The sequence below is a fragment of the Artibeus jamaicensis genome, unplaced genomic scaffold (genome assembly GCF_021234435.1).
Source record: "Artibeus jamaicensis isolate MK-2021 breed Jamaican fruit bat unplaced genomic scaffold, CSHL_Jam_final contig_797, whole genome shotgun sequence".
NCBI lineage: Eukaryota > Metazoa > Chordata > Mammalia > Chiroptera > Phyllostomidae > Artibeus > Artibeus jamaicensis.
The window spans coordinates 4,478,024-4,766,381 of NW_026521977.1; the positions used below are offsets into that span (position 1 = coordinate 4,478,024).

General features: G+C 42.8%; 3 protein-coding genes, 1 long non-coding RNA gene and 3 pseudogenes across 25 annotated transcripts; 3 read left to right on the forward strand and 4 right to left on the reverse strand.

Moving 5' to 3' along the window:
- Positions 1-3,941: 3,941 nt before the first annotated feature.
- LOC128628542 (uncharacterized) lies at positions 3,942-29,669 on the reverse strand. The gene is made up of 3 exons (XR_008392961.1): positions 29,538-29,669; positions 25,577-25,718; positions 3,942-5,167 (listed from the first exon to the last, which is right to left on the reverse strand). It is a non-coding gene; the product is annotated as an uncharacterized LOC128628542 (long non-coding RNA).
- A 17,032-nt stretch (positions 29,670-46,701) lies between these two features.
- On the forward strand, positions 46,702-150,426 carry BMAL1 (basic helix-loop-helix ARNT like 1). 14 transcript variants are annotated; one of them, XM_037146694.2, is made up of 24 exons: positions 46,702-46,825; positions 78,107-78,179; positions 104,121-104,243; positions 106,912-106,958; positions 114,268-114,396; positions 117,146-117,271; positions 118,058-118,204; positions 118,753-118,773; positions 120,483-120,521; positions 120,838-120,879; positions 122,234-122,391; positions 123,039-123,101; positions 124,070-124,149; positions 129,230-129,322; positions 130,423-130,540; positions 133,001-133,150; positions 135,054-135,300; positions 136,423-136,529; positions 138,105-138,255; positions 139,101-139,189; positions 140,587-140,695; positions 144,025-144,118; positions 148,984-149,086; positions 149,801-150,426. In XM_037146694.2, exons 7-24 carry the CDS (start codon positions 118,065-118,067, stop codon positions 149,959-149,961), a joined length of 1,965 nt encoding a protein of 654 aa, XP_037002589.2. In that variant the 5' UTR covers positions 46,702-46,825; positions 78,107-78,179; positions 104,121-104,243; positions 106,912-106,958; positions 114,268-114,396; positions 117,146-117,271; positions 118,058-118,064; the 3' UTR covers positions 149,962-150,426. The 14 variants fall into 14 exon arrangements, with proteins under 14 accessions (XP_037002589.2, XP_037002599.2, XP_037002580.2 ...); XM_037146704.2 differs by lacking the exon at positions 104,121-104,243; XM_037146685.2 differs by lacking the exons at positions 104,121-104,243; positions 106,912-106,958 and having other exon boundaries at positions 117,980-118,204.
- Positions 150,427-151,241: 815 nt separating this feature from the next.
- Positions 151,242-223,948, reverse strand: BTBD10 (BTB domain containing 10). Of its 9 annotated transcripts, XM_053673075.1 has the most exons (12): positions 223,777-223,948; positions 210,168-210,252; positions 208,780-208,872; positions 198,402-198,559; positions 175,844-176,040; positions 173,676-173,964; positions 169,042-169,144; positions 167,233-167,353; positions 157,461-157,658; positions 155,641-155,745; positions 154,904-155,014; positions 151,242-152,366 (listed from the first exon to the last, which is right to left on the reverse strand). In XM_053673075.1, exons 4-12 carry the CDS (start codon positions 198,500-198,502, stop codon positions 152,056-152,058), a joined length of 1,536 nt encoding a protein of 511 aa, XP_053529050.1. In that variant the 5' UTR covers positions 198,503-198,559; positions 208,780-208,872; positions 210,168-210,252; positions 223,777-223,948; the 3' UTR covers positions 151,242-152,055. The 9 variants fall into 9 exon arrangements, with proteins under 9 accessions (XP_053529050.1, XP_053529052.1, XP_053529055.1 ...); XM_053673077.1 differs by lacking the exon at positions 210,168-210,252; XM_053673080.1 differs by lacking the exon at positions 198,402-198,559.
- On the forward strand, positions 169,683-172,445 carry LOC119050378 (protein jagunal homolog 1-like; annotated as a pseudogene).
- An 8,351-nt stretch (positions 223,949-232,299) lies between the features above and the next one.
- Positions 232,300-235,257, reverse strand: PTH (parathyroid hormone). The gene is made up of 3 exons (XM_037146492.2): positions 235,181-235,257; positions 232,678-232,764; positions 232,300-232,561 (listed from the first exon to the last, which is right to left on the reverse strand). The coding sequence occupies exons 1-3, from the start codon at positions 235,240-235,242 to the stop codon at positions 232,300-232,302; spliced, it is 411 nt and encodes a 136-aa protein (XP_037002387.2). The 5' UTR covers positions 235,243-235,257.
- Positions 235,258-258,186: 22,929 nt separating this feature from the next.
- On the reverse strand, positions 258,187-265,766 carry LOC119050561 (enolase-phosphatase E1-like; annotated as a pseudogene).
- Positions 265,767-285,092: 19,326 nt separating this feature from the next.
- On the forward strand, positions 285,093-286,223 carry LOC119050273 (cyclin-dependent kinase 1-like; annotated as a pseudogene).
- The last annotated feature ends 2,135 nt before the right edge of the window (positions 286,224-288,358 follow it).

Consider the following 288,358-nt stretch of genomic DNA (forward strand, 5'->3'; position numbering starts at 1 on the left):
CCTCCCCTCCTTACCAGCCAAGCACAAGAAGTAATGATCATCTCAGACTCCAACAGCATCCAGGGAGAACAAGCCCCTGTTTAGGGTAAGGTGAGATTTAAAGGGACCATTCATTCCGGCAGAGCCACATCTGGAAATCACACCCTAAGAGCAGCAGCAGCTCCTGACACGGGTGGGCGGGGACATGCAGACCCACACAAGTGCGTACGGCATTGCTGGTTCTGAAGTTACTTCAAGCCATAGAAAGCTAAGAATAAACCACTCAGGAGAAGCTGAACAGCTGTTCGCTGGAGCGTAAAAGCAAGTGAATGGGGCTCATCATATATTCAGACACCACATCAAGCCCCTCATTACACTTGCTGAGGATTTGAGGACAGCCCAGGGATGAGTACCAGGCTGGAATGGACATGGGACCCAGTGGCCTGGTCCGGTCCCCCTTTCCCATCTCATTACTCACGCTGCACGCAGTACCCCCGAACAATCAGACAGCAGCTGAAAATCGCTTACAAATGGGAAAACGCTGGGCAACAATGATATATTTAAAATCTGTTTTTAAAAACGTGCAGCCATTATAGCTGAAGTAACAGAACTTAAAATGTTTTATCCACAATTCTGCAACCACCAGTAAATCGGGCTGCTGTCCTTTTCCATGTTTCCTTCCAGAGAACTAGAAGCCTCTCAGGGAACAAAACTGTGAAGACCATATACTAACATGGGGTGGAAAGAAGCAGGTTCCCCAAAGGAGTTGGGATGTTCACCAGCTTTGGAGAGGCCCTGGTCGGCCTTGGAAGGGCTGGCGATGGAGAGCATCAAACCAAGCCACAGCCACGCCGTCTAGCACCCTCTCGGGAGACACAGGGCTTTAGCCAATGGGTTTTGACTGTTGCCAATTCTGCTGGCAAGACCATCCCTGTGATGAAATCGGGCTGTCTTAGCTGGATACTATTCGACACACACTTTCCCTAAATCCCTTCTTCTGGTTCCATGATTGCCGAGTCCCCTTACGGCTCTGTAGATCTGCTGCGCAAAGATGATGCTCCAGTTCCAAGGACCCTGAATAACTCTGATCCCCATCTTAACAATCTTCCATAGGAAACCAAGAAATTCTTTCTCTCTCTCAATTACACAGGACTTTCTATATGCGCAGCATTGTTCTAACACTCACTACTTCTCATAAATCTCCTCTTGGAGGAGGAAGGTAATTTGAATCCTCTTGATGCCTCTAGGAACTGCAAACACCGTTAGAGCCTGCATTGTGCAAATGGGTAACGAAGGTAGTTTGTCTAATGACACCTGGCTGGTGAAGAGGAGGAGCCAGATGGCAGCCCACAGCATGACATGGCCTCACAGCCCACACCTTAACCAACAGGCTGCACCGCCTCTCTTGTTAAGCTTGAGGTCTTTAGAGGTTTCTTAGTGTTGTTTGTAACATAACATTTACCATCTTAAACGTGTTTTAGTGTACAATCCAGGGGTGTTCAGTACACTCACACTGCGGCGTGGCCATTTCCACCACCTGTCTTCAGAATTTCACCGCCATCCCAAGCTGAAACTCTGTCCCTATTAACTCATAACTCCCCAGTCCTGCTCCCAGCAGCCCCTGGAAACCTCTGTTCTACTTCCTGTCTCTCTGAGTTTGCCTATTCTCAACACCTCATATAAGTAGAATTCTACAGTATTTGCCCTTTTATGTCTGTTTTATTTCACTTTGCATAACATTGTCAGGGCTCATGCATGTTGCAGCAAATTTCAGAATTCCGTTTGCCTTTTCAAAAGCTGAATAGTGTTCCATTGCAAGTATTTATCACCTCTTTGTTTGTCCACTCATCCATTGATGAAGATTTGGGGTTTTTTTCTCCCATTAGGGTTTGTTGCTTCCATAATTTTATCCTATATTGTGACTTCTGCTGTGTCTCCCTCTGTTCCTAGCCTCTGGGGAGAGAAAGCACCATGGTGCCAGGGTAGGAATCTGTTCCGCATGGTGTTCACAATGCTCTTAGTAAGTCAATACATCGGCACTCTAGTGTCTACTTCGGGCTTCTGTTATTTAGAGGAAAAACAGACTCTCACAGTCTGACACCCCAGGGCATTGACAGGACTGAGTGTCCAGGTGCTGGGACTGGGGACTCCCTAAGGCAACACTGAGACAAAGAGATGCACAGTCCCTGATGCAGGGCTTCCCTGTGCCTGACAAGTGCGCGCATGCTTTGTAGGCAGCTTCTTATTTGTATCACATTCATTTCCATAAGTGTAACAGATTCTTTGTATACTTAGCTGCCAGTTGTTCAACACTTCCCATGTGTCAGGCACCATGCCAGGTGCTTTTCAACTATTACCTCATTTAATCCTGACAACAAGCCTGCCAGAGTAAATGTCTTTACCCCCATTTAACAGGTCACAGACTAAATAGTTTGTCCAAGATCACACAGCTAGAGTCAGACAGCTACATACTATTCTATCAGGGAGGTGTACCATAGTTAATTGTTGGCTATTTTCATTGAGTACAAGTTTCTGTTACTTTATATAACTCTGTAAGGAACATCTCTGTGCAATAGCTATATCTTTCTTTGATGTTAGTTTCTTAGAATGTACTTCCAAAAGTACTATTACTGAAGCAAGTATTCTGAATATTTTTGTGGCTCTCGATTGCTAAAATATTTACAAAAGATCAACAAAGATGGCCCTGGCCAGGTTCCATGCCAAAGGTCCGGTGCTGGCGAAATGGCACATCAAGGAGGTAGACGGTGAAGGTGTTCTGTCTCTGCCATCTGTTTTTTTGTTTTGTTTTAGTCCACGTTCCTCAGCCTGGTCCTAAAATTTCCAGTTAGTCCTGTGGCACCAGGACCTACCTTTCTCTGACAATGTCTTCTACCCCCAAGATGGTTTTTCTCCTGACCTCTCCTCCCCCAAATGCCTATCCAACCTCACCTTCAACAAGCATCCTTTTATTGGCAGGGCTCATAACTGTTATAAAAGAGGAGTCTTCAGATTAAGTCACACTATTAAGGAGTGATTGTTAAGGACTGATTACAACCCCTGGTGGTAATTAATAACTTGTTTTTAAGATATGGTGCCTTGGAAGTTTATTTTAAGAAGTAAATGGGACAGGTGCTCACAGTGGTGCGTATGAGGATGCTCCTGGAAGGGCTGTTGACAGCAGCAGCTGGTTAGGCAATGTAAATATTCAACAATATGGGCTGTTAAATAAATTACAGCAAGTCACACAACAGAATGCCAGAGCACCATTTAGAATGACAGTGTAGGTGTGTATTACTGACTTGAAATGGTCAGATTCAAGGGGGTGCAAATTATACAACATTTCATATAATCACAATTTGGGGAAGGAAGTACACACATACACATATGTATGGTAAGTGTGTGTATGTACACGTGTAATTCTATGTGTCTATATATCATATCATATATATATCATCAACAAACCCCTAAAGTGCTGGAAGGATAAATACCCCAATTTTTTTAGGAGAATGGGAGTAAGATTTTTTTAAAAACGTAAACTTATCTTTGAGTTAGCATGCATTACTTATGTTATTAAAAATCCTCTCTTGAGGGGAGTGTTTATAGTTGGCACTGCACTGGGGGAGTGAGCGTGGGAAGGAGGGTGGGCGGGAGACAGGCCAGGGCTGGGAGCTCGGGACCCCCCGGTCCTCACCACGGACACTGGCCCTGCCCCCGCCCCTCAGCCCTGCTGCTGCTCAGTGTGCGCTGCAGGAAGCGAGGGCTCATGTTAATTTGCCCCTTTCCAAATGGCTATAAAAAGCAAGTTGATTTAAGATTTCATGAATCCCTACCTACTCTGACATATGCTGAACATTTCTGTTGTGTACTTTTGTTAAAAATGCTTTTTAATGAGCGGGTGCCCATATGCCCCAGGAACCTGAAATGTGGCTAGGTGGGCCGGCACGATCATCTTCCTTAATTCACTTCCCTGGCTTTCTCACAAGCCCAGTCCCGGCCACGCCACAAACCGAAGAACCAGGTGAAAGGCGGCGGAGACTTTCAGCGCTTATCAGTTTACTAACCACTTGCTTTCAACACAGTGTGGGTTCAAGTTTTGTTTACTTTAGCATATTCTAGAACAGGGGTGTCCAACCTTTTGGTGTCTGTGTGCCACACTGGAAGAAGAGGAGTTGTCTTGAGCTACACATTAAATACATTGCAACATGTGACCACACACAAAAAATCTCATAATGTTTTAAGTAAATTTGTGATTTCACATTGGGCTGCATTCACAGACATCTTGGGCGGCGTGTGGTCCGCAGGCTACAGGCAGGACGCCCCTGGTAGAGCCTGATGGGAGGTGGAGCAGACACCACTTAGCACGATGCTGAGAATATGGACCAAAATGAGGCAGAGCTGGGTCTGGATCTGTCCTGAAACTCACTGGCTGGGTGATCTTGGACAGTTTACTGAATCGATTTTGTCCCATTTCCTCATTTTTAAAATGGAAATAACAAAGCCTTGTCGCCTAGAGTCATCGTGAGGATGGGTGAGGACGGTGCTTGTAAGAACCTGCCATAGTCCTTGGCACAGAGTCCTTGGCTCAACAAATATTACCATTCTTGTTCTACTTATTGACTTATTAAGAAGGAACTATGCCACAGTGAGATGCGTGTGCGATGGAGGAAGGCCAGGGTCCTGCTGGAAGACAGGCCATTGGCACGGCCCACAGACGTGGGGGGTTGGGGAACACGCGCAGGAGAAAGCAGCGTCGAAGTTGGGACTTGAAGAAGCGGTGGAGGAGGGCGGGTGAAGGGAAGGGCTGTGGGGAGAGGCGAGGGCAACTGCCCGGGCTGAAACGTTCAGAGAGCAGGAGCTGCAGGCTCCCGCACTTACACTCATCTGCACCCTCGCAGCAGCTCCACAAAGCAGGTGCTGTTATGATCCCCCGTTGTCGTGGAGAACGCAGACACAGAGAAGCTAAGTCGGTGTCCTGTTATCACACAGCTAGTAAGCGATGGCACCATACTGTCTTATTATGAAGGACCCTCCAGAGCCTCTTCATACTGTTTATCCCTTAGTGTGTCCTGTGGCATCCCGTCATGGTGGCCCTTGCCTGGGGACCTTCATTTAAGAAGCATCGACTGGGTTAGCCTCTGATGGCACAAAGGTGGTTAAGATATGCTCACTGTCCTCAGGGAGCCCAGAGCTGACAAAAGAGAAAAATAAACCGATAAATCTTAATGCCAAACAGACTGTGATAAGGAGTAAGTACAGTTTAGGAACATTTGCACAGACATCATGTATAAACCCACTAGTGGGAGAAGGAAGATTTTGCTGACTGTAGAGTGGTCAGACGGAGCAGGCTAAGTGGAACGAACAGTCGGGACGTGGGCGTGGTGTGGTGTGGACACGGGGATGGCAGTGTCATGGCAGGAGACTGGAAGGGACGATGAGAATGAAACAAGAGGCTGGAGAGACAGTGCAGGGCCAAGTGGCACAGGATCCCGAATGCCAGGCCAGGGTGGACTTACACTTACAATGTGGAGCTTTTAAAGGTTGTAGAGGAAGCAAGGGACTTGGTCTGTCCTGGATTTCAGAAGGCCTCAGACAGCTTGAGCTAACGAATGGCGTGTGGAGGGCAGGTAGAAAAGATATCACTGAGGCGCAATGGTTAGGACTCGGTTTGGATGGAGATGTGAGAGAGGAAGGACTAAGAAGACTCCAAGCCCTGACTTCCTCTCCTTTGTAACACGGCACCTGGACTCCATCTGCGTTCCAGGTGTATGTTCAACAGGCCTTTGGAAAGTCTGCTCTGGACGGCCCCACTGAGCAGGAAAACAGGAGGACAGCCACGGTCCCCTTCCCGACACCCGCCCCTCCCCTGTGCGCAGGCCCTGCATCCCGGCTTCATTATGCTCATCACCATGCTTGGTTTTTGTGGGACGGAGAGCAGGGGAAAAGCCATTCAGAGTTACTACTTTCTGTCCCAGGAGCATAACTCCCTTTGTACTCCCAGACACGTGGCAACTTCCCAATAAACACTTTTTAATGGTTTGGTTGATTGGGTCGTTGGCTGATGGAAGGCACTAGTACATCATTTAGTAAACTCCTATGAGTTTTTGAGATTCTTTAATGTTAATGTACTTAATATACTTGACTTCAAAAGAAGTTTCCCAATTTTATCATTATAATGGCATAGGAACACCCCTGTTATGCTGAATTTTCCCAGGTCAAGAGCACTAGATAAACAGAAAGCTGTTGACTATTTTCCTAAGAACTTAAAGTGAACTGATGGACAAATCTGAGGTGAAAGTTCAAGTTTACCACACATTAGCCTATATCCAGGTTAATAGGCTATAAACTATTCCTCCTTTCACCAGCTGTCTATAAGATTGAAAGCCCCCCTGAGGAAAAAATTCTCACATGAAAGAGCACCCCTTTTCTGAAAAGCCTGTGAGAACATTCTTGAAGCCGAAATTCATCTTCTACACTTTAGCTAACTTCCTAGATCACTCAGGGTTTTTTCCATTCCAGTTTTATTTAACAGGTGCCCAGACGATTTTTTAAACTTTCACTTTTTGATTAAATTGAATAGTCACCATCAATTCAATTCTAGAAATGATCATTTCTGGAGTCAGCGATAAGTATCTCCCCACCATCTTTCAGAGTATTGATGTCATCTCTTTCAGCAAGAGCTACAGAGCAGTGCCTTTTAAACTTTAATGCTCCCAGGAGTCTCATTAAAAAAGCAATTCTGCTTCAGTAGGTTTGAAGCGAGCCTGTGGCCCTGCATTTTTAACTAGCTCCCCAGTGCTGCCATTGTTGCTGGCCTGTGAATGACAGTTCAAATTATAAAGGCATTGAAGACACACAGCAAACAACGAATTATTTCCACATTCTCCTTAGAGCCTTCTGAGAACCCACAGAGGCAGCTTGGTATGGGGGGCAGGGGCAAGGACAAGAGCTTTACAGTTGGACAGATTCAAGTTCAAAGTTTACTTCCTCCATTCACTAGCTTCTTTGAGTTTCAACTACTCAGAGAATTGTTGGAATTAAATTAGACAATGTACACAAAGAATTTTGTGCATTCCTGTGTGTCAGACACAGTGCCTGACACAGAGGAATTGTCGAATGAATGGTAGCCCGCAAAATAACAGCAAGAAGCTAAGTTTTGTTTTTCCACTGACTCAACCACAGAATTTTGAGGAGGGGGCTATTTGTGGTCACAGGGTGCCCACTATTATTTGTTGAATACCTGGAGCTCCCAGTCCTTCCCTGTCCTCACTGCCTTGACAGTGCCTTACCCCACGGCTTGGTCTCTACCTTCCCTAGAGCAGCGGTTCGTGTTGTTAAAACCCTAAGCCCCCAAAGACAACCTACACATTGCAGGGGTGGGGGGAACAGGGCCCTGGTAGGAGCCGTCACAGCTTCGTGCACCACCGTTCTTTTCAGACCTTCCCCAAGTGCCTGCCTTGGGCCTGTCCCATGCTGGTGGGATCGGGGGAGGAACGGAGCCTCTGCACCCAAGTCACCCCTGCATTCCGTCATGTCCCTCTCCCTCCATGCCATCCAGTGAAGGTGAACTCTTTGCCAAGTCACAGAACTGTGTTGTTTGTTCACCGGAATGTAAGCTCCTTGGAGGCAGAAGGTTTTGCTCATTTTTTCTATTGCTGTATCACCAGAGACTTGCATAGTGCCTGGTGCATAGTAGGTGCTCAATAAATAGTTTCTGAATGAATGAATGAGTGCTATTCTGCAGAGGAAGCTGTGAAGAATGGCAGGATCATCAATAAAGGAATCAGAATGGTTTATGTCCCACCCTCACCACTCTTAGCTGGTGTGACCTGTGTGTGTGACATGTCTGTATATGTGTGCCTGAGCAAGTAGCTCATGTTGTTGAGCCTCAGTTTCCCCTTCTGTAGACTGAGAATAATGCATACTCATCCCACAGTTAAATGAAATATTATGTGTAGAACTGCCTGACCCAGGACACCTGATCAGTCAGTTGCTGGAAGCTGAGTATTCAGTCTTTTCTTGTACCATTAGATAGCATCATAGTTTTCTATCGCACAAACGTTTAAAAATAAATGCAATGCAAAGATCTTTTGGAATATCTCCAAACTAGAAAAATAGCTTTTGTTTGTCGGAGATTTAAAGTACGTCTGTATATGTACAGAGACCTGAGAACGCATATGAATCTGACACTGACAAATGTGGAGCCTGTGGAAATGCCAACCATCCTGTAATAAATCTGCTCTGGGGGAGGACAGGAACGTTGCCTAGAGATTTCCATCCATTTGAAAATGTTACTGTCCTCCCAGGAAAAGCCAGATAATGGCAATGGGACAGTTGGATTCAAGCGCACTGACATTTCGTCACCGACTGACACCAATGATGAATTTAGAAGCCAGAAGAGATGGCCACATTGCTTCATATGGCATTAGTTAAGAAAATGGCACATTACAGAGAGAAGGAGAGAGCTGCCCAGGCTTCCCAATAGTTCTCTTTTGTCACAGACCATTCCAGAATAAAGGGTAGGTAATGAAGTGTGAGTGGCTAGTAACTTTACTTGGGAAAAACTCAAGGGCGCACTTTACAATAGCTTACCACCTATCTAGTGCTTTTCATTTGCCAAGCACTGGACTAAGCACTCTACTTGGAAAATCTATGAATCCCCACAAAAACCCTTACTGCGTAGATAAGCAAACTGACTTGTAAAGAAGTGAAGTGATTTGCCTGGGTTATACAGCCAGGGAGGGGCAGAGCCAGAACTCTAATCTGGTCTGGATGATGGGAGACACCATTGGAAGGTTGAGGGGTGGGACCGGAGTGGGCAGGAAGAAGATGGGAGATTCTGCTTGACTTGGAACCTCTGCAGAGTTAAGAGTTTCAGAGTCAGACAACAGGTGCCACCTGCCACTCAATAGCTCTGCATTTTTTAGCATGCTACTTAGCCTTTCTCCTTTGAAACATGAGAGCCTATCTCCTTTGAAATAGTAATAGTAATTACTATTACTATTAATAGTAATAATAATAACAAATAACTTTATATTATGCACCAAGCACTCACTGTTCAAATATTTGATATACAGTATCTCTCGAAGCATTTACAACTGTTATAAAGGAGGTAATATTATTTCTCCCATTTTCCAGAGACTGAAACTAATAATGATGAGGCAGAGGGCCTAGTGTACAGTAAGTGATCAATAACTGACAGCTATCACTAGGATGGAGCATTGCCTTCTTGCTCACTTTTTGCAAGCTCTCCTCCATCAGGACAATACTTCCATGCCCAGTTATCCCCCAAACCCCCTCTTCTCCTTCCCTCTCCCACTTCAGAACCAGCCTGCCCCAAAATGTCAGAAATAAAATTTCACCAACACTTCTTCTAGAGGTGTTCAGATGGTCTCTCTACCCCAACTGCCTACTTTATTTTTCTATGAAATGCCAAAATTTAATTCCTTAGCATTTAAGCTCTCGAGAAAAGACTCAACCAGTTGATGAGTAAAATATACATGCTGGTATAGAATAAGGATGACCACAAGCATTGGTTTGGGGTCCCTGAAAGTATTCAAAGAAAGTTCCATGGGCTACAGCTTGTAATGTACCAGACACTATATACTTAGCCTGACTTTTTAAATGGACACACTCAGTCTTGAATTAGATACAGTTATTGTCCCCACTTTACAGATGTGGAAACTGAGACAGAGAGTGTAAGCCACTTGCTCAAGGTCATGGTGTCTACAGAGCCAACACCATAACCCAGCATTCTGACTCCAGATCCTGGGCTCCTGGGCTTCGTGCTCAAGGAGCCCTAACTCAAGCAAAACATCTGGGGTCCAAGTTCATCTTCAGCAGTCTGCACTTATGTTCCTCATCTGTAAAATAAGAGGCTGTAATTAATGATCTCTGAGAATCATACATCTTCAGAGAAGTGGATTCTCATATATAATCCCATCTACCTATGAGGGTGAGGATAGAACCTCCAATTTCACAGATATAGAAATGAAAATACAGTTCCCCAAGGTAGTAGAGGGCAAAGAATTGTTTTCGCTGATTTCAAATTCATGTCCTCTCCTATGGAGAGGCTGCCTTCGCAAGTTCAGGATCCCAGCCACCTGTGACCCCAGTCATCATTCTTTATCTAACCCATTCATTTCTGAAATCAATTTGGATTTTGGATGGAATCTGGATTCTATCCTAGAATCATTTTTTGTGATTCCAGTCATTCTTCTTTATCTAACACGTCCATTTCTGTCCTTCTTTACTTCTGGCCTAGGCATGTTAATGAAAGCAAATAAAATTTATGTATTTTTCTAAAGTAGTTAGGATTTTATTCATTAGTTTTAATCTCTAGAAATCCACAGACTGAGTTTCTTTGTGTCAGCTTTCAGTATTTCTCACAGGTCAAAGAAAAGAAATGTAACATATAAAATGCTTGTTAAATATATTACGAAGTGTGGACGGCCGTTCTAACGTCACATTGTCAGGATAATGTATTACTCAAAAGCTTGTGAATGATTTTTTTAGTAACTCAACTCTTTTAGAAGCATTAACATAAACAAACAAACACACAAGAAGACAAGCTATCTCAAATTCCGAAGTCTGTATCAGCAAAATACCAAACTATGGGTAAACCCATATGATGAATGGTATGTGAAGTTTATCAAAATATGGTTTAGAAGAACATAAAACATCAAATCATCAAATACTCATGTTATTATATGAAAGTTTCCTTCTTTATCCTCTGTTTAAAGCCATTTCTCAATAGAAATGTTGAATGCCTATATAAATGAAAATTTGACGATGAAATCAGCCTTAAATCCCAGTATGCTAACACTATTTTAATATGAGCACATTCTCTTTCATCCATGGTCTGCTTGTAGGCACATTTTAAATATCTACTAACCTAACGTTTTGTATTCTTAGACTTTTTTTTTTTACTTAAAGCAGGCATTTCTGTATCTCTCTATGGCTTTTATTATTACTGTTGGTAATGATTTTATGCAACTTCGGAGACTGATGTACCATAACTTTCTAAACCATTCTCCTGACAATTGCATATTACGGTTCCTTTTGCACTTTCTGCTAGTCTACGTCGGTGCTGTTCCGCGTGGCAGTCACTAGCCACACGTGGCTACCAAGCAGCTGGAATGTGTCTAGTCTGGACCGAGGTGTAATTTAAGCACTGTAATCACTCCTTTCCATGGTTTTGCTTTCTGTAGTTTTCATTAACCAAGGTTAACCATGTTCTAAAGATGTTAAATGGAAAAGTTCCAGAAATAAACAATTCCTAATTGTTAAACTACATGCCATTCTGAGTGGTGTGATGAAATCTCGCTCCTTCCGCTCCGCCCAGCCCCCGGTGGGCATCCTCCGTGTCTGGCGTCGCCACGCTGTGTACGCTGCTTCGCCCACCTCACCAACACACAGCCATCTCGGTTATCAGGTCAGCTGCGGAGGTGTTACACTGCTTGTGTTCAGATGACCCTTATTTTACTTGGTAATGTCCTTGAAGTACTAGAGTAGAGATGCTGGCAATTCAGAGATGCCAAACAGCAGGGGGAAATGCTCCCTGCAAGTGAAGGGGTGAACGTTCTCAACTAAACAAGGCAGTTTATCATCTCACATCATCACAAGAAGAAGAACATAGTACAAGATACTGTGATAGGCCACATTTGCATAATTTTATGCCAGTGTATTATTATAATTGTGCTATTTTATTATTGCTGTTGTTAATCTCTTACTGTGTCTAATGTGTTACTTAAACTTTATCATACATATATGTGTACAGGATAAACCATCATATATGTAAGGTTTGGTACTATCCATGATCTCAGGCAGCCACTGGGGGTCTTGGACTGAATCCCCCAAGCAAGGGGGCTACTATATACAATATGCACCAGATTTACAAAGATTAAAAATAATAAATATAAGTGTTTATATTGATGACTGACACTGGAATTATGGTATTTGAATATATTGGGTTAAATAAAATAAGTTATTAAAATTAATTTCACATACTTTAAAATCTTTTAATATCATTCTTAGACCATTTCAAATCCCATACATGGTTTGTGTGATATTCACATAAGACAGGCCTGTCTAGATAACAATTCTGTGACCAAATGCTTACATATAGATTTCTGCTTCTGCTGAACTATTTCCACAGCCTACCTTCCAGTGAGTGAGTTCACAAAAACAAAAAAGCCTCTGTATTTTGGCTCTTGCTACCTATGGCTGCATTGCTTTTCAAAAGAGTTGTGCTAGTCTATAAAGACACAAGCACTGGGTCTCTCAAGAACTTCACTAGCACTGAATATTCTACCTTTCGGTATCTTTATTTTTGTTGACTTCCTAGGTGGAATACTGTGTCAGAGCCAGACTGCCTGGACTTAAATCTCAGCTCTGCCCTCTTCAGCTGTCTGACTCAGCAAGTCACTAACCCTCACAGGGCTTCAGTTTTTCCCCCTGTGAAATAAAGAGAGTGCCATGTCCCGAGGTGGCTTTCAGGATTTACATGCATTTATATACGTTAAGCACTTTTTAAATATTAAGAACTGTGAAACTCTTACCTGTTATTGTGATGATAAAGATTATTCTAAACTATAATTCTCTGATTACTTCTCAGGAAAAATGTTTCCCAGGATGAGTGTTTAATATTTGCATCTTGTTCTACGTAAATATTTTCTTTACGACCTCAGGTCACTGATCTATTGACATTTTGGGTTTCTTTTTTCATTTGAATTACTTTTCATGTACCTATGTAGTTGAGTACTTAATCATCTTTGATACAAATATTTTTTCAGCTTGTTGTCCACCTTTTAATTTCATGTCATTATTTTACATTTTAAATAAGTTTTGCTACTCAATACAGCCTATAATTTAAAAAATTTAATCCCTCCTTGGGGTTACATCCCTCCTTTCATAGTCAAAGCTATGAAAGTTACCTTTCAGCAAGTAACACCCACACATTTTATTTCTGTTGGCCCTTCTACATTCTGAGCTGGGTGACTTCCTTTAGCTGAGGTTGGATTTTGCTGAACTTCTAGGCTTTGACAGGGCAGAGGATGAAGCTGAGACTCTTCTATTCCGGATGCCAGGAGACCTTAGGAGCATTCCCAGAGATGTTATTTGACACAATGGGGTCCCAGGATGACAGGATTGTTCGCATCTATGACCGAATCCAGCGCCCCTTGCTCCCAGAAAAAGCGCCGCGCTGGTTTCAGAGCGTCACTGCTTACTAGGCTGTGTGATTGGAGGAAAACCACCGAACCATCTGGAGCCTCATTTTGTTTAACTGGGGATTAAATGCATATGAAAATGCTTAGCATGGAGTAGCCAAAAATCAAACTCAACATTTGAATTTTTTATTTTAATGTAATATTTGAATTATCTTATTTTCTTAGTGAGTCAGAAAAGGGAGTAGCTCTATATTGAATTTTTCCTGTTAATCACACTTGACTCTGTGTACCAGAAATTAGCTACCCCACAAAAGATGACTAGAATATGCCTGCTGTCTATTTAAGACAAAGAGGTGGCTTTTGTTGCGTTCTGCTCCTTATATTAGGCTCTTGTATACAGTTGCTCCTTAAAACAAGCCTACGAGGTAAACAGAGCAGTTTGATCTTTTCTTTTCTTCTCTTGGAAAAGAAACTGGAGCCCAGAAAGGTTTACCAACTTGCCTAGCATCACTCAGCAATGCCTGCAATGAAACAAAAGCAGTCTCTCAGTCCCACACACTTTGCCACTGCAGGCTGCTCCCTCTACGTATACGATGGATGGAACTGGATAATTTTGGATCCCTTCCATACTGGTTGACATAGTTAAGATCGTGGGCTCTGGATTCCAAGAGATGTGGCTGGGTGCCAAGCCCAGCTCCACTACTTGTCAGCTGTGTGCCTTGTACCAGTCAATTAACCTTTCTCTCATCTGCAGTGTGGAGCTGATAATTTTACCAGACTTACCAGGTCTCAAGGAGAATGAAAACACATGGTGCAAGTAAAACCCTTCACACACATCAGGCTCAACTGAGAATGGAAGATAAACAATGTCTAGAGATAGGTGAATTTAGAGTTCTGAACGCAAATTTGAGTTAGGGCATTGAAGTGCTTCATCCATTAAAGAGTGCACGATATCACTGAGGCTTCCCAGTGCTGTGCCGTTTGGCCCACTGTGGCATTTTGGGCACACGGAGCCACCCATGCCAACTCCGTGGGCAGGTGCCGCATTCCTTACCTGTTCCCACTGGAAGCTGCATGATTGGATATAACGTGAGAAGTGACAGTAACTGAGACACGTAATGTTAGATAGTTTATCTAGTGCTGGCATTCCTGAGGATTGGCCATAAGGACTTGAACTTGACTCGGTTGCGCTGTTCATTATCCATTTACCCGTGACTCCCAATCCTCTGTAGCTGCTCCTGAGGCTGCTTTTGCCTCTTTGCCTCAGTGTACCTACAGTGTTTTCCTCACCAACTATTTGACCTTGGGTTGTGATTCTCCTGGGGGCACCACAGATCCCATTTTGAGCCTGGACTTCACGTTCTCAGTAAAGGAAGCTAACTCCAGCAGCAAAGAGCCTGAAGGGGACTCCGCCAGAGACCTCGTGACAAGGCAGAGGAGGGGTTGCCGCACACAGCACACAAAAAAGTAGATCAAAATCTCAGCTTTAAAAACTCACTTTCCTCGCCACAGCCCTTTCTCCTGGTACAAACAGCCTGGCCTTCCTTCTCCACTGACCACCCATTCCTTTTTGGTGTCCCCAGCAATTTGGCTCTAGCCATTGCTCTGAATCTCCTTCTAAACCTTGACAGCTAGCTGGTTCCAGCCCCCTAAGAAAGCATTTGGTCACCACATCTATTTTCCCCAATCATGTCTCTGGCATCAAAGCCCCAGCCTTGAGCACCTCATCCAAGAATCTACCCAACAGACCCAGAGAGCTTCTGCAGGTGTGCGTGTGGATTCTACTAAGAAAATGGCACTTGCTCAGCAATGACTCCTGACCTCCATGTTGCTGCAAGCTTGCTTGACTGTGAGTTTTTAAATGATAGCTGACATTTATCCCAGGCTCACTGGGCCAGGCACTGCTCTAGGTGCTAGACAAGGACTTCTTTCACACATTCTCAGAACAAACCTTTATGATTAACAAATGCCATTAACCTGGTCTCACTGATGAAAACGAGGTGTAATAAAGTAGCTAGTCCATGGTCACACAGCAAGTGGCAGGCCTGGCAGTGAACACCAGGTGGGCTGGCTCCAAGCCCCACACTCTTAAGCAATTTGCCATTAGGGAAAGGGCTGGGTGGTTCTCAGGGCCCACTCCCCAGCCTCTTGCACAAGGAAGTCCCTTGCAATAAAGAGGTGTTGATTACTGGATGAGGGGCTAGATATAGTTGGTCTTATTTTTTCCCCATTTCAGAATAACCACTTCCCTCCCTTCCACTTCATCATCAAGTTTAACTGGGGAAAAAAATTACATAAGGAGCTGTCCATCACATACTGGGCACTGCACGGCAGTGGAGAAGCAGGGAAATACAAGGAAGAGCCCTTGTGTTTGTGTACAAAAGTCATTGCAAGTGAGAAACACACACCATCCAGTAAAGTATAATACAGCACTAGAAATGCCACAGTACAGGCATTAGAATACAGAGGTCACGCTGCAGGTGAGGGAGCAGCCAGGTCTTTAGAGGATGAGGCAAGGGAACAGTGTCTGCACTGGATAGATTTTGAAGAAATTGGGGATGGAAAAGAAAATACCTCTAAGCGTCACTCCTCAGTTCTGTCCTGCTGAATAATAAAGATTGATTGAAACAAGGAGACATGTCAGAAGGTAGAGCTCAGGAGGGGTCAGCTAGGAGCAGCCCGGATTCCCATTTAGTACCTGACACCCCTCCAGGGGAAGATGCAGAGTCAGAGAGGGACCCGGGTAGAGAAGGGCCAGGTCCTCCTCTCCTCCTAGGAGAGGACCCTGAGGACACCAGAGAATGGATGGGAAGATGCTGATGCAATAGGAGGCTCTAGGATCGTCCACAAGGAGGAGAGACAACCTGCAAAGCAAGCGTTTGAAGGTGTCTTCGTGAGATGTGGAAGTTTTGACAACACAGATTCCGCTCTTCCAGTTTTGGTGAGAGCCTCATTATTTAATATAGTTTTCCTTGGTTAATTCTCTAAAACCTCTTGACTTGAGGCAAGGTTCCTGATTTATCAAATTAAGGAACAAATTTATCCACTTCATTCTCTGTGTCTATTTCTTTAAGTCTAACCAGGAGTAAGAAGCCAGCATTGCCCATCAGATAGATATTTCTTTCATCTTTTTGTCTCTGACTTCATTCTCAGAGAGACAGTTAAGGATCTCTGATCTCAGAGTCATAATTCTTTGCTGAGATTTTAGAAAATGAAGCTTGACAAAGTGTGGCACAGTGCAGTAATTTTCCAGTAGGACCATTTTTGCTGGGCCATGTTTCTCTGTTCAGGTCATTACCTTCCACAAAGGCCAGGAATACATCCATCTGACCAATGGAAAGCTTCAGCAATGTGTGGGCATTAGGGGGGGATGGCATCACTGTTTCTTCAAGTTCTGATCATATAAAATCACACAGATGGGAGAGTGGGCAATTGTACCCCCAACACCCGCGCAACCCACTTATGGGTTGACACTCAATAAATGTTTGCTGAAGAATGAGTGAATAAATTAAAGGAAGACAGTTTGTTATTTGCCCAAATAAACTTGAACTTGCTTAATTGTGTCCCTTCGAACTAGTCTTTTCACACTGGGAAAACCAAGACAGCTAAGCTAGTTCATCGTCTTCTTAGAGAGAGGTCCAGATATTAGAATCACAGGCTACTGCCCCAGAAACTGGTCCCTGATGATGAGAATGCAAAGCCCTGAAAACGAGGCTATTAAACCTTGACATTTACAGATTGATACTAGCAAAGCGACCCAACCTCAGAGTCTTCTCTCCGCCTCCAGTCTCCCTCTAGAACAATCCATTGGCATTGGCATTCTAAAATAGAAGTCTGATTGAAACTCTGCCCTGCTGGAAACAACTCCCCCTCACCTATGCAATAAAGCGGGAAATAACATTCACTGAGAGCCTGCCATGTGCTATGGCTGTGCTAGGAATTTATACTTCACCTTGTTTCATCCTAACAACATCCCTGTGAGGTGGGCATTATGTCTCCATTTTATAAACCTGGATGCTGAAACTCAGAGGGGTAATGTAACTTGTCCTGAGTCATCTAGCCAATAAGTAATGAAACTCAGATTCAAACTCTGATTTGACTCACTCCAAACCCCCTAGGTCATTTCTCCTTATACTGCACTGCCAAAAACCATTTCTATTACAGCACATTGTCTGGAAGCCTTGGCAGGGCCCTTTGTGAGCTCACTCCAGCCCACAGTTGTAGCTCCATTGCCCTAACCCATGTACCCCCTCTTTCCAAGCTCCTGCCACAGCCTGCCATGTTCACCCAGGACACAGAACTTTTGCAGTGCTGTTTTCCCTTATTGTTTATATACCTCCCCCTTTCCCATCCTGGCCAACTCCTGTTCATCCAAGATCCAGCTCAAATATCCTCTCCCTGTGAAAGTTTCTCTGAACACTATCCCCTCAACTAGGCAGTTGGCGCGGTCCCCTGTCCTGGGTACCCATTTCCCTTTGTACCCACCTCCATCACTCCAAGCAACTCTCCAGTCTCTTTCTATCTGATAGCTTGTTGGTCACAGTTCCGTGTTTAAAAATCCACTGCAAGGAGGTTCTGTGTGCTGCCAGCCCTCCAGCTAGCAGTTGCCACCCGCTCTCTGTGGAAAGCACTCACGCAGCGTTCCCTACAATGAAATCAGGCAATTGTTTTAAAACGAAATCCTCCCTAAGTGGAATTAACCATCAAGTGAGCTGTGGTTCTATTTGCAATGCAACATGCAATGTGTGATGACTCTTCCGGTTTTGCACAAGGCACTACATTCATCTTTTAAAAAAAATTATGACTAAGTGGCATCTATAAAATATATGGGCTATGGAACCTTGACATTAAATTAGCCTCACACTCTCCCTGCTTCTCCCACTTCTATCCTATGAATAGTAGACTACGCAAAGAGCAGAACACATGATTCCCATATGATGCCACCATACGGGGAGGCTGAAGCTCAGGATTGTGCTGTGGCTGGCTGAGAGGTTGTGATCCACACACAAAACTGTATCATTCACGTTCTGCTGATCTGGTTCTTTTGGCTAGAATATTGTGTTGCCTTCTGCACACCTGATTGAGCTTGTCATGAAGATAATAACTATAATTACTAATATATAATAGTAAACTGCTATTGTCCATTGCTTATTATGTTCCAGGCAATGTTCATATGCTTTGTCATGCTGCTTTCACCACAAGCTTGCAAATGAATTGCTTTGTGGTTAAAAACAAGTTCTGGAGTCAGACAGATGTGGGCTATTTATTGACTTTTTTTTAGAGAGATTGAGGAAGAGGGGAGAGAGGAGGGAGGGAGGCAGAAAGAGAGAGAAACATCAGTTTGTTCTTCTGCTTAGTTATGCATTCATTGGTTGATTCTTGTATGTGCCCTGACCGGAGATCAAACCCACAACCTTGTCATATCGGGACAATGCTCTGACCCACTGAACTACATGGCCAGGGCCTTAGGTGTGCATTTAAATTCTTACTCTTAACTTCCAAGCTATGTGACCCAAGGCAACTCATTCAATTTCTCAAAGCTACATAATCCTCAAGTATGTAAAATGAGGGAAACAAACATATACCTCCTTCAGTTGTGCAAACTACAGTCACACCGTACGGAAGAGCTACTTAGCATCTTACTATTTCTATTATGCTGAATGAAGAAACAAAGGCTCAGAGAGGTTAAGTAGCACGCCCATGGTTATACAGCTAATAGGTGGTAAAGCTGGGGTTTCAGCCCAGATCCGCCCCCTTCAAGGGCAGCACAGCAGTACCGCACAGTGGTTAAGAGTACAGCTGTCAGGGTTCAAATTCCAGCTCTGCTACTCACTAGGATTTGTCATCTTAAGGAAGTCATTTATTCTCTTCTCTATGTCTTAGTCTCCCCATTAGAAAAAGGGCTGTGATGGGTTTGTTGTGACAGGTAAATGTGTGGACACATGTACAACTCTTGGGATAGTGCCTAAAAGACAGGAAATGCTATGTAAGTGTTTGCCATTACAACAACTTTTTTATTCTTCCCTACATTGGGTCTTGTTCGGCTCCTTATTGCAATAGTCAAGGTGAGTGGTAGTTGAAATTTGGGCAGTTGCTCTGGACAGTTCAGTTCTTCCTACTTTTCTAAGGTATTTCTCAGGTCCTTAAATCTCCTGCAGAGTAAACACTCCCCATTTCTTCACCTGCTCCTAATGACACCATTGTAAAAAGTTCCCTTCACTACATGCTCTGGACTCTTTATCCTCTAGGGCAAGGTTTCTCAAGCTTGTCACTAATGACATTTAGCCTGGATAATTCTTTGTTGCAGGGTGTGGGGGTGAGGGGTGGCAAGTGGAGGGGCACTGGCTGTCCTGCGCAGTGTGGGATGTGTAACAGAATCCCTGGATTCTACCCACTAGAGGTCAGCAGCATCCGTCCCCAGTGTGACAACCAAAAACATCTCCAGACATTGCTAACTGTCCCATAAAGGTCAAAATCACCTCTAGTTGTGAACTGCTAGTCTAGAGCATGCCCCACCCAAAAAATCCTGACAAAATTATTGGCAGACAGTCTGGGAGGTGCAGAGGAGTTACTTTAGCTCCCCTGATGGTTAAGCAGCTCATTTTTGCACAGAACTTGGTGACTGCCAAGACCCCTAAGTCTTCTTCATGGCTGCTGCTGCTGTGCAGGTGGATTTGGGCCTAAGTGCATCTCTCCCCCAGAGAAGCGTTAGAGTGGCCAGCTGGTGTACGACTACCAAGACAATCCTCTCCAAAAACCACCTTCCCCAAGCCCGGAAGTTGCCACCATCTTCTAGGCCTTCGTACCCACTCCTCCCACTCATCTTTAAGGTCTGGTTCGAATGCCACAGCCTTAAGAAGTTCTCCCAATGCTTCGTCAACACTCTCCTCTTCCCAGCTCTGGATTACTGTGCTTTGTTTGCATCCTGTGGGCTGTTTCTCCCCAAAGATTGTCCGCTCTTTCAGAGCACGGGCTTACTCAGGGAATCCCATAGTTTCATTTGCCTGCGTAGTATAAAATCTGTCCCAGTAAATGTTCTGTGAATGGAGTTATGTCCTTGCCTTTTAATAAACCCTTTGGGTCTTAACACATCAACATTCAACAATTCTTGGCAATCAACACCTTTCACACACTGCCTCCATTTCCCCACCCAACTAGTCACCAGATACATTCTCCAATTTAGGCAGCTCACTGCGTCTTCCCAGAAACAAGCCTGTCTTATAGCCCACAAACACCTGCTTCCCTATTCTGAAACACCTATCTCATCTTCAAATCCTACTTATCTTCTGGAGCATAGCTCAGCTCCTGTTTACATTAAATCGAATTTGGAATAAGACAGGAAATAAAACAAAAACCCTATTTTCACAGCAGAACCTTTCATTTGTTCTCAAAGGCAGACTATTGGAGTGACTGATATAGGCTAACCCATCAGACAAGTGTAGGTTCAAATCCCACCTCAGTAGGTTTCACAACATCATGACTTTGAGGAAATTACTTTACCTTACTATCTCAGTTTCCTCATCCTTAGCGAGTATCATACAAAGTGCCTGTAGCGTAAGGTAATTGGAAAGAATGGGATAATGCCCATAGAGCATCTAGCCCAGAGGCCAGCACCTGGTAAGCACTTCAGAAACATCAGCTGTTACCAGGTCTTTTCTGACCCATTCACCTCCCGCGCATCTCCCTTTCCGAATTCCTACAGTCCGTAGACCCCGTGCTGTCTGATGTACCCCTCCGTTCTACGCTGTCTTATGTTGTTCACTTGAGCCGATTTAGGACTCGGTTGTTTCTCTCTAAACAGACTTCTGAAATATTCTGGAGCCAGCAATTTAGCCGTTTGATAAATATCTGCCATTGTAGTCACCATGCACATTGGGCTAGGTACTGTGGATGGAAAACACAGATACATTGCTTGGACCCTGACCTCTAAGAATTTACAATTTAATGAGGAGAATAATGTTTGTACAATAAAGAGTTATAACCACATTAAAATGAGTAGTGTCATTGGAAAGACATAAGAGTCCAAAGGCCAGACGAGCCCTTTTTGCCTGGGGTGATCTGCAAACACTCAGGACACCTGGGTCTTACAGAGACAGGAGATGGCGTGACAATGCCTTATCAGAACATGGAACAGGGTGGGCAGGAGCTCGGTGGTGGAAAGGCAAGAAGGTTATGTGGGGAACTGAGCAGTCCATTGTGTTTTCACTGGGGGTATGTGAAAGGCAGCCATGAGCGATAAGGTTAGAAGCCAGGAGGGACCTTGAATATAAGGCTGCACAAGTTTCATTTCACTCATATGGTATGGGGAGCAACAGGAAGACAGGGGAAGGCAATGGCTGGCCCAGATTTGTGCAACTGGAAGCTGAATCCAAAAGGATGCAGGAATGCCATTTATAAGGCCACCCATTATATGAATAATATGTTGTGTATGAAACAGAGGAGTCAATTTAGGGAAATCACCTCGAGGATGGGAGAGGGGAATGGGCAAGACCCTGTGAACATGTAACGACATGAATTTCTGGGTGGTCTTCCCTCTGTCCCCCACAGTCTAGTCTTCACACAGCAGCTGTGGGGGGGGGGGCTTTGATCTTTGTCTACAAGGTCATGTCTTTTCTCTGAGCAAGACCCTCCAAAGGTTCCTCATCTCACTCAGAATTAAATTTTAACGCCCTGCCCACACCTTGCAGCACCGTCTGCTGACTGTAAGTCCTGCTTCTCTAGCCTCATCTATTTACTTTCAACCTGTCACTTGATGCATTCATTCCAGCTACTGACCTTTTCGCTGTTCCGCAAGCAGGCTGCTCCTCTGGGCCTGGGCATTTGCCGCTCCCTCTGCCTTGTACGGTATTTGTCCAAATGTCCACATGGCTGGATCCTTATCCTGGCCTCTGCTCAAATCTACCTTCTCCAAGAGACTTTCTCTGATGAAATAAACAGCACCCCCACCGATCTCTTTCTACCTCCTTTATTTCCATTTGCAGCATTTATCATTTACTAACCGGCATTGAAATACACACTGATGTGTTTCCATTGGTCATCCCCACTAGAACGCAAGTTCCATCAGTTTTGGTTCCTGCTGTATCCTCAGGGTAAACAAATGAATAATGAGGGGAAGTCAAGAAAACACCAGCATTTCCAGGTCAGTGGAGTTGCCATCGACCAAGATGGGAAATACAGGAAAAAGAGAATTTGGAGAAGGAAGATGGCATCAGTTTCTCACATTTACATCTGTGGTACTGGCAAGAAACCCCAGTAGACAATCCTAGCTGGTAGGTGGGAAAAGGACTGGAATTCAGGAGGGTATTAGGATTCAAGAATTAGCCACAGAGAGGTAGCCAGCATTGCTCAGCCATGGGTCTGGACGTCCAAGAGAGGGGCAGAGCCCCAAACACCCATCTCTGAGGCACACCCAAAATAGGGAAATGGGTGGCAGAGACAGGTTTCCGATAGCTGCCCAATGCCCTTAGGAGGAGGTCCCCCAAACCTGCCCAGGCCCCCACAAGACCCTGCACCGCCTGCCCTCTGTTCGTGGCTCCAACCTCATCGCCCCGCCGCCTGGTCCCTGCACTCCAGCGACACTGGCCTTCTTTCGGTTGCTGGAATTTGCCAAGCTCCTTCTCACTGCGCAGCCTTCACAGTTTTCTTCCTTTTCCTGGGAGCTACCCACAGTCTCTCCGCTCCTCACCCAGCTAACACTTACTCATCCTGCAGATCTCAGCTTAAATATTACTTCCTCAATTGTCCTCCCTTGACTTCCCCCTTCCGCTCTTCCCTGTTCAATGCTTTCATAACACTCTGTAAATATGTAAATACATACACACACAGAGCAAGCAGCTGATATAGAGAATATCACTGCTGTTTGTCCGATGTCTGTCCTCTCAGACCATGCATAACAGGGGCCACTTGGCCAGTGACAATGTCTGTGGTGTTTACCACTTTATCCCCAGCACCTAGCACACTTGTTGTATATAATAGATGCTCAAAGAACACGTTAAATGCTCCTGGCTGGTGTAGCTCAGTGGATTGAGTGCCAGCCTGTGAACCAAAGGGTCACTGGTTCGATTCCCAGTCAGGGCACATGTTGGGGTTGCAGGCCAGGTCCCAAGGAGGGGGTGCTCAAGAAGCAACCACACATGTTTTTCTCTTTCTCCCTCTCTTCCTCCATCTCTAAAAATAAAATAAAAAATAGAAATTTATCAAAAATAAACATGTTAAATGACAGCTAGTGGGGAGGGTTGGGGGATGGAGGGATTGAGAAAAAGGAAAAAGGACTCATGGACATGGACAACAGCATGAACAGTGGTGATCGCTGGGGCAGGGGGTAGAAGGGGACTAAAAGGCAATGGAAAAAATACAATAAAGATTAAATAAAATACCAAAAAACATGCTAAATGAATGAACTAAAGAAGCAGCAGGAGAAGGAAGAGAACCAGCAGCAAACAGTGGGGTGAGGACAAGGCAGGTTTTCCCAGCAGAAGCACTGCCTGCTGCGTAGCTGAAAGGGGCAGGCTGAAGACCCAGGAAAGCCAAGCATCCAGGGGCCGGCATCACTGTGGCTTCAGGAACTCAATGTAAACGCAGTGATGAGGCAGGGAGAAGAGGTGGGGAGGCCTGGCAGCAGAGGGTGCGGGAGAGAGTGGGAGGGAGGGGAAGGGAGGCGGCTAGTGAGGCTGCTCTTTCAAGGGATTTGGCAGTAACACGAAAAGAGGGGAGAGAATGGGGAGTGAAATTCACAGTCGCAAGAAAGATTTGAGGTGTAAAGGAGAATTTCACATTTTTGTAAGTCAAGAGACAACATTTAGTCACAGGAATAGATAAAATATTTATAAATAGGTAGGACGTAATTGATGGGGGAAAGCACCTGAAAGGATTGGAGAGGCAAGCTGAGGAGTTGGAGGCGTGAGCTGGGGGAAGAAAACTCAGAAATTCTGGGCGGATGCCTCATGACACTCATGCATTGGGCATTTAGTCCCCTCTGCAAATCCCTTCGAGGCGGGTATTGTTATCACTCCCACCTATGGGTGCAGTAAAGGCTTGAAACATTAAATGAATTATCCCAGGACACAAAACTACCTGACAACTGAACTGATTTCAAGCCCAAGTTTTTCATTTTCCAAAGGCTTTTTATTTGTTATATTTCATAAGCACCCCAAAGGACAAAGTGGGAAAAGCTGTACCCCTCTGAGAAGGGAAAGAAGGGATGTAGGGGAGGGCAGGGAAGTTGAGAGAATTTGAGTGAGATGCCCTGTTCTCCATAGTTCAGGAGGAGGCAAAGACACCTTCGGAAAGTGGAGTTCCACTCCAGGAGATTGAAGGGTTTAGAAGAGATGCTACAAAGTGGAGAAGGAAGCGAGCTGGTGGGGAAGAGAGGGTGTGCAGGCAGCAGGGAGGGTCCTTCGAAGGCGAGCCAGATGGGTTTGTAAGGGATCCAAACAGCCTGGTTTCCTGAACTTCCCCAGCAATGGGGAGGAGCGGAAACAATAGAAAGTGTTTGTCCAGGCCTAGAAGTTAGCAAAGGCTGGGGGCAGGGTGCCTGCCATAGAAAGACCAGAGAGCTGGACTGGAAAGGCACATCTTCACAATGACTAAGCAAGCAGTCAGGACTGGACTGATGTGAGACACTTAAGAGAGGAAGGATATTTGACTATGAAAATAGAGGTTTTGAGGCCAGAGCATGGAAAAGGTCATCTATACAAGAGTGGGAGTTTTAAAGGGAGATGATGGAAGCCAGAGATGTGAGGACTGTGAGCCCAGCTCTGAAATTCTTAAGGAAGGAGGAGGGGGAACCCACTCAGATGTCAGTACGTCATAGCACGGGGGGGAGTGCTAAATGGATGGCGTGAACTCGAGAGAGGAGAGGCCACCACAGGACAATGATAGAACCATGGTCTGCGAGCCAGCAAGGAAGGCATAAGTTTATTGTTTCTTCAAGAAAGAGAGGACAGGGACAGGGAGTGTGAGTGGCCCCAGTGGAGAATCCTGGGAAGGGCACAGTGTTTTGACAGGCAGCCAGATTACCTTGAGGGAGTGGCAGCAACGCTTGAGGAGATCACTGACCACCCAGGGGAGTTTATTTCCAGTGAAAAAGGAGCATGGAAGGAAGGTCAAGACTTAATTCGTAGACGAGTGAGCTACGGAGGAAGAGGTGGGAAAGGCAGTACCTGAGGTTACACACAGAATGCCAAGTTGAAATAATGAGAATTAATTCACTCCAAAAGTAATTGTTGAGGACCTATGCACCAGAATGGAAATAGAGATAAGACGGTGTTCACAACCTTGAGGGGAACATTAATTCACAGCTTTGTGGTCAGAGTAGAGTCAAATGGCTCAGGTCAAATCACAGCCTTGCCCCTTGCCGCTTGGAGTGGTAAGTTTTTAAAATTCTCTAAGCCTCAATTTTCTCATTATTAAACAGGGACAGTAGCACTCACCTCGTTGACTTGCTATGAAGATTAAATGAGATGATACAGGAGGGGAACGTAACACGTTTCCTGGAACACAGTTCTCCCTGATGCCGGTTGTTGGTGTCCATTGGAATACAAAACGCAGGTATGACCAGAGTACTTTTGTTACCTGGAGAAATCAGAATACTTGATTATTTTAGGGTAAGGTAGTTCTTTAAACAAAACATAAAACTCCAGTCATAAAAGCAAATGATGGTCATATTTGCTGACATAAAAGTGTGAAGCTTCAAAAACAAATGTTCACCTTCTGTGTGACAAGTAAAACCATAAGATTAAAAAACAAGCTAAACATCTGGTGAAACATGTTTAACCTCTAGAGCAAATAAAAGTTTATATGCATGCTATTTTAAAAGCTGTGACAGTAGTCAAATTTGTAGAGACAGGACGGGAATAGTGGCTGGCAGGGGCTGGGGGAGAGGGGATGGAGAGTTACAGTTTGATTGGTACAGACATTCAGATTTGCAAGAGGAAAGAGCTCTGAAGGTGAATGGTGGAGGTGCCTGCACAGCCATGTAGATGCACTTACTGCCGCTAAACAGCACAGTTAAAGTGGCTAAGATGGTAAATTTCATGCTGTGTGCATTGTACCACAATTTTTTAAACGCCGTTACAAAAATGAAATTGAACAGTCCAATAAAAAATGAGCAATGGAGATAAACAAAAGCTTACAGACAAAGAACGCAAGTGGAGATTAAATATGAAAAACTCCTCAACTTCAATGACGACTAGAGGCAGGAATGTTTGGGGTCAAAGATGATCTACCCTGTCGATGCCCAGCCCTGGCGGTGGAGACTCAGTCAGTATTATACACTGTGGGTGGGATTCCCCAGACGCTGCTTTTTTAGAAGATAACCAGTCTTGAGCTATCAAAATACGAAGTGGGACTTCATTTGCTGTAACAACACCATGTGTAGGAATATATCCCAGAGAAATAGCCACTCAGATATACAAGGTGAGTTATCTCAGTATTGCTTGTAATTAAAAAAAAAAAATAGGAGCTACCTACGTAGCCATCAAGAAACTGATTTTTTGAATGATAGTACAAGCACATAATGGGCCAATAATCAGCCATTTAAAAAAATCAAGATTGCTCTCTCCATTCTAAAGTAAAAAGAAAAATGATAGTAATTGAAAAATGTCACTACACAGTCTTCTTGTATGATATGTTCTTTTACTTTCTCAGAGGATACAGTGGTCTCCTTTTTATTGAAAAAAAAAAAAGAATTTCATGGTCTTCATGAGAAGAACGTCGTGGCTCCAAAGGTCCCCTGAGGACAGGAAGGGAGGATCTTACGTTTAACTTTCTACACCTCTGTGATGTTTGTTCAAGGTTTTCTAGGACCACATTTGAGTTCGCATAAAAAAAGAAACAACATGGGAAAATGTGGAAGAAAAGCCAAGTGTTCTGGGCACCCAGAAAGAGGAGGAACGAACAGCCTGGGAAAGCTGTCCCAGTGCAGGTGAGGCAATGACTATGAAAGGTGACGCAAGGACCGTGGTTAAGTGCAGAAGGTGACCAAAGATGTTCCCGAGATGAGTGAGCTGGACACCTGGGAAGCAAGTTCAGGGGTATGGGTCCAGGTGGCTGACCAGGCAGGAAAAGCCACTTTTCCTGAGTTGATCAAATCAACTCCCCCAAGTTCTGAGTGAAATGTTGGCTTAAAAGACTACCTTCATTTACCCGGAAGTTGTTATCGAGCACTTCCTGTGTGTTGTGCATTCAATACATAAAACCTACATGAATCCACTTTCCTTCAAGTTGCCTTCAGTCCAATGAGAGGGGTGGACACAAAATTTAAAAAGATAATAAAATAAAATAACTGGCAAGGGCTTTGAAGAAAACGCCAGCAGTACTATAATAGAGTATGAGGAGGTTGGGTCTAGAAAGACTCCTCTATCTAGGACAGTTCTGTTTAAGCTGAAACTTAATGAAGGGGTTGGGTAAAGGGCAAAGGCTTTCTAGGCAGAGAGAAGCACCTGTACAGACACTGAGGAGAGAAAAACCCGTTTAAGGATGGAAGGCAGATCGGTGTGACCCTTTTCCAAAATAGCGCCGTGCATTTGCCTTCTCTGGTGTCCCTTTACAGCACCGAGCCCTGCTGAGGACTCACTGTGCCCTCCTGTGAACATCTGTCAAGTAATCAGCTTTTTGTATGACATTTAAAATTTGTATTGCAGACTACATTTTGTACCATAAGCCTCGTTCATGTATTGTTAGGAATTTCTGTCTCTGTGGGCTGTGTGTGTGTGTGCAAGAGAGAGAAATTTGGAGTATGATGTAGCTAAGCTATCAGTTCCTATCTTAAACAATTAACCTCTGTGTTAGTCAGTATACCCTGAAGCCATTACCTTTTTGAAACTGAATACCATAGTCTCATGAAGCAAGCCAAATTTTACTAAAAGTCAGATTAAAATTGCGAAAGCTACAAGGAAGGAGAGCTTTGACACTATTGTTTGAGTGCAGCTTCTTTTAAACTTTGATCCATTATCTGAATACCAAAGAGCATAACTGGTGTGTAAAATTCTCCTTGATTCAATTACATGTTGTCAGTTTTTAAAAATATTTTATTTATTTATTTTTAGAGAGAGGGAAAGGGAGGGAGAAAGAAAGGGAGAGAAACATCAATATGTGGTTGCCTCTTGAGTGCCTCCTACTGGGGACCTGGCCCACAACCCAGACATGTGCTCTGACTGGGAATTGAACCAGAGACCCTCTGGATCACAGGCCAGTGCTCAATCCACTGAGCCACACCCACCAGGGAAGTTATCACTTTTCTTTTAAGAGCCAAAGTTAGAGCAGATAGAGTGCCTAACCTCCCGGAGTCCACAGTCCAATGGGAAGGACTGGTACGTGGAACAAGCCCACAGGAGTAACAATTGCCAGAAGAGAGCATGCCCGCAGTGTGCTGGACACACAGGCCAGGGAACAAAGGACTCGACGAGGGGTGGGAATAGGGCCCTCCTGCAGGAGGTGATATCACCGCCAATAAGAGGTGATATTGGGGGCTGGACAGCAAGTCGAGAGTCAAGGGGTGGCATTCCAGGTAGAAGAAGCAGCATGAATAAAGAAAGCAGAGCTGACAGTACACAGCATTTTCAGGAAATAACTGTGAGGCAAGTGTGAAAAGGTCGGGGAGCAGCTGGTGATGAAGCTGAGAGTGAGGCAGAGTCAGGGAGTGAAGGACCTTGAATGGCCTTTAATAACTTTGTAGTTTCTCCTGCAGGGGAGAGTGGGGAGGGTTCCCTAAAAGGGGTTTTGGGAGGAGGGAAGTGATCAGAGCAGTGTTTATTAAGATCACTCTGACTACTGTGTGAAGGAAGGACCCCACCCTCACCCCTGCCTGGCCTCTGTAGCCCCGTGAGCTCAATGGGGGATGAAGAAAAACACCATCAGGCCTTCCCCTTCCTCCACAGCAGGGCGGACCCTGCACACCCCCCTTACCATTTTCTCTAGGGAAGAGAGAGAGGCGTCAGGTGGGTGGGGTTGTGTCCTCACCTTGACACCTCTGTTCAGGAGATGCCTGTAGGTGCGGTGCAGGCTCAGACAGAGCTGGGACCTGGCTTCAGACTCCTTCTTAGAGGGAGAAAGAGGAGGCTATCCTTTTTGTGCCCAGGAGAGAATCCAGCTTGGTGCAAAGTTATTTCCTAAGCTTTCTTCCTTACTTTATATTTCAAAGCAGGAAAGCCTCTGTCACATAGAAGCTATTTTTCTGGCTGCAGATCAACAGTGGCAAACATGGACACTGGGAACAGACCCAGAGTCCAGAAATGATTAATATCCTGTGTTGCGAGATGTCGAAATACATGGATAGCCAAAGCTTTCAGAGAGCCAGGCAGCACAGTCAGCCCCCCGAGGTATTCGGAGCAGAAAGATGCTGTAAATCCTACAGTAAGTCAATGAAATTGAATAAAGGATCTGAAAACAAACCCTGTGGACGTTCACATTCAGGAAATGCTCCGAGTTGGTTTGCTGAGCTCTGGTTATCCGTAGATTCTCCAGGGAAGCTCAGCGGTGGCAGGTCTACAGTCTTCTTGCCGTAGAGCTGGGTCACATGCTCTGGCCAATTGCAGCCCTGCCCGTCCAGACTGTCACATTATCAATTGGTTTGTTTATCTAATTGTCCGCCTGTTTTGGAAACATTCTCCTAGACTCCTGTCTGACTCATAGGTTAAGGAACATGAGTAATTCTTCTGGAACTCACTTGGAACAGGAGGGAACCCTTCCCATTTGATTTCCGATCCTAAAAAAAGACAAGATAGTTCACACAGGATGCTAATTAGTTTTCCTGTTCAACAGTGAGCGTGGCCTAGCCCTGCTTGGAAAACTGCCTTTGTACTATAGGGTTTAAAAATTTGAACACCTCCAGCTTTTATGCAGAATTATGAAATGACACCAGAATATTTCATTGTTGTGGTTAGTTTTCCTGCTGAAGTTGTTTTTGCTACAGAGGAAACCCAACGATCTCTCTTAATGAGACACTGAAATTAGGAGGACTGAATAACCAGATTTCACCTCTAAATTTTTCTTACTCAGTTGTCGGTGTAGGCAGCTTCTCATTGCCCCCTTCCTGCTGTTTTTGGCCTGCTCTTCAAATAGTGAGGTAACCTCGATCAAGTTCTTTTACCCCAGATGGGTGTGGTTCCTTGTGCAGCTGGGACAGTGTGGCGTCTACTTTCCGTAGCAGAGATGGTAGCCCCGTGTCCCTTTGTTTCCAAACCAGCTTCAGAGAGTACCAGCCCCTTCCCAGGACCTGGGTATACAAGAGCTTTTCAGCGTGGCCCACATGAAGTACCCCAGCATTGCCGGGGGCAAAACCATAGTGAAATTCTAAAAGCACATGTTAGAGGCTATATTAAGGGCAGCTTTAACTTTCTACTTGGGGTAATTTTGTACAATTTGAATTTTCCATGAGTATGGAAAACATGAAAAAGTAAAAACAACTGCTCTGACCGGTGTGGCTCAGTTGGTTAGGCCTTGTCCTGCTAAGTGAAAGGTCACCAGTTCGATTCCTGGTCAGGGCACATGCCTGGGTTGCAGCCCAGTCCTCAGTTGGGGTGCATTCAAGAGGAAACCGATTGATGTTTCTTTCCCTCTCTCCTTCCCTTCCCCTTTCTCTAAAAATAAAGAAAGAAAATCTTTTTTTAAATATAAAGAAAGGAAGAAAAAACAATCAAAGCCCGACCATGTTTGTTTGGAAATGGTCTCTATTCTTTTTTGTCTTAGTAGTTATGTGACTTCAAGCAACTTAATCAACCTCTCTGTTCTTGTGAAATAAAGATAATCATATACCCCTTACTGAGCATTAAGACATATATGCATGAGTATTCATATTGAGTGTACATAGTAACACTCAGTAAAGCTTTACTATTGTTGTTGTTAATGATTTTGCCCATTCCCAATGCCCAACACTCTCCTGGAAGCAAGCCGTTGAGTGGTATAGAACCTAACTCTCACCCTTTTGGTAGAAGGGAGAGTAGAAGTCCTAGTTAGAAGGACATTCTATCAGGAAAAGGCTAAAAGATACAGGTAAATTTACAGTTTCCCTCACTTGTTCAATTTCTTCTCCAGAGAACAGCTGAAAAGATCAGTGTTTACTCCATCATTCCTCTACCTGTAACTTAGCCGAGGCCACTCCTCCCACTGCCCTGTCCAAAGGCCTCCGCAGCACGTTGGATGACGTGAGAACTCCTTACCTGTTCTCCTGGTCCCACGTGATCTGCCCTTGCCCACATCTGTCCAGGCCCCTCCGCTCTCCCTCCAGTTCATTAGCCCCTCCCCCCCACTCCCTGGTCCTCGTAGGTCTCACCTTAAATGTCACCTCCTCAGAGAGGCCTTTCCTCCCCCAACCCCGCTTTATTATACTCCACATAGCCCTCTGTTTATTTATTTCACTGCCCTTGTCACAGCTTATTAGTTTATTTGCTGGGTTGTTGGCTTTCTCTCTCTTCTAGAATATAGGCTCCAGGAAGGCAAAGATCATGCCTGGGTTGTTACATAGTAAGTGCCCAATAAATTCTTGTGGGAATGGGAAGAAGAGAGGGGAGAAAAACAGAAGGGAGGTGACGAGGGAGGGAGAAAGAGCAACTACAAAGGGAGAAAGAGGTTAAGGCCTGCAATGGGTGGGTCTAAAAGCCTGATGACAAGTAGAATATGGTGCCAATGATGGAAACAGTAAGAGTTTGAGGGGTAGAATAAAGTTAGAGAATAAATTGATGAGTTCAGTTCGGTCATGTTGCATTTAAAGTAAGGAGAGGACACCCAAATGAAGCATGCGGTGGGTAGGTAGATGCAGTAGTGAAACCCAAGGCCAGAACAGGGCTACAGCTGCCAGCGGAGAATTATGATGTTACTGAAGCTCTCAGAATGGAAGACATCTTCAAAGCGTAGGAAGGGAAGGGAAAGAGAAGCTGTTTCTGGGAAGTAAAGTCTTTGGGTTCTGGGAGAGAATATGATCGCAAACTGAAACTTAATGGAATTCATGAAGGGCACCATCAGGAGGGGAGCCTGCAGCTTCATTTGACCCAGTACGGGAAACCTCCCCCAGCCCAGGCGCGGGCTGGCTTGGCACATCCAGGGTCAGTGAAGGCAGCTGAGAAGGCGCATTCAGACAGGTGAAGACGAAAGACGGTGTGATGTCAGGGCCAGTGGAAAGGAGGAGGGCTCTGGAGAAGGGGACAACCAAGGTTTAAAGTGCCCGAGAACACTTTGCTCACAGGTTAAAGACTCTGTGTAGTTCGGTGTCCAGAACAAATGTGTACAGATGATGGTGAAGATGAGAAGCAAAGTCGTGGTTAAAGGAGTCTGTCTTCCCTCGGGGCTTTCTGCTCCCCTTTGTCCCCTCCCTGGCTGCTGGCAGTGTTCTTTAGGAACAAGATTCAGGGCTCTGAGGGCCCCGGGCTGCACCACCCAGCAGCTGTGCGACCCTGGGAACACTTCCTCTCTGAGCCTCAGGGTTTTAACCTCTTGCGGGGGTGGGGGGGGGGGGGGGGGGGGGGGGGGGGGCGGATGATAACAGCTGCCTCCTGGGGTGGTTGTGAAGACATTAGAAAGACTCTAAAAAGGACCTTGCATGTAGTTAGTGCTCAACAAATGTTAATTCTCTTTTCCTCCCAAGACCTCTCACATTCTCCCTCCCTTCCACTCTTATCAGACACTTCAAATTTCATGGAATTACATTAGCTCTTCTAGGGATGTTGGCACTTGAAGTTTCTAGGCACTGGTGGGGTCCATTTTTTAATTACCCACTCGTTCTTTCCACAAACAGGTACTGAACACCTACTATGTGTTTAATGCTGGCTTAAGTGCTGGGTGTTGCAAGGGTGAACAAAACAGGCTCATTATACATCAAAGCTTGTTAGAGAAATTAGCTTTACTGGTCTCAAGTGTATGGAAGGAGAGTAAGCGTGTAGTAGTAGCTATCAGACTCCAGCTTTTAAAAACAGATTGCTGTGCCCCTCTCCCAGGGTTTTCAATTTAGCAAATCTGGAGAGGGGTCCAGGAATTTGCATCGCTAACAAATCCCCAGGCACTGCTGCTGCTGGTCGGAGAACTACACTTTGAGAACCACTGGAGAGTATTAAGAGAGGAAGGGGGATTGAGCTTTGATAGAGCATTAAGTCAGAAGACTCCGTTACCTCTTATCTCTAAGGTTCGTTGTTCTTCTTAAAGAGGACCAGCTAGCAGGTCTCCCAGTTAAGCGCACAAAGCCCAGAGGTTTGGAAGGGACAGAGGAATCTGAACGAGAGTAGCATCAACTCATCAGCTTCCAGATGCTGGCACCTCGCTGCCTTTGATCTCAGTCCGTCTCTTGTTTATCTGCAAACTTCTTCCTGTCCTTCAAGTTCCTAAACCCAAAACCATTTTCTGACAACTTGCTTCACTTCCTCAGGCAGATCTTGGCCGTTCACCACTCTCACAGCACTTCAGCACCTAATGCAGCTCTCAGTTATGGTAACTATCTTATCAGCCTATGAATTTGTTTGTTGACCTATATTCCTTACTAACCATGAGTGCACTGGGAGGTGGGACTGTGTCTTATTGATCTCGGAATCTCACATAACACTTAAACACTTACTGACTGCCAGAGCAACTAATTAGCTACATGGATATGCTTAACAAGTATTAAAATGTACGTGATGCCAGGAACAACAGTCACAGTTGATATCGTGTGGAGGTATTAAGAGTTGACAACAAGTACTTTCTTTTCTGACAAAGATGGGTTCAGATCTTTGCTCCATTAGCCATGTAATCTTGAATAAGTTAATCATTCTGAGACTTGTTGGGAAAATAAGGACAATAATCTTAGCACATATGTAAGGACTAAATAAAATAATATGTCTAAAAGGTTTATCATGGTAATTGGCACATAGACAACATTAAATAAAATAAAGTTCAATATTTGATAAAATAAACCAGACAGAACAACTGAAACATGCAAATGCATTGGGCTGGGTAAAAAGGTAACATTGTCAATTAAAGCTTTTTACAATATTTGTTTAATATTTAAGTCCAGTTACTACACAGCAAAATACTATTTTGCATGGCACTTAATATATGTCAAATTAACTTTGACAATTACTTTTCCAACATTAAACTGTGTTCACTTTTGTTGTTAAATCAAGGAGACTGCGAACTAAGGAAAAAGCCATTTGACTTTAGGATGTCATTCAGAAAAATGGGTATACAGAAGGATAAGGGAAGATTTTGAAGTAAACAGGAGGCCACAAATATGGACACCTTTGTCTGAGAAGTGTGTCAACCAAAGGGAGGAGAGAAAGAATAGCAATTTTTTTGTTGAACAACAAAACAGACATGCTTCCATTACCATTAGTAATATATATGCACCAGATTCTAAATGGTTTTAATACAAAGTATCAGGCATCCTTAAATCTGAGTCTTAAAATTTTTTGGTCTACATTCTGTGAAGTAAATGTCAAATACACATGTAGCTCATTTTAATGTTGCATTGCAAGGGTGGTTCCTTTACCCATGGATTCCCAAACAGATCCCTTTAACCAGCACGTAAATTGTTTCATTTTAAGGTTCCTAGCAGTTTTAAAGGGTGGATAGTTTTTTTTTTAAATTTTTTAAAGATTTTATTTATTTATCTTTAGAGGGGAAGGAAAGTAGAGAGGGAGAGAAATATCAATGTATGGTTGCCTCTCGTGCATCCCCTGCCAGGAACTGGCCTACAACCCAGGCATGTGCCCTGACTAGGAATCGAACCAGGATCCTTTCGTTCGCGGGCCCACACTCAATCCACTGAGCTATACCAGCCAGGGCAAAAGGATGGATAGTTTTAAATGGGCAGCACCTTAGGAGGGTAAGAACACTGTTCAGTAAATCAGGTTTGATGGCCCAGGCAGGAGAGAGCAAGCGGGACCCTTTCACTGGCTGAATTGGTCTTAAAAACAGTAATGCACAGGAAACGGCTGACAGCAAGTTTCAAAGCACAGCAAAAGCCTCTGTAGTGCTGAATATGGAAGTCATACTTCAGCTTAAAATGTGCTGAAACAAAAATAAAAACATACACGAGGCCCTCTGGGTCTTCATGTGTACAAAAAGAAAGAAACACGAATGATATGTTATTCTACAGGGTTCTATGATAATCAGGTTTGACTGCTTGTTTTTCAAGGAGCTTTTATCTTTTTAGACTCAATCTCCAGGCAAGCCCATGTGGTGCACTCTCCCCAGTGTGTTCAAGTGTACACCAAGGACTTTCCTGCAAACAGAAACTTGGAGAGGGAAGCTTAAGAGAAAAAAAAAAAAAGCTTTCTGCATTGCAGTTAATGGCCTCTCGCTGCTTGCTTTGCAGAGGATAAGCACAGTTTAGAAGCATGGTTAGTAATAAATCAAGAAAAATATGAAAGCACTATTTATGGGTTTTGTTTTTCTATTCCTTGTTTTGTTTTAGAGAAAATGTGTTGCTCTAGTTCAACCAACCTGATAGACCTTTTGCAGAACAAGAAACAAAAATGAAATGTGTGTCTTTCAAAAGACTGCAGTACCTAACATTTTAGGATAGAATCCTATTTTGTAATCTTGATTAACCCATAACTTTCGGGTGTAGTGAATTGCAAACAGTTATTTGTAAGGTGATCCTTTGGAAGTTTGAAAACATTCTTTAATGGGGAAAAGAAGTTCTTTTCAATGACAGGATTTTTACCCTAGCCCATGCACATCTAGTTAAGCCATGGTACACTTAAATGGACAGTCGAAGGAAAAAATGCTCAGGCAGAGTTGTTTCAGGGATGGAAAGAACACAGCTATTGGGGCCAAAGAGATCTGAAGCCTGGGTTGGAACCCAGGTTAGCTGCTTGCCGGTTTGCCTACCCAAGCCTCATCGTGGATCATGCTGAAATCCTAGGTTCACTTCTGCAAGGACAGAATACGGATTGAGAGCAGGAGCTCTGAAGCCAGCTACCCTGTTTTGATTCCAGGCTCTACCATTTATTTACTTGCTAGAAACCATGGACAAGTTATTGAACTTCTGTAAGCATCAATCCCCTCATCTATAAAATGAGGATAGAATAGAGACTTACCTGCATGGACTGTGTCAATTGTATGGGTTGAGTCCATCTACATAGCCCTTAGAATAATACTTAGCACATGATAAGCACTATAAAAGTGTTAGTCATTTTTATTATTAGATATGCTTCCTGTCACTCCTTAAAAATAATCAACTATCATAAACTAAAACAAAGGTACAGATAGATAATAGAATTACTACTAAGTCAAGGAGGCTGGGGACTAAGGAAAAGTCTTTTGACTTTAGGATGTCATTCAGAAAAGTGGGTATATAGGAGGATAAGGAAGAATCCAGAGACTGGTTTGGTTCATGGTAATTTACCACCATCTATGGAAAAGAAATGTTACCCCCTAGAATGTGCACATGAAAACTGGAGAAAGAAGGGAGGGTTGTGTCCAGCCAAAACCACCAAAATGGTGCAATTTCAGATGCACCATTTCCTTGGTTTTAGAGGAATACCTTTTAGAGGTCGTGTTACCTTTCTTTACCAGAAGGAAAACCAGCACCAAGTCTCTGCCGCCAGACATAGAAAGCATTGTTTTGAGAATATGAAAAGGAGGTCTCAGGCACGCTTGGGCAAGGTTATCATTCCACTGTCTTTTAATCACAATTACTGTACCAAAAATAGTTGCATTGTACTTCATTCATTTATTGTTGCTCAATAGCCCCATCTGTGGAATATGAAAATATTCAATGCCTTGCAGATGAAGGCAGCTGGATGCTTAAAACCCTGTCTGAAGTATTAAATAGACTGGGAGTCGTAATGTATTCTTTTTCCCTGGTACAATGGCATTGTTTATCAGTTATATCCTTAACTCCTAGGGAATAGGCAGGAGTGAAGGAGGAAATGTAATTTTAATAGGGAGGTCGCCAAGTATTTTAGCTGCACCTGCTTGGAAAGGTTAGTTCCTAAATGCTGTAGTGAACCACGAGACAGGGCCAGCCTTCCCAGGGGCCAATAAGACACCTGTGATGGAGGTAGAGATGGGAGGAGTAAATGAGGTAGGGGTTACATCAGGAGAGCTGGTCCCCTTCATCTTTTAAATCCTGCTCTCCCTGGGAAGCGTGAAGTCACTGAGACCATGAGAAAAAAGTACACTTTCCTCATTGGTGCCGAGACTGGACCCTTGGTTAAGTCACTGTTTTGGCGTAGGGTGTGGAATTGTGGTGTTATAGTGTGGACGTTCCTTAGCTTCAAATTCTCCTGTGTGGCAGGGGGCCTTCCCTAGAAGCAAGGCTTCACGCTGGAAAATACCAAAATACCTGAAAATAAAAATAATGCTTAGCACTACTAATACACTCAGGTGTTTTGCATTTCATCTTAAAACTAAAGCTTCACAATGCAACTCTTGGTCTTTCTCAATTAGTTTATTAAGCTAAAAAGGGACTCTAAGGCCTAAGAGCAGATTACGCTGGAATTTTCCAGGGGTTCTGGCCCCAGCAGGGCAAGTTATCTTAAGGCTGTCCAATTCAAAGGTGGGCAATGAGTGACTTCAAGGAGAAGAAGCCAGAATAACGTGCAGGAGAGCACAGGAAGTGCTCTGGGACACTGGGTCTACTGGTTCCCTCATAAAATTGTCTTTACTATGGTAAACAGCTTTGCAGAAAGTTTATCCTGTAGCTTCTTCAATAAAATGATTGGTATCTCCCCATAAACACAACTTTGTTTACATATATATATCTCTTAATTACAAAATTCTAGTCACTCTGTATACTATGGGGGTCTTATTTTTCATGTAGCATTATTTATAACATTTTCTTTTACTTTTTCTGTGTATGTATGGCCTAACTTCCTATTTAATATTTTGAAGGTTGGCATAATATCTTATCCAGTTGAAAATAAGATACAACTTATTTTCACAAACGATGATTCAACTTCTTGCCCCTTGTTGTTGGACTCTGACCAAAATACATAACCAAACAAACAAACAAACAAAAAACCCTCCAACATTCCCACTATAACTTGCAGAAAAGTTTGTTATTTGATCCTTTTTATACACATGAAATACTTTATTTGAACATCCTCTCAACTCATTATTAGGTGACAAAATACATAAATATCAATAGTGGCAACTCTAAAAAAATCACTAACAAACGATAAGAAAAATGCAGCTACTTAAAGAAAAAGGTGAAGAAAAATTTGTTTATTCTTTCGGCCTTCTATGATTCTGTAGTGAATTTTGCTGAAGTCTGATAACGCCCCTCGAAGCTGCCCAATTGTGCTGCTCTGCAGAATCTCCTTTATCCATTCAGCTGATATTCACACATCTATTATATGCTAGAGACTGTGGTCAAGTGTGGGAGATGGAGCAGTGAAAATACTCTTTCCCTCACAGACTTCGTTGCAGGGAATGTGCAATAAGTGAATGACTACATAACAAAATATCAGGTAGTGGTAAGTGGTATACAAAAGTCAGGAGGGGTGCAGGAGAGATTGACAGGGGTGGGGTGAAATGGGGAGGCTGCTGTTTTAGAAAGGGTGGTCGGGGAGCTTTCTCTGATAGGGGTTCATTAAAGGGAGTGATTCCTACCTTTTTCTATGAAAGGAATTGTTTTGTGTGTATCTATGGAAGAAGTCCAGCTCACTTTCACCTCTTCATTGTTTTTTTTTCATGATTCAAATGATATTTGTTTTCGTTAATGTACTACTAGTTTAATAGCTATGGGAGACGTGAGTGAGCTATACAGGCCTGGTTTATGGGAAGACAAAAAAATTACAAGGGTGGTAGTGCTTTTGCAGAGGAAGTGCAGGGTGCTTTTTATGGCTGGGAGGTCAGGGAAGGCTTCCTTGAGGAAGTGACCTTTAAGCAGAGAAGCAGGTGTGAGCCAGACTAATGTGGACAAAGGCACTGACAGAGGGAAATTTACAAGCAGACGGGTCACTGTACAACCTTGTTTTACTGATGGCTTTCAACTCTGTCACCTATCCGATCTCCTGATGGTTAAAAAGCAACATCATTCGATCGTATTTCCTTGCTTCTCTCTGGCAGAAGTACAAATGCACAAAGAAACGATTTAGCAGTAGATAAATGAAGAAAAAGACACTGTGGGGGGCCAAAATAATGACAATACAACCAAAACTAAATGTCTCTTTGTACTCGAACTTTGGATATCTTTATTTACAGTCATTTTTACTGTCAATCAATCCTTTTGATGGCTGAAGTGCTCTTTGAAACACAGAATTGGAGTAATAAAATTTCCAAAGACAGTCATCAACCTATAATCGCTTTCTGTTTTCTTTGGACAGCATATAAATCTTCTTGTGTCTTTAACATAAGGTTTATGTTAGAGAAGTAGGAACAGGAGGAGAAACACACAAAAACCTTAGAAAATGTGTACGTTTTATTCTTTTTCTATACCAACGAATTCTTGGAAACCCAGTATGTAATAATGTAGGGTAGGAAAACCATGTGGGCCCATCCCACAACCCTATGCTCTACTCAAAACTGTTCGTAATAAAGAAAAATTAGAAACAATCAGGGTTTTGCATAATGGTGTACAGTTCCTTCATACAATGGAATATGCTGTGTCATTTAGACATTATGTTGAAAAAAGTTTTAATGGCATGAGAGAACATTCAAAATAAATTAATTTTATTTTTTAAAGATTTTGTTTGTTTGTTTGTTTGTTTGTTTGTTTATAGAGAGGGGAAGTGAAGGAGAAAGAGAGGGAGAGAAACATCAGTGTGTGGTTGTCCCTCGCATGCCTCCTACTGGGGACCTGGCCAACGACCCAGGCATGTGTCCTGACTGGGAATCAAACTGGCAACCCTTTGTTTCACAGGCCAGTGCTCAATCCACTGAGCTACACCAGCCAGGACCAGAATAATTAATTTTGAAGAGCAAGATATCAAATAAAATTCCAGTGTGATAAAAAAATAGGCCACAATATAATTATAAAGAAATCTTGACAAATAAAAGGCATTAATACTTTACGGGGTTTCTATCTGCTTACTAAGACTATAGATTATTTTGATTTTCTTCTTCATGTTTGTGTTTTCCAAATTTTTTGTCACAAATGTATTGGTTTTGTAATCTGAATAGAAGCAACAGATGTTCTTGTCTTTGTTTTTTAATTGCAAAGCGAAAAGAAGTATTTGAGTAGGAATCATTCCTATAATACACTCACGTACCCATATGCAAGATGAGAGTCTCCCTCAGGTAGGTTGTGAATCAGTAGCTCTTCTGTGAGTAAAGGGCCCAGAGTTGCTGCAGAGGCTCCAAACAGGCTTTGTTGCCTGGGATAGTGCTTGGGGGGTATTCAGTTTTATTTATTTTTAATTTAAAAAAGAAAGAAAAGAAAAGAAAGAGAGGGCCAACGAAATAAAACGATTTCACAAGAAGTGATGCCTTACAATGAGTAATTCTTCTACTACAAAGGGCAGGTTTAAATAACACCCCTAAGAAGCATCACTGACATCTCACTACCCAGTTCCTGACCTTTTAACTGCAATGCGCATGGTGCGTTCAGTGTGGGCCTCGTTGCTGGTTGGCCCTTCCTTTTCCTCATGGTTTCTGTGTGTGTACGCTTCACTGAGCTTTATGGTCTCTAAAGTTTGTGTTATGCTTAGAAAAGCCTTCAAGTTTGTAAAAATTTTACTGACATTTTCATTTTCTCTAGTGTTGTTACAAATTTTACTCTTTACATTTAAATAATAAGTAATAGTGGGCTTTCTTTTAAGTGTAAGGATTTGGGTAGAGAGCAAGCTCTATATGTTTCCAAATGGCTAACTAGCTGTTTTAATAGCATTTATTGAAAAATGCATCTTTTCCCCGAGAATTTAAAATTCATCTTCATATTATACTCGATGTTTATGTTCTTTGGGTCTGTCTCTGGGTGCTGTTCCTTTTTGTTCGTCTATTGCTCTGTTTCTAAACCAATACCAGACTATTTGAATTACCACAGTTTGTAGTTAGTTGCTTTGATAACGTGTTAGGTCAAATCCTACCTGCACCCCACCCCACCCCACCCCACCCCACCCATCTATCCCCTCTTTTCTTTTTCAAGAGCACATAGTAATTTTTTTAGTTAATGCATTTCTAAAATGACTTTACTTAACACCTCTTTTCTTTACCAACTAGAATGAATTCTTCTGCTTAAAAAATTGGTATCCAAAGAGTAAACTTTAGTGCTGCTCATTCTAGCAGAGCAGGGCAGGCCATACCAGTTTCATAGACAGTGTGGTTTTGTTCTTCAGAGCTTCTGTTGAGAAATGATGTGGTCACTGGTGCTTTAGCTCCCTCTAGCAAACACCCCTCAGCCAAATGGAAAAGCCCCTTTGACATTTGAGCACCAAGATCTCTGGAATCTTGGCCATATCTGAAAACAAGATCTAGTAGAAAGCTTAATTACATGGTCTAGGACATATTCCAAGTGAGGTATTACTATCCCATTCTGAGCTGCTATGACCATCCCATTCAAAAAAAGAGCCAAGGAAGGTCTTTTTAAAAGCAGCTGAAAGAGTTACAAACACTGGTTAACCCATCAATGCCTGAATTTTTTTAATTCCCATTTTTATACGCACAGATACGTCAACCTTGATTTTTTAAAAATCAACCTATGCAAACACATGTAAACATAACCTATTTTCATCTGGGTTCACTACTAAGAGATAGTTGTGGTTCATCTTCTAATTTTTTCTTAAATAACAAATGCCTTTGAAAAGTGACCTGCACTCTGGCAACAGAGAGTCTTCACTCGTTTCTGTCCCTGACTTCCCCTTCCTCCTCAGGTGGACCTTCTGGCTCTAAAAGCAGTTTTAGAAAAACAGCCTCCTTCCAGTGGAACCTCTTTTGTGCTTACCAAAACTTTTTCTGAAGTGTAAGTTCCCTTTATCTTGCTCCAAACCTATCCATTGAGACTTTCTTCCAAAGTTTTCCAAATCTCATTTTTCACTTCTTGCTTCTCCTCCTTTGGCTCTTATCACTCTGTGTTTTCTTCTGATCTGATTCTTCGTGCACTTCAGTAAGTACCTTTGGGAAACGTTGCTCAGCCCATGCCCTCCACTTTGAGAATTACCTGTCTGAACCTCCTCTCTCCTCCCCTCCCTTCTCCTCTGCTCCCCTCCTCTCCTCCCCCCTCCCGTCTTCCTCCCTCTTCCTTTCCCTTTTCCTCTTGGCAGTTGAGAGCATTCATGAAGGCCCATGTACAAATGGGTTGAAGGGCCAAGAGCTACAGAAAAAGAGAAGCAGAAAGCAGACAGACAGAAGAAAGATGAGTCCAGGGGCCACATGACCACAGAGAGAGGAGGAGGTGAGAACTGCTTCACGCCCCAGGGTGCCTCAGTTCTCACAGTCCTTCGTGAGGACTTGCTGGTCCCTTACTCTAGGGTTCCACAAGACACCCTCATCCCCTCTCAATAAATCTCTCCCTGTGCATTTAAGTTAGCGGAAGAGGCTCTTGTCTCTTGCATCCCCTAAATGTGAGGCAACACCCCTATTTTTGAAACACGGTCCTGGGTGTTTTCTTTTTCCCCACATGAAACCCTAATCAATTGGAGAATTTAGAAAGTAACACTCTCACCACCTTTGAATTGATGTCTCCTGAATATACAAAGGTGGGTGAAAGTAGGTTTATAGCTGTTCGTGTCAAAAATAATACAATAATTAATAAATAATAATACAAGAATAAATGTGTTTTGCATACTCCCACAACTATAAACTTACTTTTGCCCCATGCTGTATGTCTCTAAATTATTAAGTTTCTTTGTTTTCCAGAGGAATTTTCCAAAAGGATGAGGTAATTTACTGAAGTAGGTAAGAGTGTGAGCTCTGGGGTCAGACTACCTACGTAGCCTGAGACCTCAGGACTGCTCTGTGCTTCCGCTTTCCCAACTGTAAAACAGGAACAATTGGATTGCTTACCTTATAGGGGTTTCTGAAAATTGGATGAGGTCATGCATATAAAGCTCTTAGAACAGTGCTCCACACATTGTAGACCTGCAGAAAATATTGCTGTTTTTATTTATAGCAACACATTTCATCTTGATTTTCCAAAAGAACTTGAACACATCAGTCTCAGGACTTCCCACTTTCCTTCCAAAGAAAGTCCAACTGCAGAACTCCCTGGCCCTGTCATGGGCTTCGCCACTGGCCTTGGGTCTGTCTGACTTCATAGCCTGTGCTTATTTGTCCCATTAGACTGGAAGTTCCCCAATGTGACTGTGTCTCAGATCCCATCGATATTGAATCAGAATCTTTCAGAATGGGACTCAGGAATCTGTAATTTAGAAAACTGCTTAGTTAATTCTAATAATGGACCTAACCATTGAATCAGAGCTTGGGAAATTGAGTAAAAGTAGTGTGGATTACACTACTTTCACTCACTAACTTTATCTCTAAAATGGTGCAGTAAAATAACAATGATATTTTCTATCATTATTAGTCTAATATATACTGAATCTTTACTGTGTGCCAAGCACTGTGCTAAGGGCTTTCTATTATTTCATCTAATTCTCACAACAATCCTGTGAAGTAGATACTAAAATATTCTCATATTACATATGAGTAAACTCGGGTACAGAGATTAAATTAGTTGATAAAAGTCATTTCAGTTAGCAAGTGTGGAGAGCAAGCACATTGTTTGCTGGGGTTAATGTGAAGATTCTATTTGTTAATACACTTAAGGCTGACACAGTGGGTGCTCAATGCATGTTTCCTTTTCCCTTCACTTTGTCCATATGAGTCTATTCATACCCAGTGAATTTTATATTGAGGACAATATTATGACCTTTAACCGTTCCTGGAGAATTAAAAATATAATATTCTGGAAGGTAGACATAAAGGGGTATTAGGTATCAACGGAAGATGAAGGTTTGGGGGGATTTCTAGTGAAGAGAAATAAAAAGAAAGTATCATTTACTCATGGAAGGACAGCTGCATGTGAGCAGAAATAGTTCACACTGAAGTTCACAATAACACTGAAGTCACAGGGTTATTGTAAGGATAGGAAAAGAGGAAAACCGAGGTATGAGGATAGAACCACATCATGTCAGGGGCACAAAGGCTTACACAGACACCCATTCCAGCCCCACCCCTGCCACACGGTCATCCAGTTCTCACTGGACACTTTCTGTGACAAGAAACATATTAAGGTAGAAGAGGCTCTAGTTGTTAGTAAATTCTTCATACTTATTCATTCTAGGGTTTCTACCTACAGGTCCCCTTTAAACCCCTTTAGGATCCTAAAGAATAAATCTAGCTTCTATTTGACAGTTCCTCAAATATGTAAAGACAGTTACATTGTACCCCCTGGGGCAAAAGCTTCTGCTTCCTTTCATCTTTCCTCATATGACATATGTAGTTCCCAGTCTCTTTACATCCCTCTGTACATGCAGAAAGTTTCTGCTTGCCAAACCCTAGTTGGAAACAACATTCCATGTGCATAATGACCAGCACTGGGCAGCACTGCAACACCCATCTTGTGTCATATTCCACTGTATCAACACAGGCTAAGACAGCCTTCATTCATTTTGGCAGCCACATTTTGCTGAGGACTCAGATTGAGTTGTCTGTCACCTGAGATCCATTTTAGTCTTGTTGTTACATTAAGATACCTCTGCCCCCAGCCTGCCTTTCAGCAGTCGGTTTCCCAGTGTGGGACTCTCCACATGTATCCCTGTTAGAGTCAGCTCATTGCTACAACATTGCATTTGGCCTGTGTTGTGTAATGGTGTGTCTTCCCCTCCTGGCTTTATGTCATTTGGAAATGTGATGCAAATTCTCTGGAGTTTCATTCACAAAACTAATACAAGTCCTGACACCTGGGCCCTGGAGAGAGCCTTATGCCATCCTGATGGTAACTGGTGTGATATGAAGGTTCTGAAGTCAAATAAACCTGGTTTGAATTTTGGTTCTGCCACCTACTGCATGACCTTGGGCCAGCTGGCTAAACTCAGTTTCAGTTTCCTCATCTATAAAATGGGGCTATGAGGATTAAAGGAGAAGATGCAGGGAACACATTTAGCACAGAGTAGATGCTGCACAAATGTTGATTTTCTTCACCCTTTCTTCTGGTCAACATGGATTCACAAATCAGCATCTTTTGGCTATGGTTACTTACTGTTATTTGCACAATTAATTATACTAGAATCTAGGCTCATATTTCTTCATCTTGTCTACAATATCTCAAAAAGTGTATTGCTAAAATCCCACTTACCCAGATCAGTTTCCTCTTCAAATCAGAGCAGAGGCAAAGTAAACAGCAGTATGATTCTACTTGCATGTAAACTTAGGAAAAGTAATAAGCTACCAATGAAGTTGGTTGACCTTGAAATCAGTCAACACTCAGGTCACGAGCATTATTAGGCAACAACTTTGTTTCTGGCCATGAGCTGGAAATGGGCAACAGTTTTATAATGACTAAAATTCAGTGTCTGTTTCAAGAAATAAGGATAGAATGCTGGAGTCAGAGGGCTAGTCTGGGTCACAGAAATGAGTGGAGTGATTTAGCTCCATTTGTTCACTATCCATTCAACAAATATTTATGACAGACCCCTGCCCCCGCCCCTCCATCTTAATCCAATAGGGCTAAAGGGGTGTGGGTGAGTATAAAAAAAGAGACTGGTCTTGGTATTCACGGAGTTTAACATCTGGAAGGGTTGGAAGTTCTTTGTGCCAAAGGCCCTCTGCTAAATGCTTCAGATGCAGATACAATGATAAAATGTTTTATTTTCTATAACTATTTGTTTCCTCCTGTCTCACTCCAGGGACAGCTGTTTGCCGTAGAGACCAGGGCTGCTGGGATGGTGCCTGACACACAGTAGGTGATCAAAACCCAGCTACTGGAAGAAAATGCCATGGAATAGCTCCAGGTTTCAGTTTTCTTTTTGAACGAGAATGACAGCTCCAACGGGACGCTTGGAGGTCAGAGTAGTGAAAGAACACTTGCATGAACAATCCTTCTAGAAATAAAAGTATTCGCTCTGTCGTTTGGACTCTGGCAAACCAAGGCGTTTTAGGTCCTCATGTTCCTAAAATTGATTTCCTAGATGGACTTGGAGGGAGGAGGATGAGAAAATGCTGCTCTTAGTCGGATGCCCCGAGTGAAGAAGGGGGAGAGGTGAGAGTGGTGAGCCCGACGCAAGCCACGAATCCAGGGAAGAGGGACAACCCAGACGATGGCAAGGAGCACAGAGTCCGCACCCGCAGCGGTCGCCGCGAACGGGAGACGAGAGGGAAAAGAGGGCCGAAGCGAGGAAATCCAGGGAAAGTGCTCAGATTGGTCCTCTGCTCGGGGCGTGCGCCTCTGTGTACCAGGCGATTGGTGGTGGGAAAGCAGCAGGTAAACGGCCCTCGTTGCCTCGCCATTGGCTAGCGGTCTCTCCAGCAGCCACACAACTGGCCAGCAGGGCGCCGAGCAGCGTGCGGATTGGCCAGGAGCTACGACCAAGTTCAGCTTTCTTCGGGCTCTCGGATTGGGTAGCGGGAAGAGGCAGGTATCTGGGCTCCGCGGCTCCTCCATTGGTGGGCGGGAAAAGGGGGTTGGGCAAAGCGATTGGTGGGCGGGGGGCCGGGCCTGGGCCGGCGGGGAGCGGATTGGTCGGAAAGTAGGTTAGTGGTGCGACATTTAGGGAAGGCAGAAAGTAGGTCAGGGACGGAGGTGCCTGTTTACCCGCGCTGGACTCACCGCCGCCGCCGCCGCGGGATCGGAGTGGGGGCGCGGGCGCGGGCGCTCTCGGCGAGCCACGGTGAGTGTCGGGCTGGCTGCGGTCAGCGGCATGGCTCCGAGCACCCCGTCGGGGACTGTCAGCACCCTGGCAGGCATGGCGACCCCGCTGCCGCCCGGGTCGCTGCCCGGCCGCCAGGGAACCCTGCCCGACGTGCCTGCTGCCGGCCTTAAAGGGCCAGTGCCCGCTCCCTGCCCCCACCCGGGCCGTGGGGAGGCTGCGCCCCTTAAAGGCGCCGCGCCCGTACGTCCCCATCGTCCGTCACCCGGGCTGGCGCTGCGGGATAGGGAGGGCAGAGATGCCGCAGGCACCCCTGAAAGGACCAGGAAAATACCTATTTCCCCTTCGCGGGCATCGCTACCTGAAGGGGGTAGGGAGCAGCCAGCTGTCTCTTAAAGGGACAGCTCCGTCTTTTGGGAGCAATGACCGGCTGAGGGCGAGTCCTAGGATGTATCATGTGGAGCTGCGGGAACCCCGGAGGGGACTATCCTTGATGGCTGCACCGCCAAGGGCGTTGGGCGAGCGTTGCCGCTTCTGCCCTTCCTCCTCGTCTCCTTCACTTCCCTTTCGGGAGTCTGCAGGGCTGGGTGGGGGCGGGGAGGGCGTCTCCGTCGGGCTTAGGGAGTCCGAGCCTGCCCGCCCCTTCGGCCTTATTTTGGGGTCTGGCTCTGCAGCCGGGTAATCTGGGGTCGACCCCAACCTGCGAACTTTCGTACGGCCTGCGCCGTCTGGGTTCTGAATGCCCCGGGGGTAGCTCCCGTGGGTATATGAGCAGGTGCCTCACAGCGCGGGTTGGTCGCCCGGCGTCCAGGTGTGGGCTCACCGCCGGTCCTGGAGCTCTGGAGCGCCGCGGAGGGCGCAGAGAGGCTGGCTCTAGCACCAGGTTTGACAGATGTCACAGAAGAAAAAAGGTTCCCGCTCGTGATTGCCGGGCGTTGACAGCCAAAAGAGCTTTCGTTTGCTCAGAGGAAGAAGTATAACAGAAATTAATGCCCACCTAGTAGGGCACGAGTCAACCACGCCGAGGGGTCTGGAGAGCGGGCTGCGGGGCACACGCAGGTGCTAGAGGGTAGGCGCAGGGGAAGGAAGGGCTACACCGGCTGTTGGTATCTGTTGTCAAGTTTATCCTGGCTGGCGCGGGGATCAGGCTGACACCCCGCACCCCACATTCCTTGTCCCCTTTCTCCTCCCTCACCGGCTAGGCTTCTTCCCGTGCGTACAGCGTTGTTTTGTCATTTTGGCGCTTGCGGCTTTTTCTCTCTGCTTAGTTACTCCCAAGCAAGAAAAGATTAGCCAAGTTTTATCACCCAACTTCCAGAAAAAAAGATTTGATATCCACGAAGCATTTCTTGACTGTACCTGTATTTCCAGGGTCTTCTTTAAAAAAAAAAATCCAGAAAAACTGCTGATCAAATGCATCTCATTTGCTCTAGTACTTGCTTGTCATTTGCCCTTCTGACATTTGCTGCTGTTCCCCTCTTTAATCTATTTTTATATGACAACTATTATTTTAATTTTTCTGGTCCCATTGATATCAGGATCTGTCAATTTGGGTTGATAGAGTTCTTAATTAATGTACCGGTTGAATCATGAGCTTAAAATAATCATTGCTGCTCCTGAGCAGTTTTGAATAATCTCATGCTCTCTATGCTTGCAAGAAAAAAGAAATCACTGCTGTTAAATTTGATTTCCATATCAATGAAATTCCAAAATTATTTTTTAAAGTCCAAAATTGAATGCTTTGGTCCATGCTCTGTTACTGAGTTCACTCTATTGATAAGTCTCTAAAGCAGTTTGATGAACAAACATATTTAGAAGGCTTTAAAGTTTCCTGAGCATGATTTGAAATTGTATTGCTTGAAGCTGGATCTATAGAGGCATTTTGGTTTTGATTGTAAATGTAGCCAGTGAATAATGACAATAAGTTAAAACTATCGTTAAGTATGCACATTATTCCAACCCATAAAATTTAAAATGAGGGAAAGAGGAAAGGATAAGTGTGGTGGAAGAGCACTAGCCCTAGAGTTAACACATCGTGGTCCCAGCCCAGACTTGGGCTTTCACGGCTATGCCACTTGAGACAAGTTGCTGAACCTTTCTGGTTTCTATGTGCTTCAGATGAAAAGTAAGGTAGTTGAAATAGGTGATCTCAAAGGTTCCTTCTACTATAAAGTTCTGTGTATCTTTAAATGTTTAATACATTTGAATTCAGGTTGACATTTTACCTGCTGGAACCTCCAGAATATCTGAGCTGAAATCCTGTTTTCATAGCTTAAACAGATCAACAGATGGTGTTTTAAAGACTCCATTTCAAATGATTTATAAAATGATGACTTCTTAGGAGTTTTTCTGCTATTTGCAAAAGAGGTTTGCCTACCACAGGGAGGATAAGGAAGTGGCTGTGCTTTCAGATTTATCCCTCTACACCCACAACCTCTACCCAATTGATATACTAAATGATGGACAAACATTGTAGAAAAACTTGGCTGTGTCCACTCGACAACTCTTTAAGAACGTGTAAGGGTTGCCTTCCTTCTCCGAGCTTACTTTCATTTGCCATTTCCATCATCACCTTTCACTGTGGTGGAAGAAAGTCAATATTAAAGAAACATTGCCCCTTCCAATGATACAGTTATAGGCAGTGTCATGGTAAACATTTGCAGGGAAGTAAAAAAAAAAAATCCTTTGCAAACCTTAAGGTTTAGTTAGGAGCCCAGAAACAGAGGCATGTCACCCTTCTCTCCACAAAGAGAGAAGTTCTTTCTCTCCACATTGCCATTTTATTACAATACTTATACTTTCCCCAAATCCCCCCCACCCCTGCTGTGTACTCACCTGGAGGGGCGCTCTCTCTCTCTCCCTCCCTCTCTCTTTCTCTGATCTGCTCTGACTTAAGCTCCCTCAGTATCTCTTCCTTTCTGCCCATAATGTCCTGTGTCTTTCCCTCATGTCTCCTCCTAGTACAGAGAAAGCAAGTGACTCTTTCCTCTGTTCCCTCTTCTTGGACCCTCACTTTGGGTGAATGCCTGGAACTCAGTAGCAGAACTTAGAACTTGGGCTTCAGCTGTGTGGCCTTGGAAAGTGCTTGGCTCCTCTGGCTGCAGGCTCTTTTTCTGTGGTATAATGACAGTGCCTGCCTCATGGAATCTGTATGAAGATCAGGGGAGCAAGGGAGATGATGCATGTAAAATGCCTGGCACTCGGAAGCCCTCCCTCGGTGCCTGCTGCCACTCCCTCCCGCTGCTGCCAGAGCCCTCTCGCCGGAATATCTTTCATGCTGTTTTTTTCCTTCAGCCTCATCTCCAACCCCAGTAAAACCTCTGCCTTGATGTAGGAGAGGAAGGATGGAGGGTGGCGAAACAGGTCTGTTACAGGCCCCCTTTCACATGTCTACACTTGGTCCCCTGAGTCTGTGTCCCTCGCTCTCCTCCCTGCCCAGCAGCCTCTCACAGGCTAGGAACATTCACCATAACCTCTTTCTCATCTGCTCTATCCTTAGCTCCTGGCCTCTGGCTTCTTTCTCTACCATCCTTCTCTATAGTTCTTTCCAAAAATCTCTAAAAAACTTTAAACCCTGAATTCCAGGGGCCTGTTCTTAGTCCAAAATGATTGTTCTTGGCTTTTGCAGTTTTTATCCCACCTTTCTTTCTCTCCTTGAAATTTCTTCCTTCCTGTACCTTTGGGTCATGATGCTTTTTTTGGTTCTCTTCCTGCATACCCTAAGAGGTAGGTGTCTGTCCTGGCCTCCACTCTTTGTATTATCCCCCTTGCCCAGAATCCCATTTTAGGGAGCTTTTCACCAGTCCCCTGCTTCACCTGCAAGCAGGTTCACTGCACACACTAACAGCAGCCTGTAGCCAGCATTTGTGGCCTTGGAATTACGGATTGCAAACTGCTTGCAAGCACCATCCTCCTCCTAATACCCTGGTGCCTATACCCTTTCACAGCCAAGCTGTCCTGCGTGGCAGTTTGGTTGGGTGCTTAAGCACAGACTTTGGAGCCAGATTTCATATCCTGTTTCTTACCTGGTTTATGACTTGTGGTCAAGTTGCTTTGTTCTCTGTCTTGGTATCCTCATCTATAAAACTGGAATCCCTGCAGTCCTTATATCTAAAAGTTGCAGTGTGGATTATATGAGTTAAAACATTAAAAATACATGAAGCTATTCATGGCACATAGTAAGTACTCCATGAATGTTAGCTGTCTGCATTGCTTGCCTTTCCATATGCAGCCCGCCTATAGACCAGACTTTGCTGTGTACACGTAACTGTCCAGTCAAACTGAAGGACTGTCCATTCCCTGGACCAGCCCGTGGCCCATCCCATGCCCTGACCTTCTCATGACCAAATCCTACACCGCTTTAAGACCCAGCTCCAGTGCTTGGTCCTCCAAGGAGCTATTTCCTCATTGTGTTTTTCTGACTCCCCGTGCCTGGCAGCAGTGTGCCCCAGCCCTTGATCCACCTAATTTTCTTAGGCACTGATGCATTCTCTGGGAATATGTCCCCAGCTTGCTGAGGGCAAGCACTCTGGGGGAGCCCATCTTGGTTTCTCCCCCAAAATGATAAGCATAGGGAGCTTCAAGATCTGCTTGTCTAATCCAGTGAACTGTCTGGAGGAGGGGATGGGGTGGGCTAGTCCCTCAGGAACTAAGCAGGTACAGGGGAGGGGACTATGCCTGTGGAGAGGTGGGGGCACGGGCTGAGGAATGCAACAGGGGCACAAGTGGCCGTGGTCACCAGTATATGGGTCTGCGTGGAAGGGCAGTTTGGGTTGGGAACTTAACATCTGGGGAGATGGAACTGGATAAGCTTTAGTCATCTTTGTTTCAGGGGAATGTTCAGTGCTGACATTTGATGGTGAATGATTTTTATGTTAGTACATGCTGTTCTTTTAAGTAGTATAAATTCTTGTTTATCCAGCCTGGTTAAAGAAGGGGTTGGATGGTCTGCCTAATTCGATATTCCAGTTAATACTCTATCCATTGGATGTTGTATATATACTGAGTAAAACATTTACATGTTTTTAAAAGTCAAGAGAAATCTTATAGAGCTAACTGCCTCTAGCTGCCAATCACCAGTTTGAAATATGTGACCTAGGCAAATCAGTTAGTTTCTTTGAGTCTGATTTACCTCATCCGCAAAATAAGAAAAACACTCTCTATGTTAGTCATCTGATGTTTATTAACTTGTTTAACCCTCATAACAGCCCTATGAAGTAGGTGTGATGATTATCCTCACTTATTCACAGTGAGTGGTTTTATAAACTACTCCAGGTCACTCAGCTAGTGTGGTGTGGGGCAGGATTTGTGTGGGGGGCCTCGAGTGTGGTCTTTAACTGCTGTAGCAGATGTCTCCTAGGAGGAACCATTGTATTAGGTCCTGTATGTGAAGCGCCCAGCCCCACGCCTGGAGCCCGCTAGGCCCACAGTGATTGGTGATGAATCTTGTTGTTGACAAATGTGGTATGCAGCTCCTTGTAAGCAGGACCGAAGTCCTTGGCAGTGGGATACAAGGGATGCGTGTTTGGGTATTACCCTAGTAGCAGTTACAGGGGCTTGTGAGCATTATTCTCCCATCCTGTTCTGCATCTCTGTCTCACTTTTTCCGGGCATTCTGCAGCATTGGACACCGTGTGGCTCCCCCTCCCCAGGCAGCTTCTTGTGTGAGATGAACCTCTGAACAGAACTCATTACCTCCCCACCCCCAACCCCCATCATAGCCGTCTGCAGAGCTCCTCACTGGGGAGGAGACCTTTTCAGAGTCTCTCACCTTCTTCTTCCTCTCCCCAGCTAAAGACGGACATTTACACTCCTGCTCTGTGTGTATATATATATATATATTTAATGCCAGTTGTTCCTCAAATACATTTAGATGGTAAGGAAAACATTGTTTTATGTCAAGAACCTGTTACATAAAAATGTGTTATATAATGTTCAAATATATACTGCACAGGGAAGTTGGATACCACTTTTTTTCCCCAAAGAATAAAAAGATAACAAATACAGGCTATACTGAACGTAATTAATCTCAGACTTAGAAGGCACGGAAAGACATGCTCTGCCCTCCCCGCTACCATTTGGAACCTCTGTCATTCTCCTTGAGTGCTCCGAGTATAGGCTGTATGGCAAGTTGGCCTGAATCTGCCACGGAATCTGTTGTGAGATAGATCCTCTGGGAACTGTCTCTTTTTAAGGGGGAAAAAATGCCTTGACATGTTGCTCACTGACATCCTTCTCATGTCTAAGCAGAGGGAAGAAGCTCTTTTTGCCCCTCCTACTCAGACTACTCAGGTCATCGTCTAAGCAGTTTTCCGCTCCCCCCTCTACCCTTCAGTTCTTCCTACCCAATACGCAGCATGTGGTTGACCACCCTGTGTCCGGTCCTCCAGGCTCTCCAGTCTGACCCTGTTTGTCTCACCAGCCCCTTTCCCTACTCCAACCCCATCCCCATTCCCAGAAGGAGCGGGGAGCCTGAGGTGCTGTTCTGCTTGTTCCTGCCCTGCCTGGGCCACCCCATGCCGTACTCTCTCCTGCTGTGCGCTCCTGTTCGCATTGCTCTCTTGACCCGAGAGGCTCTCTCCCTTGCCTTAGCCTGCCTTGAGTCTCTCACTTCTTTAGAAGCCTCTTCTGATGACACTTGTCCCTTTTGTGTGTTCTTTCTCTTTCTCTCTCTCTCCTTTTAATTGCCAGCCATTCATTCAGATGCATTGGGACTTCATATTTAGCAAATTATCATATTGTATCTAATCAGATGGCCAATTCTCTCGTTTTTTAAATTGTTTCATGAATAATTATCGTGTCCTCACTTCCCACTCTCCAACTCTACTCATTTACTCATTCAGCGAAGTTTATTGGATGCCTACCATGTGCAAAGCACCGACTACACAGCAGTGAACAAAGCGGAGTCCCAGTAGGAGGAGACAGACCATTAACAGTTAACCACATTAACTCCTGGTAGTGAGAGGTGCTGGGAAAGCAGTCAAATACAATAAAACAGTAGTGGTGATGAATGATAGGAAGGTGATTGTTTTAACTGGATCTTCCAGGGCGGCCTCTCTGAAGAGGTAACATTTGAGCTCAGCTACAGGAAGATCTAGGGGAAAACACCCCAGGAAGAGAGAACAACAAGTGCAAAGGCCCTGAGGCTAAAAGTGGCTTGACTGTTTTTTTGAGGAAAGTAAAGGCCAGTGTACCTGGATCATGAGTTCATTATGTACAGATATTTTCTCCTCCCTGTAACCTTTAGCCCAGTGCTAGAAAGACCCTGTAAAGACTTGCATACAGAATTGGAGCAACTGCCCTTGGTTACATATGGTATAAATAGCAGTTCACTGTACTCAGAAGACTTTTACTAAACCATATTGCGTATGAACAAATTAAGGATTTGAAGGGCTTTCTCATAAATGTACTCTTAGCATGTATCACCAACCATTATGTTTTCATTATGTTTAGTGTAGAGCTTCAGACCTCAGAATTTCGTTTCACATGTGCGGCCATCTTAAAAACAGGTTTTGTTCCAAAAGTTTATCCAGAAGACAGTCGATGGAAATTTAGGATAGATTTTCCTGTAGGAAAAAAATGAACTAAAACATGGTTTTGTTCCCAGGCAAGCCCACGAAAGCCATTTAGTGCTAACTATAGCTGAAACCATGCTGTTTAGCACTAAAGCATTACCAGAATTAAGTGAGCCTTCTGAAGCTAGACCCCTCACCTACATGGCGTTACAGGTCATTTACTTGTAGCATTCATGGGGCCCATTTACCTTTGCCACATCTCCTCCTCTTCTTCCATCTGTCAGAAAGTTTTATAAAGAGGGTTTTTACCTTTGTGCCCTTACGGTTTTGTTTTGTGTGTTACAAATCTGACAGTGGCGTGCGGAGTGGGGGAAGCCCTGCACCAGAAGCAGGGAGAGGCCCAGGCTGCAGACATGGTGGAGCCGCTGATGGACTAACTTTGAATAAGTCATCTCCACTGAACTTTGATTTCTGAGGTCCTTGTTGGCTATAAGATCTTGTTTTCTCACTGTGACAGGAAAGCATGTATATGTCATTGTGTAAGCCCACCTTCAGATGGCCACCTCAGATTGCTTCCTGACAAAGTAGACAGATACAAAAATGAGGAACTCGAGAAGTTCCCACGCATGGCGCTCAGCGGTTACATATTCCACATGAACCTTGGTTTTGATCTGCTATCTTTCTTGATGAGTTATAAGAAATGCTGTCCTAGAACTTTTGGTCCAGATAAGATTCCTGTGTTCTTGGCCAACTTATCTTTCATACGATTATGTAAATCATTTTTCTTTTTAACTCTTGAGGATAAAATGGGGACTCTGGTTTACTGCTTATGAAATATACTTGTAAGTGCCCTTAAGGAATGGAATGAGTTTGCAGGAGAGAGCAGAGCTGAAAGAGTGTGGGATCAAAACAGTTTTAAATGTTAACTGCAAAGCTATTTTCAGTATCCTGCTGGAAGAAAAAAAAATTTTTTAAAGGCCTTAGATGATACAAGAGGTTTCTGCTCCAAAGGAGAAAAGAGCCACGGGATCTGCAGTGAAAACTCCCGATCCTTTAACGGCCACCCTCCCTCCCTCACTGCCTACCTCTGAGTTTTGTTCCTGGCATCACATGCCACACGTGCTGTTCGAGAGGTTTGATGTTTAAATAGAGAGGTTTGATGTTTAAATAACGATAGTCGCCCAGCTCAACTGGAATTTAGGGTGTTAGGGACGTAGAGCTTACCTACTCAGGGTGCAGGATGCTATGTTGTGAACTTCCCAGCAGGTCCTAGAGTGAGGGAAGCTTCACAGGGGAAGAGGGGGTGGTGACAGGACATTTTTAGCACTGCCTCTGTTTGGTTGGTTGAGAATGGCACATTCCATTTTTTCTTTTGTTTTTGCTTGAAGGCATAGCAAGGAGTTGGCACAAAAAAGTTCTTGCTTTGTGGATTTCACTTTGGAGCTAGAATTGTACCGAGGCTTTTTCCTTAGATGCTGAAATACGAGCAGGTATTTTAGTTGCTGAATCCTCAGCAACTAAGACAGTAGGTACTGCAGAGTAGTCACTCAATGAGTAGTTGTTGAATGAGTGAGTTCAGCTTGGCAAAACCCTCAACTTTTTCCCTTTCTCATAGTACAGACTCATGAACTCAGTCTTATAAGGGACTTTGGAGTTTAAGTCACCATTTCCTTTTGTCATCTTATTCTTTAGTTTGACCATATATCAGGATCTTTTATTGATGATCAGTAATTAACTGGCAGTGGTTGTCCCTGCCCTGCTGATGTTCACCTTTATGTTATCTTCACTTGGCTTCAAAGTACAGCAAATTAATAACTGAGCCATATCCACCTAAAGAAAATGTACTGTGTATTTGTTTGGACATAGTACTGCACATTTATTTATTCAGTCAACAATTAGCTGAAGGACCATGAATGAGGCACCATGCTAGACCCAGAGGATAAGCAGAAAGAGTTATTATGGCCAAGGAGCCTGTGATTTTATATACTGGTAGAAGATTACCCAAGGCCATGCCAGTAAAGGGGTCTAGACTATCTGTAAGTGCTACAGAAATTTAGAGACCAGAAAGAGGTTTTCCAGTACAGAGGAGACTTCATGGAAGTGATCACATTGAATACTGACCTTTAAGGATGAGTAGGATTTAGATTCACACACGAGGATAGCACAGCTATTTCCAGGAAATGGGTAAGTGGCAACATAGCACAATGAAAAGCACGGAAGTAGAAATGGCCAGTGTGTGTTCAGGGACATGCACTTACCAAAACGGAGCGTTCACCGATAATGGTGGGAACTTAAGTCTGAAAGGTCATTCGAGGCCTAATCCAGAAGCATGCCGACTCAGATGATAATAATAGCTAAGAGAGAGTTTCATCTAATTCCTACAAAACCCTATGAAGTAGGTGTTATTTTTAGCCTCATTGTAGAGATGAGGAAGTTGAGGCACAGAGTGGTCGGGTAACCTGCCTAAGGTCATGTGGCTGGTAAGTATAGATTGAGGCATAGAAACCAGGCCCTGAAGGCTCTTGGCCAGTGGACTCTGCTGTCTCCTAATGTCCTCCAGATGCAGGATTTGGGCTTGGCTGGGGGTGGTTCTAGAGCAAGAACCGGAAGTAGACAGGACAATGTTTAACCCATTCCTTCATGTTGTGAGTGAAGAAATTCAGCAAGGTTAAGTGACAAGTCAAAGTTTACTTAGTGAGGTGGAGACTGGTAGGCATTGGAGAACCTCTGAATTTATTCTTATTATGATTATTATGTTCGTGACATGAAATAATTCCCCTGAGAGCTCTGGTCCAGTGTAAGTGGTCCTGTTGGACTGGAGCAAAGAGGGAGCAACTGCAGCTGAGATCTGACAGGAGGCTGCCAGCTCGAATCCAGACAGAGGGTGGGAGGGAGCCAGAACCGCAGATTAATTGTCAGTTACGTTCATCAGCATGGCTGTTTGCAGTCACCGTCTAGATTTTTAGAGTGTGGAACATCTGCCTGTGTGAGTGGCTTTCAAGTATGTGAATTTGTACTATATGGTAACTGCGATACCTTAGTCAATGAATTCTCTAGAAGCAGAGCACCATTTTGAAAGTCGAATGTTTAAAAACAAATACCCACGTTTTCTGGAATGAGCACTGGATTGGGAACCAGATAACCTGCATTCTAGGCTGCTTCCACTACTTAGGCAACAGACAGCCTAAGCCAAATCACTGAATGCCTCAAACTGGCTGATTCCTTATCTGTGGAACAGGTGTAACAATTCTTGTTGCACCTTACAGTGTGGATCTAATGCTGGAGTGAGGTGTGGAAAGGGTTTGAAAGCTGTAAAGTTGCTCTGTGGTGGTAGGAAGCAGCTTCCTAGTTTTCAAAAAATATATATTTATTGATTTGAGAGAGAGAGAGAAAGGGAGTGAGAGAGAAACATTGATTAGTTGCCTCCCATACAGAATCGAACCCACAACCTAAGTATGTGCCCTGACTGGAAATCGAACCCAACCTTTTGGTGCACCAGATGGTGCTCCAACCAGCTGAGCCACACCAGTCAGGGCCAACTTCCTGGTTCCCATAAGAAGATGTTCTGGCTTTGCAGGAACAGCCTGGAGGGCTCAGGAAGTTTTCCACCTCAAGGGCACTGTTAAGGATGTGGCGCTGTCCACTATGTGGGTGCTGACAGGCTTCGCTTTGCTGCGTAGGGCCATATTTTAAGGGTGATATTATGTTTCACCTTTAGACATGGGGAGCCACAGCCTGAGCATGGATGGTAAAGTTAGGCACAGACATCCAAGTTAATCTATTCTTCTCTGCACGTACTTCTCAGGATAATGATACTCTGCTGTGAACCTGAAAAGCAAGTGTCAGGATCTAGCCAACTGTCCAGTTGGTTATTCTTGGATGTTTTACTACCCTAGGGCATAAAGCTGAAGTCCAGAAAAACCTTGAATTGCTTCAGGGATTAATAGGTGAGCCAGTGTGCTGTTCAGGTAATACCTGGCTGCAAAGCCTGCAGCAGAGTCTTGACATGAAGGATGAAAGATTTGCCAAATCTTAATTTTGTTAGTATTGCATGATGTAGCTATTATTATTATTATCAACATTATTAATAACAGCATGTAATCTTTGATTATTTATAACCTGCTAAGTACTGTGCTAAGTGTTTATGTACCTTTTCCCATTTAATCTTCACCATAGTCCTGGGGCAGGGGCACCATTGGTCCCACTCTCTAGTTAGGCAGACTGAGACCGAAGGTGCCTCAGATGGGAAGTGGGGAAGCTGTGATTGAAACCCAGGACAGTCTCTCTCCTGACCCTATGCTCGTAACAGCAGCAATCTTCTCCCTCCCTCTTCCTGGCACCCTGAAATGCTTCCTGTCTCTGGTTTTGAGGTTTCTGACAGCGCCGTGGGTCTTTGGAAGGCATTTTGGTTGATAGACATGTTGCCACACAGTGGTTTCAAGCTCAGTGCAGCTGTCCCTTCTTTGCAACCACGGGTGACATCTAGCAGCTCTTGTCGGTTGCTCTGTGGCCCATGAACAAATAGATGCCAACGATGATTGCAGCAGATTGACTAACTCTTACCAGCTAATGCATGTGGGGGATTTTAAAGAGAAAAAAAGAAGACAGAAAAAAAATTGCTCTGGGTCAGTGTTTCAAAAAATGGCTTCAGTTTTCATGTTGGTGCTTGTCAAAATCTCCCCACAAAAGCCTTTCCAAAGGCCATGGTACTGATGGTACCATTTACCCCTGTGTGTGATTTACAGAGCACTTTTCACTGCACTGTCTTGTTTAGTCTTTACTACAACCCCATAAGAAGAGATGAAATAAAGATTAAAAAGTTTAAGCTATTGTTCAGGATCCCAAAGCTAGTCAGTGGCAGAGCCCAGACTTAAACCCTGTTTTTGCTGACTTTTACTTCCCTTTTCCCAAATTCTGCTTTGCTTTCTTGATTAGAGATGTTCTCAAATATATGATTTACTATATTTAGAAATCATCAGGCATCATGAAAGTGAAGTATTTTGTGTTACATTCTCACTGATTCAGAATAAAAGGTCATGTGATTGGTTGTTGTGTTGGGTTTAATTGCTTTGTATCTACTTTATGTGGTTCAGACTATATATAGATCCTTTGTCATATATTATTGGGTCAACATCCCTGCTAGCTTGAAAAATCCTAAGGCTTTAATAGATAATAAAACAGGGAGTTTACATAATTTATTTAAAAAGTTGACCATGGAGTTCTTGGTTAGTAATACAAGGTCCTATTATCAATCGTTTCCATGGAGAAATTAGCCTTGGCTCACATCATTGCAGTGCTTTTAGAATAGATAGTGGTCTAGGCCTTCTATCTTCAATATGTGGCTTCCACTTGATGGTTGAAAGTGGAAGCTTTGGTTTTTACCATCTCCCAGAGAAAGATCGGGGGCACACATGCACTCATTTTAAGGGCTAGATCTGGAAATAGCACACTGTTTTGTCCCAGTGACCAGTACTTAGTCACATGGCTACATTTACCTGGAAAGGAGGCTGGGAGATACCTTTAGTTGAGAGGTCATGAGTCCAGCAAAATCTCTGCTTTTAAACGATGCAGAGGAGATAGGACATTGTGGAAAGTCAGCAGTCTGCTACATCATGGTACCAACGGTAGGGAGTAAACGATGTTTGAAGCTGGTGCCATGATAGCTGGGAAGATGGGAGTCCAGGGTCAGAATTAGGCAGGCAGACAGAAATCAGAGCCAGTGCAGTCATCTAGAGGTCAGGGCCACTCATTGCTCAGAAAGGTAGAACCCAGGTGCTAGAGGTAATACAAATAATCTAGAAGGCTTCAGTTTTAAGTAAGAGGAAATTAATCTGTGTGAACTGTAGAGGAGTCAGAAGACCTAGGTGTGAGTTTAACCCTTCCACTTCATAACCTGGGGCAAAATACCCCAATAAACATTTACTTTATCATCTGGAATATGGGAATAATGATGATGGCCTTTCCTGTCTCCCAGGCTTAGTGTGAGGATGATGAATGGGGAAGGTTTGTGCAAACTGCAGCCCCAAGGAAATGGACATAGCATCTGTGTTATTCACCTTTGTGTCACCAGCACCTGGCCCAGTGCCTGGCATGGACATATTTCTTGAAGTGTGAAATATTATGAAAGATGGGGGAGAATGCACTGTGCTAAGAAGATCTTGATCCTGGACAGTCTTCTCTGCTAAGGAGAAAAGTTTTCTGCAATCTACTGTCCAAGGCCTTGGGCCTAGATGTAAAACCAGGTACCCCACCAGGATGGGTGGAAAACTCCTGACTTGGTAGCATATGACACATCATATGCTACCAAACAAATGGCCAAACAAAGACCATTTGTTTATGCCACTGTTTAGGTGACAGAGTACAACAAAACTGGAGAGAGACTTTCATTTGGATGTCATGGTCCATGAATATGAACTAGTCATTTTTAAATGGTTTGGTCATGACTTATATTTATAAGTCTTTTGTCCATTTTGAGTTTCTTCTGGTATATGGTATAAGTGGGTGGTCTAGTTTCATTTTTTTGCATGTACTAGTTCAGTTCTCCCAACACCATTTATTGTAGAGACTATTTTTACTCCATTGCATGCTCATGCCTCCTTTGTCAAATATTAATTGACCATAGAGACTTGGGTTTATTTCTGGATTCTCTATTCTGTTCCATTGATTTACATGTCTATTCTTATGCCAGTACCAGACTGTTTTGATTATAGTGGCCTTGTAGTATAGTTTGATATTGTGATCCCTCCTACTGTGGTCTTCCTTCTCAAGATTGTTGAGGCTATTCGGGGTCTTTTTTAGTTCCATATAAATTTTTGAAATGTTTGTTCCAGGTCTTTGAAATATGCCATTGGTATTTTAACAGGAATTGTTTTGAATCTATAGATTGCTTTGGGCAGTATGGACATTTTAATGATGTTAATTCTTCCAATTTATAAACACAGTATACATTCCCTTTATTTGTATCTTCCTTTTTTTCTTTCTTTAGTGTTCATAGTTTTCTGAGTACAGGTCTTTTACCTTCTTGGTTAAACTTATTCCTAGATAATTTATTTTTCTTGTTGCTATAGTAAATGTTTTTTTCTTCCTACTTTCTCTTTCTGATATTTTATTGTTTATTGGTGTACAAAAAATGACATCAATTTCTGAGTATTGACTTTGTATCCTGCTATTTTGACTTACTAGGTTGGGTAGTTTTTGGTATAGCCTATAGGATTTTCTGTGTATGCTATCATGTTATCTGTGAATAATGACAGTTTTATTTCCTTCTTTCCAATTTGGATGCCTTTTATTTCTTTTTCTTATCTGATCACTATGGCTAGAATATGACACCATAAGGATCTTAGAGGAAAACATAGGCAGGAAAATTGCAGATATTTCACATAGCAATATTTTTGCTACTAAATCTCCTGGGGCAAGGGAAATAAAGGAAAAAATAAGAAAATGGGACTACATCAAACAAAAAAATGTGCACAGCTAAAGAAACCATCATCAAAGTGAAAAGAGAACTGACCATATGGGAGAACATACTTGCCGATGATACATCAGACAAGGGTTTGATCTCCAAAATGCATAATGAACTCCTACAACTCAATACCAGGAAGATAAACAATCCAATTAAAAAATGGGCAAAGGACCTGAATAAATACTTCTGCAAGGAGGACGTACAGAGGGTCCACAGACATATGAAAAGATGCTCAACATCACTAGCCATCAGAGAGATGCAAATTAAAACCACAGTGAGATATCACCTCACACCGGTCAGAATGGCCATCGAAAACAAAGCAACAAACAACAAGTGTTGGAGAGGTTGTGGAGAAAAGGGAACCCTAGTGCACTGTTGGTGGGACTGCAGACTGGTGCAGCCACTGTTGAGAACACTATGGAATTTCCTCAGAAAACTAGAAATGGAACTGCCTTTTGACCCAGCAATTCCACTGCTGGCATCATACCCTAAGAATCCCAAATCACCAGTTCAAAAGAACTTATGCACCCCTATGTTCATAGCAGCACTATTTACAATAGCCACGTGCTGGAAAGAGCCTGCATGCCCATCAGTAGACGGGTGGATCAAAAAACTGTGGTACATTTACACAGTGGAACACTATGCAGCAGAAAGAAAGAAAGAAGGAGCTCCTATGCTTCGCAACAGCATGGTGGAATTGGAAAGTATTATGCTGAGTGAAATAAGCCAGTTGATGAAAGACAAATACCATATGATCTCACCTATAAGAGAAATCCAATGAACAAAATAGAACCACAGACATGGAAACATGGAACAGATTGAAAGTGACCAGAGGAAAGGGGGGGATTATAGTATATAGAAGGGGAAAGGACTTGACAAAGAACATGTATGATGACCATGGACATGTACAGCAGTGTGGGAACTGACTGTGGGAGTGGGGGTCGGGATGGGTGGAGTAGGGCAAAGGCAGGGGAATTGGGACAACTGTAACAGAATAACAATAAAACATGATTCAAAAAAATGTTAAAGATAATTTTAAAAATAAAATAAATGGTTTGGTCCACTTGCAGATTGGAAGATGAAACCTACCCAAGGTCACCAAAACTTGATTTCTTGCTTCAAAATAATCAGTTGCAATTATAAAATTCTATTGATTTGGGAAAAAATTGTGGTTTATTCAAAGCAATAACTATTTGTTGAAAATATGATAATAGGTAAGAGGATACAAAGATGAGCTTAGTGTTTCTACCTTATGGGCTATTTCTTTTCTAGCAATAGGATTTTTTTTTGCTGAGAAAGTGGGGGTTCAGTGAAATAATCAGAGTTTTTTAACTTTATGAAGGGGTTCTTTTATTCATTTTGTTATTTACTTTGCTTTTTCACTATGAGTGAGTTTCCTTCTTAGAACTCATTGGAGCATTTAAAAATGGACTTCACTGGGGAGAAAAGCGGGAATTGAAATTATATTCACAGTATGCACTTGATTCTGTTAAACCCTCATGCACAGAAGGGGGAAGTGCACCAGAACATTAATAGTGGTTCTCATCTTGGGCAATGAGAGGTGATTTTTATTCTCATGTTCTTCTCTGTGCTTTCCTATTTTTCAAAACTGAGCATATATTACTTTTATAATCGTAACAGTCCAATTGAAAATTAGTCCCACAAATTAATAGTCTCCAGCCAAATCAAGAATCTTTATTTTTGGAAACCTGGCCTGGGCTATAAACCTTCATGTTAACTCAGACTTATCCTGATTATTTCACAACTGAGGCATTAAAGAACTTGTTATAAAGAGGATGTTTTTTCCAAAAGAATACTACGATTTATGATATATTAGGAAAGATGTCCTTATTAACTCTCCTCCTAGCTTTGACTAGCTTTTCTTACAGTCACTTAAGGTAGTGAATTTGGGAGGCTTCCCATTCACTGTATGACCTTTCCTTCCCCTTCACCCTGCACTCCTGTGTTCCTCAGGTCCCCCTGACTCTGTTATCCTGGGATTGGACGACCCTGTCCTGTGTTCTCTCAAGCTCCTTTCATTTCTGGTGTTCTTGTCTTACATCTCCTCTATCTGTTCACGACTTTATAGATTTGTGTGTGTCATCTTCCGTCCAACATTTCTGTGGACTGAAGACAGCCGATTGTTGTTCTTTTCCCTGTAGCAGCTTCTCGTTGCTCCTTGTCATTGCTTAGGCGAGTACCTTGAGCAGTGCTCCTGGGATGCAGTGAAGAGATGTGGTCAGGACTGCAGGGAAGGGACAGGGGCACTAAGCTGCCTGAGAACCTTGGGGAAGGTACTGGGCCATCTCCCCAGCACTTGACCCACACCTGAAGGGCAGGCTCGGGCATGGCTCTTGGAGATGACTACTTGGTATTTGAAGTCAGGCAGTCTGCAAACCTCTGTTGAGTTCCCGCAGTGTGGCAGCTACTGTTCTAGGTGCTGGATGGGCACAGTGATGAGCGAGGTAGACCTGACCTCTGCTCCCATGCTTACAATCACAGATTATAACAGTGGTTCCAGAGGTAGTTAGTTATAGGAGCCTCTTTGTAGTGGAGCAGGTCAGAGTTGGTTGGGATGGTTCCAGGGCCTGGCTCCTTGTATGTCCCCAGTTCTTTCTGTTGGGAAGGGATGACACCAAGGAAACCTCTTGGTGAAGCTGACCTGCTTCTCCCATTCAGTCAGCCTAGACCCAGGCAGGACCTGCAGAAGCTCAGGGCATGAGCTCGAGGGCTGGCTGTCTTGGTCACTCCACCTGCCTGTCTCTGGACTGCCTCCGGAGCTGGCCCATCTTCACTGAAGGGTCTGTAGTGTGCATACTGCAGCTTTGTCTGAAAACAAGCTAGTATTTTCTCCCTTACTTTCAGCTTCTAATGAGTACCAGCATGTCAGTATCCCTCCACTGGGGTACTGGGCTGTTACCTTCAGGAAACTAGTTTCGATGAACTCCTCCCTGCCTCCTCATTACCCAACCACCCCCAGTGCTTTTCCTGGTGGCTCTGAGTCTGGCATGTATTTACAGTATTTTTATGTGCTCTTGCCCTTTCTGAAACTCTTGCTGACCAACTCTCACAGGTTCTTTCTGCATCTCTGTCTGCTTGGCTTTTGACAACCCAGACAGTTTAGAGTTGGGCAAATGTAAGTAGTTTCCCTGAGTGACTTCACTGAGTCTTCCTTTTTATCATGCTTATCTGTCAGATTTAGGGCTTGGCCATCCATCCTATTCTTTGTGTCCCCTTTTTCTGAAAACAGAGACAAATGGGACCCTAACCCCATGGGGACTCGGTGCCTTTCCTCCTGTGGACATTACTGGTAATGACTGTGTTTCTGGCCCTTCTCCTCCCACCTTCCTGTTCAAAGAACAAAGCCTTGGACGCTTGCCTTACCCCATTTTGATTCATTGTGGAAAACTTCAAGTTATCTGCCTCCTGAAGGACTCACTTGGCTTCCACTACTCCCCACCCCTCACCCACCCACCCTTGAACTGTGGCATTTAACCAGAGAACAAGTCATTCATCAGCGATCACTTAACACTCCTACCAGGGTCCCCTAGGAAGGCTCTCTGTTACTAAATTTTCAGGGGTGGGTGGTGGGGAAGCTTGTTAGTATTCTCATTCTTTTGGTGTCATTACCATTCCTTTAAAAATATACCTACATACGTGCATGTGTTTGTGTGTATGTTTACATGTCTCCCTTTACATATCACAAGGGTCTTTAGAATGAGAGTAGCCCTCAAGGGCCTGGATTTAAACCCTGAGAGGGGTAGTCATCCTTTGACAAATATATCCCTTTTGAAATATATCCCTTTGCTCCACGTATTTGTTGGCTGAAATTTGTAAATTGTTGTTTTGGCCCTAGTTTTAGAGCTCTCCCTGGTTTCTGAGATAAGTTTGGGGTCCACCATATTCAGCATCCAGAACAGTGTATGGTCCCTGAGTTCACCCCTTAAATTCGGACTTGGCGAGGAAAGCCTTTTGTGGTGGGCCTGGTGCCCGTAGCACTGTGGGCTTTTAGCAGCTCTTACACGTCGTCATCACTGAAAATGTTGTCAGGAGCTTTGGGGACTCGGGGGGCCAAGGCTCCCATTTGGAGTGTGCACTTTGCAGTGATTACAGCCCGGGTATATCTGTAGACCACCTTTTATTGACTGCCATGTGTTTAACTGCATCCAGTTTGCCGTGGAGTAAGCAATTTTATTTTTTGAAAGTTTAATCCAAAAGTTGTCCCTTAGGTGTTCTGAATGGCTGCCCTCGTGTGTTTCGACTGGCTAAAACTTTAGCCTGGCCGTGGCCTGAGTGGCCACAGCTGTCTGGCAGGCACCTTGCACCCCTCTTTACTAAGGAGAAAAGGACAAAGTGGTTTCATCCACCCCTGTTTGGAGGCAGGACAAGCCTGGATGAGGGAGTCATCCACTCATTTAACATCAGTTGAGCATCTGACATGATGGGAAGCCATGGAGTGTTGAGAGCAAGAAAGTAATATCTGATTTAGGTTTTTTTCAGGGTTCTTCTTGCTGCCTGTGGACTGAGGGGGGGGGACAGGTGTGCAGCAGGAAACAGGTTAGGAGGTGGTTGCCCTGGTCTAGGAAGCTGTGCTGTCTTGGATGTCTAGGATGTTGGCATCTGGGTGAGAGTGGGCAGGGCATGACAGTCCTTCACTGGCTGCCCTGGCCACTTGTCCCAGGCTCTAGCCCCCTGAATCACGAGCCCGCCCTTTCCCAAGTGTACCAGGCCCTGCTCTATGGCTGATGCTGTCATTCCGCCTGGAATGTTCTCATCCCCTGCTTCTAACCCTTGTGTTTCTGCCATTGCTTCACTGAGCGACCTTGGCAAGTTACTAGATCTCTCTTGAGCTTCCATCTCTTTATGAAAGAGTGATCACTGAACCTACCTCAGGGGAGTGTGAGTATAACACAAAATATAGTTGAGTGTGATTATTGCAGTAGCCTCTGAAGCAGTCTCCTGCTTCCAACCTTGCCCGGCGACTGTGTGCTGTCTGCCTAGGGAGCCCGTGAAGCAGGGGTCAGAGCAGGCCATGCCTGTGGTTTAGAATCCTTGAGACAGTAGGTTCCTGTCTTACTCAGAGGAAATGCCAAATCCTCAGCATGTTCCACAAGGCTTCCCGGTACTTTTCTGACCTCACCGGTAGCCCAGGTTCTGCATGTGAGCGGCACCCCTTAGAGTTATGCGGTGTGCAGCCTGTGCAGCTGATCCTACCAGCCCCTCTCACTCCACTGCAGCCATCGGCATCCTTGCTGTTCTTCAAGCACACGAGTCAGGCTTCCTGTTCAAGCTCTTTCTAGTGACAGCCTCTCTGCCTCAAATGTCACCTCGTTTCAAGTTGTACCACCCAGTTCACTGCCCCGTAAATGTTCCCTATTTTCTTTTCCTGCTTTATTTTTTTCTGTTAGAACTTACCACCGTCTCCCATATTCTACAGGTTATTTGGTTTATTGTCTATCTTCTCGCAATAGAACGTAAGTATGAGGGCAGAGACTAGCGTTTATTTTGTTCACTGCTCCGTCCCCAGTGCCTGATAAATACAGTGGAGGCTCAGTAATGAAGAGTGATTGAATTTTCAATCAAGCAAACAAAGTAGCTGGTACAGTGCTTAGTACACAGTAAGCACCCAATAAATGCTGGTACCATTATTTTTATTGTTTTTGTTGATTACCCTTCAGGGGCCAGCTCCACTTTGGCTTCCTCTGAGCCCTTGCTCAGCCTCTTTTCAGGTAGAATTGAGTCACGCTGCCTGCGCCTTCTCTCTCAGTGTGGCATTTACCATGCTGCACTAGTGGGGATTATCTCACTCTTTCCCCTGCTTGAGTATGAATTTTTGTGGGGCAAAGACTGGCTTGTTTGGATTTGTGTCTTGAGTGCCCTGTACTGTCTGGTCCGCATGTAGTAGGAGCTCAGGCAGTGCTCACCGCAGGCAGCCAGGACAGGTGGATGAGCTCTGGAATCAGTCAGGGCCCTTACCCGCTGTCCTGGCTCCTGCATCGCTGCCTAATGTTTGCAACCCCCCTGGGGGGTGGGGCGCAAGGGAGAGTTGACAACTACTTAAATAATAGAATTGCTAAGGTTATATTCAGAGCAAATTTTGGGGAGAAGAGGGTCTCCTGTACATAGTTCTTTAGACGACAGCATCTGAGTGACCTGCTTGTTCCACATGGGATAGTCTGTCACTTGGCTGCTCAGGCCCCAAGGGGTTGGGGTCAGTCAGTGGAGACAGTGTGAGCAATACCAGTGTGTTGGGAGGAAGGCAGGGAGAATGAGAGAAAGCTTGAGCTGGCTCTTTATGGATTTGGGGTTGGGGAGGGAGGGCATCTGGAGGTGATATAAGGAACAGGGCAGCAGCCCCTGTCCAATCTGGGGAGATGGTGAGTGCCTTGGGAGGCATGATTACATAAGTGGTTTTGACCATGTATGGCAGAACCTTAAATGCCAGGGCCATAAGTTTGGCCTCTTTCATTGATGGGCTGAGGGGATGGGTCCAGATGATGATGAGTCCAGAGTGGGGATTGCAGTGGTGTAGGGGTACAAATCAGGGGGAACGTGGGATGTGGGGGGGAGCTCTAGAGGCATTTCTCTCCTGTCCAGAGATGGAGTTGTCTGGTGGGCCCACAGATGTTGGCATAGGCTATGCCTTTGGGGACCCGCATTGGCAGCCTTAGGGCAGCAGAGTTGCAGCTGCACCAAGAAAGTACAAGGGACTGAGGAGTTAGAGGTGGGGGGTTGACATGGGCTGGGTGCAGGAAGGGAACTTTTCCCTTTAGGGCAACTGTGGGTGCCCTGGCATCCCTGGGATTTTCCTGCACTGCTCTGGCTGGGCTCAGCTCTTCATGAACCACTGTGTCAGTTGGGTCCCTTACGCTGTGTGCTGGCCCAAGCTGTCCATCTCATCAGTCAGTCTTGTACCAGATTGCTCTACAGAAGAACTTTAAACCCAGAGACAGGCAAACTCAGGATCAAGTGTCAGCTCGGCCAGCAGCTCTCTGTGTGGTGTAGGCCAAGATACTTGTGCTCTTGAGGGTTTACTTTCTTTATCTACCAGATTAGGAGCAAGCAAGCTAAATCCCTGGGTTCTAGCTTAAAGCTCCTTAAATCTCTCCTATCTTGTGTCAGAATTCACCTTGGAGGCTTGGGAGGGACTGAGCTTTCAGGCTGGGGCCCAGTAGCCACACTTTGGAAAGGACAAGACTTGGCTTTGGGTGTCCTAGGGGTTTTGAAAATTGTTTACTCACCCAGGAATTGTTAGAGTCTGCAAAACTAGAGGAGGCTCTCTTCCCACTCCCCTTGCCTACTTTGGGATGGAATGCCTAAAATGACTGTCACTTGGTGGTACCTTCCCATATCCAATGCTGCACTGCTAACTAGGGCCCCTGTCCCATGGTGAGGATTCTGATTTCCCTGTGGCTGCTGCCGTCCTCTCCAGCCAGGTATACTGAGATTTCCTCTTAGTGGTTTCCTTGCACCTGACTTCAAATCCTGGGCCTCATCTGTTCAGCTGGTGCAACCCTGATGGCACAGACACGTATCCCTACACATTTGCCTGCCCTTTACTTTTAAGATCATGACCTCAGCCTTTTTTCCTGTGCCTCCCTAGTTTTCATTATGCTTATTTAAGATGGCTGCATAATATTCTATCAAGGGAATGCCTTCAGTAAGCCATGAGCTGGTAATGGGGCATTTAGATTGCTTCTAATTTTTGCTCTTTCAGCTAATGCTACATTAAGCCATCTTTGTGTATTACAGAGTCATTTCATTAGGTTGGCATTTATCTAGCTAACGGCAATGGCCCAAGATTGCATAAAGAGTCAGAATTTCTTTTTTCAAGAAGAATGTCTTGAGGATATGTTAAATTTTTACTTTAAATGCCAGGAACGCCTTTGTGGTGTTTTCCATGAATGAAGAAGCAAGGTAGCGGTGATGTGAAATCAGATATGAGTGGAAGGCTGTGTGTTTACAAGTAATGCATGACTTGTTTGTGCCTAAGAATCCTGTATCCCTATGTCTCTGGTGCTTTGATTAAAACAGTAACAAAATAAAATGAACAGTGGTCCTTTTTTAAGGATTTTTAAAGAAACGCTCTAAAACAGGATAATTAAATAGGATTTCTGAGAGAAATGGGTCTCCCTAAGCCAGCAAGAGCCTGTCAGAAAGTATCGTACTCTTAGCAGTGGCAGCAGGTCGCAAACTTGCTGAAAAGATTTTGGCCTTTGGTTGGCCATGAGGAAATGACTAAAATGAAACTGAAAAACAGACGTCACTCACTTGGGTCCCAGTACTGTGTCGAGACCGAAATCTGTGTGGGCTCAGGGGTGAAGGGAAAGGCTTCCTCTCTCCCGCCAGTCTGCCGGTTCAGTCCCTGGTTGGCTTTTGCATTTTAAATTAATCCAGCAAATGTTTACTGAATCTTTAAATTTACAGGGAATAAAGATTTGGCAAGAAAAAACTCACTATCTTCTTGTTTCTGAGAGGCTCACGAGCTGGGATTGGGAAGGATACAAGTTTAAAATTGATGATTACTCAAGGGAGATGAAGAAGAAGGCCCGTCTCTGACCGCCCCGCCCTGTTTGGGAAGGGAGGAATTTCATCTCATTGTGTGACTGGAGCAGGGGAATCAAGAAAGGTGTTACTGAGTGGTTGCTTTTGTCAACAATGCCTTTTAAAGGGCTTGCTGAGAGGGAGGCTGGCCATTCCCAGCAAAGGTAAAAGCCTGAGTAGAGGAAATGGAGATAGGAGGACACAGGGTATGTTTCAGGTTCGGTCGAAGCAGTGGGCACACGTTTTAGTGGTCTTAGGTAATACTATATGCCAGGCATGGTTCTAAGAACCCATGTGTTTATCTTTATACGTGTTAATATAAACATATAAACAGATATACACGTTTATGTATCTTTATATATGTTTATACACATATAAAGCTATGTGTATTATTAACTCACTTAATCCCTACAGTGATCCCATGAGGTACTGGGAATGTTTCCACCTCAAAGGGAGTTTCAGGAGTTGAGACCGGGAGTAGGTCTGAATCAAGGAGAAAGCCGAGAAGGCCTTGCTAGAGAGAGCAGCCAGGCTGCACACACAAGGAGCTGCTGCCTGGGCTCTCCTGACTGCGTGGCGCTTTTCAGCCTTCAAGGGTTCTATATTTTGAAGATGGTGAAGCAGGCACAAGCACCGGGTATCATTGTCTGTGTCCTTTTATCAGTTCAAAGAGACGAGCACGACGGAGAGGGGCAGGTGAGAGCTGGCACGGCTAATTTGGCAGACCCCGTGGCTTTTCTGCAGCCTAATGATTTTTGAAAGCAGTTTGCTATGCTGAGGCACAAGTGTGACTCCCTCATCTGAGCCCTGAGGCAATTGCTATTTTTCCTGGAAAATTGGGCCCACGTGGGCTCTCTGTGTGGTTTATTTGAGTTCCACTTTTATAGCCTTATTACCTTGTTCCCATGATGCAAGAGGCCTCTCTTTTCTCCAGCTTTGCTGTGAAAATTGTTTCTTAAAAGGCACAAAGTGATCTCTTATCATTCAGGTGGTACTCTCGCCCCAGCAGCATTTTTCTGCAGACTTGACACACGTCATCACCCCTGACACCAGTTGGCATGTTTCTGTGATCGCTGCCAATTTACTGAGAAATTTTAGGCAGCTCTTGAATCTCACTACCCAGGTGTTTGCCACAATTTCTTCCAGAAGAGTTTGTGCGTGTAAATATCCATTCAGTTCCCTCCTCTCTGAAATGTGGTCCTAGCAATAACCTTGCTAGGGCCTGATTCCCAGTCTCGACCTCTAGCCTTGGGTCGATAAAGCAGTCAACACGTGCAGAGGCTGAGCTGTTACCAGGCACTGTACTGAGGGGTTTATGTTCATGATCTTAATTATCCTCAGTCTCTATAAAGAAGGTACTACTACTTCCCCCATTTTACAGATGAAAAAACTGAGCCTTAAAGAGGCAGAGTAACTTGCCCCATGTCACACAACTAGTATATGAGAGGCCGAGGCCTCAACTCGGGCCTTTCTGACCTTCAAACCCATGTACTCCATTCATTCGTTCATTCAATAATGAACATCGTTCACAACGTGCAAGACACTGTGCTGTCCCCAAGGGATACAGCAAAGGGAAAGGGGGCGGGGGAAGAAGCTTACATTCAAATGTGGGGATATAGAGAAAAATAATAGTAAACAAAATATGTGTTATGCTCTATGGCAGCAATGGCACAAGCAGTATGGCACAAGAGACACACTGGTGTGCCGCAAGAACTTTTAAAGCATGCAACACCTATTTAGTCAGGGCACCGACTGACCTCTTTCCCTTACACTGTCCAATTAAAAAATGACAACATCCAACACAGTAATAGCCATCTGGTGTGAATGAATCAAAATTATACCTATTTTTTGTCAGATCAATAAAAAATATATTTTTTGCATTAAAATGTCCATATTACCCAAAGCAATCTATAGATTTAATGTAACTCCTATTAAGAGTCCAATGATGTATTTCACAGAACTAGAACAAATATTTCAAAAATGTATATGGAACCACAAAACCCCCCACATATCAACAGCCATCCTGAGAAAGAAGAACAAAGTTGGAGGAATCACGCTACCCAATATCAAACTATACTATAAAGCCACAGTAATCAAAACAGCTTGGTACTGGCATAAAAACAGACACACAGATCAATGGAACACAGTAGAGAGCCTGGAAATAAACCCACACCTTTATAGTCAATTAATATTCGACAGAGGAAGCAAGCACATACAGTGGACACACAGTGTGGATGAGACAACAGTGGCAGTGGTCTGACACCATTGTCTGGGGTCTTCAGGCCAAGCCTTGGGGCCCACTTGGACTGATGTGGAAGGGGCCTTAATGTTCCCTCTGTATGACTGAGAGATGCCTACACAGGCCACTTCCAACCCCTGTTGTCTGTCATGTAAGAGCATAAGTGTGTTTGGGAGTGGGGACAGAGACAGTTTCCTTGGTTCTTCCTTGGCGATCATGACCTGCCAAAGTAGAGACTAAAGATGGCACTTTTTAATAGACAGTGATCTCACTGGAGTGTAGAGGGGAAGAGAGTGTGCTAAACAGCACAGGGTATGAGCTGTGGCAGCGAATATTGCATGTCTAGTAGGTGCTGGGCAATGGTTGGTAATTTGGTTTCATTAGAGAGGAAAACAAAGATACTGTTCCTACCCTCAAGACAAAGGTAGATTCTTATAGCTAGCACGCAGAATGGCTTGTTGGAAAAAAATTGTATTTATATCTAAAAATTTATACCATTCACTATTTTTTCAGTGGTAGTGAATGGTATTATCTTTTTAATTTTAGTGTCCACATGTTCACTGCTAGTATATAGAAATACAATTATTTTTTATTTTTATCCTCTATCCTACATTCTTGCTAAACTCACTGATTAGTCATAGACATTTTTATAAATACATTCCTCGGGATTTTCTACCTAGACAGCCATATCATTTGCAAATAGAGATTGTTTTATTCATTTCTTTCCGATCGGTATGTTTTTTATTTCTTTCTGTCGCCCCTTGAACTGAGACTTCCAGTACTGTCCTCAGTAAGAGTGGTGAGAGTGGACATCGTTGCCTGTCCCAATCTCGGGGGGAAAGGCGTTCAGTCTCCCCATTAAGTATATTGTTAGCGCTGGGTTTTCTCCAAATGTCATTCGCACTTTGCTGGTATGGGTGTGGGTAGGACATGAGATTTTCTGTGCCGCTTGGCTGAAATAGAGTAATTATTATCTAAAAGTTTTCTGTCTTGCTGGATGGAGCAAGCTTTCCTTGGTGGCCCCCCCCCCCTTTTTTTGTCTGTGCCGATTGACATTTGCAGGTCACCGGCTTCTTTGGTTTCAAGTCTTGGATATGTGAGGCAGTAAAAAAATACAGGGAACCCACCACAGTGTTCTTCCCGGGGTCTTGAGGTCTCTAAAAGATCTGCCCTCTTCACTCTGCTTTTCAGAGTCTTCTCATGTTTGTTTTCTATGTAACATCCAGGTTTTTAGTTGTACTTAGCAGGCGGAATACCATCTTCTTGGAAGCGGAAGTGGTTGGGAGAGATGAGAGAACATAGGCTGGAGCCAAGTTCTGGAGGGCCCTAATAGCAGGGGTTTGACCTTTTACAGGGTATTGGAGGCTCAACTTTACAACAATGGGGAGGAATGGTTGTGTTAGGGGAGAGGCAGGGAGACCAGGAGGCTGTTGCCTGGGTCCAGGCACGAGATAAAGTGGTTCTAGGCTGTGACAGTGGACATGGGGCGGAAGGAAGACGAGGAAAGTCTACATGGGCAATGTGGAGGTGTGAAGAAATGAAGTTGGGTTTGCAGTTTCTAGTGTGGGCAACTAGCTATAAGATGGGGAAGGCAGGGGAGGAGTGTAAGTACAACAGAGGGGGTTTATTCTAGGCATTTCAGAGCACACCAGGAAATTTGGACTAACGGTGCTTCCCTTCAAGGACGGCTCCACAGAGGAAGTCTGACTGCTGTGTACAAATCCAAGAATGCGCACTGTGGGCAGAGGAGACAATATGGGAAAAGGCATAGACACAGGAAACAGCACGGTGGGCCTGTTGGGACTGCAGGCAACTGAGGAATAACAGGGAACTGCTGGTTCCATAACCGGGAAGGAGGCTGTAGGAGTTCACAAAACGAAGTTTCACGTGGGCGGTGATGCTGCCGGTGGTCTGTCTAGCTCCTTGCCCTCCGTTCTCTGTGTGTGCATCAGGCTTTTCCACTACAGACAGGCCGCCCTCCCTGTGGGGGCTTCCCTGCTAACAGCCCCAGTTAACACTTCCAGTGAAGGGAGAATTCCTTCCTCTGCATCCATATGTCAAGTCCAGAGAAAGGTTCTGGTTGGCTTATCCTTTTGGACCAGTCGCTGTTTCTAGGGGCTAGAGCATTCCAACCTGGGCTGGATCACTTTTCCATCCCTTTTGGAGCAAGCAAGGTCCTTTTAGGAACAATGCAGAAGAAAAGCATCCAGGGAAGGTTTAAAAAAAAGAGAATATTTACTGTGGCTTATTGTAATAGGTTCTTGAAGAATATATAGTATGGCAATGTAAGAAGTCTTTGGAGAGTTTTGAGCTGGGGACTTGATCAAATCTAGGTTTACTTAAAATCATCCCAGACATTGTATGAGATTGTAGTTGGAATGAGTAAACGACTAGAAATAGAAAGACGGTTTGGAGGCTGCTGTAGCTCTAAAGAGAACTGATGAGATCTTAGTTAATTCATTTGGAGTCCACCTCCAGCCACCACGTCAGCAACATGGAAGAGAGAGAGACTGCAGACAATTAGGCACACGGGGCTTGGTGAGGGAGCAGGGAGGGAGGGGCTTAAGGAGGGTTCACCACCACCTCAAGGGCGTAGTGACTGTCCCTGGAAGGCTGCCTTTATGTTTGGGAACTAGTTCTTTTTTTTTTTTAATTTTTTTATTGATTATGCTGTTACAGTTGTTCTATTCCCCCCCTTCATTCCCCTCCACCCTACCCCCCCATCCCCACCATTACCCCCCTTTAGTTTATGTCCATGTGTCTCAAGTTCTTTAGATTCTATATTTCTTATGCTATTCTTGCCCCCCATCTATTTTCTATCTACTGTCTATGCTACTTATTTTCTGTACCTTCTCCCCCCTTCTCCTCCTCCCACTCCCCTGTTGCTAACCCTCCTTGAGATCTTCATTTCTATGTTTCCACTCCTGATCTAGCTGTCCTTTTAGTTTGCTTTTGTTTTAGGTGTGGTTGTTAATAACTGTGAGTTTGTTGTCCTTTCACTGTTATGTTTCTTTAACTTCTTTTTCTTAGATAAGTCCCTTTAACATTTCATATAGTAAGGGCTTGGTGATGATGAACTCCTTGAATTTGATCTTATCTGAGAAGCACTTTATCTGTCCTTCCAGTTCTTAAGTGGCGGTGCACTTGACAAATCTTACTGCTTCCTGAGAATCGTAAGCGTTATTGGCTTCTGGTGGTACACTAACTCAGAAAGGAAGCTGATTGATTATATTTTTCTCCCTTTAAAAGGTTTTCTTTCTTTAAGAAATCAGATAGTAGGAGATAGTCACGACTTCCAGTCAAGAAATAGATGAATGGGAAGAGGTCACTGGCCTGCAGTCCCTACTGTCCCCACCAGCCTGCCCCAGGGCTCCTTTAGCAACATTCATTCCCTTGGCATTGTCCTCGCTAGGAAGAATCTTACGGATTTTAGGCAAAAATAAAAAATGACATAATCTGACTTACGTTGTTACAGAGTCCCTCCCTTCTTGGGAATGGGCCAGGTGTGGAGGTAAGAATGCTGTCAAGAGTAGAAGCAGGGACACAGGGAAACTCTTAGAGGCATTGTCTTAGAGGCTGTGGCAATCAGTAATCTAGGATGGTAATAGTGGAGGTAAGGGTAGAAATCAGTGAGGATTAGATATGGAATAAGAAAGAGAGGTGACAATGACTTCAAATCTGTTGGCCTGGACCATTGGATTAAACTGGGATGGTTAAGGTTCTGAGAAGAGTAAGTTGGGAGGAAGGTCAAGGGGTCTGAGTGAGACATGTTAAGCTTGCAATGTCAAACATGCCTTGCACAGACTTCTTGTCCACTTGGCATTGTACCTGAAGCAGACAACAGGGGTTCAGAGGAAAGATCCAGACTTGGAGAGAAATCTGGGCATCATTAGCATACACCTAACATTTGAATCCCTGAGTCTAGATGAGATCACTCAGGGGTGACTGAAGGTATACAGAGAATAGATGAGAACAAGGATGGAGCCCAGGGATACTCTGACATTAAGAGGTGGGGACATAAGGAAAAAACAACAAACGGAAAGAACAGTCAGGGAGGGGGGTGGAAAATCAAGAGTGCTATCACAGAAGCCAGGTGGAGAGAGTAATCAAACAAGAGGGAATGATTCGCTGGTAGCAAAAAGCTGTAGAAAGAGGACCAAGACCTGCCCATTGGGTCTAGCAACATGGAGGGTAGGTCTGTGTATGCTTTGGGACCCAAGTTTAACCTTTCAAGTAAGTCATTGTTCCTGCCATGAGGGAGAATACCATCGTGCAAAAAGGGTCACTTTTTGATTGAAATAAGTCTAAGGCATGAAGATAGTACCATGGGAGTCCAGCAGAAGGGGAGAGTACTTCTGGCTTTTATGGGGCAAACTGAGGTCAAATTCCTTGATGTCTTCATTTATTCATTCATTCCACAAATATTTTTGGGTGCTAGGGACTGGGAGGAAGGGAGATGGTGGAGTTGTTGTTAAAAGGTATAAAGGTTCAGTTTTGTAGATGAAAGTTCTGGAAATGAATGGTGATGGTTACACAACGATATGGATATACTTAATAGCACCAAGCTGTATACTTAAAAATGGCTAAGCTCATCTATTCTGTTATCTGTACTTTATCACAATAAGAAAAATCAAAGAGAACACAGCCTTATTATTCCCCCTCCCCCACCCCATGAACTTAGTTGGGAATATAATGTTTGAAATTGATGGCATTTTAGTAGAAGGAAATGATGTGGAGAGAAGCAGAATACATCTAGCCAGCAGGGATGCTGGGTGGGAAGGGACTGGCTATCGGTCCTTTTTGTCTGGATTGTAGGGTTCTTTGGGGGAGACCATGCCAGCTAAGTTTGCAGCATCAGACCGGGCGAGTCAGTGCAGGCCTGGCAGCCTGGCTGTAGAATTGGGCTTGTCTTCTTAGATTCTGGGAGCCTCTGGAAGTTCCTGCCCAGGGGAGTGTCATTCCAAAGGAGTGCATTTAGAAGATTAATATCATTAATCCTTCCTGCTAAACCATTGCCTATTAAAGGCTGTGGGATTGAGGCATGCATTTGTGTGGTAAAAATTGTAGGCCAGCAGAAAGTTAGATACCCAGGCACGTGTTAATGAATTGAGTGGACTATTTTTCCACCCTTTTTATAAATATTTACTGAGGACTATCTAAATACCTGTAGTCTGCTAGGCAGTGGGGGTAAGGGAAGGAATGAATTTACTAAATCTCTTCTCTTGATAAACCTACAGTGTAGGAAACCCCATTCCTAAATAAGAAATTACGCTGCATTGTGCCAAAGTGTTGCCGTAAACATCTCACCAGAGTTCCATGGGAGCTGAGAGGAGGGTGTGCCCCACCTGCCTGGGACACTGGGGAGGCTTCCAGGGAACGATTGCACAGTGGGTTTGAAGGATGAGCAGCATTTGCTAGGCAGAGAAGCAGAGATGGACATCCTGGGAGGAGGGTAAAGCAAAACTTATTGGGAGTTGTTAAGTTTAAAGAAAATGTATAAATATTCTTTTATAAAGCTAAACTCTTATTTCATTGGCTTTTAGGTAGTGCTGGCTAGAGTGCATGCTTTTGGACCCAAGCTCAACTCTTCAAATGTGGAATCCTAGGCCTTCATTGGTAAGTTTGTTTGACCCCTTCTTATCAAATTATGCTGTCTTGGATCAGTGGTTATCATTGGCACTGCTCTGTGGAAGTTACCAAGCCTGGCCCCTAGAGAAGCCCACAGTAGAGGTGGAAAGGATCCACGGGAGAAGTGGAATCTCAGGGTAGACTTCTGTGGTGGCTGTGGAGAGGGGGCCGGGGGAGGCACATCCAGGGTCGGAGGGGGTAGGTGCCACTGACCTCATGGAGAGGTGGACGGAGCTTTGGCTTTGTTTGAAGGAATAGTCAAAGGAAGAGAGAAATAAACTTTTGGGGCTTGAGATAGTGGGTGTAAGATAATGTAAGTGGGCTCAGCAGCAGACCCTCAGGAACAGAAACGTCATCCAAAGGCATCATGGGCAAGAACTTGAGCAGGATCTGCTGGTGTCTGATTTTTTCTAGACCAGGGTCAGCAAACTTTTCTATAAAGGATAAAATGGTAAATAGTTTCGGGTTCATGGTCCCTGTGGTCTCTGTCATAGCTACTCAGCTCTGCCATTGAAGCATGAAAGGAGCCGTAGAGAATACATAAATGACGGGTGTGGCTGTGCTCCAATAAAGCTTTATTTACAAAACAGGAAGTGGGCTACATTTGGTCTGCGGGCTGTAGTTTGCCCACTCCTTTTCTGAACCCCGAGTACTGGGCTAAGGCACTTGGACCTTTTCCTGTAGGCCATGGGGAACCATTAAGGTTATTTTGGGCAAGTAAGTGAAATGGCAGAAGTGACATGTTAGGAACATTCATCTGGTACCTGGACAAGAGACATGGGACCTATTCAAAGGCAGTGGCAGCAATCCAGGCATGAGGTCATGTGGTTAACAATGGTTAAAATGAGAGCAAAGGACCAGTTGAAGAGCTATTGAGCTATTGTAAAGGGAGAACAGTAGGATTTACAGTCTTCTTAGACTTTAAAGACAGGAGCCAAAGAAGATGAAAATGTAAACTTGGGAGTTTACATGGTACCCTTGACAAAAATGTGGATATTGGGTGTGGTGAAGAGTGGTTGACCTGTCTGGTTTCAGACTCACTGAATTGAAAGGACAGTGGTTCATAGGAATGTCCAGTAGACAACCTGAAATGTGGACTGAGACCTGGACTTAGAAGGGCAGGCGTGGAGAGGTAGAACAGGAGCCTTCGGATTAAATAAGTTCTCCCCATCGTGAGCAGAGAGCTGAGCCCTAGGGCGTGCAGTAACTCTGAGATGGAAAGAAGGTGGGAGAGATCCAGAGGCCAAGGAAGAGAGCGTCTCAGGAAGGGAAGAGACGAGGGAGAAGGGACGGGAAGGAAGGCTGCCAAATCTGTGACAAGGGGGTTACAGATGGCCTTGAGAAATGTGATGTGTGATGCCACGAGTGGGGAAGAGGGGAGAGGAGGCCGGGTTGCAGAGGGTCCGACAGACAAAAGGAATAAGAAAGGAACCAGAAACATTAGTAACGGAGACCACGCATAAGGGAGACGCATACGATTTCAGTGTTTGCACATCAAAATAACCTTTTCTTTAGCTTTGAGGCAGGCAAAGCATGCTGTAACCAGTTCTCACTTCCTTCTCTGGAAACGAGCTGTGTTTGGGAGTTTGTGTGTACATTGGGCTCGCCTTGTGTTCTTATGCTCCCTTTGAGGTGTGGTGTTCATAGCTCTGCCACAACTTGCACCACGGAATCCAGCCCATGTTTGGACTCTTGCCACGAGACAAGATGTGATCTGTTTGGGAAATACTTGCATTTGCCTAAGTTTGGAGGACCAAGAAATTGGGATGAAACTTCTTACTGCACAATCTTATCAAGTATAGTAATTCAGTCAACTAGATATCAATTTATGCTCTGATCATTTCAAATGCACCTTCTTTAGTTTGGCATGGTTTATGTGAATATAGAAGTTAACAGAGTAATAAAAGGAACACGTGTCACTGGTTCAGAGCCACCATTTATCGAACACTCACTGTATACCTGGTACAGTGCTGAGAGTGCTCTGTAGCTGTCACTTTATTTTATCTTTGCGACAACCTGTGACATGGGAAGTAGTATTTTCATTTTAGCAATAAGGAAATCAAATCACAGGTTGAGTAACCTGCCCAAGGTTCCGGGGAATTTGAACCCAGCTCTGTCTGACCCCTAGTTTATGCTGCTCCCTGTTTTCCCCATGCAAGTCTAGAATTCCTCCTCCTCCTCCATACACAGAAGTACTAGAGACAGATTGAGCTCTTCCGGTTAAATATTCAGAGACTCTAGTGGGTGTTGCCACTTCCTAGGCGATTACTAAAAGGGTGGAAGGAGTGTGGGATCTCTGGAAGAGACGAAGACCCGCTTCACACTCACTTTAACTGTTTCACTAGATAAAGTCTCCCTTCATTTGGGGAAGGTGGCAGCCTTGGGCTTGAAAAGGAAACATGACAGTCAGACTCCAGTCCTGGCTCTAAGGCAATTATAACCTACTTTCTGTTTAAGTGCTGGTGTTTCTCTCTGCCCACCTCCGACTTCAAGCTTTGAGGACAGGGTCCTGTTTTGTCTTGTTTAGTTCTGTGCCCCCAGCATCTATATAGTATCAGACATATGGTATGTTGTCACTAAATGTTAGTTGCTTCTAATGAACCAGGCAACTTGGGACAAGGTGCCTCCCCTCTGTGTGCCAGGCACTGCTCTCAGCACTGTGGTGATAGAAGTGGCACAGGCCCAGTGCTCGGTCCTCATTAGGCAGACATCCTGGTAGGGGAGTCAGACAGCACAGACGGATGAGATGCGCAGTGACAGAAAGCCAGGCGGGCACGATGATGCTCGGACTGAAATAAAGTGAGAGGAAGGGTGGAGGGTGATAGGGCTGATAGTGTAGGTAGGGTCATCGGGAAGTCCTCGCCACGAAATGAAGTGAGACAGTGAGGCTGTCGGGAGAAAATGTCATAATAATGCTACTGAGCTGACAATAGATATGTCAACTGAGCCTTCGATGCTTTGGTTTCGTGCCTTCACTTGCTGTGGTTGCTAACGCCCAGCTAACTGTTCCCCTCCCCTGGGCAAGGGCTCCCTCTTCAGACTCGTGTCTCCGGCCCGAGCTGAGCACTCCCCTCCCCTCCTTGGTCTGCGCACTCTCCCAGTCTGGTCTGCCCTCTCCTAGGTCCCCTCCAGCCTCGCAGACCTCAGCCTCTGCAGTCCGCTTTGCCAGTTTTCTCTTCCTTGTCCTTAGCTTAATAAGGCTTTGCTTGGTCCCTTTCCTGTCACCCTAAGTGCTCTCCCCGGGTGAGCTCATCCACTGCTTACCTCCGTCTGGAGTCACCCAGATCTGCATATCTAGCCCAGAACCTCCTCCCAGCCGCACTGCTAGCTGCTGCCCTGCAGGCACCTCAGACTCATCACTCTCCTGGTGCCAGATGCGTCTCTGTCTGTCTGTTGCCTGTCTTGGGTGGGACTACACCCCCTCAGTTCTGTCTACTGTAGGAGTAGTCCTTGGCTTTGTCCTTTCCCTCAACTGTCACCACCCATCAGTTGCCACATCCTGAAGAGCCCATCTTTCTAATTTGTCACCTCACTCCTTCCCCCTCTGCACTCCTTCATTTAGGGACTCACCACATGGATTTTTTTAAAACAGCCTCTTCATTGGTCGTTCTGTGTCCATCTTTGTCCTCCCTCGTTCCACCCCCACACTCTTATCAGCATGATGTTTCTAACTCACACATCTGATCGTGGATTTCTTCTGCTTAAAAGTCCCCAAAGGCTTCTCGTTGCTTCTAGAATAAAACCTAAGCTCCGTCAGCAGGCCTGCAATCCTTTTCATAATCTGGCCTGTGGCCACCTTCCTCATTGCACTTTTTCCCTAATCCATATTTCTAACCTCAGCCCAACTTTCCAACAGCCATAACTTCTGGGCGCCTTTGCCGGGGCTGGCCTTCTCCTGGGAATGACCCGCCCCTGCTGTTACCCCATGTTGGTAACTCAGCTCAAATTTCCATTCTTCTGGACACCTTCCTTCCCTGTCTTGCACTTCTCTGTGACCTAGAGATGACCTTCCTCCTGGCTCCCAGAACACCCTGCATTTCTCTCGCTCCCAAAGCACTTATCAGAATAACTGTTGATTTACTCACTATCTGTTATGCTCAGTAAACTGAGCTCCTTAAGGGTGGGGCCCACACACACAGTCTCTGGGTTCTTGGTGCCAGCGCAGTGCACCTGGCTCAGGAAGTATTTGTTGGAAGAGTGAGAGTAAAAAAGTCTGTTTGTGCAGCCATATAGCTGATTTGTCACATGATCAAATGTATGTGAGTTGAAGGTTCATTGGCCATTGAGTTTGATGGGGCCCCTCCTTCTCCTCACTGTGAGTGCAGCATAGCTAGTTCTGGACTTGAGCTTGTTTCTGTCTGTTCTGTCTACCAGCATACTGAGGCCTTGGGAACAGAACCTCTCTATATTCTTTACTCCTGACTTTGAAACAAAAAAAACAGAAAGTCCTCCCTGGTTGGTGTGGCTCAGCGGGTTGAGCACTGGCCTGTAAGCCGAAATGTCATCAGTTCGATTCCTGGTTAGGGTACATGCCTGGGTTGTGGGCCAGGTACCCAGCCGGGGGCATGTGGGAGACAGCCGATCTATGTTTTTCTCACTTTCTTCCTCCCTCCCTTCTCCTCTCTCTAAAAAAGAAATAAAATCTTAAGAGAAAAACTGTTATTGATGGGATAGTAATAGCTATTCAGAATGAAAAATCATCCATGAAGAAATGCGCAGGAATGAGATCCACCCAGCTTTATCCTGGACAAATCCCAAATTTTCTAAATTAGCAACAATAATGATTCTTGCTAACTGCTGGCAGCTTTTCCCCCACAGTTCAGCTGAGAATGCGTTTCTGGCTGGAGGATGAGGATGGCTGGTGGTGGTTTGTGGGAGTGCCCAAGAGCCTCTTTCTCTTCGTTAAGCCCTCGGTGATTCTAAGGAGTGGGCCCTGGCCCCGGGACTGCCAGGTCCCCGCCTGGACTCCCCAGGGGCGCTGGCCCAGTGCACCGAGGAGACAGCCAGCACATTCCCGTGTTTTCATTTGGGGCCTTCGGCTTGATGCATCTTCTTCACTCCCTAGTTCTGCCACACAACTGGGAAATTGTGCTGAGAATGCAGCCTTCACTTGGGGGTTCACCGTAATCTAATAACACTTTCTAGAAGAAGCCTTCTTCACACAGGTGTCCTGCTGACTGGGGCACTCCAGCAGGCACGTGGGGCCGCTGTCCTTGCCTGGAAATACTGAGGATGCAGTTTTCCCTTTCGGGGACTTTCCATAGCTGTTCCCTCCACATGGAATGTGTTTTCCTTCTGGTTTGCCTAGTTCATGCCTATTCACCCTTCAGAGGTCAGCTGATTTACCTCTTTTGGGGAGCCTTTCCCATCTCCCTGATGAGGTCTTGTCATCACCATTCCCATTATCTTTTTATCCTGCTTAGTGATCGCTCACTGCTCACCACGTGACCAGCACTGTCAGAGTGCTTGGTGGTCACCACTTAGTATTAGGCCTCAGGGGGTGGCAGCTGAGGTGTTATCCCAAAGATGGCATTCAGGGAAACTGAGGTCCAGGTCAACTGAGGACATGCGAGCAGGGGTTTGGCCCGGAGCCTGACTGGGTCAGTGCCCTTAGCCAATCTTCTGTGCTCCACAGGTCCCTCTGCTACGCATTCCAGCAGCGCATTGCCCCGCTGATCCACAGCACTCATCACAGAGGTCATTTTACATGTGTTTGCGTGGTTATAAATAAATGAATGTTTGCTCCCCCACCGGGCAGCCCCATAGCCCCGTGATGGCGGGAGCGTGACCTCTACGTGGGAGCTCCAGACTTGACTGACAGCCTGCCTGACTGCCCAGACAGCCACACACACTGTCCTTGCCCCTTGCATCACAGGCGTCTGGGCTAGGAACGGCAAAGGGGTTCCCCAAGAGCCCCTTGCAGTTTGGCCTGCACTCTCACCCCTCCCCCGCCCTGCCCCGTTCCCCTGTCAGAGCCAGCTGTGCTAAGGAACCGCCTGTCCCTTGGCAGGGCCTGTCCCTCGGCAGGGCCTGCCCCTCAGCACATTCCCTTAGTTCTCTTCTTGTAACCCCACGTCACTCCTTTGTAAGGAAGCGAGCCCTTTTTCCTCCCAGGACAGAGCCAGCATCTTTCCTCTGCTCCTCTGGATGGACACCCGCTCTGGGGGATGGCTCCCACCACCACGGGTAACAGCATCTTTCCAGAGCCCCTCAGGCCCAGCCCTGGTGTGGGCTCTGTGACAGGACAGAGCCTGGTACACTCGGGCTGAGGGGGCTGCCCGAGGGAGGAAGGTGGGCAGAGGTTATGACCATAAGGGCAGCTGGCTCACGCTACCACTTGTGTGCACACGTGCCTGTGCTGGTGACTGTGTGTACACATATGTGGTTCTTGCTCGACGTTTTACTTGCGTAATTCATCCTTGTACAAATTGGAGACATGTCTCCCTCCCTCAGGGGTCTAATGTGGCACTTTGAATAATAGATATTTCATAGCTGCTGGCCAAATAAATATTTTCTCTTCTCCCAAGCCAAAAAGTGCCTCCTCTTTCTCCCATCTTGGTACCTTGGAGACCACTTCACAGGGTTGCTGTGAAGAGGGCTGTCAGGACCCTCTTCCCAGACCCCATTCAGGCCTCAGCGACGTGAGAGCCCCACCTGGACTCCTGCAGGCTGGGCAGGGTAATGGCTACTTTGCTGAGCAGCAGGGAAGCCGGGTCCTCCGGGGGACCTTACTGGGCCTCCAGAGCGTGCTAGGGCCAGGCTGGCTGAGCTCCAAGTGACACTGGTTTTGAGCGGGCAAAATAAAAATAAAAAAGTGGCTTCTGGCCAAGTGAGGAAAGTGGGCATGGGGGAGGAGCCGGGGAGGACGCCAACCGAGCCTTCGGCACATTTGGTGCCACAAACCGAGATCGGCAGGTGGCCTCCAGGACAAGGGTGCCTTTCAAGGGCACTGGTCACACTGGTCTCAGTGGGGCCTGCTGCGGAATGTTAGCTCTGTGCCCTCGGGGGTGTGACTTAAGACAAACCACATTCTCTAAGGCCAGTTTCCTCGCCTATCAAAGGGGATGGTGAAAATATTGACAGTAATCACCTTTATGAGGTTCTTGTGCAGGTGGAATGAAAATGTGCATACATGTAGAAAATTTCTGCATTGTGCTTACATGTAGAAAACACCAAATATCTTCCGTCACTGTTGTTGTTTCTAAAACGTTGCATTGTGAACAGCAATTGTAAGCAGACTTCGGATGAGGTACGAAGTCTGGATGCGAGTTGAAGGCTGTGAGGACTGTGTGAGTGAGGACAGCACTCTGTGCATTGCAAATTACGTGCAGTGTCATTATGAGCAAAAAGATACCTGTTATTGTTTTGGCTTTGGGAAAAATGAGCACATTGTATGATGTTAAGTCCAAGTTTGTTGTTGTTTTTGTTCTTTGTTTTGGACGGAAACTCTTCAGAGAGGCCGTTATTGGAATCTTGCCCAGAGCCTGTGTGACCCACGTGGAGGATCCCGGGTGCCAGATGCCTGAGTAGCACCCGGTGCCGGGCACATTGCTATGGTCACTGTTAGTTTTTAAATATTTAATGATAAACATCTAATATACAGTAGTTTAATAAGTTCTTGCAGGTTCATCGACAGTGAATGGTAGGAATCTCCTCTGGACCTGCGAAGTTCTCACTCAGAGCTTTGTGTCTAGTGTAGCTGAATACGTTTAGATGATTTGTTCAGAATTAGACAGGGACAACTACCAGTGTTTTCTCAATGCCAGAAATGTTTTCTTAGCATCCACTGCTCTTGAGTTTGTCTCCATTCTGTCCTTGCCGCCACCTGTCTTCCTCTGAAAATAAAATTGAACAAAAATTACCTATTTTTTAAAATGTAGGGACTATTATTTTATTATTTTTATCCTCACCCAAGTACATTTTTTCATTGCTTTCAGACATAGAGGAAGGGAGAGAGGATGGAAAGAGAGGGGAAGAGAGGGAGAGAGAGAGGGAGAGAAACACTGATGTGAGAGAGAAACACTGACTTATTGCCTTTCTTAAGCGCCCCAGCCAGAGATCAAACCCACAACCCAGGCATGTGCCCAGACCGCGAATTGATCCCAAGACTTTTCAGTCTGGGGGATGACGCCCAGCTAACTGAGACACACCTTCCAGGGCAAAAATATTGTAGATACGTTTAAGCAGAGGTTGGAAACTCTTTGTTCACTGGCTGCATCTGGCCTGTAATGTATTTTGTTCAGCACTGACAATGTTTTAAAAGTTTTAAATTAGTGACTAGCGTTTAAAAATTGGTAGGTATTGTTTTGAAATCTGGATTCCCACCTCTTCACAAAAAAAGCGAAGGTCTGGCAGCAGGGTGTCCCCCCCCCCAGTCGCGCTGCGGGGTGCCCCCTCCCCTCCCCTCCTCTGGGACTTGTCTCTCTGGCCTGCCAGGCTCTGCCCAGCTGCTGCAGCTTTGCGGGGCCTGTAGGTAAGCGCGCCTGTTGGAGGGAACCAGAGCCTCCTAGACACCGTGCATTAATGTAAAGCATATTCACTAGCAACTTTGATCCCGGATAGGAAGGTCATTTCACTCACTAAGTTGTCCTTTTTATGATAACCCAAGTGGCCTTTATAGTGTATTATTTAGGCCTTTTTGGGTTTAGTAGAGTCTCCTCTTCTCCCTGTGTGTTTCTCATTAACAATTTTTTAGAAGTCTTCAGCAAGACTTATAAGCCAACATAAAATGTTAGATAATGTAGGATATAAATTTTGATTGCCTCTATTTAAGGGAGGTTAAAAACAAGTGTACTGCTTTAACTCAGTAATTTATGATGGCATAAATTTGAACAGTTAAAGGCACTTAGCCCTTTTTACTTGCCATCTCATAACATTGGTTTTAAATGGGCATAGTCCTTATTGAAACAGGTGAGGAGTTTTAGAGTCTTCCTGCTGGAAGCTGTCCCCATCGCAGTTTTTCTCAGGCAAGTCCCTACCTCCTCTCAGCCAGTGAGTGCACAGGGACGGGGCCCACATGTCCATACTCCATGGGGGGGTTCCACCGATGAGGGGCTCCCACAGTGGTTACTTTAGGGGAGTCCTCACAAACACTGACATTGTAAAGAATTATCTTATGAGCTTTTAAATCTTCTTGCTTTTGTCATCATGAAAGAGTAAACACACTTAACAAAATCAGACAACACTGAACTGCATTAAAGAAAAAAGTATTCTGTGACTGCCCCCCTCAGTCTCCCCAATGACAGGCACTTTTGAGACTTTGTGGGGTACAATCCTGGACTGTGTCATTCGCTTGTGCCTCCCCACCCCTCGCCCTCACCCCCAACATGCTGGTTTTTACTTGTGTGCTGTCAAAACAGAATCTCTCTATGCATACTCTTCATCCTGCTTTCCTTTTATAGCTTCCTTCTAATGACTACATTATCTCTTTAGGTCTCTACGTACAGATAAATGTGCTTCATTATTTTTAACGGTTGTACTCCATGGTATGGATGCATTTCAAGTTTATTTACTAATTTCTTGCGTGGATCGACCCCCAGGTTTTGTCTGATCCTGATCCTTTGCCATTGCGACCACGGCTGCTGTGGGGATTGTCGCCTGCACCTGTCAACCTTTGCGTTAGACCCCCTGTGATACAGACACCTAGGACTGGGACTTTCTAATTGAATAGTTTACCATGTAAATTTTAAGTCAGTATTGCCAAATTGTCCTCCAAAAAGGCTGTACAAATTCACGGTCCTCCCAAGAATGTTCAGTTATTGCTCCAATAATCTAGTTTTTGCTTAAACATGTATAAGTAAAGTAAACTTTAAAAACTCACCAATATCCCATCAAAATGATACATTTGTTTTAGAAAAGCATTCAAAATACATAAAACTATAGATGTAATTAAATGATTTTCATGCCTTGATTTTGGTGGTTATCATCCTGTAGGGTGACAAAAATGCTACCCAACTACTGCAACCAATTTAATTATTAAATACTTGTGGAAGGATTGCACTTGTCCAGGTAGCCTTTGGAAGAAGAACAGCCAAATCACAGCCTCCTTTTCCTCAGCTCTCCCGGGGCTGCCTTGTCCCTCCCACCAAGGCCGGGTCAGCATCTAAACAGGCCGCACCAGGGAGTGCCAGGCGGCAGGCCCAAGAGACTTAGGGAGAGGGCGGAGGCGGGTGATGTAGTGAGGCACCGAGGGCCCCCCACCTCACCTCCTCACACCTGACGGACGGTCAGGTTCTTCCCACGTGTTTTCTCAGAGCAGGCACTCCCCTCTCCCCACTACTATATCTGGGGACTCTTGAGCTCAAAGGAGGTCTGACTTCCTGTTGCACAACTGGTAAGTAGCTGAGCATCGTGCACAGGTCTTCTGATCCCAAAGGTAGTGAGATCAGACCCCTGACTGGCTTTTTGCACGCAGCACACCATACATGTTTCCTCTCTGAGCTGGGGGTGGAGAAAGGAAAGGGAAGTAACATTCCCGGACTTTCTGTGGCCACTTTTGCCCACGGCTCTCTCCTCAGAGTACTGACATTTATGATCATGTTTTAGAACATTTCCTTAGCATTTGGGAAGGGTCTGTGAATTCTTGATAAGGAGCCTTAACTGATCACATATGGTTGAGAACCGCCGATCCGGAATATATCTTTTTCTCCTCAGAAAGGACAGGTCTCTGGAGATGGTTAGCTTACCACCTGCTAACTGTGCGTGAAATTCTGAATTCTGTCTTCTCCAGGGGCCCCCTCTCTGTCTCTTTGACCTGGTGTCTGACTTTGATAACAGGTTATCGTATAGTGGCCAAAGCTCCTTAGCACCAACCTCACTTCTGAGCCTGACAATGGATTTGATGCCCAGACCACACATTCTCCCAGGGTGCCTTCACTTCCCTAGACCCAGGCAGAGTGGTCTGGTCTGGTGAAAACAGGGATGTGGAGCCAGATCCCTTTTACTGGGAGCATGAACCTTTTTCTGTTGACTTCACTTCTCTGAGACTCAGAGTTCCCATTCTAGAAAACAGAGGTAATAAGTCTGCCTCGTAAGGGCATTCTGAGGAATGCGTGAATTAACGTCTGAAAGGTGCCTCTGAGACGTTCAGCACAGAACAGGTACTTTATAATGTACGTCCTCTCTCATTTTCCTGCTGTAGAGAGAAGCTTCTCTTCTGGGGATGCCCCAAACTGCTAGCTGCTGGCCAGGGGCCCTGGAGCCAGGCGAAGGCCAGCTCATGAGCCCTGAGATGACTCATATGCAATGTGCACTCTCAGGAGCTCAGTGTTTGAAGGGGGGCTCAATGGACAGAGATGGTGCAATACATACATAATAAGAATCAGTTAAGAGAGGGAAGATTAGTTAACTTCCAGGTGGGGTGGGATGGACGAAATTATCATGTAAGTAGGGTATTGAAGGTTGAATAGGAGTTCGACAGAGAAATAGTACCACATATAATAGGCCACTTTCTCCATTAATAGTAAAGTTACATCATTTTTATGTATATACTTTAACTCCTCTTGACTCTTACCAATACACTGATGTATCGAAATTCATCTTCTCTTTTTTCTCTTCCCTCATATTCTGCCTCTCCTTCTATCTACCCTACTTTAAGGTACTCAGCCGCTAAAAATTTCTTAGGGAATTTCTTTATGCTTTAGTAAATTCTCAGTGTATGATGCTACTTTATTCTGCTAAGTTTTTCACAAGAGCTGGGTGTAGCTAACCTTTTCCATCCCTTTTTTCTACAGTGTGAGTAAGTTCCTTGTTTTCTTGGCAGTGACAAACCACCGGCCATTTGATGGTTTCTGAGTCACTCCTGTATACCAGGGCCATGTGTCATCCCATTTAGTCGCCAGAACAACTTTGTAGAACAGGGACTGTTAATTCTTTCTTACAGATGAGGAAACCGCGGCTAAGAGAGGTTAATATACTGAATGTCACAGAAGTTGGGGAGCCACAGTTCCACTCTGGGGTTCTTTTCCCTTTCTTCTGCTCAGGGTCTTGCACACAGTAGGCAGGCAGTGAACATTTGTTGAAGGAATGAGAGAGCTGCGCCACACAGTGCGTTTAACTCATGCTGCCAGTTTTGTAATCCCTGGGCGAGGTGGTAGCACTCCTCACTTAGCTTCCCACTTGTAAACGGGGCCCTAGAATCACACAGCGGTAGTAATTGATGAAAAACTCAATTTCCCATCAAATAAATGAAAAAAAACTTCCCTTTTTTAAATTTCTAAGGTACTTGTAATCTTCGTTTCTCCCCTGTAAGGACTATTCGCGGGAGTGCAGGCACAGTGCTCCGAGAGCCCAGTCTGGGAGTCGGAGACTCGGTTCCGGCTGCCTTTCTGCTGGAACCAGCCGCAGTTTGGTGAACCCCACCCATTCTGCAGAATTACATTGCAGTTTGGGGTTCGGGTGGTCCCTAAAGATTTCGATCACCGTATGACCTCTTATCTCAGAGTGAGGCTATGGAGTGTGCCGGAAGGAACACAGACATTGGTGTGGAGAAGACATGAGTGTGAATCCTGGCCCCTGTCTTTCCAGCTCTGTGACCCTGGGCAAAGCACTAACTCTCTGGTACTCGTTGTCCACCTCTGTAAATAGGTCAGACAGGACCCATCCCCAGGATCGCTGTCGGGGTTGCAGGAATCCAGGTCAACACAATCAGCGTCCCGTCTTCTGTTTCTAACTCCTGGGCACTTTGGTTTGGGATTTGCTGGGTGTTTCTGCAGTGAAACACCTTCGTCAGGTGTGGTTACACCTCACAACACCCTAAGACACTCAACTCAACTCTTAGATTTCTTGAAGCTCTTTTGTGCTGTTAAGAAACTCCTAAAGGAAGCCACCGTTCTACCCCACTGAGTGTTATTAGCATTTCAGTGACAGCGCCTTATTTCTTCCACCTTTTTCGCTCCTTGCACACAGCAGCTGCAGTGAGTCAGGTTGCATGTATATAATTTCTTCTACGCCAATTTGAAGAGAGACTCCATTCCTCTAGCAAATGTTCACCATGCCCAGCTCTGATGTTAGGAGGCAGGACACAGAGAGGAATAGACTCGAAGTCACTGCCCTTTAGGAGCTCTCAGAAAGGACGTGTGCAAACAGTCTGTGCTGAGACTTGGGCTTGTGACATCATCAAGGCACGAAGCAGGGCACAGAGCGCTGAGTGGCTGTCTCCTGGGGAGTCGGGAGGGGCCTCCTAGACAAGAAGGGACTTTTGAGCAAGTCTTAAGGTAGGGGTAGGAGAGATCGACCAAATGATTGTCAGTCCAGTGACAAATATTATTTAGTCACTTGCAATCTGTCTTTCCTCTGCGTTATCTATCCCTTAGGACAAAGCATGACATATGGTAGGCCTCCAATAAATATTTTTTGAAAGAAAAAACAAAAATCCTTTTGGATGAGAAAGCCCAATGAAAAGCCCTCGCTTTTCATAATCAAGACATCATTTAACTAAGGATTCAAGATCCATACAAAAGTGTACCATATCCTAAAATAAGAAAAAAATAAAAATTTCCTCTGATAATTTGAAGAGGGAGAGAGAGAAGGAATCTGTGCTGCAAAGGTCCAGGCGAGGAAAAAAAAAGGTCCAGGCAGAGCATTCCAGCCCGTAGGGGCCACGGCGTGGAGGCCAGAGCCCGGGGGAGGGACACCTGGGTGTTTGTCTGGAGCTGTGGCCGAGAGGTGGGGGGCCCGAGTGGCCACGTCCTGTGGTCATCCTTACACGGACGGCTCCAGACCTTTCTCCCGAGCCCCCAGCTTACATACCCGTTGCCCACGCAACATCCACACTTTGATATTTCAAAGGCATCCCAGACCCAACATAATGAAATAGGAGTCATTCTTTTTTCTTAAAAAGAGCAAAAAGGCAAAAACGTAACCCTGCTCCTCCCCAGTCTCCCCCATATTATGTGGCAGCACCACTTACCTGCTTACCCAGGCCCCAAATGTAGGCATTGCCATGCTGCTCATCCCTTTGGTCCTGACGTTGCCTGTTTGCAATTCTTTTTTTAAAAGATATTTTATTTATTTTTATTTTTAGAGAGAGGGGAAGGGAAGGAGAAAGAGGGGGAGAGAAACATCAATGTGTGGTTGCCTCTCATGTGTTCCCTACTGGGACCTGGTCTGCAGCCCAGGCATGTGCCCTGACTGGGAATCGAACCAGCAACCCTTTGCTTCACAGGCCCATGCTCAATCCACTGAGCTACACCAGCCAGTTTGCAATTCTTGATAGCTGTTCCGTCAGAGTATATCTCAAAAGCCATCACACCTCCTTACCCTCATCCAGATGTCCCCCATCTCTCAGCAAGGCTCCCTATTTCCACTCTGGCCTCGCTGCTATCAGTCTTATACATAGCCAGGCAAAGTGACCTTTTAAAAAGTAAACAGGACCTCATCACTTCCCTGCCCAGATCTCTCTAATAGTTTCCTAGCATCCTAGGAATAGAATCTAAACTCCTTGCCATCGCCTGCCAGCCCCTCCTACTTCTCTTGTCTCATCTCCTAGCACTCTCCACTTTGCTCATTCCATTCCAGCCACTGCGTTTCTTGCCTCGGGGCCTTTGCACTCACTGTTCTCTGTGTGGACCACTCTTCCCCAGCATCTTTGCCCAGCTCACCTTTATTTCATTCTGGTTTCTGTTCAAATCGTCTTTCACTATGTAAAAAACATACTTCTGCACCCCCTCCATTGCCCCATCACTCTGTTCTTACCCTACTTTATTCTTCTCCGTTAGCACTCATGACCGCCTGACTTTACGTGCTATGTTTATTTGTGTTTATTGTCTGTCTTACCCCACTAGAATATGGATCTGTGTGTGAGGCTGGGTTCCTGTCTCATCTATCTCATTCATCACTCTATTCCCCAGGTCCCAGAACAGAGCCTCCAGGCACACAGTAGGTGATCATCATATTTTAGATAGGTGAATGAAAATAATGAATGAATTTATGCGAGTTAAGACTTCGGTGTTTATTCTGTGGGTAGTGCAAATCTAGTAGACATCTTTCAGGAGGTGAGTGACGTGGTCAGCACTTTTATTTTAGAAAGCCAGCTGGTGGCAGTGTGGGGGCTGGACCGTAGGAGGAGGCAGCAGAACTAGTTAGAGGCAGTTAAAATGGTCCAGGAAATGGCTACTGAGCCCCGTGCGGAGCTGTGGGGATGGAGAAGAGGGGACCAATAACAGAATGTGAAAAGCTGAGTATCTTTGGCTCCTATTGGGAGAACTGGGTACGATGATTCCTTTATAAGAGAAACGGGGGGGATGGCTAGTCTGGGGAGAGGCTGGCAGCTCTCCAGGACGTGTTCCTCCCCCGGTAGGTGTCGGCAAGGGCACACGTCCTGGGCAATGCCGCTGGCCCTCTCAGGACTGACCGCCACCCCACAGACACCCCGTTCTGTCTTCCAGAGTATAGTCAAGGTGGCGGTGCCAGTGAGTCTGACTCCTCTTCTTGCAGACGGTCCCTTGATCTTCTTGCACACTGCAAGCCACACTAAGTCATTGCAGGACACTTGCTTTAAAACAATCTTTTTTTTAAATTTTTACTTTTTAGAATGCTTAGGCTTTGCCCAAGTTTCAGGCCAGGCGTACCGGTAACTTGGGGGTTCAGCATCTTCCTTACCACAAACATGCACAGGAACTCTCTTGCCCTGTTGGGTATCAGGAGTCAGACCAAGGGTGGGGACCCATTCCTCACCCAGGCGTGGGCATGTGGCCTGGTACCGCCTCTCCAGAACTTTCTTCTGAAGCTTGAATTATCCTTTCCCCAAATCCCCAGCTCTCTCCAAGTTTTGATGAAAAGTCTTTCATCTTTGAGTAAACACATTCTTACCTGTCCTTCTGAGAGGTGCCCTCTCTGGCCCTCTCCAACAGCACGCCATCCCAGGCCTTGGCCCAAAGTTCCCAGTCCTGTTTGTGGTGCCATGTGAAGTGAAATGCTGTGCCATCTGTATAGTCAGGTGCCCACCTCCCACGTCTCCCTCTCTCTTCCAAAGGTCCAGATGTCATCAGAATAACATTAATAGCTACCTGTGTGCCAGGTACTGTGTTAAGCACTTTACCCACATTCTGTCTAATCCTCACCATCCTGCAGGAGTGAGTTTCATTATCAGTTTTGAAGATGAGGAAGCTGAGGCTGCGCACTAAGGTGGAGCTTAGAGCTAAGAGCATGGACCTGGAGTCAAACACCCCAGTTTTGAATCCCAGCTAGCTGTGGACCATGGGCATGCCACCTAATCTTTTAGCCTTTTGTTTCCAAATCTAGGAAATGGAGGCAATATGGAGAGTGTTCATGGGTTGCTGTGAAAATTCAGTGAAATAGCGCGTGTTATTTCATAAGCACCTGAGTGCTTGTTTGCTACACTCTGGACTTAGTGCTGTCTTGTACTCAGATGTTTTGGGCTGTCCTGGCCAAATTTAGAAATACCTGCTTTGCTAACCCTGTTTGATTTATTTCTTTCCCTTATTTGAGGTGTGTATTCACACCCTAGAGCTGACCTGGCCATTTGGATGAGACTGACCTGGTTGGTGATCCGCACATGAGTTCAAGCCAGAGCCTGCATCTGGCAGACAGGAGAGGGTTTTTTAGCTCAGAATATCAGACTGATAGGAATTTCATTGTGATAAAGAGATCATAAAGGTACACAAACTTAGGTTCGGAAGGGCTTAATGTTCTAAATTCAGGTCCATGTAAACCTCTCCTTTTCAATTTTAAAATTTTTGAAATTTTAGTCCCAACTAATATACTTTCTTTCCTTTTTAAAATTTCAGTTTTCAAAGTATGGGTGAAGGCAAAGTCCTGGGAGAAGGCAAATTTCAAGCACCTTACTCCCCAGTCTTCTAAGTTAATTGTAGGCCTCTCCCTGGAACCTGTCCAGCAAACCATGGAATACACCTGCTCTTTCTAACAGCTATAGGAATATGGGCATCACTGCCAATGTCCACTCCCCTCCCCTCCCTGCTGGCCTTTGGGGGCCCCACAGAAAGGCAGGAGCACCCTCTGCAGAGGAGGGTCCCAAACCCTTCCTTCTGCTCTGGCTGTAATGCCAGTGGCCTCTGCAGGCAGACATGACACTCGGGCTTTGGGCACAGGAACTGAATCCGTCATATATGAGATCACTTGCTATAAAGCTCTTTCTGATGTGTAGTTTTTCCTCTAAAGTTTTTATTCTTTGATTTCCCCAAATTATAAAAGCAACAGATGCTCACTTCAAAGCCAGGATTAGAAGTCTTCACGCCTGGCTTGGAATTTCAGCTCCATCAACTTGTTAGATGTGTGGGCCTGGGAAAAACACGCACCCTCTCTGGCGTTTGATTTTCTCATAGAGGAGAGATGATTTCACCTCGTAACACCGCTGTGAGGATTGGGGGGCCTGGTGCACAGGATGTTCTTCCAGAGGTCTGATATGGCCTCGCTATGCTCAGTGAGTGCTTAGTGAGCGCCTGCCCGAGCCAGCCACTCACTGGTCAAGCTGCCCCATAGACACTTGGAACAAGATATGAGGGTCCTCTGTTCTCCTGAGGGTCACATTCTAATCAGGGACACAAAGGAACGAGGTCACTTCAGAAATTAGCCAATCAGAAACCACAGGTGGTCTGTGAGTCACAGGAACTGCCCCTTTAGATTGGACGGCCTCCTCTCTGAGGAGGTTCCTTGATTTGTGATTCCCAGGCCCCAAGTTGCTCAGGACACCCCTGCTTTGAACAATCCCGCCCCTCTAAGTAGCGGTGCCAAGTCTGAGTTTGGAAAATCTGACCACACAACACATATCAGTTCTCTGTTGGGTGGTACTTGTTTACAAATTGGCTCCCCATTCAGACTTTGAGCTCCTGGGTCTGGGAACCGGGTCATAAGGCCCTTTGAAGGAGGCCTCTTGGCGAGCCACGGGTTAGCACTGCTCTCGAGCACTCGCCCACCGGGGAGCTGACACTGAATGCGGAGCCTCCCTCCGTGCGGAGGCGGGGTGATCAGTTTCCCGCCAGGGCCCATTGTGCGCCAGTGCAGCTTTGAGCGTTCTGCGGTCTAAGGAGCTGGAAATAATTTCTGTCTCAGTGAGACTGTGGCACATTGCAATCTTCTGCTTCTCTGCATGCCGTTTTTTAAAGGGCTCATTGAAAGCTAGGCCACCGGGGTGGTCCCAAGTTGCTCATTGGCATTTGAACCACAGAGCAGTCAGTTCGACACCAGTGCCAACCCCACCGCCCTTCGAGGGGGATAGTACAGATTTTTAAATAACCATCGCAGCCTGGTGCATTGGGCAACAGCAGCCCAAGCCTATTAGTGAGGGAAGCCGCAGAGCAGAAGGGAGGGCTGCCTCTGACTCACCTGTCACGTCCGTGGCTGACCTACTTTTGTCTGACCTTGGTTTGCTCGGTGCAATTAAAGACAGTGATGTGAGTGCACTGCTGCTGTCTGATTTAAGTCCAGCATGTGACTGCCCGGGATCTTAAACACACACGTGACCCAGGCATATGGATGGCTGGGTAGTTAGTTTTTCACTTACCCCCGAATTGTAATTTGATCACAAGGAAAGGGTTTCATTTCAAGAACATGGAAAAATTATTTGAGACTAGATACAATGCCAAAGCAGCAGGCCTTGATTCCTTGCTACAGGGCAGCTTAATCAGGAAATGGCCTAGATGGCTGCCTTTCAAGTAGGTCCTTGCAGTAGCTTGGCAACTGGCACAGGGTCATAATTGGAAGAATTTGGCTCTGAGTGTCTGTGGGTGTTTACAGTGCATTATAGGGCAGGGCTTCTTTTATTTATAGAATATTGTGAGCAACAAGCAGCAGAAGGCTGAAAAGCCACTAAATCTCAATTTATTTTTAACAAATTCCATTTTTCCCCTCATCCCAGAAGGAGAACTGAGTTATTAAAAAACAGTAAAAAATACATCATCGCAGAGCATGCTGTATCTAATTATGGGGTTGCCGGTGTCAGCCTGCAGCCACACATTCCAAGGGCTTTGTAAATCAACCGTCCATTCAATCGGTGAACTTATATGACTCCTATTCTTCATCTAGATGTAGAGCAAAATTATTGGCAAGTGAGTGCTGATCAGAAAAAGTCCTACACTGTCTATATTAGGAGATGGGAGATATAAATATAGACTAGTGCACTTATGTTCCCCAAGGGAGATAAAATCATTCCTCATTGTCCATTGTACTTAGCTATGCAAGCGCTCACTCCGCAGCACGAACATCCACTTCGGGGCCACACACTGATTGCCATGGTGGCTCTGTGCCACTCACAGGGGCTGTACTGTGCTGTCTCACTGGGCCAGCCCAGAGTCATTATTACCCATGTAGTCATGAAAAGACATGCGTCCAGTGCTTCTGCCCTGAGTTCTCATAGTGTGTTACAGCTGGACGAGCCTTCAGAGACCCTCTAGTTCAAGTACATCTTACTGTAGGTGGGGAAGCTGAGTCCCAGAGAGGACAGTGACTTGCCCAGGGCCCCATGGCCAGTCATGGTGGAGCTGGGCTGGGGCCACAGTCTCTGTGCTGTTGTCTGATGTGCCCTGCAGCACTGAGTTCAAAGCCATCAGTTAAGCAGGTCCAATTTCTGTCCTTCAGGGCTCACAGTCACAGATGGGCGTCAGGACATCAAATAATGGCCACATGCATTACGTAGGCCAAGTTCTATGTGTCCAACAAAGCACTAGTTGAGTGGGGGAGGTGGTGAGAATGTGGAATTTTGGCATCTGTGAATCTGGATACCAAGGCAGGATGACATCAGTTGCTCTCTGACCCACTCGGGAAGAGCTGTGTAGATGCTGTAAAGCTGCTCATGGAGAAAGGTGCGGCTCATGTGCAGAGCATTGGAGGAGGGACAGTACGGTGCAGTGCTGGGTGCCCGTGAAGACAAACACGGCCATTTTGGAGGAGCCCTGAAAGTGGATCATTGAGGGTGTGTCGCAAGAACACCAAAGGAAGTGGGGGACTGGGGCACAGGCCAGGGACAGGTGAGTTCCATGGATGCTAGGCCCGGGCTGGGACAGCACGAGGGTGGCACGAGGGCTGCCGTCCCCACCCTCTGGCCCCAGGTAAGAAGAGTAATAACTGCCCGACCCTCAGAGCCTTTGTGCAGCGCTGCAGGCAGCCAGTGTCCACGGGCCAGAGCTGGCACGGGAGCTGGAACCTGCCCCTTTCTGTCTGGGCAGTGACCGCTCTGGGTGTGAGTTCTCCGTCTGAGGCTGGGAGGGGGCAGAGGGAGTGGGAGAATCCTGTATGAGGAAGGATGGACTGTGAAAGCTTCTGGAAAAGCCAGCTCATGGCAACAGTGGAGGCCAGGATTGGGGTGACCAGGGCCTAAGTAAAGGCTGTCACCACCAACACAGAGAGGAGCAAGTGGGAGAGGAGAGATTACAAGGGAGGAAGAAGCAATGGGAATGAGCTGCAGGCCGACCGACAGCTAACCGGAGGGTAAAGGACAGTGACACGCTGGGACAGGGGTTACTGCTGCAAGGGTGGTTCGTGGTGTGGGGGAGGCATCAGGTCCGCCCGGTCCAGCGGCTCAGGAGTCCTCGTTACTGGAGCTGGGGGCTTTGGTTACCGAGCACGGTCCCGGTGAGAGGAGATGGTCTGTCTTCCTGCCCGGTGAGTTCCAAGCCACCCCAACAGAGGCTAAATGTGCCGCCAGGTGCTCCCAGGTGGCACAGAGTGAAATCAGTGCATAGAATGTCCTCAGGGTCATCTTCATACATTTTTTTAAATCTTTTGCTATCTCCACCAACTTACCTGCTTTTGATTTCTCAGAGATGAAAATATGTAAAATAGCTGTTTTCAATACTTATAAAATGGATGATAAGCTTTTAGTTTTCGAATTTCATATTTGTTTCCTGGATTTGTAGTGTAATTTTAATATAGTAATATTTTGTTAATAAAATAATTTCTATTTTTCACTTTTAGTTTATAAAGGTAATAATATCCCATAACAAAGGATACCTCCTGGATGCCCCATCTCTGAATCAACTGTCAGAGAGCAGATTTTCTCCTCCTCTCTCCTGTCCCCTGCTCCTGGCCATGTCCCCGAGTCCCCTGCTCTTTTACCGTGTGTGGCTGGGCCGGAGACCAGGTACCCGGGGCAGTGTGGTGTGGCAGTGAAAGGCTCAGTGCTGAGAACACCAAACCTTCTCCTGTGAGGAGGGCGGGAAGTTGCCTGTGAACCGCAGCGACCCCCAGCCCTCCTGTCTCAGGCCCGGCGAGGGGCTGGGCAGCCTGCTCACTCGCCTCTCATCATGTGTCCCAGTGGCAGTGGCGTGATGGATGCTGTCTTTGAATTCTCCAGAGTAAGAAAATGGTGATAGTCTGAAATGACCCTGTCAGTTCATGCATTCTCTGAATTACTTTGCCAGCAGGTGTTCAAGGAATGTACTTGGCTCAGCGCCCCACTGTTGGTCACAGCCACTGTCTCTGTCCCCACCGCCATCACCCCCAAAAGGTGTCTCGAAGGTGTTTTAAGAGCCTTCAGTGAAAGTCCTAAAGGGCTGGGGAAGTTCAGACTGGTTCAAAGTCCTTCTTCCTTCCTTCAAGCTAATCGGCCACACCCTGGCAATCAGCACGACTTGCCCTTTATCACGTGACAGAAAGCTTCTGTAGGAAGGGGCACTGGGTCACTTCCTCTGCCCACCGTCCAGTGCAGGAAAATCCCATCCGTACTGTTCTGGACGGGAGGCCTGTCACCCCGTCAGGACCCACACTCAGGCATTCTGCCCGCCCCCCGTTGGGGACGGGTCTGCCGGTAGAGACCCTTCTGTATTCTAAGTCAGATCTGCCTCTCGGCACTGTTTCCTCATTGACCCAGTCCTGCCCTTGGTAGCAACACAGAGCAAAGGTCCGTCTGTGTGGCACGATTCTCCGGCATGATTCCCCTTTCGAAGTGTAAAAGCCGTGCTCACAAACTCCTTGCCCCACCCCCGTATCTCCCCCGCCCCCTTAGGGTTTCTGTTCTCCAGCGCCTTCAGCCATTCTTTCTGTGATGTGCAGTCAATATTAACATTAGCCGTAGGTGACATTAGTTGAGTGCTTGCCACGTGCAAACTGTTCTAAGCGCTTTATACAAATTGTCTTATTTACTTCTCACAACCACCCCGTCAGGTGGCTAATACCAATATCCTCCCTTACCAATGAGGAAACTGAGGAGTAGAGGTCAGATCTTGTCCAGGGTCACACAAGCCAGTGGCAGAGCGCAGATCTGGATGCAGGCGGGCTGGCTCCAGAGCCTGTGCCGCTGGCTGTGGGGCTCTTCTCTCACAGCCTCAGCACTAAAGGGAAGCCCACGGTGCACTCGACTGGGGCTGGCTGCTTCGGGTTTGTATTGCAAGCAATCATTGGACAAGAGCCTGAGCTGAACTATTTCCCTATGAACCTCCTCGGAGTTTTTGACAGAAAGGACTGTGGGGCAGAGGCCCTTCCTGCTCTATCACCAACAGGCAGGTTCACTGTAGCTCTGCCAGGCCCTGCAGGGTGTGTGTAGATCAGGGTGACAAATACGGGTGTCAGTGTCTTTTCCTGACATACATAAACCAGGAAGTGTTTTTGAAGGTGCAGGACAGGGAGGTGGGTGGGGCTGGTCCGCCTGGGCTTGAGTATCCGCCCCACCCTTCACAGGCTGTGTAACGGGGTGTCAGTCACTTGTCTCCATTTCCTCCTCTGTAGGGTGGAAACAACACTTACCTTTCCTTAAGGATGTTTTGAGGGTTACATGAGCAGAGGTGGATGAGCCATGAAGCTGCCATGACTGTTGTAGGGTATTCCCCACACCCAACACCCAGGCTTTGGTGACCAAGCCCTCGTTCTGTGCCCGGTCCTTCCTGCTTTCGTAACATGGGCCCCAGTCCTTCTGCTGCAACTGGATGCATAGGCCCTCGGGAGCAGGAACCGTGGTCCCCGCAGTCACGATGGTCGTCCTGCTCTGACCCCTGGTGGCTCAGGCTAGGCTCCCCCAGGAGTCTAGAAAAAGATGATCCCTGACTTCATCCAGAGTCTGCTTCCTGTGCTCAGGGCTCCTGGGCTGTTTTGGCCAGGCACTAGCCACAGGTTGGCTGAGTCGAAAGAGCCAAGGAGCTGCGGCTGCGCCATCTGTCGCTGTGCCAGTGGCTGTTCAGATAGTGTGCATCCCAGTCACTCTTCCTAGAGACTCGACCTGTGCAGTGGGGGCCTGATCCCTGCTGTGGACCCAGAGACCTAGAGGGAGAGTTGCTCAAAGCAATGGAGAAGAGACTGGGTAGGATAGGTTCTATCATTACTAAAAATGGGGCCTAATTTCCCTGCAATGTATGTCTTCATGTGAAAATTGGAGATGGTAATCAAACTAACACCTAAGGTTGATAGGATTAGAGGAGAGCCTATATTGGCATGATAAAAAGCATGCTGTCTAGCAATTAATAAATATAAATATTGGAATAATAATTTTGTTTCCCCCCTAGCTACTCCCTCTCTGTTTCTAGTCCTGACTGCTTTTTTATTTTCTGTATGGCTTTGGGTAAATCTCTTAACCTCTCTTTGACCCTTCTTGCTCTGTAGAAAAGAAACTCGATGACACTAGAGGTACTGAATGGGTACATAGCGCCTCCTGTAGGATATATTGGGGATGTGTGCGGTGACGGGCTGTCACAGTGATGGGGACAGGGCTTTCGTTGTGGGGCCGCAGGGATGCGGGATGTAACATGCGGAGAACAAAGGGTCATCCAGCATCCTTACACAGCTCTCTATTTAAAGTTCAGTGGGCATCATATAGGTGAAATGCTGTTTATAATTTTCTGAGCCTGGAATCTGACTCCATTTTTACATATGAACACAATTTTTGCATGTTTTTAATATACAGTAAGTCCTCAATTAACATCCTCTATAGGTTCTTGGAAACTGCAACTCTGAGCAAAATGATAGATGACAAAACCAATTTTGCCATAGGCTAATTGATAGAAACAAGAGTTAAGTTCCTACAGCATATTTCTGTTCTCAGAAAACATCCCCAAGCTTCTATATAAACACCCAAAACACTTCTAATATTAAACACTGAAATAAATGTGAGCTATATATACATTTAAGAATTATTCATAAAAACAAGTAAGACAATTCTTTCCAACCTGCTCACTCCAGTTCAGGGTCACAGGTGGCCAGCGCCTATCCCAGCAGATTGGGGCACAAAGCGGGCACCCACCCTGGACAGGATACCCTTCCATCGCAGGCCATAGCCACACCCACACTCACCCAGACTGGGACCGTGGAGACGTGCCCATTCACCTGGCGTGCACATCTTTGGGATGTGGGAGGAAAGCCGAGCACCAGAGAAAAGTCACGCAGACATGGGAGACCGTGCAGAAGTCCCGGAGACAGTGAGCCTGGCCAGGAGTCTTAGTTTTCTCATCAATGTTACAACGAAAATGACATTCAATGAAATGACATTATTCGAAGACATACTGCATGTGGAATTTTCCAGGAACACAACCACCACTGATATGAGGTTTGCTTTTTGTTAGAAATCGGTATAAGCATCTTTCATTATTCTCTAGGGTAGCTCTGTACAACATTTGCTTATTGACATACATATTATCTTATTCTGACTTTGTTTTTCAAAAAGATTTTTATTTATTTAGTTTTAGAGAGAGGGGACGGGAGAGAGAAAGGGAGAGAAACATCAATTGGTTGCTTCTCACATGCGCCCCTGTTGGGGACCCAACTTGCAACCCAGGCAGGTGCCTTGACCAGGAGTCTAACCTGCAGCCGTTCAGTTCACAGAACAACACTGACCAACTGAGCCGCTATGACCAGGGCCTAGCTTCATTTTCTTTCTTCTTTGCATTACAGTTAGGGTATTATGTTTGATTGTTTTTGAAATTATAAGTGCTGGTAGATTATATTTCCAAATTTCACTTGAAGGGAGGGAAAGGAATGTTAAAAATACATGAATCTTTGAAAGTACGAGAAAGGGAGTGTGTGAGTGTGTGTGTGTATTAGCTTACAAATTAGCTGGAGAAACCTTAGTATAGATTTGAAATGAAAAGAAATGGTTTTATTTTTCTTAGATGTGCAGCAGAAAGCAGAATTTTTAACTGCTTTCATTGTCAGAGAAATAAGATGTTTTGGTGTTTCCCGTTCCTTGTAGAAAGTACGTACCTCAGAGTCTGAAGCAGTTTTCATTATCATCATCTCTGTGTTTTCACTCCTCCCACCTCTATACAAATATTTCTAACGTTCATGTGTAGGTTTTTGTAGGAAGCACACCCAGCTGGGCTCCCCGCTCCTTGCCAAGTGTGTTTGGCTGTTGGGTGACCTCTGCCCGCCCAAGTGAACTGTGTCCATTGCGTGAATTCCTGGTCCACGTTTTTTACTGATGTTTGCACTGAGGTATTTGTCTTTGTGTTGATTTATAGGAGGTTGTGTTTTATTTCTTCTTTTAATTAATCTAATTCAGAAAGAACATTACTCCTTCCCCTGCCCTGGAGCCAAAGACCCCTGGGTCTGGGCTTTCCCACTCACGAGCTGAGAAATTTCAGGCCAGGTACTTGACCTCTAAGAATTAGTTACTCCTCTGAGGACCAAAGGAAACGATACTGACCAACACGAAACAAAATCTCAGTGTGTGGTTTCCGCTGCTGCTCCTCCGGCATTATAATTTGTATTGTGATTCCTGCACTGAATATTTTCTCAGAAAAAGTGTCTTGAGTTCTGACATCCATGGTTTCTCAGATCCTTAGGCACATAACAACTGCTGCAACCAGAGCTTGGGGAAACGAAACTGAAATCACCAAAATGTGTTGTTGTTTTTTTTTTATTGCTACGGTAGGAAAGAGACAGATGAAAGAAAACAAGCTGATTTCGTTTCCGTTAGGAGGAACTTGCAGGGTGACTCCTGGGGTCAGGACACACTTAGATAAACATCTTGGAGCTGGAAGGCCTGGAGACTTGTCTCAAGAGTAAATGTCTCCCTCAGACTGTGCTTGCCAGGGCAGACAGATGGGCAAGTGCGTTTCCAAAAGGTTTCCAGTCATTCCGAGTTGAGACAGAAAGGATCATCTGATTGCCTGGGAGTGGACCAGTCAAGCACGCCTGCCGTTCCTCCAGCACATGGTCAGTTCACAACCTTGTTACCGGTTCTGGCATCTTTACAGTGTAGGCGGAAGGTGGATGGGCACAAGCCTGCCCTGCCCTCTTTCTCCTACTTGGGACGGAGCTTTTGCTGTTCTTTGCTGAGTCACTGAAGCAACAAGGCCTGTGGGGAGCCCCGGCTGTGGAGTTGGGTACATCCGGGTTCAGTCGCTGTTCCCCACCTCCCAGCTGTGTGATCCTGGACAAGGTGCTGTGCCTCTCCGAGCCTCAGGGCCATCTTCTACATGGTGTTGCTAACAGTACCTTCTCCACGAGGTCACTGTGAGGACCAAGTGAGCTGTGCTGGGGCCAGCACTGCCCTTGGCACTTCTGATGCTCAGTAAATGGAGGCAGTCACTGCTCCAGAAAGGTGGGCGGTGGGCGGACCGCAGCCGTGTGCTCTGATGCAGCTTAGATGTCTCACTGGAACTGTGTGCCCCAGGCCACGGGCTCCTGCCCCTGCTGGGTGGGTCCCTCCAGCTGTCACACAGGGCACACTGCCTCGCAAGTAAACTTGGGCTATGTTTTCTCCCGCTGTCATCCCCTTGCTCTCTGGGCCTTTGTGCAGTTCACAGACTGGCTGTCGCCCCTCATGTCAGAAAAAAACAGTCAGGAAATCCCGTTGGCTGTTCCTTCAGAGTATACCGAGAATCAACAACATCGCCTCACCCCACCGTGGCCACGCTGCCGGGACTCCTCTCACACCTCCTATCCCGTTGGTCAGCTCAGCCTGCCTGGAAATGTACCTGGAATGCAGCTCTTCTCCTTACCTCCGCTGCTGAGACCAGGGCTGAGCCGGATGATCTCCTCCCCAGGCTGCTCTAGTCGTCTCCTTCCTGGCCGCCCTGTGCTACCTTTATCACAATCCCCCATACCCACCCCCGCAGACCAGCACACACTCGGCCCCCAACACACACACGTGGTCTCTCCTCCCCTCGACACACACGGCGGCCCCTCAAGAAGCCCCCCTCTCCGCAGCCTCTTCTCAACACTGACCAGCCTAAAAGCCAAGCAGGCTTCGTGGCTGGTCCTCCAACACTGCCTGGCTCCATGACAGCCCTTTGACTGGCTCTTCTTGGCCTGAAATGCGCCCTCCTTGACCCCTCACCTCCTCACGTTTAGACCGCTCTCATGTCCAGTGCACTTCTGGCCCTGACTTTACTCCCCAGCACTTACCACCCCCCGGCCGTACTTACCTATGTTGTGTCTCCTTTGCTTGCCGTCCTCACCAGAATGTGTGAGGACGAGGGCCTCTGTCCCCAGCCCCAGCCCCAGCACTGCTGAGGAGGACAGCGCCTGGCACGTGGCTGCCCTCAGAGTTTTTGTTGAAAGATTAATGAGTGATTGTGGGCCAGTGCACAAGTGTCTTTATTATTACAAAATTGTCCTGAATTGAAATTTGACGGCTACATGGAATTTGTGGTGGGAATTTATACAAATTACCAATTCTCTCACCATAGAAATTGCCTGGCATGTATGGGTCCTCAGTAAATTGTGTCGGATGGATCGCTTTAGGGCATCGGAACTGTGGTAGCCATCGGAGGCCTCCTCACCAGAACCTATGGCAGGTGGGACATAAGGGGGGGCCTACCTCCCTGTGCCCCCAGTGCTTCTTAGCCGGGGGTCGTTGTTTCACCCCGGAGCCCCGGGTGCAGCCGGCTCTGGGCAGCAGCTGTCCACCTGCTGGTTCCCCTTCTCCTGGGCTGCCTCTCTCTAGGGAGATCATGGTCCTTTGCTCTCACCAGCTCATCTCCCTGGGCAATTCCATAGTTCTGTTATTATGGCCCATTGGCTTGACATTCCCATTATCCTACTCCTAGCTTTCTGTAGGAGCTATTTCTCTGTATTTTGGTTTCATTGACCATAAAACGAAGGGATTGGACTTTTCAAATACCAGGTTCTTACTCTCCAGTGCTTCCTGCAGCAAAATGCTGACCTCTGGGCTGTTCCCCAGCCCCTCCCAGGTCCCCCAGTCCGGCATCTCCCCAGTGCTGCTCACTGACGCCCCCTGGTCCTGGAGCTCCTCCACTCTAAGTTCCTTCATGTCCACCTGCCAGTAGGTCTGCCCTCTCCCTGTGCTGCTTTCTCACCATTTCTGAGCTTCAGACCCAAGATTTTCCATCTGAGTTTGCTCTCTGACATCAGCACTTACCTTTCCACAGCCTTCTGTCCTCCTTTTTTCACCAGCATGTGGTCATCCACTTCAGGGATGTCACAGGCCTGGTTGACAAGCTCTGAATAAACACCTGCTGTGTGGCCTCACCCAAGAGGCTCTGCTGCTATGCACCCCCGGACCCCCCACACCCCGTCCCAGCCCGTCCTCAGGGCCCTCCCGTGCTTCACAGTTGGCCTTGCCCTCTGCCATGACAAAGGTGAAGGCCACTCCATATAAGGTCCTTTCGTACCCCTTTTCTCCATTGCTTAATATTCTTCCCAGTTTCTGTCCTGCTGCTCCCAGCCTTCCTCACGATCTCTGAGTCTCAGCCCTTCTTGGGTCCAACCCTGCTGCCCACCTGAGCTACCTGCACCCACAGCCCACGCAGAAACACAAAGCACTCTTCTGGTCACCCCATCCTGATTCAGCTCTCCCTCACCTGGCAAGTTCCCTTTGCCACCAAGTAACAGCAGTTCATCCTTTTGTTTCCTTCAGAACAAGATGCAGATGAACTTTCCCAGAACTTTGTTCAACTTCAGGCAGTAAGTTTTTTGGTAGAAACAGTTTTCTTCCCCTGAATCTTCAGGGCTAGATTCTCTTTTCTTATTCTGTACTATTTAAAAGAAGAGGAAAGAAAAAAGTAAAGAAATCAGGAGCCAGGCCAATACATCTTTGGTTAATAAGCATGACTCCTTGATCCTTCTCGGTATGGGGAGGGGGGCGAGCCATCTTTGAATGTAGGGTCATGTCGAGGCTAAGGGTTGGGAGCAGAGCTTCGCCCGTGGAAAGCTGCCTCCCAGAGCTGACGTGGCAGGACAGCCAGAATGTAGCAGCTACAGAGCGCCCCCTCCCTGCACACACAAGACATTGAGCATCTCCTGCATGCCAGGCCCTGTGCTGGGCACTGGGCTGTAGAGAAGAATGAGGCCTGGCCCCTACTTAGGGATAAGCAGCACCTGTTGGCAGCTTCAGATTCCACCGTTACCCTCCAGGTAATGCAGAGTAATCCCAGGTCCAGGCTGCAGGGAAAGGCCTTGGAGCAAAGTCCAGGAAGATAGCTAAATGCCCGTGGGTGCTGAGAGCAAAGTGCAGGAAGTGGGCTGAGTGCCCATGGGTGCTGAGAGGCAGAGGGCAGCTTGGGGCAGGGGTCATGCACTGGCAGAGGAAGTGGTCAGAGAGCACACATGGGAAGAAGTAGACTAGGGACCGCAGGCCTCAGCTGCTCTCAAGGAGCCAAGGGGCAGATAAAGCCATACCAAGCACCTTCTGGCCAGGAAATCGTTAGGGAGGGAGAGGTGGCAGGGGCACAGGGAGGGGTCCTCAGCCCTGCCTGGTTCTGCAGCGCAGGCCCGGGTCTGGCCCCACTGAACCTTTGCTGTTTGGTGTCAGAGGAGGAAAGGCCTGGGACGGGCATGCGTGGGGAACTGAAGACGCCGCTGCTTCTGGACCTTCACCTGACCTGTGTAAGGTTCTGAGAAGCCCTGCAGAAGAGACACGTAACGACTTAACCCAGCGTTCCCCATACTTCCCTGGCCATTGATATTTTCTCCCATGTAACATCATTAAAATCCCGTGGAACCAGTGTTCCAAGACAGACCTTTGGCAAGTGCTAGCTTCAAAAATGTTTAAATCCCTGCTTCCTCCGGAATGTGCCCACTTCTTACTCTGTGCAGGGGGCTCTGCCGTATAGTAGAAAGACGGTGGGCTTTAGGGAGGGCTGGCCTGGTTTAAATTGACCTTCCTATAAAATCACCTGCCTCGGGCAAGTTACTTAACTGCTCTGAAACTTCATTTCCTCATCTGTCAAATGGGAGAGATGCCATCAGCCATGTTAGAGGGCTGTCCTGGTGGTTAAGTGAGACGATGATAGGTAACACTTACAGAGGGCTTATTACGTGGCAGACACCATCCTGAGCACTTTCTACGTCTCCACCACAGCTCTGAGGCCGGCAGTGTCATCACCCGAACCACACAGGTCGGGAGACCTGGCACTCGGAGCCGAGGTCCTGCACGTGTGGGAACTGAGGCCCGCACCCCAGGCACCAGTGTATGGTGGCGGCAGGATCAGAACACGGTCAGAGCACACTCGTCACCACTCTGTCATGGAGGGCCAGGCTCACTAAAAGCACAAGTAATATCAGCGCCCGTCTCAGGTGGTGCGTGGATGTTGAAGGGGGGTCAGTCCTTCCTGAGATTCAACATCACTTTGCAGTCTTTTTTTAATCAAACCTATTAAAGGAATAATCTGTATCTGCTCGTCCACCCCATTGTTGCAGGTCTGACCCTTCTGCTCATTCTACTGCCACATCCCGAGTCACCTCAGTTTGGGCAGTGGCTCAGCTGTCAGCTGGAATCAGGTTACTTCCCACACCAGTCCAATCGGTGGTCTGTAGCTCCCCATTCAGGACCAAGAGTCCTCCCAGAAAGCCCAGTGGGGCCTTAGCTTGTTCCTCGGTTGTTCTCCTTCCTGTACGTCAGAGATAGACTTGGCAAAGGTCTAAGAAGGCATCGCTTTTATTCAACAAGCACTCACTGAGTGCCTGCTGGGCTAGGTGTGTGCCCTGTTTCGTGACTCTTAATTAGACCCATGAGCCCCTCTGTAACAGCCCTCAGTAGCCCTCCAAGACTGCAGTCTGGGGACTCTCCTCCATCAGTGGTACTGGGGGCGGGGGGATGTTTTCCACAAAGACCAGCCTTGTTTTGATTCACCAAATATTTCAGGGTTGACAGATCCTGCCCCTGTGAGACCCTCTTCATCGGCCATCCGAGCCGTGTTGTTCCAAAGGCAGTCTCCTTGATTTATGTTTGACTGCAGATTCCCAAGCATCTAGAGTCACCAGTGGGACTGGGTACATAGTGCCACGAGCAGGGTTCTCCCCCAAGCCTCTGGGAGCCACTGCAAATGTCACTCTCCCCTGCTCAGAACACACTCCCCACCATCCAGTCCACCAGACTAATATCTGCAACACCTAATTCAGGTCTCACCTCCTCCCTTCTCCTTCCACTAACTGCCCACCCCCTCCATACACACACACTGGCCAGTAAGTGACTTATTTTCCTCCTCTGCTCTCACACACACACACCACAGTCAGGGGGAAAAAAGCACACCTTCCTCAAAACACTTGACTGCCACCTGCTGGAAGTTTGTCATAATGACACCACAAATCTCTGAGAAAGGCAACCGCACATCCTTTCCAAGTGCTCTGCTCACATGACTGGGAGCTTGGCCCTGCCTGTTGCATGGATCATGGCATCACAGCGTCTTTACTGGAACACTGTCCCTCCAGCCAGACTGAGGGAATCTTGAACATCAGGACTGCTCATTCCTCTGCGTCTCCAGAGTCCTGGCTTCCGCTAGGAGCTGGAGAAGTGCTTGTCGAGTAATCCCGGTGCAGACACCTCAGGTCAAGGCCCCTGGTCTCCCTGCGTGAACATTTTCTACCTGCTGTAGAGGCGGCTGGACTCCCCACAGGCTGTCCGAGTAACCACGAGGGTCAAGAGGGACTTGCAGGGGGGCAGGCCCATCAGCCTCTCTGCTCAAAGGCCACCACCATCTAAACAGACCAGAGCAAGTCCCCCTCATCCCGTCGGTAAACCTGGAGCGTGTGGGATGTTGTGGGGACGTTGACTGATAAGCACGTTGCCACCAGACAAGGGTAGTCCGGGATGCTGAGTCACTGTCCTTCATTTTCCCCTAAGCCGTGCCCTTTGAGTAAGCTACACCATCTAAAGCCATTACTCCAGTGACATCCTGGGGCTTCACAAAGTGGTCTTAACTCTATTCAGCTGTCGCACCTGGGGGCAGGGGCTCGAGGGCGGGGAAGGCTTTCACTGGGGTCCATTTAAAAAGTGGGGAGAGACCTGTGTTCTTTCACAAAGCGTATTTCCCCAAAGCCATTTCGCACAGCACGCTCAGAACCCGAAGAGACCCCCTGACAGGCTCCCCCTCGCTCAGCCTGTTCCAGGGAACCAGCTGCTGCCGCCGCAGCCCGTGTGAGGTCCGATTGCTTCCCTCCCTGCCCTTTCACCTGGAGGCCCAGAGACAGCTCCTTTGCTCCCTTTTCACAGTGCTCCTGAACCAGGACTTCACCTTCTTACCATTTCCCTGCATTTCGTCCCGGGCATGCTCATTTGGGGCGTTTTGTGAGTTACTTTGTGGCTTTGGAGGCAGGACCAGCAGCAGTGTGGTGGGTAGAACCAGCAGACGGACCCCAATACAGTCCTCGTTGCTGTCTGTGCCGTCTTAAGATAACTTGGCCTCCTCTGCCCTTAGTTCCCTGCCCGGAAAACTGGGTAATGATCACAATGAGTGGAGAGGTCATTGTGAAGATTAAACCCGTCCACTGTGAATGCCACTGTTTTCTTTGGCTCTTCCGAGTTCAGGCCTGGTCTGTGGCTCCAGGATCCTGGTCTGTATTTCCTTCCTCCTGCCCGAGTCAGGCATCTTAAGAGGAGTGTTGCAGCACTAAGAACCAGGTGACCAACCGTCCTGATTTACCTGGGACAGGGGGTTTCCCGGGACCCAGGCAAACAGAAGACTTGGTCACCCTAGTAATAATGGCTCAGCATCTCGATGGCTTATAGTAGCAAAGGCTTATTTAGTTCTCTGTTCAGGAAATTGCTGGTCTTGGCAAGAGAAACACGTGTTAGAGGTTCTGTTCCAGAGTTATGGCTGTCCTGTGCAGTCACACTTCTCAGTTAAGTCTCGGGGCCAGGCCTGATACTGAGGTGGCCTGCAGACTGTCCCCACAGGAAGGCAGCTAATACTTAGACCCTTAATAACCTACACACTGTCCTTTTGTTTTAAAAAATAGATTTTATTTATTTTTAGAGAAAGGGGAAGGGAGGGAGGAAGAGGGAAAGGGAAACATCAATGTGCGATTGCCTCTAGTGCACCCCCTCCTGGGACATGGCCTCCGACCCAGGCATGTGCCCTGACTGGGAATCAAACTGGTGATGCTTTGGTTAGCAGGCCCGCACTCAATCCACTGAGCTACACCAGCCAGGGCTGTCCTTTCTCTTCATGCAGCATTCTGGGTGCTGGGGCAGGGCAGAGGGGAAGCAGAAAGAGACACCTGGTGTGTGTGATTGGTGGTCTTGGATGTGGTCATCTTCCTTCCTTAGATGGGGTGTGTGGTTTTCTTAAGGGGCCATTCAGCCTCACCCCGCTCTGCTCAGAGGAGCTGCTGTGTCTCCTTTGGGCACGGAGCAGCAATTGATGACCTCACCCTTCTTGGGTGCAAAGGCCTTTCTGCAAGGGCAGCCTGAGCTGCGGCTCCTCTTCCAGTCCCCTCACTTCTTTGTGTGGTGCCTGAGATTCCTCTCCCTGTGCCACTCTGAGGGGCACAAGGGGACTGAGGTGGGACAGAGGGTGACCCCAAGTTCTTCCCAGGACACTTCACAAGTCCCTGTGTGCTTTGCTTTTTCTGGCCAGCCAGTGAGCCTCCCCCGACTTTTGGAATCTCTAACTCAGAGGTGGGCACGCATGTGGCTCCCAACCCCAGGACCACAGGCCAGGCTCCCCCCAAAGTATCCTCGCTCTGCACCATTTGGACAGCGGCAGCACGGCGGCTGGCCGGACCGCCTTAGCAAGGGCCCCTGGCACAGCACCCCATCAATTGGAGCCCCCTTAGGTCAAATCTCTTTTGGAAGTAAATAACCAGAAGGAGGGTTTTTTCTCTTTTGTTGTTTCATTTATAGTCTTACATCTAAGATTACTTTCTTGGAGAGAAAGCAGTTTTCCAAAAATAATTGTTCAGTGTCTCAGCTGATTGAGTTTCCTTACCTAGGCCAATCATGTAAGAAAGGTTTCTTGATTCTTGTTTTGCAAACTATAGTGCCACAATCCACGTTAGGATTTATTATTTCTCTAAAGCAAATTTGAGTTTTGAAAAAAATGGTCAAAATAAGAAATTTCATAAGCCATTTGGTTGCTAGAACTTTCTGCCTACATTTCAGGGAAGTGGGGGAAAGAGAGTGAGGGGTGGCACTGGGAGACACCAGACAATAAAACCACAGGGCCGGGTGGGGGCAGAAGGCAGGGAGAGGCTGCCGGGTGTGAAGGGATGGGCAGGAGCAGCGCGGGTAGAGCCAGAAGGTGCTTCATGGAGGCAACACCTGATGGCACTTGAGAAGAAAGCAGTTCACCAGGTGATGGAGTGGCTAAAGGGAGCCTCACCTGCAGGACCACGTGGCACAGCTGAGGCCATGGGCTCCTGGGAACTTATATCGGTGACCTTGAGCTTTCGGCAACAGATGAGGAGGTCGGGTGGAGAGCCAGCAAGCCATGGCGGGGGCCTGGCATTTCCTTCTGGGGAGTCTGAGGATTTATCTGAAAGGCTTGGAGCAGAAGCCAATGAAGTGTTTTGGCCCAGCCTGTTACAGTGAAGCCAGTGACGTGTTTTAAACAAGGAAGCGGGGGTGTCCTGTCACTGACCCCACTGAGGAGGGGATGAGGCTGGAGAGGAGAGCAGCCTGGATGGAGCAATGAGCAGGGGATGGAGGGACGTGGCTGGATCCATCCACTGGAGGGCCACGTGAGGGTCCGAGGTGTGGAAGGAGAGAGAGGAGGGTGCCCAGCGTAGATCTCGGGATACTCATTTGGGGGCTGGAGGATGGTGTGGGACCTGGATGGGGAACTGGACTTAGATGGAACCACAAATGGTAAGTCCGGCTCTAGCAGCTTTACCTGGGGACTTCGCATCTATTTGCCACTGCTGTGTCAACTGAGGCTTAGAAACTAAAGCCCAGAGCTCCAGGTCAGGTCGTTAGCAAGCACATGCCCGAAAACTGGGGTTATCAGAGTTGGACAGTGAAGGTTTCTGAGTCAGACTACAAAGGGGAATAAATTGAGAGAACAAAATCAGTTCTATTCCTGCATATGCATCTGAAGACCTTTAGAAAGATCAAGACAAAGATAGTCCAAAGATGACAAGAATTAGTCCGTGGAATGTGAAACACCAGAACTCTTGCTTCAGAGAGGCCGGTAAAGCCCCATTTAAAATCCGGGTTTTGCCATCTCAAGGCAGGGTGGGGAAGGAGGAGGAGGAGCGGGGCTGCACCTCTCGTCTCCCTTGAGAGCCGCTTCCTCCCGGTTGTGGGTAGGTGGGCGGGCAGCGCCTTTTCGTAGCTCGTTTCTCCCGCAGCTTTGTGTGCACAGACACACCTGAGCTTCTTCAGCTAAGATGCTCCAAGCGTTGGCTCTGCTGGCGTATCGTTTTGGCTTGATGTTTTCCAAAGACTTGTATTCCATAGTCTGCGTTCAGCTAACTAACTGCACTCAGGAGAGCTGAGTGACTTGGTCAGCAGTGCGTGTGGCCTCTGGGTCCCCTCCATTCCAGCCTTGTCACCTCACCCAGCTCCTTCCCCTCTGTCTCAGCCGTGTCTTCAGTGAAATGAAGAGCAGGGCAGTCCCTACCTCGCTGAACTGTTTTCAGGTCTGAGTTCATCTCCGTAGTGCAGTAAGCACGGGGCTCGATGCAGAGTGAGCACTTAGTAAGTTCCCTGTGGTTACTGCTTGACCCAGTGTGAGAAGAGAAAAATATAATTATCTGTCTTCTTTTAAGGCCATGTCCAAAATCCATGTTTAGTAGTTTAAAAGGCATTGTTTCACAGAAAATACCCCCTGCTGAAGTATCTCCTGGTAAACTAAACCACAGACACATGAAGGGGTTGTGTGTTTGTGGTTTAGTTTAACAGGCAGCTGAGAGATGGGTAGTGAGCCGTCCAGTCACTCCCTGTAATCAGGAGTCATGACTTCGTGCCCCCATCTCCCTCGGCTAATGTGAGATTTAAAACTCACTCACCCCAAGTGACCTGTCTGGGTGTTCTTTTCCTGTGGCCCCACTGCAGGTCTCTGAACGAAGCTGACTGCCTGGAAGGAAACTATAAAACATGAAAATCACTTTGAGGTGACCAGCAAGTCCAGTGGCTCCTCACCCCTCCCAGGGCGGACCTGAGGTTGAGGAACTGCAGCTTCAGGTACTAAACCCTCGCTTTCCCTGCCTTCCCCCTCACCCTGCTAATTCATGGCCGCTTCCACAGTGGTGGTTCTTTCAGAAAGTGTGGCTGCTCCCAGACCCTGAGACTTCGAATATTCCATCTCACGCAGCTGTCCAGAGCCATACTCCAGCTGGTCCTGAAGGGTGGGTGGGCCATCGGCGGTGCTCACAGCCAGCCACAGCCCAGGGCCACCGAGGCCCCGAGGGTAGGGCTCCGCACTCCTTCCTGGCCCACTGCCCTTAACGTCGGGAATAACGGAGCAGCGATGGCGGCCGCCCAGCGGGGTCTTTCACGTGATTAAGTGATTGGAAAGTGCTTCTCATAGTATAAATCAGCGTAGCCAGGACTTTTTTGCAAATGAAGAGTAATGAGGGAAAGGATCTATTCTACCAGATATTGAAATGTATAGTCAGGCCAAATTAGTAAAGAGAATATTTTTATGATTTGGGGGTGGGAAAGGCTTCTTTTAAAAAAAGATTTATGTATGTATGTATGTATGTATTTATTTTAGAGAAATGGGAAGGGAGGGAGAGAAACATTGATGTACTAGAGATACACTGATTCACCAGAGATACACTGATTCATTGCCTATCATACAACCCAGGCATGTGCCCTGACCAGGAATTGAACCCACAACCTTCTGATTCACAGGCTGGTGGTCGATCCACTGAGCCATACCAGCCAGGGTGAGAAAACGCTTTTTAAAATGTCACTTTTATTATCATATACAAATACCATAAGCACAGTTAAAAGGCGAAAAGGAAGAAAAAGTATTTACATCCATGATGAACAAAGAATACATTTCTAATACACAAATTTATTCCCTCACCACCTATGTATTGAGTTCTCCCTGTGTGCTAGGGTGTGTTCCGGGTACTAAGGGCACAAGCAGTAAACCGAAGTCCCAGCTCGTCCCCTGCTGTAGTCCAATGAAGAGGAAATGGAGAAAGAAGTAGGCGACCGCAGACCAAATTCTGCTAAGGGCTGTGGAAAAGATTAGGCAGGGTGGGGTGGTTAGGGAGCCGTCAGGAGGTCATATTATATGGACATTCAAGGAAGCTTCATTGACTAAGTGATATTTGAGCAGAAATATTATACAGGAAAAAATGGAGAAGTGGCTGAATTTGGGTTTTTTTTTTTAAATGTTGGGTTAATAGGATTCGTGACGGATTGGATGCAGGGTGTGAAAGAAGGAAAGGAGTGAAGAGTGGCTTCGAGGTTTGGGTCCTGAGCAGCCAGAGGGACTGAAATACTGACTCGGGCCTGGCCACGGCCGGGCTTGGGGAGCCCAGGGGTTTGGCTCTGCGTGTTTCAGTTTGCGGTCTCTGTTGTAAATTCAAGTGGAGGTGTCGGGGAGATGGTTCTATGAGCTTGGAATGTGGAGAGGTGTAAATTTGGGAGCTGTTGTATCAATAGCATAGGTAGTACAGACAGATCTCCTAGGGAATGGGTGCAGACAGGGAGGAGTCCAAGGACATCCATGGGACCCTCATTCAGATACGAGGGAGGAGAGGAGGAACTGGCTAAAGAGACCACAAACGATGCCACTAAAGGAAAATCAGGAGAAGGTGGCATCTCTGAAACAGGAGACAATGAGGAGGGACAGGGATCAGGTCTGATAGATGTTGCTGTTGGGTCTGATCGGGAGGGAATGAATGGAAAGCCAGCCATCAGGTTTAGCCATGAGGAAGTCACTGGGGACAGGAGAGGCTGTCTTAGTGGAACGATGGGGACAAAAGCCTGACGGGAGTTGGTTTATGGAGAGGAAGAGGAAAGGAACTGGAAACAGAAATGGGGCAGTGGCTGGAGAGATTGAAGCCCAAAGTTTTTTCCCCCTGCGATAAAGAGTTGTTACAATGTGTTCTGATCTTCATGAGAATGGTTCAGTAGATGGGAAAGTGGACGGTACGGGTTGGGGTCCAGGAGAGACTTCTGGAGAGATGGTCTCCGTTCTCCAGTCACGGGAGAGGATGAAGCCAGCACACGCCGCCCAGTGTGGGGCCCTAACCAGCAGCGTCTAGGTAGGCTGGTAGCTATGGCCACTGGCCTCCTTTCTCAGTAAAGTAGAAAGCAAAGGTATTAGCTGAGGCTGAGGATCTGGAAGATGCTGGGGGCTTGAGAAAAAAGGCAGCACAATGTCCCGTTAGCAGAGTGGGAGAGTGAATGGAGCAGGGAGCCCAGGACCGCTGGGCAGTGCTGGGCCTTGTGAGCAGGGGTGGACTGAAAGTGAGAGCAGTGAGTTTGCTGTGCATTTTTCTCCCACCCGGTTCAGGTACTCAGGTGGACATGAGCTAGGAGGCCTGTAGGTACTAAAGACAGAAAAATGGGACATGAGAAGGCAGACAGAGAAATGCCTGTGACATGGGAACACCATCTGTAGTGACTGAAAGTACAAGTAAAAACAATGAGGTTTGTGCCTTCAGCTTGACAGGAGATTTCGTGGAGGGTACAAATGACTGGAGCTTTCCTGCAGCACAGTGTTTCAGGAGGCACCCAAACATGCAGTGTGTGTCCCCCCTTTTGCTCTGGGAGTCCTACTTTTAGAAATGTATACAAAGAGATAACAGCTTAAATGTATGAAGATACGTGCATGAAGATGTTCCCTCCAGCAGATGATTGGGAAAGTGAGAATGTGGTGCATGCCCAACCAGGAGCACCTGGTTCTCTAGTCCTTGGGCATGATAGTGACCGTGAAAGCAAGAGCTCACACTTACGTACCGCTTCGCAGATGAGGAAACTTGGGCCCGGAGAGGAGGAGTGACCGCCCCAGTCTCGTCGTGCGGAGCTCGGACCCCCGGCTGCGGGCCGCACACGGACCTCTTCCACTCAGTTAGGAGCTGGCGTTCCTTGTAAGGTACTTGTTAGCCTCCTTGTTGGGCCAGCTCACTTTGTGATTTTAAAATGTAAATTCTCGAAATGTCTTGCAAATTGACTTATAATGTCTTCATTTCATTATGCAAGGCTTTCCTTGCAGGGGATGCTGGGTATGAAAGGACAGCCGGGGAAGAAAGGACAGACTTTGTCTGGGCCGCTGACAGAAAGGGGCAGTATTTTCCTGACTCCTGGGTTAGACCTTGTGCACGGGGCAGGGAGAAAGTAGGTTTACCTTTGTGTGTGAAACAGAGTTTACTCTTACATTATTATTTATAAAGTATTGTATTATTTTCATATGAACAACTGTAAAAATACTCTTGCCCCACCCTGTGTGGTCTGAGAAAAGTGTAGTTTCTGCTTTCCTGGGACTTTTACAGAAGTTGTAACGAAAATACAAAGATAACAAGTAAATCACATTTATTTCATTGACCTGACTGTCAGAGAACACCCGGCACACGCGGCCCCTCGGAGAGAAGCGCTGGGCTGCAGCCTGGGCTCTGACTTAGTTCTTCCGTGCCGTAGCCTGGCTCCGGTGGGCTTTTCATCAGGAAAACAAAGAGGCGAGCCTAGGTTACCATACTAGCTCCTAAAGCAAGCGCGAGGCTCCTCCCTTCCTTCCAAGTCCCTGTTCCGGTAGCTGGGTGAGAGGTGTCTTTGTGCAGTGAGTAAGCACCCTGTCCCTTCCCAGAGCCACCCTGGCCGTCCACCACTTCAGAAGAGCACACAGCAATAAACGCGACTCTGTGCCTCCTTGTACCAATTCCAGACCTCCAATGGCGGACCAGAGAATGGACATTTCTTCAACAATCAGTGATTTCATGTCCCCAGGCGCCAGCGACCTCCTCTCCAGCCCCCTGGGCACCGGTGCCGTGGACTGCACCCGCAAACGGAAAGGCAGCTGCACGGACTACCAGTAAGGCCGTTAGGCTCGTCCTCCTCTGGCTAAACTTGGTGTCAGTCAGTTCACGGGCGCAGAATGTCCACGGGCCAGCTACTGTTGGTCCCGGGACAAGGGGCCCTCTCTGCAGAGAGGGATGGGAATGAAAGCCGCCACTCCAGGTGGCCACACCGCTGGTTCTTCCCCTCTGCTTCTGCCCTGGAAGCCGCAGTGGGGGGCCTCCAGCACTGCTGAGGCACTCACTCCCCCTTTCTGTCCTCAAATGGCTTCGTATCAAGGGAAGAAGAATCTTAAAGCTGAGTTTCGCCTTTTACCCCTTCCTTCATCTTCCTTCGCTCCTATGAGCAAGATGACTAAAACCCAGGGATGCAGCCTGGGCGGTTTTGGAGGGGTCTGCCTGCAGGCTGCGCCCTGGGGAAGACGCTGAACAAACGTTTGCAGGATAAGTTAGGTAGGGACCGTCTCTGAACAGGGGACCGGAACATTGATATTGTCCTTAAACAGTATTGGAATTAGTATGTACCTGTGATATTAAATAGTATTTTTGTGTTTTTTTTTTTTAGACTTGATGACTTTTCTTTTGAGTAAGTAAACTTTCACACTTGCGGCCAATCTTTCTCTACCCGTACAATCACCTAGGGAGCAAGGCAGTGTGTGTAGATCATCCAGAGGCACATTTTGTTTTGTTGAGGCATCTGTGTGGAATCTTACCTGGTGCCCACTTAAGAGGTTCGCTTTTGTTTAATGAGGGAAAATCTCCAAGGAGGTGCCCCCCCTACAGCAGATGTCCTTTCTGCTGAAGTTCACAGGTTGAATTTGGGGAGCACAGTGGCTGGAGGTCAGAGGCTCACTAGGAGGTGCTATGATTAATATGTAAGTTATCCCAGATGATTCAGAGAGCAAACGCCCAGGGGATGGAGAGTGGGTGTGAGGCCCGGAAGGGTGTTCTTTTGTAGCAGCAACTTCCCAACAGAGAGACCAGCGGATGTTTTCTCTGGACCATTGACATGTTCTCTATGGTTTCCAGCCTTGTCACCACCCAAGACCTTCAGGTTACCCTCAGGGACCCCAGTCTGCAGATCTCTTGCAATTCATGGAGACCCTATTAATTAAAGCAACTGTAGCCCATTTCCATGTACTTTTGATGTACTAAAGGCGCATCTAAAGTCAGGCAGAGCTTCTCTTCGCCTAGAGGATCACTCTGGCCTCAGTAAAGCAGACAGGAGTCTGGACAAAAGGGGAGGGAAAGCTCTCCTCTGCCCATGCAGCCTGTGTGATTTTCTCTGGACTTGAGGCCTAGCTCGAGAAACTCTCTGCCTGGAAGGGAATCCAGGACGCCCAGTGGGAACCACTGTTCCAGAATGCCCATGATGCAACTCGGCACTCTGAGGAAGTTGGTTTTGGCCTTTCAGTTACATTGTATGAAGCGTGTAATTCCTCCTTTATTACGGGATAAAGGAGAAAGGGGAGAGGCCCAGGTAGTAGTCAGTACCTGCCTGATAAATTTAGGAGCTGAAGAAGGCTGTGACGTTGGGTGGGGGCTTTCAGAACCCCTTCCTCAGAGAACATCAGTCTGTTTTCTACTGAAGCACACGATGCCACGAAACTTGGATTGCCTGAGCCTGATGCAGGGAGGCAGGTTTACGCTGTGACCCCAGCACCCTGTGCAGCCAGACAGTTCCACAGGCCTCCGCCCCAGGCCTCCCCTCCGTCGCAGCTCTCAGGGTTCCCCACCTAGCCGAGACCAGAATGCTGGGCAGCAGTGCCTTGGAAAAGCCGCCGCAGGGCTCTGCTCAGTGCTTCTTTGTTGGTACTTTTGATTCCCCTCCTCACTTCAGTCTCCGCACAATCTAATACATGTGCCTGCACAGACATTTGATGCTTGGTGTGCTTTGCAAATGAATAAACTCCATTTATCCAGAACGGTGAGGGAGCGAGGTATTATGGTTATTTGGATACTCTGGTTAGCTAAGAGTTTCCATATATGGAATATGGTTTCCCAAATTTCACACATTCAAAAATATGGTAAGATACGTTAACAAGGAAACTCTATTCAGACTACATATAAATTTCATTTAATAATCTGGAAAACCAGTTCAAGTTTTATAGTAGTATCAAGTTGTTTTTCTTTATTTGTTTGACTATTATATATCCATACTCAGTACTGTGCTATTTGAGCTTTCTAACTGTTTGATTTCTGGATAAATGAGAGCCTTACATATTATGATTAGAAGGCATTTTTTATGTCTTTGATAGTCATGTTCTCTTGCTTTGTTTTGTTTTGTTTTTTCAGGGAAAGCATGGACACAGACAAAGATGACCCTCATGGAAGGTACCACAAATCAAGTTATTTGAACTTCAATGTCCTTATAGCCATTTCCTTGCATAATTGCTCATTCTGTTACTGGGTGCACATTCCACCCGTGTCCTGGGTGGGGGATAAGCAAGGAGGCTCTGAGCCTGTGGGCTCAAGATTGTCTCCCTCCAACCCCCAATTTGGCTAACAACCAACATCATGTGTTTGTGGAGAGACGACAGGGGTTAAACAGGGAAATTAATTAAATAGAGAAGAAAGCAAAGATGTATAACTTTGCCATTAGTTATACTCTCCAGGCGACTGTTTTCATCTTTTGCTTTTTTATTTCTAGGTTAGAATACACAGAGCACCAAGGGAGGATAAAAAATGCAAGGTAAGGCGGGGCCCTCGTTCTATGTGTGAACTGACCGGGTCCTGGGGTCTCAGAGTGCAGCCAGGGGGCTCTGTGCATCTGGGGCCATCCAGCAGTTCTTCTGACACTGCCATATCCATAGTGAATAAAGAATGGGGCAGTGTGCCGTGGCTGGGTGTGGTGGCCTTCTGCCCCTCACTCTCTCTGGGCTGTGCTGGCCCACGCTCTTTGTTGTCTAAGCATGTGTCATTAGAAGAGGACTCTGGAGGGAGCAGAAAATCAGTCACGGCTAAGGATGCCCCAGTCTATGTATTCCATCCTGACTCTAGGGCCCCCAGAGGAGACCTGGCTCAGTGATCCGGCTCCTGGGCTGCACCTCGCCCTGCAGGGGCCCTCATTGCTCTGAGAATTGCAGCCGAGGGCCCGACAGAGGAAATGCCCCACTCCATTAAATAGATTCTCTGACTTGATCCTTCCTCCCTCAACCACACTTGCCAATCCCTTTCCACATGGGTCCTCAGCCCTCCTGCTGTGGGGCTATGTCAGGACCCAGAACAAAGGGCTGCAGGCTTTGGTTGACCTGAGGCTTTAGCCTTCGTTTAGCAGACCTGCCTTGGCAGAGGCTCTCAGGGTTCTGTTGCTATGGCAGCGGCAGCAAACTACATTTGCACCATGGATGCACCTCTTTAGGGGGACAGTCACAAATGGCAGGTGTGAACCAGTCAGGGAGGGTGTGTGCTGGTGGAAGCGGCAGGCTGCCTCAGTGGGCAGCAGCTCCCCGGGGGCAGGAACGTGACAGTCTTTGGAGGAAGTTCTGGGGGCAGATGCTGCACCTGCTGTGTCCATGTGGGGTCATGTTTGAGCCAAGGATGGCAGCGGTGGCTACCTGGCGACTCAGTCGGTGTGGCTCCAGCAGGCCACACAGCAGGCCCCTCGCAAAGCTCAGAGACAGCTCACAGAGGACCATGGGGCCGTTCTGGATGTTTTGCTCTGTGAAAGCTCCACCTCCCTCCTTTTGTCTTCTGCCCCCCCCCCCTTAAAACCCAGCTTTACAGAGGCTGAGAGAAAAAGAAATGAGAAGTTAACAATACAGTTTACTCTGAAAAGACAGTTTTTGTAACATTTCTCCTTAATTTTAAGGCTAATTTAATTTTAATTTTAATTAAAACAAAAGTTTAAAAAGTAACTAATACTGACCTGGCAGTGAAGCCACTTTTTGGGTGACTTGAGTAGAAAAGTCTAGTTTAAAATAATCTACAAATTCTAGATTTGCCTCTTCAGATGACTGTTGAGAATGGGTATAACTTATTTTTGCCATTGTTTCCTTGGTGCTGGGTTACATTTTATGGAATTTATTTTTCATATTGTTGTTCAGGGAAGCTCACAGTCAAATTGAAAAAAGGCGTCGGGACAAAATGAACAGTTTTATTGATGAATTGGCTTCCTTGGTCCCAACGTGCAACGCAATGTCCCGGAAACTAGACAAACTTACTGTGCTCCGGATGGCCGTTCAGCACATGAAAACACTACGAGGTGAGATCCCAGGTTTTACTGTCCTTGGTGTCCTTGCTCACAAATGTGTCACCCTTGCCTAGAATGTTCCTAAGTCCCTGAGGGCAGTGTTTATAACTTGCAAATGTGTGGCCTTGAGTAATATGCCTGTAACTTTCAGCACTAGAAACAATGCCAAATAAAGTGATTATTGAGCCTACATGAGTGTCAAGACAGTCTTGCAGCGCTGCGCCCCCGGAGGGTCGAGGGCTTGTGCGTGTGTCTCTGCGCATGCGTGTAATCAGTCCTGCTGACGCGCCGTCTCTCTGCTGTGTGGGCCTGGCCCCCACCCATTTGTGATGAACGTCAGAAATGCAGGCACACTGGGTGACCAGAAAGTCGGTGTCAGTGCCTAAGAGGATGACCTGTCCTGGTTCTTTGCAAAGGCAGCCCCTGGCCCGCAGTCCTTGCCGCGTCCTTATGGGCAGGAGCGAACACCGCCAGACTCGTCTTCCTGGAATTTTCCCAAGCTGGCGAGGCCCTGTGTGAGGGAGGCGGTGTTTTTCTTCTGAGTGTGGCGAGGTTGAGAAAACCGAGGCGGAGATGTGGAAGTGACTTATCCAAACCACGAGAGAAATCTGAGACATATCAGGCATTTTAGTGATTGCTGTTCCTGGAATTTTCCATAGCTCGTCTCGAACTATTTGAGGAAATTGGAAAGTGGGTGCTCAGTCAGATCTCTGAGCTGTGTGGTAAGAGAACTGCATCTTTTTATTTCCACAAAGCCACCAGAAATAAGAAGTAGTTTGTTTTGTCTGACTTTTGATCACTGCTCAAAAATATAATTGTTGTATCCTGTGCTTGGAGAAGGCATTTAAAAATTCATGTTAGCTAAAACGGTAAGGCTGAATTACTATAAAACAATTTCCATTAAACTGGAAGGAAAAGAGTGGCAGGTCCTGAGTTATCATGAACAGCAGGGGTGCGGACCCACCATCTTCCCCTTGCTAGTTGCTCTGAAAGTCACAGATGCGTTCGGCTTGCCCCCTTCCCTGTGGCACTGTGAACTGTTATGAGCCCATCTCATTCTATTTCTCCACTCTTCTCCTAACCATTCTGCAGATTCCAAGTCGTGTACTGCTGGCATTTTTCTGTAATAAGTTAGTGCGCTTCTGAACAATGCCGGGTTGACAGCCATTTAAACAGAGGTCTTGCTCCATTTCAGTCCCAGGAGCTAGAGTTGCATTTTCTGAGGCAATGCGTTTCTCTGGGTTGCCAGGCTCATTTAACTCACCACTGATGGAGGGGGACTCACGCTAAATGCCTTCTGCAGTGCGTTCACTCAGGGCCCAGCAGGCTGGGCGATCGCCCAAGGACAATCACCAAGGACTGGTGATTTCAGGGGCTGCTAGCCTCTCTGGTTTGCTTCTGGAGCAGCCCTCTGTCTTCGAAGCAGCTTTGTAACTTCCTTCTGTTTGCTCTTGGTGTCTCCCACAGTGACAAAGGCAGGCCTGTTAATTCTCCAGTGGGCAACAGTGTTCCCTTTTCCGTGCAATTCTCTCGGGCATTATAGGATTTTGTTCAGAACCGGGTCTTACCTTGTCCTAGTTAAAGAAAAAGAAGGCAGAGTGCCAGTCCCCGGCGGTGGGGACTAGGCTGGAGTGGGCCGAGCCATCATCCAAATGTAAAGGAGCCAACTCTTCTTCTTTTTCCTCCCAAGGTGCCACCAATCCATACACAGAAGCAAACTACAAACCAACCTTTCTGTCAGACGATGAATTGAAACACCTCATTCTCAGGGTATGTTGCAATTATGGGATTATTTTACGCAATATTTATTTTTACAAGTGCCAGAGTTCGGTACCAGCATGTGGGAATTTGATGTCCCAACACTGAACTTTTCTTAGGCCCACTTCCTCTTTGTCCTACTGTGTGGACAGGCCTCACATTCCTTCCCGAGACCTTCCCCCTCCTCTTCTGCCCTTGCTTAGGCGAAAGTTAGAGGTCTGTGCTTCTGTGACTTTAAATTAGAAGAGGCAGGATTTTGTTAAAAATAGGCGGTAGTTAAGAATCACACTCCTACAGGGAGGTTTTAGAAAGGGACCGAAACCGAGAACAATTGAGAATTTCTCTGATTCTCACTTAACCACTAGCACAAAAACACCCACTGAAATCTTTATACCAAAATCCCTTCAAAATAACAGAACTTCCAGGGACTTCATGATCCAGCGAGGAAAATAAATGGAAGAGGCGGCGCCTTCCCCTGCTCGACTGCAGCTCTTCCCTCCTCGTGCCGGTCTCCACAGCCAGGCCGCCGAGGCAGCCCCACGGAGCCCGGCCGGCTGGTTAGGTCTGTGCAGGGCTCTCAGGCACGTTCCCGGCAGAGTGAGTGCCCACTGAAGGGAAAGAAATGGAGTTCAAAAAAACACGTCCTCTTGCAAGAACTAGAAGAAGAAAAACAAAAAAACATAACTGAAAGGCCCCCCACAGTCCAGGTTGAGTCGTTGGCCGAGGCCACTCCGGAATCTTGGCTCCCTTCTTTGAGCAGACGTTCGCAAAGCAGGCGTTAGTTTGAGTGGACCTTGGTCTCAGTACTTTCCCGCCCCGCCCGGCTCCCCTCCCCCTCCTGCCTATGCTCACTCCAGGGCTCTCTGCCCTTCCCCGCATGATGTGCTGGATTAATTGGAAAGCTTTCAACTGCAAGGAACAGAAGACATGATGAACAACAGGGTTTTTTTATTTTTCATTTTTTAATTAAAAAATTTTAAATTAGTTAACATGAAGTATTTTTTCGTATTAGTTTCATGTGTATGCACAGAGGTCAGCCAATCATATACTTTACTGAATGTCCTCCCTGATATTTCCAGTGCCCAGCTGGCACCGTACCATTGATAGCTACTTAAAAAATAGTCATGGGGATGTAAAGCACAGCACAGGAAACACCGCTGATAACATTGTAACCAATTGGGTTTTGTTCCTCACGTATGGCTGGCTGGTCCTGGGGTCGGCAGTGGGGGGTCAGGGCGGCGCCCCCGTGAGGTCAGCAGGAGCCAGGCTCTTGGTCTTCACACACAACCATGCTGGCCTAGCAGTGCAGCCGCTTCCTCCGTGCAGCAAGATGGCTGTGCCGGGGAAAACAGGGCAGGGCTGGCTGTGGGCCAGTGGCCCTTACATCAGGAAAGGATGCGCCCGCTTCCTGGAAGCCCAGCAGTAGACGTCAGCTTGTGGAGAAGATGCGCCTGGTCTCCCCCAGGGGCAGGGCAGGGCAGGTTGCAGAGCCGGGCCTGGATTCCCCAGCCTCCGCAGCAGACGCGGGCGAGCAAGAGAGAGACGGGGTTCAGGCCTGGCCCCGGCAGCCTTTGTCACGCACACTCTCCAGAGCCACATCCGTTTGCTGGATTTCCCCCTAGACGTGGCTCTCACAAGCCCAAGCAGAACTTCACCTGTGGTCTGCTTGGCGCTTCCCTTGCCACAGAAGCCATCTTGGTGCCACCGTTTGGGCAGCTGCAGTACTGCCCCTCCTCCCCAGCGCACTTGTACATACCTGTTGTTAGGCCGGGTCTTTGCCAGCTTGGATAGATGCCGTTCATTTTTTTTAACTTCTTTTATCTCTGCCAAAACATATTCCTTGGATGGTCCCACCCACATTCTAGCTTGTCATTAGCAATCCCTCGAGGCTTCATGTGACTTGTAGATCTGCTAGGCATACCCTCTGTGTCTTTCATTTTCATTCATTCGCTAATTCAGCAAACAGTTTTGATTACTTACTGTATAAGCATGGCACTATTCTAGGAACATCCTGGCATGTTCCTAGCATGTTCACTGCTCAGCACGCTAGGGCGGGGCCAAGGCTTCCCAGCAAATTAGTGATGACCTGTTGGCTGCCACTCCTGGGGCACAGTTATTCGGACCCACCTCTGCCCTCACCTCTCCACCCCTTTCCGAACAGATGTCCTTGTTCTCAGAAGTTGCAGCTATAAGCTATGTCTGCTGCATCTCTAGAGAAACCAGCAGGGCCAGCATCATGGACGTGTGGCCTGTGCGGTCACACAGGGCCCAGTGCTTGTTTGTAATGCTCTCACCTTGAAAATCACAAGTTTTTGTATGAGAGTCCCTGCCTTTTCATTTTGTACAGCACCTATAAATTATGTAGCTGGTCTTGATTGCCATACCAGTACTGGTAATTTGATGTTTTTAAGGGGAAAAGTTTAGAAATTGTTTTATATATCTAAATATATAAAGCGCCTTTTATAGTGGCAAACACTTAGTAATTTTAATTTCTTATCATATGCTCACAGTTAGTAGGCTGTATAACAAGGATTTCCATACTATTCCAGCTAAATACTCCATCGTAGGCCCACCTCCCCCGCTCCTGTTCCACACACCCCCAGTGGTGGTCCGTCTTCCCCGACGACACTTTTCTTTCCTCCACGGCACACTGCAGTGGCTGCGAAGTCCCGCCCAGTCCCTCGCCAGTTCCAGGTACCCAGTTCCCAGGAATTTGTCTCAACAGCAGGCGAGGGCCGAACAGACTGGCAGCAGGAACTGTTGCTTCCACTTTTCCTCACCAATGCAAATCTGACTAATTGCCTGCTTTACTAAGTGCCGTTAGAAGATCTTTCGTGAACAGCGTGTCAGGCGCGGGCCACCTGATCAGTGTGTAGTGTCTAGATACTCCGCTTCCCCACAGTTTGAAAAGCAGGCAGACCGCCCAGGCTCTGGGTTATTTACAAACACCGTCCTCCCCAAGAGCAAGCCAGCCCCTGGTTTTCTGGTGTCCCCACAGTACTCATGGTGTCCTCACACCTCACACCTCTGCTCTTCAGTTGTTCCCGCAGCCCCTGCTGCTTGCCCTGATGGCGTCCATCTGCCCAGGGAAGCAGGTCCGAGCACCTGGGCCTGCCCTGCACTGGCTGTACCCACTGGCCTTTGGAGACCTTGGCTGGGTTGGACTCTACTTGGCTCATGTAGTCTGTTCAGGCCTGTCTGCACCCACATGTCAGGATGTCACAGTCACCTTCTTCCTGGGAACCTTTTGTACCTCACCACTTCATCAATGAAAGGCCTCAAAATACTTCTCTTGTGGGATATAAGATTGTCTGCAAGGCAAATGAGGAAGTTATTAATATCCTCCTTTCTGACAGAATGAGGCTTCCAGCAGATGGTGCTTGGAAAGTCGCTTCCCCCTCACTGTCATTCCTTGCCCCTGGACCAGCTTCGAGGCCTAACTTAGGAAGGGATTGCTTCTAGCCCCTGCCTCACTGGATGGCCCACCAGCTTCTCTCACTCCTTTTACCCCAGCACAGGTGCATGCGCCGATCCTTAACCTCCTGGCACATGAATTCATTCCCAAGTTCTTTGAATTAAACTATATCCCAAGGGCCTTTCTGTGAAAAAGAGAATCAAGTTTCTCCATTTTTCCAAACAGCAGACTGAGTGCTAGTGAATAAAGCAAGATAGTGCCCCTCTGTGTATTAGAACTGCAGGAGCCGAGGAAGGAGTGAGTGCATGACAGACTTGGGGAGGGGGGTTCCCGGTCACTAGGATTCCGCCGGCAGGGGTCGAGCGGTTGTCCATCTGCAAAGCTGGGCCTCCATGGCTAAGAATCACGCAAACGGAGACAAATACTAGAGCTTTGGCGGTTATCTGCTCAGTCTCTCTAACAAACGCTGCTCTGTCTCTACATCTGTCTTTATCTGGCACTTTAGTTTTTTACTTGTATTTAAAGTAAAGAGTGCCCTGGCTGGCATGGCTAAGTGGATCGAGCACCAGCCTATGAACCAAAGGGTTGCTGGTTTGATTCCCAGTCAGGGCACATGCCTGGGTTCCAGGCCTGGTCCCCAGTAGGGCGCTCGAGAGAAGGAACCACACACTGATGTTTTTCTCCCTCTCTCCCTGCCTTCCCCTCTTTAAAAGTAAAGAAATAAAATCTTGAAAAATAATAATAAAAAATAAAGAGAAGGGGAAGTAAGAAGAATCTAAGGTGAAATTTTTGTTTTTCTTTTCTTACCTCACTTAGGAACAAACAGCCTCACCCTGGGTCAAAGGATAATATTTGAGAGCAGTAGCTTTCAGCCCTGTGTACACTAGAATCAGTTTAGGGCAGAAGTAGCAGGTAAAACAAAACCAGCTATCCAGCCCTACCCAGACGATCAGCATTAAACAAAACAAGAAGACGCTGCTCCAGCCCTGGCTGGTGTGGCTCAGTAGATTGAGACGCTGGCCTGGGAACCAGGGAGTCGCTGGTTCGGTTCCCAGTCAGGGCACATGCCTGGGTTGCAGGCCAGGTTCCCAGCAGGGGGAGCACGAGAGGCATTGATGTTTCTCTCTCTCTTTCTCCCTCCCTTCCCCTCTGTCTAAAAATAAATAAATTAAATCTTCAAAAATATAAAACACAACAAAAACACTGCTCCAAATGCTGAGGACCCTGTCCTAGCGCTCCCTGAGAATGCAGGTGTTCAGGGTGGCAGCCGAGGTGTTGGGGAGGGGATTCTGATCTTACAGTTTTCCTCTCATCGCAGATTCTAGGACTGTACATACAGTTGTTCTAATCGGAGCAATAAAATACAACTTCTCTGGACTTCAGTGCTAAGGAAATGTCTTAAGCTAAATTCTGCTCTGAAATAAAATGGACGTAATTGGACTTGCCCCTGTAATGATCAGATCATAGATGTAGATACATAGATCTGCCTTGGACAGAATCCTACTTTTCTCACAAGGCATCTGTTGTGAGTGCCCTATTCTCAGGACGCCCGTGAAACCGCCGAGAGAGCAGCCCTGCGCTTTGGGTACTTAGACACCAGCCCTTGCTTGCTGTCAGAGTGATTGCAGTCATGTTCCTTGAAGTGTGATAAATTGATTATCCATTTCTCCTGATTAGGCAGCAGATGGATTTTTGTTTGTCGTAGGATGTGACCGAGGGAAGATACTCTTTGTCTCAGAGTCTGTCTTCAAGATCCTCAACTACAGCCAGGTATTGCTCCCACCAGTGGTGCCGCCGCGCCGCAGCCGCAGGGGCCGCCCTGTCAGAGCAGTCACGTGCCCCAGTCACCCGTGCAGTGCGTCTGTTGTCTCCCACCAGTCCCTCCTCCAGAGAGTTCTCTACACGTTAACAGGGAAATGAAGTTAAACTTAGGAAAATCTTTCAATCTATGTATGTGCCATGTTTCCGCCATTTGAAAGGTTTGGCTCTGATCTCAGCAGCAGCAGCAGCTCTTTAACTTTGTTATTGCTGCAAAATCAGTACCCTACAACTAGGGGGAGGGGTGGGGAGTGAGGAGGGCAAGGGAGGAAGGTAGGCAGATAATGCCGAGCCAATGAACAGAAGGGGCGGGCGCCCCCGTGACGCTGTGCTTGCAGTGACCACTAGCTCCGTGGAATCTCAGCTGCCTCTAAGCCCGACTGAGACAGTCCATGCCCTGTAACGTCAGTCGGATCAAACAAGATAGACATTTAGGAGAGCTCCTGGAGCGCAGCTTTTCACCTGTTATGTCCCTAGAGTTTATACTCTGTGTCCACCCCTCATTCATCCCTTCACTCATTGCATGCTGGTGGTTGCATGAACACTGGAGAAGGCAGAGGAATTAGTGTCACAATAGCACTTGTGTGCATTAGAATTAATGTAAAGGTAGTGTTTTCCGAGTGTCTTATTCATCCAGTCTTACAAGAAAGTCATAGAGGAAGTGTTTATTGTCTCTGCTAACAGGATAGAGTATGGAGGCTTAAAGGGGCTCGATGCAGAGCCCTTGCCAACCATCCACCCACTGGGGTCTCAGAAGGGACCCCGAGGGCATCAGAAATGAACAGGCACACACACAGCCAAAGGAGCCTCGCCTCTGGGCAGCCTGAACTACTTACTGAGTCGAGCCCCTTCCCTCATGTGCTATCACAGGCAAACTCCCGGTGCCTCGTTCATTGTGTCCATGTCTAGGCGAAGTGATTGCATGCGTGTACATGTCCACATATGAAGTCTTTGCAGTTGTCACGCTTAAAATACAACATATAGACAAAGCACTTAGATGATTCATGCTCTGCGTGCTGTTGACTTGTCATTTCGATGGTTCATCCCCACAGAATGATCTGATCGGTCAGAGCTTGTTTGACTACCTACATCCTAAAGACATTGCCAAAGTCAAGGAGCAGCTCTCCTCCTCCGACACGGCACCCCGGGAGCGACTCATAGATGCAAAAAGTGAGTACAGAGAGGCCGCTGCTTCCTCGGGACCCTGCTCAGACCTGAGTGCAGAGCAGAGACTGCAGGCTGCGCGCTGTGGTCTCAGCCTCTGGGTCCCTTCCTCTCTGCCCTGTGTCAGGCCGCAGGTGCTGTCTTTGGCTAAGTGGAATTGTGTACATTCTTTTGTTTTTGTCTTTGTTTTTGTTGTTGTTGTTGTTTCACATAAAGAAAAAAACCTCAGTGTCCAAATCCATTGAGAGGAAAAAAAGCTACTTTGATTTGATTCTTTCTGATTTTTAGTCTTTTTTTTTTTTCAGAACCAAAATTCCTTGTTGTATACTCCTAAGTTTAAAGGGCTCACACAAGTTTGATTTGTTTCCCCTGAAAAAGAAATCATCTCTGTTTATCTGAGGTGCACCCTTGCAGCCTCACAAAAGTAAGAAAACTTAAAATATAGATATGGCATTTCTTTGACGGAACCGGTTCCTCATTGTATCACCTTCCCTCCTGGCCTCCTCCTTGGAGCAGTGGAAGCACCGTGGACCTCCCCCCAGCTTCCTGTCCTGCCCCTCCCCTGGGCCTCCTGTGCGCGGCCCCTGTCGGTCTCTTCTCCTTTCGTCCCTCCGGAGGCCGTGCGCGACAGCGGTCAGGCGCGCGGGCTCTGGAGTCAGATTGCTGGGCTCACTTCCTGACCTCACCACTGACCAGCTGTGTGACCTTGAGCAAGTTACTTAACCTCTCTGTGCCTGAGCCTTCCTATGTGCAAAATAGTAGCTATTCCATTTGGTTTTGTGAGGATCGAACATGTTAATATACACAAAGCACGTGGGACAGTTCCTGGCACATCTAAACACAGTCTCAAGGTTGGTATTCACCTTGGCCCAGTGCAGACATGGTCTAACTAGTTTCCTGTTTCCCAGCTCCCGTTTTAATTCCTGGAGGGAAATACCAGCAAAGGAATCTCCTTTAAACCATGCTTTTCAGTAAGGCACTCCTCTTTTTCCTAAAAGTACAATGCAGTTCCCATACCCGTTGTCCTCGGTAGTCTGGCCCTTCCAACAGTTTAGTGACCTAAGGAGAAAAAGATGAATGGTGGTTGGTCCCTACCTATAAAGCCCTTACCATGTAGTCATGGAGACCAGGAGACAGCTCCCTGGTGTAGCATAATAGGTGCAGCCATAGAGAACGAATGATTCATTCTCGTGGGGGCACAGGGAGAGGCCTCATTGAGTAGGCGACAGCCAAGGTGGATTTGAAAAGATGAATCGATGTTTGCCGGGTGAGGAAGAGAGGAACAGAGCTGAGGCAATGATCTGTGGGTGGGAGCAGCGGTGTGGCCCCCGCTCTGTGGCCTGTTTGGTGCTACTGGAACAAAACCTCCAAGGGAGCGGGAGGCTGGAATATGGAGACCTTTTCGTCCATGGGGACACAGTGAGGGCTCTGAGCCCGGTGGGACAGGCCCGGATTGGCAGTCTGGGAAGACCCCTGAGGTGGCAGTGTGGGAGGCAGGCTGCAGGGGGAGGCCCAGGAGGAGCCCTGGGCAAACAGCCTGTGCCGATGGTGGTCGCTGTCAGGGGGGCAGCAGGGCGGCCCCCGGATGTGCGCTGCAGCGACAGCAGCCAGTGTGTCTGTCAGGGTCACGGCAGTGCCTGTCGTCCACGGACGCTAATTCAGTTGGTTCCACACAGCACAGTCCAGTGCAAACGTAATGCAAACCGCAAATAGGAGCCACGTTTGTGATTTAAAACTCTGATAGCCACATTAAAAACAGTAAAAGTAAGTGTAAAGCTAATTTTAGTACTATATTTTATTTAACCGAGTAATTCCAAAATGAGACCTTTTACTTTTTCTTGTACTAAGTCCTTGGAATCCTGTGAGTGTTCATTTCATACCACACGCTCCAGTCAGAATAACTACATTTCAGGCGTTCAGCGGCTGCCCGTAGGGAGTGGCTCCTGAACTGGGCAACACAGACCTAAAGTTCGGTCCAGGACCCTGGGCTGAGAGTTTAAGGATGCTCTGGTTCATCCTTTCCATTTCTGTATCGACATCTTGCCCATCCTTCCAGGCCCGGCCCCAGTTCTTCCTCCTCTGAGAAGCACAGGCGGTTTCTGCCATTCGTTTGGCACAAATCACACATCGCCCCCTGTTGCTTTTAATGTTTTTGTGGTGAACTTCCATTTCCCCTTCCCAGCTGCAAACTCCGCTGCACAGGAGCCCTGAGCTTATTTCCTTCTCTCCCCCGGGGGCACACAGGCCACTCACCCAGTGGCTGCGTTCTCCATGGTCTGGAAACATGTCCGGGCAACACACCTCTCCCTGCTGCATCTTTTAAGGCCTAGACTGAGGAGAAATGTTATTCCCAGGTCATTGTTACAGAACTTTGAGGCAGGAAAGAAGAGGCTTTCTTCAAGGTCACACTCCCCAACCCGACAGATATTACCCTCAGTTTATCACGTTTTGTGTATTGATTTGCAGCTGGACTTCCAGTTAAAACAGATATAACCCCTGGGCCATCTCGGTTATGTTCTGGAGCACGACGTTCTTTCTTCTGTAGGATGAAGTGTAACAGGCCTTCAGTAAAGGTTGAAGACAAGGATTTCCCCTCCACCTGCTCAAAGAAAAAAGGTAACCATGTCACAGATCTGTAAAGGCCCATTACAGGGAAGCTTGGCTGCTGCACTGGTGCCCTCAGCAGGGTGTTGGCCAGTTTTCGCCAGCCAGCCAGAGCGGCAGCTTCCGGGACTGCGGTGGGGACCCCGCTACCTGCCACTCCCCCACCCCCGCTGACAACATAGGACAGTCAGGAGCAGGGGATGCTGGGAAGCCTGACGTGTTGCCATGATGACCGAGATTCGTGGGAAGGCTTCCTTTCTTTAAATTGTCCGGGATTGGTTGGGAAACAACACTGCCATCCACTATTCTAACTGCCTCCTGAGCAACCCAGCAACCCACCAAAATTACTTTTGCTAAATTCACCAGTCACCTCCGTGCTAAATGCAATGGTCCCTTTTCATTTTTCCCTCCATCTTCCTCTTCTCTAGAATTCTGTGAAACCACATACTCCTCGTCTCTCCCACCCTTGGTCGCTCTGGGCGCGCTTCCTGGTTCCCTTCGCTGGCCCATCTTCTGTCCTGGCCGCCTTCTCTTTTTCTGTCTCTCTCCATAGGCGGCACCGTCTACTCCCTTAGCTTTCAACACCATTTATATTTCAGTAACATCCAAGTTTATATTTCGAGCCCAGACTTCTCTTTTGACCTCCAGACCCATGAATTAACTGCTTATTAAATCTGCCCCCTTAGATATCTCAAGGGCATCTCAAACATGGTAAATGTAAAAGCAACCACCTGATCTTCTCCTTAGTGTAAATAAATGGCAGCAGGAACAAATACTAAACCAAAATGTGATCTGCCACCCATCGAATTGCACATACTAGAAGCCTGCAAGGCCCCCTCACCCCACTTCACCCCCCACCCCCAGTCATGAAATCTTGCCACAGCAAATTCCTTTTGCAGAAGTTACGTGTTTATCCACCTCCATGTTCACCACTATCATTGGACTGTGGCTACGCTCAGCCCTCCCCCCGTCTTTGCAAAGCGGGCTCCTCACGTTTGCCATCTCTCCACACAGCAGCTGGAATGATCTTTTTAAAAGCATATCTTCTGATCAGTTTCCTATTTGAGACCCTGGGACAGTTCCTATTAACATGATTTGTTTTCCACCGTTCCCAACAAACAGCACAGACTCAATGCTTGTAAAGCCCTCCACAAGGATTTCTCTATTGTCAAAACCCAAAAGTGCTCCACACTTAACAGTGTCCCAGAGTGAAACCTTCCTTTCCTGTCTGACACATGACTCTCTGCCCTGAGTCAGTGACTTATTCCAGCAACCACTCAATCCAAAAAAATTGGAGTTGTCTTCATTTGCTTTCGTTCATGCCAAATTTTTGGATATTCACACCAACTCCCAAGAATTCTCAGAAGCTTCTCCTGTGTCCTGCCTGCCTCCTCCTCCCAGCGTGGCCAGGCCACAGGCCTCCTTGCCTCTGGCTGTGTGATCGTTCATTAGCAAAGAACCCAAGGCCCCTATAGTTTGCCCCCAACCTGCCTTTCCAACTCTCCCCCCAACCCCCGCCTCCGCCCCTGCTCCTCTCCACTTCAACCAGAGCTCTGCCGTTTCTTGTACAGGATACACTTCTGTGCCTTTGTACATCCTCAGCCTTTGCACGTCCTAGTCCCATAGCCAGTGTTCATCCTTCTTTCTCTGCACCCACCGTGTTCTTCTGGGCTGCCTGCCTTTCCCCAGGTGGACGTAGATGCTCCTCCCGTGGTTTAACCAGCGTCTACTAAGCACACATGACACTGCATGGGAGTTATTGTTCTGTCTTCCTTTCTCATTGGATGCTCACTTTTGGAGAGTAAGGCCTTTTTTTTAATTATTGGACTTCCTCCTGACATTCCTGCCACCATAGGCTCCCACACCTCCTCACCCCAAAGCCACACTGACACTCACCACGGACTTTGCTTTCTAGCAGATCGAAAAAGCTTCTGCACAATACACAGCACAGGCTATTTGAAAAGCTGGCCGCCCACAAAGATGGGGCTGGATGAAGACAATGAACCGGACAACGAGGGGTGTAACCTCAGCTGCCTCGTTGCGATAGGACGGCTGCACTCTCACGTGGTTCCACAGCCGGTGAACGGGGAGATTAGGGTGAAATCTATGGAGTACGTTTCTCGGCACGCCATAGATGGCAAGTTCGTCTTTGTAGACCAGAGGTAAGTGTCTGCACAGTACTCTTGAACAGTAATGGAAGATTTTCAACCCTGAGCAAAGCAGAGACAACTGGGCAATCTGCTGTCTTTCCTAAGAATAAACAGAGAGGAGGAAGTGGTGGAGATCTCTGCTGAAAAATGAGAATTGTCATCAGAATATCATAAACACAGATTTTTCTCTGTCATTCCTTGACATGTAGAAAACCACATGCACTTAGTAGGGTGGTTTGGTGTCTGTGGCCAAAAGAGAAATGGTAGGCATAGCACCTGTGGACTGTTTGAGGACCACTCCTGTGATTGGGTTCTGGAACCCAGGCCCCGGGAACAGTGTGTGGTCCTGAGGCGATTAGTAATCTCATATGGCTATTCAAGTTTTAATCTAATCAATTAAAATTAAATAAAATGAACAATGAAATTCCTCAGGCTCACCAGCCACTTTTCAAGTACTCGGCAGGCACATGAGGCTAATGGCGCAGATACCGGACATTGCCGTGGTCACAGAGAGTCCTGCTGGACAGCACGGGTCTGGTCCAGCCCCGTCTTTCGTGGCTGAGGGACCAAGGCCCCGCCTGAAGCCTGGCTTCCTGCAGGGCTCACCCTGACTGGCGGTCGACCCAGAGATCCCGGGCCTCCCACTGCTCTCTGCTGCCCGTTAAGAGTATTCACAGGCTAATAATTTTTCTGGCAGCTCGAAAGCCACTGAATGCTGGGAAAGGAGACAGCTGTCCCCCAAGGCCCTTGTGGCTCCTGCTGCTGGAGCTTCTGGTGTTCAGCTCCCCTGACAAAAGCCAGCAGTAGCGTGGAGAACTTCTGCCCTGGGGCTTAGGGTCCAACCACATTTTTATCTCACTAATGGAGTTACCATTTTTAAACCTCCCCAAATTCGATTTCTTGTTATAACAGCCCCTTTGAAAGGCCTCTTTGCTTCCTTTCCCTCTGTTTTCATAACCTTGGTGTCATTCAGTTACGTGAATTAAATACATGAAATCTCCACGCAGCAAGCCCTCCGAGCAGCCACCCAGCCTGTACCTTGTTCTCCGTGGCTGTGGCTGGGCCACCCACTGCAGAGGTGCTATTGTCTGAGTGGCTTTTTCTTTTTCTTTTTCTTTTAATATTTCCTCCTAGGGCAACGGCTATTTTGGCGTATTTACCACAAGAACTTCTAGGCACATCGTGTTACGAATATTTTCACCAAGATGACATAGGACACCTCGCAGAATGTCATAGGCAAGGTAAGCGTGGCTGTGCGAAGGATCGCGAGCTTAAAATGCCCCCCTGCTTCTAGACTCGTCCACACACTGTCCCAGAGAAACCTGCCCCCAAGGGTGTGGGAGTCAGCCAGCCTGGGAGTCTCAGCCTGGGCCAAAATATCTGTGTGGGGAGGAAGCCGAGGCTCCCGGGTCCTGCTCATCCCCTTACAGATAACCCGCCCCTAGTACCCAGCAGCTTTCTGTACACGTGCCAGGTTAATTTCTGGAAGGCATCTGTTACCCAGAGGATTGATCCAGACCCCATGAAGATTAGTAGGGCCCAAACAGTTCTAATTCTTTTTCATGAAGTCCCGCACTGCTGCCCTGGCTGGTGTGGCTCAGTGGATTGAGTGCCAGCCTGCAAACCAAAGGGTCACTGGTTCAGTTCCCAGTCCGGGCACATGACTGGGTTGCAGGCCAGGCCCCCAGTAGGGGACCTACAAGAGGCAACCACACATTGATGCTTCTCTCCCACTCTTTCTCCCTCCACTCCCCTCTGTCAAAAAATAAATAAAATCTTTAAAAATACATAAAATCCTGCACTGCTGCCTGTATTTGCCTCTTGATTGATGGCACGGCCCCACGTTGACCCCGTCCTTTACTTCATCATCCACCAGACCAGCTCATTCACCTCAGACGTGAATGTCCGAAGGGGACCCTTTTGCCATTTCCAGTGTCCCGGTTCAGGCCCTTGTGCCCACCTTGTGATCGTGGTAGACTCCTGGCAGGCCGTCGCCGTCTGCCTTCTGCCCCCGTCCATCTTCCGTCTTCCATAGTTAACCCTGGTAACACCACATGGTCAGTAGAAACCCACCTGCCTTCACACTGAAGGCTCAGTGCCTTTCATAGTCGTTCAAGGCCTTCACCTCCTGCCCCGACCTGCCTCCTCAGCACCGCTGCCCACCCCATCCTTGCCCGCAGAGGCCGTGTGCCGCAGCCGCAGGGACCATCTCACTGCCCCTCCCCGCGCCCCGCGCCCCGCAACTCCTGCACAGGCCTCGTGTCCCTCCCTCCTTTTGGCAAACTGGTGTCCATCCCTCAAGGCCCCAGTCACCTCCCTTGCACAGCTGCCTCTCATCCCTCTCCTGAGGCCAGGTGTCTTATCCCGTGTCCTCTGTGCAGGGCCTGACACGTGAAAGAGGCTCATTACGCGTCTGTTACATAAAAGAGAAGGTTTGAATAGGACTTCTCTGGACTCAGATGCCCTAAAAATGCTGTCTTGCCCTTGGGCTGTGTGACGGGAGAAGAACGCGGCCCCTTTGCAGAGCACCTGCCCCTTAGCGGGTGCTCACGTCCAGCTGATTCCAGGTGGAGCTGTGTAACGCAGCCGGTCATTGCCTGGCGCCTTCTGTTCACACGCTCTGAAAGATAACGACGGACTCCCAGAGGAAACAAAGGCTCTGAACCAGCCCCTCAGAAAGGACCTGTTCTCCGAACTGCCAGCTCCCTCGGCTTATTAAAGGGCCATGGCATCAGAGCCTGACGCACTTAGGGTTAGGTTGGTTTGTACCCGGATCTGAGGAAGCAAAGTTGTTCATGGTTTCTTTGCATTTTCAGTTTTACAGACGAGAGAAAAGATTACAACTAACTGCTATAAGTTTAAAATCAAAGATGGTTCTTTCATCACACTGCGGAGTCGATGGTTCAGTTTCATGAACCCTTGGACCAAGGAAGTAGAATACATTGTCTCAACCAACACTGTTGTTTTGTAAGTGTATTTGCTATATCAGAAGCTCCTTCACTTCCAAACAAAACGCCCTATAGGCCCTGTACTTGGAAGAGGGGGCACAGGCAACAGTCAGTACCACGTCATTTACTGCCACCTTGCTAATGTCCCATGAAGCCTCAGGATTGGCAGAAGCCAAACGGGCTGCTAACGAAGGACAAGTTTTAGTGCTCATACCATGCAGGCCCCAGCTCGTGGCCTTGACCCAAGAAACGGCAACATTTCCCTCCAGATAAAGCAGCCAGCCTTTGAGATCTGCAGACCCTGCAGACCCTGCACCCCGGGCACCCACCGTACTCTGTGAAGGGAAGGGGTGGCCACCGCGAAAGGCTCAACCAGGCCTCAGCTCATCCCGGCCTGGCTGAGGATGGGGGGCTATCCGTGCGTGCCCACCAGGCTGGTGGCCTGAGTACTGGCAACTGGATGGCCACTCAAAAGTGGCCACTTGCTAAGAGCAGGGAAAGGAAAGACCCTCACTTTGGCCAGGCCTGCTGCCCACATCACCTTCCCAATGGTGTCCAAACCGCCCCCCACCCCATCCCTCCGAGGTCAGAGCTGAGCGAGGGGCCGTGGCAGTGGGCAGTCGCCACCTCTGCCGGCCCGCGTCCTGTGTGAACTGGGAAGGCCCAGGCAGGCAGTGAGGCCAAGAGCAGGATGCTGTCCGTTGTGCTGTGACGGCGAGGAGACCCTTTGAGCCACCCAGACAGACCCTTCGTTTTCTGGCCTGTCCGGGTCCAGAGTGGACACCGGACACCTTGGCCAAGGTGAGAGGTGCACGGCTCTGAGCAGGCCTGACTCACATTTCCTTCTTGCTGGGATGTTCACAGAGCCAACGTCCTGGAAGGCGGGGACCCAACCTTCCCGCAGCTCGCAGCGCCCCCCCACAGCATGGACAGCATCCTGCCCTCCGGAGAAGGTAACGATGCGCCGCTGAGCACCGGGCTGGCCCTCGAGGAGCTGCCTGTGACCCAAAGGTCCCCCCCCCCAGTACTTGGGGTCCCCAGCCACCATTTCCTATGGAACGAGGGAGGCCTCAAGGGGAGAAGCACTAAGAATGCGGTCATCTCGCTCTCTCTGTTGAGCCTGGAACACTGGGAACTCGTTCTTGCCTTCCTGAGGCTGCTTGGATCCTGGAAGCTCTGAAATAAACTCCTTGCTCCTCTCAGGCTTTTCCTCCCTTTGTGTGGCCTGGTGGCTGTGATGCAAAGTGCGCTTTTATGACAGCTCTGGTTCCTGAGGTGGGCGGAGGCTGTCTGTCAGCAGTGGCTGTGTGCGCTACCTGGCGGGGCCCCTCCCAGGGCTGGGTCCTGGCCCCACTCTCTGCACTTGACCGCCCTTCCTTCCTCGGGCCACGTCTGCTTGCATGGCTTCCGCCCCCGCCTCTCTCCACTCTCCCCAGCGGCCTCCTGGTGGGGTCTGCCTGGAGTCCCAAAGGCTGCAGAAACCCAGCGCATCCAAACTGATCCTCCGCCTGGTTAGCACAGAAACCGTGACTCCTACCTCGCTCCCATTACATCCAGACACGACACCCTGTCTCTTTTGTCTCCTAAACCTCTCCTTCACCACTGCCACTACTTCCCCCTCCCCTCTGTTGCCTGGAGTATAAGACTATTCTAACCCTGGTCTCCTTCTGCACACCCCCCCTCGCCCGCATCCTCCACTGTCAATTCTCCATGCAGTGGACTTCCTAATCACCAAATCAGAGTCAAAGATGATGGCTCCCGGGGCCCTCCGTGACCTGCCACTACTGCTTCATCATCGTCACTCACGATGAGTGCCCTGGAGTGCCCCGAGTTTTGCCCTGCCTCAGTACCCCTGCACGCACTGGCTGTGTGCCTGGAATGTTCCCCGCCTTGCCTCTCTGCCGAACTAATTTATACCCCTCGCACCCCTGCCAACTCTCAGCTCAGAGTCCAAACCTCCCTGGAAGCTGCACCTGGCCCCAGAAGAGCTGGGTGCCTCACACTCGCCTGTCCCACTCAGCCCACTGGGCTGCAGCCTCGTTCATCCTCATCACCCGCTACACTGGGAGGCCCTCGGGGGCAGGGAGGCGGCTCATCTCCATGCAGTCTGGAGGGATTCAGTGTGTGTTGGTCACAGGAGGAGAATTAGATTTTCAAGTCACCGCTTGGGCCTCTGAACCTGAAAGGAAACTTGGGCCTTTTCCTGTCAAGCTATGTCTCTTTGTCCCTCACAGCACAACGCTGAGGTTGAGCTCCCCGTGGATCATGGGGTGAACTGATTCTAACCCCACACACGGAAGCATCTCTTCCTCCGTTTTCCGCTGCTCACGCTCAGACTCCTTTGTTGTAGGTGGCCCGAAGAGGGCCCAGCCCACTGTTCCAGGGATTCCGGGGGGAACCAGGGCCGGGGCAGGAAAAATCGGTCGAATGATCGCTGAGGAAATCATGGAAATCCACAGGCAAGTAACGTCTTCTGGTTGGGCCCTTAAACCGGTGGTTCTCAGCCCAGGGCTTTCTGCACCCCCACCCCCGGGGAATGTTTCGTAATGTCTGGGGGTGTTTTTGGCTGTCATGGTCGGTGGGAGGTTGCTCCCGAATGTCCTGTGTAGAGAGAGGGCAGGATGCTGCTTCCTAAACAGCTCGCGTGGCTGGATGTACACAGCTGTACCGTGTAATACACAGGACCGCCTCCCTCCCCCTGCCCCCAACAAAACAGTGTTCTAGTCCAAAGTGTCAGTAGTGCCGACTGGGAAGGAGAAACCCTGCCTTAAATAAAGAGGCTAATCCCAGACAGTCCAGAGCGAAAGGGAGCCCGCAGCGGGGCTCGGCTTCCTGCCTATTCGGTGTGTGTCTCTGGAGTTTCCCGGCTACAGTGGCTGAGCACCTACGGCACCGCGCCGCGGGCCGAGGGCTGCGGGCAGGCAGGCCACTTCTGACAGGAGCTCCCTCAGGCAGGACTTTTTTCCATGTGAGACAGTGGGGGAAGCAGTGTTCCTGGGTTTGAGTCCTGGGCTTCCCCTTGGCCGTGCCTGGGAGATTCACGTAACTGCCTGGCCTCTGTTGAATTCAGCCATAAAAGGGAGGCAATATCTATCTCACGAGGATTGTTTAGGATTGTGAGAGGACTCAGGAAGGTTCTAGAATAGAAACTGATATAGAGAGAGGGCTCAAAAATTGTTAGTTAGCTTAAATCTAACTCTTTAAGAGCAGTCGTTGAGCCCTGGCTGGTGCGGCTCAGTGGGGTGAGCACCGGCCTATGAACCTAGGGGTCATTGGTTCAGTTCCCAGTCAGGGCACATGCCTGGGTCTGGGCCAGGTCCCTGGCTGAGGGTGTGCAAGAGGCAGCCAGTTGATGTGTCTTTCATGCATTGGCACTTCTCCCCCTCTCTTTCTCCCTCCCTCCCACTGTCTAAAAATGAATAAATAAAATCCCTAAAAAAATAAAACAGACCCCTTTAAAAAAGAGGGGCAGTCATTGAGAGAGAAGTACTTACTATAAGTCCATTTCAGTTGGGGGAATGGAGAGGGTGGTAACCAGACAAGAGCAGGAAAAGGAGGGAAATGACGATTTCTTGCTGACACTGGATTCTCTCAGGAGAACCGGCCTTGTTTTCTAGTTGGCCACAGTGGGACTCTTATCCTGGTGAGAATTCAGTTCCATCCCGACAGGGATGAGGCTTCGAGTCCACTTCGGAAAGGAGGAGTGGGCAGCGTGCGTGATGGCCGGGCTCTCCCGAGCCTCTGCACACCCTGTGGGCCGCTCGGGACCATCCGAGAACAGTGCAGAGCAGTCCTGGACCTCAAGGATCTTACAATCTCGAGAAGCCTGTTTTCTTTATGGTAATAGGGAAAAGGGAGAGTGCGTGGGCGAGCGAGCGAGCGAGCAAGGGTTTGAACTTGGCTGAAGCTGGGGTTTGGGATGAGGGCGGGCATTCCTTCCAGAAAGGACAGGCATCCAGTGGGGTGGGCATGTGAGTGGCATATTCAGGGTCGAGAAGTGGGGCACCGAACTGGGCAGTCTCTGTAGGAAGGAGCCACAATTTCTAATAGTACTCACTCGGAAATGATGCTAAGTAGTTTAGACTGGAAAAAATGGCAGGACCTCATTCACTGTGGGATGCTGAGTAGGTGTCCAAAGTGTTGTGTCAGGATGGACTGTGGAAGTTGGGTTGGTGTAGGAAGAGCTGATGGTGAGCACACTTGGTAGCCCAGGAAGCAGGCCCAGCCTACAGTGACGATCTCTCCAAGGTAGAAATGAGTAATTTAAGGGCTAGATGTTGAAGATGAACAAGAAACGATGGCCCTGACCGGTGTGGCTCAGTTGATCGGACGTTGTTCCGCAAAGAGAAAGGTCGCCAGTTTGATTCCGGGTCAGGGCACATGTCTGAATTGGGGGTGTTCCAGAGGCAACCCATTGATGTTTCTCTTTCACATTGATATTTCTCTCTCTCTCTTTCTCCCTTCCCCTCTCCCTAAAAGTAAATAAATAGCTCTGGTTGGTGTAGCTCAGTGGATTGAGCACCGGCCTGCAAACTGAAAGGTTGCCAGTTCGATTCCCAGTCAGGGCACACACCTGGGTTGCAGGCCAGGTCCCAGGGGGCATGCGAAAAGCAACCAATCGATGTTTCTCTTCCTCTCTTTCTCCCTGCCTTCCCCCCCTTCTCTTAAAAATAAAATCTTAAAAAGAAAAAGAAACACTGAAAAGGCAATTCCAAGATGGGGAACCTGGGAAAATAGTGGTCTCACAGAGGTAAGGAAAGGAGGGAGACATTCAGCACTTTGCAGGAAACAATTAGTTGCCATCTGTGCACCCTAAAACAGCATGGTACGTAGTTGTATCCTGCCTTTGAGAAGCTTGTGGTCCAGGGGAGAGAGAGAGCTTGTTCACTCACAGGTCCGTAGCACTAGGCAGTACAGGCCGAGAGCCAAAAGGCTGCTAGGCGGTGAGGGAGGGACCCCTGAGGGACCCAAACGCTGCTGTCATCGTGTAGGAGCTGCCACCATACTCTCCCTAAACTCGGGCTTCAGCGCCAGGCCCTGGCGCCCTCTCCTGAGGTTCTCCAGCCTGACAAGAGTGTACGTGGGTTTAGAGTCCCAAGGCTGTCCCTCTGAGCCTGCGGCAGCTGAGAGGGGCCAGGACCCCTCTTCTACCACCTGTGGGCGTAGAGGAGGGTGCCACGCCACTCCCTCGGAGCGGCCGAGCCGCCCGGCAGCCTCCATTTCCTGCGAGTGTTCACTGGCCGAACAGTGTCTGCAGGGAAGAGGATAAATCAACTGCTGTGGATTCCAGTTCACAGTATCTAAGCAGAGACTGAACTTCAAAGTCCCCTGCAACTCCGAGGTCTGGATTTTGCAAGGAAATAAACCTGGCCACTTACTTGAAATTCCAACCTGAAATCCAAACCCTAATCCAAGAGGTTTGTCATTGAGAAGCTTGACTCCAGGGTCTGTATTCTAGATTAGGTGCCTATGGGATAAATCCAGTTTATCACCTGTTTTTGTAAGTAAAGCTTTATTGGAACACAGCCACACCCATTCATTTCCATAGTGTCTGTGGCTGCTTTCAGGCTACAGTGGCAGAGTTGAGTATCTGTGACAAAGACCATCGGGAGCCTAAAGTAGTTACCTTCTCCTTTACAGAAAAGGCTTGCCAAATCCTGTTGTAGATCGTCATCCTTCTTCTTACCCTCACCCCTCAACAACAACCACACACACACACACACACACACACACACACTCCACTGGAAGAAAGCAAGGCAACATAACTAACTGCCCTTTTCTCCAACAGGATAAGGGGGTCATCGCCTTCCAGCTGTGGCTCCAGCCCGCTGAACATCACAAGCACGCCTCCCCCTGATGCCTCTTCTCCCGGAGGCAAGAAGGTAAGGCTGCTGATGCCTCTTAGACCCCAAGACTTTCTTAACCTAGAGAGCCTCTTGCCCAAGTTCTCAAATGTTGGCGGGAGAGGACGCAGTTACAGTTGTGGTTGCTGAAACACTTTTCCCTTGAAGTAAACACACGTGTGGGAGGCTGGGCACAAGGCACACCGGTGGGGCTTGCTGACACCCCTGGAGGGTTAATTCCACTCGAGCGGCAGAAGCAGAAAGATTATCCCGAGGAATGGGGAGCCATCAGCCCACGGCCTTGAGGGAGCAGTGGAAGAGCTCCCACGAGGGCGGGATCAGTGAGGACCACGCACAGAAGACTGTCCAGGGCCCTGCCAGCAGTTTCCCGGGGAGAGAATGTTGTCAGTGTCTCGTGCAGGGACCGGACCCAGTGATACCACCAGCAGGGCTTTGGAGAGCAAGCCATGCTTCTGCAGTCGCAGGGTGCTTAGGGACCTGCCACCTGGGTTTCCTGTGATATGGTGGCAAGTGTACATGTGGCTCATCAGTCGTCAGCCCTCACGAAGAGCTCGCTAGAAGGCTGCACTGTGCATAGGCTTACAAACGCCCGTCTGTTTCATCTTTGCCAGAGAATTGACAAGCCTAGGCCATGCTCACTGTACATTGTGACTCCGTTTACGGTGCCTGATGTTAACACAGGTTAGGATGACCCAAGGGCCAGCATCTTTACCCATCGAGTCTTCCTCCTCCTGCCTCCCGAAACACACACAGAAGGAGCATTGGTAGTTTACATGGCGGGACTCCTGGGGCACACACTGTAGCAAAAGCGGGACGTGGGTTTTCAAAACAGACACCCGGGGGTTAGGGGAGCAGGAGGAGCCGCGGTCCTGCCGGTGGGCGGGGTGGGGCCAGTGGGCCAAGGTGGGAGGGCAGGACTCCCACACCTTACACCAGGGCAGCTCTACTCCTTACAGATGAATCATCCAGAAAAGCTTCTGTTTGAAATGAAGTTTTGCTTCCCACCCCCCAAAAATACTGTTTTAAAGTCAGTAAATTAATGGGCAAGCTCACGGTCAAAGTGAGACAGACCTGGCTTCGATTTGCCTTATGCTGGCTCTGTGACCCTGAACCATTTTTAAGCCCCACTTTTCTTTATAATGGGACTACCCCAGGTGGGGACAGCCAGAGTCGTTGCCCACAAACTCCTGTTATGAGATAGTATGTGAACAAGCCTGGCCTTTGGGGGAGATGCAGAAAACAGCATCGATTAGATGAAGCCCGGGCCAGGGGCGCCCCCCCACCCTGGGCTGCAGGCCCTGCTCTCAGCTCCGCAGTCCTGTTACACCCCCAGGCCTTCCTCCAGGTGGGACCCACCGCCTCCTAGGCCAGTTTCCCCTCCTCTACTTCCCAGCTCCCCGATATTACCAAGAATCCCACTCCTCTTTGTTTTGTAAGGTTATCAACCCAGTGCAGCGCTTAAATGCACTCCGGGAACTTTCAGTGCCCATTCTCATTGTGTCCTCACAGCTTCCTGGGTAACGAAACCCAGACTCCCAGCTGTTAAATGATTAGCCCAGCATTTCAGTAACTACGGCTCCAAACTACATTCAGGACGCTTGACCTCTGATTCTTTTCACACCAGTAACTGCCAGAGATGAACCAGTGCATTCTGCAACACAAAGCCCCAAGTATTGTTAAAGCATTCGTGAAAAAAAAAATTTTTCCTTTTCTCTGAGCTTGTAAGAGTGGGTCAGAGAGGTGAAATTCTGAATGTATTTCAGAATTTCTCTGAGTCTTCAGCAGCAGGACTTAGTAAGAGCAGCCTAAACACGTCCGAGTTAAGTGTCAGCAGCAGTAAACAGTGCACCAGAGCCGCACCGCTCCCAGCCCTGGCCAGCCACTGTCCAGTGCGGCAGGTCGGAGGTGCGCCCCTCAGCCCGCCAGTTGTTTCAGTCAAGGTTAAGCTGCAAGGGAGATGGTAAGCGAGCCTCATTGTTTCCAGGTCGGTCCGGACATCCAGAGGCAGTGAGGTTCAGGTAAAGGGGCAGTTCCTTAAATGCCAACTGTGACCTTTTTGGGAGAGGTGGGGGGACAAGATCCTTTCGGGTCTCTGTCAAGTTCAAACTATTTTCATAATAATGCTAAAATGATTTTTCCTCACTGCGTAGAGATGTGAACTGATGGTACACAAGCAATGTTGAGTAAAACTGCTGGTGTTTTCACAAAAGTCAGGGTGTGCTAGCAAGGGCACCTTCACTGAGATCCATTTAATAATGTCCTCAGTGAAGTAGCAAAAAGGACTGCTTGCATAAAACCCTCGAGCAAAGCTTAATACGCTGCAGAACGGGAAGCGTGCATAAAGCGCCCGTGTGGTGCACCAACACGTGGCGGTTGTCCCAGGGAAGGCACGTGTGTGATCGGGTCTCACTTTAGCTGGACCAACTGCTGTCTTTCATAGGACCCGATTTTTACTACTGTGGACTATGGCTATTCAGACTTTGGTACTGAGCACAGATTTTCTTGACAATGAATGAAGTAACCTGTAGCTTGAAGGAAAACAACTGACAGTATTTGTTGCCAATGATAAACTAACTTTCAAGCAAAAATTAGAATTTTCAGAAAACTTTTGCTACTTTGAGCTCAACAGCTTTCTAAAACTTAAAAAATGTTTCTGACGACTTAATGTTAATCATGGTGATGTCTCTGGTGCTGTACAATGAAATGTGTCAACTTTTGGAAGATCTGAATAACTCAGTTGAGCCAGTATTTTCCAAATGGCCAATGCAAGGTATTTTGTTTTTTTTTTTTTATTTTGAAAGTACGTTTACTGACGCTGGGGACAGTGCAACAAGGAAGGGCTTTAGGACAGAAGTAACAGGAGAGCCCAGGTGGGGCTGCTGAGGCTCACTGAGAAAAGTCACAGTGGAAGGAAGCAGTGAGCCAGGGCGGGGCTGCTGTCGGGGCACCGGACAGTCAGAGAAGCGGGGGCCTTGGAGGCAGGTTCAGGGGGTTATCCCAGGACGAGCGGCCGCTGCCCACTGCCCCCTCGGCTGCAAGTCTTGTGGGGTCCCTTAGAGTTTAGGAGATGCATGCCTGTGGGAGAAGAGGGGGAGGGGAAGGTGTCGGTGCGCTCACAGGAGGGAGAGGGCGTCCAGTGCAAGGTATTTTAAATCGTGCAAAGGTAAAAGATCCTTCCGAAGATGGGTATTCCGATGGGTTTTAACATGAATACAAAGATTTCTTTGATAGAGTTTCAGATTCCAGGCTGCAGCAAACCTTTTGAGAAACCTCCACTTACCGAGTTTTTATTTTATTTTAGAGAGGGGAAGGAAAGGAGAATGAGACGAGAAAAACATTGATGTGAGAAACATCAATTGGCTTCCATCCGTACACCCTGACTGGGGACCAAACCTGCCAACCCAGGCATGGGCCCTGACCGGGAACTGAACCAGCAACCTTTTGGTTTTGGGGATAACACCCAACCAACTGAGCCACACTGGCCAGGGCCACGTACTGGGTTTTGATGTGATATCAAGGATACCACAATTACTTGACAAAGTTATTAAAATATACCTCCCTTTTCCAACTACATCTCTGTGGGAGGCCAGATTTCCTTCATATACTCTAAACAGACTAAATGGAGAAGCAAATACGAGGATTCCATTAATTCAAATTCTATTAAGGCAGATAGTGGATTTTTTAAAATGTCAAACAAGACACCTTCACTAATTTTTTGTTTGGGGAAATAGTTATTTTTCATTAAAATGCTATTCATGTTAACAGGTAATAGGTTTATTATATTTTAAAATTCGTAAGTTTTAACTAAGTATGCTAACATTGTATTTAAATACACTAAACATTGATAAATATAGTTTACATAAACAAAAGTTCTTTGAAGTCCTCAATTTTTATTTAAAGAGTATAAAGGGGTCTCTAGACCAAAAATTTGAACTGCAAGATGAAGGTATAATGCCACCTACTGGCAAGGCCCGAAATCACCACCTCTCCTGAAATCCAAGGGAGCCACCCAGTTTCCTCACCTACGTTCAAATACTGGATGCTTTTCTTTGACTCAGCCAGGGGAAGGAAGCTGGCAGGGATGGGGCAGAGTGAGAATTCTGCTACTGAGGAGTGATAACAATGCTTCTCAGGGCCTATTTTAAGAACATAAACCACTGATTACTGGAGTCAACACCTGGAGTTCACTAGAGACGAGGGATTTACTTCCAGTGTTTTGTTCATTTGTAACTCCTCAGAGCCTTCTCTCCTGTGTGTTAACAAGCCCTTGTTCCTTCGACAACATCTGTCGCTGTAATGTTTTACTCCCTTAAAGGGGAACTGCCCAGTTGGGCTCATTGAGGTTTAGTCCTTGGCCTTAAAGAGACACATGAGCAGCATGACCCAAGGTAACTGAATGATTTAGGGATTTTATTCAGCTTTTAAATCAGGGGTGTCAAGCTCATTTTCACCAGGGGCCACTTCAGCCTCACAGTTGCCTTCAAAGGGCCAAATGTAATTTTAGGGCTGTGTGAATGCAACTCCTCCTTAACTAGGGGCAAGGAGCTCAGCACTGCCGCAGGCGGAAACAAAGTGCCAGGGAGGCAGGGCGGATAAAACAAGGTGGAGGCTGGACTCGGCCCGTGGGCCTTGTGTTTGCCACCTGTGCTTTAAATCGCCCATGTGGGCTGAGTCTAATTAAGAGAAAAGAATAGTTTCAGGGAAGAGGTTTATATGTTACATGACTATTAATAGTTTCTTGTTTAAAACAATCCAATAGGAAATTGAAGCCATTTGAAGTTTTCTCCCACTTTCCTCTTTTCAACATGATTCATTTTCTTGGTGACACTGTACGGTATGGAGTGAAACTGCTGGTAATGTGACAACTTCACTGTTGTTTGTAGATTTTGAATGGAGGGACTCCAGACATTCCTTCCATTGGCCTACTACCGGGGCAGGCTCAGGAGAACCCAGGCTATCCATACTCGGATAGTTCTTCTATTCTTGGTAAGTGCCATTCTTACTAGTTTCCATTACGAGCTGGCAACACATCTGGCACAAAGGGAGTTTTAATTATGTGAATGTAAATGGACCAAACAACCTAGTTCTAGGTGATTTCATATGAACAAAGTACATTTAAAATTTGTTTAAATCTTTATCTGAGTTTAATGGCTGAGTTCTGGTGAGGTGCCCGGGTTTACCCCAGGGGCCCAGGAGACCACAGCAGCCTGGACGCAGGCTTTCTCCCACCACGTTAGGACCTGATCTCTTCAGTGCAAAAGTCAATGAAGGCTTAGCGATCCAGCCCAGAAGGGCGATCAATAAGCATTTCATATGGCATTAAGTCACTTAGCAATGTAGAGTCTGCTTCTCCCAACCCACACATCTTTTTTTTTTAATTATCTTTCTAGATGTCCTTTTTTCCTACTCTCCACTCCCCTAGTTCTTCTGTAACTCCATCCTTGTAATTAGCTATATCAGAATATTAAAATGAGGTCAACTCAAATGCTTTTAATCTATTTCGTTTTAAGCGCTGTGTTTCTAAAAAAGTTGGTTTTTCCCTCTGAAAACCCCAAAGTTAAAAAAAACACATAGGTAATGTAGCACCTCTCACCCTACTGTATTAAGTGTAACTTTCTCGATAAAAGTGTGCTTAGGGATTGCTTCCTACGGCGAGCACACTGTGGTATTGCCACTAACCCGTCTTCCCCCCTCTCCCAGGGGAGAACCCGCACATAGGCATAGACGTGATGGACAACGACCAAGGCTCCAGCAGCCCCAGCAACGACGAAGCGGCGATGGCGGTCATCATGAGCCTCCTGGAAGCAGACGCCGGGCTGGGCGGCCCTGTCGACTTCAGCGACTTGCCGTGGCCGCTGTAAACACTACATGTTGCTTTCGCAACAGCTACAGTATCAAAGTGCATTAATGGTGGAGTTTTACAGTCTGTGAAGCTTACTGGGTAAGGAGAGAACAGCTTTTATGTACTGTCTTCATAAAAGCCATCTCAGAGCCATTGATACAAGTCAATCTTACTCTGTGTAACTTCAGACAAAGTGGAACCAAGCCTGCTCCAGTGTTCCCTCATCATTGATTATTGGGCTAGCTGTGCATAGCTTGCATTAATTGTATATTTTGGATTCTGTTTGTGTTAAATTTTTTTAATCATTGTGCACAGAGGCATCATTGGTAGCTTTTATATGCAAATGGTCATTTCAGATGTATGGTGTTTTTACACTACAAAGAAGTCCCCCATGTGGATATTTCTTATACTAATTGTATCATAAAGCTGTTTATTCTTCCTTGTAAGAATCCTTTACTATAAATATGGGTTAAAGTATAATGTATTAGACAGTTAAATATTTTTAATAAATGTTTTCCTTGTTCTATAAATATTGTCCACGTTTCCAATAATTAGAAAAAATGCTACATGCTCCAGGGCTGGATCACCAATTTTCTACGGTGAGTTTTAAGGACCATCCATGCCAATAATATTTATATCCTTTTGGCCTTCGTAACTATTCTGGGACTGGCATTGCTTCCCTGTGTTAAAAGCTTGGCTATTTTGTTAAAATAGTTAATCTCCAAATCGTTACAGTCTTCATTTCTGTGAGAACAAAGATATCACTGCTTAAACACAAAGCCAAATCCTCTTAAATTACAAATTCAAGATCAGATGTAACAAATTAGCTTCTCTATTACAACTCCTCTCTCCTAGTCCTTACAACTGTACGGCTTCCAACGTTATGTGACCCCCGGACCCAATGAACCTAATGCTTCTGACCCGTTCCTGAACTGGGTCACACAGCATGTGTTTTAGAAAAGAAGCATTTGTATGAGTAATGTGCTAACAGGGCAGCACAGTATAATGGGAAAAATACCTAGTGTCAGAAATCGGTTCTGACACTTAAGGTTACTGTACATTAAGGTATTCCACCCTTCATACCAGGTTGAACGAGAAAATGTTCTCTTTTCAGATCCAACGTCCTTTGGGATTTACAGCATTTTATGATCAGTAGGTATAATGAGTGCCTCAACACGCAAATACCAAAGTGGAGTTCCACGAGCTACTATTTGTTTTCTAGTTATACTGACACCAAGACAGGGAGTCTGCTAACTATGAGGCTAAAAATGGGCAAGGTTATGAAGTTGATCAGAAACATGAAAACAATGGAATTTTTATTTTGATGAAAAACGAGTTTACAATCATTTAGTAAATGAAGAGCAAACACTTCATTTTCCTATCTCATAACTCTTAAAAAAAAACCATTAGTAAATAAATATCTGTGAACAGGTTAAGGGTAAGGCAGACTGGATAACAAACCACCCACGACGTTCACATTCCCTGCATGTGACTCACGCTAAAAGGGCGAAAACGGCACTGGAGATAACTGAACTGTTAAGATGTGGGCACTGAATCTCATTCTAATCATTCAGACATGCCCAATGATAAATACTCATTTTTTGCTCATCACGGGCAGTAAACTATACACATTTTACTGAAGGAATACTTTGATAGAAGCACTTATTTAAGTTACATTGTGCATCACAACTATAAAAATGGCTTGAACAATTCCATTTAACCACCATTTATAAAGTGCAACTATGTAATATTCTGCATTTTATCTGAGGTGTGACAAATCTCAGTCTAGACTGAAAGGACCCCAGCGGCCAATTCCCACCACTTCTGAAAAGATCTAGATGTGTGAAAAAGGACTGTCCCCCATACAAAGAACCAATTTCACAAACCCACTGGTAAACAAACACATTTATGTAACTGGGACCTCAGGATGCTAGAGTTGTACTCATTTAAAAAACCATTCGGCTACCTTTGGTCTTTAAAAAAGGCTACACTGCAATATCCTAACATTGTGATGTGCATCTCACGATGAAGAGTGCGGCCTCGCAGTGCAGAATGAGGGGAGTGCAACGTCACTGGGAAGAGTAGCATGCGATGGTTTCGAGGAACACCGGCATCACAGCATCGGATTCTGCGCATCAGGATCGAGGTCATTGCTGCCGGAAGGGGGGTGGATGGGGAGAATATCCAGCTCGTCCACTTGCGGAGTCGGGTGCATGACTACCAGCTGGTCCTGGGGAATGTCTGCGGCAGCTGCTGCGAGGTTGGTGATAGATTTACTCTTTACGCACTGAAAGTCCACATGCCGACTTTTTCCTTCTTCCTTCTCCCAGGACATTCGAATAAACGGTCTTTGGACATAGTTGTAAATCACTTCTGGGCGGCCCCCAGGCCTTTTCTTTATTTTTTCTTTATAGGTAGGATAACCTGGAGGAGACAAAGACTTTAAAAACAGAGGATACACACTGGCACACACATGGCCCTCCAAAACTTCTCCTCCAATTTACTCTAAAGAGGGCTTTTCTGCTATAGCTCCTAACAAACAGAAATTTAAAAAAGAAGAAAGAATGGAAACCAATATCCATCCCTTTAGTCATCAGTTCAACACCAGAAACTAAAATCCTACTAACGTGACTCACAAACCATCTACCATCCTCTCAGCCGCTCAATATGCCAATCACCAAAAACACATTCTTTGTGAGCATGGAAAGGGTGGGTTCTCAAAGAAAAGGGTATGTCATCCAGTGCACCTGGGGCTCTAGCTGTGCATCCTTAATATCCCTGAGCTCTCCCTTCCCTTCACAGGATTATGTGGTCTCAAGATGTGCATTTTCCTGCCACATTTGCCTTCTACTTTCCTTAAACCTAAGCCTCATTTTCATACTGCTCTGGGTTGTTCTCTCCTTTTCTGGTTAAATGACAAAGAGGTGTGGGGCTCTCCAGCCTCGCTGGGTCTAGGCACGGCCCCCCCTAGGGAAGCAGAGGCAGTATTTTAATCCCCATATGTCATGTTACTGGTTACTACTCCCAACTACCAAGCAGTCCATCTGGACTGGCAATTCTGAAGCAGCTTTTCCTAATTAATTATACCTTCCCTCTCTTGGCTCATAATTACTGAGAAGTAGCAAGTCAGGACAATCCTAGTTTTGGAAAATTTTTGGTCATTTACCAGGCAAGGCAATTCTCCAAAGACATAATCTTTTTAGAAATTATTATGAGTCCCTCTCCTCCTTCCTACTAGCAAAAATTAATAGTTTAGACCAGGAAGCGTCAAACATTTTCTGTAAAAGGCTAGAGTAAATAAATATTTGAGGCTTGCATAACATTCTATCTCAGTTATGCCACCGTAAAGTGAAATCAGCCACAGACAACACATACATGAATGGGCATGTTTATATTCCAATAAAACTTTATTTATAAGAGAACAGGGAATGGGCTGGATTTTGCTCAGAGGCCACACACCACAGTTAGAATCAGAAAAACTAAAAAGGCAGTATTGGTAGCTAGGACACATATTCAGCCACGTGTGGCGGTGGGTATGTGGTTAAGGTGAGGAGGGCACACAGGGCTACAAACCTTCCAACGGCCTCCCGCAGAACGGCTCCTGCATTTCACACACCCGGTCAGCTGCCACCTGAAAGCCAGCACTAGAGATCTGAAAGGCCTCCACCTCTAGTGCCCCTCCTGGACTCCTCCTGGACTATTATAAAGTCTCCCAACTTCCCCTGTCATTGTACTCTCCACGCAGAATCACTGCTCTAACAAGTGCAATCAGAGTGTGTCCTTGCTGAAAACCACTGATAGTTTCCTCATGCTGAAAGAGGAAGACCCACACTCCGTGGCGTAGTGTATTAAAGCTTCTTTACAGTCTGGTTCCAAGTGAAACGTCTTCTCCTTACAGAGGCCGCCCTTGTCTTCCCACTCCAAAGTGGCTCCCAGTTGCTTTCTCTCTAGCTCTGAAACCGAGCAGCTAATTCCCACTGTCTGAGGATTACAGAAGACATGCACATGCACACCACATGAAACTAATGTGTCAGCAATTTCACTAGTTTTTAAAGCCCCAAGTCTTTTCCTGCAAAGACTATTTCCAGTCATTCTTCCCTGTGTGTCCCAGCAGCCCATTACACTAAGTCCTCACTTAATGTTGCCAATAGTTCTGTGACTTGAAGCAAATGATATAATGAAGCCAACTTTACCACAGGCTAGTTGACATAAATAAGTTAGGCTCCTACGGTATCTCATCAATGTTGTGATGAAACAACAGAACAACACTGTCAAGGACCTGACATTTTGTGATCTTCAACAGCTCAGTTGGGTCACTGATCGACACCGTTATCTCCACTGTCATCATCAAAAATACAGAGAGAAATTACTACATGCCAGGTTTGCTGTAAGTGTATCTCATGTATCGACTCATTCTATCCTCACAATAACCCTCAGATGGGGAAACTAAAGCACAGAGAGGTTAAATAACTTGGCCAAGGTCATACACCTACTAAGTCACAGGATTTGAACACAAGCAATCTGGCTCCAGAACCTTTATTCTCTATCCTATGCCACACTATGAAGATACTTAATGCTTACTAAGGACATTTTGAAAATCAAAGAAGCGTCTGACATGGCACTTGGAAAAATTTATTTAAATCATAAAGTAAAAAGCAATCTAAATATGTATGGACTAATTCAAAAGTGCATTAGAGCAAGCTACAGCAGAAAAGATAAATACACATCTCTTATATTGCTAGGGAATCTTATGGAATAAAAATTTCTATATGGCCTTCCCTCTATTTTCTCAGAGAAAGGAAACTTGTTTTTGTTATGTATAGACCTACTACGTGACCACTCGAAAATCCTTTATCTGAGTTTTTCCTCAAAGTACTCAAACTGTCTTCTAAATGAGATCCAATTTTTTTACCTTGTTTTTTTCAAAAGAAAATCAATGGAAAATAATGAAAACGTCTTACCTTCTATTCCCAATCTGATCTTCTTAAGACCCCTCTCTTTCAAAACTGATTTGGCCACATCTCGGTTTTCAATGTACTTGAAAAATCTATATAATTTTGTGCTATAAATAACTGGAAACAAAAAGACAAAAATATTTTCTTATTAAAATCAAAGAACTTAGAAATGAAAATTTACCTTGATCATCAAAGGGGCTGACAACCCTAAACCCCAAATGGTGGATGCAGTGGTGCCAAAGGGTGACTAGCCAACATGACGGGACAATTCAGTACAGTTAATGCATAAGCAACTCTTAAGTTGAAACAAGAAAAGCTTTAATAACTAATCAGGTAACCCAATCCATAAGAAGAAACTCCTTCTGAAAGATATATCATGTACAAATGTTGGTACAGCATCTGCCCCAAGTTCTTCAAGTAAGAACCAAAAGAAGACCTCAGGATCACATCATTATCAAGCAGGCAAAGTAAAGGACTTTGCTATGATGCCTACAAGGCCTCATTCGGAAAGGGGGGAAAATGCCTTGTCAGAGGGTACAAAATGGATACATCTTACATTTCATGGATTGAGCAACTATTATTAACTTCCCAAGAAGACAAAGACCCTCCCCACAAACTGTTTTCCATTCAGGCGAACAGCCCCATTTAATACTGATGTTAAAAATGGCAGATTCGAGCATGTTCTGCCTGGGTTAGTCTGTTTAGAGCAAACTGGCTTTGCAAAGGACAGACATTCCACTGACAACATGTTGAGTCTTCCAAATGTGCTGGGAACTTCAAGGAGTTAGACTGATGGACCTTCCTCGCCTTCTCTCTTTCAGGTGGAGTTATCTCCCTTAAAAGGTGAACTGCAAAGGTTTTTTCAAAAAAAGAAAAAAACACTCACAAACCAAACATGCTGGTTTAAGAGCCAATAAAAGGAAACTACGTATACAGATGCTACTCGTGGGGTAAATTTGTGACTACTAACTACATCCTTAAGATTACTGACATCTCGGGATAGTTTTCTGACATCTCAGAGTGGATGGTGCCGCCGAGTGGATAATGCCACATTCAGGCACAGCAGGCCACCTCTGTCCCCTCAAATGCATCTTCTTTAAATTGGAACATCTTGACACAAAATGAGACACATGTAGACAAGTGAAGTAAAAATGTTTTCAGTCCTTTTATGCACCAAAGCTTAGGATAAAAGGCAAGAAAACAAAGCGGAACACACTGAAACGGAGAGCTCAGCCACGAGGGAGGGCTGGCTGCTTCCAACCCTGCACTGCTGCGCTGTCGGCTCCGTGCTCTATGCTGGTTCTACTCTTTTCAAGTCAAAACTTTTTGAAACTAAAACACAAATAATAAGTTTGTTCATTCCTTCTTCTTGACAGGAAATAATGTAATATATTTCTTTAAAATTTTTGGCAACCTCTCATTTTTCCTGTATTTTGTTCAACTTTCTACTCCACATATTATTATAGAAAACCACTGTCAGCAAAGAACCTAGGAGTGAGGAAATAGTAACAGAAAGGTCTATTACTACAGCTGTCCACAAAAGAATCACATTACATTTATGTACATCATGCAGTGAAAACATCTCAATATAAACTCTAAAAAGTGCTACCATAATTCATATTGGAAGTCAAAAAGAATACCTCTCAGTTTGTTTTGAGAAAAGGGCAAGTAAAATGGAGAAATCCATTAAAGGGTTGTGGTACTTTGTATATTCCTGTATTGTACTTAAACCCTAACCCTCACTGAGTCAACACCGACAGAGCACAGAACAAGACGCTGGGTTCCTTCACCTAGTTCCTCAATCACTCTTCTGACTCTACCTTTTCTCAATCTGTGAAACTGGTCAAAAATACTCTATTGGGTTCATCAAGATAAATAATATAAATTCCTAACAAAAAACATCACAAGGCTCCAAATGGAAAAAGTTTGGAAGTGCAGTAAAAAAATAAGCCTGCCCAAGATACGCTGTTTCAGGCAGAAATATCTCACTATAGTTCCATAAAACTTCTTGAAGGCTCTCTGTAGTCTCCAAATACATATGATATTAAAAAAGAAACATCTTAGAAACTAAAGTCACCCTCAAAATCAATGAGCTGAAGCTCCTAATTTTGTATACAAAAAAATTTTGCTTAAAAACACAGCTTATTTTTTATGATCTACTACTACAGGATCTGCTTCACTAGGATGCTTCCAAATGCAAAGAAAAAAACCCCACCAAGATCCAGACATTCAACAAACAGCAAACTATCTCTGCGCATGTCAGGACGGGCGCACTTTCTGTGAAGAGCCAGACGGTAGATACTCTGGGCTTTGTGAGCCATGCGGTCTCCACTGCAGCTACTCGACCCTGCTATTGTAGCGCAAAAGCAGCCACAGACAATACATACAACTGTATAAACAGGCAGTAGGCTGGACTTGGCCCGGAGGCCGTAGTTTGCTGACTCCTGGTATAGTTAAGAGTTCAATGTACTTTCTTTATAAAAACTGTTCTTTAATCAATATTATTTAAAAAACAGAGAACCCGTGATGATCCGAGAGAGAGAAAACACACCACAACACTTACTTTGTGAATACTCCTCTCCCATCTGGGGTGGATACTCCTCATCCCAATCAACCACGTCGTCGTCGGTGAGCACCACTATGTGGCATTCTCGCTCCCCACTCTGGGCACTCGCTACCATGAGAGGCAGGATCATCTCTTCCAGATAAAATTCAAACTGTCTGCGAGCACCATCATTTGATAACTCGTGCATTAGGGCACCTGCAATGAAACCCACAAAAATACACTGACTTTTGCGGGGCCGGGGGAGATGAGGAAAAGGAGGGCAGACCATACGGAACGTCACATTAGTTCAGCCTCTCTTTTTGGACCCGATACACAACATTGTGGTTATTCTTCAGTAAACAAAACTTTTCCTAGGGAGAGTTCTTATGAACTGTAGAATTTTATAGAAAAAAAAAAGAACCAATAACAGCCTCCAACAACCAGCTCCTTCACCTTATACACCATGAAATAATCTGCCTAAGGTAACAAAACTAATTTGCAAAATCAACTAAATCTACCCCACACCCACCTCCAGGCCAGGCCCCCCCCATACCATGTTGTCTTCCATCTGGAGATGCAATTATGTCTTCGAGTAGTTATAACTACAGCTTTCAGGTTATCAGTATGAACTAAAAGAGCTCCCAAATTCCACCTCCCACATGTTTTCTTCCTCAGAAAACTGTTCACAAACAGCATGACTATTTCAGCGTAGAAAGAGAGGTTAGATGAGAAGGATCAACTGGTTTGAAATAAGGAAGCCAAAAGGCCAAGCAAAACACTGCAGGGCACAGGAATTACCTACCTTGAGAATGGCGAAAGATACACTTCATGTTCCTCAGGTACATGATGAACAACTTCAATTTCCCAAACATACAAGCACACGAACTCATCTGACCTGACCTAGCGTTTTCTCTTTTATTCCTGTTTCAATGGCAATGTCCTATATCTCCTACTTAAGGCTCTACCATCTCAGGAGCTATGAGAGGGTGAGAGAATAATGCAAGAACTCAAATCTGCAGTCTCCCGAGGGAGTATTTCCCTCCCCTGCAAGGTGTTCTCTAATATATAATAACCATTAATAATACATAATTATGATAAGTGATTGACCAATCAATCATCTATATTATTATTTTAACCATGTCTCTCTCTAGGCTGGCTACTTCCCATTTTTAAAAATTCTATTTATAGCCAAACTCCTGGATGTATCAACACATTTTCTCTTTGAGCTAATTTCTGAACCAATTTCAATCTGGCTCCCACGCTCATTACTCCTGAAAACAGCTCTCACTTTAGTCTTCAAATGCCTTATAGACTGTTAAAGACAATGAACATCTTTCAATCCCAATCTTACTTGACCTCTGGGCTGAATTTCTCTCCCTCATCCTTAAAACACTCTCATCCCTAAGCAGCTCTGCTAACAATTTTGCCTGGTGTCCTTTCCTCTCTCTGGCTGTTTTTCACTAGTTACTCTGCAACTCTTTCTCCTCTGGGTTTGATTCTCAGCACACTTTTATGTCTTTTCTCCTCTCACCTTATGCTGACAATCCCTAAATTTACTCTAATAATTCTGCCTTCTGTATTCTAGATACATTAATATCCACCAGCTTTCTGGATGTCTCCACTCAGAAGCCACCTCACAGGTACCTCAAACTCACTCAGAGCATCCCAAATCGAATTTAATCATCTCGGCATCTCTCTGCAGTGTTTTCAAAATCAGTAAACTCCATCACCATCCACTCAAGTTCTCAGAATCATCTCAGAAAAAGTGCCAGGCATTGACAGGCACAGGCACTTAAATATTTGCGGAATAAATAAATGAATCCTCGATTCCTCTTCCATCTGTTAATTCAATCACTCCCCAAGAGCTATTAAGTTCACTTTTTAAATGCATCTTGAATTATATCATGCTCTTCTTGGAAGATGATATTTTCTAAAGCTGCAAACTCTTATGCCACATGCTTTTCTTCAATGTGACATTTACATCTCCTTGCAAGAGGTGGAATCTAGTTCTCCCCTCCTTTATCTAGGCTGGTTGTACAGACTGGCTTACAGCCAAGGGAGCGTGGCAAAGATGATGGTGCATGACTTGCGGTTCTGCCTGGGTCTGAGGAATGCTTCTTCTCCAAACGCTTCCTCTCTGAATCCAGTCTCCAGGATTAGAGACGCCCAGGCCACATGAAGAGGCCACATGTAGGTATTCTGTGTGACAGTCCTAGCTGAACCCAGCCTTTGAGTCACCCCAGTCCAGGCAGCAACATGTGAGTGAAGAAGCCCCACCTTTTGAGTCACCTCAGCCCTTCAATTTTTCATAAAATGAGGCCTCTGACATTGGAAGGCAAACAAGCCACCTCTGTTATACTGTCTGAATTCTTGACCCACAGAATAAAAATGATTAAGCTACTAAGTTTCAAATGGTTTGTTAAATAGCAATAAACAGCACACATTCCATCCCTGTTGCCCCCATCACAGTCCACGTCACCATGAACCCTCACACAAACGACTGTACAACCTTCCAATTAAATTCCCCCAACGTGTGCTTCTGCCCCTCTGTCCCTGGTTCCCCTTTCTACAGTTTCAGTTAGCCACTGTTAACCACGGTCCGAAAATATTCAGTGGAAAACACCAGGAGCATTTAAGATCTTGTTCCCCTGTATGTCACCAGTTTGCTTCAAATAAGCTCTTTAAAAACAGAAAGAAGTTCCAGAAATAAACAATTCATACATTTTACATGCGTGCTGCTCTGAGCAGCATGATGAAATCTCACACTGTCCGGCTCTGTCCCACCTGGGACAGGAAAGGCCCTTTCGTCCAGCACCTCCACGCCGCACACGCCACCCTCCCATCAGTCACCAGTAACTGTCCAGGTGACCAGGTGGACTGTCGCAATAGCACGGTGCTTGTGTCCGGGTTACCCTTATTTTACTTGATAATGGTCCCAAGCACAAGAGTAGTGATGCTGGCAACTCAGGTAGACCAAAGAGAAGTCTTAAAAGTGCTGTCTTTAAGGGAAATGGTGAAAGTCCTTGACTTAAGAAAAAAAAAAAATCATAGGCTGAGGCTGGTAAGGTCTCTGGTAAGACCAAACCTGTGAAACTGTGAAAAGGAAAAAGAAATTCTTGATACCTTTGCTATCGACCTCAAACTGCAGAAGTTACAGCCATGGGGCGTAATAAGTGCTTAGTTAAAAGGCGTGAAATTTATGGGTAGAAGACAAGACCAGAAAATGATACACATGCATGAGGTTCACTGCAGCTTCAGGCACCCACTGGGGGTCTTGGAATGTATTTCTCTCAAATAATGGAGAAGCCACCATAACTCATTTCCCTTGTAGCAGCCAAATTTAATTGTGTCCCCTACTTTAAACGTTTCATGGCTTGTATCATCCTTAAAATAACAGTCCCAAATCCTCAACCTGATCCATAAAGTCCTGTTATGTGAAAAAGGTTGTAAGTGTGTACCTTCTAAACAATATTTTCTTTAAATTAAACTATCCACATATTGATGACTCCCACATACTTAGCCCACATTTCTCTCCTTAACTTTATACATGTATACCCAACATCCACTCAACATTTCCACTTGGATGTCTAAAAAGTATTTCAAACTTAACACATCCACTGTAATTTCATTTCTTGTAGCCTTGGGCCTTCGTTCCTGAATTCAGCACCTGGTTCTCAAAACCTCTTCTGGATCGCAGTGCCAGGCTAGCAAGAGAACGCGTGCACTGAAGAAGTGTGCCGTCTGGTGGGGAGCTACTACTCACCTCTGATTTCCTTCACGTGACAGAGACTGAGAGGCTGGCCCCTCCCTGCACTAATCTTACTTCTGAAGGTACAATTCCTTCTGCTTGGAACACACTTCCTCTTCCCTTGCCTGCGGAATGCTTCCTCAAGCCCCCGACACCTGAGGTGGGTACCGTTCCTGCAAACTCCTTGTTAGTAACCCATTCTTCCTCTAACACCATAGTTTACTTGTCTGCCTTCCCCACTATGCTACAGGCATCGTGAGAGCAGGGACCTTATCATTTCTTGTTGCAATTTATATACCTAATATTTGGTATAAAGTGATGCTCAATAAAAATGCAAAAAATGACTGATTACTCTGTAACCATCAAACAACCTGTTATTTAAAAATATTTACTAATAATATAGTTATTCACAATATATTTCTACACAGAAATACAAAATAGCATGTACAATACAACCCTCTAATATTTTTCTTTTAATTCACCTTTATTTCCTAATTTTGCTACCTCATTTTTCTTTTTTAATCCTCACCCAAGGACAATTTTTCATTGCTTTTAGAGGGAGAGGAAGGAACAGAGAGAGGAACCTCGATGTGAGAGAAAAAACAAAACAATTATTGCCTCCCATACACAGACCAGGGATCATGAGTGCCCTAACCAGGGAGCAAACCTGAAACCTGTGCATGTGCCCTTACTGGGAATCGAACTTGCAACCTTTTGGTCAAAGGACAATGCTCCAACTAAGTCACGTCGACTAGGGCTTTGCTACCTTATTTTCTTAAGCAAACCCTCATTTAACACTGTGTCAAGCACTAGTAATTTAATCTTCACAACAACCCAGTCAGATAAGTGTTACTATCTCCATATTAAAGATAAGGCAACTGAAACTTCAGTCAAGATGACACAGCTGGACTCCTCACACAACCACATCAAAATTACAACCAAAATATAGAACAATCACGCAGAACCATCAAAAATCAAGTTGAATGGAAGTCTAACAGCTACAGAATTAAAGAAACCATAACCATCCAGACTGGTAGGAGGGAAGGAGACACGGAACAGGCTGGTCCCAAATTCACAACTGGTGGGTAGAAGTTTGGGGAGAACATCTCAGGAGTGAGGAGTCGCGGGCCCACACCAGGTTACAGCCCAGAGTTCCAGTGCCAGGAAGGTAAGTAAGTCCCCACAACTTCTGGCTATAAAAACCAGCGGGGACTGAGTTGGTGGAAGAAAACTTCTGGAGTCCCAAGCAGTTCCCCTTAAAGACTCACTCAGACTCACTCCCTCTGAGCCCCAGCACCAGGGTAGCAGCATGAAAGGCACCAGTGGCATATGGGGAGGAACCCAAGTATCTGAGACCAAGGCAGGAGCCGGGGGACAGCTTTCTCCCAGATAGAAAGGCAGGCACAGGCCACTGTCCCTTTTCTGAACCCTCCCCCCACAGAACCAGCAGGTGGGTGCCATATCTGAGATTTCATTAACCCAACTAACACTGTTTGCCCTGCCCTGGAGATCCCAGTTCTGTCCCAGCCATCTTACACCCACCCAAGCTGTTAACAATGACTTTTCCATGTGAATGGCAGGTCTTCACTCATGTTTCACAAATTCCTAAATCCTCTCCAACAAGCCAGCCTCATTAAGTCCCTATCCTTGTACCTCTTGTTAAGAGGTGCCCCAGGCCCAGCACTATGAGCAGCCAGCCCAGATTCACAGCCAGACGTTGCCTGGAAACATCTAAGCCCAGCACAAGTAGCAACAATCTCAGATTGCTTTATAGCTCACGCAGGGTGGTCCTGGGCAGAACACATGTGGGACTAACCTAGACCTGCACCACTCAGGAAACTCCCGAGTATGCACACCCAGCAGAGAGCTACAGACCACACTGAAGCACCACCACTCTATCCCTGCATAGCTGATCCTCCATAGAGGGCAGAGGTTGGTGGGCAGAGGTCATACTCAGTTCTTGCAGCTGACTGGTCTAAGGAAATCCCTCCCTTTGATCTGCCAACACTAACCAAGGCTTAAGTACAAGAGGAGAGTGTACTCAGCCCACAAAAAGGGTATACCTTGAGTACCAAGCCCGGGTGATAAGGGAGGCTGTGTCCCTGGACCCTACAGGACACCTACTACATTAAGCCACACAACCAAGACAGGGAGCTAAAGCAACTCTACCTAATACACAGAAACAAACACAGGGAAGCTACCAAAATAAGAAGACAAAGAAACATGGCCCAAATGAAAGAACAGATCGAAACTCCAGAAAAAGAACTAAATGAAATGGGGATAAGCAGTCTATCAGATGCAGAGTTCAAAACACTGGTTATAAGAACGTTCAAGGAACTTAATAAGAACCTCAACAGCATAAAAAACATCCAGTCAGAAACAAAGAATACACTTATTGAAATAAAATAAAATTTATAGGGAAACAACAGTAGAGTAGATGAAGCCATGAATCCAATCAATGATCTTGAACATAAGGAAGCACAAAACAACCAACCAGAATAACAACAAAAAAGAATCCAAAAAATTAGGATAGTGTAAGCAGCTCCTGGGACAACTTCAGAAAGTCCAACATTCACATTATAAGGGTGCTATAAGGAGAAGAGAAAGAGCAAGAAATTGGAAATCTTTTTGAAAAAATAATGATAGACATGCAAGTCCAGTAAGGCACAGAGAGTCTCAAATGAAATGGATGCAAACAGGTCCACTCCAAGATACATCACAATTAAAATGCCAAAGGTTAAAGATAAAGAGAGAATCTTACAAATAGAAAAAGAAGTTAGTTATCTACAGAGGAGTTCCCATAAATCTGTCAGCTGATTTCTCAAAAGAAACTTTATAGGCTAGAAGGGACTGGCAAGAAATATTCAAAGTCATGAAAAAAGCAAGGAGCTACATCCAAGATTGCTCTACCCAGCAAAGATTTCATTTAGCCTTGAAGGGCAAATAAAGTGCTTCCCAGACGAGAAAAAACTAAAAAAGTTCATCATCACCAAACCACTGTTATATAAAACATTAAAGGAACTTATTTAAAAAACAAATAAAAACTATGAACAGTAATATAATAAATACATATCTATGAACAGCTGAACCGAAAAAACAAATTAAGCAAACAAGAGGAAAAGAGACAGAATCATGGCTATGGAAAGCATTTTGCTGTCAGTGGGAAGGAGATTTGGGAGAATGGGAGAAGAGGCGAGGGGATTAAGAAGTACAAATAGGCAGTTACAGATTAGCCTTTGGGAAGTACAGTGCAGTACAGGAAGTAGAGGAGCCAAGGACTCATACACACGGGAGAATGGGAGAAGAGGCGAGGGGATTAAGAAGTACAAATAGGCAGTTACAGATTAGCCTTTGGGAAGTACAGTGCAGTACAGGAAGTAGAGGAGCCAAGGACTCATACACACACCCAAGGACATTAACAATGGTGTGGGGGTTGCCCAAGGGAGTGGGGGGTGCTGGGCAGAGGGGGGCAAAGGAGGAAAAACTGAGACTGTAATGGGATAATCAATAAAATATAATAAAAAAAGAAAAATGAGGCAACTAAGAAACAAGGTTTTTAAGTAACCTGTCCAAGGAACACAGAACTCTCCATTCAATAAATGTTTAGTACTTACATGATTTCTTTTTAAGAGATAAACATATATTTTATTGTAAGGTGTCATTCTAATATTCAGTAAAGGCACTTATTTGCAGGAAAAAAATCATTTTTGGACTCAAATCTATACCTACCGTGTCCTTTTATATTTTTATAAGACTATTTCTGTCTCTTCACATTCTGTATAGTTTTGTTGTAATAAACGCTATGAGAATCCCTAAATTTTTACTAACACAAATAATAAGTAATCTAGAGATAATTACAAGTACTATTTAAAAGTCAGAAGGCTAGGAAAACCTACCACATACATTTTATACAATGATTCTTACCTTTAATTCCATAAAAAATAAATGAAGTCACTTAAGTGATAACAAGGTAAACTATGTCCAAAGGATTACAGAACTAAAATCCAAACCATGTGTGAAAAATTCTACTTTAAAAAAATCTGATAGTCACCAAAATTCAACATTATATGAAGTTAAATTAAAATGATTCCATCAATTAAAAAACACTGAACTTAAAGTCTAGGATCTATAATTAGAGTAATGAATACTCATGGTTTCAACTAAAAAACATTTTTTAAGATGTGTACAGTTTTATGTCCCAGCTGTCCAACTAGTCGACTTTAAACGTTTAATATTATTTACAGAGAAATGGCCTCAGGGTTGGGCCATACACTGCTTCATCCCACCTACTGATACTTTCATGGACACTTTAAAGGATCCTCGACAAAAATAAAGTGATACTTAGGGAGAGACTTAATAAAATCACTCACTTTCAGAATTAAGAGCATAACTAAGCATGAAGAATATTTACATAAGTATACAGGAGTTACATTTAAAATTTTAAATAAGCCCTGTCTGGTGTGGCTCAGTGGACTGAGCACTAACTACCTGCGAACTAAAAGGTCGCTGGTTCCATCTGCAGTCAGGGCACATGCCTGGGTTGTGGGCCAGGTCCCTGACTGGGGGTGTGTGAGAGGCAACCAATCGATGTATCTCTCCCACATCAATGTTTCTCTCCCTCTCTTTCTCCCTCCCTTCCCCTCTAAAAAGAAATAAATAAACTATAAAATTTTAAAATAAAATGTCCTGTTCAGTTTCTGACACACCAATCTTTGAAAGGGTATGACACCACTCTGCCAAGCTAGTGCTAAGTTTAGGTGATAAAGTAAAGATAACCATTATGTCTGGGGTAAACACAAAGCTGTCACCACAGACAGGAAACTTTTAAAACAGCTTCCCGCTGTATATAAAATAAAATGTAAGAACATCAGTTTGGATTAAAGACCTTTCATAACAATCTGGCCCATAACAATTCCTGTCTCCTTCTGGTCCATCTAAGTTATTCCCAAAAGTATATCTTTTGTGGCCCTAGCCAGGTAGCTCAGTTGGTTAGAGCATCGTCCTGATATGCCAAGGTTGCAGATTCAATCCCTACCAAGAGCACATTCAAGAAGCAACCAATGGCCCTAACTGGTGTGGCTCAGTGGGCTGGGTGTCGTCCCACCAACCAAAAGGTCCCCAGTTCAATTCCTGGCCAGGGCACATGCCCGGGTTGTGCGCCAAGTCCCCAGTTGGGGGTGTGCGAGAGGCAACCAATTGATATTTTCTCTCCCTCTTTCTCCCTGCCTTCTCCTTTCTCTTAAAATAAATAAGTAAAATCTTTTTTTAAAAAGCAACCAATTAACACACAAATAGGTGAAACAACAAATTGATGTGTGTCTCCTCCCCGCCTTTTTCTAAAATCAATGAAAATTAAAAATAGTTTCAAAAACACAAGTTCATCTTTTGTATCTTTACTCAAAAAATCCCAGCTCTCAGAATGACCACCCTACTCTACTCTTTCTAAATCATTCCTTTTCATTCCTTCCTATCTGTAACATCTGAACTGAACTTCCCCCAACTCTCTAGCCCACAGTAACTTCTCCTCCTTCTGAACTTCTCCAATCCCTTAATACCCCAGTCAACATTTGATAATGCTCACATACTACTGTGACTTTTCTGTATATATTCACCCACTTTTCTTAGGCATGCCATAATGGTGAAATGGCAAGGGGCTGAGAAAACTGTGAGACGAGAATATCAATCAGAGTTAGCATTCCCAAGGGCCAGACCTCGCTCTGAGACTGTGGCTGAAATTCTTGAATAAAGTGCCTTAACCTTTTGCATAAATGAGGGCCAGGTATTCAATCTAAGATCTTTAATGACAAATACTGCTTTTGAGAATTATCTGTATCCTACATAGTGGCTCAGCATATTATCTTACATGATAGGTAATAAAATTATAAATTTTCGTTGATATAACCTTAGGAATAAAGCTAAACACCACCACACTTCACCAAAGCCAGGGTTCCCAAGCCGGGAGATAAAAATGGCACTATTTCAGGCTTTTCATTCTAATATATTGCAACTGCACATTATTCATACACAAAAGAGAATACTCACTGAGATCTCTACATTTAATAGTACTATATTCAAAAGAGATACAAAGATAGTCACAAGCTTCTCTCAGTTCAGGAATAGATATGCCATCAGGACAGCGGATTACTCCTGTTTTATAGTAATCCTAAAAAAAAAAAAAAAGGCAAGAATGCATAAAACATCTGAAGCATGAAATAGCCAAAACTTATTATTAAGATCCAGCTGGTTCACTGACTCAACCAGTCATAGAATTATTTAGCAGCAGAGGTAAAATAAGAACCTAAGACTCCCCATTATTTACACATCTCTCTATACTATATCATGCTAATTTTTATGTATTTTCCCACTATGAGGTATTTTTCTATATAACTACGACAAATTCTTGAAGATTTTTTTAAGGTAAGAAAGTTGAATAACATATTTTAAGTTACTTGAATATTACCTAGAGAACTGAGCAAAATTTAAAGTTCTTAATAAAGAACTTCAAAGTCATATCTAAGTATTAAAATAACGTAAAACAGAATGCACAGATTGTTTTTCTTCAAAATACTATCTGTTGGTGCTTCCCATATCGCTAATCAATCAGTAGTAATTATTTCAAAGATCTACTTAACATGTTGTTAGAGACTGGCCCCAGAATTAAAAATAAGTTACTCCATAGCTGAGTTATAGAAACTTTTCTTACTTATCAACTCCATCAGAGTTCCAATGGAAGTACAGGCAGCTAAAGGAAGTATTTCCCCAAAAGTTAAGGTCTGCCTCAAGGTTCTGAGGCTCAGAGCCACAGGACACAATTTCTAAAGCTGCTGCACCAGTGGCAACAAGACGTCTCTGGGACTGACAACCCAATTGAGATCAACTCCAGTTGAGTCCCAAACACCACTGGACTTAAGAGGGGCATCTACGCACCATGCAGTTGAAAATCCACATATAACTTCTGATTTCCCCAAAATATAATTCACAACAGCCTACTACTGACTGGAAACCTTACCAATAGCAGAGTCAATTAATACAAATTTTCCATGCTATATGTATTACATACTATAGGCTCTAAAGTAAGATAAAGAAAGTTAACAAAATCATAAGAAAATGCATCTACATTATTTATGAAAAAAGTCTGTGCATAAGTGGAACCAAACAGTTCAAACCCACTTTGCTCAAGGGTCACCTATACTTTTCCTGTCTTGTATCTCAGGATCTTCCCTCCACTATCCCCCCAAAACTGTTTGAGGAAACCATATTTTTAGACTGTGACAGGAACTGTCATACACTATAAACAAATCTTTATCACTGATTTGAAATTACAAGTAGGGACTCTGTAACAGTAAATCAAACATTCCTCAAAAATAAAAGGTTAAAATCTCAAAATAAAAATAAAGGTTTAAAACAAAGATGCTAACAAATATTTTAGAGATTAATTTTAAACATTCATAAATGTCCATATTGCTGCATGTGTGCAACAAAAATATCAGAGTTCAGGTAGCCACTTTCATTCATAGGCAGCAAAAAACGATAAACTTATTTTATTTAAGAGAATTAAAGAGACAGTAGTAACATGACTCCATATATGTCAGTATTAAGCCCTTGAAAGAATTGCCCATGCAGACCTAACAGATGAATCATCCATTATCCTATCTTTCCAAAGGTCATACAATCCATTTATTTATATTATATTATTTTTATATACTACACATGAATTAAATGGTATTTTAAAAACAACAAATCCTGCATACCCCCACAAAGATATCCAGATCAAACTCTGATTTCAATTCAAATATTTACCAAGAAGTGATCATATGATTAAGTCAAAACACATCAGAAATAAGAACTTACCAGAATAGCTCTAAATACAGTGGAGCCAATTCCCTCGGCCACCTCATACTCTCCCTTCTCATTGGGACGTGTGAAGTTATGTTCTCTGCCAGATCCAAACATCCTATAATAGCAAATAATTAAGAGACATATCAATAAGATATTTCCTTCAAAGGGAAAATTTATTTCAGGCACAAAAATAAAAAAGAAACTATAATTTAAGCATTAAGTTACATAATTAAATTAGTTCAAAAATTTTTCTTAGAAATTTATTCTGGCAAACATGATTAAGAAAGGAATATTTATTGCATTTCCTTTCAAACAGTAGTATACAGGGTGGGCAAAAGTTAGTTTACAGTTGTGAGTACATAAAACACAGTTTATTCTTGTATTATTTATTAATTATTGCATTATTTGTATTACAAATGTAAAACTACTTTTGCTTGCCAATGCAGATTCCCTATAAGCAAAAAACATCAATTGATAAAATTCAAAAGCTAAAGAACATTCTTCCAGGAAGGGGAAAAAAAAAGCAATTAATTAATCAAAGGGAAAAGGTCACTGTTAATCTTACCAGAAGAAAAAAAAGAAAGAAAAGGGAAACCATATTATTTATGTATTTTCCTTAAAACTGTCATCTTCTTTGCAAAGTTAATATCACAATGCAGCACATAAAGTAAGTAATCTAAACTAGGAAAAAGTAAGATAGTATAAGCAGGTTAGTTGTCTTTTCACAATCGTAACTACAAATGTAAAAAAATCATGTTCAAAATCCTTACACTTGCATTCTAGAATTGAAAAACAAAAAAATCAAAGGCTGGGTAAACAGGAATGAAGAAGAGGAGAACGAAAAGTGTAAACAAGTGAGTAAAAAGCTCTTAATATTAGTTTATACAATAATACATATGAAAAATACAAATGGACTTACTGTCTTTTCAGGTCATGTTATTGGCCTTTAACAGTAACCACTTAGAAAAGAAGCAACTTGAAAAATATGCCCTTCAAAATGAAGAATTTAATGCATTACTCCCAAGAAAAATTTTAAATTGTGTTTAAAGGAAGTAAAACCTCCTCCAGAAAACATTTAGTCCAGAGATTTCCAGATTTGAACATTTTGCTGACTATAAAATTTCAGGAAAAATTTGGGGGGCTGCCAAAAGTTTGCCAATGTTCTGTTTTTGTAAGTTGGAGCATTATGTACCATCTGCTGTCACTACCTTTTCATAAAAGGACATTCTAACAAGAAAAAACTAGAAGACTATGGCCTCTGGATAAATGATAGTCCTTTATCTATACTTAAGTACATGGAAAATAAAGTATAACCTCTAAATGTGATACCACCATTACTAAAATAAATATGGCTGACCTAAGTACTCTATTCAACAATTTCCCAGTTTAAATGGTTCCCCTTTTGTTATGAGAGCTGCCATCCTAAAAAAGATACCTCTTGTGGAACAAGCTTGATGAGGAAGCAAAGGAAATCAAAGCAACAGCCCAGCACTTGAAAATAGCCCCTGTCCCAACAGAGCCCTAGGCCTCAAAGGTCTTGGGTCTGTTGGGTCTGTTCCACCACCTGGAAGGCAATTCTGGGGAGGCCCAGGAGCCTCTCCCTCTGGATCCCTCCCCAAAAGGCATTAAAATACACCTGCTGGGCCTTTCCTTTGCTCCCCAAGCCCCAGCTTCCACCCAAATCTCAAAGTGTTTGAATGTGAAGGACTGTAGCTGAATCTGTGTTTTGTTAGACTCCCTGGAACCCCATTCATCTGTCAGGCTGCTGTCCCAAGAGTTTCCAGCTGCAGGTACAGGACCCCAGTGGGGACACAGTTCCAACTCGGGGTGGCTTTCCAATGACCCAGCTCCTCTGAATCCTCGATCTTAACAAGGTCCTGTTGTGGTTAAAGCTGCACCTCACCTACAACCATGTTGGTCAGTGCAGGAGATCATTATAGTGAACAATCTGCATGTGGAGACATGGCAATAACTGAGCTTCCACTCACAGTCTTGAAATCCTGGCGTTCCAAACCCCTGGGTACCCAGACACCTGGAGTCTGCAACCAAGGACTACCAGCAGGTGGCACTCCGGTCCTGTGTTTGCCATAGCAAAAATGGGGGGGCCATCCCCCTCCCCAACATGTAATTAAAGCCTCCCAAAATATGGGGGGGTGTAAAAATAAATAGTTTCTCCTTTTGTTATAACACATAAAACCTATAAAGAACAAAGCGTTTTTACTCCAGCTTCCAAAAGAATGTCAACTGTTTTTTTCTGTTCCTATGACTATTTTTTCATCCCCAAAGATATGCTTTGTTTAATTCACATGAAAAGCAGCCTTCATCGATGTAAAATAGACAGTATTTCAGAAATCAAATATCATGCAATTTTTTCAAATAATTTGAACTTTTCACAAAAGGTTCAACACACATACTGTATTCAAATTTCAAATTTTGTTTTTAAAGAAAACATAGCCTGCTGAAGCAAAATATTATTTACTTTTTAACTGTATTTCTTTAAAGTGCTGGTAAAAAGCAAAGTATTAACAAGTCATCCTCCTAAAAGCTTCCATCTAATAATCTCTCCTGTGCTACTAAAAAATACATAAAAGCCTATATAGTTCAAGTATTTTTCTGATGCAAAGCCAATGTTAAATATTTTTCTACTCAAAATGTAGTGTCAGATGCTAGCATTTATTCTGTATTCAGAGACACTGACAAAGCTCTCTCTCTCCGCCATTCCCTCTCTCACGCACATATCCCAAGTATTCCTATGTAACCTAAAAAAATCTTTTTTTGGTTCTGGAGCTGAGATGGTGCAAACAGAGTCTACAGGCGGCAGAAGGTTGGCGTGAGGGGTTCCAGGCTTTGGGGCAGGGCCAGCAGCCTGTTAGGCCCGTGAGCTGCCTGCATGGATGGCAGTGACTTCCTGCACTGGGAGTGTGTCACCATGCACTACTAGATGAGTGTGACCCTCGATGATAAAATTAAGAAGCTGATCTACATGCATCTATCTGGTCATATGACTGCTGCTGGCTGTCAGGATGAGTGTGGGACACCTGAGGCTCCTGTCGCATGATCAGGCGGCCATGCCCTATCAGTGGGAGTACCGTACTTGCTGAGCATTGTGCCTTCTCTCTTGGGCCTCCTCTCCTTACCCCACCTCAACATTAGCTACCTGATGCTCTCCATGATCAGCATGGGGCTCTTTTCCATCACTCCCCTCCTTTATGGCAGCATGGAGATGTTCCCTGCTGCACTGCAGCTCTGCTGCCATGGCAAGGCCTACTGCTTTGAAAGTCTTTGGTTTTTCTGCTGTGTTCCTCATGTACCTGGTGCTGGTGCTGGCAGTTAAAGTGCATGCCTAGCAGTTATGCTACAACAAGAAGCTCCCAGACTCTTGCTTTACCAGCACACAGGAGAAGCAGATTAAATGAAACCTGCCTGATGGACTGATCTCGAAGCCTAGCCCTCCTGTTGAGAGGATAAAGGAGCTGCTCTAAAGTCTCCTTTGGTAATTTTAGCAGCTGTGATGTTGCAACTAGTGCAAATTACACCCAAATTCTGAAAAGCTGCTACTATTGTCATCGGCTGAGGTGACAAAACTCTATTCAACTTATTCCTGGTTGGCTGGAACTGGGTGAAGAACAGCTGTAAATCAAACTTCAGCTGGTTTAAGTTGAAGCCCTTCAGGATTTTTAAGACTAAGTCTCATCCTTGCCTCCTCCTAGTCTAAGTCATTCTCTCCATTTCCATCCACTACCTCTTGGCCACCGAGACTGAAGGAGATTGGAGAATAAACTAAACTCTACTTCAATCTTGGGTCGCTGGGCAAGAAATATTTAGGACACTGCTTTCCCTGCAGGGTGCCTCTACTGTGAAGCATTTTAAGCGAAAAGAACATCAATGAACTTATAACTTCCCTATCAAAAATTTTTTTACTTCATGTAAACTTCTACTTCATATATCTGCCCCTTCATTTTATACTAGAGTGAACAGAAAAAGATAATGACTTAAAAATTAAAAGGCATTCGACCAAGTCTAGATTGTCCATACCATTCTCGGACTGCAGTTCCAATAACGACAAAACTTTACATTAATCTACTACTACCCTGGATGAGCACAGACTACATGACTGCTTCTAATGACTACTCTTTTATTCTACTATTTCTTAATGTTAATAACATTCCACTTTTTAAGTATCAACATCACACTGGCAACTCACGATGATTTTTCAGCTAACCAAACTGTTGGGTTTTTTCCCCTCTCAACAAGAGCGGAAAAATAACCTGCTATGTTTGATGGCTGAATCTGGGAGCCTCAAGTAAAGGAAACATTACCACTGTTAAATTCACTTTGTTAGATGCAATCTGTGGTTTCAGCCTGTAGAAGTCTTTTAGAATCCTGTCTTCATTAACTAAAACATATGCTATTCATACTGGTACAATGAAGATCGATAGAAATAAAACCAAGTTCAAAAACTGGCTCTACCACTTTCTAGCTATATTACCATGAACAAATTATTTAATCTTCAAAAGCTCAATTCTTTTATCCATAAAATAGGAATACTACATTCCAACAGAGAATTACTGTAAACTTAAATGAAAAACAGAGTAATGTGAAAGGGTTTTAAAATTAATAATTCTGGGAACTGCCATAATACAAACCTGCCCAACATTGTATTTGGCTGTGCAGTAAAAATGGATGGGTCCACAACAAATCTAGTGTTATCCACTATTAGCGTCACTCGTTCTGACGTTCTTATGTTCCGAGCTCCTTCTTTGGCATTTTCATACACAAATACCATCTCCCCAGCTGTCTTACAGCTACCGTCTGAACTTGACTGACTACTGTTTCTGCTGCTGTTCCCAGCACTGCTGCTACTGGAACCATTTGGAGAAGCTTTTTGAGGACGAGGACTGCTTGGACGGGAGGAACTGTGATCTTTTTCTCGTTCTGAAATAAAAATGTTAAACAGAGTCATGTAAATTTTCTTTAAAAAATTTCAAGTTCCATATATATCTTTTTAAAATTGTGATTTAGAACAGTTGTTTAAAATGGCAGCACTCCTGCTTTTTTATCTCAAACAACATTTTCACAGAACACCATAAATATTAATTTATTTTGCAGGGATAAAATATCAAAATGTTTTTAAAAATAATTACCCTTTGTAGATTTTAAAAGAGGTGTATAACTTAGTAATCTTGACCCAGCCCAAAATCAAAATTCAGGTAAATTTTGTTATTACTCTATTTAGAAATATGTAGAAATCCAAGGAACAGAATCACAAGTCAAATAAGTAAACACGGAAAGTTAGTAAAAGATAAATAAGAATACCAACTTAAACTCTCCTAAGTATTAAAAGTATTAATAATGAGAACACAAAGTACAAATTTTGGAATCTTGCTGTGTTAATAAAGGCACTGCATAAACCAGCAATTTATCTCACAAAAAGAAAGTCCTAAAGGAAGAAACAAATTTCACTAGGATAAGAAGTATTTACTTTTTAAAATGACTTTTAATATCTACCATATTAAGTGGCTTTTACAGCTGATAGATTGCTTTCTTTTTATTTCACTTTTGTTTAGTAAAGCACTACCACAAATTTTATAGGATCACATAATTATTATTTATAATTTTATAGATAGGAGATATTATTAAAATTCAGAATACTTTCTTTAGATGTTCCGAAATTCTACACAGGGGAAATAAAACTAAGATTTTGTGATTAAGTTTCTATAGAGCCTAGATCACTAAACTTTAAAGGTGACCTAAAAATGTACCTCCGTCCCCTTAGTTTCATCAGCTTTTGCCAAATTTCTCCATGACTCAGGCAACTGAGAACATTCTGTACAGCTTTAGTGATTATATAATTAGATTTGCAGTATCTCCCGGTAGACACCTCCATTTTATTGCCTGTTTCCACAATGCTGGTAGGATCCCAAAAGCAAGATTTGCTAACGTAATAAAATAATTATATACTTCTACTATCTTCCCACATGCTGAACTCTGCATGTAACAAACTAAATTATTTATATATTTTTTGTTGGGTTATCAGTACTAGTCTGAATTTAAGGTCATTCTTAAGATACTGCAACTTCTATACATACTTAGACCTTAGTAGAAATGACTTTGCTTTATAATGATAAATTTCCCCATCCCAGGGGAAAATGAAAATGAGCAGGTTCACATTACTTACATACCTCTGCTTCAGACTAGTGCTTTACAGTCACACGTATTAAACAGGGGTAATAAAGTTCATTTACTGGGTAGAAGAGAAGATCTGAGCTGGATGCCAAGAAAGCAAAAACACTTTACACCTTCCCTTTCATCTTCTATTTCTATTACTAAGAATATTGTCAAAATCAAAATAAATTCTCTGATGGCTTTCAATTCCTTTTATCCAGGATGACTAACCAAGAATTCCTATCGATAATTTACTATGATTGACAACCAAATGTATTATTGATATTTATAGTAAACTTATTAATAGTACTTATCACAATAATTTACGAACTATTATAAAATAAACCACTGCTATTTATCTCATAAGTAAATATCAACTTGAAAAAATTTAAACCTACATATTATAAAGGCTTCTCAAATTACTTCTTTTATAAGTCTGTTCCAGACTCTTAAAAAATTCACTTTTAAGTTTCATTTACTAAGGTTTTTTTCACAGCAATAACCAAGATAAGCTAAAGTAGAAGCAACTGAATAAAAGAGAGAAGTTAATTTTACTCTAAAGTATTAGCACAATTCATTGTCAATACTACTGTAAAAAGGTAAATGCGTGCTTTAAAAAATTGTTGGGAAAGTTAGTCGATCTACATACCAACATGGTGCTGTCGTGTAGGAGAAGTAACATTTCTAATACAAGGGGTGAGCTGAGATTCTGTTCTTTCATGAGATGAATCTCGTGATCTGTCACTTGACCTTCGTCTATCTCTTGATCTTTCATGTCCCCCACTAGCACCATGTAGACTCATTTTGGTGTGGTCAACAACTCCTTTAGCAACACGTGAGGGAGTGCTGGTGAGTTACAAAGGAAAAATAACCATAAAAGTAGAACATGAAATACAGTTTTAAAGAAAAATCGATTAACATAAAACTACTAATATTTTTAATGGCAAGAATCAAATGCTACTTTATCATTGTGAAATTAACCTATTTTACTTCAAACTACTAAGTTTTATAAATTCAAGAGCACAATGTCTTTAAAGATCATATAATCCAACTCAGTTTTAAGGATGAGAAAACTAAAGCTCAGAAAGGTTAACTGACTTGTGAGCAAGTAGTAGAAGTAATAGTAGCAGTAATGGTAGTGACCACCCAAATCTCCAAAATATTATTCAAAAGTTCTTTTGATCTTTTGACTGTGGAGAAAAAGAGAAGGTAAGAGCATCAGCTTCTGGAACTCTTAACCAAGGTATGGGGTAAAATAACCAGTCTCCCTGCCGAATAAAATAAGTCTACACACTAACCTCAATTGACTCATTTTGATTTTGATTGAACTCTTTTCAAAACTTTTAAAAGCATTTCTCAAAAAACCTTAATGACACCAACTGTGTAAAGTCACAGAATTTAACATTTTAAAACCTCGTATGTAAATTTGCCCATAAGAAGTGAGTAACAATGGGTAAAGAATGACGATTAATAGTCCAGCTGACAGAATTCATTCACACAGTTATTAAGTTAGATGTCCTCTGTGCACCACGCTGTGCTACACGCCAGGAAAGGAGCTCCCTCAAGTAACGTGATTTAAGTGTAACAGTAACACACACACATGTAGAATTTAAACAATTCAAGAGTTACCCAAATTTCAAATATAAAATGACTAAATACATCTCAAAGTAATAAATGAACGATTGATAATAAATGCTTTAAGCTCTCAGAAGAAATCACTGTAGACCAGTCACTGTAAACTAGGCACTGACAAATAGATAAAATTTTAATAATCAGAATACATTACAGGCAGGAAAATGGAGAGTAACAAAAATAAGAGAGCCAGACCTAAGGCATTTTGGAAATTTACCATTTTAGCATATACCATGGTTCATTATTTTGAAATATTAAAGTGTTTTATAGAAGGAGAAGGAATGCTTTAGAGTAATAAAGACTCAGAATCCAATCATCCTTTAATAGGTAATTGCTCAATATGCTGAATATTACTTAACGTTTTGGAAGCTTGGTTTCCTCATCTGTAAAATGTAGATCCTATTTACCTTCTAAAGTTAATATGAGGATTAAATGAAATACAAGTAAGCTGACTAGCCTTTTGGTTCATTCCAGTGCCCCCTCCATAATATTACTCTGCTCTATTTAAAATTTAATCTTCCACTAAAATGTGGTTGCTTTCATTATGAAAATCAGTTATCACTTTGTTCTATCAGACTACAAAGACTGTATTTACCCTAAGAGTTACTTCTAGGAAAATAAAGGCAATGAACCCCTCAGCCTTTAGCAGTCATTTGTCTCTCATAAACATACAAGAAAAGAAAAATTCTATTCCCACCTTCTTTCTAGTAAAAAAGATCAGAATAGGATTGCATCTTTGGAACATACTCCTTTTCTTGAAAAAGAACAAATCAAAAGATCATACTACACTTATGTTAAAAACTTTAAACTAGAAACAATGACTTTTCTGGTTCTTGTCCTAAAATGGAAAAAAAGTCCATTCAAATATAGCAAGGGTTATTATATATTAAAAAAAAAATAACTCCTCAAAATCTTCCAGCTGCTAAGTTTTAAATGTGCTAAAGTACATTTTCTAAGTATGAATCTAATTTATAATTTAATGCACAATATACAAACACAACTACAACTAAGACATATGCAGGATAAATGTTCGGTCTAAATAAGGGCCAAGCAGACTGATTAATTGAAAAAGCATTTCAGCCAGACATCTCTGTAGCTGAAAGATGAAGCACCGCTAAGTGTTCTGTTGAAAATATTGGCTTCATTTCTAAATTGTTTAGATTTTAAATGGATGCAAAAGATGTTAACACATTTCCATCCTTTTTTTTTTTTCATTCCCACGTGGGATGTACTTGAAATGAGATCTTCAAAATCAGACTGTCATGAAAGACTAATTATGTCCTACTCTATTTAATTAAATAATTTTAGATCATGAAAGCAATCTAAGGATAAAAATAATGTGTGCAAAATAAAAGGAGGACAAGCACGTTCAGAGGAGGTATTTCTGCTTTGTGGTGCATCTAAAAGAATCTGAAATACAGGAATTGAGGACAGGAAAAAAGATGAAAAGTACATAAAGCCCCAAATCTGCTTTTACCCAACACAAAGTAACAAGGACTGAATCTACTCTCTTGTCTGAAACAACCCCTCAAAATGGACAAAATACACGAAACAACAGTTTGTAAGACATAGCACATCATGCAAAGAAAGAAAGAGATCCCTCAAAGATGAAAAACAAGCCCAACAACTGTCCAAATTATTAACCTTGAGAAAATTTCCAGAGTGAACACAAGGAGGCAAAACCTGGTGACCTTTGAGTTAAGGATACGAAGCTGAGCAGTTTTGGACAATAAGTGAATAGAGTTCTTACAAGTAAGTACTGGAGAGAGGGAAGCAGCACAGACAGAAAGCCTCAGAGATCTACAGTGAGTCTTCCTCATGTAGTGAGCTTAGTACCAATCAGCACACACATGTGAAGAAACTACACGAAGCTAGAGAAAGAACCAACTCAAAAGGTGAGAGGAAACAATGTCCAGGACTCACACAGGGCCTGTTCCTCCCAGTCAGGCTGGACAACCTCATAATTCATGGGGCACTGGGGAGAGAGTCTAGCAGGGATACTCAATCTGTGACCCGCAGGCTGCGTGCAGCCTAGGACGGCTGTGAATGTGGCCCAACACAAAATCATAAATTACTTAAAATAGGAGATTTTTTTTGTGATTATGTGTCGCAATGTATTTAATGTGGGGCCGAAGAGGACTCTTCCAGTGTGGCACAGAGATGCCAGAAGGCTGGACACTCTTGGAAGGCTCTGACACAGGAAACAATTAGACCTAAACTGAGTGCTGCTCTAGTCACATCTAGTAAATCCTAAGAGCAAGATCTAAAAGACTCAAATTGTTTCCAAGTAACTAAAATAAATCCTAAAATGAAGTTCAAGGAATACAAAAATATCTAGCACCCCAAGATAAAATTCACAACACACAGCATCCAATAAAAAACTATCAGGCATATAAAACAGCAGGAAAACATAACCTATGAGGGAAAAAATAAATCAAAACCAACCCAAAATTGGCATGTATTTTACAATTACAAAGACATTATAACAGTCATTATAACCATATTTCTTCAAAAAATTAGGGAGATACAGATTTTGAAACTATGCAACTCAAACTTCCAGAGATAAAAATGAAAATACTTAAGATTAAAAGTACACTGAATGGAATTAATAAAGATTATACATCATAAAAGAAAAGGTTTGTGAACCTGAAGACACAGCAATAGGAAATATCCAAAATGAAACAGAAAAAACAGAAAACTAAATAGGGCATGAGTGAACTGTGGGTCAACTTTAAGTGCCCCCATATAGGAGTAAGTGGAGTTGACTTACCTAAGAAAAAGATAAAAAAGATGAACAGTGAAAGGATAGCAAACTCACAGTTATTAACAACCACGCCTAAAACAAAAGCAAACTAAGAGGACAGCTAGATCAGGAGCAGAACCATAGAAATGAAGATCTCATGGAGGGTTAGCAACAGGGGAGTGGGAGAAGGAGAAGGGGGGAGAAGGTACAGAAAATAAGTAGCATAGATCGTAGGTAGAAAATAGATAGGAAGGAGGGCAAGAATAGTTGGGGAGATACAGAATCTAAAGAACTTGAGACATGTGGTCATAAACTAAAGGGGGGAATTGTGGAGGAGGGGGTGTGCAGGGTGGAGGGGAATGAAGGGGGGGAATAGAACAACTGTAATGGCATAATCAATAAAATATATTTTTAAAAAAGAAACAGGTTGGGAAGAGAAAACAAAATTGAAGAAATAATATCTTACAATGTAATGACAGCTACAAAACAACAGGCGCAACATGCACAAAACTCCCAAAACATTATAATAAAAAATAAAACACAAAAAGAAAGCAAGGCAAAATAAAAACCTATCAATCTGCACTTGTTATACCCAGTGAAAACATTTTTCAAAGATAAATGGGATACACATTTTTACACAAACACACAAACAAAAATGAAGAATTCATCACAAGTAGACTTGCACTACAAGAAAATTTAAAGGAAGCCCTTCAGGCAGAGGACATACTAATGCCAGGTGAAAATATGAGTTCACACAAAGGAATGAAGAACATTGGAAAGTGTAGCTACATGGGAAAATATATAAAATTTTTTCTTATTGTTTAAATCTCTTAAAAAACATTAGTTCAAACAATAATTATAACAATAAAGGGGGGAGTTTATAACATATACTTATTACTATAATAACACAAAATTTGGGAGGTAAAACATAGAAGTACACTATTAAAAGGCTCTATACTACACATAAAATGGTACAATCTCACTTGAAAGGAGATAAAAAGTTATATTATAACCCCTAAACCAATCACTAAAGTAAAGAAACAAAGAATTATAGCTAATAATCCAACAAAGGCAATAAAATGAAAACTACAGATACAATTAATCCAAAATAGGAAAAAAAAGGGGGGGAGAAAAGACAAGGATAATTGGGACAAATAAAAAATAATCAGCAAAACAGACTTAACATTAACCATATATATCTATAATTACATTAAATGTTAATGGTCTAAGCCATAAAAGGTAGAGCTTATCTGACTGGATATAAAAGCTAGACTCAATGATATGCTGCCTACAACCCCCCCACACACACACTTTAAACATATAAGTACAAGGAGGTTCAATATAAAAGGATAAGGAAAGATAAACTGTACTGACACTAGTGAAAAGAAAGTGAGATGCTATATTAGTACCGAAGCAGACCTCAGAGCAAACAATATTACCAAGGCATTTCATATGGATAAAGGGATAAATTCATTAAGAGCACTTAATCCCAAAAATTCTCCTGCCTCAGAGCTTCAAAATACATGAAGCAAAAACTATAAAACTACAAAGAAACTAGACAATTTCAAAATTGTAGTCAGAGGTTTCAATACCCCTCTCATAATATTTAACACAGCAAGTAAACAGAAAATAGTAAAGGTGAACAATATTTGAACACTACCAACTGGCTTTACCTAACTGATTTTATAGAACATTTCAGAAACAAGAGCAGAAAATTCTTTATTTTTATGTGCACACAAAACATTTATCAAGACTCTGAGAAATAAAACAAGTCTTAATAAATTTAAAAGAATTCAATCATAAAATATGCTCTCTGATTACACTGGAATTAAAAAAATTAAGTAATGAAAAGACATTTGAAAATTCCCAAATATTTGGAAATAAAATAATACCTTCTGAATAACCCATGAGCAAAGAAGAAACCAGAAAGAAAAACAGAAAATTTTGAAGAAGAAAAAGTCCTACATATCAAAATATGTGGAATGGCGTGACATATAACAGGGGTAAGGGACTAAATAATATCATTAAGTGCTTATATTAGAAAAGAAGTGCTAAGAAATGTGACCTCAAGTTTCTACCCTAAGAAACTAGCCAAAGGGAAAACTAAGAAAGTACATAAAATAAAGATCAGAGTGAAAATCAAAATAATAGAAAACAGGAAAAAATAAGGTGAACCAATTAAAATAAAAGCTGCTTCTTTGACAAGGAGAGAATTTTTAAAGCAGCAAGAGAAAAAGAGACAGTTACCTACAAAGGAGTTCCCATAAGACTATCAGCTGACTTCTCAAAAGAAACCTTACAGGCAAGAAGGGGCAGGAAAGAAGTATTTGAAGTCATGAAAGGCAAGGACCTACATCCAAGATTACTCTATCCAGCAAAGCTATCATTCAGAATGAAAGGGCAGATAAAGTCAAGTTAAAGGGATTCATCATCACCAAGCCCGTATTATATGAAATGTTAAAGGGACTTATCTAAGAAAATGATAAAAAATATAGACAGTAAAATGACAACAAACTCAAAATTATCAACAACCGAACCTAAAAAAGCAAAAAAAACCCTGAACAAACAAACAAAAATCCCATGAACTAAGCAAATAACTACAACAGGAACAGAATCACAGAAATGGAGATCACATGGAGGGTTATCAGAGGGGAGGGGGGAAGGGGAGAACAAGGCAAAGATACAGAGAATAAGAAGCATAAATGGTAGGTACAAAGTAGACAGGAGAAGGTTAAGAATAGGGTGGGAAATGGGGAAGCCGCAGAATTTATATGTATGACCCATGGACATGAACTAAATTGAGAGGATGATGGAAGGGGGCATGCAGGGCTGAGGAGAATAAAGAGGAGAAAAAAGGGACAACTGTTAATAGCATAATCAATAAAATATATTTAAATATTAAATAAAAAAAGAAAAAAGCTGGTTCTTTGAAAAGATAAACAAAATTGATAAACCTGCAGCTAGACTGATTGGAGGGGGAAACGAGAAGATATGAATTACCAATGACAGAAATGAGAGAGTTGCTATTACTAAAAAGATGATATATATTAAAAGAATGATAAAAGAACAGACTAAGTGAGCAGAGGGAAGGGGGAAGGGGATAATGGTGGAAAGAAGGGGGAAGATATTAGTCAAAGAACATGTATGATGACCCCCAAATAAGGACAACAGTGTGGGAACTGACCATGGAAGCGGGGGAGGGGGAGGAGAAGGGCAGAGGAGGGCAAAGGGGGAAAAACTGGGAAACTATAATAGAAGGACAATAAAAGATGATTTTAGAAGACTATAACAACTTTATGCACATAAATTCATCAACTTGAAAGAACTTGGCAAATTCCAAACTACCAAAACTCACACAAGAACAAACAGGTGAGGCGAACAACTCTCTATCTATTAAAATGTTAAATCTGTAAAGAATTTTTCCTCTAAGAAAATGTCATACCCAGATGGCTTTATTTACTAATTCAACCAAGTTCCTAAGAGTAATAATACCAATTCCATACAAACTCTTATAGGAAATTGAAGGTATTTCCTTCCTCATTCTCTAAGGCCACCATTATCTGGATACCAAAACCAAAGACATTATAAGAAAATAATTGTATAAACCTACATCTCTCAATAAATGCAAATATTTTATACAAAATTTTAATAATTCAAATATAGCAACATATAAAAATGTCAATGTCATGACCTAATAACAATCCTTAACCTAAAAAATACCAGATTAGTTGAATATTAAAAAATTAATGTCATTCACATTAACAAATTAATAAAGAAAATTTTTGTAGCTCAATATGCATAGGAAATATATTTGACAAAATCCAAAATCCATTTCTGATTGAAAAAACTCAGCAAAGTAGACATACAACAGAATTTCATCAACAGGATAAGAGATATCTATGGAAAACCTAGAGCCAACATCTTAGTTAGCAAAGACCAAATATTCTCCTAAGGGCAGGAATAAGACAAGGATTTCCACTCTCCCCACTTCTGTTCACAAATCTACATAAGATTCTATCTAGAGCAACACGTATGGCAAGAAAGATACAGAAGGCATCCACATTGGAAAAGAGAGTAAAACTGTCCTTAACATGATCATCTATTATAGATTCTAGTATAAAAGTTACTAGAACAAATTAGTTTTCCAAAGTCACAGAATACAAGATCAATATATAAAAATCAATTGTATTTCTATATACTATCAACAATAAGAAATTGAAAATTTAAAAACGACAATTAGCCCCTGCCTTGTACCATGTAGCTCAGTTTGTTACAACATCATCCCAATACACCAAGGTGCAGGATCCATCCTTGGTCAGGGCACATACAAAAATCCATCAATGAATGCATATATAAGTGCAACAACAAACTAATGTTTCCCTCTCTCCTGTCTCTCCTCTCTCTCCCCCTCCCCTTTTCCTCTCTCTCAAATCAATAAATCCTTTAAAAAAATTTTAATCTTGTTAAATTTACAATGGCATCAAAAAAAATATTTAATGATAAATCTGACAAAAGACGTGGGAGACCTGCATGCTGAAAACTACAAAACATTGCTGAAAGAAATTTAAAAAGAGCTAAATAAAAATTTACCATATTCACAAGTCAGAAGACTCAATATTGTTAAGATGTGAATTCTCCCCAAGTTCATCTACAGATACAACATAATTCCAACAAAAAACTAAGCCATGTCCTTGTCAAAGTGACACACTGATTCTAAAAGTCATATGGAAATGCAAAGCTACAGAAATGAACATAGTGTGCTCTTGGCATGATAACAAACAAGTAGATCAATGGATCAGACAAGGACTCACACACATACATATGGACAACTCATTTTCAACAAGGGTTCAAAGTCATTTCAAGAGTCTTTTCATCAAGTGGTGCTACAACAAATGGATATACAATTGATGACCCACTTACAGCCCCTGTAGGGAAATTTAAAAAAGAACAATTATCTAAAGTTCACATCACATACAAAAGTTAACTCAAAATGTATTTGAACCTGAATCTGAAATCTAAAATTATAAAACTTCCAGGGAAAAAAGGTTCAATTCATTAAGAAATTGATAAATTGGATTACATAAAAATTTAAAACTTCTGCTATTTGAAAGACACTCAAAAATGAAATCACATCTGATAAAGAATTTGTATCTAAATACATATAAAGAACTGTTAAATGGGCAAAAGATTTGAGATATACAAATGGAAAAGAAAGTACATGAAAAGATGCTGAATACCATTAATCATTAAGAAAATGCAAATTAAAATCACATTGTGATACTATTTTATATCTATTTGAATGGCAAATAAAAAGAGTGACCATAACGAATGTTGGTGAATGTGTGTATGAAATGGAAAACAATTTGGCATTGTTTTCCATTAGGAAGTTAAAAATACACTACTATATAATCCAGCCACCTCATCTTGGTACTCACCCAAAAGAAATAAAAGCGTATGTCCACGAAGAGATGCAAACATTGTTAGTACCTTTATTTACAACAGCCCCCAAATGGTAACAATGTAAGTGTCAATGAATAGGTAAACGGATGAACAATTTGTGGTATGTACCTACACTGGAATACTACTCAACATTAAAAAAAGAATGAACTACTGATACAAGTTACAACATAGATCAAACTGAAAATAATTGTGCGGTGTAGGAAAAAAGGCCATATTCCCTCCCTTCCCAAAAAGGGGCATATTTTCATCAAATTCTAGGAAATACAAACTAATGTATAGGGTCAGGAAACAGACGGGTGGTTGTCTGGGCATGGAGTATGAGTGTTGGAAGGGGCGTAAGAAAAGGGTTACAAACGACCCCAAGGAAACTTCTGAGTGTGACAGACATGTTCATCATCCTGATTGTGGTGAGGTTTTATGAGTACATACATATGTCAAACCTTCCAAACTAGACCCCAGAATAGGCCCCTTGGCCTAAACAACCTGCTTATAAGCAGCTACCTACCCTCCCAGGAAGTTGCCACTTAGCTACTTCAATTATACTTAATAAAAGCCATGCCTTTCTTCTCCTAACAGTTCATCTTTTCTTCTCATGCTTTTCTCACCAATTCAACAAATTCCCTTTTACCAACCTAGATTCTTGCATCCCCCACTTAAAACATGGTTCATGTTCTCACAAAACCAAAAGTATTTGTACTATCAGATTAAAAACAACTACCATTCCAACTAATCACCACCTGAAAACCTCACAGGTCAACATTTATTACTCAATAAAGTTATTACAGAAACCCAAATCAGAATCTGCAGCAATCCTCTAAGATCACAATTTTCATAGATATAAAAAACCAATAGGTAGTTGTGAGGTGGGAGGGGGGTTGGGAGACTGGGTAAAAAAGGATGAGGGATTGAGAAGTATACATCGGCAGTTACAAAACAGTCATGGGATGGAAAGCACAGTGTGGGAAATATAGTCAATAATATTGTAATAAGCCCTGGCTGGTGTAGCTCAGTGGATTGAGCATGGGCCTGCAAACCAAAGGATTGTGGTTCAATTCCCAGTCAGGGCACATGCCTGGGTTGCAGGCCAGTTCCCAGCAGGGGACCCATGAAAGGCAACCATACATTGATATTTCTCTCCTTCTCTCTTTCCCTTCCCCTCTAAAGATAAATAAATAAAATCTTTAAAAAATAATATTGTAATAACTGTTATTTGGTGTCAGGTGGGTACTAGACCTATTGGGGGATCACTTAAAGTTATATATGATATAATATTGAATGCCAACTATAATTCAAAAATTTTGGAAAATCTTAAAGTAAAAATTGCCAGTTGTTAAAATAGTCACAGGAGGTAAAGTACGGTATAGGGAATTTAATCAATTATGTTATAATAACTGTATGATGTCAGATGGGTGGTAGACATATTGGAGACATTACTTTGCAAGATATATAAATGTCTCATCACTATGTTGTACACCTGAAACTAATAATATTGTATGCTAATTTTAATTGTAAAAAAATTTTTAAGGAAAACAAAAATAAAAACAAAACAAGCTACTAATAGGCCCAATAATGTGAATGAATCTCAAAGCCATTATACTAAATGAAAATACCAAAATCCCAAAAGCTAATGTACTATTGATTACATTTATATAATACTCTTAAAATGATAGAATCACAGTGATGGAGAACAAATCAGGGATTGCCAGAGGTTAGAGGTGGGGAAAAGGTGTCACTCTGAAAGGGTGGCATGGGGAGAGTCTTTGTGGTGATGGAACAGTTCTATACTCTGACTGATATATATGTGATAAAAATACCATAAAATATATGCCAGAAAATAAAGGAGTACATATAAAAACTGATGTCTCTATAGTTTAGCCATAGTATTGTACCGAGGTCAATTTCCTCATTCGATAATGTACTGCATTTATGTGAGGCGTTATCACTGAGGGAAGCAGAATGAAGAGTACCCAAAACTCACTCTACAATTTCTGCAACTTCTTTCAAATCTTCAATTATTTCACAATAAAAATTTCATAAAATAATTTTAAAAGGCCACAGACTATGTAGACACAGAAAGAATGCAAAAACTATAACCAATAAACTTAGTGATATACAGAATACTGTATCCATAAACAAGAAGAGGGATGCTATATTTTTAATTTAGAGAATGAAAAAAATTCTTAGAAATTTAAAACATAATAGCATAAAATTTAAAAGGTTACTAAAAGGATTGACAGAAAAAAAACTGGGAATAAAAGAATGACAAAGAAAAAATTAAGTAACTAATGAAGGAGGTCAACATCCCACTAATATTTATACCAGGGAGAAGAGGGGGAAGCAAATTATCAAAGTAATAATATATAAAAGATCTCCAGAAGTAACTGATATTATTAGCACTGCTGCTAACAGAAACTGTCAAATATTAAAATTAAAAACTAAACTATCTATAAAGTAAATGATACTCACTTATATATGGCATCCTTATATAATATACACATATAGGACTTTAGGAAACTATCTTATTTTTAAGCACTTCCAGAAACTAACACCATAATCTGGTGCATCTTATTAATGTTTGTTAAATTTACCTTGTTTCTGGTTTTTGAACTTCTTATATATTTAACAAAGATGTTGCTAGGGACAACTCTACAAACTGAGCAGTCTCTAAATTGAAGCTGTAATATTTAGTCCATTATACTGCTAATTTTTTAGTTCTAAAATACTATGGCTTTAAATCATCAACAGGTATCAGTGCTTACAATATATAATAATTAAACCTTATAACAACTAAAAGTATTTTCCTCCCCCAGCAATGTTTTTAGTTTTATCACACATCACTCTACCAAATATTCACTGGATACCTATCAGATGCTACTTATGGATAACCCTCATGGATATAACCAAGAAAGTCTAACCCTCATGGATATAACCAAGAAAGTCTCAACCCTCAAAATACATACATTCTAAAAGAGAAAAACACAGATCATATAAAATAAATGTATTAAATGCATACAGTGGTAAGTACTATGAGGTCAAATAAAGCAATGTAAAGAGGACAGAGTCATCATTTTAAGGTGAGAGGTTCTATTTTACCAGCATGGTCAAGGTAGTACTGATGAGACCATGTCTGAGCAAAGACCCCAAAAAGTGAGAAACAGAACTATGAAAGCATGAGGGAAAAATAAGTACAAAGACGCTGTAGCAACAGTTTTCTCTAGCTTTTTCAAGGAATTCAAGAAGGCCAGGATCACTGGAGCACAGAAAGCAAGAACAGTATTAAAAGAGCTCAGATAGGTAACACTAGACCCAGATCATGAAGGACCTTAAAAGAATGTTTAAAGAGGTTCTGCTTTTGATCGAGGGAAATGGACACCACTAAAGTGTGAATTAAATCAAGTGGACAACAGAAGAAAGGAGACAACAGGAACTAGTATAAAGGACACATGGACAACAACTAAGGGGATGGGAGTAAAAAACAGAAAACTGTATTTGAACAATAATTAAATAAACTTTTTTTTTAAAAAAAAAAAAGAAGAAAGGAGACAAAGGTAAAATTCAAGCACTTGAAAATTATTCAAGTGGGAGCCAAAGTGACATGAACCAGGGTGGTAGCAGTGGTATATGGTAAACAGTGCACTAGTGTATACATTGAAGAACAAGATTCTTGGAATGATAGATTAAATGTAGGAGGTGAGAGAGAGGTATGAAGGACGACCCAAAGAAGTTCTATTTACTGAATGACAGGGAACAGATTAGGTTTGGAAAGTGTAGGTATATCTTAGACATAGAATAAGATGTTTATTAGACATCTAAGTAGAGATATCAAATAGGGAATTAAGTATATAAGTGTGAAGTTCAGGGGAAAGGTTCAGGTTACAGAGAAATTTTTGAGAATTGAAAATCACTATGTACTTAACATCCTCAAGCCACTCCCCGCCATAGAAAATAATGAAGTATTTCTAAAAAACAGCTTACCACTATTAATAATTATAGACCTCAATTAAGGGTCAGACATATATTTTGTATCTACTGAGTCATTCATTCATTCAACAAATATTTACTATATGGTATTTTGTGCCAGTTACTGTTTTGGGTTTGGCTCATGATTGAGATTATTATAATGCACAGAAAATCAATTACTTTAGAGGTGCTTTTAAAAACTGTAATTATTTTTTAAAACCTTTTGGAGCACTTTTTCTACTTATTGTTAAAGGGGATAAAGAAAATAAAACCAACAGAAAAAAGATAAGAAGTACAAATAAAGATCAAGTTTTGGAAATATTTGTCAAATGACTGTGAATATTTTGACTAATGACTTTCACAAAACAAGTTTCTAGAAAGAATTACAGCAATCTCACAATCACTTATACTTCCAAATGGCCTTTTGAAAACACAAACTGACTTGTTCTACTAAATTCCTTCTATGACTTATACTAAACTTTTAAGTATTAAAAAAATTAAAATTAGCCCTGATCAGTGTGGCTCAGTTGGTTGGAGCATCCTCCCGCAGCTGAAAGGTTTTGGGTTCAGTTCTGGTCCAGGCACACACCAAGGTCACGGGCTGATCCCTGGTCCAGGCACAGGCATGTGCAAGCCCCCATTAGGACAGGTAGGATCCTGGGGCGATAATCTCTGGTCCCAGCGCGTGTGGGAGGCAGCAAATCAATGCTCCTCTCTTGCATCAGTGTTCTTGCTCCCTCTTCCTCCCTCTCCCTTCCTCTCTCTGACAAGCAGTAATTAAAAAAAAAAAAAAAAAAAAAAAGTGTCCTTGGATGAGGATAAAAATAAAAATAAAGAATTAGAATTAAAAATCCAAGCTGTATTGCAATTAGGTCAATAAAACTAAAGAATAAGAGAATATGCATCAGAGGCCCTTTGATATTGGTCATTTAATATGCTTAACTATTCTCAGAAAACTCCATAGAAACAGAGTCTATGTTTTAAAAAAATCTTTTAGAAAATCTAGTCTAAATACCTAATTCCTGAATCTCATCTACAGACCTATTGCTGTTAATGACAGGGAAGAGTAACTTTTCCTTTTTAACAGATTAGTTGTATTTTTGGAGAGCTCTGACTCTTAAGCAGTTTTTTTCTTAACATTAAAGTTTAATTAAACCTTCTTACGGGATCCTGCTTTGGGGTTATGGCCTAGTTAATTCGTTGTTGTGTGAGGGAAGCAGTCCTCTGCATTACAAGATGTTTAGTAGCTCCCTGGCCTCCACCCACTAGATGCTAACCGTAGTCCCTCTCCCAGTTGTACACCCAAACCATCTCCAGACATTTACCAACACCTAATGAGGGGCAAAATCATCCATCCAGAACCACGCTGCTCTAGTTCTGTCTAGTTGGGCCAAGTAACAATGCTCACATTTAAGCATCTGGTACATGCCAGGTACAATACTGAGCACTCTGCATATATTTTCATTTAATTCTCAATACCATCTCAATTTTATAGTTAAGAAAATAGAAGCTTAGAGGCTAAGCACCTTGCCTAAAATCACATAGCTAATTAAGTGGAAGGTCTGATACATGACTTAAGGAGTTCATTTCAGAGCTTACAATTTTAATTCTAACAAGTCTAACTGGAACCAAGTCTAATTCTTCACATATGTGAAGACCTCTTATTGTGATGTTCCTTAGTATTTACAGAGCGACCCAGAACCTCTAAGTTCTCAGTTTTCTGAGCTGACAAAGCTCCTAATTTCTTCACATCCTTCCCAATGAATATACACAGAACTAAAGACGACATACTTTGGTGTACAGCAGAATGTATCTAGCCTTCTTTTCCATTAATTATGATGGGGTTCTATTGCAGGGGCATAGAGAAGATGTGATGATGGCAGCAACAGTGTTCTTCTGTTTTACAACATTCACTGCCAAAACCACCATCAGGTCTTTTCCATAAGTAATGTTGTAAAGCCGCACTAAGCTTAACACATATCAGTATTTTTCAGGCCGTATGTATACTCCTAAAAAGTTCATTTAAATTTAGTCCAACAATCCTCAGATATCATTTTAAATGGTTATTATATTATTTACTATCCTTCTTTCTTCATTGTCACTTATAAATTGATAATATGCCTTCTCCAGACGAGCCTAAGACAAGGCAAAGAACAAAGCCACTTTCCACAATCAATAACCTTTGTGTTAAGAGCATCATTCAAAATCAAAACTGTGTTGATTAATACAATCAACTAATGGCTAACTCAATTTTCCTTTATCTTATATCCAAGAATATTTTTTTAAAAAATGACTGCACCAAAAACTAACCTTATGTCCAAATACATTATATTGTTACTAATCTACCAACTGCATCAGAGAAAAATCAAAGTTCCTCTGACAGTGTATTTTTAGCAAACTCATTCTGGTTCATTGTTAACCTGTTTTTTTTTTTTTTTTTTTCCAAGCCAGTCATAAGCTATCCTTTTTATTTCTTGTTCTAAAATCTTCTACCTTTTTAAAAATAAGGCCTAGAATCCTCTATTCTTTTAGCACTCCTTGTATTCCCCTAAAACTTTTTAAGACCATAAGTAACAACAATAATTTTAAGATTGTGTAGGCAGTTCCTTTTATAAAATGTTTTAACTGGCCCAGAAGACAGCTCATTTAACCAGATGCACTCTTTCTCCACACTCATGTTGGTTTTATGTCCTTCCTAGCAATGTTTGCTTTATTATTACTATTATTGGTGGTGGTGTTGGTGGTTTACTCTTCCTGAATAAGACTTAAGAAATTTTTTTCTTCCCTTAACACCAATCACTATTATTACACTTTCCTTGATTACTATTTTTAAATGTAATATAAAAAGCTCTTTTTGTTGGTCTTAGAATATTTTTGAAGTCTCAGCTCATTTTCCTGATTTTTAGAAAGATTCATTTTCTACACTTCGTTATAGCAATCTTAGCTATTTGCTTTGTTTTTAAAGTAGCATGCATATCACCCTGGCTGGGTAGCTCAGTTTGTTGGAGCATCGTCTTGTACACAAAAAGGTTGCAGGTTGAATTCCTGGTCAGGCATGTACCTAGGTTGCAGGTTCACTCCCCAGATGGGGCATGTATGGAAGGCAACCAATTAATGTCTGTCTGTCTCTGTCTCTCTCTAAAAGTCAGTGAACATATCCTCCTTGAGGAAGAATCAAAAAAAAAAAATTGTGTGCCTTTGAAGAGTTCATTGTATCATAACTCTAAGGATCTTTTTCTGTCTGAAAAATATCAAAATTATATTTTTGCATAACTCCCTAAAATAGTCTTCCTTTTAGGAGAAATTTATACTGTAGAATCAGACTGATCTTTTCTCTGATAAAGAATCAGAAAAACTTAAGTTGGTGAAATAAATTATAAAATATATATACAAAAACACTAAGCAATTCTTAAGAATTATGCTATAAAAGATAAGGGATGCTCATGATTAAGTTTTGGGGTTTTTTTTTAATGTATGGGTTATATAATGGTACATATAGTAACATACCAAAATCATTTAAAGTGTATATATGTGATTTTATATTTTTATATATAACACAGAAAAAAGGTTATATGCAAAATATTTAAAGTATTTTTCTCCAATCATAACATTTTAGTTTCTCCATGTGCCTTTCTGTATTATCATATCTAGTAATAAAGAAGTATCATTTTTACAACACAAGCATTATAATTTTAAAAGAATCAGCAGAACCAAAGGAAAATACTCTTAAAAAGTACAATAAAAAAAGGTCTAGTTTGAGGTTTCTGCTTCTATACTCTATTACTAAAACAAGCTTAGAAAAACATTTCTGGACACCACACCAAAAGCCAATACTACTAGGTAATACTAGTTAGTCAAACCATATAAATAAGTCATAACAACCATCAGATGACCATTCAAAGTTTTAGAAATTAAATGGAGGAAATCACAAGAACTTCCTCCTATTTCAAGGAAAATATATAGTTATGAACTATTTAATATGTAAATACATTAAAAATAATTTAAAAATTATTGTATATCCCCCCAATATCCCTACAAAATGAAGAATTAGAATAGGGGTAATGAAGACAAAAAAAATCAAAATGTTTTAAATTGTGTATGGATAGCTTTAGGAGGTGATAGCTATAATAGGTGATATAGCTTACTTACCCAAAGTAAGCTATATCACCTGTTAAACATTTAGTATTTAAAACCTCATAGCAAGAACAATTATCTTTATTTAGAAATTTTGTCTGGTTGAAGGTAAATTTGCAAAAATCCAAAATGCCCAGAAACTTTTAAAAAAGGTAATATTAACCAATTGATACCTTATCTTTCAAGTACATTTGGTTCTGTAAAATACTACTACATAAAAGTGGTTTAACTAATCCTAATTCATCTACAAGTAAAAATATATTCACTGTCTTCTTTAGCACATTATTTCAATTATTCTATTTCTCCATATATAGCTTTTTCAAATATATCAAAAAAGATTTCAAAATTAGTCTATCCTTAAACAAATGTTTTGATATTCATAAAAAACAACACAAACATAATACATTCTCAAGTTACATGAAGATTCTACTAAGACTTTAAATGAAATAAATAAGAAAGCATCAAACCCATAAAACCAATATACACATTTATTTTAAATAACTTGCCATTAAACTGACCATCAAGATATATGATCTTTTACATCCAGAAATGCAAATGAGCATAATAAACAAAGGCCAAACATCTCTTAATCTCACTCATATACACACATGTATAGAATTATAACCCAGCAATATCATGTAATAAATGAATACACACCTTACTTTAGTATATGCCAGGGTAGACACACAAAAACAAGAAAAAAATTTTGAAATCAGAGTATAAAGGGACTCTGCTTTTTCAAACAATGCAGCACTGAAAGCCAGGTCAGCATCCTTGGGCATTACTAGGAAACTTTAGCACATCTGATATTTCCATCATCTTCAAGATTCCTCTGAATAATCAGAAAATTTCCCAGTCTCCCTCTACCTCACCTGTCCAGACTTCCTTTGGCTTTCTTCCCTCTACTGTGTAATGATGCTATTGTGGTTATTTAGGCTTTAAATGTTCAGAGATACAACCCCCTCTCTATATTAATTCAGTTCATTTTCTCACAGACACTGACTCAGCCGTGGGTTGTGCAGCACTGACGTTTCTAACCAAACAGCATCCTGTGAGCTATGATCAGCCCATTTCCCCATTCCTGTGTGGTGATTGGCTATTGTAATTGATAGACAGGCTGAACAAAACTCAGGAGATAAGAGCTTAGTGATATGAAGATATGTTGCCAAATGCCATCTGTAAAGCTAATTCTAGCTCTGCCAGCTTGCCAGGTTAGGAAACTAGGATGCAGCTTTTTTTTCTTTCAGTATTTCATTGTGTACCCAATGACAGGCAATAAAGCTTCTCTTTAAAACTAAAGAGAAAATATTATTTGTACTTTAAGAATCCACTCAAGGACTACTCAAACAACAAAAGTTTTCCATTTCTAAACTGCTGCTGGGACTACAGAGTGACTTAAAAGGCAAACTGGAAAGCTCAATCTTCATGCAGTCTCAGATGAAGCAGGCATGCGTATTTCTATGTGGAAATGAAACCTTGCGGCAAAGTCTGACATTGAATGTATGATGCATTTATCTTTAGTAACCTGAGCAGACTGCAGATCTGAGTTTTAAATAGTCAGATTCGACCCAATTTATATGCTCAAAAGCTTTTGGCACATTGTCAATCTAGGCATTTTAACATTAATTATACAGAAAGGGTGCTCTTTCTTTTTCTTTTTTAAATAACAAAAATGCCTCTATAATTTTTTAAAAAGTCATAATTCAGGCCAAATAAACTTCAACTGAAATGATCTTTAATCTCTCAGCAAACTACTAAATCCCTCTTATACCGGTAATAACTATAAAACCACTGAGACAGTTCAGTAACTTCTGTAACTATGTAATTCATTTGTATGCACTTGCTGAGGGATCATAAGGATCCTGAAGTCTATCCATGTCCAGGTTAGCTTCCAGTCTTGTCTTGCCTTTTATCAATATATCACAGTGTTATAGTATCAGACCTACATGCCAAACAAAGCTCAGAAAACAAAGTACACTAGCTATATTTGATGAAAGAGAAGCCATAGGGCAATGCCCACCAAACTCTCAAACCTAAATGATAAGCACACATAAAATAGTAGCTTATCACTACTATTACTGTTACTTTTATATTCAGTACATTTATTTATCCTTGCCAGTAGCAAAAGGTAGTGTGGGGGGGCCACCAGATCAAAGGAAAAGATAGAAAAAAGAGGCTATGATAAATTGTGAAGAAAACATATAAAAAATAAATTTAAACGAGATAACTTTTTAGGTTAACTACAAAAAATGAATCAATTAAGTATTCTTATTTCTTTACTGCTAAAAGACTGAATGTTTGTGTCCCCCAGTCATACACTGAAATGTATTCCCCCGAGGTGATGACCTTTGGAGATGAGGTGATCAGGTCATGAGGGCAGAGTCTCCTGAATGGGATTAGTGCCTGTATAAAAGAAACCCGAGAGAGATAGATCCCTAGTCTCATCCTCCATGTGGGGACACAGGAAAAAAGAGCTGTATGAACCAGGAAGTAAGCCTTCAGCAGATATGAAATATGCCAGTACCTTAATCTTGAACATCCCAGACTCCAGAACCAGGTAAAATAAATTTCTGTTGTTCATAAGCTACCCAGTCTATGATATACTGTCATAACAGTATACCTAAACAGACGGAGACATTCCCTTTTTGCAAATTTAAATTCCCAATTCTATTTGAGGTGACAATGTGCCTACCTGTATTTCTCAGTCTCCCTCATCCAGACATGACCATATGACACAGTTGTAGCCAATGATTTATAAACAAATGCCTTGTGGAAATTACTGAGAAATTTAATTTCCTGGTATCAGTAAAACCCCTTTCCCATTGTGCCCTTCTACCTTTATCCTCCTCATCTGGAAGGTGGACATAACAGTTTAAGCTACAGTAAAGCCATCTTGTGATCAAAGGCTTTCATCCCAACATCTTTAAACTACTAAATCTACATCAGGCATTGCCTACCTGTGGACTGCTTATGTACAAGAAAAATAAACCCCTAACTTAAGCCAGTGTTTAGTCTGGTTTTCTTTTAATCGAACATCTATAAATAAATATACAAGATTCAAAAAAAAAAAAAAGATGAGTAGGTAGAAGCATAAATCTGCCATTTACAAATTGGATGGCCTTGGGCAACTTTATTAACCTCATTCTTTTCATCTGTCAAATGGAAACAAGTAATACTATACAGAGAGCTCTACCTTTAAATTTGGTCAAGATACTCTTCAGAAGATCCCTGGCAGGAATCTACCTAATCATCCGAAGATTAGCTCAAGTCTCATTTTCACCAATTCCTTCTCTGAATTCGCTTACTATAACTCACTACCATAGTTTAGTGCCCTATTGTTCGCTAATTATTCCATATATGGTTATTAAAGCATCCCTTAGTAGTATTCTGACAAACTTCGGAATCTCTCTTGAACTGAGTGCAAGTTCTTAACAATATCCGCTGATTGTTAGCATTTAAAACTTCTCAATCAACTTATCAGCTCAAAAAATACCGTTTAAAAAAGTCAGCCCTGGCTGGTGTAGCTCAGTGGATTGAGTGCGAGCTGCGAACCAAAGGGTTGCCAGTTTGATTCCCAGTCAGGGCACATGCCTGGGTTGTGGGCCAGGTCCCAGTGGGGGCCATGTGAGAGGCAACCACACATTGATGTTTCTCTCTCTCTTTCTCCATCCCTTCCCCTCTAAAAATAAATAAACTTTTAAAAAGGTTTTCTTAAAAAAAAAGGTCAAATTGTGCATTTTTTAAGTTAGCCTAATATGTTCCTAAATATACAGAACAGGTCACAAATGAGGTTAAAATAAGCTCAAAGGGTTTCACAATATTTGCTCTAAAAAAAGAAAAATCCTGTATCGGTATTTATTTTCTATGCTGCAGGAGTCTACCTAAAAAAAGCACCAAAAAGTTACTGATGCTCTATGTGTTACAGAAATAACTAATGAAAAAAGTAGTTAGTTTTTATGAATGTCTCCCATTTTTACCCATGTAGCTTTTATAAAGCAAATAACAGCTTATTTTCACCCTGTCACCACTTCATATATAATACACTACTGTACATCAGCAGAAAAATATTAAGAACTAGGAAGAACACACTATTCACCAGAAAATAGGTACACAACATAACATATAAATATAGCACCCACACTTCATGAGATAAAACCAGTATCTCTTTAATCTCAAAGACAAAACAATTATCCACGTAAGCAGGACAGAGATAAAGAACTAGAACTAGAAGCTGAAGGACATACACACACAGGCGTACACAAATGAACAAACCCCAAAACACTCATGTCATTGGTATATACTTACATATCAATAAAGTCAACTCAACATTTTAATTTTAGACTTCACCGCATTAAAAGTCCGTAATAAACACAGACATCTTAACAGGAGACTTAAACAGTACCAGCCACTCATATTTCCTAGCAACAGCATATAGTTTAAAAGTACCTGAATTATTTCTTTAAAATTACAAAAAAGTTCAGTATCACAGCATTTTAAAATTCTTTTTTAAGAAAGCTGATATAAGTTTTCAGTATCAGCATTTTACATTCACATAAGTTAAGTGTTCAATATCCCTTAAGTAAATATTCATAAAGCACAGCACTTTATGAAAGCATGCTTGCATACCCGAAATGAATGTGAGGTTTATGAGCTGCTAATTAAGACGTTAAAATATCAGATCACTTTAATGTTCTGAATGAGGTGGTCCTTATTATGCCACACAGCACAAAATGAAAGCTTCAAAAATTATAAATGGGTCAAAACTTTTGAAATAAATTTTATTTAATGCATCTAACTTTAACTGAGACGGTATAGTCATTGCAGAAAGACTGAATTTCCCCATTCGGATCAGGATGACAACACAATATATATTCATATAGTTAAAAATAAATGTATGGAAGCGAAGACTGTAAAGAACCTATAATTATCTTGGGTAATCTATACACAATGTATTTTGAAAATAAATTCCCAGTAGGGGGTTTTATATACAAAGAACTAAAGTGTCTTGCCAGAGTTCCCAATTAAATTAAATATTGCATTTATTCATGGGGTTAACTAAGGAGTTTTAACATTTTTACAAACAGAAATAAAAAATAAATATAAGAAAATTAAAAGATATTTTCTCTAAAAGTAATTTAAGGAGAAATGCAAACATTCATAATATTTTGTAAACCCCCATCCTCTGACAGGACTTGCCACAACCAAATGCAGTTTGGTTCTTTATAAAAACCTATTTTATCAGAGCTTTTATATGTGAAATACATTACTTTCTACCTACCTTGAATGTTTATAAAGTTTACGAGGTCTACAATGCAATTTCCGATCCCAATTCTCTGGATCACTGGAGTTACTGTCATAAGGATGAGGCCGTCCTGCCATCCCACTTCAAGCTTTCTCACACTACCGCTCTGAAAGCACACACGTAGCACCCATAACCTACGTAAAAAAGTAGTGTGGACCTTTAAGTCTACTCCATGCAGAATAAAAGTCAGAAAACTTTAAATACTTTCTAGTATTAGTGACATTTTTTAAAAAGTGATGAACCAGATTAGAAATACCAGACATACAAAATACCACAAATTAGATGAAAATAAACACCAATGCCTTTTTAGGTACTTTTCATTTGATTCTTCTATTAAATTTGCTACCGCTCTATGCAACAGTTTAATAATGTGCTATTTATATTTACTAATATATTTAACTGCCATCTGGATTCCTCGTTTCCAAACATTAATATGCTACCAAAAAAGGCAAAAACAATTCCAGAAAATTCTTTCAGACAAAATTTCACTTGGAATATACACTTCTTAATTACTAAAAGTTTAGGATATTTAACAAAGTATCTAGTAAGACCAAAAACCAACAGTTACTTCTTTTACCAAGTTAAAGACCTTAAATAGATACTTAATATTTGCCCCCAAATAAAAGTATGTAAGCAACCTGATGTTTCCTTACAGTGCTATTACCACAAAAAAAATTTTTTTAAGATTTTTTTCATTTTTAGAGAGCAGAAGGGAGGAAGAGAGGGAGAGAAACATCAATGTGTGGTTGCTTCTTGTGTACCTCCTACTGGGGACCTGGCCCACAACCCAGGCAAGTGCCCTGACTGGGAATCAAACTGGAGACCCCTTGGTTCACGGTCCAGCACTCAATCCACTGAGCCACACCAGCCAGGACTCCACAAAAATATTTTATCAACATGATTTACATACTTTATTCATTTCATAAGTGAGGTTTGTGACTTATTTTCACAACAGTTGTATGGAAGTATAAGAAAACATGCATAATAGCTGTACAGAATACCTGGACTAAAACTTTAAAGTATATTCACTTGCAATTTAATCTTCATAATCACTTTACAAGGTATGCATTATAATCCCTATGTATACAAAGAAAAACAGTCTCAGAAGTTTAATAATATTGCTAAAGTTCCCAATGCTTATACATGGCAAAATCATAAAGAACAATGAGAACTTATGATACAGAGTCTTCATCTTAGAAAATGCTCAGAATGGCATATTTTGTTTGGAAATAGTAGGTCAGATCTGACTTTTAGAGATTGCAAACACCAAAAGAAAAACCAAATGTAGTTAAACAACGTGGACAAAGTTATAATAAGTCAGACAAGAACCCAGATTTCCCGACACCCACTCCTTTACCTGTACACTTTCTATAAACATTTCCAAGCTGGAGCTGACAGAAGGAAGTGAGGAAGAGCTGTGCACAATAGTCAAGGGGAACCCAGAATTGGGAGAAGACTACACCTTCCTGGAAGAGTTTTATAATGGATTCCAGTACCATTTCACACACACACAAAAGATAAACTCATTAAAATTGTAAGTCTATCTCGGAACTCATTAGAAGAAATACTTTCATTTTAGAGAAACTCTTTTTCTATGTTTATACTTTTTCCTTATAGTTACTCAGTATTTTCTTTCCAAAAACAACTGAAAATCATGTAAGTGAACATTTTAATAAATATGTAAATAAGTAGGTAAATCAAGGAATGCAATAAAAATAATAGAAAAAAAGGGGGGGGAGAATTTCATAATGACTTATTTAAATGCTAAACAAATTCCAGACAGCTTATTTGCTGAATTACCCTGGAAAAGAAACCTATTTCCTTAAGGATCACTGAATAATTGAGAATCAGCTGCATATTAGATGAACATAAATACTATAAAACTATTTTGAAAACAAAAATTTCTCCAACTCATTTGAGCTTTTAATTATAAAAATAATGTACTTACCAAAGGAAACTTTGTAAAACTGTAACTAAATATCATAGCTAGTTACCTGTACTAAAGTGATGAGGCAAAAGAGAAGGGTGAGAAAGAACAAATTAGAGACAAAGGAGAAAGTCAGATGGAAAAATGTGGTCACAGAGCAAGAGACGCAAAAGGTAGAATAGTAGGGAAAAATTGATAAGGAGGGGAAAAAAGACGCAGAGAGGCTCAGCAGGTTCAGTACAATGGGATTTAGAGCATTTTCCCCTTACTTCATAAGCCTTCCAGTAAGCTATTTTAGGCATTAACATTTATTTACAAGAGCATTTTTCCTTCTCCTAACCCATTATGATATACCCTACGGATAAGATAGCCACAGGTGAGCACTGAGGGAAGAAGGATCCTAAACCATGGGAGGCATGCGAGGACTAAAAAATAAATAAAACCACGAGAAATGGCTAAGGTAAATTCAGATGCACATTTTAACCATTTTACAGTGGGTGGCACATATCCCGCAGCAATGAAATTGCAGTATGTCTTCCTAATCGATCTTACAGAAATTAACAAGCCTGTGTTTTACAACCAACCACAGGAAAGTAAAGCTTTCTCCCCACTCCTCACTCCTCCCAACTGTCAGGGATACAAACACACTAAAAACAAGTAAGATTAAAGTTTGAGATTCTCTGGGGGAAAAAAAGATACCTGCGTTAGTCTATACATACTAGGGAATTTTTAATGTTATCGATAAGCTATAACCAAAAACACATACAAGGCAAATTACACATTACATACTACTTTGAAATATCTAATGACCTCTTCTATTTTTTGCCATACTAGATGACATTGTATTTATCTTATTTCATTCATTCATTCAAGCACTCGCTAAACACCTACTACAATAAGCCAAGCAATTTACTAGATGCTGAAGCAAGTTAGATGCTTGTTCCTGTTCTCAAAAAACTCACTCTGATAAGAAAAAGAAGACTCCACCAATGGTTCCATATGCCATTTCAACCTATCTCTCTTACCAAGATAGTTCTTGCACTGTTACCCCACCTTGAAGTTGTCCTTGACTTCTCATTCCCCTATATTAAACCTACTTCAAAATGTTTGGACTTTCTCTCCCTTTTCACCCACAAAGGCTACTACTGCCATCAGTTAAAACCCTTAATAGCTATCAGTAAGGCTCCTGGTTGACCTCTTTACCATTCCATTCAATTCTGTATCTGCTCTGCTATAATGAGAATTATCTTTCTAAAATCTTCTAATAGCTCTCTATTTCCTCTACCCGAACTCCTTATCAGAAAAAGTTCCTTCAAAATCTACCACTTGGGCCCTGGCTGGTGTAGCTCAGTGGACTGAGCATGGGCCTACGAACAAAGGATCATGGTTCAATTCCCAGTCAGGGCACATGACTGGGTTGCAGGCCAGTTCCCAGCAGGGGACACACGAGAGGCAACCATACATCAGTATTTCTCTCCCTCTCTCCTTCCCTTCCCCTCTAAATAAATAAAACCTAAAAAAAAAAAATTACAAAAAATGTAACACTCAGATCCCCAATGTCTACTTCATATTAGGCAAACTAAAGTTTACCATTATTTGGATCTTGAAAGCAAAAAAATTGTACTAGACTACCCAAAACAATTAGAAAATAGCACAGTCCATTACTATTTTTAGGCACGATAAAAAATTAATCTAAATTCTAAGTAATCTAGAAACAATCTTTATACAGGCTGGAACAACTGGGCCTGTTGGCTAGAAACATGAATTCAGGACACTGCCAAAATTTAACTGGTAAAAAGGTGACTTGATTACTTCCCCTTCTCTTGGGTATTACTATCTAGAAGGGGGGGAGGGGAGAATCTTCAGGATCACAATAACATAAATAAGTATTCCCAAGGACACCGTTTTTAGGTAATATTAACACAATGATCTATAGAAGGATAAAACAACCTGATAGTATATGGAGACAAGTTACTCAAGTTTAAATACAAGGCGTCCCCACTAAGAATAGCGCTCCTGTGAAAAAGAACATCCAGCCTAAGAAAAGTCTTTTTTTTTTTTAATTGAGGAATGGATAGGTTTTTTTTGTTTGGTTTTTTTTTTAGAGGGTAAGGGAAGGAAAGAGGAAGAAAAACATCAATGTGTGGTTGCCTCTCCGCTCCCCCTACTGGGGACCCAGCCTGCAACCCAGGCATGTGCCCTGACTGGGAATCAAACTGTGACCCTTTGGTTCACAGGCTCGCACTCAATCCACTGAGCTATACCAGCCAGAGCAACAAAAGCCTTGTATGAGTTTATCTGAGCTAAACTGACTACAAGTACCAGAAAGCAAAAATAAATGGACTGAGAAAATGCTCTGGGAAATGGCAGTTTTGCCACTTATTTTATACATTAAAGTCAAAGGAGTAGAAATGTAAGGAGGGCTACGTGAAATTAGTTAGTGGTAGATTACAGAAGCAGGAGAAAGCAAAGTCAGAAATCTCTGAGACTGGATAAAAAGCTATTTTTTTACACTGATGGGTAAGAGGTAGTTAACGTTTACAATACACAGAGGTGGTATTTGGACAACAAGATAACAATGTGGTCTCCTGCTCTGGTGCTGGTAGTTGGGTCTGCAAAAGAAAATTACTCTGACATTTCAGAAGACTATTATCTTAGATGCACAAAGACAACAAACAATTTCAAAGGTAAAGACGGAGCTTTTGTCAAGGAAGCTACGAGCCTAGGACATGACTAGCCACTATGCCCCACTTTTAGGAATTTTCACTTTGACACCACCCTGTGGGGTTACTTTCAGTTTGTAGGGCCCTGAGCTTGCAGGCTTGGTATGTGCTTTTTCATCTACAAAACCTCTCATAAAGAGAAGAAACAATTAAGAAACTATTAATTTATACAGAAAAAATTCTTAATCATTCCCAGACCCAAAAATAACCTAACAAATCATACCAAAGAGGCTGAAGAAGTCTGGTTTTATGCCAAGTGCAATACCTCTATAAGCTCTCTTTGGCTTTTCTGGTATCTTAGGACACATCTTGCTAACAGATTCACAAAATAAATAATAAAGCACAAATGCTCACAGTTCAAAGCTCTATGGGGCCTGAAGCTGAGTGTAGTTCCCAGAGAAGGAGCCTGGTGGTCTCACTGCTAGGGATGCATGCTGCCTCAATAGCAGCTTGCTGCAAAACACACTGAATGCTATTCTTGCTTTTTGCTTTTATTTGTAAAAGGAAAAGGGAAAACAATGAAGAGAACAGAATCACATAGTGATAGGGAGCCAAGGACTACCTTCGGCACATAGAAAGTCAAATATCAAGAGGTGTGAGTAGTAGGGACTGATCAAGAAGTAGCCAAGAAAGCACCCAAGCTAGTAAAATGTCCTTGGGCATTCTTTCCTATGTGGAAAAGACCAAAAGGAGGAGTAAGAGCCCCAGACAGCAAACAGTAATTTGAGATTTGCAGACTAGAGAGGAAAAACCTGACTTTACACATTTAATTCTGTACTAACTATACAGAACATCTTCAGAGTGTAGACCCCGAGTAAGAAGATGCCTACTATGGGCTCCTGGTGGCTACCTGGGCTCAAATTTTAAAAAGTAGAGCCTGGCAGTTGTTTCTACACAGGGGCCTCTCAAGCAAACTCTGTACTTCAGGGAGAAGCCTATAGTGAAATGCATGCCAGCACTGTGCTTCTGCCATCCTAGCCAGCCCTTATAAAGAAATTCCTGTACTCCTAGTTCAACCTATAGGACTGAGGTTCTCCCCATCCAATCAGAGCTGTGCAGCTCCAACCACCCAGAGCCACTCTATTCTGACCGATCAGTACAGCACCTTTTGGACCAATCAGACTGCAAGGATTTGGTGTCCTCACACTAATCAGGGACTGGAGCAGAGACTTCTGTTCAAGTAAGCCTGCTCCCTCTCCCTGTGGAAGCACACTTTCCCTTTCAACCAGAGACTGAAGACTGCATTTCCTGGCTACAGTTGAAACACAGAAGATGTCTCACCAGACCAGAAAGGCAGAGTGGAGCAGACCAGACCAGACCATACCAGACCAGACCATACCAGAGCAGAGCTGCACTGCCTAGCTGAAGACTGGCCTGGCTCCTAGGCAGCCTCAGAGCTGTTATTCTGTGCTGTATCACCAACAAGCTTTCACTGAATAAAGTTTCTTTCTTCAACGCAACCCAAATTGCGATCCCTGTTGGTATTGCATTAGCACCAACCATCAGTTGACTAGAGGGCCCTAAATGAAGAATTTCTGAGGGGCCAGAAGCTTGAGGGATCACTTAACAAGCCTCTCGCCTCAGGAATAAAAAAGACTGGACAACCCTGAAATGTACAAAATAAATGATGCCTATAATAACCATAAAAGCTTTGAAAAAGTTCTACAAAGTTTTTTATAATTTCATCATGATTGCTGGCTAACCCCACTCTAAGTGTAAGATAAATCTTTAAATTGGTCAGAAACTGAACAATCATTTTTAGCTACATCAAGAAATGAAAAGCCTGGAGGGAATCAGTACTAGCACAGAAAACTGTCAAAGACAAAGAACAAGAAGAAACAACTTTTAAGAGAAAAGAAAATCTGAGTAAATTATGAACACACACAACTGTTTAAGAGCATCGGACAGGCCCCGAAGCATATAGGAGTGAAAAAATAGTTTACTCTTGAAAAACTACAACTGGAAGTGAACAGATTTATGAGTTCAGTTTGACATTTTTATGCTGAGTGCCCTCCTCATCCCCGACAAATATGGTGAAGGAAACCAGGGAGCCACACAGCTCAAAGTGGTTAAGAAAATAGTTGAAGGCTGAAACTGCATCTGGAAATTCAAGATAGATATACTGGGAGTAAAAGAATCACAGAGAAGTAAGACTAAAAGATCTGAGCATAAATTCTGCTCAATTAACAACCTACACATGCATGGGGCACTGCAGGTAGCTCTATGGTAGGCTACAGATAAATTCACCCTAGAAAGCTGGTAAGATCCACAAGTTTTATGCTTTTTTAACCGAACTCATTCTCCAACCATGCACAGCCCAAGCATCAGAAAGATGAAGCCATTACTGACTTGGGTGTCAGAGAACAGAGACCAACACTGGCCAATAAAGCAAGAAATGAGGAAAGAATCCCCAAAAGTAGAGGAACCACAAAGGGTGAGTTGCGAAGTCTGAGTATAATCTCTGCCCCGATTTTTGACTCATCACCAAACTGCACAGGTGCAGGAGATCCCTCTCCCCACCCTACTCCCCAGCAGACCAAGTTAAAAAACAAATAGATGAAAGAAGAATTAAGCACAGATTATCAGCTGCAGTTTGAGTCCAGGCAAGTTAATGGTCCACAAGAAAACAACTAAACCAACAATCCTCATAATAAACTACAATGTATAAGTTTCAACCAAAAACCATGAGATAAAAAGAAACAAGACAAAAAAGGTAGTCACTAGAAACTGATGCCTGGCAGGTGTGGCTCAGTGGATTGAGCGCAGGCCTGTGAACCAGACAACCCAGGTTCGATTCCCAGTCGGGGCACATGCCTGGATTGCAGGCCAGTTCCCTGCAGGCCAGTTCCCAGAAGGGGACACACGAAAGGCAACCAAATATTGATGTTTTTCCTCCTCTCTCCTTCCCTTCCCCTCTAAAGATAAATAAATAAAAATCTTTAAAAAAAGAAGAAAACACATCTTAAAAAAAAAAAGAAACTGACTCCAAGTGGATCCAAATATAAGATTTAACAAATAAACCGTTCAAAGCACATATTATAAATATATTCAAACAATTAAAAATCAGTATATTCAATAAGCTAAGATAAAAATAGCAGAAGGAAATCTCAGTAGAGAAGTGAAAACTATCAAAAATATGGTAATTCAAATAAGGCTGAAAAAAAAATAACAAGTGAAAAACTCATTAGATGAGAACTGCTATCAGAGCAATTAACAAAAAGAATCAAGGAACTTGAAAATAGATCGACAAAACTTACCCAATCCATAGAATAAAGAGAAAGATTGAAGAAAAATGAACACATCTGCAGATACAGGCAGGATAACATCTAATGATACAACATAAAAGTAACTGGAGTTGAGGCATTACAGTAAGAAGTTGAGGCATTACATTTATTAACCTCCTAATAAATCACAAGATCTTTTTTTAAAATAATTTTTTATTTATTGGTTTTAGAGGGAGGGAAGAGGGAGGGGGAGGAGAGAGAGAGAGATCAATGTGTTGTTCCACTTATTTATGCATTCACTGGTTGATTCTTGCATTCACTGGTTGATTCTCCCTCTCACTGGGAAACTTCCATAGCCAAAAACACTTAAGAGCAAATGGATGGTATCTCTGCTCCCCAACCAGAGCAGTTTAAATCACCCCAGTTAAGGACAGAGGTAACAGAGTTCTAGTCAGTGCCATTAGTGTCAGCCAAAATCCAGAAATGATAGGGGAATAAATAACAGAAACCCTTGTAAAATTTCAAGAGCCCAGAATTCTTGAGGGGGGCAACGTTACAGTAGACAGATGGTAACAAAAGAGGGAGTGAACAGAATCAGACATCTTATTAAGAATGATTCAGAAGGAAAAAATAGCTTTTCAGTCACCCTGGGGAGTAACGGACATTTTTCCACCAAAGGGAACAAAACACCAGAAAGATAGCTTTTCAGTCACCCCAGCAAACCCACCCAAGTAATGGGAGGAAGGAGAAAATGGGGAGGGAATTCCTTTTACTAAGTGCAAGTACAGTAGAAGCCAAGATGGCAGAGGGAATTCTTTTTACTGCGCGTGTGCAATAGAAGCCAAATGACCAAGTGGAATACCATTAAACAGGGAGGGAAGAAGCCCTGGAAGATCCGGGGAAGAGATTGGATAGTTTGAAAGAAAGCCTGCTCTTTTCCAAACCCAAAGAAATATAAGTTTAACAAAGACCTCAGGGCAACTGCTGCCCTCCAGTCTGTCTGCTCTCTTCCTCTCCAAGAGAATACTATTGCTTTTCACTTTAATAAACCTTCCCACTGTGGCTTAAAACTCCTATGTGAGTGTCTTTTCCCAACACCACAAAATAACCTATTTCTTCTAGTAACAGAGTCACTACTGATACACACAATGTAACAGAACCTCAAAAGCATTGTAAGTGAGAAAAAGGCAGACTTAAAGGTTTCATACCATATGGCTCTATAACATTCTCAAAAAGACAAAAGTACAGGGTTAGAGAATAGAGCTGCCACAGGTTAGGGTTCGGGGTACCACACAGGGACAGTACACAGTAATTCTGGCGGATCATTCTGGATCTGGATCGTGGTAGTGGTGATTACACAATTGTATGCCTTTGTCAAAACTCACTGCACTTTACAAAAAAAGAAAAAGGAAAAACCCATAGAACTTTACACTAGAAAAAGAATGTTATTGTACATAACTTTAAAAAGAAATTTTAAAAAAGAAAAATCAGCAGAGATGTTTAATACTTATAAGTATCAAACATATTAGCATGCAATAATTACACCACTACTTGAACAAAACCCCAAGTCATACTGCCCCTGTTACCATCCCAAGGATATTTAATCAATAAGCTTTCTTCCCACTGCCAAAAACGACATACAAAAACTTTCAATAATGAAAACTGGTAAGAAGTTTTCTACTTCTGCCACAACAGTAAGTGACCAAGAGAAGGTTTCAGAATCAGATAAAGCTAGTTGTATAACTTTGTACAAGCTTCCCAACATCCAAGACCTTGATTTCCTTAAAGGTGAAATGAAGAACACACCACAACTCTCATTAACATTATTTTATCTATTACTACTATAACTGCCAATCAAATTCTTGTAAAGAATAAATGAGATAGGTTATTCTAAACAACACAGTGCTGGATATATTGCTGACTTTTTCTAGTAGACTACTGAATGCAAATTTTGCATATTTCATTAGTTCATTCATCATTTTCTATTTGCCTTTTAAAATCACAGAAGATAAGAATTCTTAAATAGCCACTCGCCATTTATTGAGCACCTATAATTTACGAGATGGCTGACATTAAAAAATAAATGATGTCCATGTCCTGAATCAAAAAAAAAAAACAACCCTAAATCATAACACATGGGATAGAGGAAGAATGATTAGGAATAGGATTTCTATTCATTTTGAGCTTTCCTAATTTCTCCAGGGATCACCTGAATCCTACTTAACATCAAAAATACCTTAGACTTGCCCTGACCAGTGTGGCTCTCACTTGGTTGGGAATAGTCCCTCAAAGCAAAAGGTTACCGGTTCAACTCCCAGTCAGGACACATGCCTGGGTTGTGGGTTTGTCCTCAGGCAGGACACATTCAAGAGGCAACCAACTGATGTTTCTCTCTGACATTTGATGTTTCTCTCCCTCTCTTTCTCCCTCCCTTCCCCTCTCTCCAGAAATAAATAAAATTAAATAAATATATAGAATACCTTAGACTTCTACATGGTCCTCAAAGAGTCATGTACTTTGGACACAATGGCTGGTAACAACATTGGGAGCTAAATCAAAGCTTTATGTCATTCCTATAGTAACGAAGATGAAAACAGAATTATTTCACTGTTAGCTTCAGAGTAAATTTTAATTTCTGGATGTACAGACCAATCATCCTACCTCTAGCCTCTGAGAAAACTCCTTTAATTGTTCTTATCAGAATATTTTTTCAATATCCAAGAAGCTTACATTTTTAAAAATTTGCTTTTGTACATAAATAACAGCCTCCTTGCTCTGTAACAACTTAACACAAATCCAGTGGCTTACAACAACACACACCAATCATCTCAAGTTTCTGTAGGTCAGGAATACAACAGTTTAGCTGGGTCCTCTGCAAGACTACGATCAAGGTGTCAACCATGACTAAAGACTCATTTGGAGGGGGTGGGCTGGGATGGGAGTCAAAGACAGAAAACTGTACTTGAACAATAATTAAATTTTTAAAAAATCTTTAAAAAAAAAAGACTCATTTGTAGATTCAACTGCAGAAGGATCCACTTACATGTTTACTGACATTGTTAACAACTCACTTACTTATGGCCTCAGGATTCAAAGCAAGTCTGCCAGCAAAATGGCATCCTCTGTAATGTAGTTAGGCAAGTAACATCCCATTACCTTTAACACAGTCTTTTGGTTAGAAGAAAGTCACAAACTGTGCTCACACTAAAGGGGAAGGGATTATCAAAGGCATGAACGCCAGACAGGAGGCAGGAATCATGGGAACTACCTTATACTCTGTTTGCCATATCGTCCAATACATTCTATCTATGTATTACACTAAAAGTTGAAGATTCTGACTAGCCCTTGTGTTAACTACACATACTATTATGCTAACACACACATATACACAAAACACATACATTTCTTTTCTCTCCTTGACACATATACTTGCATTATTTATCACAGCAAAAGTCTAGAACCAATCTAAATATTCATTAAAAATGAATTTCATAAAAATATGCACAGTATCATGTAACCAGTAAGAATGAGATGGACAGACACATACTGATAAGGAAAACATTCCAAAATACTCTGTTAAGCTTAAAAGCAAGGTACAGATAGCATTATGTACTCCAATATTTTTAAATATATCTGTAAACACCCACTCATGATTGTATATGTTTAAAAACTGTTTACAAATACCACATAAAACGTATGACTCTGAGGGAAGGCTAGACTGAAAGAGACTTTTCATTGTATAGCTGATATTATTTGAATATTACATACTATTTTTATGATGATAATATGGGGGGAAGGCTTACAATAAAGAATTTGAAAATGGCTTTGTTACAAAAATGTTTTCCCCTTGTTTAATTCTATTACTTACATGTAATTCTTAAGTATGGTAAATTTATTATAAGGGTTAGATAATATCTTTTTCCTCTACCCTTCTAAGTTCTCAATTGGGACTCCTGTAACAAAAAACAGATAATCAAGAGAAAAGCATACAAATGTATTTAACACAAATTTTAGGTGACCTTCATAAAGAAATGAAGCCCTGGCCCTGGCCAGGTAGCTCAGTTGGTTAGAGTATTGTCCCAAATTTCCACAAAAAGTAGGGTATTCTGTTTACTAAAGGGCCTCCTTATGCAATCCACCAAAATATAAGACTTCATTTCAAAGTCGCCTCATATTCAGCCCTTGATCTTCCAGAGGTGACCTGGAGATAAAAGTCTGAGTTAATTTACTTTATTACTTTTACAGAATTTCTATTCAAATGTTGCTGACTTCCTTACCCCCCAAAATTTTGCTAACTTCTTGTTCAAGGCATTAACACTTCAAGAAACATTTCATTTCCCCCCAAATTTAAACAGCTCAATAAATGTTTGAAAATCTTTCTGTATCTTAAGCATGTTCTAAGTACTTTATCTGATTAGCACTGAAAGAACTAGATGCTATTTATAGTGTTAAATTCTTAAAACACACTAAAAGGCATATTTTTTATATTTAAAAAAACAACATTGTTTTCTGTGCATTATGTCCCTATTTTTTCTTTTCTTCTATGTCTAAACAGTATTGCCTTCAAAACCAGAAGCATCTTAGCGAAAACAAATCACCTTGACATAAAATCGAACATAGGTAAATCTCCGATCTCTGATGAATTAAGTGCCCAAATGAAAGGAGATTACATTCAACCCCTAAGAACTGTCGCCCTTTAAACAAAATCGGATTCTTAAACAGCGTTTTCTTTTTTTTTTCCTCAGTGAGGCTTTTTAAATAAGTTTTATATTTTTCTATATAACCTTTACCATACTGTTCCATTTTGGCCCATTTGTTATTCCCATCACCAACCATTTTTCAGATTTTTGCTTGTTTATCTGCCAAATCAACTCAATAGGTTACAAAAGGACCTAAGTATGATTTGATTCAAGTTCTAAACCACAAAGCTACCCAATAGAACTTTGTGTGGTGATGGAAACATCCTAAATCTACACTGTGCAGAAAGCACTTAAAATGCACTACAACTAAGGAAATGTTTAATTTTCCACTTTAATTAACTTAAATTTAAATAGTCACATGTGGCTGGTAACTACCATGTATGTCAACACACAGGCAGAGTATCAGACCACCTCCACCAAAAAAGTTATTTTTCCACTAAATGCTTCATTTTAAGGAATCTACAGTTTGCCTTGAGATAAAACACTTGCTCACAAAGACAGACTCTCAGTATTATAGGTACTGGTCCATTCTAATAAAATAAAACTTTTCTTATACTCAAAGATTAATAAAGGCTTATTTTGAAAACTACAAGTCCGTGATACTGATACACAGACAGAAGCACAAGGAGAACAGAATAAAAGGCCCAGAAATAGGTCTCTAAAATATAAGAAAATTTGATCTATGATTAAGTGGTTTCTCAAATCATTTGAGGAAAGCACACTAATATATGGTACTGTAACAACTGAATAAACATTTGGGACAGCATAAATTTAAATCTGTACCTCACACCTTACTAGGATAAACTCCAAATGGATCAGTTATCTAAATGTAAAACTTGAAATCATTCAAAATCCAAAGGGAGAAAAGAATGGGTGCTATCCTTTAGAACATAGCAAAAGAAAAAGCTTTTATTTGACTATGTAAAACACAACACTTTTCATTGCAAAAAGTAGAAATAAACAAAACAAAAACAAACATTGTGAGGAGGGATAGGTAGGTGGTTAACACAATACAATACACAGATGTATTATGGAATTGTATGCCTTAAACCTATATAATTTTATTAAACAATGTCACACCAATAAATTCAATGAATAAAATAATTTAAATAAGTAAATAATGAGGGGGGACACTCCCCCAAAAAACACAGAATGCAGAAAATGAGCAATTCTCAGAAAAATAAAGGCAAATGGCCTTAAACATATCAAAGTATGCTCAACTTATAACAGAAATGCAAATTAACACCTCCGGTTTTTTCCAATATCTCCAATTTTGACCATATATTCTGTTGGTAAGACTATGGAGCAGGGGTGTAAATTTTCATTTTCAACAGGGGCTACATCAGCCTCACGGCTGCCTTCAAAGGGCTGAAATAATTTTAGGACTGTATAAATGTAACTATTCCTTAACTGTGAAGGAGTTGAAATTACATTCAGCCCTTTGAAGGCAACTTGAGAGGCTGATGTGGCCCCCAGTGAAAATGAGTTTGACACCCCTGCTGTAGAGAAACAGACATTCTCCATATTCTCATACACTAAGAAAAAAATACAATATGAACCCTGGCTGGTGTGGCTCAGTAGACTGAATGCCAGCCTGTGAACCAAACCATTGCAGGTTCAATTCCTACTTGGGGTGTATGCCTGGGTTGCACACCAGGTCCCCTACAGTAGGGGGCACATGAGAGGCAACCACACATTGACATTTCCCTCTCTTTCTCCCTCCATTCCCCTCTCTAAAAATAAATAAATGATTTAAAAAATATATAACCCCCCGTGGTAAGGAATTTTGCAACATCTCACAAAATTACACATTTACCAGTCTCACTAAGAATCTACACTAAAGATACAATTATTGGGGGGGAGTAAAAAAATTTTTTTTTAAAATACAATTATACAAATACTAAACAAAATATTCAAAATATATTCACTGTGGCATTATTATAATGGCAAATGACTAAAACCAATATGAATCGCATCCAAAGAGACTAAATGAAAAAACTATGAGCCTTGCCAGGTGGGGCTTGGTGAACTGAGTGCTGGCCTATACACCAAAGAGTCGCTGGTTAATTCCCAGCACATGCCTGGGATGTGGGCCAGGTCCCCAGTAGAGGGTACACAAAAAGCAACCACACATTGATGTTTCCCTCTCTTTCTCCCTCCATTCCCCTCTCTAAAAATAAATAAATAATCTTTTAAAATAAGAATAGTAATAAATTATGATACATCCACACAATGAAATAGTAAGCATCTATAAAAAAGAATAAGGAATATCCTCATGTATTAATATGGATTTAGATCCAAGATATATTGTTAGGACAAAAAAAACAAAACAGATACAGAACAAGCAGTATAGAGTTTGCTGCCTTTTGTGAATAAATCAAATGAACATGCATACATATATAATATATAAACATTTATTGCACGTATTTGTTTTTTGGGGAAAAAACTCTAGGAGGGTAAATAAGACACTTAGAAATGGTTACCTACAGTGGCAGGGTGGGAATGGTGTGAAAGTAACAGACATAATTACTCAAGACTTGTGAGTATTCTTTGTATACAGCTTTGATATTTGAACCACACAATAATTTATATATTCTAAATAAAGAAATAAAAGGCCTAATACTACTATGTTCTAAATTGTACCACTTAAGTGTTCTTAGATGAACATTAGGTATGAAACTGAAGATTTAGCAGCAATGAAAATGGGTTGCCATGTCAATTCAAGTTCATTCACCTCTTATTAAACACTACCATCTAGAACAGGAAGCAATGACCAATGAATATGAGAATGGGTTTCTGAAGAGTAAGGTCAAACCACCTTCCTTTGAGAAAGTTACCACACTGTTGGTGGGTGAGAAATATTCCTGAGTGAACCACAGCTACATATTCAGTGAGATATTTCAAGCAGGATGAAGGCACAGGGGTGGGATACTAGCATCTAATTCAGGAAGCCTTGGATAATAAGTTGGGTTTTCATATATATGGGGGTGGCAAAAGTTGGTTTATGGTTGTAATGCAAACAAATACAATAATTAGTAAATAATAATACAAGAATAAAGTGTTTTGCATACTCACAACTATTAACCTACTTTTGCCCACCCTTGTATTATCTATGCTAATTAACATATCAATCTTATGAGAAGCAAGAAATTATCCCTATTTAAAAACTGGTGAGATGGCTTAAAGGGAGTATATTATTTGCCTAACATCGCACAGCTAATAAATAAGCTAAGATTCAGATACATGTCACTATAGTCAAGTTCACTGTGTTCCCACCCTACAAATATTGTCCCTCAAATTTAACACACAACCCATGAAAATGTTATAAAATAACAAGTGTTAGTGGTTAGCACTTCGAATCACTAAGATATAAACAGATAGATTATGGAAAGATTCAAGGTTGGTTAGATAGATAGGTTCTAAAAATTTAATTGGTTAACTATTTGAGCAGAAGATCCTTTCCTTCCCCACATTTTATCTTCCCAATTTCACATTACTAAATAATTCAAAGTAGAACATAAAGCCATAAAAAACAAGAATAAAATATAAGTGGGTATTTATCTGACTCAAATTAAAAAAAAAAACATTATTAAGCGAAAGACTGTTAGCATGAGAAACAGGAAAGTGCAGCCGGCCACTTTAAGCAAGCCAACATCTTCACCAAAGGCTATGAAAACTTCCATCCGGGATCAGATGAAGAACCTGCAGACCAGTTTTCAGGTCGCATTAGATTAGACTACATGAAAATTCAAACTACGAAAGAAAAATAAACTGCAGAACAATTTTTATAATACAAAAGATTAAAATCTTAAATATATAAGGAATGATTATAAACCTGAATACAATGGTAACAAAATGATCAAAGTTCATCAACTACTTATAAAAAGAATACTGACCAAAAAAAGGAGGAAAAGAAAAAATATTCAACCTTACTAGTAATATTAGAAAGCCAATGAAATCTGAGATGTTTAACCTATCGAACTGTCAAAGGTATGTCGATTTGTTTAATGATAACCAGTGATAGCTGGAGTACATACAAGGAAAATAGCTACTCGAGTTTGTGGGACTATAAATTATAAAACTTGGAAGGTATCATACACAAAACCCTCACCTTTAAAATTTTATCTTAAGAAGTATGTTTATCTGAGACTTCCGCCAAGATGGAGGCGTAGGTGGAAGCACTGTACCTCCTCCCACAACCAAGTTAAAAACAACAAAGTTTCAGCAACAAAAAACGCAGCCAAAACCACAGAAAACTGAACTTCACAGAAGTCTGACAACAACGAACCCTCCAGCCAAACCGATAAACCAGTGAAGGAGGGAGTGGTGAGACAGACTGTGCAGGCCCCAGTGGCAGGAAGCGACAGAGGGGACCACCATTGTCCCTCTCTGACCCTGCCCCCACCTACAGTGTCACAACCCAGCAACCTGGGTGGCCTCTCTCTGACCCGCCCCCACATACAGCATCACAAACCAGAGACCTGGGTGGCCTCTCTCTGACCCGCCCTCACCTACAACGTCACAAACCAGTGACCTGGGTAGCCCCACCCTGGTGAACAACTAAGGCTCCACTCCTCATACCTAACAGGAAGCTCCTCATACCAAATCCAGGAAGCTCAGAGAGTCCCAAAGAAGATGGACCCAAGAAGGAACACACCAAGGCACATCATCATTACATTTGCCAAGATTAAAATGAAGGAGAGAATCCTAGAAGCAGCAAGAGATAATAAAGGGATAGTCACCTACAAAGGATTTCTCATCAGACTGTCGGCTGATTTCCCAAAACAGACCTTACAGGCAAGAAGGGGCTGGAAAGAGGTATTCCAAGTCATGAAATCCAAAGACGTACATCCAAGATTGCTCTACCAGCAAAGCTTTCATTTAGAATGGAAGGGCAGATAAAGTGCTTCTCAGATAAGATCAAATTCAAGGACTTCATCATCACCAAGCCCTTATTATATGAAATGTTAAAGGGACTTACCTAAGAAAAAGAAGATAAAAAAGATGAACAGTGAAAGGACAGAAACTCGCAGTTATTAAGAACCACACCTAAATCAAAAGCAAACTAAGAGGACAGCTAGATCAGGAGCAAACCATAGAAATGAAGATCACATGGAGGGTTAGCAACAGGGGAGTAGGAGGAAAAGGGGGGAGAAAGTACAGAAAATAAGTAGCATAGATGGTAGGTAGCAAATAGATGGGGGGAGGGCAAGAATAGTAGGGGAGACATAGGATCTAAAGAACTTGAGACACGTGGTCATAAACTAAAGGGGGGGAACAGTGGGGGAGGGGGTGTGCAGGGTGGAGGGGAATAAAGGGGGAATAGAACAACTGTAATGGCATAATCAATAAAATATATTTAAAAAGAAGTATGTTTATCAAAGCATTTATGGTGAGTGGGAGGAAGTGAAAAGAAAAGGAGGAGGGGAGGAATGTTAATTTTAAATCTAATTATCTGTCACATCAGTCATTTTCAACAGGTATGCTGCAAGAGCCACACCGGTATGCCACAAGGATTTTTAAACCTGCAGCACCTGACTATTTAGTCAAGGGCACTGACCTCTTTTCCCATAGAGTGTCAAATAAAAAAACTGACAACAGCCAACACAACAGCTGTCCGATGTGAATGAATCAAAGTTATACCTATTTTATTGGTCAAATTGGCAAAAAAATATATTTTTGGTGTGCCACAGAATTTTAGTAATTAGTTTATGTGTGCTGTGACATAATAAAGATTGAAAATCAGTTACATTATTTAAATTTCATTTAATTTCTCAAAATAAAAAATTTAAGCAATTATATACAGAAGAATCCCAATTCTAGGTTTCTGTGTGTGTGCATTTGTGACTTGAAGCAAATTCAGTGGGTCATGAATTATGGTGCCATTTTCTTCTTTGATCTATCCTTTTTTATATTACTCAAAAAAATCTTTTACTAAGTAATTTTTCTAAGTGCTTATAGTAAAACAATTTCAAAATCAATAAGCTTTCAAGGCTACTGCTAAATATCATTCACTATGGAAGTGAAGATGATCGAAGATGTCATACTACTTTTCTTCTGAAATATGATACTTTTCCCTTTCTTAATGTTTTAAGTTCAACTAACTTGAATAGCTGCACACATGTGTATAAATAGCACATATACTGCCATACCAGTTAACTATATATACTACACGTACACAAAAAACGGAAATCAAAAAGCGACAGAATACTAAAATGAATGTAAATGGAAGTTCTATCATTTTCGTCACATGACACAATGTGATTTTCACATGCTCCCAGAAGTTCATACACACCACTAGGAAGATCACTGGAATAAACCACTCAGAATCAGGAGACTTGAAGACCTGTAGTCTAGTCTCAATACCTTTTATCAAAATCAAGTAAGGGGGGTTTAATCTGAACCTCAGTTCCAAAAATTAGAGGATTAGTGATTTTAAAGTACTTTCAATATTACGGTTTTATAATCCCACTAGTCTCTAATAACTAAATATTATCTTTTAAAAGGGAAACTTCGGCAATTTGGACTGTACAACAAAAAGGAAACAATAGTGCCACGCAGTTACTCATTTTATAGGAACTTCTTAAGCAAACTAAATTAACAAATAGAGGCAAAAGGATGAAACCTATTGTATTGCTTGCTTTCTATAAATGAGAAAAGTCAAATTCAATCCTGCACCGTATAAAGCAAACTGCCTTGAACGAAGTAATTACCTTAAAAATTTTTTTTTATTTAATTATTTTTCAAGTTCAGTTTTCTGCCTTTTACTCCCTTCCCAGCCCACCCCCCCCGTGCTCCCCCCTCCCTCCCATTTCCACCCCCCTTAGCTGTTGTCCATGTGTCCTTTATACTAGCTCCTCTAAATCCCTCCCCTTTTACCCCCGAAATTCCCTCCCCTCTCCTCTCTGGTCGCCATACCCCCATTCAAAAAAAGACGTTATTTTTTTATTTATTTTTAAAGAGAGGGGAAGGGAGAGAAAAAGAGAGGAAGAGAAATATCAGTGTGCAAGAGAAATATCAATCTGCTGCCTCTTACCTGCCCCCAACTGGAGACCTGGCCCCCAACCCAGGTACATGCCCTGAAGGGGAATCGCTGGCTCCATGCTCAATCCAGTGAGTCACATCAGCCAGGGCAAAATAATTACCTTTAAAATAAATTAGCACTATTTGTATGACTATCTATAATTCTTTTTTAATTTAAAAACGTTCTGTTGCACAATCTTGCACCTGAGATTCTTCTTCAGGTATCTGAGCTCTAAAATTTATTTTTAAGATGACATTTATGTAGTCTACAAATAGAAACTCAGAATAATTTTCTACTCATCTGCTACTAGCAATGACAATCCCAAATTAATAAAAATAAAATGGTTTATGTTTTAGAAGTAGATAACAGTATCCTATAGATGATTTTTAAAATCCCACACCATCTCTCTCATCTATTCTCTCTTCCCTTTTTTCTTCTATTCCACCTGGCATTCAAATTACATAGAATACCAGGTATCAGTCACTGGATGCCAACATGAAGAACTTCCTACTGTTTAGTGCTAACTAGAATTGAAAAAAAAGAAAAAGAAAAACCTGTGTAATTTACAGCAGAAGAGTCATACTGACAAGACTGTAAATACTACACTTTGAATTTGTTCCCTCCAAATCAAACAGCTAGATATAAATATAAATTTACCTGGCAGAGGTGTTTCAAGATCACTGGCCAAAATGCTATTTTCTAAGCATAAATAAAAACAAAGTGCCTTTATTTTACTATTTACATAGCACTGTTATATATTTTATTTCATTTCATTCTTAAACTCCTGACAATTATGTTCTATCTCCATTTTTCATGCGAGGAAACAAAGGTTCATGAAGGTCAAGTAACTTTTATGTCACAAAGCTAAAAGTTGGCTTTAAACCCAGATCTAAGTGAGCCCAAATAAGGTAATTCAAGCAAAAAGCATGATTACAATTAAAATGAACTTAGAAGAGTGTTACTCAGTTTCTAATCTAGTAGTACTTCAATCAGTGACTCACTATGACAGAATCTCACCCCCAAATACTAAATGTTCATTTGTTTTGACCAAAAATACTAATAGATCACTCAACTCAAAAGAAAAATACCATCCAATCAGATATCTTACATTTTAAACAAAAATAATAATAATAATTAAATAAAATGTTATGGGTAAAGAAAGATGCTTTTATGTCATAGATTCCTTTTGGCATGTTATAATCTTCAGAAATCCACTACTGTGACATAAGATCACATAAAAACTTTCCTCTTTTCAAGTACAGTGGTCCCTTCTTTATCTGCATTTTGCCTTCCATGGTTTCAATTACCAGCAATTAACATCAAGTCCAAGATATTAAATGGAAAATTCCAGAAATTCATACATTTTAAATTGCATACTGTTCTGAATAACATCGTGAAATCTCTCACTATTCTGTTCCATCCTACCTGGAATATGAATCGTCCTTCTGCCCAGCATAGCCACACTGCCTGCCCATTAGTCAGTTAGTAACCTTCTCAATTATCAAATCAACTGTTCACAGTGCTTGTGTTCAAGTTACCCTTATTTTACTTAATCATGGCCCCAAAATACAGGAGTAGTGATGCTGGTAATTCAGATATTTGTGTTCACGTATGTACAGCAAAGAGAAGCCATAAAGCACTTTAAGTGAAAAGGTGAACATTCTCAAAAAGAAGAAAAAAATGTATGCTGAGGTTGCTGAAACCTACAGTAAGAACAAAATCTTCTATCTGTGAAATTGTCAAGAAGGAAAAAAGAAAGTCATGCTAGTTTTGCTGTCGCACCTCACTGTAAATTACAGCCACAGTGCACAGTGTACAGTGCACACTGCATAAGATGGAAAAGGCATTCTGACAAGCATAGTTCAGTTGGTGTAGTGTCTTCCCACAAAGCAAAAGGTCACTAGTTGGATTCCTGATCAGGGCACATGCCTGTGTTGCAGGCTAGTCCCTGGTTTGGGCGTGTGCAAGAGGCAAGCCATCAATGTTTCTCATTCTTACTGCCTACAACTAACATTTACTAACCTTTCAATCCTCTCCCAGAGAGCATCTCTTTGACTTCTGATTGCTTACCTTCCATCTCTGAGTTCTACTGCTACCTGCTGAGCAAGGTAGGTTTCAGTTTCAAAGATGCCAAAGTAAACCACAGCAAGCAACATTAGCTTGAACCCTCAAACATTCTATCCAAGAGAAAAAAATTTTGTAGTTCCTTCTCCATTAGCGAACATCTATAACTACCTTTTCTTTGTGGGTCATAATCAACAAAGATGCAAAACAATAAAAAAGACAAATAAAGATAAAAAACCATAGTTGAAACCAGTGACCAAAAAACTTCCTATTAACTTCAACTGAAAATTAAACTTAGAACAGTAGATGTTCCATTTACTTCTCCCTCAGAGTCCAGCCTGCTCAGATAAATCTCCCATTCAAAGGAGTAGAGAAATGTATATCCTAAGAATTGAGAGGTCCAAAAATAGAACCAGAAGACAATGAGCAAAAGCATACTCAAAGGGGGGGGAGGATACTCAATTCCTTCTCCTAACCTCATTTAACCCTCTTTTGTGAAGGCACTGACGGTGATATAGAGAAGGGGGGAAGTACTCATTAGAAAGAACTTCCTACTTTACAAATTAGGGTAGAAACGTGCAGGGAGGAAAACAATGGCTCCTCCTGAACAAACATAACCTCCACAAATACACAACAGATTCTTCAGAATGTTTTAAAAATTCTTAAACAGGAACACCTCACAAACATAATCTCTTCCTGTTTCACTTCCTACACCAGAGAGGCAGGGATTGGATGAAGAGATAATTAGACTAGTTTGACCTGCAAAGATGGAGCTTCAAAGAAGAAATTCAAGGCTGCAAACTCCCAAAGTAGTCGAGATTAAAAATCAGTGTTCTATGTAATCTTTGCATGAGTTATGACCAATTTAGTTATAAAAGATAGACCTCTTTGTAAAACAGCACCGTAATGGTTAAATTACCATTTTATCTTCCTTTTCAAAACTCTTTCCCTCACATAGCCTCTTCTCACCCTTATCCCCAGAGAAGAACTTCCTGTTGCTCTCTACACCCTGCGGTCTACTTCTTTCTTAGGTCTGTCTGACCTCTAAAACCCCATTCCCCACTGGCCAACTAAGTACAAATTAGATTATGGAATTAAAGTACTTCACACTAATAGGTAAACCTGGTTTAATCCACCAGGATTCAACTCCAAGAACATCATTAAGCTCTACCATGTATAAGGCACTGTGTTTAACCTACCAAAGTACCTATTCTTCTTACAAGAAAAATTAGTTAACTCAATCTTTTAATGGACAATGTAAGCAAGAGGTACATGAGTGACTGTTTCATATCACACTCTCTCCACCCCATTTCTTTCCTTTCCCCACCCTAAGAGCCAGGGAGTATAATCCAAAGAATCAATATTTGCTGCCAGTAAGTCAATAACTGGGAAGACAATGTGGGATGGTACAGCAAGCATTAAACATCCAAAACTATAGCTGCATTGTAGGGCGTCTCTTGGACATAACTTTACTTATTAATTAATTGGAAGTACAATAGAGGGCTTCTCAATAAATTGATTCCATTTCCTTACAAGATACCTTTAAATTACCTTTGCCCAGAACCCTGAGTTATTAAACCATATATTGAGAGGTTTTTTTATTTCCAGTTAAAATGTTGATAAGTACCAGTTCAACTGGTCCTGCTGTATTTAAAGGTTATTGAACTTGGCTATTAGACTTATCTGTTTTCGATTAGACCTCACATTATTCCCAAATCCTCCAAGGTTTGAATTCCAAACTAATGGCATACTTGCTTTAAATCTTTTTTTTTTCCAATGATAAAATTTACTAATTTTCACCTATAATAGAGGTCCTAAACTGAAGAGCAGGATACAATTACTAACAGGTTTGGGTATGGCTGGGCCACATGAAGCTATTTTCAGTTGCAGTAATTCATTCTTAGTATTTTTTAAAAAAGAAGAGGCTGCAAGCAAAAATCTAAACTTCTTGTGTTCTCTTGAAAAAGCTTAAGACTGGGCCCATGTTTGTGTGGGGCACTAATCAGGTGGACCTGAGAACTGGATGTCCCTCTTGGATAAGGCATAAACTCTCCAGTGTCTTTCGCTTATTCTTATTTTCATCTGCCTAGCATCTAAAGGCATGTGAACTTGCTATTCACAAACTATTTCTTTGAAAGGGTGCATGTTTCACAGATCACTTCCACACTCCACCAAGTCAACTAAAGGTAAAAAGCCACATAGCAACTTCATAGTTAATAATTTAAAAATCTCACAAGGCTTAGAGGGGTGAGGAAGAAAAAATTCAGACTAGTATAGTAGAAGGGTGACACAGAAAGCAAAAAAGCCCATCTGAAAGCTTTTTTGGAGTGAAGAAAAAAAAAGGTGAAAGAACTCAAAAACACTTTTAAGACACTGAAAGCTATCCTGGTTGAACACTACATTCCGTTCTTCTTGCCCTGCTCCATGGAGAACCTCCCTTCCCACTTTCTCTTTACGTGTAACAATAGCAGTTAGGTCACAAACTCTGAGAAATGTTAGAAACATTTATGAAACACTTAGAGCTTCAAAAAGAATTCTCCTCACACTTTAACAGTCTCAACCCACCAACAAATCCTTTCCCAAGTCTTTTCCACTGCTTTCTGCTTTGTTTTCAAATGACAACCGCAGTCCTCACTTCCAGTGCTTCACTTCGGTCCTGGATGGGCTCTCCAATACAGAAATACTTTTTGGCCCTTATGGTTTCATGCCTTATATATCTCTTATTACAATTTCTACAGTCTATTTCATTCAAAATGTACCCGTAACCTCCTCTCTAAAAAATGTTGATCATAGTTGTGCAGTAGGGGAAGGGAGGGAGGTACCCGATTGTCCTAAAAAATCAATACACCATGCTGCTTCACTGATTGTAAATTTAAATAAAAAGCATGAAGACTCTTAAAGACACCAAATTTAAATATTTTTGCATGGTAAATACGCAAAGTGACACACAGATGAAGCTCTATTTTTAGCATATCTGAGTTACTGTCTTTTCATCACGGACTCAAAATACTGAGAAAGTATGAAATCCGAGAGGACCAGGGATGGTGACATTGTCCCCACATTAACAAATTACACATTAACAAACTAAGTGATGTCTCACCTCTCCACACCCCATTCCAGAAGATAAAAGGTGTTAGGAAACTTGCATCTAAAGAAGAAAAAAAGTTTTTCTTCGCAAGTTTTGAGGAAACAAAGCTTTACCATCCGTGATGCTATTACAGCATAAAACCAGGCAGCACATTATTAGGATCTCACTGCTCTTCACTCAAAGTAAAACGACTTACCACCTAATCCCCCATTGTGATGCGCCCTCATCCGTACGTCGCTGCTTTTAGCCCAGCGACAACAGAAAAGGGGCGGGGAATGGGGTTACTCTGCCCTGGAAAGGATGGATGAAGGTGTCGCCTTCACCCGTGCGGAAAGGCCCCGGGGGGCTCCCAAACCAAAAACAGCACCGCCGAACCCAAGCCCCATCCCTGCCTCTGCGAACAGGGTGCCAGCGACCGGAGCCCAGAGCCCCACCTACTGCTCCCTAATAGGTTCCGAGACGCCCAGACCACCACCGCCGGAGCAGCCCAGCTCTACAGCCCTGACTCGCCCTCCTCCCCCTTCCTCCTTCGCCCCCGCCAAGCCCAGCCTCCGGCACCGCCCCCACCGAGTTCCCCAGCTGTATCCAGGCACCCCCGAACCTGTAGTGCCCCTTAGGCGTCCAGTGAGAGTCTAGGCAAAAGCCAGGGCCAGCGACACCTCTGCTTCCTCCTCAACTGGACCCCTCCAGAGGTGCCTGGCTTGACGGCCACTCTGGCAGCCTCGGCTACCAGAGCCGCCCGGCAGGTTGCAGGCCGGCTCCTAATCCTGTTCTCGCGAGAACCCACAATCCAAAGAGGCGAGGCTAACTGCGTTCTCGCGAGAATGGTGGCTCAACGCCCAGGAGTGGGCGGAGCGCCAGCTAAGCAAGCTGTTGCGGGAGCTGAGCTGCAGCTGGGCTGGGCGTCCAGCCCCGGGGCTAGCGCTATTGATTGGAAGGCGTTGGTCCTCGCAATTTTCAGCTGGGGATCAACTGCGGGTCTCGAGTCTGAGAGGCTACGATAAGCGTTGTACACCCCATAACCTTTGAGTCCGACGTCTTTTCCTTCGACTTCCTATGCCCGTTAGAAAAAAAGCGGACCGCGTCTCCAGGCCCGATTTAGAGAAATACGTTTGGGGTCCTGAGTTTGTTTAGGGAAAGCGTTTTTCACAACTGAACAAACTCCGAATCGCCTTTACCAGCCCAGCTGCGGAGTGTTAACCGAGCGGGGTTCATGAAAGGCGGTCGTTGTGAGGACCACCCTCTATTCCCTAAGGTCCACAGCTGTTTGCTTTTAAATGCTGGGTTGGCGGGAACCGCTGTGCCAGCTGAAACTCCTGCAGTTGGGCTGAACATCGAACGTCTCCAGTAACCCAGATAGGGGACTGCTCCCTGTGGGCAGAAAGTTGCCAAGTAATAGTTTCAGTCGTTCAATTTTACTGATCCTACCATGTGCCAAATGCTGGACTTATGCAAAAAGGCAAAAATAAAAGACAAGGTCTCCTCCCTTGAAACACCCTCCCACCTGGGGACGAGACCCACCTGAAGACAGACAACCCCTACTGAGTTGCTTGCACTGATCTCTGGAAGCAGAAAGGGAGTACCTAACCAGCCTCTGCCTGCGTTGTTGAGGAAGCTTCCACCTGGGAGTAACATTTGAGCTGAATCTTAAAGGATGTGTAATAGTTCCCCAGTCTCCAGAAGAGTGGGAGGGGCTTTGCAAGCAGAGAAAGCAAGGAGGAAGAGGACCTGGTTTGAGTTATTTGGTATGAAAACAAATTTGCAGGAAGAATTTTGTTTTTTTTTAAAAAAAAACAAAAAAACCTTTGAATCCTTGTTTAGTTAGTGAAACAGAACGACTCTGGGTTCTGTTCCTCTGGGTTCCATTTCCCACCACCGAAAAACCATGATTCCCAGTGCCAGAGTCTTATGAAAAGGAAAGGAATTATTTATTCTGAAGTTTTTAGAACAGGTTGAGAATAATGGTGGATTTCTGCCATTAAATCTCACTCCCTTTAGAAACAAAAACCCATAATCACCCAGTCCTGCCTCCCCTTGCAAAACTAGGCCAGTCAGGAGTACTGTCTCTCAGGAAAAGAAATAGAAGTCTGTAGTTTACCTGGGCAGATTTCTATCTGTATTCTGGCTTCTTCCAGTCGTGGGTGCTCAGCTAGGCTCCTGCTCTTAATTCAGAATCCCATGGACAACCCTCATGGTGGGCAGGTGGGGGTCCTTCTGCATCCTTTCAAACCACGTGGTCAAGACTGCTCCCAAGCCACATGGTCAAGAGATGCTTCTCCTTCCCAAGCTGCCTTGGTTAAACCCTAGTGTGACTGCCATGCCCGACTTTAAGTCCCAGCTCTGATCTTCCTCCATAACCCCATTTCTGACTCCTCCCACAAAGGGTTACACTTGTCAGTACTCTAGTTTCTTCTCCCTTTTTCAGCTGCCATGGTTAGTCCGGGCTGACTTGGCCCTCTTATGTGGCATCCACCTCCAAGCCATTGGCCCGAGCATGATAACTAGGGTACCACCTCCTGCTATGACTCCAGTTAGAGTCAAGCCCATCTCCCTGGCTCCTGGAGCAGCAGGCACCGCCATTAGCATTACTAAAACAGTGGCCAACCTCTTTGGATATGTAAAGTAATTCTCAAAGGCTATGCTCCACTTCCCTTTTCCCTAAACCAGGCTAGTGGGGGGCGCCCCATTTTAGGGACCTCTAGCTCAGCACCCTGTTACATTAGGAAGAGTAAAAACTCCCAGGCTCTCACATGTGACAGCCAAAGTCTTTTCCAAACTGAGATGAACAGTTGAACTTGAACAATATACGATAGTGAACATCCTCTTCCTCATCTAAGGACACTCTGATATCAGAGACCTAAGGGAAACAGGTTATTGTCATGGTATAGCAAGTTGTTGTTATTGCCAACAGTCTGCTAAATTGGAAATTGCCAATGATCTTTGAAGATTTCTATGTAAGAAGAATCCAAATAGGAATATTGTAATACAGGTAATCTCATGGACAAATTTCAAAAAAAAATCCTCAGGCAACAAAACAATCTTGATTTATTATCCAAATTTTCTTTTGAAGCTAAGATCAAGGTAATTCTATAGTGCAAGTTAGGATTAGTGAGGTCTGTCAAACAGGTCTGTATATCAAAATAGAAGCTATCATTTCCTAAAGAAAGTCTCTAGTATTCCACTATATAGTTTCCTTTTAGACACACTATTTTCATAATATTCCCTATATTTATATATACTATCCTTTTATTTAGCTCATCCTACTCTTCCTACAAATATGCCCAACACATAAGAAAACAAACAAACCAAAAAAAACTAGTTCTCACCCTGCTGTGAGCTAATCAGATGCTCTGCTTAGCAAGTTCTAGAAATTTTCCAAAAAAACATTGGAAGAATTATGTCAGCAAGAGATTTCAGATTAAATACAGAGATTTTGTTCCATGACAAAATCCAACCAAACTATTTTATATTGCCGTGAGGAGCCTACAGTTCATTAGTTCATTTTATTCTGTTATTCCTTAGAGAGAGAGAGAATCTAAAAGTTACCACTATTGTCTGCTTTAAAAAGAAAGTTAACCTTTCAAATAACAATTTTGGAGCATGGGTAGTCTCTCTACATCCATGAGACAATGCCATTGATTCACACCATCACAAACCGCTCTGCACAATAATTTGTAGGTGCTGACTGAATGAGCTAGGGTTCAGACCCTTAATGAAGGGCTTCCTTCTGCAATACCAATGCACCACCAAAGAGGTTAATACAGAATTTCCTACTGAACAGAAATTAAAAGTTTCATATAGAAGCAATGAACAAACCAGTTTCTTCGGTTGTCTATATTATTTCACCTCATAGCATGCTAACTCATGATTGTTACACAGCAGAGGATAAGCTATACTTCTTGTTGAATACTTACTCAACAAATAAATGATAAGTCACAGACCCCAAATCCTCTTTAATACCTGAGGTTGCTTTGCACTATAAGGTTTGAGCTTGGTCACCTAATGGCAGGAACACAAAAATCACGTACAAAAAGGACTCTATCCCTATTCAGCAAATTTGTTCATTGACCAAGACCCTGAGTAAGAACACTAGGGAAGATACAAACATTATTAACATGCAGGTTCTGCTGATATAAATGAGCTATGTAATTAAGTAACAAGAGAAATCAGTTTGGGTTATAGGAAGAGACAATGTGCTCTGGGAGGTCAGAGATAGAAAAGATTGCTTCTAACTGAAGAGATGAAAAAGGTGTAGGAGAAGGGGAGGTACGAGAATATGATCTGGGGCCTTAAGAATAGATAGGACTCACACAGGCTATACAAGTCTGTTAGATGAACTATCCAGAGAAGGCACACTTACAGAGACAGAAAGCTGGCCCTGGTTGCCTGGGGCGAGGAGTGGGAGCAAAGATGAACTGTAAGCAGGCTCAGGGAAACTTTTTGGAGTAATGGTAGTCTTCTAGAACAAGATAAGTGATAGTTGCACAATTTTACAAACACTAAGTATCGCTGCATACAACAGGTGACTTTTATGTAAGTTATACTTCAAAGAGCTATAAAAAGAAAAAAAGGACATTAATCCTATTGGATTGTATATCCGTCCATTCTTTCAGTCCCAATTTTTTCAAAGATCTTATTTATTTATTTTTAGAGAGAGGGGAAGGGAGGGAGGAAGCAAGGAAGAGAAACACTGATGTGAGAAAGAAACATCCACGGCAAACTATCGGCTCGCAGGATGATGCCTAACCGAGTCACACAGATCACGGCTGGGTCCCATCTTTTATAATCACTGTTTTAGTTTACTTCAAAAAAACACCTGAAACTCATACAACTCAATAGCAAAACAAAACAAGCAAACCACCCTATTTACAAATAACTAAAGTATTTAAATAGACATTTCTTGAAAGGGGACATGGATTAGTTGTATGGCCCATAGGCAAATGAAAAGGGGCTCATCACTAATCATTAAGGAACTACAAATCAAAACAACTGAAATAGCACCTCACACCTGTTAGAATAACTATTATCAAAAAGACAAAAAGTAACAAGTGTTGGCAATGATATGGAGAAAAGGGAACTTTTGTAAACTGTTGGTGGGAATGTAAATTGGTACAGCCAAACCAGAAACTGGTTTGTTCATTGCTTCTATATGAAACTTTTAATTTCTGTTCAGTAGGAAATTCTGTATTAACCTCTTTGGTGGTGCATTGGTATTGCAGAAGGAAGCCCTTCATTAAGGGTCTGAACCCTAGCTCATTCAGTCAGCACCTACAAATTATTGTGCAGAGCGGTTTGTGATGGTGTTTACTAAACAGTATAGAGTTGTCCGAAGGAGATACCTACCTTGCCAGAGACCACATATTTTTTTGAGACTACATGCTTCAGCTTTCCTAGGCCACCCCAATATTACAATATTAGGTATGACTATATTACAGTCGATGAAATGTGAAGAGATGATGTCACCTTTCCTAGGCCTTGCCAGTAAAAACTTCCCCCATGGCACTCCTACTTTATTTATTTACTTACTTACTGAGAGCTCACTGGGATGGAGACAGACAACCCTACGGTTACCGAGATAGAAACTGAATCCCTAGCCACCCTGTTGACCTCTTAAGCTGCCTAGTAATATAACATTCCAGTACTGTTATGTGGATAAGAAATAAACTTCTATTTAATTCAGGTGGTCATACATTTGTTACAGCAATTTGCTCACCCTAACTAATACAGAAATGAGTACCTTTACATAAAGTGCTGACTAGCAAAAACCTAGAAGTATGGAGCAGGGGCTTAGGTATAGGGGATGGTGAGAAAATAGATATCATGAACTAGAAAGACAGAGTCCATGTTATACTACAGCGTGCCTTTAAAAAGTGGCATTACCCCTGCCTGGTGTAACTCGGTTGGGCATTGTCCTGAAAAGCAAAAGGTTGCTAGTTCAATTCCTGGTCAGGGCACATGCCTGAGTTGCAGGCCAAGTCCCTGATGGGGTCGCATGCAAAATGCAATGATGAATGTTTCTCTTACACATTGATGTTTCTCTCTCTTTCTTTCCCTATCTCTAATAATAAATCAGTAAAAAACATTTAAAAATGATATTAGATTACCCATTTAATAAAGGTGTATTGACATTCTATGAAGAAAAGCAAGAGAATAATAATAAACTCAAAAACAAGAAGGTAAGAATGAAGAGGGATATAATTGAGGAAGGGCTAACAAGGAATTTTTAAGTTAATGATAATATTCTATTTCATAATCTGAGTAGTAAGTAATGCTGTCCATTTTATATATTTTTTAAAAATCTTCATACATGTTTATACATGCTTTTATATAAAACAATAAAAAAGGGCTTCCAGTCTAGATGGCGACATAGAGAAATGCGGTACTCAAATCCTCCGACAACCACATCTAAATTATTACTAAGCTACAGAACAACCATCATTCAGAACCACCTGAAATCTAGCTGAATGGAAGTCCTACAAATGCAGATTTAAAGGAGAAGCATTGAGGCTGGTAGGAGGAGTGGAAATGCAGAACAGGCTGGTCCCACACCCACATGTGGCAGATAAAAATCAGGAAGAATATCTCAGCTGTGGAGGTCACCCTTGAGGAGTGAGGTGTCCCAGCCCAGGGTTCCAGTACCAGAAAGGGAAGTCTCCTCACTGGCTGCAAAAATTAGTGAGGATTGTGGTTGAGTGAGGCAGAGGACTTGTAGAGTCCCAGGCAGTTCCTCATAAAGGGCTCATGCAGGGACTTACTCAGACACACTCCCTCTGAGTTCCAGGGCTGGGTCAGCAGCTTGAAAGAAACCAGGGACATATGGGGAGGAACTAAATTGTCTGGCATAGGGCAAGAGCCAGGGAGACAGCTTTCTGCCAGGCAAATGTGCTGGCAGAACCTATTGTTCCTTTTCTGAAACACCTCCCACCCCTCACAGAGAGCTGGCAACCAAGTGCCATATCTGATCCCATCAACATGACTCACACTGTTCTCCTCACCCTGGTGATTCCCTGCAACCCCACTCCCCCTCAACCTGTGGGCCCACCCAAGCTTATCCCTGTGGGAATATCCCTGCAAATGGCTTATCCAGTGGCTTATCCCTGCAAATGGCCTGTTTTGCTCATGTTTCAGACTTTCCTAAAATCTCTCAAAGAAGCAGCATCTGGCCTCAGCATGCCTCATACTTCTCTCTAAGAAGCTCCAAGCCCAGTACTGGTGGCAGCTGGCCTTGATTCACAGCTTGGGCCTCGCTGAGGCACCTCTAAGCCCAGCACAAGTAGCAGCCATCTACAGATCATTTTACAGCTCAGGTACCCAGCTGGGGGCATGCAAGAGGCAACCAATCGATGTATTTCCTACACATTGATGTTTCTCTCCCTCTTCTTCCCTCCCTTCCCCCTCTTTAAAGGTAAATAAATAAAATATAAAAAATCAAATTAAATTAAATTAAAAAGTGATGGGGGGAAAGTCCAGGAAAGGTGACTTTGTTCCCCTACCTGAGACTGACATTTCGTAGGCTGAATCTTGATGCAAAGGGCACCATCAAGCACTTTTTCACTGTCTAAAAATAAAAAAACAAACCTACATTTGTATAGGAACTTAAGATTCAATTTTTTAAATGTACCTACAACATTGTGGGAAAATAAAGAATTATTAGATGGTATTTGGAATACTAACTGTCCATATGAAAAATAATAATAAAGTTCAAATATCACATTTTGTCGTACACACAACAAAGTTGGACCTCAGAAGAATATAAGCCTAAGGTGAAAGGTAAAACTCTAAAGCAGATGTAAGAGATAACTTTGTGACCTAGGGCTGGAGAAAGACTTCTCCAGTGAGACTCCCCAAAATACGAACAATAAGATGTAAAAATTGATAAACTGCATCCATCAAAATTAACCATGGAGTCAGTAAATATGCTGGAAGCAAATATTTGTGTCATTTAAAACCAAGGAATTTGTATTAGAATATGCAAAAAATATCTAAACAAATAGAATCAGCGAACCAGAGCTTAGTGCTGTCTTCCTCATTAGAACATGAACTCTTTGAGGCCAAGGATAGGATTTTAGTCAGCTCTCAGTGACACAAGCCACATTTTAAATGCACAGCTGGCTACTGTGTTGGACAGCACAGAATATAGAACATTTCCACCATCACAGACAGATCTGTTGAACAGCATTGATCTAAATAGATCAGGGCTGTGTATTTTACACTCCTGAGGTATCTTGTACACGACAGTACATGACAAATAATGAACACTGAATAGATAGATATGTGTCAAGTGAGAAATGAATAAAGTTTTATTCTAAAATATACAAAAATTCTATTCCTTGCAATTTGGTGTTCACATTTGAAATATGATCAGTAGGTTTGTATATATAGGCAAATGCCTTTGCATTCAAGTTTTAAACCACTTTCTCCTTTTTCTTGCTAAGTATTTCATTATCTTTCCTCAAATGAAGAGGACAATAGTATCGAGCTAGTAAGATTTGGGGACCTGGTACTTTGGCAATATTAAAAGGATGATGTTCAAAATATCAGAATATGAAACACATGATAAAAAAATGTTATATGGATGTTAGCTGAACCTATTGCTATAATCATTTCACAATATATGTAAATCAAACCATCATGCTGTATGCCTTAGATTTATACAGTGATGTATGTCAGTTATTTCTCAATAAAACTGTAAATAAAACCATTTTGTGTTGTTCCTAGTCACAGTCCATTTAAACATATTGGTGTTGCTTATAACCAAAAAGATGTTCTTATAATAAGTGAAAAATACTTAACTTCATTTATTTAGAATCATGGTCATTAAATTTTTATTTTGCATTGTAAGATGGAAGAGAGGTTAAAAAGTGCAATTTTATTCTTTTATAAATTATGCAATAACATACTTTAAAAAGAATAAACAATAGGAATAGAATAACTAAATGAACTCTTGAATAAAAGTAGAATCAAGCAATGAGAATGACAGCTGTCATAACTAGCAATGGGTTATATGCAAAGTTGTTAATGTTAGAAATATTGGCATGTGGTGATCATAATAGAGCTTGAAAACATTAGCAGCATGCAGTATTGTTGCCCTATGCTCTCCAGAGCAGTGCTCTGATAGGCTGTTTCACTGGGATTTAGCTTTAATTAAAACATCCACATTGGCTTTGTCTGCTTCGCCGAGACTTTTTTGATGGCTCTCAACCAGGACATTGTCTTCCTTTTTCCAGGGCCTCTGGGAACCACCATCCTTATGAGCCACAGGAGCTCCAAGGGCCACAAAGTTGTGCACGTCCTGCAGCTTCTTGCGCAGCCATTCCACCCTTTCCATCGAGTTCAGATGTTTGCCCAGGTTATGCATAAGCTGTATTTCACTCACAGATCTCCTCCTGTAGGGAGCAAAACAGAGAGGCCACTCCATTAGTTCCCCTCTTCCAATCACAAAGCCAACCATAAAAATCCAGTTCGCATGCCTTCACCACGCATAAGAGGCTACGGTACTTACTTGATAAGTTTCCCATCTGATTTTGCAAAAAAACAAATTGCAAACATGACGATCATTACTTTAACCATGTCTTTTGCAAACATCATCCTCACTAAAAAAGAAAAGCAAAATGCATCTATTTTAAAATACTGTTACTATTCCAAACTCTACAATTAAATTTATTAGTTTATGTTATAACTATACAACTACACAAAACATGTTACAGGAACTAATTGAACTGGTTTTCATGAAAGACTTTTGGAATCAGACTATATTACAGATACATTAGTATATATTCTATAAACACATAATTTGTCTTACAAAAATGACAACAATCTCACAACTGTCAACAACTGAACCTAAGAAAAACAAAAACAAACTAAGCAAACAACTAGGACAGGAACAGAATCACAGAAACAGAGGTCACGTGAAGGGTTATCAGCAGGGAGAATGGGAGAAAGGGTACAGGGAATGAGAAGCATAAATTGTAGGTACGAAGTAGACAGGGGGTGGTTAAGAATAGTATAGGAAGTGGAGAATCCACAGAACTTATATGTACGACCCATGGACATGAACTAAGGTGGGGGAATGCTGGTGGGAGGGGGATGCAGGGAGGAGGGAAATAAAGGGGAAAAATGGGACAACTGTAATATCATAATCAATAAAATATATTTAAAAATTAAATTAAAAAGAAAAGTTTTACTTTCTACGTAAATTAGTTTTACTTTTAGTTATCTTTTTGAGAGTTCTTATGCAAGTTTTAATATATGAATTTTAAGCCACATGAGGAATAAAAAACTTACATTTTAGAATTTCCTCTTATATTTTATATTGGTTATGACTAAGTGCTTACAATTTGCTTGAAAATGGCTAATTCTTTTAATTAAATAAATTATTAATACTTTTTATTTACTTAGCACATTTCTTTTTCATAAGTCAGCTTCATTTCAGGCCTTGCAATAATAACCACAAATACCAAATTAACAGGCTCTGATTTAGAGATATTTCTAACTGAATTAATGCACATGTCCACCATTAAAAAATGTGTGTTAAAGTATTTTAAAATCATCTAATTAATTACTTGTTAAATGAATTTAGAGCTTTGGCTTTATATAAAATGCTTGTCTATTTTTTCCTTCACCTTTTTTTTTAAACAATCTTGTTTGAGTATAATTTCTAGCACTTTCCTGTTTTGCTCATAAAGCTTTTCATCTCAAAATAGAATAGTCTTACCTTAATCTGCATTTCTTTTTTTTAAAGATTTTATTTATTTATTTTTAGAGAGAGGGGAAGGGAGGAAGAAAGAGGAGAGAAACATCAATGTGTGGTTGCCTCTTGCACGCCTGCAACCCAGACATGTGCCCTGACTGGCAATCAAACTGGCGACCCTTAGGTTCACAGGCCAGCACTCAGTCCCCTGAGCCATACCAGCCAGGGCAGAAGTACTTTTTCTTAATGCTTAATGTTCTCTGTTTTAACATACACAACGAGTAGCTATGTACTCATATTTTTAAAGGAACATGGCTTTATTTATGTATTTATTTATTTTTGAAATTATATTCTTTGGAAGTAGCATAAGTAACATTATGATTTATTACATTTATTTTCATTATGCAATATAAGACTATTGATAGAGCAAGAGAAACATATACTTCAATTTTGGTTTATGTTACTTTAAAAAAGTCACTGTAGCTGGAGGACTGGAGCACTGGCTTCTAATCGTAGCTCTGCCACATTCACCTGGTGACTTTAGACATCTCTGCTTCCTGTTCTTAACAGAGACGAGCTTCTTACAAGAATGTCGTAAAAAAACTGAAAGCCAGTGTAACATACCCTTAAAATCTAGGTACATTTTTCAGAATAGAAAATTAGAAAAGGCTTTATGTAAAGGAATAAATATTCAGCAGTCAAACTAAGCTTCTTCAACTACAGTATATAATTTGAGCTTTCCAGGAGTCATAAAACAAACTATTTGGTAAGGATATTCTGCAGGAAAAAGGGAATTTTAACCCAACTTAGTACACTTATGTTCGTTATTTAACTCAGAATTATTTATTCCTTATTAGCCTGTTTTATTTCAAAATTTCAATAAGATACCATTAAAGCATATCATGCCCAATTATAATTTTTGTGTGTAATTTCAGAAAAATTTAGGAAAAGCAAGGCCTCCTGAAAGACTTTTATCACAAAAGTAAATGATTTGGAGTATTTTAGTGGCATATATTTAATTTGTATTGTGGCATTTTATATTAAACATAACTCAAGCCCTCCTTTAACATTTTAACATGAACAAACAGCATGATATTGTAGAAAATGATGCACATTAAATAATGCCTAGATTATAAAAAATACCCTATATGAGATTTAAAAAAGAAAATAAAGATTACTCACCACGCAATGTCTCAGGACAAGATCTTTCAGGTGTATTAGCAGCCGGTGCTCTCTTCGAGTTCAGTAAACTTGAGAAAGCTGATGATTTGGATTGTAGACCCTTAAATGTGACCTTTATATATAGGTCTTCCACTGGTCAAGAGAAGCTTTTTTGTTGTTGTTGCAGATGACATCACTCCCAATTCTCTGGATCATAACTATAGGATCAGAGCAACAGATACCCCCATGGGGCGGTGCCCATTCCTCTTAAGTTTTAGATAATTGGATATGAAGAGCAAAAGAGTGTGGGGCTCGAAAAAAATATTTATGCAAAGATTTCTAACAAATATTAAATTGTACTTCTAAGTTCTGACTGGATTAATGAATGTATATTATAATAAAAGACTGATTTTAGTGATTTATGGTAAGGTCATCATTTTACTCAAAAGTAAAATGTGAAAAATAAATATTTTTATAACCATATTATGGCACAATTATCGTGAGGATTATACTGAATTATACTATGTAACTCTTCCTTTACAAGCCATTTTCAACTAATCCACTTCGGTCCTGGTCATCTTTGACAAAACAGATGCTGTGCTGTTCTTAAAGAAGGTGTTAAAAATATTTTGAGAAAATGCTCTGAGTATGTCATGAATTTTAAAGGCTTCGAAAGGAAAATTATTAAAAAATTTACTTAACTTACATTTCATTCATGCCTTTTAATTTTCCTTTTTTAATTTCCAACTAAAAACATTTGATAAGCAGCAACTATACACAGGCTTTCCCCATGTCACCCCACCAGGCTTCACAGCAGTTCTCTAAGTAAGTACCACTGTCGGGCCCGTTTCCACAGGAGGACACTGCAGTCTGGAAAGTAAAGAAAATGGAATTCAACACAGGTTTTCATGACTCCCGTCATTTTTATTCTTACACAGTTTCCCCCCAGAAATGCAGTCCTTCCTTTGAACTCCAGTCGGCTTGCTTTAATTGGCAGCCTCTTTGTCTGGGGTTGGGTCTTTTTGTTTTTTTGTTTCTTGTTTGCAATAAAGTATTTTGAATCAAGGTATGTGCATTGTTCTTTTTTAGACATACCATTTTTGCACAGTTTCTAGACCATGGTATAGTCTAACATAAGTTTTCTATGTACTGGGAAACCAAAAAATTTGTGTGATTTACTTAATTCTGGTATTTGCTTTACGGTAGTGGTCTGAAGACCACACCTACCTGAACAATTGAATTCTGACAAAAGCACAAAAACAATTCAGTGGAGAATGATACTTTCTAAATAAATGGTGAATTAATAATTTAAAATACATATGCAAAAATATTATTTCAATCCACACATTACCCATATATAAGCTTACCACTATGATATTCCAGGTTTGGTTCCAGGGCTCAGGTCTTGATTCTTGTGTCACATGCTAATGATTGAGGACCTGTGTCAAAACCTAATGGAGGCATAATGCTGCCACCTACCTGATATCAAATATGGCTACACTGTGGTCTCCATCTATGAGATCAAAATCCTCTGAATTCCCTTGTTATATCTAGGATTCATTAAGGCAGCTTGTCCCCCGATTGAAGTCCCAGAATTGGATCAGTTCTCTTAGCTCTGGTCCCATCCAAACTTCATATTACCCCTTTTCCTGCAAGCCATTGCTAAGGTTTGTCCCTACAACACGCAAGAACTTGCCCAAGCTTGAATAGTACCAGTACAAAGTCTAGAATGAGACAGATGTGTTAGTCCTGCTCTGGGAAATTCTCTACTTGGACAGATACCACTTACGGTGTATGCCCAGACTCCATTTTCGAAGTGTTAGAGACAAACTGAGATGTGTCAGGGGGTATGAACCAGGTTGTTCAAAATGCTGGAAAACAATATGTGAAAGCAGTTGAGTGAAACTGAAAAAGCAAAGCAAAGAAAGTAAAAGAGGAGGGGAGAAGAGGGAAGGGGAAGAGAGGAGAGGGGAGGGGAGGAGAGAAGAGAGGGAAGAAAAGGAAAGAAAAAAAATAAAAGGTTTGAGATGATTACATAGCTGTCTTTAATTTTTTATAGGGTTATTATAACAAAGAAGGAATATTTTCTGTGGTTTAAGAGGAAGAACAGACTTCAATGGTTAAAGATTACAAGGAGGCGGATTTGAGCTCAACTTGGACATTACAGTTGTTAAAATAAGGAATCAACCACCTTGTAAGTAGCAAGTTCCCCCATCACTGAAGTGTTCAGAGACTAGGTGAACACTTAGTTACCAGGGATATTTGAGAGATTCATACGCAGCCGAATATTGAACTGGATAACAGAGAGGTCCCTTTTCACTGGAAAAATCTATTTAATCTTTGATCTTTTTAAAGACCTCTTCTGATGCATAAGACTGCTACATATGATATGTGTGTTTCATATCTTTTTTGTTATGCTTACTCAATGGAGAGGAGAATTGGAAAGGGAAATGGTTTTATAAACACATTTTTCAGTGTTGTTATAAAGCCATGTTTAACATTTTAATTTGTAGATTTCCCCCACTTTTTTTAGTAAGTTTAACATAACTGGCAGCCTTCCAGGAGTGATGGAATGTTACTGTCTTCCTCTTATTACAAGTATTTAAGAATAAATTGCCATATTGAAGACAACCAAAGTATTAAACTAGCTTCACAGAGAAATAAAGCAAGCAATTTAGACAATACTCATTCATATAAAATATACCCTGAGCACCAACTATCTTTAGAGGCTGTGCCAATCCCTAGGTGGTTAAGACATGATCTCTAAATTTAACACATAGCTACAGTATAATGTGATAGGTATTGTAATAAAGATATGAACAAAGGCTTATAAAAACACAGAGGAGGAAGTGATTACATTTCCCTGGAGTTGTTGGAAGGTATTTTACAGAGAATCTGAAATATTCTCAAGGATGATTGTGAGTTTCCCATCAGAGATGGTGAGAAAGAACAGAGGGCACAGCAAGTACAAAGGCGTGAAGGCAATAAACATTGAATATGTGCTAGTGGGAGGAGAGGGGAAATGGGGGGTGACCCCAAAGAAGTAGGGTGGGTACCAATGGTTTTTTTATCTTGTAGTCCTCTCTAAACCCATAGTTGCGTTAGTAATATTTTTGTGTCCTTCAGATTTCTAAAGGGACAACTTGACCTTCCCACAAATAAGAGATATAGCTGACAAGATTTGGCACGTGATTTATCTGAACCATCATACCACAGGACTGCAGGCATTAGATAGAAGGAAATCGTTTATGGAATAAGAGGGCTAAGGGTTATGTAGGCACAAGAGGCTGATGTCACAGTGACAGAGAGAAGAGCTGAGCACAGCTTTTTGCTTTGAATAGCTCAGCCTTTCTTTGCACTCTCAGGTTTCCCAAAGCTAGATGCAGGCATCCTACTGTAGTCCTCACATTTGGGGAAAATAAAGGACCAGGCATTATCTCCTTTTGCATTATGGGAGGTTTCATTTAAGACTGACTTGTTTTTCCTTCTGTTTGTTCAATTAGAATTAATAAGTAGGCTTTGAGGACTTAGCATCAAGAAGAAACTTCCAGGGCTGGGAAAAATAGCTGTAGTTCTCCTCATTTCATGTTTTATTGATAGGTTAGATGATGCCTATCTTAACAGTTGATTTACTTTTTTCTTCTTTTTTAGGAGCTCCTGAGAGCAGGAGCTTCTATCCTCATGGAGTTGGGATGTCTCACCCTTCCAGTGTGCAGATGGGTTTACCAACTGAGGAGCTCTCTGAATTCCATAGCTTAGGCATAATGGACCATTAACTCAATCTCCAAGCTCTCTGCTCTGCGGAGGAGGAGGGAAGTTGACTTACTATTATTATTATTATTATTATTATTATTATTATTTGCTTTAAGCTCTTCTGTGGGACACTGAGCTACTAAGTTCTTGATCTGTCAGAGAAAACTTTCCTCCCTCCCTCCCACCAGCTCCTGAGCTTATCTGTAGTTAGAGACAAAGAACAAAAATTTACCAAGGGATAGCATATAATAACTGTTGAATCTTCCTAGTGCTTTCTGTAATGTGTAGTTGCTTAATTTTCTTCCTCCACCACCTCTTATTGAGGGATACTGTGAGTGTGGGTCTCTAATGCACAGCATTTAGTAAGCCAATGATCTCTCCCTATTCGTGAGCTGGTATAAACCCTGGCATCCATTATATCTGAGTAGCCCTTTGATGATAAAATATACAGCTACCCTCACAAACAAAATATAACTTGTTGCTTTTTTGTCCATTCTATCCATGAATGCCCATCCTTGTACATGTTGCCAGCCTTCTGCATGTCTGTGTGGAATACAGGAAGGAGTATTCAAATGACCCACACTGTCTTCACAGTCAGAAAGGGGTATTTCTTATTTAAAATATATATATTTTATTGATTATGCCATTACAGTTGTACTATTCCCCCCCTCATTCCCCTCCACCCTGCACACCCCCTCCCCCACCATTCCCCCCCTTTTGTTTATGGCCATGTGTCACAAGTTCTTTAGATTCTATATTTTCCACACTATTCTTGCCCTCCCCCTCTCTATTTTCTACCTACTGTCTATGCTTATTCTCTGTACTTTCTCCCCACTTCTCCTCCTCCCACTCCCCTGTTGCTAACCCTCCATGTGGTCTCCATTTCTATGGTTGTGCTCCTGATCTAGCTGTCCTCTTAGTTTGCTTTTGTTTTAGGTGTGGTTCTCAATAACTGTGAGTTTGCTGTCCTTCCACTGTTCATATTTTTTATCTTCTTTTTCTTAGATAAGTCCCCTTAACATTTCATATAATAAGGGCTTAGTGATGATGAACTCCTTGAATTTCATCTTATCTGAGAAGCACTTTATCTGTCCTTCCATTCTAAATGAAAGTTTTGCTGGATAGAGCAATCTTGGTTGTAGGTCTTTGGTTTTCATGACTTGGAATACCTCTTTCCAGCCCCTTCTTGCCTGTAAGGTCCATTTTGAGAAATCCGCTGACAGTCTGATGGGAACTCCTTTATAGGTGACTGTCCCCTTATCTCTTGCTGCTTCTAGGATTCTCTCCTTCATTTTAATCCTGGCTAATGTAATTATGATATGCCTTGGTGTGTTCCTTCTTGGGTCTAACTTCTTTGGGACTGTCTGAGCTTCCTGGATTTCCTGGAAGTCTATTTCCTTTTCCAGATTGGGGAAGTTCTTCTTTATTATTTGTTCAAATAAGTTTTCTACTTGTCATTCTTCCTCTTCCCCTTCTGGTACCCCTATAATTTGGCTGTTGGAACGTTTAAAGACATCCTGGAGGTTTCTAAGCCTCTCCTCATTTTTTTGAATTCTTGTTTCTTCATTCTTTTCTGTTTGGTCATTTTTTTCCTCTTTCTGATCCACTCCTTTGATTTGAGTCCCAGTTTCCTTTCCCTTACTATTGGTTTCCTGTGCATTTCCCTTCATTTCAATTAGTTTAGCCTTCATAAGTTCCTCTAATTTGTGACTAAAATCAACCAGTTCTATGAGCATCCTGATCACCAGTGTTTTGAACTGTGCATCCAAAAATTTGGCTATCTCTTGGTCACGTAGAATAATTGGTTATGGGGCTTTGAGCTCTTCTTGAGCCATAATGTTTTGGTGTGTTTGCGCCTGTTATGTATGAGGGGTGGAGCCTTAGGTGTTCACCAAGGCGGGACGACCCAGTCACCCGGTTATGCCGCTGTATGTGGGGGCAGTGTCAGTGAGGGGCAATGGCATTTGTCCCCCTCTCTTTCAGATTTCTGTCCCCTCTGTGGCTTCCCACAAGCAAATTGGACCCTTCTGGTCCTGGTTCCTGGGTGTGTGGGCTTGTGTATATTCAAGGACCCTGTGGGTCTCTCCAACAAACTCTCCCGGCACCTCGACCCCAAAAGTCTTTCCAATTGGTGCTTTCAAGCTCTAATTCCTGTCGCTGGGGCCCTGGCCTGAGTGGTCTGTCTCACTGTTGGCTCCTTCGCTTGGTTTATCTGTGCTTGAATGCATGACCGCAGTCAGCCAGCTGCCTTGCACCCTCACTGGGTCCCCCTGTTGTTACCCCAAGCCTGGGATCCGCCAACTGCCACTTGCACTCCTGGGTCTGTCCACTGATCTTTCCTGCCTGACCTTGATAGGCTGCTGACTCCGCCCCTCTTACCAGTCTGGCTGAATGGTTTGTTGTTGTCAGACTTCCGTACAGTTCAATTTTCTGTGTTTTGGCTGCATTTTTGTTACTAAAACTTTGTTGTCTTTAAACTTGGTTGTGCAAGGAGGCACAGTGTTTCCACCTACGTCTCCATCTTGGCCAGAAGTCCTGAAAGGGGCATTTCTTTAGGTGGGGCACTGAGGGTCAATAATGAGATACTGGATGTCTGGGATGAGGCAATCTTTCTAAATATAGCGAGGAATGTCATTGTCTTGTGACAGCGTAAAGCAGGATGTCATTTAGGGAAACCTTTTGATCTTCACGTGATTGAAAAGATGTCTGGTTGCGCCCATGCCACTGTAACATTTTCTGTGACATAGGTAAGGAATGGAACATGTCCTTGAGTGCTCCGCATTTAAAAGCTCTCTAGGCTTTAATCTCTTATGCTGTTTCTTAAAGAAACAGTGGGGAGAAAGTAGGCTTAACTGAGAGCTTTGCTTTCCTTTTTCTTCTCTCTCTCTTCTTTTAAGCCATAAGAACCATAGACAGCCTTTGCAATTTAATTGAGGAGTGAAGTCTCCCACTTCCGGTGACACTCCAGTGAGTTGGCCAGACCGCTGATATCATCGCTCCTGATTCTAAATATTATTATTTTTTTTTGTCCCATGAAGGTACTCATACATTTCAGACCGAATGTTCTAATTTGGAGTGCAGATAATAAGTTTTCTTCAGTTAATGTGGATCTTCCTTTGGATCACATAGGTTCATAGTTCTGCTCTACTCTCCCTTTACTGTTGGTAGAATGTCATATATAATTTATGGTACTAGAAAAAAAAACAATGTCTTTCACACCCCTTCTCAATGTTCAGCTGAAGCCAATAGGCTGTGTACTCTGACTCTTTCCTATATGCGTTTGAAATAGTGTGAGAAAAAAGCCAGACAAGGACTATTGGTTTCCCATTAGTGAAGCGCTAAGTCTAAGGATCTGGGTTCTCCAACTCGTAGTTTAAGAATGCTGACACTGCGATCTCAATTATGGTTTTAATCCATAATTTAGTAAAGATTTGATGCAATACAGCAAAGATTTGTGACACACCTAGAGTCAGACAGTACAGAAACTGTCGTCTTTTTCCCGGATCACAACCTTCTTGAATTTTGTTGTCATGTGATTTTCTTTTAAGTTAGAGCATTTAACCTTTTAGATCTCAAATTCCACATCTTGAAGTAGAATATTGCCTTCCCTCCTTTGAATTGAGCTTTTGTACAAGAGCTATTAAATGTGAAAGTGTTTTACATATAACTGGCATTTAAAAAAATGCACGTTGAATCTAAATCTGAAAGGAAAGTGTCCCTGGCCCATTTCCTCAGAGGGGTCCACCTCACTCCAGATGTCCCCAGTAATAAACATGTAGAGTGCTGAACTCCAGGGCCCAGTCTGCTCTCTACCAACAAGATCTACCAGCCCAGCCGCCTAAAGTGCCAAGAATTCTGAGGCAGTAGGCTGTTATGATGTTCATAAAATCCATTCCGAATTTGCTAATTGCACAAGGAGTTGTAAATTCAAACTAAAATGAAGCATATCTTTGTATTGTTGGTAATGCATCATGCTAAGAGTGGACTCCTACACAAGTTACACTGACAAGCATCCCTAGAAGCTACATTCTTCTCACACCCACCTAGCAGCACTGTGCAGTGGAAATGGGCAGGACCTGAGTATGAAAGATGAGGGTAGAAATGGTAGTTCCAGCACTTATTAGTTGTATTGTTGGTGAAAATCAGGTTCTTTCACAGGATTGTGAGGAGAGCATTCCAAGAACCGATGCACAAGTCAAATGATGGCTTATTAGTGTGGAAGGCCGCCCCTGTGTCCCTTCTCTGTCCCTCCTCCATGGAAAAAAGTTTAATCGTGTTTTCGGCAAGGCCAAAACAAAAGCCAGCGTCCAGGGTTTCTGCCTCACATTAAAGCTTAGTCCTTCAGAGCCCCTGCAGTCTGCTGTGTACCCTGGTAGCTGCTAGACCCACACTGTCACTTGCTCTTGGGCAAGAGAGCCCACGAACATACAAGGAGAGTGTGTTACTGAGCCAGAGAGAGAGGTAGAGAAAGAGGGAGAGAGTGGGAGTTCCGTTGTTTACCCGAGATTATATTAGCTTGGGTTTGAGACCCACCAGGTGCTTTTGCAAAATACTCAATCAACCTTCCAAGCTTTCATGGGCTTTTGGTAGGTTTATACCCCCTAGTTAGATTGAAAGGCCTCTATGGTCCAGCATCTCCCCCTGTACCACCCCAACAATCCAGTACCAGAGAGGGGAAGAGTGTTAATCTCCTTGGCGAGCAATGCTCTAATCCCCTGGGGTTAGAGCTATAGCTTCCTAGTGAAGCAAAGAGAAGTTTATGCTTCCTGGTTTATTAAGCTCAGTGTCTAATTCCCTTTGCTCTCTTTCCTTTATTAATAACTAGTTACCTACAGTAACAGTTGCATAACCCAGAATAAGTGATTTTTTTTACAAAACCTTAATTTCCACAGAATAATAGATATAAATTATCCCATAGAGTTATTATGAAGATCCTATAGAATAATGTACTTTGTCAACTGCATACATGATATTAAGAGTTGCAATTACAACTCTCAATTTTGAAAAAAGTTCACAATTAACAGTAGTAACATTATTTCCATAAATCCCGTTAGGGTGATATAATTGCAATTTGTAGCTTTTTGTGTACCCCCTCTAAGCTGATTGAATGGCATTTCGAGCATCACAGAGTTGCTCTTAAGGCTCAACCTAGAATGCTATTCACTTCATCTTTCAACAACGAAGAGAATTTTCAGCATTGCTTAACTCAACAAACCATCAAGAAGAACTCTCTCATGTGCACAAAGACAGGCAGGCAGATAAGATTCTATATTTCCCCTCCAGGGACATTCTCCATATGTCTAACTTACCAATAAAGTGTGAAAAAGTCACTGTGAGACTTCATTCCAAACATACTCACGTGGTTGGTTATTTTAAGAAATCAACTAGAGGGAAGGTCACAATGGAAACATTGCTAGACTTAGCTTAGTTCAGATCCTGGCATTACTAATGTTACCATATTCAGCAAATAAAAACACTGGACGCCACCACGTGGGAGCATGGCTCTGACTTCATGTGCCGGCTCCTTGTCCCCTGCCAAAAGCCAAACACCCAAAACATTGGACACCAGTCAATAATAATATAATGTATACTAAAAGTAGATATCATGGTAAATGTTCTTTTCACAATTAGAAAAAGAAAGGATGAAGAAAACTCCACAGGGAACCCAATTAAATTAGACTGATTTCTAATTGCCTGTGCATATATACACTGAAATACAAGAAAAATTGCATGGGACATATTTATATTAAAAATTATTCATATTTATCTGTAATAAATTATAAGCATATAATTCACATACCTCTTTTTAAAAGTTATATTTTCTTAATGATTTGGCTTTGCTTTTTTCAATTAATTAGTTTATATTTTTAAGAGAGTGGAAAGGAAAGAGAAACAGAGGGAGAGAAACATCAGTGTGCGGTTGCCTCTCACACACCCTCAGCTAGGGACCTTGCCCACAATGCAGACGTGTGCCCTAACTGGGAATCAAGCGAGTGACCCTTTGGTTCGCAGGTTGGCACTCAGTCCACTGAGCCACACCAGCCAGGGCTGATTTGGCTTTTCTTAACAGTTCTTATTTTGTAGCACTTGCTTATAGAGTTTCCTGAAGTTATAGTTTATGTTTCAATTGCATGGTAACATAGCTTCTACATCTAAATTACTTTATTTTTTGCACTGAACATACTTTAATAAGAAAACATGCTCAACATTATCTTATGAGCTAATACCCTAAATATGTACTGGAAAAAAAATCAACTCCAAGAACCACTCCTCAAATTTTATCTGTTAAAGCATATAATACCATCTTTCATCACATCAACTGCTTTCCATCCTTCAGGACTACATTTCTTCTCTTAATTAATGATTTTTTAAATAGTTATCTACTGACCAAAAAAAGAACATTGTCATGAATCTTGATTCCCCTCTTTTTCATCACTATACATGATACAAATATATCACTATACCCTATACAAATTCTTCAAGATAATTATGACAAATGCCAGAATCATTGTTCACTCCCAGTTGGAATTTCTTTTCCTTTTCATAAGCAGAGTTGTTCTTTTTAAGAACAGGGACTTAAATGAATATTTTCATCAGTTCTTTCTTTGACATAGTCATGATTTCCCTTAAGCAATGGAGCACTTTAATAACACTGCTCTTCTTTAAATACAAATAATCACTGCTAAGGAAATACCGAAAACCATGAACAAGAAATAAGTAGGCTTCACTTAATAAAATATTTTAAAAGTCAGCAAGAATTTTGGGAACCCTTTCTTCAGAAAGTATGACTTCAGTATATAGACCTAGCTGTGGATTCTCTAACTATATTTGTTAAATGGAGACCATGGGTTTTTTAATGTGAGAGAATTGAATAATATTGAATGCCAACCAAAAAATTACAAAAGTAATTTGATCATTCATTTTGAATAGAATAAAAACTGAAGGTTGGATGGCCATCCCTGTCCCAGTCATGGTCATGTGGCCTACTGTCCATTCAGGAAGGACTGTGTGTGGGGACAACTTTTCTTAGGAGGAGATGTGTCTGAGTAAGGCAGGCCGTGACGTACACCTACCTTACAGCATCAACTCGTGTACCAGGTGTGCTGCAAACAATGTGTAGAAGAGGGAGCACAGCTCTCCCCTCATTAAGTGTGGGCTGTGCAGAGTGACTTCCTCCAAACAGCACAGTATGAAGTACAGTTGCCTTTAAACTATAAAGGCAGATGGGGAAGGCATAACTTTACAGTAGAGTAACCCAATAAACTTGACTTCAGCCAGGTGATCAAGGAAAACAGCAATAGTGATAGGTCATATTTATAGAATGTGCCCTTGACATTATGTGGTGAAAATGACATTTTACCTCTGTGATTTTTCTCCCAAAAATCCATATTCTCAGCCTCATTATGAGAAAAACATGAGGCAAACCTAGTTGAGGGACTCCTACAATATAGGTGACCAGTACTCAAAACTGTTATCAGAATCAGGGGAAGTCTGAGAAACTCTCACGGCTGAGAGGAGCCTAAGGGGACAAGACAGCTAAGTGTAATATGGTACAACAGAAAAGGGACATTAACTAAAAACTATGGAAATATAAGTTAATTATAGTTCTTAGTTGATAAAATATATCAATATTGGCTCATTAATTACAACAAATGTACCATACTAATATATTAATACATTATTAATATAACATGTTAATAATGGGGAGCTGTGTGTAGGGGTGAGTATATGGGAACCCTGCTATTTGATCAATTTTCTGTAAATCTAAAACCCTTTAAAAATGAAGCACATTACTTAAACATATTCATGGAGAAATGGCAAGCAATTACAACTCTCAATTTTGAAAAAAAGTTTAGAAATTGAATTGAGAATTAGACCACACAGCAAAATTCAGATTCAAACAAAATTTCTTGGATAATTTGTTGTCACTTCCCACAGTACTTTACATTATACAATCTTATTTGATTCTCTATCTGTGAGGTAAATATATTTTCTATACTTTAAGTATAGAAGTTTATTCAACTACTGTGTGAATACAGCCAGAATTTAAACCTATGTCTTTTATATCCATGTTTTTTTCCCCCTCAACATTGTACAGCAGAGAATAAAGGTCAACAGAATGGAAACAGGAAATTCAATTCAAAACATACCTGCTAAGTTTGAAGCCCTGTTTTGGAAGGCATGGGATTATAGAGAAGACCAAGTATTGACCCTGACCTTGAGAAATGTTTGCTGGAGTGAGGGAGAAAGACAAATACGGTTTACAACAATACCAGATGCACTGGAGTGGGGAAGAAAGGCAGATGTGGCTGTTTAACCTGCACACAACCTTATTCCTGTGGGTGGTAAGAAGTTTCAAGGTCAAATTCCTACACTTACATGCAATCTCTGCAGATTGGAAGATTACTTCTTTTAACCTGAGGGAGCATTGAAGGATAGGATTCTTGGTTTCTTTTCAAGTGTAAATTAGATGACACCCACAAATGATAAAGCTGACAATCTTTTATCTGGTGTAAAGATCTCTGCCTATAGTTTTTCAACTGTAAATGTTCTCCTCTCCACTAAATAGTTCAGCTGACAATCTGATTTTAAGCTTGGATTCAGCAAAAGACTTATTTTTCATTAGTCAGAATGCAATAATATTATAATAGCTATCCTTATAGAGCACCCACTAAATGTCAAGAACTAGTCTAAGTTTTTTAAAAACATTATCTCCTTAATCTTTACAACAAGAAGTGGACCTATTTTAACCCATATTTTACAACTGAGGAATCTGAAAGTTTAATATTTGTCCAGGGTTACCCAACTATAATGGCAGAGACATAATTTCAACAGGAGTTTAACTCCAGAAAACATTTTATAATTATTATGTTTCATTATCCACCTGTCCCTCCAACACACACATTCACTCTAAAATGGTATGTTAAAGTGTGTTTACTTATGTTATGATTTACATGTTATAATTTACATGTGAGGAAATAAATTTTCTCTAATCTCTAAAATTGTTTTGATCTTCTCAGGCTCCCCAAAAGCCTATTAGCAAGGGCATAGACATCCTCAATTACATTTAGTTTAAAAATGAGTTTGTCCTGGCTGGTGTGGCTCAGTACATTGAGCACTGGTCTGAATGCAGACTGCCTGCAGAACGAAAGGTCACTGGTTCAATTCTCAGTCAGGGAACAAGCCTGGGGTGTGGGTCAGGCCCCCAGTTGGGGGTGTGTGAAAGGCAACCTACAGGAGACTGTTCTGTGTGGCGTGGGCCCAGACAAGACCCGGGATAGGTTCTCCCATGGGGAATCAGGCCTGCGTTGTACCTAGGCTGCTTTGAGACTTGTTTTTTGCTAAAACTCCCTCACCCAGAACTGAGAGAACAAACGTTTACTGCAAATCTTTAAAGTAACTTCCTAAAATCTATGCTAAACCTTCCAAGGATGAGTGTAACCAGTTCAACCACTTTTCCCTTTGCATTTGCAAACATCCTTCTTCTGTGATGTGATTAGCGGCATCCTCTCCCTTGTTTACTGTAAAAGGTAACCACCTAAAGTGAACCTGTGCATAGTAAATGAAGACCATCATGTAATGTGCCCAGAAAAGCAATAAAAGCTTGTCAAGGCAAGGGTCGGGTGCTCTTCTCTTGAGAGAGTGGCCGTGCCCTTTTCCTCCACAGGACTCAGTAGTCTGTGCAAATTTGTCTCATTTTTCATCCACAATGTCGCGAACCCCATGAGCCAGGGTTCACATCAGCAACCAGTTGATGTATCTCTCCCTCTCTTTCTCCCTCCCTTCCCCTCTCTCTAAAACTAAATAAATAAAATCTAAAAAAAAAAAAAAGAGTTCAATTATAAATCATTACTCAGTAGGATATATTCCTGGAAGGCAAAAATGGTTTAGCATATGTTACATTAACAGAATAAAGTGGGTAAAGACATGATTATCTCAATCAGTGCAGAAAAGCATTTGACAAAATTCAACACCCTTGGTAAAAATACTCAGGAAACTAGGATTAAAAGAAAATATAATAAAAGCCATACATGAAAAACCCACAGCTGACATTATACTGAATGATGAAAGACTGAAAACTTTCCTCTAATACCAGAAACAAAATAAGGATTCCTGTTTTTTTTAACTTCTATTCAACATGGTACTAGAAGTCCTAGAGTAAAAAGACAACCCACAGAATGGGAAAAAACATTTGCAACTCATATACCTGATAAGAGATTAATATCTATATTATACAAAGAACTCCTACAACTGAACAACAAAGCAAACATATGGGCAAAGGAATTGAGTAGATACTTCTCTGAAGAAGATAACAAATGGCTTATAAATACATCAAAGGATGCTCAACACGAATAGTCATTAGGGAAATATAAACCAAAATCACAATGACAAACCACTGCAAACCAATCAGGACAACTATTTAAAAACAAAAACAAAAGCAAAACAGAAGATCACAAGTGTTTGTGAGGATGTGGAGAACTTAGAACCCTGTGCACTATTAGTGAAAATGTAAAAGGGCACAAGCAATGTGGGAAACATGGTGATTCCTAAAAAACAAATGAGCGCAGAATTACCATATGAACCACAATTCCACTCGAGGTATATACCCAAAAGAATTTGAGGCATGGACTCAAACAAATATTTGTACACCTGTGTTCATAGCATTACTCACAAAAACCAAAAGGTGGAAACCCAAATGTCCATCACCAGGTGAATGGATAAGCAAAATGTACTATATACATACTATGGAATATTATTCAAACCTAAAAAAAATGGAATTCTGATTCATGTCACAACATGGATGGACCTTGAAGATATTATGGTAATTGAAATAAGCTAAATACAAAAGGACAAATATTATACTATTTCACTTATATGAGGGACCTAGACTAGTCAAATTCATAGCAACAGAAAGTAGAATGGTGGTTGCCATGGGAAGTAGGAGTTAGTGGGGAGTGTTTCTTTAAGAGGTATGGAGTTTTAGCCTGGGTGAGGAAGAGGTTCTGGGATTAAGTAGTGGTCGTTGCTGTACAACAATGTGAATGTACTTAGCACCACTAAACTGTACATTTAAAAATTATTAAAATGGTAAATTTTATACATATATTTTCTACAATAAAAAATAAAATAAAAAGCTAGTTCAAGTCACTCATTGAAAGGGATTTATGACTTTAACTTAACTCTTCTAAATTCACCCCCTTGTCTTTTTCCCCTCCGGGATGACATCCAGGGGTAAAGGCCTTCGTGGTCTGGTGACGGTGAGGAAAATGCCCCACACCTAGACTGGTTCATGTGTATGTATGCCCTGTCATCAAAATATAGGTGGTTTGTTCCTGACCTTTGGCATGAAATTAATGTCCTATTTGTTCTTTGCTCAGTTTCCAGCCGCCTTTCCTTGATGATTTAGTTTCTCCTGTCTCTAGGTATTCTAATTTCCACTCTGTTTCCACCACATTCTCCAACCAGGTGCCAGTTTGGGCTGTCCAGTGTCCATGCCTTTGCTGCGTGATCATCTTATTTCTATTATCAGTGCATGTCAGAAATACTGCCCCTTGACTCAGAGTTCCCACCACCAGGAAACCCAGGGCACTGGAGAGAGCAAACTGAACCCTCTCTCTACCTAACCAGGTCACTCAACTGACTTAATTATGCTTCTCGTACAGAGCCATGCAAAACAGGGATTTCCTTCCCAAATCCTAAATGGGGTTTAGGACAAGAACTCCTTTGTTATTGGAGTTCTTGGAGGTGAAGGATAAAAAAGAGATAAAAATCAATGATGTCTGATTGTTGCTCTTTTCTTGAGGGCACTTATGTAAAGGCTTTTCTGTTTGAATTCATAAGTCCTGTTGGTCTTAGATTCAATGACACTGAATATTATCAAGAACACATTTAATAAAACTTGGAGTCCTCGTAGCACCTTGTACAGAAAATGCACAAGGTCGCCCATTTAATTCCCAGTCAGGGCACATGCCTGGGTTATGGGCATGTGCCCTGATCAGCTCTTGCATTAACCAGGTGAAAAGATCAGGACAAAATGACACCATGGAGAATGATGTGTGTACACCGAACTCCCATGTGGGTGAAGAACACACCTCGGAGACCATGGGTCTCAGCAGATCTTTACCCTGATTGCATTTGACCATGACTAACAGCCACAGCTCAGTTACACTGGCTGCCATCTTTGTGATTGCATCCAAACATCCGAGTGTTGTTGATACTTCTTGTACCTTCTTTCACAGCCCACCTGTCAGCATTAGCCCAAAATTTTGGCAGTACATGCTAGTAAAGGTATGCCCTTCCCTTCTTCACCCAAACCTCTGCCTCTGGAATTTTGGTAGAAGGTAGCATTGGGCAGCAGGACCCCACTTGTTCGGCAGCACTATGGGAATTCAATAAACATTTGCTAAGATGAGCTGCAATAGCACTGTAAGTCAGGGGTGTCAAACTCATTTTCACCGGGGCCCACATCAGCCTCACGGTTGCCTGTGAGGGGCCGAAATAATTTTAGGCCTGTATAAATGTAACTACTCCTTAACTGTTAAGGAGTTGAAATTACATTCGGCCCTTTGAAGGCAGCTGTGAGGCTGATGTGGCCCCCTTGTGAAAATGAGTTTCATATCCCTGCTGTAAGTGGAAAAGCCAGTGTTTGTGCTGTTTGTCCCCTACCAAACACAATAAGTAGAGACAGGGATTGAATCTTTATGGGTGCTTTATTCAGATGGCCAGCGATCTGAAAAGAGGGTGGTTTTGTACTCTAACACCATCTTGAGTTCCATTTTAAAATGGCCCTTTTTATAAGGAGAACAAAGTGTAGGTAAGGGGTTTGGAACTCAGGGAAAAGTTCATTGGATTTTAAAAACTGCAGTATTATTGCTCTGGGTAGTGGTCTTTAGCAGTGTCCTGGGCCTCTCACCCTGGAGCACAGCAGCTCAGATTCCATCCTGAATTGCTTGCAGTCCTCCTGAGGCACCAAGGTGGAATGCTTCCGGTCTCCTCGAGTCAGGGTGGGTCATACCTTCACTTCCTGGAACAATGGCTTTTGCATGCTTGATTACTTAAGCTTATTAGCTATTACTTAAACTAAAAATTTTCAACTTTCTAGTCCCCACCAGTACCACTAGTTCTTGGTTTTTGCTTCTCTGTGCCTCTCAGGATAATGGCCTCCTTTGTCTGACACCAGCCCTAGCACCCAGGGAGTCAGGCTTCCCTTGAGAGAAGACTTCTTGCTCAGCTGCTTTACTTGCTGGAATAGCCTGACCCTCATTCTACATTCCCTTTGGACATCTAATAGGTATTTCAAAATTAACATGTTTAAAGTAAAATTACTGATCACTTAAAAAATCCATGTAATCTCTAGTTCTCTCCCATTGTTCCTCATTTTGACAAATGATGCCACCATTCAGAAAGTTATTAAAGCCAGAAACTTGAGTATAAACCTGTTGATTTCACTTCCAAATTAGATCTAGAGTCTATTCATTCCTCTCTGTTATCTCCACTAGCACCATCCTAGTCTAAGGCACCCTTCTTTCACTGCAGGAATAGTCTGCGAGCTGGACTTCCTAATTCTAGCCTTGTTTACCCTACATACACAACTTCCTCTACACAAATCAGCCAGAGTGGGCTTTTAAAATGTAAATCAGATCACAACATTCTTTGGTTTCAAATCCTTCAAAAGGGTCCAATTGCACTTTGGATAAATCAGTTCTTAAATGACCTTGAGGAATACAGTGAAGAAATAAAATAGTCACCATAGTTAAGCTGTTAAATTACTAAAATCAAATAGGTTGAGGCATGAGAAAACATTCTATTTCTGTTTTAACTAGCCTGGGAGCTTGCACAAAATTTTCCGATCCTGTGTCAATGCTGGGACATACCTCAGACTTCCAGATAATCCTTCAATTATCCCCTGAAGGGCTCACATGACCAGAACACTTGATAGCCACCTAACATACATTACCCAGAGCACTGGATGTGACTAGACCTCCTGGTGTCCATCCTTCAGACCACCTGGTGTCCATCATCCGGATCACCTGACACCTGACTGATAAATGCCCTGGACCAATCCTAGGACTGAAAATGCAGGGATGATTTTTCTCCAGAATGTACTTTTTAATATAAATACTCTTAACTTTTCTCTCTTCTGTGGAATACTTCTGGGTTTTTACCTAGCTGTGTTTCTGGCTTACAAATCTTAAGACCCTTTAATAAACCTTTGTTATTTATTTTTAGCCAAAGCCTCCAGATTCTTTGTGAGTCAGTTTGACACCCTGCGTGTATTGCCTGTTTACCTCTCCAGTGTCACTGTCCTCTCTGCACAGCACATCCCAACCACTCTGGATTTCCGTCACTTCCTACAGTACATCTGGCTCTTTCTTGCCTCAGGGAGTTTCTGTTGTACTTTTTGTGTTTGGAATGCTCTTGACTGGGGCTAGTCCTCCTTATTTTCATGAGTTGATACAATTTGAACTCTTCAAAAAGGCTTTCTGGAGCACCCCTATCTACAGAAGTTATTTTAATATTCTTAATTATGGCACATTGTTCTTTTCTTTACAGCAACTTGAAATTTTTTTGTTGTAATCATTTTATTTGGGAGATTCCTTGTTATATGTCTTCCAGACAAGAAAGTAAACTTCAAAAGACAGTGACATTATGTAGTTTTAGTTATATCACTAATTCTTGCCACACAAAAGGCCTTTCATAAATATTCTTTATTATTTTTTAAATTATATTTTATTGATTATGCTATTACAGTTGTCCTGGTTTCTCCCCCTCCCTCTGCTCTCCTCCACCCAGACCCCCTCCCCCACTCCCTCAGGCAATCCCCACACCAGCGTTCATGTCCGTGGGTCATGCACGTAATAAGTTCTTTGACTACTCCATTTACTATACTTCACTTTACATCCCCATGGCTATTCTGTGACTACCAATTTGTACTTCTTAATCCCCTCACCTCTTTACCCATTTCCCCACACACCCCTCCCATCTGGTAACCATCAAAAGGTTCTCTGTATCCATAATTCAGTCTTTGTTCTCCTTGTTTGCTTAGTTTGTTTTTCAGAATCAAGGGACAAATATGTATTTTTTCCCATTTTATTGTTCATAGTTTTACTCTTCTTTGTCTTAAATAAGTCCCTTTGACATTTCATATAATAATGACTTGGTGATGATGAACTCCTTTATTTTTTTCTTGTCTGGGTAGTTCTTTTTCTGCCCTTCAATTCTAAATGATATCTTTGCTGGGCACAGCAATCTTGGCTGTAGGCCCCTGCTTTTCAGAACTTTGAATATTTCTTTGCCAATCCCTTCTAGCCTGCAAAGTTTTTTTTTGAGAAAGCAGCTGACAGCCTCATGGAAACTCCCCTGTAGGTAACTAACTGCCTTTCTCTTGCTGCTTTTAAGATTCTCCCCTTATCTTTACTCTTTGGCATTTTAATTTATTATGTGTCTCGGAGTAGAACTGTTTGCATCTATCTTGTTTGGGACTCTCTTTGCTTCCTAGACTTGCATGTCTATTTTCTTCACCAAATTAGAGAAGTTTTTATTATTATTTTTTCAAATAGATTTCCAATTTTTTGCTCTTCCTTTTCTCTTTCTAGCACTCCTATGATACTCACGTTGGACTGCTTGAAATTGTCCCAAAAGCTGCTTATATTAACCTCATTTTTTTGTTTTCTTTTTTCTTCTTGTTATTCTGATTGGTCGTTTTTTTTGCTTCCTTATGTTCCAAATCATAGATCTGATTCTCAGCTTCATCCACTCTACTATTGCTTCCCTGTAAATTTTACCTTATTTTGATTAGTGTATCCTTCATTTCCGACTGGATCTTTTTTACGCTCTTCAGGTTCCTCACTAAGTTCCTTGAGCATCCTAATAACTAGTGCTTTGAACTCTGCATCTGATAGATTGCTTATCTCCATTTTTTTAAATGGAGTTTTGATCTGTTCTTTCATTTGGGCATGTTTCTTTGCCCCCTCATTTTGGCAGCTTCCCTGTGTTTGTTTCCATGTATCAGGTAGAGCTTCTTTGACTTGGTGTCTTGGTAGTGTGGCCTAGTGTGGCCGGTGTCCTGTAGGGTCCAGTGATAAGCCTTCCCTGTGACCTAAGCTAGATATCCAAGGTGCACCCTTTTTGTGGACTGAGTATACCCTCCTCTTGTACTTGAGCCTTGGTTGCTGTTGGCAGATCAATGGGAGGGATTTCCCCAGACCAGTGAGCTGCAAGGACTGACCATGACCTCTGACCACCAATCTCTGCCCTCCGTGGTAGATCAGCTGTGCAGGGACAGGGTGGTGGTGCTCTGACATGTTCTGTAGCCTTCATTGGATACACAGGCTCTGGGGTTTCTAGGGTGGTACAGGCCAAGGTCATCACCAACTTGCACTTTGCCCAGGGCCACATTGCGTCAGATATAAAGCAATCTGAAATGGCTGCTATTTGTGCTGAGCTTAAGAGATTCTCAGGCAAAGCCAAGCTATGAATCTAGGCTAGTTGCTACTATTGCCAAGCCTGGGGCCACTTAAAAAGAGGTACAGGGCCTTGGGGCTCACTGAGGCTGGCTCTTGCTTGTTTGAGAGGATTTAGAAAGTTGTGAAGCATGAGCCAAGGCAGTCATTCATATGGAAAAGCATCTTGGGAGGGCTCATAAGTTGGGTGGGACACAGTTTCTGCAGATCTCCAAGGCAAGTCAAACAGTGTTATCCAGGTTGATGGAGTCTCAGATAAGGTACCAGCCTGCTAGTTCTGTGGCTCTGTGCAGTTTGAGTCATAAAAGGGACTCATCACAGGGCCTCTGCCTGCCTTTCTGTCTGGGAGAAAGCTGTCCCCCAGCTCTCGCCTTGACACCGGACAGTTTAGTTTCTCCCTATATTCCTCTGGTGCCTTTTGAGCTGCTACCCTAGTGTTCGAGCTCAGAGGGAGTGAGTCTGAGTAAGCCCATGTGTGGCTTCTTTAAGAGGAACTGCTTGGGACTCCCAAAATTTCTTACACCAACTCAATCTTTGCTGGTTTTTGCAGCCAGAAGTTATGGGAACTTATCTTCCTGGCCCTGGAACCCTGGGCTGGGGAGTCAGGTTTGGAGCTGCGACTTCTTAGTCCTCAGATATCCCACTGGAATTTTTATCCACTATATGTGAATGTGAGACCAGCCCATTCTATGTCTGTGCCCCTCCTACTGGTCTAGATGGATGTGATTTCTTCAATTCCATAGTTGCCACATTTTCATTCAACTCAATTTCTGAGAGTTCTGAGTGATGATTGTTCTATATTTTGGTTGCAATTTTGATGTAGTTGTGCAAGGAAGCAAACTGTGTTTACCTATAGCACCACCTTGACCGGGAATCAATAAATATTCTTTAAATTAATAAATAATTGAATGATGTCCATCTAATTGAGAAAGCTGTAAGATACAGTCTTTATTCTTGCCCTAATGCCACTCAGGTGGCATTTATTCAGAATGTACAAAGTACTCAGTAATAAGAAGACAAATAGCTCAATAAAATATAGGTAAAAGATTTAAAAACATCTTCTTCCACTAATAAAGATATATATCTTTATACGTAAAGATATAAATACAAGGAAAGATGCTCAACATCATCAGTGATTAGGGGAATGCAAATTAAACCCACTATAGATACCTTTACACAGCCACTGGAATGGCTAAAATGAAAAAGACTGATAGTACCAAGTGCTGATAAGTATGTGAAATAAAAGGACCTCTGCTTCATCAGTGGGAATGAGAAAGGGCATAGCCACTTTAGATAACAATGTAGCTTCTCAAAAAGTTAAATGTGCCCTTACTCTCTAACCCAGCAATCCCACTTCTAGGTATTTACCCAAGAGAAATGAAAATTTGTTCACTCAAAGACTTGTAGACTTAGTAATAATATTTTAAAAAGAAAACAACCTGGGGACAACCTGAATGTTCATTAACTGACAAATAGGTTAAAATTACGATACATTGATACAGTGGCATGTATACAGCAATAAATAAATTACTTTAATGCATCTCACAAACACTATGTTAAGTAAAACAAACCAGGTATAATTGTTTTTGAGTGAAGAAAATGTTTTTATTATTCACAACATAAAATTAACGACATCCCATTAGAATTGAACCAAAGTAAATAATGCTGTTATAAAATTTACATTTTGCACATTCGTTTCAAGGAAAACAGTACATAGTAGGGCTCTTCTAGATCTTATCAATTGATTTCAGTAAACTTTTAAAAGTAATAAACAGCAATTAACATATATTCTCAAACTGTGCTAAGAAGGAGTTAGAAAGGCAACTGTGAAAACTACGGTGATAACAAGTGGCAGGATTAGAACTGTTTTGTTTACTGGCTCATGTCGCTCAGTGGATTAAGTATCTACCTGCAAACTGAAAGGTCGCTGTTTCAATTCCCAGACTGGGTTGCAGGCCAGGTCCCAGTTGGGGACAGGTGAGAAGCAACCAATTGATGTGATCTCTTACACATATATGTTTTTCTCCCTCTTTCTGTAATATAAACATGTATTCATATTTATTAATATTTATTAATATTAGAAAGAGGGGAAATGAGGGAGAAAGGGAGAGAAACATCGACGTGTGAGAGATACATTGATCAGCCTGCAACCCAGGCATGTGCCCTGACTGGGAATCGAACCAGCGACCTTTTGGTTTGCAGGCTGGCACTCAATCCACTGAGCCACACCAGCCAGGGCAATACTCTTTCTTTCTTTTTTTTTTTTTTTTTTAAGAACTGTTTTGTTAGGAGTGTCAGGAACCACGTTTCTATTTTACCTGTTACATCAGTGCACATTTTTCATTGATAAGGCAACTGTTGGCTGAGGGTGCCAAAATGCTGAGCAAGTTTCGTAAGTAATAGATGTTTGATTGATGAAGACCCAAACTTCCTTTCCCAACCTTGTCTCATTTGGAGCAGAAATAAATAACTTTGTCTTTTGTATGTAAGGGTGCTAATATTTTTAAATTCAGCTGCTGTAATCTTCTAACACACAATTTAAAGGGGGGATGGATTATTATTAGGAGTAAGTCTTTGAAATACTTCCAGTTTTAAAAATACCAGGGCTTCTGAATAACTTCTCAAACTATTTTTCCATGTTGTTATATAACTTGATAAACATAACACATTGGATCTGTATTGTAGTAATTGCTTCTATCATCTACATTTTACCTTCAATAAGGGTGAGAGTTGTGGTTTCAAACAATTCCTACATATAAAGCATCTTTAAATTAGTTTCCTTTTCACTGAACTGAGATCCCCCCCACTTCTGTGCCTGTGAAAGGTAAATTGAACACATACAGTTGTGTGTGTGTATATATATATGTGTGTGTGTGTGTGTGTGTGTGTTTATACGTATGTTTAAAGCAAGTTACTTTTACCAATACCGTTAGAAAAACCTAGACTACAGTGACCACTCTGTGAAGACAGTTTGGATTTCCTTTGAAATCCTCCTCAAGGTTGAAGAAGGCAGGTACAGTTCACTGAAAAATGTGACGAGGCTGTGGTAAGTCTTCTTCATTACCCGTTGCTCCTGCATTGCTGGGTCTCACCGCCACAGCTGCATGTACATCTGCTTCCCCAGCCGCACTGGCCTCTAGAGTAATATCTGTCAGAGACAAGGTGTTGGTTGAGCGCCTCATGCTGTTCCCAATCTTGCAATAACTCTTACTCTCCACTTTGTGTCCATTGTTGGTATCAAAGTGACCATCAACAAGCTCCAGACTCTTCTCCCCCCAACCCAGGGTTCGAATGCCCAAATAATAGTTTCTGCCTCTACACTCCCTGAATAATAAATACACACCTTCATTCCAGCTTCTCTGCTTCCCGACTGCTGCAACTACATCTTCAAAGAACTCTGCTCTCCCGCCCCGCTGTGAATGCCGCCCTCCACACGGGGCGCTACAGCTGTTTCCGCGCCACGGTCTCTGGGTCCAGAGACGTCTGCCAGCACACAGAATCAACCACCACCCGGAGCGTCGGTTTTAGGTCATCCTCCCCGTTCCCAGATGCAGCAGGGGTCCCAACAGGCCCATCCAGGTGGGAATCCTCTTCAGCTGGTTCCTCAAAGACTGACATCCTGCTGACACTCTTCTCAATGCCTCAGCAAATAAATACTCGTTAACATTTTCTTTGATGTAAGGAAATAAAATGTTCCTGGTGGAGGGTGGAGTAGACTGAAGTGGCAGAAGGAACACTGGGGCTTGTGGCTCTGGGGAGAGAGCTGAAGGGACAGCTGCCAGGACCCCCGAGCCCCGCTCCCCTCCTGTACCTCAGACATAGTATTTTCGAACAGGAAAATTTCTTGTAGTCATAAAAACCATAGTTGTGTTCTCCAAGAGCCAGGAATAAGGGAAGGAGATTGTCTACAAAGGATCAGGAGGGAATTCTTGTAGTGATGGAAATGGAATGTCCTATATCTTAATGATGGTGGTGGTTAAAGCACTATACGCTTTTCCAGAACTCATCAAATTATACTTAAAAAATGGTAAATTGGCCCTGGCCAGGTAACTCAGCTGGGTAGAGCATCATCCTGATATGCCAAGGTTGCAGGTTCCATTTCTGGTCACAGTGTTACAGAATGGACCCGTGGGGGCAGGGTGGAGGGTACAAAATACTATTACTGAATGGACCCCCCCCTTCTCCCAGGGTCCCCCGTACAAAGTTTATCTTGCACACCACCCAGGAATGATGTCTCTCAATGCCAGAGATTGGCAAAAAGAAAAGGAATTATTTATTCAAAGGTTGTATAGACTTAGAGTAACGACTTAAAGTCTTCATTGAGATGCCAAAGTCCCTTAGAATACCCACAAGCACACACAGTCCTTCCTTTGCCCCTTTGCCCATTCTGGGGTTTTGTATCTCAGGAAAAGAAATGGAAGTTCATGGCTCAGGTAGCCCCTGGTTCTTCCCAGTAATCTGTGCTCAGCTGGCAGGCCTTCCTCAGCTCCCAGCACCATCAACTGTGTCACTGCCACAGTCTCCAGTTAATCCAAAACCATGTGGCACTTTCTCATGGTCCAGCAGCAAGAGTCCTTTATTCTTCCAAGCTGCTAAGAGAGAGCTCTGCATTGCTGGTACATCTTGCTTCCCAGCTTCCTAAGCTGCATGGCTAAGGGGGCCCCAAAGCCGCATGGCCCCAAACTACTCCAAGCTTTCACACAGGCTCTATTAACCAGGGGGAGCTGCCTCTCAGTTACAACTTGGGTCCAAATCACTCCCGTCTCCCTGGCTCAAAGCAAGGCCGCAGCTATTTAACATACCCAGGAAACCAGTTAAAGGTTAAGTGACCATGCCTGAGGTTAGCTGCAGAACTGCTGCTATGCAAAACAGTTCTCAATAGCCCCGTCCCATGTGTCCCATCCCCCAGTTCAGACTCATGGGGGTGAGGATATCCTATATGCATTTAAAAAAATATTTCCTGGACACCCTGAGTTCTGGACCCCATGACAAATTCCTATTTGGGGCCCTCCTGGCTGCACCCTGTATCAAGGGCACAGATAAGCAACCAATGAATGCATAAATAAGTGTAATGATAAATCTCTCTGTCTCTCTTTTTCTCTCTCTCAAAATCAATCAACAAATTTTTACAAGGTGGATTATATATGCAAATATCTCATTATGGTCAATTTTTTTAAAAATATCACCCCAAAACCTCATTTAAGGGTGAAAACACTGAGATCTAAAGGTGAGGGATTACACAAGTAGCAGGAGTTTGAGGTTTACCCAGCATCAGAACCGGTCCTTGACTCCTCGCCTAGGACTCTGTTATAACTTGCACCTGATTTTCTAGAAAGAAAAGCATCAAATGTACTTTCATTTGTTTAGGTACCCCCCTCCGTGTTGGTCATTGGATTTTCTTGGGGTCATAGTAATTAAATGTTTGTATTCTCTGGTTTGTCTTCTGTTTAGTTCAACCTGGGCTTGAATCTCTTTTAATAATAAACAATGTATTGGAGTCCTCAGTTGAGGGGTAGGTCGTCAGTTTCTAAATCCCTTCCCTAAAAGGGGCTTAATAACTCCCCCTGCCAGCTTTTTAACAGACTAAGAAAAACTAAGACAGTCTCAGATGGTAGTTTGATAGAAATGAAAGTGTTATTTCCAAGCTTATGTGTTGTTTTGTGTTTTCTCTATTGTCTTGTTCCAAAAGAAAGCGAATACTCCAGAACTCCCAAGTATTGAATCAGGTGTTGAACGTTGTTTTCGCGAATTTCATTTAGAAAACGGAGGGGGCCCCCTGGTGTAGCTTCTTGTTACTGCACTTGAGTGATTACTTCTTGTTACTGCCACCAAGCGGAGAGAGAAGACAGCCCCAGTGGAGGGGAGCCGGAAGCGGTTCCAAATAAAGCGGCCAATTTGACAGCTTGTTCATTCAGGTACTGCGGATCAGGCTGGTTAATGCACAACGTGTTAGCACTGGATGTAATTCAACAAGCCTTATTAAAAGTCTATTAATTATACAAGTGTTATACTGATTCGGAAAGAATGAATTCTTGGAGACAGACCACTTTAGAATCAAAAGTTAAATGTTACAAAAAATATATGGGTTACAAGGTGCTTTTATGCAAGTTTTAAAATATTTCAAAAAATATTTTTTATAAATTTGGTGGATTTGATTTTCTAACAGCTCTTCGAGGTAGGTATTAATATTCTAACTTTACAGATGAGAAAACTGAGAATCAGAAAAGCAGAGATCTGCCCAAGATTACTCTTTTAGAAAGTTCTTTAAAATTGAGTACCTTCTATTATGTACTATACCCTTGGCCAGGTTCTAGGGATATGAGGAGAAATAAATTTGAGAAACTCACTGTTCATTTTAAGTACGTAAAGTAATTATAGCACAGAGGAAGCCTCCAGTTGTAATAGGAACAGTTGGGAGATATTTCCTAAAAGCAGAGAGTTGGATCTCGAAAAGTGAAAATAAATTTGCTATGCAGGGTACAGGGGGAAGATGTTACTAGGCATGGGGAAAATCATACATACAGATATGGGAGTACAGAAGACCCTGACAGTAAGAGAATGGTGAAAATTCCACTGATTACAGCAGGGGTGTCAAACTCATTTTCACTGGGGGGTGGTGCACACATCAACCTCAGGGTTGCCTTCAAAGGGCTGAATGCAATTTCAACTCCTTAACAGTTAAAGAGTAGCTACATTTACACAGTCCTAAAATTATTTCAGCCACCCGTGAAAATGAGTTTGATACCCTGGATTAAAGTATGAGGTGACCGTTGAGAAGTCACAGTGTTGAGCCCAGGAAACAACCAGATTGTCAAAGGCCTCAGTGCCATTCTAAAGAGGTTGGGTTTTGAAACTTCCGTGCATTGCCACTGCTTATAAAGTCAGCAGATTAACGTCTTGGGAAGATAATTCTGGAGCTAATGAGGAAGCTACACTAAATGAGGTAAATTAGTTGGGAGCTGTTGGAATAGTCAGGCATGACATGATGACACTGGCAACCAAGGCACAATGAGAATGAGGACAAAGAGGCAGCACTGGGAGACTCCAGGAGTTGGACTTGTCAGAACTGGGTGATCAGTTGCATTTGTGGGTTTAAGGGAACAGGAGAAAAAGATGACTTCATGTTTAAACTACCGGGTGAATGGTAATGCTGGCATTATCTATACTTAGAAGCCAGGATTTGGGGCCAGTAAATGGTGGGTCCAGAATTCAATCCCAGGTCTTCTGACTTCAAATCTTCTGCTCATCACACTGTAACATACTGTGTTTTATAGACTAGCAATGCCGTTTATAGTAGAAAAATATTAATGAAAGTAGTTTAAAGCTCTTATAAAGACAAGTTTTACAATATAGTTAAATTAGTATATCATGATATCATCTTCTGTTGTATAATAATTTCTCAAGAATATATTCCTTTAAAGCTCTAATCCACTTTATGTCACTTCTTCACGGCCACTAACTCTCCGCTAGGTCTGTTTACTTCCAGAGGAGCTATCATATACAGAAAACTTGGACGTGTACGATCTAGTCCAGTCATATTGCAATGGCACAGAAGTCCATGGGCTCTAATTCAGAGGTTTCACTCTCTCTGCCTGACAAGTCTGTAAGTGCCCTTGCTACCTGGGCCTGTCATTATCTGTCATTGATTCATCTCTCAGGGAGAGCCGTGTTTTTGCACTGTGCTGGCCCCTATGCCAGGCAGTCTACATACAAGAGTTGATTCAATCCTCCTAATGTCCCTGTAAAGGAACTATTGTGTTGGACCCAGAAAGGCTGAGTAACTTGCCTAGAGTTTGACAATTTAAAATATATACGCTAACCACCCCCATGCCTGATTTTTCAGCCAAACAATTGCAAATCCTAGACCATAATTCCTATGCTCTACCAGCCAGCCCCATCTAGACATTCTTCACAGGCCTCATAACTCAGTGCCTACAATCCAGTTCATTATTTTCCCCACAATCTGCCACGCCTGTTTTTTTATCCTGGTTAAGGCATCGGTATCCACCTGATCACTCAGGTCAAGAATCTGGAAGTCAATTTGGGGTAGTGAACACACAATACAATGTACAGCTGATGTATTGCAGAATTGTACCACTGACACCTATATAATTTTATTAACCAATGTCACCCCAATAAATTCAATTAAAAAAATCTGGAAGTCACCTAAATTTTCTTACTTTATTCTCTCCACCCAAATAACCTAAGCTTGTTCATCTCACTTTCCTGTCCATCTACATTTGCTTTAAAATGTGACTGATCTTATAATCACACATGTTTTCTTAACTTGAAAAATAATTTCTAAAAACTGCCTGGCTGGCTGGTGGATCTCAATAAAGCCACAACTCACTTTAAGTTACAGAATGTTATTTATAGATCTATTATTTAACAGTCTGATTAGTGAGCATTCGTAGCTTTGCCCCAGGCCTTTACAAATGTGCTAGAAAAAGATTCTAGAGTCATAATAATATAAGAGCATAATTTCTGGAAGCAATAAGTCCTGCTGAGCAAACCAACAAATTTGAAAAGCAGAGAATATTGTATCATGCATGAGAATACACTGCAGTAGCAGTTAAAACACATTGTAGATTTTTATCAGTGATAAAAATGTGGCAAGATCCTGAAATATACCTTGTGGTCCAACCAGAGCATTCACCTTTTAGTAACTCACAGTTTGACATTAATATATTGAGTGCATAATTTACATTCATCTTTCAGTTCACTTCAGCCACCCCAACAAAAATCCTTTATACATTATACATAGAAAGTAAAAACAGGCTGCCTAGGTTGGTAGCCTGGCTGTGCCACTGCCAGCTGTGTGACCTGGACAAATGACTTAACCTCTCTCTGCCTTAGTTTTTTGTTGTTGGTAGAACGAAGATAGTAATAGCAGCCACTTCATAAAGATCCTGAGAAGGATTGAATGTAAGTGTGTATGCATAATAAGTGATTAGGAAGCGTTAATAGATTATATATGTCCATCACTTTAAATATGCAGGAGTATATAAAAGTTAAATAACAAAGTAAGTAAACACTGTCCAAACTATTCCATGACCATCGTTAGCATTTTGGTGAAATTTTGTTCAGTCACATTTCTATGTATGTGTGTGACATATGCAGAATCTGAAGTTTACTGTAGAGGGGAAAGAAAATTTATATGAGGAGAGCTAGTGCCTCCAAGAGGGACACACTCCAGATCCTTCTTTGATGTTCAGAGTTACCGAAGCAGTGGTCTTGAACAGTTTGGGGTGGCAGGCAACTGGCGCCTAAGATTAAAAAATGCCTATGACCATCAAAAATAGAGAAGGTGGTGGACTGACTTCTGGCCTACAATGAAAGTAAAGAAGGTTTAGGGTCTGTGGGACAGCAGACATTAGCCTCTGCACTGTTTCAGTTTGCATGAGAGAAAGCTTGTGATGCTAGTGAGTGCTTTGTATAGAAGCAATGGAAAAACCTGCCGATCCAGAGCTACAGTTGAAGAGTCAAGGTCTAGTTCAGAAATGAACAATGCATTTGAATCCTCAAGCTCTCTTAGCAGTGATAAGGGGCACTAATTCAGAAGACCCATGTAAGAGTGCTGCCATTCGATGAATAACCTAACTTTGCACCTACAAGCAGGCTAAACCAAAGCTAGAGGGAAAAAGGGGGAGAAAGTGAAAGGGCACCAAATAGTAATGGGAAAATACATAATAAAGATTATATATTTTAAGGTATTTTTTAAAGCTAGAAGGAAAAAATGAAAGCAGAGACTTCCTGTCAAGATGGTGGCATAGTACCCTGGCTGGTGTAGCTCAGTGGGTTGAGCATGGGCTGCCAACTAAAGGGTCACTGGTTCAATTCCCAGTCAGGGCACATGCCTGGGTTGTCAGCTAGGTCCCCAGTAGGGGGCTCACAAGAGGCAACCACACATTGATGTTCCTTTCCCTCTCTTTTTCCCTCTCTTCTTTTCTCTAAAAATAAATAAATAACATCTTTAAAAAAACATCTTAAAAAGAAGATGGCAGCATAGGGAGACATGGCTTGCCTCTTCACACAACCACAACAAAATTACAACTAAGATATAGAACAACCATTGCTCAGAAATGACAGAAGTTGAGCTGATTGAAAGTCTGACAACTACAGAATTAAAGAAACCACATCCATCCAGTTTTCAATCCAAACTGGTAGGAGGGGCGAAGACTCAGAACAGGCTGGTCCCACATCCACCTGTAGTGGATAAAGATTTGGAAGGATATCTTGGGAGTAAAGAGTTCCAGCCCCTTATCAGGCCCCCCAGCCCAGGGTTCCAGTGCCAGGAAGATAAGTCCCTACAACTTCTGGCTGCAAAATCCAGTAGGGATTTAGTCAGTGGAAGAAACATCTGGAGCCCCAAGCAGTTCCTCTTAAATAATCCACACACAGACTCACTTACTCAGGTTCACTCAGGTTCCCTCTGGGCTCCGGCAATGGGGAGGCAGCTTGAGGGGCACCAGTGTCACACAGGAGTAGGCTGAGGTGTCTGGCATCAAGGCAAGTAGAGGCCATCGTCCCTTTTCTGGGCTGTCCCCCCAAAGAGCCAATAGACTGGTACCTTATCTAAGACTCATCAACCACCTGGCTACCACTGTTTGCTCGACCCTGGAGATCCCCAGAGACTCTGCCCCACTCAATTTATGGGCCATTCAAGCTGCTTTTCCGTATGAATGATCTTGGCTTATGCTTAACAACTTCCTAAATCCTCTCAAATAAGCAACAGCTGGCTTCAGTGAGTCCTAGACCCAGAACTATCAGCCTAGATTCACAGCGTGGCTATACCTAGAAATCTCCAAGCCCAGCCCAAGTAGCTGCCCTCTCAGATTGCTATAAAGCAAACTCAGACAGGGTGGCCCAGGACAAAACACAGGTGGGAGCTGATCTTGGCCTGCACCAGCCAGGAAACCCTAGGGTCTAGAACACCTAGTGGACAGCTACAGACCACTTTGGAGCACCACCCAGCCAGTGCCCCCACAGCTGTTCCTCCATGGAGGGTGGATGTTGGTGGTAAGTGGTCACAGCCAATCCTTGTAGCTAACTGGCCCAAGGAAATCCCTCCCATTGATCTGCCAGCAGCAGCCAAGTCTCAACTACAAGAGGCAGGTGAACTCAGCCTACACAAAGGGTGCAACCTTGCTAGGGTACCTAGCAAGGGTGATAGCAGAGGCTGTGCCACTGGACCCTCCAGGACACCTACAGCATTAGGCCACGCTACCAAGACGTGAAGTCAAAGCAACTTTACCTAATAGATACAAACAAACACAGTGAGGCTGCCAAAACGAGGAGACAAAGAAACATGGCCCAAATGAAAGAACAGATCAAAACTCCAGAAAAGAGCTAAACAAAATGGATATAAGCAATCTTTCAGATGCAGAGTTCAAAACACTGGTTATAAGGATGCTCAAAGAACTTAGTAAGGATGACAGCATAAAAAATATCAAGTTAGAAATAAAAGATACACTAACTGAAATAAAAAACAATTTACAGGGAAACAACAGTTGAGTGGAGGAAGCCAAGAATCAACTCAGTGATTTGGAATATAAGGAAGCAAAAAAACAACCATTCAGAACAAGAAGAAGAAAAGACAATAAAAAAAAATAAACAAGGATAATATAAGCAGCCTGTGGGACCCCTATAAGCAATCCAACATTCACTTCATAGGGGTGCCAGAAGGAAAAGAGGAAGAGCAAAAAATTGGAAATCTATTTGAAAAAACAATGAAAGAAAACTTCCCTAATTTGGTGAAAGAAATAGACATGAAAGTCCCAGAACCACAAACAGTCTCAAACAAGATGGATGAAGAGGCCCATTCCAAGGTACATCATAATTAAAGTGCCAAAGGTTAAAGATAAAGAGATTAGAGGATGGGTGTGGAAGAATGGGTGAGAGGTGAGGGGGTTAAGAAGCACAAATAGGTAGTTACAGAATAGCCATGGGAATGTAACATACAGTAGAGGAAAGAGAGTAGCCAAAGAACTTATATCCATGACCCACAGACATAAACAAGAGTAGGGGGATTGCCTGAGGGAGTGGGGGGTTCTGGGTGGAGGGGGCAAAGAGGGAGGAATCAGGACAACTGTAACAGCATAATCAATAAAATATAATTAAAAAAAGAGGAAAAAGACAAAAGCAGAGATGAATAAAGACTAGGAAAACAGTTGGAAAAAATCAACGAAATCAAAAATTGGTTCTCTGAAAAGATCAACAAAATTAACATTGAGAAATGTCATTGAGGTATCTTGGAGCAGGAGGCCCAAGAGGGAAAACTGTATTTTTCTGCTAACTGTATTGCTGCCAAGCTGAGAATAAGATTGAGGTTATTATAATCATTTAAACAGTAAAAGAAATACACCTTTATTTATAGTCATACCTGGCTTGACAATGGATATATGTCCTGAGAAATGCATCATGAGTCGATTTTGTTGTGGTGTGACCATCATAGAGTGCAGTGATGTACTATAGTATGGTACAGACTAGACAGTATAGACTACTACACACCCAGGCCATGTGGTACAGCCCGTTGCTCCTGGTCTACAAGCCTGTACAGCATGTTATGGTACTGAATACTGTAAGCAACCGTAACACAATGATAAGTATTTGCGTATCTAACCATAGAAAAGGTACAGGAAAATGTGGTAGAAAAGATAAAAAATGGCACACCTGCACAGGGCCCTTACTGTGAATGGAACTTGCCCGAATAGACGTTGCCCACTCACCGAGTCAGTGAGTGAGTGGGGAGTGATTGTGAAGGCCCGGGCATTGCTCTACCCGACTCTATGATTAGGGTACACTAAATTTATAAAAAATATGTTTTCAAAACTATATTTACCTTAGCTTTCTGTAACTTTTTACTTTATACAAATTTTAATTTAAAGAACTTTTCTACTCTTTTGTAATAATACTTAAAACATAAATACATTGTATAGCTGTACAAAAATATGTTTATATCTTTATTAGCATCTTTGTATTTTTAATTAAGATTTATTTTTACCTTTAAAAGTTTTGTGTTGAAAACTAAAACACTCACACATTAGCCTAGGCCTGCACAGGGGCAGGATCACCAATGCCACTGTTTTCCACCTCCACGTCTTGTCCTGCTGGAAGGGCTTCGAGGACAATAATAATGTGCATGGAGGGACTATCTCCCAGAATAACAATGCCTTTTCTTGGAACAGCTCCCCAAGGACCTAAGACTCTTTTTAAGAAGGTGTCCTTCTTTTCAGAAATACGTTCATGGAAGTTTGCTTGGTTTGTTTCTTTTTTTCGTCATAGATTTGCTTACAAGCTGATAACGTGCCATGAATATTCCTATCTGTGAATGAAAAGCTTGTAGTATTGGAGTCCATGTTCTCAACTTTTTAAGGAGCCTTGTTGAGATCTGCAAAAGCTTCTGCTACACTCTTCATTGTGGATTTTCTTGGGAGTTCTTTTTCTTCTCCTGAAGTCTCCTTTTCTCTTGCCTCTTCTTCAGTTACGTGTTCCTGTCCCCGTTCCCATAACTTCCCATTAGTCACTGCCTCAGGAACCACTCCTAGGAGGTTCTCAATGTCATCCTCAACCACACCCAGGTTAAAGTTCTTGGCCATTTGTACCACAGTGTTGCTGATTTTGCAACCTCATTATCCTTGGAGAATCTTTGAAGTCACGGAGAAACCTCCTCGGTGTTTTTGTCCAGATGCCCTGTCCACTCCTTGGCAACACTACCCTAAGCCCAAGCATAGTTAGCATAGTTCTTAGTACACAGATTTTGTAATCCTTTCAGAATTGTTATGTGTTAGTGCAGTGTTAGTCTAGGCAAAGGTCCCCCTCAGGTAGTGGCCTTAGAAGATGCTATAACTACTTGATCCATTGGTTGGATCAAAGAGGTGGCATTTGGAGGGAAAATGTCACTTTGATGTTGGATTGAAGATCACCAATAAAAGGAGGCCGTCTCGCGGAACATTATGAAGAAGAATCTCAAAAGGTATGTTACTCTCCAAACAGCATTTGTCTATTTTGTTGGCATAGCAATTTAGGAGCGTATCATGGAAGAGAAGCTGGGTCATCCATGGCTTGATTGCTTCTGTAGTACATTGGCAGTGTGTGCTTGTCCATAGGCTTGAAGGCCAGAGGATTCTCACTGCACCAGATCCCAAAGGGTTTTAATTTGTTGCCTGCAACATTGTCTCCAAGCAAGACTGTTATCTTGTTCTTAAAAGCCTTGAAACCTGGCATTGACTTGGCCTCCTTATGGATGAAAGTCCTTTTAGGCATCTGTTTCCAGAATAGGATGATTTCATCTATGTTGAGTATTTGCCCTGGCAAGTAATTTTCCTCCACCATCAGCTTATTTAGAGTTTCTGAACATTCTTCTGCTGCTTTATATCAGCATTCACAAACTTACCATTCACTTTCACACTATGTAATGAATAATGGGTTTCGAATCATTTAAACCACCCAGAGTTAGCAGTAAATTCAACGTCATAATAAGGTTCAGGCTTTTTTTCCCAACATTGCAAACAAATGTTTTGCTTTAGCTGTGATTGTCACGGTGCTGAGAGGAATGCACTTCTTCGTCTGCCTTGCAGCCCAGGTCATTATATGTTTGAGCATGTCTGATACAGGCTCCTCTCAAGTTTTTGTTCATCTTGTTACCTTCAGTGAATCGGCTCTTTTAACAGCTCCCATGACTTTACTCTTGTCTTGCAAATTCATAGCTATGGTGGGATGGGATGTGCTTGACTGGCAAGCAAAAACCATCACTGATTTCCCACCTTCATTGTCATGGGTCACTTTAAATTTCGTGTCCAGGTCAATTGCTAGCCCTAGCTTCTTCCTGACAATATTAGCAGTGAATTTGGTACGCTTAAAGTCCATAATGAACAAAACGATATGAGATTAAAGCAAGATCAAGGGAAAATGATACAATCAAGAGACACAGTGAACATGAGTAACATAGTCATTTATTACCATTATCACGTAGTAGGTACTGTACATAATTGTATGTGCTATTTTTCACATGGGTGGCAGTGTAGTAGGTTTGTTTATACCAGCATCACCACAGACATGTGAGTAATGCATTGTGTTATGACATTACAACAGCTAGGACATCATGAGGGGATAAAAATTTTTCAGCTCCATTATGATCTTATGGGACCACTGTGGTATATGCGGTTCATCACTGACTCAGGTGTTATGCCGCACGTGATTGTATACCCATGTAAATGAACAAGGCCTACTTGTTACCAATCTTTATGGAAGCATCATATGCCCAGAAAATGTTTTTTTTTTTGTTACTAAGGTTAGGTTCTCATTGTTTAAAAATTCTAGAGCTTCCTCATATGCTATTAAGCCCACTATTAAAGAAAGTAATGGGAAAGGGAAAGCTGGGTGTTTTTCCAAGTATTGGAGGAGTAAAAAGCCTTGTTCCTGGAGAAGTAGACTAGGAAAAGTGGGAGAAAGCTGTGGAGAAGTGGGGAAGTGGTGGGTTTCTTTTACTGGTAGAAGTTAGAACCACTCAAAGGTGAGGAGGATAGATGTGGCAGTATTCATCCAGGCAGAATCCCGAGCACCAGAGTTTGATGATTATGACAAAAGTCCTCATTGCTGAGTGGGTACAAATGAACCACCTATCTTCTATCTAACATGGTCTAGTTAGATATAATTCTGTGGTAAAATCATGGACTAAAAGCCTGGGGCTTGAGCATATATCCAGTAGTGATCACAGCACAATAAAGGCCAGGGTTTATCCTGGAGCTGACTAAGCTCTGGAATTCTGATAAAGCCCAAAGAAAGGGAAGGGGACCATGAAGAATGACTGATACTGAACTTACCACTCACTTTGATGTGAGATTTAATTTGACAAAGAAAAACAGGCATTGCAGACTGCAGAGTCCAGTGGCTCCATGCACCCACTCTTACTCCTGGCCAGTGTCCTGGGCAGGGCTGTAGCTGGCCACGTCCTTGGCCTAAAAGAATGTGCCACAAGCTCAGCTGTGTGATGCCAGAATGTGAGGACAGCAGCTGACTACAGGGCCGTGAAGCACTCATTGCCCGCAGACAGTCTGGAACAAGACAACCACGAAAGTTCTTCCCTGCAACAAATGCAAAGACGTCATCACCACAGCTGACGACACATGGACAGACAATACCCGTGAGCAAGAGATCTTCGAGTACTTGGAAAAGACCTGTGACTGGCTTCCTAAGCCAGACATACCTGTGTCATTCAAGGAGATGTGGACTTCTACATTCCAATCATCCTGGACATGATTAAAGGACAAAGAAGCCGTCGGGGGACGGGGGGGGGGGTGTGCTCCACCCTCAATCTCTGCGAGTCTTTTCAGAAGCACCTGGCAAAGCTCAGTCACCAGAAACAGCTCAAGTCCAGTAAGATCCCAGAACTGGACGTGGCTAAGGCAATGACTCCCTTCGTGGCCAACGTCGCCCTCCTCCTCTACCCTCAGGACAACCCCACAGAGAGCTCCAGCTGCAGGCCAGTGGGGACATTTGCTGGGACTGCATTCAGCTGGTGACCGACATCCAGAAGGCATAAGGACCAGCTCCACCTTTGCTGAGGCCTTGGTGGAACATGAGACAGCTTGGGGCCTGGCATGGTTAACACGGGTGAGCCTTTTCTCTTTGTGGGCTCTGGAGACAGGAGTGGGGGGACCAAGAAAACTTTGCTTCCTGGGGTACCATTATAAATTCCATCTAAAGGGCTTTGAGAAAGAGATTGTTCAAACAACTCCCATTTCCTTTTAACTAGAAAGCAGCTGCAGTAGGTGGTGGTTGATTGCATTTGCATATGTAACACTACTCCTGGGACAAAGCAGTGGAAGGAGACCGACCACTTTTGTGAAGAGTTCTCTTCACCCCAATACCGTATACATAAGAAACAACACCAGAACCACATATATCCCTGTTTTTAACAGCTGGGCTAGTATATGTTTATGATTCTGAGTGTGCTCTCCCCACAGCCAGCAGGATTGCCTTTCATGGGAAGCCACCCCGCTGGCTTGCAGAAGGCTCACCCAGGATGCCTTCCTCACCTTGGTGAATGTGAGTCCTGTGGGCTCAGGGACTCATTTGGTTAGCCCCTGAGGGGGCTTTACTTCTTGGACTATATTCACATTAACCACACTCAAGAGACTGGTGTGTAAAACCAAAATGCCGGTTTAGTCCCTGACAATCCAAAAAGCCACTGCTAGACAGGATATAGGGAAGCTGGTTATAAGGACCCCATGGGTCTGGTACCTAGAGCCGCCTTTGTGGATGATAATGGCTGCCACTGGGAGGTAAGGGTTCCCCTCTGACGACTTACTCTCTTGAAAGCCCAGGTGTCTTTTAGCCTCGTAGAAGTATCTTTGCATATGGGCTTGTCCGATAAGGAGGGCTGCCATATCACCCTTGGTTTTCTCCCTGTGGGGACACTCCTCTTGTGACCTCTTCTCTAACAGCTATTCTCTGAGGGTCTAAAGGAAACACCTACAGTGCGTAAAAAAAGGCAGGTTGAAAGTCTCTACAACTTGATTCTACTGGATTTCAACTTTGTAATTCTGCCCAAGAATGTGTGAATGGATTTGAAAAGTAGTCTCTGATTCCCAACGGTGAGTCTTACAGCCACGCTCACTCTAAGTTGCTAATGAATAGTTATCCTGGGGCAAGTCTGGGGCAAATCTGGGGCAAAAAGGAGACTGGAGGACCTTATCTCTAAGGGCCTTTGGTAAATGTTTTCACAAACATCTTTTACATATGTTTTCCTATAAGGTATAGCGTAACCAAATTGCTATTTTTATCTTAATAAAACTTGCATGGTGCAAAAAAAAAAAAAAAAACTTGCATGGTGCAAAAGAAAAAAAAAGGTCACATTCTTGGCACCTGCTGTTGGTGATAAGTAATCAGTGACCTTGAAGCAACCTGGATGAATTCTCATGACAGTGCTTCAAGGCAGAGTCAACCTTCCAACACAAGTCCTGTAACTAGGATCCTCACACGTTTATGTTACCATATATCACACACATAACATGTGTAAAGTTAACTTGGAGAACAACTGTTGTGGTTAAAACTTCTCACAAAGCAAAGTCCTTGGGTGTAGGACTCATGCAGTCCCAGGATGCAGGAGTAAGGGGGTGAAGAGGGTGAAGCAGATAAAGAGAATTGCTGGTAAAGGATGTGTTAGTGAGCTAGTTATAGTGTGAACAATTTGAGTGCAGCCCCTCTCAGGACCCTTTAAAGAGCCACGCAAAATGGGCCTCTGGATCATCCCTCTGAAGGATGAAAGGCCAGGGCATTTTCCCACTGATTTCTTGCAAAAAAGGCAGCTATGATTAAACATTGGTACTTTAATTTTATTAATAATTGATTACTTATAATGTACATCACAAATGATAATAATGAAACATTACAACATGGATATTAAAAATTTCATGCGTATTTATTGTTTTTGTTCACTGGTAGTGTGAAATCCTGTGGAGTTCCTATTCAGAGGTTAACAGCTGAAATAATAGCAGAAATTTCTTACTTTGTGCAAAATCTAATTTTTTATATTATGTTCATGAAGCATAGTAATATACATATAAGAAAAATACAACGTAATTTTTTTTTATTTTTTCAGACATAACATGTTATATTTTTGTTGCAAAGGGTAAATGTTACCAACATGGCAGATACCTTCTTCTTATTTTGCTTAATAAAAGAGGGCTGAAAATATATTTTAATAAAAATATTCTCTAAAATAACTTCATTATATTTCTCATCTACTTTAGACTTAATCTTGAAATTCAATTCAATAACTTTATATTAGTATGGAATTTCTTTTCCAAAGAGAATATCTGTGAATCAAATAGAATATAATGCTTTTATTCACTTATTTTTATTTTAAAAAATGTATTAAATTTATTGGGGGTGACATTGGTTAACAAAATTATATAGGTTTCAACTTCCGCCAAGATGGAGGCATAGGTGGAGATACCGTGCTTTCTTACACAACCAAGTTTAGAGACAACAAAATATTAGCAACAGAAAACACAACCAGAACACAGAAAATTGAACTTTTCAGAAGTCTGATAACAACGAATGCCAGCCTGACCGGTGCAAACAGACCAAAAATGGCTCAAGAAGATCTCAAAGCCCCAGAGCCCATAACTCTAAGCGATGAAGAAATAGCAAAACTTTCAGATGCACAGTTCAAAACACTGGTGATCAGGATCCTCACAGAACTGGTTGATTTTAGTCACAAATTAGAGGAACATATGAAGGCAAAACTAACTGAAATGAATGGAATTGCACAGGAAACCAATAGTAAGGGAAAGGAAACTGGGACTCAAATCAAAGGAGTGGATCAGAAAGAGGAAAAAAATGACCAAACAGAAAAGAATGAAGAAACAAGAATTCAAAAAAATGAGGAGAGGCTTAGGAACCTCCAGGACATCTTTAAACGTTCCAACATCCAAATTATAGGGGTACCAGAAGGGGAAGAGGAAGAGTCACAAGTAGAAAACTTATTTGAACAAATAATAAAGAAGAACTTCCCCAATCTGGCAAAGGAAATAGACTTCCAGGAAATCCAGGAAGCTCAGAGAGTCTCAAAGAAGTTAGACCCAAGAAGGAACACACCAAGGCATATCATAATTACATTAGCCAGGATTAAAATGGAGAGAATCCTAGAAGCAGCAAGAGATAAGGGGACAGTCACCTATTAAGGAGTTCCCATCAGACTGTCAGCGGATTTCTCAAAGCGGACCTTACAGGCAAGAAGGGGCTGGAAAGAAGCATTCCATATCATGAAATCCAAAGACCTACAACCAAGATTGCTCTATCCAGCAAAGCTTTCATTTAGAATGGAAGGGCAGATAAAGTGCTTCTCAGATAAGATCAAATTCAAGGAGTTCATCATCACCAAGCCCTTATTATATGAAATGCTAAAGGGACTTATCTAAGAAAAAGAAGTTAAAAAAAACATGAACAGTGAAAGGACAGCAAACTCACAGTTATTAACAACCACATCTAAAACAAAAGCAAACTAAAAGGACAGCTAGATCAGGAGTGGAAACATAGAAATGAAGATCTCAAGGAGGGTTAGCAACAGGGGAATGGGAGGAGGAGAAGGGGGGAGAAGGTACAGAAAATAAGTAGCATAGATGGTAGGTAGAAAATAGATAGGGGGAGGGCAAGAATAGTATGGGAAATATAGAATCTAAAGAACTTGAGACACGTGGTCATAAACTAAAGGGGGGGATGGTGGGGGTAGGGGTGTGCAGGGTGGAGGGGAATGAAGAGGGGGAATAGAACAACTCTAATGGCATAATCAATAAAATAAAAATTTAAAAAAAGAAAAAAATTATGTAGGTTTCAGGTGTACAATTCTACTATAATACTCCATCTATACATTGTATTGTGTGTTAACCACCCCAACTCAAGTCCCCTTCCATCACCATTTATCTCCCCTTTACCTTCTCCTATCTCTCCTCATCCCTGTTTCCCTCTGGTTATCACCACTGCAAATATAACACTTTTAAAGCAGAAAGGATATATATACTGAACACCTTCTGTGGGTTCAACCTATTCTCTCTTTTTTAAATTTTAATTTATTTTTTTATTGATTATGCCATTACAGTTGTTCTATTCCCCCCTTCATTCCCCTCCACCCTACCCCCCCATCCCCACCATTACCCCCCTTTAGTTTATGACCATGTGTCTCAAGTTCTTTAGATTCTTTATTTTCCATACTATTCTTGCCCCCCCCATCTATTTTTTATCTACTGTCTATGCTACTTATTTTCTGTACCTTCTCCTCCTCCCACTCCCCTGTTGCTAACCCTCCTTGAGATCTTCATTTCTATGTTTCCACTCCTGATCTAGCTGTCCTTTTAGTTTGCTTTTGTTTTAGATGTGGTTGTTAATAACTGTGAGTTTGCTGTCCTTTCACTGTTCATATTTTTTATCTTCTTTTTCTTAGATAAGCCCCTGTAACATTTCATATAATAAGGGCTTGGTGATGATGAACTCCTTGAATTTGATCTTATCTGAGAAGCACTTTATCTGTCCTTCCATTCTAAATGAAAGTTTTGCTGGATAGAGCAATCTTGGTTGTAGGTCTTTGGATTTCATGACTTGGAATACCTCTTTCCAGCCCCTTCTTGCCTGTAAGGTCTCTTTTGAGAAATCAGCTGACAGTCTGATAGGAACTCCTTTGTAGGTGACTGTCCCCTTAGCTCTTGCTGCTTCTAGAATTCTCTCCTTCATTTTAATCTTGACTAATGTAATGATGATGTGCCTTGGTGTGTTTCTTCTTGGGTCCAACTTCTTTGGGACTCTGAGCTTCCTGGATTTCCTGGAAGTCTATTTCCTTTGCCAGATTGGGGAAGTTCTCCTTTATTATTTGTTCAGATAAGTTTTCCACTGGTGGCTGTTCCTTTTCCCCTTCTGGTACCTCTATAATTTGGATGTTGGAGTGTTTAAAGATGTCCTGGAGATTCCTAAGTCTCTCCTCATTTTTTTGAATTCTTGCTTCTTCACTCTTTTCTGTTTGGCCATTATTTGCTTTCTTCTGATCCACTCCATTGATTTGAGTCCCAGTTTCCTTTTCATCGCTATTGGTTTCTTGTGCAATTCCATTCATTTCAGTTAGTTTCGCCTTCATATATTCCTCTAATTTGTGGGTATAATCAACCAGTTCTGTGAGGATCCTGATCACCAGTGTTTTGAACTGTGCATCTGAAAGTTTTGCTATTTCTTCATCGCTTAGAGTTATGGGCTCTGGGGCTTTGAGATCTTCTTGAGCCATTTTTGGTCTGTTCGTGCCCGTTAAGTATGAGGAGCGGAGCCTTGGACTCTCAGGTTGCTGGGTTATGACGCTGTATGTGGGGGCGTGGTCAGAGTGGGGAAATGGCGGCCCCCCTCTGCTGTGTTGCACCGCTGGGTAAGGAGCAGAACCTTAGGTGGTTCACCAGGGCAGGGCCACTCAGGTCACTAGGTTATGACACTGTATGTGGAGGCGTGGTCAGAGCGGGGAAATGGCGGTGCCCTCTGCTGCTGCTCACCACTGGGGCCTGCTGGGTCCCGTCTAATCGCCCACTCCCCAGCTTGTCTATCTGTGCACTAATGCATGACCACAGTCAACCCGCAGCCCTGCTCCCTCACTGTTTCCCCACAGGCGCTCGCTGGGTCGCTCACTAGGTCCAACCCTGCGCCTGGGTTCCGCACTCCTGAGTCCATCTGACCGAGTTTTCCTGTGCAACCCCACTCGGCCAGCTGCTGGTTTCGCCCCTCTTACCAGTCAGGCTGAAGAATTTGTTGTTATCAGACTTCCAAAAAGTTCAATTTTCTGTGTTCTGGCTGTGTTTTCTGTTGCTAATATTTAGTTGTCTCTAAACTTGGTTGTGTGAGAAAGCACGCTGTCTCTACCTATGCCTCCATCTTGGCGGAAGTTCCAGCCTATTCTCTTCATTGTGAAACTTCTTAAGTGATCTAAAAGTCATTTCTATGCAATCCAGATAAGGTGTTTCTTTAATTGTTGAAATGTGGCTTTCTTACTTCACCATTCATACTGTTCTTGCCAGGATCTCCTGTGTTACCACATCCTGTGTTGCCAAAGAAATGCTCATGTATTTCATTGTCTCAGATAACCTCTGCACTGCATTACATATGACTTCCTGCTCTCTGCTTTGTGAACTTAGTCCTGTGAACTCTGTCCAGGTACAACACCACCCTGGGTATTCTACTTCCGAACACTTGGTCTCTATGTTCTTCAGTAATCTTGCTTCCCATCACACCAAAAGGACAGGTACTAGACTACCCTAGGCCTTGCACAATGGTTTCACAGCCATTCCTATTCCAGCATCTTCTCATCCAAGCTCATGCACCCTCTTACCTACTTGTATAACACATCACCTTAAATAAGGTATGTCTGGATATGGACTCACTTTACCCTCCAAATCAACTTCCTTGCAACTGCATTTCTTAGTGATAGCAACCATTTCCTAAAGTCATTATATTTCATTCCCCTGCCCCTTCATGCCCTATGTCTAATCAGTTGCCAGAAAGTTCTGTGGGTATTTTTTGGAAAAATTCCCAAACCAATTTATTCACCTCCATTCCACTTCTACTCCTTGTTCAATTGCTTGTCAAGTGTCTTGTTCATGAGATCAAGGGAGACTTAGGATGAGATTGAACCTGCAAGTCATGTACCAATTTAGAAGGCAAATTAGGCCCTAAGAGCTGAGCAAGATGCATTGAGCAGCTGATCAAATATGAGGGCCATTTTCAGATGGTGTCACGAAAAACTGATATAACATTGGGATTGTATTTCTTTTCCTTTTCTTTTTTACTTTTTTATTGAATTAATTGTAGTGACATTGGTTAATAAAATTATATGAACTTCAGGTGTACAATTCTATAACACATCATCTGTATATTGTATTGTGTGTTCCTCACTCCGAGTCAGTTCTCCTTCCACCACCATGTGTCCCCGCTTTACCCTCTTCTATCTCCCCCACCCCCTTTCCCTCTAGTAACCACCACATGTTCCTCAGAATTGTGTTTCTACAACTCCTTACCATGTGTCCCAGATACTGTATGCCACTAGCATGTTTTGCTCACACCTACCCCTATACTCTTGTTTTGTTACTCTGGGTTGGTGGTACTAGTTTTGCATTGTCTTATTGAAAGGTTGACAATTAATGTCATAAAGGCTTTAGTACCATGGTCAAAGCAAGAATGTGGTTAAGCACATCCCTAGGTTCATCACCATGAAAACTGAAAAGTGAGCTGACACAAAGAGGTAAAATCCTTACGCGAAGATATTGATTACTTAGTCAACAGGATAGTGTCAGGAACAAGAATTGAAGTAGAGTGTTCCAGAGCCAAGGAAGACACAAGCCCACAGAAAAATTCTGGGCAGGAGTTTTTCCTAAGCTTCCTGATATTCTCTGCCATCAGTAAAGCAAAAGCAGCTCAAACCCTCACAATGAGCCCTATTTGAATTCTCCTTGCCTTTGACTTCTAACAGGGCTCATTAGTTCCTGCAGAAGAGTAGCTAACTTATACAGCACTTTCCATTGGCTCATATGTTAACTGTATTTTAAATATTTTATGGTGTTTTTATATTCTGGGGGGGGGGGCGTCTAGCTAGCTGAGGAGAAACAGCCCTTCTCAGGGCTAGCTGATTCCCAGAGAGAATGAACAATTTGCCTGAAAACATGTGTTTTATGCATAAACCAACCATTCCCAAGTGCATGCCCCAAACCCCCTTCTTTACTTTACTCTCCCACACCAGGATATTTCCCCTGCCCTAAATCACTGAGGGTCAGATACTAGACAACTGGAGACTATAGCGCAGAGCCCACTACAATTATTCAAGCTAGCGAATCCTAAGCAGTTTCTCCTGCCTTGTCTTTCCCATGAAAAACAATTAAAGCTCTGGGCCAGTCTTCCCCTCTCACTTTTTTCAGCCTCCCAATCAACACTGGTACTTCCCCAATGTGGCCCTGCATAGTACGATGTCTCCACTTCCACTAAAACATGTGATTAAAATATTCTTTCAATGGCATCAGCCTCTACGTGTCATCATTGTCATCTTCATACATTAAAATCCCTCAAGTACAACTGAAATCACTAGGTGCCATTCTAAGCACTTTGTACAGATAAACTTATTTGACCTTAATAAGCCTATAATATGTATACACTATTGTTATTCCCATTCTTACAAGGAGAACATTGAGGTGCAGAGAGAATAACTTGCCCAAAGTTCTATGAGTGGGTGGCAGAGCTGGCATGCAAGATTTGTCATTTCACAACTGTCCTGTGTTGCCTCTTGAGAAAGTTGGGATGTTGTATGACACGTTCAAGACAACCCCCCCGGCATTCTTCTCATCCCACAAACCTCCTGCAAGGCTTGCCCTTCTTGTTTGAAAACCTGCCTTAAATAACTATCCAAATGAGGAGAAGACAAATCTGGGACCCAAAAAGCATCACAATTCTGTCCCCAGGTGGTTGGCCTGGGTTGAATGGAGAAAAGAACACTCCGTTTAAATTGCATAGAATTTATCTGCTACAAGAATGCTCACCCATATGCTTCGTCTCTTGGATTTGTTTTTTAAAAGAATACAGCACTGGTACTGAACTCATGACAGCACAGTCCATTGAGCCATGCTAGGAATGAATCAAATGCCTTGAATGTTGCCAACTACGAGCCATTCAGTGTTTCTAGGGCACAGTGTACACAATGACATCCAGCAGATGTCTCATCCAGCAGATGAGATAGAGAGATCTGCAGGAACCAGGCCAAGAATGGCTCACACGCCTTACGAAGAAGCATGTAGGTGATAGGGGGCCAATTTCTCTCCCTTCCTCATGCTTGAGAAATGGAACCTTCTGACTGGTCTCCCAGTGACTACTACATAAGTTGTCACTTAGTTTGTGCAACATGTAGATTAAAACTTATGATGACACTAATAAAACTTAAAACTAACATTTGGCAAATATAACTATTTTCTTTTCGATTACTACCTTGGGATAATTTCCAGCAATAAGATTGCATCAAAGAAAATTATTGTTGTTCTCATACTTTTTATCTCATTAACCTCTAGACTACTTACATAGCCTTAAGAATGTGCATGTTATACACAAACTTACCAGCATTTAGTTTTTTCAGGAATATTTACACTAAGTCATTCTATGCGCTATAGAAATCATTATTTTACCCCCCTTTCTCTTCAAATCTCTAATATCCCCTTCCCTTTTTTTACCCTCAAGTGATAAGCTTGTTGATTTTAGAGAAAACCATGTACTTGCTCACCACAAATCTACCAATCCTCCAGCATTCGTACCCTTTTACCCTGTTGATCCTCAGCTTACAATGAATAGAACTGGCATGCTCTGTAGCTTGTTCATTGATCTCTTTCCCTCTACTGAGGATTTTGCTTCTCTCTCTTCTGAGAGTCTCATGACTTTAGTGGCACTGGTGACTCGCCCCTGAGCTTCAGGATTTCTTAGTTTCTCCACTTGAAGATCAGTCTATCAGGCATCTTTTTTTTTTTTAATGTTGTCAGGATCTGTTCGGTCTCGCTTTTTCATATTTTTGAATTTTAGTCAATATATAATATTATATTAGCATCAGTTGTACAACATAGTGATTCCACATTTATAGACCTTACAAACTGATTACCACAATAAGTCTAGTAACTATCTGTCCCCATACATAGGTATTACAATATTAATGATCATATTTTCCTTGTTGTACATAACATCTTCTCTATCAAGCATCTTAAATGTAGCATATCCAAATAAAAACTCTTGGTTTCTTCCACCCACCCACCTCAAATCTGCTTCTCCTTCAGTTATGCTTCTCTAAGTTCATGGCCCTGTCATTCACTCAGTTGTTTAGATCCAAGACGAAGTCATTCTTGATTCTTCTTTTTCTCTCCCGCCCTACATCCAGTCTATCAGCAGACTCTGCTGCCTGTAACACCAAAACATACTCCCAATCCAGTCATTTCTTACCTCCCTCCCCACTATCATCTTAACCCTGCTCTCTGTATCCCACATCCGATTGTTGTAATAGCCTCCCAAGTGGCCTTTCTGCTCTCATTCTTAGACCCCTACACAGTAGCCAAAGTATTTTATAACACAAATCAAATCATTTAATTATCTTTGTCTCAAACTTCAAATTACTTTCTATCGCCCTTAGAGTAACCCCAAGCCTTTACCTTGGCCTACAAGGCCCTACATGATCATCTTTTCTTGTCTCCTCTCCTTTCCCTGTTCACTCTGCTCCAGCCACGTTGGTCCTCCTGTTCTTCAAATACACTGAGCCGGTTCCTGCCTCAAGGCTTTCATGCTTGTTGTCCTCTCCACCAGGGCCTCACTCAGCCTGTTCTTAGTTATCACATCACCAGAATGAACTTTTCTTTCTGTCTTATCTAAAACAACCTCCCATCCCTCTTGACTCTCCAGAGCCTCCCTCACTTTGTCACTTTGTTTACTCATATTTCTGCTCCCTTCCCTCCCACCTACCTGACACTAGAACGTAAGTGCAACAAGAAGAGAAATTTCATTTGTTCCCTTCTGTATCCAGGTTCAGGAGCACAGGTACTCAGGTAATATTTATTAATGGATGAATTATTTAATAAAAATAAAAAACAGAGTTGTTTGTGTTTGAAAATGTAATAAAACATATTAATGGAAATGAAGCCAGATTTTGAAGGGTCTATCACATGTTTTGAAAAACTCAATTTTTTCCTGACAGTCATGGGGAATCAATACAGAACCTGATGAATTTTCATTTTTAGAAAGATAATTCTCATGGCAATGTGAAGACTAGATTAGAGGGCAGCATTACATGGGGAAGAAAAATAAATTAGAGATATGGCTATTTGGAGAAAAAAATCAAAGGAAAGCAACTTAGAAGATAAACTAGATAGTCTAAGATAGAAGAGAGAGAGAACAGAAAAACATAAAAGGAGAAATGGGTCACAGATAGAGAAAGTTAAAAGGAAGGAAACTGCACATTTCTCCTTCTTCATCCCTTGTCCCCACTTCCATTCCTGTTCTATTTATAGGCATTCATTTTAGTATCCTAAATGTGTGTGTTTTCAATGTGCCTTCCATATGTTCATTTTTACAAGCACTTATACTCATATTCTTGAAACACATAACACTGTTTTGGCTTTTAAAAAATTTATTGAAGTACAACAAATATACAGATACAGAGATGTGCACAAACTGTAATCAATAAATTATCACAAGTGAACATGCTCTGGTAATTACACCCAATTCAAGAAATAGACTATGGCAAGGATCCCAGAAACCTTTCTCTTAATTTCTTCCTGCTACTACCTCTTCCCCACTGTTAACCACAGACTGACTTCTGGCACTATAGATTAGTTTTGGCTTGTCTTGATGGATTTTTGGGCAATAGCCAATTGGCTGTAATAAATTATGTTTCTGTGAACAGTGTTACATATCTTTTGATATGCACGTGATTTCATTTCCTATTCAAGGACTAAAATTAGTTGCATCAATATACACTTACATCATCAGTGTTTTGAGAGATCCAGTAGCTTTAAAATTTTTCAAACATGGCATTTTCACTCTTTTTAATTTTTAGTCGTTTTGGTCAATGTATAGTAGTTGACTCTCAACTTGCATTTTTTTAATGACTGTTTAGTATATTTTCAAATGTTTATTCTCTATTCTCTTTTGTGAAATGCCTCATCAAGTCTCTTGCCCTTTTGCGGGGAGGGTATTACCTATTCAATTTATAGGCATTCTTTATATATTCTCTGTATGATGCTCTTATTGTTTATATATATATATATATATATACACACACACACATATATATACATATATATTCTTAAAGCCTTTTCTCCTAATGGTATTTTTGATATTTCTTAATTTTAAACTAATCAAATTTATGAAACATTTTGCATACTTTAAAATCATGAAAACATTCCCATCTGTAATGTTTTTTTATGAGTATGATATTATTCCTGGCTCTTTGCTTTTCCATATAAATTTTAAAATCAGCTTGTCAGTTTTCATATGCAAGAAAATACTTGCTGGGATATGTTTAGAGTTCCCCTGAACCTAGAAATCTTCTGGGAGAGAGTTGATTTTTTAAAATCATCACTCAAGGACAAGCTTATTGACTTTAGAAAGACGGGAAAGGAGGAAGAGAGAGAGGGAGAGAAACATCGATTCCAGAGAGAAACAGAGAAACATTGATTAGTTGCTTCTTGTCCACACCCTGACTGGCACCAAACCTGCAACTTAGGCATGTGCCCTGACTGGGAATCGAACCCACCCCTTCCAGTTTACAGGACAATGCTCCAACCAACTGAGCCACACTGGCCAGGGCGAAGAATTGATATTGTTGTAATAATAGGTTTTATAATCCATACATAATTAAATCCTTTTGAATTTTTCTCAGTAATGTTTTGTGATTTTTTATATAGAAGCCTCGTGCATCTTTTGTTCCTAAGTATTCCTATTTTATGGTTTAAAAAATTTTAAATGATGTCATTTAAATTTTTTTATTTTCTATTTGTTCCTTACTGGTTTTATAGATAAATATCACCAAATTTGGTTTACTATTATTTTAAGAGTTTTGCTTCTATGTTTATGAGTGAGAACTGCCCACAATTTCTTTCTTACTAGGTTTTTTACAAGATTTTGTATAAAAGTAATACTAGAGTTATAAAATAAATTGATATATTCTTCCTCCTTTTGTATTCTCTGTAAATATTTGTGTAGAATTGGTATAATTACTTTTTAAAATATTTGAAGAAATACCTAAGCTTCCCCCCTCACCTTCCAAATTTCAATTTTCTCCTGATGCCTCCAATTGGTGGAGCCTACTTAAAAGCCAGTTGGGAAGGGAAACTCTATTGCCTATAATACAAGGTAGAGCAGAGAATTTGTCTCAGATATTTGCACATTTTCTATTGCTCGAAGGAAACGGAGATAAACAGCCTGTTTCTTAGCCCCAAAGAGTGTAATTTACAAACTTTGATTATCTTGGTGTCCTCCCTTAATAGATAAGGAATAGCTTGTTAGCTATTACATGCTTGATTTGGAAGCACAAGGTCTGACCTACATTTTGAAAACAAATCAGCTTGAGGTGACTCTACAGTAGATAGTCCAGGATCACAAGCATCAGTGGCTCCATTCAGGCTAGTTCCAGTGAGGAAATCAGGATGCAATGTGGCAATCTGATTACTAACCTCTGTGAAAATTAATGAAGGGTAACCTCATTTAAAATGGAGTTGGGAAGGAAAAAGTGATGCCTGGGTCAAAAGTAATGACCCAGTAGCTGCTGTTGGGTCATTAGGGGGCATCTACCATAACTATTGATTGACTATGGAAGACTACACCAAAACAGAGAAAATTAGAGAAGGTGCCTATGGAGTTGTGCATAAAGGTGGACAGACACAAAACTACAGGTGAAGTGGTAGCTATGAAGAAAAGCAGACCAGAATGGGGTTCCTAGCAGTACTGCAATTCGGGAAATTTCTCTACTAAAATAACTTTGTCATCTAAATACAGTCAGTCTTGAAGATATGTTTTATGCAGGATTCCAGGTTATATATCATCTTTGAATACCTTTCCATAGTTCTAAAGAAATACTTGGATTCTGTCCCTCCTGGTCAGTTCATGGATTCTTCACTTGTAAAGAGTTGATTGTACCAGCCCTGGCTGGTGTGGCTCAGTGGATTGCGTGCTGAACTGCAAACTGAGGGGTCACTGGTTCGACTCCCAGTCAGGACACGTTCTGGGTTGCAGACTGGATCCCCAGTTGGGGGTGTGTGAGAAGCAACTGATCAATGTATTTTGCACACTGACATTTCTCTCCCTTTCTTCCTCCTTTCCCTTTTCTCTAAAAGTAAATAAATACAATCTTTTAAAAAAGTTATTTGTACCAAATCACGCAAACAATTGTGTTTTGTCAATCTAGCACAGATCTTTACAGAGACTTAAAACCTCAAGTGCTACTGATTGAATAACAAAGGAGAAATTAAATTGGCTGCTTTTGACCTTGCCAGAGCTTTTGGAATACCTATTAGAGTATATATATATGATGTAGTAACACTTTGGTATAGATCTCTAGAAGTATTGCTGGGATCAGCTTGCTATTCAACTCCAGCTGACATTTGAAGGATAAGCACCATATTTACAGAACTAGCAACTAAACAAACATTTTTCCATGAGGATTCATAAATTGATCAACTCTTCAGAATTTTCAGAGCTTTAGGTATCCCCAACTATGAAAATTTTTTGAGCAACCAGAAGTGGAATTTACAGGACTACAATAATACATCCCCCAAGTGGAAACCAGGAAGTCTAGCAACCCATGTCAAAGACGTGGATGAAAATGACTTGTATCTGCTCTTGAAGATGTTAGTCTTCAAACCTGCCAATCAAATTTCTGGCAAAATGGCACTGAATCATCCATATTTTAATAATTTGGACAGTCATATTAAGAAGATATAGCTTCCTGACAAAGAGTTTCCACATGTTGTATCACGAACAGATGGCTATATTTTTACTGTCAACTCTATTTTTGTCTTGTGTATTTTTGGTTTTTTTGTTGTAAACCTTAAGCCGTACTTCATCTTCTAACTTCAAAAGTTGTAACTTTAAAATGTAAATATTGCCCTATATGAAGTTAAATATAATAATTTTGTATATGTATGTAGAGTTCACTGCAATAGCTATTTGTTACTGTAATAAAATAACAAATGTAAAAAAAAATAAAGTTGGGAGACCAGAAGGGGGAGCCCTAATGCTACCGCTAGTCAATTACGGACCCACCCAACAAGATGGTGTCAATTACAGACCCCAAAAGGAAGACTCCTCAGTTATGTACCTTCACCTGTTTTACTGAAGCATGGAGAAGTTAACTAATTTTTCTACTTTTACATATTTGTTAAGGCATGGATATTGGCTTTATTTTTTAAAACTTATCATAATTGGTGAATTTAATAAAAAATATTTCATTTACTTACTTTTAGAGAGAAGGGAAGAGAGGAAGAAAGGGAGGGAGAGAAACATCAATGTGTGAGAGACACATTGATTGTTTGCCTCTCACATACCCCCAACTGGGGACCTGGCCCACAGCCCAGGCATGTGCCCTGACTCGGAATTAAAGTGGCGACATTTCAGTTCGCAGGACAGTGCTCAATCCACTGAGCCACACCAACAATAGCTGGATTTTGACTTTAAATCAAGGCAATCTGACCCAAGAGTCTTCATCTTAATTATTCTCTGATACTGCCTCATTTGAATACATAATTCTCAAAAACACATGGTTTGAGTGGGTGGGAGAGATTGATATAAATTTTAGTTAAGTCAATGAAATTGCGATATATATGTATATATATATATATATATATATATATATATATATATATATATGATAAAAATAAGTTAGCAGATGACTCGAGAACAGTTTTTCTGAAATCATGAGGGTGAAACCTGGGCATAACACAAAGAAGGTGTGTATTACTAAGGCAGAGGAAAAAAGAATTAAGTTGTACTTGGTCTAGAATGAGTCTCTCCGGACAGTCTGTCCTGTCTCAAGTCTTTTGGCAGCTCTTCATTCTCCTGAGAATCTTACATTATTGAGTTGATCTCTTTCACTATTTTCTAACTCTTTTGAACTCTTTTGATCTTGTTAGCACCTTTCTTTTTACAATGCCTTTGTCAGCAACCTAGTGAGGTAAGCAAGGTAGGTATTCTTATTCTCATTTTACAAATCAGTCAAGTGGTTTGCCTAAGGTCACACTGGAAACTGGAAGGCTCAAAATTAGCCAAGGTTATTATCTCTAGAGTCTACGCTGTTTGTATTCTGTCACATTGGCATTCTAAACCACCACCCTCCTTCATTTTTTTTTGTCATTACTCTTGCTTTTTAACTTGTCTTTTTATCTCCCCCATCGTCTATTAGTCTACTAAATAACACACAGCAACAGCAAGCTTGCCTTCATATCCATGTCTGTCTTACCAAGAAAGCTTGCTAACCCAATTCAAGTGTTCCTTAAAAAATTATTTGTAGATAGAATTCCTTACTGATGAATTCTTGGGTCTTAGATATTTCAAAAGAACTTTTCTAATGAGTTCTTTGTGTGGCTAAATAATTGACTCAAGGCATTTTAAAACTATTACCTGAGATTCACCTGGGTTTCATTTTGGCAGAGTAAAATCAGAAACTACTCGGTTTTTCTGTCCCCTTCTATTTTTTCTACCCTCAGGAAGACAAGAATATAAATCAAAGCTTGCTTTCAACCAAGTCACTTTGAGCAGTTCAGAATATATTTATTCAGAGTTAAAATATATTCACTATTTACATATTAGACTTTGAATCCACTTTTCTTGTTTTATGATTAATATTATGTCTCCATGTAAACAATTTTTAATAAGACTAAAATCACCTTTTATTACCTTCAACAATACAAATATGTCCCTTTCCACCATAGGTAACCACTGATATCTCTTTTATTTTTGACTTTCCAAACTTTTTTTGGTACATTTATATATGTAGGGGAATTCACTTTAGAGATGCAATTTGGCTCCAGCAACAGAGGCACCTGGGAGATGTTGAACTCTCTGTGACTGTTGAACTCTCT

Coding starts and splice junctions, on each gene's coding strand:
- BMAL1 (XM_037146694.2), top strand. CDS start 118,065: ATGGCGGACCAGAGAATGGACATTTCTTCAACAATCAGTGATTTCATG. Junction 135,301..136,422: donor TTCGTCTTTGTAGACCAGAG/GTAAGTGTCTGC, acceptor ATTTCCTCCTAG/GGCAACGGCTATTTTGGCGT. Junction 136,530..138,104: donor CGCAGAATGTCATAGGCAAG/GTAAGCGTGGCT, acceptor TTGCATTTTCAG/TTTTACAGACGAGAGAAAAG.
- BTBD10 (XM_053673076.1), bottom strand. CDS start 198,502: ATGGCAGGACGGCCTCATCCTTATGACAGTAACTCCAGTGATCCAGAG. Junction 155,015..155,640: donor TTTGGAAGACTCAACATGTT/GTCAGTGGAATG, acceptor TTTTGTTTCCAG/TTATTTATAGCACAAAATTA. Junction 152,367..154,903: donor GATCAGATTGGGAATAGAAG/GTAAGACGTTTT, acceptor TGTCTCCTCCAG/GTTATCCTACCTATAAAGAA.
- PTH (XM_037146492.2), bottom strand. CDS start 235,242: ATGATCCAGAGAATTGGGAGTGATGTCATCTGCAACAACAACAAAAAA. Junction 232,765..235,180: donor AAAAAAGCTTCTCTTGACCA/GTGGAAGACCTA, acceptor TTTTTTAGTGAG/GATGATGTTTGCAAAAGACA. Junction 232,562..232,677: donor TCAGATGGGAAACTTATCAA/GTAAGTACCGTA, acceptor TGCTCCCTACAG/GAGGAGATCTGTGAGTGAAA.